This window comes from Emys orbicularis, chromosome 4 (assembly GCF_028017835.1).
Source record: "Emys orbicularis isolate rEmyOrb1 chromosome 4, rEmyOrb1.hap1, whole genome shotgun sequence".
Lineage (NCBI taxonomy): Eukaryota > Metazoa > Chordata > Testudines > Emydidae > Emys > Emys orbicularis.
This window is the reverse complement of record NC_088686.1, coordinates 81,781,445-82,069,802: the sequence shown is the minus strand read 5'-3', so window position 1 is coordinate 82,069,802 and position 288,358 is coordinate 81,781,445.

Sequence of the window (288,358 nt, the reverse complement as noted above, 5' to 3'; positions counted from 1 at the left end):
GATGGAGACATGTTTAACTGAGGCCATTCCCCACCAGGATGGTCTCCTAGACCACCAGATGGGAGAAAACATTCCTAACAGAGACTGATATGCGAGAGCTTAGCATCAATGAGGAATCCAAGAGCACTGCTCAACCACAGACTGAATTGGCCAATTGTGGGTGTGTACCTTCAACCAAAAGGAAACTTCACAGTGCGGCAAATTCCTCAATGTGCTTTCCCATGCCTACTAGAATAACCTCAGACTTGCTTGAGCTATTCTTCAGTCTTCTTTATTCATGAACTAATCTCCTTCAAATACACTTGGTGGTAGTGGTATGTGGTGAAAGATAAGTAATGTTTAATTACTTAGTTAATAAACAAAGTACTGTACTGTCTGCAGTAACCCACAATGTTGATTCAAGCTCTATATGGTTATTGGAATCATGGGTGGCAGGTTTGTAGAAATTTTGGTGGTGCCCAGAACCCGCCCCCGCCCAAACTCCGCCCTCCCAAAACTCCGTCCCCCACCTGCCCAAGGCTCTGGGAGGGAGTTTGGGGATGGGAGCGGGTGTGGAGGGAGGGGGTGCAGGTTCTAGGAGGGAGTTTAGGGGAGGGAGGGGGTGCAGGGGTGGGTCTGGATTTGGGGTGGGGCTGGGGATGAGAGGTTTGGGGTGTGGGAGGGGCTCAGGGCTGGGGCAGAGGGTTGGGGTGTAGGGGGATGAGGGCTCTGGCTGGGACTGGGGATAAGGTGTTTGGGGTGCTGGAGGGGCTTGGGCAGAGGGTTGAGGGTGCGGTGGGGGGTGAAAGCTCTGACTGGGGGTGTGGGCTCTGGGGTGGGGCAGGGCTGGGGATGAGTTTGGGGTGCAGGCAGGCTGCTCCGGGACTCCCCCCAGCCCTTTCCCTGCCAGCAGCAGCAAGCTCTGGGGGATGAGCCCCCTTTCCTGCCCCCCCAGCAGCACACTCACCCCCACCACTGTCACTGCATGTGCTCCTAGGGCCCCTCTCAGGTCCAGGAATCTCCCTCCCCTCCCCAGTGGTGGGTGCCGGGGGGGGGGGGTGCTGCATGCGCCTCCTCCCCTGCTGTTGCTCCTGACTGTAGCTTCACTAGGGGTGAGGGATGGGGCTGCCCCTTGCCCAGCATGGGGCAAGAGCGGTGACTGTGGGCGGGGGGGTCCCCTGTGCTGCTGGAGGGTCCTGCCGGAAAAGGGAAGGGTCTGAGGGGGAAGGGCAGGCTCACAGTCAGTCTGCCCTGGCAGTAGAGATGGGGGGGCACTAGGACCCTGCGGCAGCAGTTGCTGCAGGGAGGCAAGGGAAGATGGAAGAGGCAGGGACGCTCTGCTCCCTCCAGGGATGTGCACGGGGGCAGCAAGGAGGGGCCGGGGGACACTCAGGGGAGGCACGGGGGGGGGGGCGGCAGGTGGGGCCGGGGGCAGACCTGGCCCCAAATATTGCTGGAGCTGGGCCCCTGGGCTCCGAATATTGCTGGTGCCCGAGCACCACATGGGTATATAACTTGCCGCCCATGGTTGGAATTGACCTGTTATGAATTCAGTGGGCCAGTACTTCAGCTAGGGTAAACTAGCAGGCCGCAATGAAGTCAAAGCAGCTACTCTCACTTACATTAGCTGAAGATCTGGCCCAGCATGGGTTGAATTTTGGTTTTTAATTTTACCAGTGGTATTTGATGAAAAATTGTAAAATTAATAAAATAAATTTATTTGGAGTCTGATCAAAGCTTACTGAAGTCTATAAGAGTTCTTCCATTAGCTTCAACAGGTTTTGGATCAGCTCCTTGATGAATAATACGTGACAAGTTCTAATTGGAATCCACCTTCCCTAATTCTAACAAAAGTAGGGTCTACTAACCATATAAACCAGACATTTTGCTTTCCTATACAATTCCCATGGTTTCTCTTAGTACCTCAATTACTAGTTCCATTTTGAATTCATACTGGCTATCAGTACATTAATTAAAGAGGCAATGGCTAGGACACCAGACTAGAGAGCTAGACATCTGGGTTCAGTTCTTGACTCTGCCATTGATTCGTTGTGTAACTTTGGGGAAATAACCTCTCTCTGCCTCACTTTTCTCATCTGTAAAATGGTGATTTTAATAATTCTGAATCACCTTTGTGAAGGAATGCAAGATCTATGGACAAGAAATATCATAATTGCTTATTAGTATCAGTATTATGATTACTAAATGGGGATTGGAGGGTGTATTGGATGTATTGCTTACTACTTATTACAGACAAATTCCTCTTCTTCAGTATTTGTGGGAAGATGGAAAAACTACAACAAAAATAATTTAAGACTCATAAATATGAGTCTTATAAAGCTGCTTCCTCCACTCAAGAAACAGCTGCTTTGAAAGTTCTAAAATTCAAACTCTGCTAAAATCACCAACAAAGTGTAGATTTATGATGAGTGATTTTAACCACTTCTGGGAGAAAATAAAACCTGTGTATGACTCATGCAGCTACAGCATATCCTTTGCTGAATGTGGGAAACAAGAGTTTCTCAAACAGCTAGATAGTTTTATTTTCCACTAGGGCTGGGCATATTAAGGTGCAATCAAAACCTTTATGGAAATCTCAGGCCACATCTTTATTGAAAAATGAAAAAGTTTGGTTCATTTTTGATCTATTGTTTTTTTGTAAGCACTCATCTCTGCACTTAGGAAACAATATGCAATATGCCCAGCTCAACCAACATAAGAGGTAGCATAAATTTTATGAGATATTTTTCAGCATGATTTTGCAGGCTCAGGCTCAATTAATATGACTGACTATTAAAAGCAGCCAAGCATTTGGATGCTTATCTCAACTCAAGCCCTCGAATATTTTGAGGATCACCCATCACTTGAGTAAACAATCTGGAGAAAAAGTCCCAAAGCATCCCAGAGTACACATAAACTTTGTGGGTTAAGCTCAAATTTACAGACTTTGGGGCTAAATTCAAACATGAATGCTAGTCTAATCTGGCCTAGACTGAAATAAGTAGCAGCCTGGCATTTACTTGAACCATAGGCGCCGACTTCTTCTGGTGTCAGTGGGTGCTCAGCCCCGCTTTGCCCTAGACCCCACCTCGACTCGACTCTACCCCTTCCCTACCCCGCCCCCATTCCAACCCCTTCCCCAAAGTCCTTGCCCCAACTCCGCCCCCTCCTGCCCCCATTCCATTCCCCTTCCCCAAATCCTCGCCCCGGCCATGCCTCTTCCCTGCCTCCTCCCCTGAGCACGTCATGTTCCCGCTCCTCCCCCCTCCCTCCCGGAGTTTGCTACAGCTGTTTGGCGGCGGCAAGCGGTGAGAGGTAGATGGAGGAGCGGGAACGTGGCACGCTCAGTGGAGGAGGCGGAGGAAGAGGTGAGGTGGGGTAGGGAGCTTGGCTGCTGGTGGGTGCAGAGCACCCACTAATTTTTCCCCGTGGGTTCTCCAGCCCCGGACCACCCATGCAGTTGGCACCTCTGACTTGAACTCCAAGAGAAGAGTTCATCTCTGGAACAAAGGTAGTAAGAACACTGGTGGACCTACTGTATTAAAATTATCATTGCTAATGCTATTAAAACTACATATGAATAGCAACATTAGGTTGGGCAATAGAAGGCTCTAATGTAATCGCAGCATGTTTGCAGTAGGTCAGCAAAGACTGCAACAAAGCTTTAACATTAATTCTACTGGAAAAGTGGGAACCCAAATCTTTGCAAACTTATTGAATTGTGAAAAACACTGCAGTCAAAAACTGTCTGTGTGTAATGTTATTAGAGATGGACACAAAATCCCAAATCCAACAACTCCTGAGCTTTGGGAGAAGTTTAATCAGCAGTCAAAATTGTGATTGCCCTCTTAAACTAAATGCCTGGTCTAACTGCCTGCAAACGTAGAGAGCTTGGATCTAGGAGTGGTCCTGGCAGCTCAGGTGCTTCTTTCATTACCATATAACCTAGTTGGTAATTATTAGATGTTCAGACATCACTTACTTTCTAGGAATTCATCCCCTCAGGTGGTAGGAGTTTAGGAAGAAGTGGCCAGGGAATGTCGTTTATAAACCCTACATATATAGGGATCCACAGGGAAGAGAACTTCTAGATAAGTTAGGCTTTTTGATTTCTTCTCCAGCTCTCCAGACTCCCCTGCTTGAGTTTGCAGCTTTTGACCAGAGGCTGTAGGATTTTGGTCTGTTCTCCAGATTCCTGGACCACCCTGGCAAATCTGACTTTTAGCTAGAGACTTTAGTTTCTCTATCCTCAACCCCTGCGTATCAGGCTTCTTTAACCATCTTCCAGGTTAGGGAAGCCAGTGGCTGAGACTTCCTCCCCACCTTCCACTTACCAGCGAATCAGTCTTCCTTCTGTGCCATCAGCTCTTCCCATCTATTTCAAAGAATGAACCTGGGGGAGTAACTTTGGGTAGAATGCACTGAGCAGCTCGTAAAGGAGAGTTTGACGGGTTGGGTCACAGAGACCACCTTGGGACTGCCACCTGACCTGCTGAGACTACCCCTGAGCCCATTTTCCCTGCCAGCTTGGGACTTCAGAATCCTGTCTTGTTGAGCCAGACACGCTAGCCTGCTGCAAACACAGACCCAGGTCTGAACCACATCCCCCAAAGCTGCAGGCTTTAACTGAAAACCACTTAGCAGGTACTCCTGTCTCCAGCACCCAGATCCCAGTGGGGCCCAAACTGCAAATAAATCTGTTTTACTCTGTATAAAGCTTATACAGGGTAAACTCATAAATTGTCCACCCTCTATAACACTGATAGAGAGATATTCACAGCGTTTGTAGCCGCCTGGGCAAGTTACATGTCCATGAATTATTCAGCTTTTTGCAGGCTGACGCCATTGTTTACAAGTTAGTTTGAAAGCTCAGATGTGGATTGGTGTCTCCCAAAGTCCATTGCCAATTAAGTGTTTCTTGATTGGGCACTTACTGAGAATAGTCCTTTCTCAAGACGCTGACCAAATACTTCACAGAGGCTACTTACTGGTAACTGTGATCAGACTTTGTACTGTGTAGAGTTGATGAGACAGGGAGATGGAGGCTGTTACAGATGACAGGAGCTGCAGAGAAGGCTCTCACGCCAACCATGTAAAGACCGTCTGAATGGAGGAGGTTGGTGCTGTGAGAAGAGATGGGTACCATGACATAGGCTAGGACAATCTAGAGGATTTAAAAAAAAGAGCAGCGAGCAATTTATAGCTTGATATGGAAATGACTGGAAGCTAATGAAATTGTTTGAGGATGTGAGTAATATAGCTATAGAAAGAGTAATGGCTTTTTGCATTTGGATTTTATTTCTGTGCTATAAATGTAATCATTAGTTGAGCATGTATAGTACCTCCAATATTTGAGCTAAAGTTTCTAGCACTAATTTTTTTTCTAACTAAGAGAAAATAAGTGTTCACAATTATTTTTCTTATACTGACTTTATTTTATGAACATTAGCAGATAGATTTAGATAGGTAAGAAAGACCAATTGTTTGCCAAGATATCTGAAGTAGGTGCAATGAATTAAAAGCTATGTGTTCTTTTTTTATTTAAAAGCAGTTCCTTCCCAGCTCTAATTTTCATTCTTTATGTATATTGCACCAGCATTCAGCAGTAACAGTGAGGCTTAGCACCTATTGTGGTAGGTGCTGTATAAACTCAGAAAAAAACACAGCCTCCTTCCTGGAATGGCTTACAATGTAAGACACGATCCTGCAAAGAAATCCACAAGCACGGCTTCTTTCACCCACATTCCATGAGCCTCCATGTGACCAAATGAGTCCATGTTTGCAGGCCTCCTTGCTGTACTCACATTGGATTGATAGGAACAATTGCTGGCAGCAAACAAACAGAGGGAGGGGAATTAGGTTACTCAGTTGCACAACTGGCTGCTCAACAATATAATGAGAAACAATAAAATACTTATATATTTTGTCCCCAGTGCTCTATAACCCACATTCCATTTCCATAGAGTTAAATTTCACTGTTTTAAACTTATTTTTAGTTTTCAAACTTCCTTCCCCTTGTCCTCTCTCCATCGTTCATCCATCTTGCTTTCCCTACCCTCAGCAATCCTCAGCCTCCATTCCAGAACCATTTAGTTCCTACCTCCCAAAAGGCAATGTTTTCTCTGGCAATAATGTGCAGGTCATTGCTAATGGCAGAGTGTTATCAGGATATGTACCAGGGCCTGTGAGGATGTAAAAGTATGCCTGCCTTGCTGCTTGTTCCAGCGATCCAGAGGGATGGGAGGTATGCAGTTGTGGTATACAGGTAGTCAAAGGAAGCAGGCTAGTCTGAATCCCCTTTGTCAGCTACCAGAATCCCTATGCCCCTCCAACAGCTCTGATTCCACCTTCTAGATGGTAGATAGGACTCCTGTGTAAAATAAATCCATTTCACAGGAAAGCCAAGAGTAAAAACCCTGAATTATTGTAGGGAATGTGCTATTTCAACTTGCACTTGAGGTGGTTTAATAAACTGCTCTCTCTAGATGATGGGATGTAAAGCCTGGTCAATTGATTTGCCAAGTACTTAGCAACAGGCAGTAATAGCAGGTTGAGGGACCTGACCATGTGAATGGTAATGTCAGACAATACCTCAATCCCGCATTCTCAAATAAGTTCATGCACACAGCAATAAAGGTTGATCCAGCACTAACTCACAGAAGGAGTCTCATTGAGATCAATTGGGTTACTACCAGTATTAAGAATTTGCAAGACCATTCCCTAAAGATCAGCCCTTTACTCATTTGAGAAATCTTGAAATGAATGGGAGTACTTACCTGAGTGAGAACTGCAAGAATGGACACTAAATGCAGCCAAAAATCTAAAATATGCCTTAGGTAATTTTGTGCCCCTCATCTCTTATTGATCTCACACACAACTAAAAGCTTCATATAATATATGAATTTATCTTTTGATGTATATGAATGAATAAGCCAGTAAAATAAATTTGACAGAACTGAAAGGTTGCTAAGTCTTTTGCTGCATGAAAATAACATTGTATGACATGTATTGTACAGTGTTATCAGTTTGCATGTTAATTTGATTATGTTGGAATCAATCACTTGCCCACCACTCATCTAGTAAACACAGCCTTAGTTCTCTAAGTAGTTAATTAGGTGACAATCTCACTCCAGCCCAAGAGTAGTTTCATTATCTCAAGTCAATTACTGGTTGATTTATCAATTAGTTTTGCCACTGTAGGTTCCAGAAGTATCATGCATTGCAATGTGGCACAATTTAATTACACCAGAGTTTATTAGCACAGGCTTAAAGGCACTTAGAGAAATCTCAGGAGGTTAATAATAATAATAAGCTATATTCAGGTCAAAAAATGAAAGTATAAATTAGGACATTCAAATGTTAAAACTCACCACACAAGAGTATAATAAAATATGCTTAGATTTTCATGCTGATATATTTATGATTCAAGACTTACATATTGCACTTTGGTAAGCATTTCACTTTTTAAATGTTTTACGGCAGTGTATTATGCTGAGCACTAAAGATGTGAGGAAACTACATAACAAGATCAAGTTCTGCAAATGAAAGGTTACAGTGTCATGAACCATAACTAGACTAAACACTATTGGAAATATTCATTTATAAAGACACAATTAATTAGGATTTGTTCAATCCTTTGAACAAAAAAAAAAAAAAAAAAAAATCTGCCTTTAGAGAGAGTCCAGATGGCCTAACTTGTTCCACAGCAACGCTGATAGGCAAGTACTTGTTTTTTGCTAGAATACTTACAAAGCTTGAATGGGCCATTAAGGATGGCGTATTTAACTTCCTGCAATGTCTGTGGAGTTAATTTGTAAAAGCAGTACAGAGCCAGAATAGAACATCCCTGACCCTGCAAGGTGATGAGTACTCCTGTGAGAAATGGTCTGCCCTCCACTCCCTCTGACTTCATTGCAGGGTTGAACATGCTCACTAGCTTGCAGAAGTGTTCAACAACTTGTAGAATTCAGTGCTTAGTGCCTTCATAACCTGGGTTCACACACAAATTCTGTGATCAGTGAGCTCATTGTTTGAGTAAACACAATTCAAGGGAGGGATATATGCTATGCCATATATTAGGAGGGAATTGTAATTACCAATGGGAGATCAGTGATGACTGTAGAGCAGTGGTGGGCAACCTGCAGCCCGCGGGATGCATGCGGCCCATCAGGGTAATCTGATTGCGGGCCGCGAGACATTTTGCTGCCATTGACCACCCACAGACACGGCCTCCCGCAGCTCCCAGTGGTCGTGGTTTGCCATTGCCAGACAATGGGAGCTGCGGTAAGTGGCGGGCTTCAGGGATGTCCTCTGGGTTAACAGGGAAGGGTTTAAAAACTTTTACTTTGGAGGAACAACAACTATGTACACTACTTGAAGGGGGAGTCTGTGAGAAGGTATGGCCTATGGGTGAGGAGTCCTTAGTTCTGTTTCTGCAGAACTTTTCATCAGGCCCCTGTCCTGCAAGCGTCCCCACTCAGAAGGAGTTAGGAGCTTCTCCCATACTATATAAAGAGCTCAGTTATTGGGTGAAGAAAGGAGGTTTGTAGAGGGATTCTACCATCCCTTTCCTGGTGAACTCTCCAAAGGACTGAACCATCTGACCTGTTTAATTCAGGACCCCTGGAAACCTGAAGAAAAGCAATCAGAGAGAGGGACCATGAAGACTAGATGGTCTATTCTTGTTAATTTCTTTGAACCAGAATAGGAGAGTAGAAAATGACATGAAGGACTAAATTAGTGCTTTTTTCCCATTGTATCTTTGGCTGGAGTAAGTCAGATATTTTGTTTGGCTTCATTAAAAGCTGGAATGGGAATTTTTTTGACTTTTTTGTCCTGGGAAAGTGAGGTGTATTCTAATTTCACCAGTGAGTTAAATCATTAGAACACACTGGAATCAGTTTTAATCTAAAAGAGCACTCCAGGAGTCTCAGGATACATCTTCACTCAAGGGGGGGGTCAATTTAAGATACGCAAATTCAGCTACGCGAATAGCGTAGCTGAATTCGACGTATCGCAGCCGACTTACCCTGCTGTAGGGACGGCGGTGAAATCGACCTCTGCGGCTTCCCGTCGACGGCGCTTACTCCCACCTTCGCTGGTGGAGTAAGAGCGTCGATTCGGGGATCGATTGTCGCGTCCCGACGGGACGCGATAAATCGATCCCCGAGAGGTCGATTTCTACCCGCCGATTCAGGCGGGTAGTGTAGACCTAGCCTGAGAGAGAGAGGGAGAGAGTAAAGTGAAGCCCACACCCACTACCTAACCATGGTTAAGAATGTCCCCAAAACACTGATGAATACATGTTATATACCTATGCTCAAAACACATTGCTCTACTTAGACATAAAAATGGTGCCTGTGCACCAAACAGTATATATCAGTGAAATGCTCAACAGGATATACATCAATTTATTACGATAATCTCTGTAGATAGGTATACATTGATCTGGGTACCCAGTCCTGGTTCTGCAGGGTGGGGACGGATAGCTCAGTGGTTTTAGCATTGGCCTGCTTAAACCCAGGGTTGTGAGTTCAATCCTTGTGGGGAACATTTAGGGAACTGGGGTAAAAATCTGTCTGGGGATTGGTCCTGCTTTGAGCAGGGGGTTGGACTAGATGACCTCCTGAGGTCCCTTCCAACCCTGATATTTAAAAAAAAAGTCACTAGCTGAACTCATTTTCCATCTAATTGTTGGGACTCTAACAGTGGGGTTTTCAAAAGCATTCAAGATAGTTAGATACTGAGTGTTTTTGAAAATCTCACCCTCAGGCTTTATTTGTATATCTACCTGCCTCTGAATTACAAATTATATTTATAATTGATCATTTTCAAAGTAAAATTTTGCTTTTTGGGGCTCCAAATGAGTCTCTTTTTTAAAAACTAAACCTGGTCCATTCTTGAGTGAAAAATGTATGTTTTTTTTTTCCTGGGGGCAGCGTGGTTTGTGTGTGAACTTCACATTTCATGATAAATCTGCCAACACTCAGATTTCAAGAGTTTTGAATTCTGTTGCAAAAATTTCACATCATGCTAATGAAGCTCTTAGCTACATATTCTCTCCTTAGGCTTGACTCCTCCTGCTCAGTAGGGTAACGTGGCAGCAGTTCAGCAACACCCATTAGTGCAGGATCGGGGTGATTCTGCACTTCCTCTTCCTGCCCATCATTTTTTACCTTCTGTTTCTACATGATGCACCACACATTTGCACTGGACAGGGTGAAGCCCTATATTTGGTTCTCAAGCAATTGGAGTCACAATGGGAGGAAAAGCAATGGGGGAAACTGAGACAAGAGATCCACCTTCCTCTCTCCAAATCCTTCTGTTAGCACATTTCTATAAACGTATTAATCATAAGTTATTAATACCCGGATACACACTCTATCTCCTTTTATTGAAATCTGTCTCCCAGGCATTCGGGCAGTGTTTTTGACAGATAAGCCAATAGTGCCGCTATTTGCATAACCGCGCTGGCACCTTGCTGCATAGTTAACATGCTGTAGTGTTGACACAGAGGCATATGATGTATTTGTGCTTGGCATAATCTTGATGGCCCACAATCAGTATTTTTGGATGAGGAGATTATAAATAAGTCACAGTTTTAAGTTGCAACTCATTTGATTAATGGTAGTTTTAAACGAAATACAGTCTTGGGGGAAAAAAGTTCCCTTCTGCGTGTTAAACAGTCAACTGTACAAAGTATTATGTTAGGAAAGTAATAGAGTGGGAGAGTAGATACAGAAACAAACTGCTATGTTTTAAAGTAGCTCAGAATATGAATTGCCAGCCGAGAATACTACTGCAGCTACCCTTTGTTTTTACTATGGATTTCTATGGAATATCCAAGTTAGAAGGGACTTACAAAGTCATTATCATTTGATTTCTATCTGAAAACAATAAACTAATTTCACATTGGTTGGCGTACAAGTTCCTACTAGCAAGGTGCTCACATCACATTATTTATGTCCACAGCAAGTTTGTCGGTAGCCATAGAAGAGACACCAACGATTGAATGGATCAGAGAGACAGAACTCCCCTCTCATGTATAAAAGTAATGTATCCAGAAAAGGGTGCTTTTAAGATAAGCTAGTTTCAAAATGATGCTGAATATACTGAAGCCAGAGCAGCAGTCAGCAATGGTGGCATAATAAGAGAATTGAACCCCCAACATCTTTAAAATCTTTACATTTATGTAATACTGGGGATCTCAAGGCACTTAAAATCACTTCTCAAAATACTCCTTTGAGCAGCTAAGAAATTTACTTACCTTTAAGATACGAGCTCTTTTGTTAATTGATCAAAGAATCCATTTGCATGAACAGTAGCTCTCACACAATGGGCCCTAACATTAATTGGAAACAAGCAATAAGTGAATGTGGGGCACTTATGTCTTTCCAAGCTATTGTTCCGTGGTGAAAAGACATAGCATTTGGGAATAAACTATAAACATAGGGCAGGATTATTAATAGTACTGCATGTCTGTGCTTTTAAAAACAAGTTAAAATAACACAAAACAAAGAATTGTACACAGTTTATGGAGTCTTGTGGGTGAATTTAATTTAGGAACGTACAACACAAATGAAGAAATGTGTTGCCACGCTGTAATTTCCATCACTATCTCATTGCTGTGCTCACTGAGGGTTACATGCAGAGGCAATATTGTTCCCTTAGTAACTATTTAAATGCATATTAGTCCTTTCTCTCTTTTGTGTTGGCAATGAAGAGGCAGGGATACAGCTACTGAAAAACAGGTGAGGAGCACTGGATGATTTTAAATTAATGAGGTTCAATGGGTGCATCGTCATTTGATTTTTCCCCGTCTTTGCTTTACAGTTTTAGAAATATGTAAGCATCTATCTCTTCTCCAGATAAAATTTTGAAATACTCTTTCTTAATAATTTTGAATTTAATGGGAAACTTTTATTTTGATCTTGTCTTACTAGATGGATATCAGGATACATGAATTCTAGCTGTTCAGGGAGATCAGACATTTGTGTCTCAGGGTTACAAAGCCTTCCAAAGGTGTTCCCACCAGTTTGAGGTGATCATCATTCCCTTTAATCTCTTTCAATATTTGGTCTATACATATCCACTTTTCTATGGTATACAAAGCCATCCATTCAATCCTTCAGTGACAATTTATTTTAATTGAAACTGCTGGTTGGATATGACTTTGGCCTTATCCATGTTCATTTTTAGACCAACCCTTGGGCTTTCTCATGGAAATGCTTTAATCATAATTTCCCCCTTTGTGTGAGAGATCAAAACACTGTTAGCTGCATAGCTCAAATTATATTTTTCTCAGCAGGCCTGGATAACTCTCAAAATATTATTTTATTTTAAACTGGGAGTGAATTTAAATGCTTGTGAAGGTGTTTGAACATGAAAGCCTTCCAATCTGCATGAGTAGGCACCAGCACAGGGGTGAGGAAGGTGGGGGTGGAGTTTCTCTCTGGTAGTAAAGAGTGTTGAGAGACAAAGGTTTTAAACCATCTTGGTCTGATGAGTTGAGGGTGAAGAATTTGTTTTTAAATGTATCTCAAGGAAGACTGGAGCTTGCGATGGACATCATTTGGTATGGAAATTACTTCTGAACAAAATAGAAATAAGTAAATAAATATTTTCCTAATAGTCTATATATGAAGGGGCAGCAGCAATGCAAATATGAGTCAACATGGACCTTGCAGTCCCCATTTTTAAGGATGAGTAGGTAGAGTTTGGTCTCCATGGTCAGTTATTCCTCAATGTCTCTACTGAGATTTCCAGCAAATGTGAATAATGATTTCTGTGCTGCAGACCCTTGTCCATTGAGAACTGCACTAAGGTTGAATCTTTTTCAAATACACCAGCAAAACATAGCCTTTTACATAGTAGTGGCTTTCCTTTAATATTAACCAGGGCTGCATTTGGATTAGTGAATTAGAAGTGAAGAAGAGGCTAAATGGCTTATGTAGAGCAGGTTAGAAAACAGAATCAGTCCTATTCTATCTGACATTTTATAATCTGCGTTCATTCCAAATTAGAATAAAAATGCTAAACTTTGAAAAATTGAAATGTGGAATGGAAAGTAAAAAAAAATAGATTTGAAAACATGGAGTAGTTTAGCATTGATACTGTCAAAGCATTTTAATACAAAATATTAAATATGAATACATTATAATTATAATAAAATTAAAAATTATTTTTAACATTATACAAACAAAATCAAGAAAGTCAAAATGATTATATATATATATAGCGAGAGAGAAAGAGAGAGAGAGAGAGAGAGAGAGTGGATGGTTTATGCTGAGGAACATTTAGCATGTTATTGGGGTGAGAGGCCATCAGGATAGGAAACCGTTAAGATGAGAATACCTTGGTGGGACATTTATGGGCAGGGCCGGCTCCAGGCACCAGCTTGGCAAGCAGGTGCTTGGGGCGGCCACTCTGGAGAGGGGCGGCAGGTCCAGCTATTCGGCGGCAATTCTGCGGACGGTCCCTCACTCCCGCTCGGAGCGAAGGACCTCCCGTTGAATTGCTGCCGCAGATCGCGATCGTGGCTTTTTTTTTTTTTTTTTTTGGGCTGCTTGGGGTGGCCCAAACCCTGGAGCCAGCCCTGCTTATGGGCCAGTCTCTGTGGCATGGAGGCAGGTCAGAACTGATAGTATGATTGGGAGACACCAGAAAGTATCAGAATTAAGTACAGTCTTTTTTTCTTTTTGAGGGTGTGAGTCTGAAAACTGGGGAAGGATGGATGATTGTACCATTGAGTGTGATAGCATCTTTAATTCTTCTCTCTGGTAATTCTGTGACAGAGGAACTGATGGGGTAGGGATGCAGAGTCCATAGAAGTGGATGCTTATGTCAGCACTACTCACTACTTGTGAAGAAGACACAATGAGTATAAAGTAATCAGAAGGATTTTTGTTTTGAGTGGTACAGTACTGTAGGGTTTGAAAAGTGAACTGTGAAAAGTGAGCAGAGTGGGTGGAAGATGAAGAGGGCATTTGTGTCTGAGATTTTTTTTTTCTTCAGTCAGCCACAAGGCTCACTAGTTAGGCACAGACTGCAGCAGCTGCTTCCCTTCAATGGCCACTGTCTAGGGTAGAACAATACTGCTGTATGCTGGGAATATGGATGCCCAAGAGGCAGGTATAGTTATGAGGGCTCCGATTCCTCGATCCCTGTGGTAGCTGGCAGGGGGAGAGCAGATAATGCATTTATAAGAAGAGCATGGAAACAAAGAGGAACAAGATGTTTAATTTCTGTTCCCTTCCCTCTTATCCCCTCAGGAGGTTATATATTTCAGGAGACAAGAATTTTGGCCTTCAGTGCATGATAATTAATTCTTGATCAGTGGGAAAACAAACAAACAAAACATTACTCCGTTATGATTTAATAGAACATGAGACCCCTCCACCCTCCAAAAATTAATGTGTTTTACCAAAACCTGCTTGGTGAGACTCTTCCATCTTACATCCCACTGAATGGCACCTTATCCCAGGGGAGAAATGAGGCTATTCAACATGCTAGAAGTTAACATTATTTTTCTTTAGGGATAAGGCTTTTCTTTTATGCATATTTTGTTTGTAAACAAAAAAAAACTTTACAAAGTCATGTGAATATAGAATCATATTAATATAGGCTCTGTTTTACACTCATAACCTCACTGCTTATGGAGGGAAACCTTCCATTTTCTGTGTGAAGTCTGCTTGAGTGAGCGAGAGTTAAAAGTGGAGAACATGGCCATAAAAAAAAGGATTTTTGAAAAATAACCGAAACATTTACCATCAGTACAGTGCACAAAATGACTATATTTGGAAACAATTGGACATTTTTCCATAGGAGATTTTGGGGGCTGACTAGAAATAAAATATCATTCATCCTCCATTCCAAGTGCAGGGGTCAGATAACCAGTATGGCAGTGTTATCAGAGCAGGTATCACAAAATTACATGCCTGGAGATTACATGAAAAACGGATTTAGTTTGTACCCCTTGCCACTCGTGTTATAACTACATCTCAAGAATGGAATTTCTTTTCTTGTTATTCTTTCTCATCAAGAGACTGAGGCATCAAATATGTAGGTACAAAAGACACTTTAGGAACAGTAAAAGGCCAGGTAGCCTGACATGCCTGCCCTTTAAATGCAATGCTCAGTAAAATATATGCCACACAGACAGTAATAGCCTGTACTTTCTGTCCTATATTGCAGTTGATTGGTGATTCCATTGTGGCCCAATGATTTTAACAGGATATTGGGATTCAGGATTTCTGTGTTCTCTTCCCAGCCCTGTCTGTTTGTGACCTTGAATAAATCATAACTTCTCATGTGCTTTTATAATTTCACCATCTGTAAAACTAGTATCATGTAATAATCACAACATCATAGAAACTGGAGTTGGAAAAAACTGATTTGCTCATCAGTACATACCCTACACTCTAGTATTAAACTTTAGAAAAGGGTTTTAAAATAAAAAAAGAGGAAGCAAGATAAATAACTAAACTGAAGAGTAATTATATTAAAATCTTTCAGTTCAGCAGGGAGGCTACTTAAGTAATTATAACAGAGGCATAGGAGTTATACAAAAAAAGAAATTATGAAGGAAAGAAACAAACAGTATGATAATGTTACTCCTTTTGTCCCAAGTAGTTAGCCAAGATCAATCCATCTTATCAAGCAACAGCTTAAATATTGTAAACAGCTAGCTCCGGTGAATCTAAATTCATGGAGTAAAAATCCCTCACAAAATGCAACAACAACAACAAAAAAAGGAAGCCAATTTGGTTGGTCAGTTTGGCTGTCTTCCATTCCCAGACTGGCTTAGAACACATTTTAATTTACCTTGAATTTCCTTTTCATGAGAAGCCTAATTCATTTTGCTGGCTAAACACAAATAATGCAGAAGAGACCAATACATTTAAAATAAATGCCTTCTTTGAAACCATACCCAAATTAGCATTTAAAATCCACCATACATGCACCTCTGTTTTCAATGAGGACTTTTTTTCAAAGAGAAAACAGAAATGATTTGGTAATTGGTTTGCTTTAACTCTGAAAATGTACTTATAATACCCCGTTAGGTCATAAAATATATTTAGAGTAGGGAATGAAGAAGGAAGGAACACATTTCAGAAGGAGTGGGATTTACACTATAAATATGCCTCTGGAAACATATCCCTTAATACTCTGCAGCTAACAATCAGATTGTTTCAACATGGTCTTCATATCAGGAGTTTTAACACTTATTCTGTACAAACCATCAAATAAAAAATAATAATAATAAATAATCATGATCATATACATAGAACTTTTAATCCAAAATTCTTGAAATATTTTGCAAAGATAGTATTATCCCTTTTGACCTGAGCAGTTAGCCAATATTCAGGGTATTGCAGGTGTTCCTATTAGGAGGAGAAATTGATGATACTGTCAGCATTTGTTTGATGGAATCCTGTTTATGTACAAAGAGAGTCCCCAGCGTCCCCCTGAACACAGTAGGAATCAAACAAATAACAAGAGACAGTTTCATTTCTTACATCTCCAAGCCCAGCCAGCATTCTGCCCAAAAAGCTCTCTCTCCATTTTTTCCTAAGGGTCATGATACAAGTGTTTCTCTGGTGCTTCCTTGCTCTTTTCTTGCCCGCTTCTGCAGGGTTTTTCCTGATTCTCTCTCTGACACCCAAATCTCCCTCAAGTAATACCTAGCCCACCTGTGGAGGCTCTCCACATACATAGCTCAAATTCCTGACTGGCCTTTTATGCATTTTGGGAAGCGGCTGCTATTGTTTCAACCATCTTATTCCATAAAGGAGCTTAATTGATTCTTAATATTTATCCTGAATGAAGGGTGATTAGTTCACTCACCAGCTTCAACAAGGTTTCACCAGCACCTGGCATAACAGCAGGTATAGAATCATAGAATATCAGGGTTGGAAGGGACCTCAGGAGGTCATCTAGTCCAACCCCCTGCTCAAAGCAGGACCAGTTCCCAACTAAATGATCCCAGCCAGGGCTTTGTCAAGCCGGGCCTTAAAAACCTCCAAGGAAGGAGATTCCACCACCTCCCTAGGTAAAGCATTCCAGTGCTTCACCACCCTCCTAGTGAAATAGTGTTTCTTAATATCCAACCTAGACCTCCCCCACTGCAACTTGAGACCATTGCTCCTTGTTCTGTCATCTGTCACCACTGAGAATAGCCGAGCTCCATCCTCTTTGGAACCCCCCCTCAGGTAGTTGAAAGCAGCTATCAAATCCCCCCTCATTCTTCTCTTCTGGAGACTAAACAATCCCAGTTCCTTCAGCCTCTCCTCATAAGTCATGTGCTCCAGCCCCCTAATCATTTTTATTGCCCTCCGCTGGACTCTTTCCAATATTTCCACATCCTTCTTGTAGTGTGGGGGCCAAAACTGGACACAGTACTCCAGATGAGGCCTCACCAATGTCGAATAAGACAATATCCTAATTTTGCAGAGGAGAAAAGTGAGGCACTGAAATGTTAAGCCCAACATTGTAAAGTCAGGTGGAGGAAGCAGTGAGAAAACAACCCAGGAGTCTTGTCTCTGTTTCCATTTCCTCTTCTGTAAAATGGGTATTGTAATATTTTCCACTACACGGGGCTATACTGCAATACTTCCCAGAATCCCCTTTTCCATGGTCCTGTGCAGGCAACTGCTGTGAAGCTTACTTCAGTGGAGCATGTGTGTCTACAGAGTCCCTATTATGTGGGCTCCATATCTTCCCTACATCCAGCTTCTGTAGTGTATGTGCAACATTTCTGCTGTGTTTGGCTACTTTGTGGCCACATAGCAATATCTGTGTGGAGAATATATGGTGCCAGGATTCAGCTCTGCTTTGTGATAGTGATATTCAGCTTCTGGAAAAACTTCCATAGGAGATGGTTATTCTAAGAGTTGGAGGGTTATCGGTTTTGAATTCCCTATGGAGTTTCTCTCTCAGGAGTTACAAAACAGCATTTCAGCCGAGGACATTAAAGTACTTAGAGGAGATGTTGTGAAGCTAGCCCACCTTTCAATCCATTTATCAAAAGTACTGGCTGTTCTGATTTTCCAGTAAGTGAGACAATAATGCAAATTGAGTCAAGAAAGTTAATCTTCATTTGAGTATTTTAATACATAAAAGATTCCTATAAAATAAATTCTGACCCATTGGCTTTTGCCAATTATTGCCAAATTATGGGGCACATACAGAGTAGAAATATATTACTGCTCATTATAAACCTCCTGAAAATGGATATTTATACTAGAATTATTGGCACAGCCTTAACTCAAGCCCTGTGGATAGTGATGCTAGAATACAGTAAAATGCTGCAAGTCAAACTTTGGCGCAGCAAGCTAGTTTATTTTCTAAACTCTATTCCCATAGATTTATTTTATGGGCATCACTTAATAAGCTCATTATCTACAGGCAACTGTTAATAGTCAAAGCATGGTAACTTTCAGGTTCTATTAAGCCTAAAACACATAGGTACCGTAATCTCTCTCAATCACTCCCCCTTTCCTTTAAATATGTAAATTATCTTTTATTAAAAGCATAAGTAACTATTAATTAATGACTTCTGCTGGTTTTGTGTTGATCTTCTCTTTATTCTTTAGTGTGGCATCCCTGCAGATAAACTACAGTGAGGATATATATTTTAAAGTGAGGAGAATTTCATTAAGTCTCTGACTTTAAACTATGTCAAGCCCTTTTATATACCTTGATACCCGTGCATCACATTGCAGGTGTGTTGTCAGAAGATAACATATGGGAGAAGGAAAATCCATCCATAGAGAAAATGTTTCCTGTCTCTTACACTTAGTGATGAATATTAGTAATTTCTCCCCATCCCATTGAGGCAACTAGTGGGAGGGACACAAAGGGGGCACCAGCTAAAGGGGGGCATGTGACCTCCCCACATGACTCATCCCCGCCCCCCCCATGATCCCCTCACGTGACTCCTCTCCGCCCCGCTCCCCACGTGACACCCCCGCCCATGCTCTCCCTGTCCCCTCCCCATCCCATGTTACCTGGTGGAAGGGGGGGCTCTGCTCCAGTCCCCCGGCATCTCCCAGGCAGCATCTGGCCATGCTGCTTGCCTGGGACTCTGCTCGTGGTGCATCATGCAGTGTCTGCACTCTCCCTGGGAGCCTTCAACCGCTGCCTACCTAGGCTGTGCCAGGCAAGCAGTGAGGCTGCCTGGGAGAGTACACCGCTGCATGACACACCAGGTACTGTGGCCAGAATGGGAGGCTGGAAGAGGAGAGGCTCTGGCCCCGCTTCTTCCCTTCTGGCTCTAGCCCTGCCCCTTCATCTCCCTGACTGCTGGCCTTGCCACCCCCTGATGTTTTGGGGAGGGTCATGTGACCCTTCGGGGCCCTCCCCATGGGTCGCCATGGGGCCTCCAGAGTTATTTTAAAATCACCTGATCACATTCCAAAACATTTTATCCACAAATACATTTTTATACAAGCACTTTGTTCAAAGCCAGTGAGAAATGTATCTTCCGATCCCAATAGGATGTTTTCTTTGTTTTGCATCAGGAAATTATTATTATTTTGTTTAAAGTAATGCAATGAAAAATAAAGTACCAAGTTATTTAAAATAATGTGCTGTTCACTACCGCAAAACAAGAGATTTTCAATACCCCCACCTATAGTATTTGTATTGGTCTAGCAAGCATTCCGAAGTACTCTTGTTTGGAAGTTGTTTTCCCTATAATCATTAGTACAGACTTGGGTCTTTATTGGTGAAAGTGAAATCAGAGTTTTATACTTTTGTAATTATATTGGCTTCTGTAGAGTTACTCCTGATTCACACTGGTATAAATTAGATCACAATATTTTTTTTCCCCCATTAACAAAATGTGGACTTAGATTCTAGAGCAAAAGGATAGAGGCCACCAGGGAAAGTATTGACTTATCAAGCCACTGCATAGTGTCCCTATCCGATCCATTTAAAACTCTAGGCATGAAATTTTGGTCCCATAGAAATCAATGGTAGTTTTGTCATTGACTTAACTGGAGCCAGGATTTCATCCTTGGAATCTACTATCTGCTGCCATTTTGTGTTCAGTTCAGATGTGGCACAAGCTCTCTTGGAGAGTTGACTTTTTTTTATTGTGTGTTTGTTTTTTTAGATTAGATTCTCTTAATCTAAAATAAAAGTAATTCAGACTGAAAGTCTACATTTGGCTTTGTATACAAAAAAATCCAGAACAAACTGACAATCTCTTTTCTATTTTGTTTACTTGCATTTGCTGCTGGGAGTGGGATTGACTAGATAATGGAATTGGAAGGGGAGAGGCAGGCAATAACTGAATATGAGAGAGCAAGGAAGAAGACAACAGTGTCAAATCCTGCAAGAAAGGAAAGACAGTGAAGATAGCCAGAATTTGGAGCCCTGGGAGCACAGATGATGACTGACAGAAGACTGCAAGTGATAACAGAAGACAAGAAGTCTTTCAGCCAGAAAGAACAGAGGAAGGAAGGCATGAGAATCACACCAGGAAGAGGCAGGTCTATGTGAATGGGGCCTCCCTACTAAAAAGAACAGAGAGGCCTGTCACCAAAGTGATCTGGAGAACAGAAGGGTGTTTTGTCTGCTGACAGCTAAGATACAGGATGTGGACCTGAGCTGGAAGAGGATCCTAATGGGAGTAGGAAAGAATTCAACTGATTATCCTTCACAAATGATACTGCTAGATTCTCATTGGGATGCATCAAGGAATACTACTCCAGGAAGAAATGGAAGCTTAAGTGATCGTTAGTGGGATTCTACTAGAGGAGGAGAGCAAAGGTGAGACGAGATTATGTTGGTAAACAGATGTCTCATGCAGTGGTGCTAGATAGAGGCCTTTGGAATGTTTGACCGCTGGGAGGCAGGCATTCATGGACAGAAGACTGTTCTAATGGATGAACTCCACCTGAATAAGGAGGGAATAGACTTCTGCAATGAAGGTTGGCACAACTGATTAAAAGAGCTTTTAACTAGGAATTCAGGGGAAAGGGTTGAGAGATGCTCAAGTAATCTCCACACCTGATTCTAATATTGATTGGGAAGAAAATCAAGTAAAAAGAGGATAAAGCAATACAGAAAAGAACAGAAGGTAGGAGAATGGACAACAAGGGAAAGTATACTGCCAATACCAATGACAGTAACAGTCAGGTAGGCGATACTGGCAGTATAATAACTGGCACCTATTCTGATGAGGAATCTAGGGATGCCAAGCAAAAACTTTTAAAAGAAGCCTGGGAACAAAATGAAGGAACTAGAACTACTGGTGCAAGAAGTGAAAACAGATATTATAGGGAATCCCACTAAAGATCACTTAAGAAAAATGGTGAATAACAGTCATGACTGGAATACAGGTATTGTAGGGTATGTGCTGTTCAGGAAAGAGAAATGACGGTAAAGGTGGTGGAGTAGTATTTTGTATTAATGACAAGGTAGATTATAGAAATTGAGAGTGATGGAATGGATAAAATGGAATCTATTTGGGTTAAAAACATTGGGGGAAAATGATAACAGAGGCTTCACTAAGATAGTGCTTGGGGTATGCTACAGACCCCCAGTATCTGATCTGGATATGGATAGAGATCTCTATTGTATTTAATGTAATAAATACTACTGGGCATTGTGTGATTATGAGGGACTTTAATTTCCCATATATAGATAGGAGGACAAATGCTATTCACAATTATACAGCCCAGATATTTCTGGATGTGATAGCTAACAGATTTCTTCACCAAATAGTCACCGTGCCAACAAAAGGTGATGCCATTTTAGATTTAGTATTGGTAAATAGTGAGGACCTCATAAAAGAACTGGTTGTAGAAGACAACCTTGGTTTGTATGATCATGATTAATTCTGTTTAATTTAAACAGGGGTCCCTAATTCCAAAAGGGCAAAAAAGTATAGGAATTAGTTAGGGAAATAGACTGGACTGAAGAACAAGGATCTGAATGTGGAAATGGCTTGGAATTATTTCTAGTCAAAGTTGCAGAAACTATCTGGACCCTGCAGCCCAAGCGTGGAGGAAAATCTTGTAGGGAAGTGTTACAGAACAAACTGGATGAAGAAGCATCTCAAGCAGGTTATTAAGAGAAAGAAGAAAGCCAGCAAGGAATGCAAGAAGGGATGGATCAGCAAGAAGCTACCTCTTGGAGGTCAGAAAGTATGCGAAAAAATGAGAATTGACAAAAGCCAAGCAGAGCTGGACTTTGCAAAGGAAATGAAAAACAATCATTAAAGGTTCGTTAGACATACAAATAAGCAGAAAACAGGCAAAGAAGTGGGACTTCTAAGCACTGAGGATGGGGTGCAGATTAAAGCATCTAGGCATGAATGTACCTGAACAAATACTTTGTCTCAATTTTTAACAAGGGTCATGAGGAGCTTGGGGGAAATGGCAGGGTGGCTAATAGGAACAAGGACATGGAAGCAGAAATGACCACATCCAAGATGAAAGCCAAACTAAAACAGCTTAAAGTAATTGACACATGAAATTGCAAGCCCAACAGCAAGGATTTTTAATGAAACCCCCAAGTTAATGGACAAACTCTATGACTGGAGAATTGCAAATATAGTATATATATATATATTTTTTTGTGTGACAAAGTTCCTCCTCTACCTTGGCGGATTTTCTTGCCTCAGAGATTCACCATGTGGTTGGGGAACAGCCCAGAGACCTTCCCCTCTGGAAGAACCCACAGTCCAGGTCAATTGGGAGGTTTGGGGGGAACCCGGGCCCGCCCTCTACTCCGGGTTCCAGCCCAGGGCCCTGTGGACTGCAGCTGTCTATAGTGCCTCCTGTAACAGCTGCATGACAGCTACAACTCCCTGGGCTACTTCCCCATGGCCTCCTCCAAACACCTTCCTTATTCTCACCACAGGACCTTCCTCCTGGTGTCTGATAATGCTTGTGCTCCTCAGTCCTCCAGCAGCACACCCTCTCACTCTCAGCTCTTTGCTCCTCACACTCACACCACAAACTGAAGTGAGCTCCTTTTAAAACCCAGGTGCCCTGATTAGCCTGCCTTAATTGATTCTAGCATCTTCTTCTTAATTGGCTCCAGGTGTCCTAATTAGCCTGCCTGCCTTAACTGGTTCTAGTAGATTCCTGATTACTGTAGTGCAGCCCCTGCTCTGGTCACTCAGGGAACAGAAAACTACTCATCCAGTGACCAGTATATTTGCCCTCTACCAGACTCCTGTACCCCACTGCTCTGGGTCTGTCACAATATATATAAAGGGGAAAAAAGTGATCCATGCAACTACAGGTCCATTAGTTTGACCTCAACTGTATGCAAGATTTTAGAACAATCTGGAAAGGGAGAGTAATTAAAAACAGAGGTAAATGGTAAAATACAACACGGTTTTACAAAAAGTAGATCATTCAAGACAAACCTGATTTTATTCTTTTAAGAAGCTAACCAATTTTCTAGACAATGGAAATGCAGTAGATCTAATCTACCTGGATTTCAGTAAACCATTTGAGATAGTTCTACATGGGAAATTATTTGTTAAATTGGAGAAGATGGAGATTAATATGAGACTCTAAAGGTGGGAAGGGATTGGTTAAAGGGGAGACTGAAATCAGTCATGTTGAAAGGTGAACTGTCAGTCTGGAGGGAGATTAATAGTGGAGTTCCTCAGGAATAAGTCTTGGAACCAATCTTATTTAACATTTTCCTTATTGACCTTAGCACACAAAGTAGGAGTATACTAAAAAAAAAAAAATTGCGGATGATACAAAGCTGGAAGGTATTGCCAATATGGAGGAGGACCGGAAAATCATACAAGAAGATTCGGACAACCTTGAAAACTGTACTAATAGAAATGGGATTAAATTTAATAATGTGAAGTGCAAGGTCATGTACTTTGGAACAATTTTTGCAATAAGATGGTAATTTATCAGTTGGAAGAGAGAGAGGAGGAAAAAGACATGGGTGAACTGTTCGATCACAGGATGACTATGTACTGCCAATGCGATGCAGCCATGAAAAATGTTAATACAATCCAAAAATGCATCAGGTGAGGTATTTTCAGTAGAGATAGGGAAGTGTAATTACCATTAAAAAAAAACAGGAGTTCTTGTGGCACCTTAGAGACTAACAAATTTATTAGAGCATAAGCTTTCGTGGGCTACAGTCCACTTCTTCGGATGCATATAGAGTGGAACATATATGCATCCGAAGAAGTGGGCTGCAGCCCACGAAAGCTTATGCTCTAATAAATTTGTTAGTCTCTAAGGTGCCACAAGTACTCCTATTCTTTTTGCGGATACAGACTAACACGGCTGCTACTCTGATTACCATTCAAGGCACTGGTGAGACCTCATGTGGAATGCTGTGGGCAATTTTGGCCTCCCATATTTAAGAAAGATGAATTCCAACTGGAGAAGGTGCAGAGAAGGGCTTCTAGGATGATCAGAGGAATGGAGATCCTGCCTTATGATAAGAGACTTAAGGAGCTGGGCATGTTTATCCTAACAAAATTATCTTAACCAGCTTATCACTGTAAGGCATAGCAACCCCCTTGCAGAAACCTATAAAAGGTCTTTTGAACAAAATCAAGTCAGACAGAATGCTACCTACATGGTATTCTTTCATCAGTAAGATATTGATCAGAGAACTGTTGCAATGTAAAACCATCTTTAGGCAGGTTCTACATAGTCCAATAAACGGATGTCACCCTATCGTGGACTTTTTCCCACCATTCCTACTGAGATTTACATTCTAGCAAATAGAGACCAGTTTTCATCCACAGAAGTCATTACTCATTACCCATTTTTCTTAGTCTATATTAAAGGCAAATTTTAGACTTTAAGATTTCTGTTTCCTCTTGATATTTTTAATGGAGATGCAGAGGAGAGAGATCTAGCTTTTAAAGGTTTGTGTACATTGGCCAAGAAGCACCAGTCATCTTAATCTTTGACTCTCCATGCTCGTATTCAAATAATTCCTGTGCAGGTCACTTAGAGGACAAAAAAGTCTTCAGACACACATTGCATCTGATTCTAATCTGTGACAACACAAAAATATTCTTCACTAAACTGTGGAAAAGCAGGAATGCCAGCTAATTGCTTTCTACTTTTTTTTTTTTTAAGTCTCCATGATAGATCTGAGAGGAGTGGGGGGAGGAGGGCAAGGACACGCCATTAGAGTTTTAGACCATATCTGCAATTTTTTCAAATGATCTGCCCTGTCTTTAGCAGCTGCAACAAGCCAAATGTCCCACATTGGAGTAGTAAATACAAGGAGCTGACTGCTCAACATTGGCCCTCTTTTAGAAGAATCTGGGAATTTTTCCCCTCCCAGTTTAAATTTTAATCATTAGTTCCATTTCAAAATGAGTAATTTCACAGGAGCATTATAAGTGTACAAATATATATGGTGCAATTAGAGTAAATTTGAATTCCACCACATTTCAATGGGAATCTGAGTCATAAGCTTTTTTTTTTTTTTTTTTAAATTGAATGAAAGAAAATTCATCACACTCTAAATATCAAGAGTATGGGAAAGGAGAGAAAATGGAAACTCACATGAAGGAATCTTTTGTAGGTATACTCCTGTGAGTTTCCATTTTTATACAACCTTGCTCCTTTTTAAGCAATTCTTTCTAGAGACTTTAAACTCAGTGTTGGGTGGTAGTCAAAGGAATATTTTGAACAGTGGGGGGTGGAGAGAAAGAAAGAAATGTGATATATACATAGTAGTTTGACAACTTTGAAGATGTGTTAGTGAGAAAATGAGCTCTTTTCTCCCTTTTTGATTTTACATAGTTACTACATAAAGTCTATGTAGAAAGGCCAGTTCTTCTTTAAACCTTCTCCTCTGAAGAAAGACATAGATAAAATATGTCAGGCTGTACACTGTTCCCTTCCTTTAAAACAGAACTGGTGAATTTTAGCTTTTTCTCAGTTAATGTGGAATAATCTTTTTTTTTTTTTTTTCTGGTGGAGTTGCAGGTGCTTCACCCAACAGTTGAAGAGTAGAATCCACTGTGATGTCCAGTATGGACAATGCTATGAGCAAAACTACTTATTAAATCTAAAATACAAATTTAAATAACTTAGGGTTGGATTCTTATTAGCAGAGCTGAGACACACTAGACTGAAGTAGGGTGGGGGTGGCTATCAGAGATTCAGCTGTATCTCCCTGATCCCATACCACCCAGCCTCATTTGAGTAGTGTTCAGTGGTCATAGAGGACTGAGACTGCAACACTTTGATTAATCTCGTCTTTAGAACTAAGATACTACAATAATGGTGCTCTAGAAATACCTAATGGAAGACTGTTCTGAATTTGTTCAGATGCTCATAGTGTTTCAAAAGTATTCAGCATACTTTTTGATCATGTCTATCTAACGTTTCCACCATGTTCTAAAACCCCCAACACTATATATATATATATATAAAAAAAAAAAAGACTGTACCTCGCCTTGTGTTTGGAATGTTCGTCCTTGCACTTAATAAAATCTGAGCCCTAAACAAAAAAGCATGGGTATCCAGGTGCAACTGGGAGAGCTAATGGTGCAAGGAAGAAACAGAGTAAAACAGGATATAGTCGCATGCTAAAACATCACATCAAAAAGCCCCTCACACACAACCAGCACAACCAGGCTCCTATAGAAGGAAGCATGAACTAATTTCTTTTGAATACTAATGTATTACACTTGCAGTAAGAATTAGGTCAAATAAGCCTTAGTTTCTTCATTTTATGGTTTGTGGTTTGGAAGACAGCAAGGTAGGGAAATACTTATCCTTCCAGAGAGTAAAAATTACTCATGCTGCAAGAAAAAAAATCCTAACAGAAAACAAATCAAAATAGGGGTGGAATCCTGAACTTTAAAGGTCCTTTACTTTGAATTTTGTACTGAGCACATAAAGATACCCAAAAAGGGTTTGAAAAACAGCATGCATAGACCTCTGTTTCAAGGAAAATATTGTCAGTGAAATTAGGAAACCTGACTTCCATCTCAACAGGTTTGCCCCTGTGTGTGCTCAGGACTTTAAAGCGTCCTTGAATTTGTTAAGAATTCAGTGCACCACTGAGGGCCCTCATTTAGGTTGTATTTCAGGAAGTTATATATCTTGTGTTTTTTAAACATTAAAATATGGGCTGAAATTTCTTATCAGGTGCCAACTAACGGTTCCCTTTGAAAACCTGGAGAACCAGAATTTTAAATCAGAGTCATTGATTAAATAGAAGTTGCTCATGTTTGTATTAATTCCATCTCAGAAGGATGAACATTTCTTTGGATCTGTCCTAACTGATTTCCTGACTGCAATTTTTCACTGTAATCCAGACGATTAAAAATAATATTTTAAATTTTCCTTTAAGTCAAGTCCCAATGTACAAAGGCCTCAGTAGGCTAGGACCTGGTTAGATTTCTTTTCATATCAGATCTGTGGACTGTATAATTCTTGGTATTTACTATGGCTGAGAAAGCCTCTAACAAAACTCTTATATGGAAGGAGACGAAGCACTTTCAACAAAGGGCCTTCAGCTCTGGAACTTTCAATGGATGAAGATTCAGATGCAATCCTGCTTCACTACTCTTAGAGCTCAACTCAAGACCCTTTGCCAATAAAGGAGGCTTCACCAAGGTTGTTGACATTTTCCTTACCCAACATATTTTCAAAAAAACCCAAACAATAAAACAACACAGCATCATTGAGGGAGGGAAGGAGAAATAGTAGCTAGTGTCTGAATTGCATAGTACTGAGGGTCTACAGCATCCAATGACTTCACTTCTGAAAATAAGATTGTCATTGACCAGCAACTACCTCTCTTCTAATCAATGCTATGTGCCTTGGTTCGATAGTGCTAGATATTTAGTGCAGTTTTCCTGGTTTTGTTAATTAACTCTAGTGGTTATGTTGGATGGATGAACTGGGTGAGATGGAAGGAAGCAATTTAAACTACTTTAAAAAAAATAAATGCCTGTTAAAAAAAAATTAAAGCAATCTGTTTCTGTTCAATTACCTAGGCCTTCTAAATGCAACAGGCAAAATTACTGACAAGGCTTGTTAATAAATTTACAAGAGTGAGGCTAGACCTTTGAGCAAAAGTCCTCTGAAAACCTATGTTTGGAGAAGATAAGGAAATACGTATATTGGGGTCAGGTCACATTGTGCCTCATAACTTCCCTATTCAAATATGCTGAATCATGATACTGAAATACATATATGCTGAATCATGATACTGAAATATGAAGAATTGCTGAATGTTAAAATAAGAGTTTTGTTAGTTTAATGTAATAGTTTATAAATATGTATAGTTATGATCAGTACGGCTTATGTCCAGGCCTTAGGCTAGCTTCTGCTGGCACAAGTGTTGTCTTGCCAATCTCTATCCCTTACATAAACTTGTTTAGGTAATATTTATTGCTGACAGAACAAAGGTGATGGTTTGTTATTGTCCTGGAGGATTTAGATACCAGATAGCATAATAAACACACAAAACATCATGCTAAAAGTCTCTATCTTGGGAAAATCAGGCGTAAGGTGACAAAGACATAATGGCATCAAAACAGTGTAGACAGCAAAAGTTATGTAAACTTGAGTGTACATATTGTACAGGTTATGTAAGACAATGCTTAATGTTGATTGGGGGAAAGCTAATGAATATGTAAGGTGAAAAAGTATAAGAAACAAGTGAACAAGAGCCCAAGTCGGAGAAATACCAGACCAGAAACTGAAGAAATGAGACTGAAGGACCATACCAGAAGGCGGGGACTGAGACCATAGGTGCCAACTTGTGGGTGCTCCATCCCTGGAGCACCCATGGAAAAAAAAATAGTGGGTGATCAGAACCCACTGGCAGTCCCATGGATCAGTACCTCCCTCCTCCCCCCCAACACCTACCACCCACTGTGATCAGATGTTCAGCGGTGTGCAGGAGGTGCTGGAGAGGCTGGGGGAGGAGCGGGGGCAGGAAGAGTCAGGGCATAGGGTTTTGGGGGAAGGGGTGGAGTGGGAGCAGGGTCTGGGGTGGAGTGGGGGGTCGACCCCCCCCCCCCCAGGAACTGAGGAAGTCAGCACCTATGACTGAAGCACTCATCATGAAATACAGAAGAGCTTCCTGGTGCCCAGTAGTTGGCAACTTGGGCTCCACCTGTTTTGCTTTATCTGTTAGGCTCTGTCATAAATATATAAGCAGAAACTATGTGACAATAATTCTGTCTGAAAATGTATAAAGATGAAAATTGGTTCCACTTAAATTGGGTGGACTCGTGACTTAGTTTCCTACCTTACACTCCTTACAAAATCTAACGGTCACATGTCACTCAGGGACTCCAAAAAAAACACACACACTTTTCTTCTATTCTTATTACTGTAACAAAATTGTGGTTACCTCTACAGACCCAAAGACAGACAACTGAGCAATTCTGAATCTATTCAGCAGAAAGCAGAGCCTCCATCCCATCCCATTCCCTACCACACACACACAAACACAAAACAAGTCAGTCTGGCACATAGTTACCAGAACTGCAGTAGTATTCTTAGTTTTGGGTTATTTCTCATTCCTCAATAGTTTCCCCCCCAGACCAGTTGACATTATCCTAAACTTTTACTCTATTTTTGTATCTTTTCACAAACTTTACTTCACAACCAATGCAATATTTATTAAGGGTTAGAAGGCCCTGCCTGCACGAGGTGTCTTTTTTGGAAGGATATGTAAAATAATATTATAGTTTACATCTTCAAAGTACTATTCAAACATTAATTAATTAAAACCAAGGTCCTGACCACTCGTGGTCATTAAACAGCCTTAGTACTATCTGCAAGAGTTAGAACATTAGCCTTAGGCTCCTGGCCAAATTCCAAGCCTGTAATTACATTCTACCCACCTAAATTTCCCTGGCAATTGCCACTAGATACAATGTTTTTCAGTTTCTGTCCTGAACTGTAGTACCATCTAGCTATTAGCTGCTTAAAGACTGACACTGCTTAAAGACTGACACTTTACATTCCAAAGGTGGCTGTATTACACTGATGGAATGCCTTCATCTATTACATATAGTATTGTTTGATGCAAGCTTTGGGATTTTGGATTAAAATAAGGTACTATGCCAGTCAATTATTAATTTTAATTATTTCCTTATGCAAAATAATCTGATGATTTATTCCCTGTCCACCTCCTAACACACGTCAAAAAGGGAATTTGTGTTTACTTTTTTTTTAGTAATTCACCTCTAGCAGAATTATATAAGCAGGTGAGACTATGAACTGTGGGAGTGGAGGCAAGAGTTGATCAGCTTATTAATAGGACTGGGTATTGAAGTGGTTTATGTAATGGATCAAGAGACTTTTAAATATAAACAATTCTCTTTTTTTAATCCCTCACTCCCTGAAGTTTCTGATTTAGCAACAGAGAAAATAAGTGCACAAAGGCTATGTACAACGTAGAACATATTTTAAAGACTTTTCATGTGAACTTTGTTCCGGAGTTAATTAAGAAGCAGAAGAAGGAGATAATTTGAGACATAAACAAGGCAGAGAAAATTTCAGAGTCCAGGAGGTAGAGAAATACAGGAATTCTATTTCATCTGGCTAAAGATATAGAAAAGAGGGCTTTTGCAATGAAAAATAGAAAGACTGTACTATGTGTATGTATTAAGGGTGTGACACAGGAATTCTTCTAAGTGAGCTTTGTTTCTTGTCCCCGGTCACATGATGTAAGTCAGACTTACACAAGGTCAAGAAGCTGTCATGTGACAGGGCTCAGTGTTGACTGACTCCAGTGGCTAGGAAAGGAGGCTGGTGCAAGAGGAGGGAATGTGGAGAGGCAAGGGGATCAGATGCAACCATGCTTCAGAGACGCACAATCTGGGTTTGCCATGTTGTGAACTGAGCCCATGAGACCAAATTCACAGATAGTTTTAAAACTAAGGGCAGCAATTTTAATCTGGGTCTTGAAATAAATGTGGAGCCAGCAAAGTATTTTGAGGATAGAAGTGATGCTGTTGCACTTCTTAGTACATGTACAGCTTCATGGGCAGCAGATTTATGAACATGCTGTGGTGTCATGAAAACTCCATAGGGACACTGGAGAGAAAAGGGATGGGATAGCCAAAACATGTCAACTATATAGACCTGATTGTCCTCACAGATGTGCTAGAATAAATCAGGAGCATGTCCATCATAGTCAGCATAATAGGGAGAGGAGTACTATACCCTCTACATTGTTGCCATTGGGAAAGCTAAATGGTACATTGCATTAATGTGTAATACATGAACTTGAAAAAGAAATCTTCAATAATTTAGTCAAATAGCTGGAACAAAATGAGAATAGAAATGCTTGACAACATCCACTGCTTTATAGTATATGAGTGTGTTCACAACATCATTTATTTTAGTTTGTTTCAAAATGTTATTGACAAAGCAATAAAGTATATAGTATCTCTACTACACACACACAGCAAATTAGCTGAGACAATGCTTTTTCAGATATAACAAATAGTCCTGGAGCTATACACATAAGATTATGCAAGATCTACCTGCATATTAGTCACTGAGCATATAAGCAGCACTCAATGTTGAAAGTAGGGCTGTCAAGCGATTAAAAAAATTAATTGTGATTAATCACACAATTAATTGTACTGTTCAACATTAATAAAATACCATTTCTTTAAATATTTTGGATGCTATATTGATTTCAATTACAACACAGAATACAAAGTGTACAGTGCTCACTTTATTTTTGATTGAAAGTATTTGCACTATAAAAAAACAAAAGAAATAGTATTTTTCAATTCACCTAATATAAGTGCTGTAGTGCAATCTCTTTATCATGAAAGTTGAACTTACAAATGTAGAATTATGTATAAAAAAAACCTGCATTCAAAAATAAAACAATGTAAAATTTTAGAGCCTGCAAGTCCACTTAGTCCTATTTCTTGTTTAGCCAATCGCTCAGACAAACAAGTTTGTTGACATTTGCAGGAGATAATGCTGTCTGCTTCTTGTTTACGTCACCTGAAAGTGAGAACAGGCACTGTTCTCATGGCACTGTTGTAGCTGGCGTCACAAGATATATATGTGCCAGATGTGCTAAAGATTCATATGTCCCTTCATGCTTCAACCGCCATTCTAGGGGACATGCCTCCATGCTGATGACGGGTTCTGTTCAATAACAGAACACAAAGCAGTGCAGACCGACATGTTCATTTTCATTATCTGAGTCAGATGCCACCAGCAGAAGGTTGATTTTCTTTTTTGGTGGTTTGGGTTCTGTAGTTTCCGCATCGGAGTGTTGCTCATTTAAGACTTCTGAAAGCATGCACCACACCCTGTCCTTTTCAGATTTTGTAAGGCACATCAGATTCTTAAACCTTGGGTCGAGTGCTGTAGCTATCTTTAGAAAGCTCACATTGGTATCTTCTTTGCGTGTCGTTAAATTTTCAGTGAAAGTGTTCTTAAAATGAACAACATGTGCTGGGTCATCATCCAAGACTTCTGTAATATGAAATATATGGCAAAACACAGGTGAAACAGAGTAGGGGACATACAATTCTCCCCCAGGGAGTTCCATCACAAATTTAATTAATGCATTATTTTTTTAATGAGCATCATCAGCATGGAAGCATGTCCTCTGGAATGGTGGCCGAAGCATGAAGGGGCATACTCATGTTTAGCATATCTGGCACGTAAATACCTTGTAATGCTGGCTACAAAAGTGCCATGCAAATGCCTGTTCTCACTTTCTGGTGACATTGTAAATAAGAAGAGGGCAGCATTATGTCCTGTAAATGTAAACAAACTTGTTTGTCCTAGCGATTGGCTGAACAAGAAGTAGGACTGAGTGGACTTGTAGGCTCTGAAATTTTACATTGTTTTGTTTTTGAGTGCAGTTATATAACCAAAAAAAAAATCTACATTTGTAAATTGCACTTTTATGACAAAGAGATTTCACTACAGTACTTGTATGAGGTGAATTGAAATATACTATATCTTTTGTTTATCATTTTTACAATGCAAATATTTGTAATAAAATAATATACATTTTGAATTCAATTACAACACAGAATACAATATATATGAAAATGTAGAAAAACCTCCAAAATATTTATTAAATTTCAATTGGTATTCTATTGTTTAACAGTGCGATAAAAACTGTGATTAATCACAATTAATTTTTTTTAAACACGATTAATTTTTTTTAATCGCGTGAGTTAACTGTGATTAATCAAATAGCCCTAGTTGAAAGGGAAATTTTTAGTTCAATAGAACTGCATAATTTTACTACTGCATACACTTGGTGTATTACAGGATGATAAAGGTCAATGATGTGGTTATATTTGCTAGCTACTTTTTAAAATTGTCAAATATATAGTCTAGGGAGCATCTGACTTACTGAAGGAGTGGCCTTCTATTAGTAGACACTCAGATACCATGGTGTATGGTCTATTTCTCTTTATCTGTATCTGGGCAGTCATCTCTCTCACACATACATTTTCAAAACTAGTCAATAATTTGGGGTGCCCAGTTTTGGACAGCTAGGTCCTTATTTTCAGGGGGGTGAAGGACCTGAAACTCTCATTATCTCCAGTTGGAGTTGTGGGTGCTCAGCAATTTTGTAAATCAGACCTAAAGTATGAAAGTGGATGCCCAAAAAACAATTCAAATCAGTTGCTACTTTTGAAAAAAAATGGCCTCAGTTCTTTCCTAACGTTTGAAAATTCATAAACAAGGGAAAGAAAAAAGGGTGAGAATACTTATCCAGGTGGAGTAGCGTAAGCATTAAATAGAAACCTATTAGGTTAGAAAGGGAATAAAACTTGGAGTGCTTACCAGTTCCAAACAAAGCTCTTGTTTCATCTGAAATGCATCTCTACATCAAGGGAAGGTTTCATAAAAAATGTAATGAAGATTCTACAGTACCTCTGACAACTGTTATTTTGGATAGATTCATCATAATTTTTTTTTTTTTTTTTTTTTTTTTGGAAGAGTCTTGAGAAAATTGTTAGCTCTTTGGGGCAGAGAATGTATCTTTTACTAAACTGTCTGTACACATATATCACAGATCCCCCTCTATAGGAACATCTAGGAGCTACTGTCATCTAAATAAACCATAATCAGGAGTTTGTTTTTTAAAAATAAACCATTCCAGACTTCTCTTACTAAAATTGTGTTATCCCGTTTCAATGGTGTATCATTAGTGTGAAGTATTAACCAGTCAAAATCTATATTCATCTTTTTTATCTTCTAAAGATTCATACTATGTTCCATCACCATGGTGTCTGAATACCTAAATATGCTACACATACGAGCAAATTCTAGAAATAAAATATTTGTCCCAACTTGTATTTAGTTCAGATACTTTGATTTCCTTCCCAGACCTGAGGAAGAGTTCTATGTGGCTCCAATCCTTGTATTTTCAACAAACAGAAGCTGGTCTACCTTGTGTCTCTATGCATGCTACAGTCAATGAGCATCATTAAAATTTTGCTCGCATTTACAGTAGTTAAAATGGAAAAAGAAATACAGAAGTAGGTTTAAGTATCAGCATAGGAACACTACTCTAAATGTAAATCCCATTTTACAATAAGGCCTAACGCATATTTCAGATTTTGAAAACGACCATTTCAACTGATAAGGACTGAAAGTAGAAAAGAACATTGGATGGCAGCATGGAAAAGAGATTAAGCATAGGGCAGCTCACATGTTGTAGGAGAACAGTGTAGGGCTTCTGGCATGTGACTGTAATGGAATATACATAAGAACTGCTAAAAATACCTGAGATTATTACCAACGCAACAGAGGAGACTGATACAGAAGGCAGCTTTCCAGACACTAAGGTGCAGATCCTGAGCTTGGTCCTACAGGCATGACTCAGGAAGGGTGGGAAGATAGTTTTAAGTCGCCCAAATCCTCAGGTCCTTCTGCACTGGCATAAAACAGTAGAGCCTATATGATAGCTGCTCATACCCTGGGAGGCCATACCAGCATAGGGATTGCCTGGGAATGAATGGAACAGCAAGAATAATGTTCAGAGGCTGTATATATAAGCTTTCACAGAGTCTGCCAGCATTGCTCAAAGCTCAGAGTATTGTTTTTTTCCATAAAGACAATCATATTTAAAAACTGGGTTTTTCTGAAAGTTCAGCTGTGATGTTATTGACATAAACTGTAATCATATAGATCATTGTTGCAACCACTGTTATATATTTGCAGCAAATATTGTACAAAGGTTGTCGTGTGAGGTGTCTATGACAAGGTTATGATGTGCTGGTTATGATTATGTTATCTGTATGCATGTATCGTTTTTGTATGTAAAGTTATAAGTATTGGCTCTACACTGTCTGTATTTCAAACTTGTACTATGCTTCTGGGGCTAGGTCTACACTAGGGGAGGGGATCGATTTAAGATACACAAATTCAGCTACGCGAATAGCGTAGATGAATTCGACGTATCCGAGCCGACTTACCCCGCTGTGAGGACGGCGGCAAATCGACCACCGCGGCTCCCCCCGTCGACGGCGCTTACTCCTACCTGGGCAGGTGGAGTATGCGCGTCGATTCGGGGATCGATTGTCGCGTCCCGACAAGACGCGATAATTCGATCCCCGAGAGATTGATTTCTACCCGCCGATCCAGGCGGGTAGTGAAGACAAGCCCTGGGTGACATACCAGATAATGTGGGATCAGCACTGCCTAGCCTGATTGATGGCCCCTTAAGGACCATCAGCTATACAATTGACCCATTGAGAGAAGGCATATACACCTTGTGACTCAGCAAGGCATGCAGGGACATGCCTATGGACAGAACTTTAAGGTTTTTCTATGCCATGTGCTGGATAGCTTGTCTTTGGGACAAAGAAAACAGAGGCCACATGGCAAGAGACTATAAAAAGCTGCTGCATCTACTCCATCTTGTCTTCAATCCTGCTTCTGACCTCTGGAGGAGCTTTGCTAGAAACCAAAGCTCTGAACAAAGGACTGAATGACCCATCCCAGCTGTGGATGTACTCCAGAGACTTGATTTGAGCCTGCAGTTTATTCCATCATTGCTACAAACCTGAACCAAGAACTTTGCCATTACTGTATGTAATTGATTACATTTAACTAATTCTAGTTAACTCTCATCTATATCTTTTTACTTTTATGAATAAACCTTTAGATTTTAGATTCTAAAAGATTGGCAACAGCGTGATTTGTGGGTAAGAGCTGATTTGTATATTGACCTGGGTCTGGGGCTTGGTCCTTTGGGATCGGGAGAACTTTTTTTCTTTTATTGGGGTATTGGTTTTCATAACCATTTTTCCCCATAACGAATGGCACTGGTGGTGATACTGGGAAACTGGAGTGTCTAAGGGAATTGCTTGTATGACTTATGGTTAGCCAGTGGGGTAAAACCAAAGTCCTCTCTGTCTGGCTGGTGTGGTGTGCCTTAGACGTGGAGAAACCCCCACCGTGGGCTATAACTGCCCTGCTCTAAGCAATTTGTCCTGAATTGATACTCTCAGAAGTGTCCCACCATAGGCAGCATCATTACAGCAGCATTTTAATATTTTCAGACAGTATGCTAGTATTGTGAGAATAATTGTCCATCATTCTCCTTACAAAGTAATAAATTTTGAAACAACAGCAATATCCTGTGGAGATCGGTGAGAAATCTACATATTATCTAGCAGCTTTGACAGTGCTATGGCATAGAATCAAGCTAACCTGTCCGAATGGTTGAACTAGAGCATTGAAATGATCAGAGGCATTTTCTTTGTAACTGGCACAGCTGTGTATTTTGTGTGTCTTCAAAATCATTTCATTTCATCGGTCATCTATCACCATGACTTATCTTCCTTTATGTTTCTGAACAACTTTTCCCCCTAAAATATAGAAGCATTAGAAAGAGGCCCAGCAGTTAATGCTGGGAAAAGTTAATTCCTGCTGCATTTCCATGAACTCCAGTGTTGCTGCTTCTCCAATCTCAATATTTTTTACCCACAGAGAATTGAGACATTGGGGTCATGGCAATAACTCATGGAAGGTTTTGCATGCCAGGTGTGGGAGTGCTGGAGCAGGAGCGATGATTAGTGTAGGAGTCTGGTGGACAGGCTGGGAGAACAGTTGGGCAGGGGCTGGGTCTGGTAGGAATATTGCAGGTGAGGTCTGTGACTAGGTAAGAAGATTATTTATTATTTGTATTATGGTGGCACCTAGAACAATGGTGGGTAACGTGCGTCCCACGGGTAGCACGCGGCCCGTCAGGGTAATCTGCTGGCGGGACGTGAGACAGTTTGTTTACATTGACTGTCCACAGGCACGGCCGCCCGCAGCTCCCAGTGGCTGCGGTTCGTTCGCCATTCCTGGCCAATGGGAGCTGCTGGAAGTGGCGAGGGCTGGCTGCTGCTTCCCGCAGCTCCCATTGGCCAGGAATGGCGAACCGTGGCCACTGGGAGCTGTGGGCAGCCGTACCTGCAGATGGTCAATTTAAACAAACTGTCTCACATCTCACCAGCGGATTACCCTGATGGGCCGCAGGTTGCTCACCACTGATCTAGAAACTCAACCAAGGATCAGTGTATAGAGTGTTAGGCATTGGACAAATAATATTACTAAAAAGACTGTAGCCCCTGCCTCCAAAAGTTTAGGTGGGGGGGGGGGGGAGGAGAGAGGGAGGGTCCTTAGCATGGGGTCTTCCTCCTTCTGCTCAGGTGTAAATCACTACACTAGATACAAGGCTGTAGAGAATCAGACTCAATATCTCCAGCCCCTAAAATTCATCTGAAGAACACAAGAACCAGTCCTTGTGTCATATAGGTTCCAAAGGTGTTATGCTTTTTACTTTTTACACATATTCTCACTTTACTATATTAATTTATTATTGTTTGGCTCTAACACCAAACTTTCTAGGTTATCCAGGTCTTCGGGTGCAAGAATAATAACTAAAAAATTAAAAGGATGCAGAAAAAAAACATTTTTCTAGTTGAGGGAATTGAAAAATATGAAGTGAAGTTTTTTTGTTTTTTGATGGTGGAAAAATGTCATTATTTCCCATGAGGAACAGTGCCAACAAGACCACATTTATACTACTCCTTCAATGCAAATGTCAGTGGAGGAATGAGAACAGAGCTGCTGCCTTCATTGTTCAGGAACAATTACAATTAAGTGGGCGCTTGCAAACAATCTGTAAACATACAGCTGGTATGTAAAATACCACTGTGCATTATATTCAAGGTTGTTTGGAATTTCTCCATGGACATGGCTGGCATGAGACAGACACAAACTGTAACTCTTGTCAACACAGGACAATAGAAGTGCAATGGGAAAAAATACATTCCTTTGCTATGTTAATATTTATAGAAGAATGGGAAACTGGCACAATTTGCTGTTAAAACATTCTGGGCCAGATTAAAAAATGAGTGCTTAAAAGCAGAATTCTAATTTAATGCTTTAGCACCTAAATAAGTGACCTCATTTTCAAGAAATGATACCCAGTACCTTCCCCTGAAGTGAATTGGAGCTGTTGGCTGCTCTGCACTTTTGAAAGTAGGCCACTTATTTAGGTACCTAAATACAGATGTAGTAGCCTAACCATGGGCACCTATTTTTGTACCATCGGCTCCCACTGACTTCATATTTATGTTGACTATAAACCACGTGGAAATCTCCTGTTTTAAATTTGAGGGTTACCAGGCTCATTTTTGGTACAACTCCTCTCCACAAAATGCTTAACCTACACTATGGACACTGTTACTCAGTGGCTCAATTTTACTTAACGCTCCAAGACTAAGATAAGAATAGTCTCTTATTTCATGTGCTGTAGAATTAGATATTCAAAGAAGCAATTGTTTATAAGCATAAATTTTCAAACCTATGGATAATGACCACTCTCTGTATTTCTTTATGGGAGGAAGCCATGAAACTTTCTTCTGTTGTAACATGGGGTCACAGAAGGGAAAAGACTGGTTACCAGTGTTGAGAAATTGCTTTTCAAACCCTACACGTGATGTGAAATTTGACCAGTTGATAGTCTAGTAGCTGAAGTTGCCCATTATTATTGTTTTGTCAGACATAGTTGCCTCTTTGATCTGATCGGTGTTGTTCACGTAGTATCCTTTTCCTGATCGGGAGTCAGATAGCACAACCCTGATATTACAGTTGTATTCTTATCACTTTGGATTTATATCCATGTATATTATAGTAGGAGGTCTCTCCCCACAAATTTTATCTCATTAGATTCTGTGGAATCTTTTGGTACAATGAAACTCCCCACACCTCTATGACCTAAGCTGTCCTCCTTGTATATTTTATAACCATGTGTTATGGTAACCCACTGATTTTTGTCATTCCGCTTTGTTTCAATAATGTCGATTATGTTATGAATGAATAGCAGTACTGCCTAGGGTAACTGATTGAGACCAAAAGACTTACCTGTTACTGACAAAATATGTCTCACATCTTCATGCAAACCTCACTCTTCCTATTTATACTTTCCATGAACTAGATGTATAATTCACCTGTTTGTCCAATGCACGCACACACACTATATTCTCTTAGTACCAAGTAAAGCACCAGCCAAGTAAAACAAACCTAAACACTTCTGCCAATTATATAATGTATGTGTTCTCATTTTTCCCCTTATATCAGTCCTGATGCGCCTCCTAATTACTCCTCTATTGCCTTGCACCATACTACATATCACCTCTTCCATGTTTGGGACTTCTCCACTTCTTATACAGCAAGCAATCTCCCTCTCAGCTTTCGTATCCTTCCTGGTAACATATTTCTTTCACAAAATCATGCAGTGTTGACCTCAGTGAAGACATCTGCACTATTTATTGAGCCACCTTTTTGTTGTGCTACAAATGTTTGAACTAGATCACAAGCTCCTTGGGCTAAAAACAGTGTCTCACTTTTAGTTTGTACAGCAACAAGCACAGTGAAGATCCTTTATAAATAACAATTAGAATGGAAAGGGGAGCTATCTGGAGGTCTGTAGTTCTTCCTAATGTCTGAGGCTGCAACTTCACGTGCCAGGTCACAACACCCAGAGAGGGAAGCAGGTCTAGCCCATGGGACAGGAGCTGCTGCAGCACGGTAAGTTCCTCTCCAACCCCCCCTCCCCCCAACTCTCATTGGGGCCGCTCCTGAGGCCTAGTCTACAGTGGCGATGCTAAAGCGCTGCCACGACAGCGCTTTAACGTGGCTTTTGTAGTCACGGAAGAGCGCTGGGAGAGAGCTTTTCCAGTGCTCTAAAAAAACCACCTCCACCAGGGGTGCAGCTCCCAGCACTGGTTCACTGTTTACACTGGCACTTTACAGCACTGAAACTTGCTGCACTCAGGGGGATGTTTTTTCACACCCCTGAGCGAGAAAGTTGCAGCGCTGTAAATTGCCAGTGTAGACAATTCCTCAGTGGTAATTTCTTTGAAGAGGTGGGAGGGACTTCCATTTCAGATTTGTCCTGGGCCCCCAAAAACCTCTGTGTAGCCATGCAATGCTGAAATAGATACACTAAAACTTCCCTGGAACCAAGGTTTGTTCTAGGAAAATCCTTGACATTCTAAAACATTTTCATGTTTTGGGGAGAGAGACTTCTTCATTATTTCTTCCTTTGTACTCTTGGGTTCTATCCAGGAGCATAACTGGAAGTGCATCACAAGAACTGTTTCATGGATATTTCATTGGGATTTGAAGATTAAAACTTGAGAGGACCGGTTCTTGGTTACCTGCCAATTTTTGTGTGTGTATGTGTGTGTGTGCAATTTATGAAGAATGTGCACTTCATAACATTCAAATTAGTATTTCAGCTTTTGTTTGCTTATCCAAACCCAAGTTAGATTTGCTCCAATTTGAAAAAATAATTTTGTGGTTTCATCACAATAAAGCTTTATGCAGCTATGAAAAGAGGCATTTTTTTTTAAAGTTAATCATCACAATACTTGCTGACCCTCCAAATTAGATACATATTTGTGTTGTCAGAATAGCAAAGATCAAGCACCACTGAATTCAGCCGGTCAAATTGTTAGCAGTACGTGTACATTTTTTAAATCGCCTAGACAGCTGTATAGAGTCATTTTGCAACTATCTTTTGTTGGAAGGAATTATACCCTTAACCATCAAGAATCACTATTCCTTTTCATTATCTAATTTAAGAACCATTAAAATCTCTCAATATAAATAGGAAAAACCATTATATACTTGTATTTACCTTTGAGCTTATTTGTCCTGAAAATATTTCAAAGTAATGTGTCTAGATGCTCTAAGACTTGTTAAATAATAACAAAAATGAGTAGGCAGATCTTCATTGTTCTGTAGGGAAACAACTGACAGTGTCTTTGGAGGGAGAAAGAAGAAAGTTGAAAAACTACTTCAGTGAACTGTGTGCATTCATTAACGACCATATCCTGGGCTAAACACATAGATCAGGCAAATGGGGTGCATATTGGGTTGGCCTGGCGGGATCAGGAAAATCCAATTTTCCACTTGAGACTGCGTGTTATAGTGGAGGCTGATTAAGAGCTGCTACTACAACCTTTTGACTGTCTTAGCCTCCACAGCAGGTTCATACTGCCTACCCCCAATATTTACTGGGGCTTTAACCAGTGTATTTGCATAATCATAGCTCCACTGGCCTACCTCACTTCAATTTATTTTTTCAAAAAGATATGCTCTAATTCAAACAGGAATTAATAGAGGGAAGTCCTATGGCCTGTGTTATGTAGGAGGTCAGACTAGATGACCACAGTGGTCCCTTCTTGGTTTAGAATCTATGAAGCTATGAAAACGCATCCTACAAATTCAGGGAGGTGTGCACCACAAGATGAACTGGGAGCACTTCCTGAAGGAGGAAGTAGGAGAGGATTTGCTCTTATCTGCAGGTATCCCCACAAAGTTGGCCTCTGTGCCTTACAGCAGTAGCACACTCCCCACTCCCTGCATGGTCCCTGGAATTCTGAAGAATTTTATTGATTCTGTTGCCAAGGGAACCACTGCAACCAGGGAGGCTGGGACAGGATTTGCCCTTATGTACATAAACATTCCCTAACAGTGTTTAAGAGTCTATCCTCCTACAGATGTCTCTAACCAAGATATAAGGTGGCACATGAGGGGGGGCATTTCAGGAGCTGCTCGTTTCACTGCCTTTGCCAACATCAGCATGCTGCTGAGTGCTGCTTCTCCTGATTCCTAAGTCACTCAAATGACTGACTTATCTTCAAACAGCAAGCACATAGAGACAGAGGCAGCTAAAGAAAATGGGCATTTCAAGGCACATTTGAAAAGCAGCACAGTTCTGTTGAATGTCAGCTAAAAATACATCTACAATTGTAACTGTAGACTTTGTTTTTGTGAGTGGAAGAGGCCAGCTTTCTTTTAGCTCTTAAATGTGCAGGGTACAATAATTCTGTTCTTCTTAGGTGCAGGCACTTGTAATGTATCTGACCTTAAAACTGCGGAGGCATTCAAGGATGCTGAGGGGATAACTGGGTATCTAACAATAGACACAAGCAACAGCCATTAGGCACTGGACGTATCATTGTATGTTAACTCTTTCCTTCCCAACTGTAAATATTTGCAAGGCAGCACTGAAAGGGGTAAGACCAAAGTCACTTCACTTACAGAAAAAACTAAGCTTTTGGTACTCTTGCTTGCTATCTATGACATATATATATAGTGACAAAGTTCCTCCTCTATCTTGGTGGGTCCTGCGCTTATTGGCGGATTTTCTTGCCTCAGAGTTTCACCATGTGGGTTGGGGAACAGCCCAGAGACCTTCCCCTCTGGAAGAACCCACAGTCCAGGTCAATTGGGAGGTTTGGGGGGAACCCGGGCCCGCCCTCTACTCCGGGTTCCAGCCCAGGGCCCTGTGGACTGCAGCTATCTATAGTGCCTCCTGTAACAGCTGCGTAACAGCTGCATGACAGCTACAACTCCCTGGGCTACTTCCCCATGGCCTCCTCCAAACACCTTCCTTAGTCTCACCACAGGACCTTCCTCCTGGTGTCTGATAATGCTTGTGCTCCTCAGTCCTCCAGCAGCACACCCTCTCACTCTCAGCTCCTTGCGCCTCTTGCTCCCAGCTCCTCACACTCACACCACAAACTGAAGTGAGCTCCTTTTAAAACCCAGGTGCCCTGATTAGCCTGCCTTAATTGATTCTAGCATCTTCTTCTTAATTGGCTCCAGGTGTCCTAATTAGCCTGCCTGCCTTAACTGGTTCTAGCAGGTTCCTGATTACTGTAGTGCAGCCCCTGCTCTGGTCACTCAGGGAACAGAAAACTACTCATCCAGTGACCAGTATATTTGCCCTCTACCAGACTCCTGTACCCCACTGCTCTGGGTCTGTCACAATATATATATATATATGTCATAGATAGCAAGCAAGAAGCAAGAGTACCAAAAGCTTAGTTTTTTCTGTAAGTGAAGTGACTTTGGTCTTACCCCTTTCAGTGCTGCCTTGCAAATATATATATAAAAGGGCTGTCGATTAATCACAGTTAACTCACGTGATTAATTCAAAAAAAATTAATTGCAATTGTGATGTTGCACTCCATATGTTTTATGGAAATATGCTAATGAGTGTGAATGTAATGTAACTGGAATATGCTTCATGTAAAGTATCATTACAGAGCTTATAAGATACTGAGTGTGTTCATCCCATTTGTTTGCACGTATTATTTCTATGTCTGGAGTTAGGAGAATAAGATCTAAACTTGTATTACTGATATATTACACATGTTAAGTGGAAGCCATTAAGGCTGTTTCAGAATCAATCACCTGTAAATGGCTCTGTTTACTTGCAAATCTTCCCGGGTACCTGCCGGCCATCCTTGGAATAATGGAGACTAGGGGTCTCACTGGACATGTGACCATGTTTGTCACATGATACTGGAATCCATCTTAAACCTGGTGCTTTTCCATTTAGAAGAGGGGTGGGAACCCAGAGAGCAAAAGAGCAGTCATGAGAAATCCCCTAGTTACCACCTGAGCTGGAACTAACAATAACTGTACCGGGGAAAGGATTTGGTCCAGATTATCTGTTATCGAGCAGAACCCCTCATCAGCATGGATGCATGGTCCCCTGGAATGGTGGTTAGGGTTACCATCCGTCCGTATTTCCCCGGACATGTCCGGCTTTTGTGTCTTTAAATAGCCGTCGGGGAGGAATTGGTAACAAGATTAAAAGGTCCGGGATTTTTCCCCCTCCCCTCCCCTCCCCTCCCTTCCATGCAGAGTGCGGTGTGGCTGATTGGGCGGCTGGGCCTGATTGAGCCGCTCCCATTGGCCTCCAGCAGCCAGAGCCCCTCCCCTGCTCCCCCCTGCTGCCTGCAGCCCGGTGTAACCACACAAACAGTCCCACCGGCAGCGTGTTTTGCCTACATGTGGAGCTAGCATCTGACCGGCATGGGCATGGTAAGGGGAGTCCCGGGGGGCAGTCAGGGAGCAGGGGGAGGGTTGGATGGGCCTGTCTGGGGGTGGGGGTGTGAATATGGGGTGGGGGGGTGGCGGGTTATATTCTTTTGTAGTGCCCAAGTTCCAGCAATATCCAAGGCCAGGGGCCCTGCTCCAGCAATATTTGGAGCTGGGTCTCTCCCCCGGCCCTGCCTGGAGCGGCCCCCGGCCTCCACCTGCCACCCCCTCTCCACGCATCCCCCCCACGGGTCACCTGTCCCTGTCCGAAAGAAAGCAGCGCACCCCTCTCCCGTGCCTGCTTGTGCTGCCGGAGTAGTACATTCCTACGCCCTCTCGGCAGCAACTGCTGTCTGTTGCCCCAGGGTCCTAGTGCCCCCCAACCACTAATGGCAAGGCAGGCTGCCCTTACCCTGCCCTTCCACCCTAGCCCTGAGCCTCTCCAACGCCCCAAACCCCTCATCCCCAGCCCCAGCCCTCATCCCCCTGCACCCTAATCCTCTGCCCCAGCCCTGAGCCCCCTCCTGCATCATGAACCCCTCATCCTCAGCCCCAACCCTCATCCCCCCGCACCCTAATCCTCTCCCCCAGCCCTGAGCCCCCTCCTGCATCATGAACCCCTCATCCTCAGCCCCAACCCTCATCCCCCTGCACCCTAATCCTCTGCTCCATCCGTGAGCCCCCTCCTGCATCATGAACCCCTCATCCTCAGACCCACAGCCCTCACCCCTGCACCCCCTCCTATCCCCAAACTCCCTCCCAAACCCCCTCCCGCTTCCCACACACCCCCTCCTGCCCTCAAACTCCCTCCCAAAGCCTGCACCCCCTCCCTTTGCACCACCTCCCACCCCCAAACTCCATCCCAGAGCCTGCACCCCTCACCCCCTCCTGCACACCCACCCCCTGCCCCAGCCCGGAGCCTGCACCCAGCACCCAAACTCTATCCCAGAGCCTGTGCCCTGCACCCCTCCTGCACCCTAATCCCCAGCCCAGGACCTGCACCCCAGACCTCCTCCCCCCACCCAACCCCCCTCCCAGAGCCTTAGGCTGGTGGGGGGGGGCAGGTTCTGGGCACCACCAAAATTTCTACAAACCTGCCACCCATGTGTGGATAAGGGTCGGGGCAGTCAGGGGACAGGTAGGGTCCTAGGGGGGCAGTTAGGGTGGGGGGTTCTCAGGAGGGGGCAGTCAGGGGACAAGAAGCGGGGGGTTGGTGGTTCTGAGGGGGGCAGTCAGGGGGTGGGAAGTGGGAGGGAGTGGATGGGGCGGGGCTAGGGCGGGGCTCCCCCCCAGTGTCCTCTTTTTTGATTGTGGAAATATGGTAACCCTAATGGTGGTTGAAGCATGAAAGGACATATGAATCTTTAGCACATCTGGCATGTAAATATCTTGCAACGCTGGCTACAACAGTGACACGAGAATGCCTGTTCTCACTTTCAGGTGATATTTTATATAAGAAGCAGGCAGCATTATCTCCTGCAAATGTCAACAAACTTGTTTGCCTGAGCGATTGGCTGAACAAGAAGTAGGACTGAGTGGCCTTGCAGGCTCCAAATCTGCATGTTATTTTATTTTTGAATGCAGGGTTTTTATTATGGTATTTTATTTTATTTTTTCAGTGCAATTAATCCCAATTAATTTTTTATCACTTGACTGACCACATATATATGGTCAGTCAAGTGATATATATGTAACCTGTGGTCTTGTTTTTCTGTGCACTGCACTTTTAAATTTCTAAGTGTCTGTTGTCTGCTAATGAGGCAGCTAACATTTTATGAGGCTTTACTTTTATTTTCTTGTTTGTTGTTGCCCATTCTTAAATACAGAAGTCAGTCAGATAATTAGTATGATTGCTCTTTGTGTATGAAAAAGCAAAATATTTTGACAATAATGGGTGAAATCTGAGATAACAAAGAGTTGAGGATGTGAAGGAGCAATAAGGCAATATAGCAATAAGGGGGGGGGAAAGATAAAGTGGACACATTTGGAAATATGGACATTTTTTCAGTTTAATGAAAAAGGGAAATATTTTCGATCAGATGTTCAGAAATTTGTTACAATATCAAGAGAATTATCTGTTCATCTTACTAGAGCCAGAATTACTGTATTGCAGGCCTAATATATGTGTGTGTGTGTGTGTGTGTGTGTGTGCGCGTGTGGAGGGGTGGGGGTAAGCAGACCTAAAATACTCTGGAAAATTCCAAATTTTTTTGCAATAGATTGTTTTGTGTGTCCGAGCTAGGAAACATCACAAGTACATCTTTTGTTTTAGGCTAATAAAGGATGTTTTTAAAAAATGAAAAACATTTCCCCCCATTATAACACACTGGCTAAGTGTGTATCACGTGTCCTTCTAGTTGCTAATCTACGTAGGGGATAACAGCCTTCTATTGTTATTAACTAATCCAGTTTCTTCTTTACTCAAATGGCTGAGGTACGTTCATCAGTGCTGAAAATACTGGGTTCAAATTCTGCTGACAATCCATATGGAAAGCTGTTATACATTTGGTGGAAATGGTGGGAAGAAACAATGATTTTCTGGCTTGTAAAGGGGTTTTAAAGTTTATCAGTCTGGAAAATTGAACCCATCTCCAGATTCATGAAGGCCTTCTAACACTCAGATTTGGAACAATGGGTTGTTTTAGACTGCAGGGATTTCTGTGATCTTGAGGCACTGAAACCAACTGAATAAGTTTTCCACCATCTAATATTTTAAATATATTGTATTTGGTACGTTTTCATTATAAAATATATGTACAAATCAAATATTGGCCAAGAAACTCTGCATTTTTCCTATTGACATTATCCAAATCACGTTTATGCTAAAAAAATTAGAAATAATAATTAATAAAATATCAGTTACTTCACTTTCTGTTTTCAAAACACTGCATACTCATTAGCTAATAATATAATAAGACTCTACATTTATGATAATGCCTTACTGAAGGTCAATGTTGGGTTTGCCTTGGATTTCAATGGGAGCACAGTTAGGCATTAATCCAACAAAAATATTTAAGCCTGAAGACACTCAAATTATTCAGTGATTAAAGTTAAGCATGTGCTTAAGTGTTCTGCTAGACCAGAGCCCTAATGGATTTCCACAAATATACCCAGGGCCGGTGCAACCCATTAGCCGACCTAGGCGGTCGCCAAGGGCACTAGCATTTGTGGGGCGGCATTTTGGGTTCTTCGGCGGTGACCGCAGCGGCCGGATCTTCGGCCTCCCCGGTCGTCTTCGGCATTTAGGTGGAGGGAGCTGGGGAAGAGGGGCGCAGGGAGGGCCGCCTGCAGCAAGTAAGGGGGGGGGGGCGGCACGCAGGGGAACTCCCCGCCCCAGCTCACCTCTGCTCCGCCTCCTCCCCTGAGCATGCCACCCCGCTCTGTTTCTCTCCCTCCCAGACTTGCGGCGCCAAACAGCTGATTGGCGCCGCAAGCCTGGGAGGTGGGAGAAGTGGAGTGGGGCGGCGTGCTCAGAGGAGGAGGTGGAGCAGACGTGAGCTGGGGCGGGGAGCTGCCGCACGGCTACCCAGGCTGGGGGGAGCTGCTGCGGGGGGGGCGCCTCAGGGCGGAGGGCGGGAGCTGCTGCGGGGGGGGACTCCTCAGGGTGGGGTGGGGAGCTGCAGCGGGGGCGGCACCTTAGGGCGGACGGGGAGGCGGAGAGCTGCCACGGGGCTCGGGGAGGGAGGGGGGCGCAAGGTGGAAGTTTCGCCTAGGGCACGAAACATCCTTGCACCCGCCCTGAATATACCAAGATATTTTACCATAGCCAAATATAACATTTTGAGAAATATTACACAATAATACACTGTGATTCAAAATTTAAATAATTTTTGCATTTTATTTTTTAAGATGTTTATTTTATATTCACAATACTACTTTCAAAACTCAGGATTGGATTTTGAAATATACCATACTTATGTTTTCTGACCAAAAATCCAGCTCATTGGCTTCACTTTTTTCTTCAGCTCAAAATCCTAAGTCAAAACCCTCTCATCATAACTTTCTTAATGTAAAAATTTGGAATTTTATTGGTTATTAAACTTGACTCTGCACCAAGTTATTATACATCCCTCAAAATCAGATATCATAGGGACACTTGTTGCTCATTTTCTTTAGACTCTGGTCACATATGTCATCCACCTTGTGTAGTGCTTCATGAATGTATCCCTTCTTTATATGTTGCAGTGGGAAAGTATATGCACATTGGTGTATATGTTACTAGGATCCATGTCTCCAGGAATAAGCGACATTTCAATGAGAGAGGTGATGTTAATTATATCACAGCTAGCCCACAGCAATGACTCCCCCACCCCTGCTTTCACTGCTGAGATGTAACTTTTCAGTTCTTATTTCCTGGGCCTCCACTAACTTTTCTCATTAGCAACTGTTCCGCCATATATACTGACATCTGTAGGGCCGTGTGGCCCTCGGATGTGAGTTACAATGTTCTCTGTATGTCTGCAATGGTCAGTTGTAAGAATAACAGGAGTACTTGTGGCACCTTAGAGACTAACAAATTTAACTGCTGGGATCTAACTTTAGGCAGCCTAAGGTAGTTTGGGAAAAAAAGTTTAGCTGAGGATAACCTTGCTCTTATATAGACTTTTTCATTCAGAAGGAGTCCAAAAGTAGGAGTCCAAAATGTATATATAGGAATCTTTTCACCTACCACTAAAATGTAGCCATCTTGGGGGTGAAACATGGCAGCTATTTAACACCATACCAAAGAACGCCAAATTCCATTTAAAGTACAAAGGAAATTAGAAGTCAGGAAAACATAATTACTCAATTGGAATTTGGGCTCGACATTGAGTTCAACACCATATTCTTGAGAAAAATGCTGTGGGTATATTACACACTGGAGGTGGTCAGGACTTCAGTTTTACTTCTGATGCTTGTCCATTTTTCCTTGCTTTTAATAATACTGCCTCTCTCTCTCTCTAAAAGCTCCACTGGAATGTCCTTTGTCAGGTCTGCTGTAACATCTGGAAGAATGAGCTTTCCCCTAGTGGTGGAAACTCATGAAAATGCATTTGTGAAAAGGGATCTTTTGTGAAAAATCTACTAGACTTTTAGTCAATGCAACAAAAAAAATTAACTCTGAGGCAATATATATGAGAAGCTTCAGTAGAACTGTGTTTAGATTCTGTTTGGAAATTAAATAGACACTGCTTCCTATCAGTTAATCCCTGTGTGAAAAAAACATCACCCAAGTAAAATCCCCCAAATGCCAGTGACTATACATTCAGATGATAAATGGGGAACTACCGTAATAGCAGGAAGAAATTATGTGTTTTCTCTCTTTACAAGTGTTGGGTTAAGTATCTTCCCATGGGGCAGTAAAAGTCAAAATAGTTTATACAGTCATAAATAAACCTCAAGGCAAAGGCAAAGTCAATGCATGTACTGTAGCTAAACTTGTAGGACTTTTTCCCACAGTGAACATACACTTCCCTATTTTACTGCTATTATTTCACACAAGCAAAGCACTCTTCAGAACAAAGTTGTGTGTGCCAAGATTACAACATACAGTGAATTAGTTGTCCAACTTTCCTGCAATATGATTGAGCCAGAAACTTTCTAAATAATCAAATGAAATGAAATCTAACCTGGTCAAGATTTTGGGTGCCTCTGTCTTAAGGGTGCACAACTTGTTGCATGGCCCTACATGGGCCTGGTTTTCAGAAGGTGGGCATCCAGCACTTTCTGAAAATCAGCCCATTTAAGTTGGGGGCCTCTAAAATCACTAGTTGCTTTTGTAAATCTTGGCCTTCTCTGGACCTGGTCCATTATTTGTTACAAATTTAGCCTATTTCTTGTGATATAAATAATTTGTGAACCTGTCCTGATTTCTGCACATGTATTTGTTATTTTTAAGTAGTCACCAATTACTTTGGATAAATAATTCCCATACTATGGAGGTGTTCATGAACGGCTTGCTTGGCTTACTCATGAAAGTTTTGGGATTCTCATATGGTAGATGCATTTATAAAATTTCCTTCTGGTTTTATGGCTATTATAGTTTTCAGATAGATGTTTTGTACTTGAAATGGGGAATACATAGTAGTGTCTCTAGAACAGAAAATGTGCATGAACATGTTCATTTACATCAACACAAACAAATAATTCCACAAATCAGAGAGGCCCCATAGCTTTTATTAGCAACCTTTATACTCTTTGGTTACAACTTGCATACCTGTTACAGATGGAGAAATTGAGACACAGAGTGCTTAAGTGACTCAGCTAAAGCTATCGGAGTCACAGTCTCATAGCTGGGAACAGAACTCAGGAGTTCTTTCTTCCCAGTCCTCTTCTCATTCCAATACACATTTCTGCTTCCTCAACAGAAAAGAGTAATGGGGAGCAAAACCCATGCAAAATACTATTTCTGAAAATTAAGTTTTACCTACTAATTAGTACTATAAAAACAAATGGAAGTCATTTCCCACCCTCCTGACAAATATGGTCTTGGTTATTCCCCCCCCCCCCCAAACGTCATAATATTGTCATATTTAAATCTAAACTCCCCTAGAACTAATGCATCATTATTCCTTTGAGAGAGGATTTATTCCACTGTGCTTTCCTGGAATATGTGGGGGAGGGGGTCAGGGGAGGAGAGAGAAAGAGAGAAAAGAAAGGAGATAATGAAATAATTTCTGGTAGAGCAGTTTGCAGCTGTTTTCACTGTTTGATGACACACAGAAACATTACAGGACACCAAAATTAATGATTTAAAATGAACAATCTGGCAAAAGTCAACCACACAAATCAATCACTCAGAGACATTTTTTCCCTCTTCACTAGTCTCCTCCTTTGAGTTCCCATTCATCATCCAAATTCATTTGAATTCATGCATTTCCATCCACCGTAAAAATGATTCCTGGCTAAGGAGATTTATAGTAAAAGCTCTCAAAGATACAAGTTTAGATTTAATCAAGGAGGCTCATGGATGGGGGCTCATGGATGGAGGCTCATGTCCTTTAATTCTGAACTGTAATTTGGGCTGTTATGGCCAGGGTGGGGTTAAGGATGAGCTCCCAACTCCTATAAAATGCCCCAAATGGCTGCCAAAATAAATCACCTCTGACAGCCAAACTGCCTGTCACTTGCCTTCATGTGGCAGAGGTGTTTCTACTAAAAGTGGAGGGGTGAAAGTTGAGTGTCTGGTGCCTTTAGAAAAAACAACAACAGACTGCTGAGGGCAGGAGGGGTTCTGCGGCCTTGGTAGACAGCCCACCCAGAAGAAGTAATCTCAGAATTCAACCAAGGGTGCCACACCCCTCAAGGCAAATAATCATCCTTGGATGAAAATGACAGTGGATTCTAGAGAGGAGATGGATGCCACCAACATTATTGTCCATAACTTATGACAACATGACAACACTTCACAGTAGAAGTGACATATTGGCTACTATGTTCAGGGGAACAGACATATTTGCATAAGAAAATTCCAGTGGTGCATTCAAGAAGGAATAACTGGATTCCAAGCCAATTAAGTTGGCCAAGAAAGTGTTCTCCATCAGATCACAAAATGTTCATACCATTAAAACAAGTTACCTCCAGCTAATACAAAATGAGCACTTGTCAAATAAGTGGGATGTGAATGGTTTATGAGAGTCCAGAGGACTTGGAATAGAATGATGATTACTACAGAAGAAGACATTCTGTCATCACCATTCCAGATCAGCATAAGACAGCATAGCGTTGTGCTGCTGATCTGGCAGCAGATCAGGCCTTTTGTGATGGTCTAAAAACCAGTCAGCAGCAGCAGTTGATGACCCTCAAATTGGCAGTCCATTCCTATAAAATAACAGTTTTTCAGTGCTACTCCCTAATTACTGACTGTGATAATGAAGGAGTTGAGAAATTCTGTGGCAACATCGAGAAGAAGCTAGCAGCTGTTCTCCGTACAAGGTGACTGGAATGGATACACTGGTCCTCAGAATGACAGAGCTGTGTTGGTAAGTTTGGGTATGGCATGACAAATAACAGAGGACCGTGGCTCATGCAATTTGCAACTGGAAATGACTTACTATTAACAAGTATCTTGTTCAAGCACAAAGTGTCAGAGCGATGGACTTGTACATTTCCAGATTTGCAGACTAAGAACCAGATCAACTTCATCATGATCTCAAAGAGATGGCACTCAGGTCTGATGAGGAGTAGACCCTTCAAGAAGCATAGGATCTGATCAGAACTTAATAATAGCCAACACAGAGACTAAACTTTGAAGCAAGAAATGACCAGCATACCGTCAGAGTCCATTATAATGTTGACATATTGAAAGTCTGTGAAACACTAGTGGAATACAAGAAGACAAAAGCTGCAAGCTGCTGACCTCTGCATTGGTAAATTAGATCAGACAGAGCATAACATCTCTCGCTGTATTACCGAGACCATGGATGAACTCCTGGGGAAACAGATCCTAAAAAAGAAACCTGGAATCATGAAGATTATCAAGTTGTGCAATCCATGAAGGAAGCTAAAAGCTCAAAGGAAAATGGATGAAACTGCAAGATAGAAATATTTCTATATGATGTGAGAAATAGGTGCACAGATTAAAGTGACTAAAGAAGATTGGCTTGAACAACACTGAATCAATATATGCAACTTTTGCAGCAAATGCCACTAGGAATGCCTACCAAACCATCAAGACTCCTCTGAAAGATTTCCCTGGCAGGAAAAATACTATTTCACTCAATGCTTGGGGTAACTATTGCAAAGAACTGCATAATATGAGCAAAGTTAATTCTAAGCTGGAAGTGAAGGCAGAGAAAATTTATGCAAGCAGCTCGATTTATCCCGATGAACTTCCTCTTATGATCGAAGAAGTTGAGGATGCCATGTGACACTGAAAAGCAATAAAACCCCTAGAGTGGATAACGTACAAGCAGAACTAATTAAAAGTGGTGGAGAGGCATTCATCCAGACATACTGTAAGTTTGTCAATGTGACTGGAGAATCTGGAAGATGGCCCAAGACTTGGACAGTTCCTGATGATTTCTATTCATAAAATGGGAGACCTTTTTATTACTGCACAACCTTATTATTGACACATCCTAGCAAATACTGCTGCACATCATTCTGAAAAGAATTGTGTAAGAGAGCGAATTTTCTGGATGAAGAACAAGTGGTTTAGACCCAAAATAGGCACAGTGCAGAAAATAATCTACATGATTTATGCAAGACCTTGCTGGAGAATTCTAGGAAGGTGGTCTATGTTTGTGCGGATTTTGCTAAGGAGTTTGACAGCATATGGCACAAAATATATTTGGACATTCCTTTAGTTGGTTGGTCGGAGTTGGTGTAAATGAAATAAGGCCCATCTCTGGAAGCACAACGGCTTCAGTGTTTGTGGGACGAGAGCAGAGCAGTTGGTTTGCTTGAGGATAGGTAGGCTTGAAAGGATTAGATTTTTATCAGTAAATGCCAACAAACGTCGATTTCCCCAACCACACACAAACTGACAACAAATATTTCTATTTATGATCATAGAAATTTATAGATAGGCAAAGTAACAAAAATGATACTTGTCAACTTAGAATTTGAATTAAGGCTAAAACGTTGACCTATGATGTTGGAAGTTTCTGTTGAATTCGTGACTACATTTCTAGCAACACTCAGCCATGTTCGGAGAAACAAAAGTTATTACCATGAAGGGTAAAATTAAATTCCTGTAGTCTCTTGTCTTCAGCATCTAGCTAGTGAAACATGGATGCTAAGGAAACAGGACATTAAGAGGCTTTCGGACTTCAGGTTGAAATGGTTCAGGCGATTGCTGCATATTAGCTATACCTCGGGTTATGACTAACAAGGAGGTAAACATCCCAATTTACAGCAAAACTGATGATACCTGGTATCAGCAAGACAATAAGATGAAGAAAGCTGAAGTTTTTGGGACGTGAGATGGATGAATGGAGAAAGTTTTGCAGAGACTGGTACCAGGGGCAGAGGTGCCCGTGGCAAGTATGGTTCGATGATGTGGCTGACTAGGTGGGTACAATACGGAGCACTTCTCAAGGCTGTGTGAAGACCATGAAATGTGAAGGAAGATTACTGGCCAATGAATGCTGAATGCTGTGTAACAGTGTTTACTGTTCATTTTGAGGTGATTCTATGGGGCTTTGCATTAAGAATGTAAGTATGTATGTAATTCAGGATATGATTTGTAACATGACTTGTCCAAAGCTACAGGAGGAGCCAAATTCTGGGATGAAATTAGCTTTTCCTTGCATCCAGCTTTGTGTTAAGATCCACAGTCCACTTCCCCTTCATGGACTACAGTGCACAAGTTAAACTGAACAAGAGGATTTCAGTGTTCAAAAATATAACAACAACCAATCATCCTAAAAGATCCCAAAGTGCTTACACATTTTTGTAGAGTGAGCATGATGAACATTGCTCAGTATTGCCAGTCCTAAACTTCAAATTCAAAAATCATGAGCCAGAACCAAAAAGAATCATGAAATTGGCTTAAAGATATGAGATTTTTAAGATTTTAAGAAAACAGAATTTTGATTCTTTTTATTTGCCGTGCTTCCAAACACTCACAGCAACTCCATGCAGTGGGTTTGGTTACAATACTATAATAATTCAGTTATTTGGGGTGGGGATTCCAGTCCCTGGGGTAGCACAAAGGGGACAGAGAACTCCTATAATGAAGTATCTAGGATTTCCCCAGATGCAGCAGGTAAAACCCAGGTGGCATCAATCTGGTGTGGTAGTCTCCACCACCGAGGATAGTGGCATTGCTGAGTGGATCAATGTGATCTTTAGACAGGAGAGTGGTTCTTAGTGAGCTGTTCTAGTCAGCATAACAACTGAGTTGGCTCATGTATGGTTTGGCCCACAGCCAAGCCAACGACAGGGGTGGGGATCAGAAATGTGGCTTAAAACTCCTTTTTGCCTCCAACATTTAGGGTTGTTTTCCAAACATAGCTCAGTCAAACTCCGGGATAGGACCCTGAGTTTATAATGATGCCAATTTAACTATAATGTGCTGTACTTAGATTATAAGGTCCCTGCCCTAAAGAGGGCTCTATGTTTGTACAGCTTGTAGCACAATAGGGTCCTGATCCATGACTCAGACTCCTAGGCACTACAGTAATACAAATAATGAATAATAAAATACCTAATGTGATTTCTGAACAGACCATATTTCACATAAAAGTGTAAAAGAATTGGCTAATTGATTACATTTCTACTCAAAAAGTTTTGCAAACAGCATTTTGTCATGAAAATTAAATGGTTTTCAGATTATATTAAACTAGTTAGTGGAAGTATTGACATGAAACAGGATGCCACATTAAAAATTATCATTATACCCTCTTAACCATGTTATTTCACTATGAAATGTAGTCAGTAATAATACTTGTACATTTCTCATCTAACACCTTTCATCTGATAGCATCAGAGCACTTCACAAAGAATTACTTAAGCATCACAGACCACTATGAAGTAAAACACTTGGAACAGATCCCACAAGTACAGACTTCCAGTGTCTTCAATACTCACAATTAGCCCACATTTCCTCAGTTAAATAATATCATCACATGGAACCAGATTTATACCCAAGACCTGCTTGGCTTGAAGCAGTAACTCTTTTTAAGAGATTGAAAAGAAAACATCCATAAATCAGTGGCTCCAGCACCTCAGGTGGAGACTTGTGTGGAAAAGCCCCCTCAGATGTTCTCATCAGGAGTGAGAGGCAACAAAAATAGAGACTTCATCCTATGTTTTCCACCTGACCCCCAGCACCCTGGGACAGCACACTGGGTAGAGTCTACTAAAAGCAGATGTTTTGATTAAAGCTGCTTGTTTATCTTATTACTGGATAAGAGTGCACTAATCAAAGGTTCCCAGTAACCAAGATTCAACACTTCACTCGCCAGGCATGTTGCATTTGCACAGAGGGTCAACTAGTGTAATAGAGTTGGTGTGCATCTGGAGTTACTCCAGATGAATCCATAACCAGTCTTCAGAGAACCTGGGCTGATTTATAGTTTTTCACTAAAATACTGAATAAAACCAGGTGAAAACTGACAACTTGATATTTTGTAGTCATCTGAAGCTAAATCTCAAAGCAAAATTTGAGGTGGCTGGAACCCACCTAAATTGAGAGCAAAGGAAATGTAGTCATGAGCCCCCGGGGAGTGCAACTGATGAGTGTTAAACATTGCTACTTTTAATCATAAAAATTTACTTCAGTTGCTCTACAAAGCTTTGGGCTCGCTCACTCTGTGTGTGTGTGTGTGTGTGTGTGATATGGTTTACAGGACTAGATACACCTCTCTCCCCCCTTCTAGTCTCTCTGAGTCCATCCCCTCAGGTGTTAGGTTTCAGACCTTTACCTAACCTGGGGGCAGAATTTCACAATTCTCCCACTTGTAGACAGGGCCCTGGGCTATGGTACCTGGGTATCAACTGTTACCTTGCAGGTCCAACTGAATGTTTCCCTTCAGGACCCTGTGACCGGTGGTATTCAGTGATCAGGCAGGCTTATAAAAAACAAAAATATTGTTTATTTTAGAAAAAAAGCATTAAACAAAAACAGGATTTTAAAAACAAACATTCCACATCCATGACTATCTTCCCTTCAGTCCATCCTGTTATGATGACCTAGGCAAACCTAGTTCCTCAAGACCCCGCTGGGGTGATTGGATTCTCAGTCTGGCTTCCCCAAACAGCTACTGCTTCTCTCTTTTCTGTGTTTGTGGGCCTTATCCTGTACTGATCAAATCCAGTTTTGTAAGTTGGCTGGACTTCGTAAGACGCAACGTATAAGATAATAAATCTGACATTGTCCCTCAGGTGTTTACTGAGAAGTGGCTATGTTGGACAACTCTTTTCCTTCCTGGTATTTTTTTTTTCCAGACAGATACCTAATATATGCATAGGCACCAACTCCCTGGGTGCTCTGTGGGTGGAGCACCCACAGGGAAAAATTGGTGGGTGCTTTGCCCCCACCGGCAGCTCCCCGCCTTGCCCCAGCTCACCTCCACCTCCTCCCCTGAGTGTGCCACCGCGTCCTGCTTCTCCCCCCTCCCTCCCAGCACTTGTTTGGGGAGGAGGAGGAACGCAGCGCACTCGGGGAAGAGGCAGGACTGGGGTGGGGATTTGGGAAGGGGTCCAATAGGGGCAGGGAGGGGACGGAGTCGGGGCCGGGCCGGGGACGGGCAGGCGCGAGCACCCACCGGCGCCAAGGAAAGTTGGCGCCTGTGAATATATGCATACAGTAAACATTCCAATAACCAAGACAACATACAGTATTCATAAATTAGTAGAGAGTAGCTCCAAATCTGACACAAATTGTTGGATTTTTTTTTAATTTGTTAAAAAAGAGAAATGAATGTGTGCATTGAATACCTTATTCAAAAAAGAAAAAAATAGAACCTCAAGACCTTTAAATGATCTTTTGGCAATGTTTATTCGAGCACACAATTTCTTATTAAATCTACAAGTGCCTTGGGAATGCAAAAGCTTTCTTTGGCTATATAAAAGCACAAGCTAATAAAATGCAGGGGTTTTTTTTAGAGGGACATAGTCAATTTACAAATCAACACTTCTAGTTTCACTGCTGTTCCTGCTGCTTGTGGGTGTCCCTGCTGTTTAGGGGGTGGGTGGGGGGGCACACAGTGACAGAGGAAAAATAACGGTTTAGAAAAGGAGGATAAAACCCACAAAAAATAGTAAGATGACTCAGGGACAGACCCAGCCCCTGAAACTGATTAACATTTTTCATTTAATTGACAATTTCAAAATGACTTTATTTTAAACCCCTTGATAGTGCAGCCTACATACTAACTATATCTAAATATTGCATGCACACATACACAAAACAAAACTATGGTAAAAGGAACAATAAGGCTGGAAAGTTGAGAGAATTGTCTATGAAGAGTTTATTCACTATGTGATGTTACAGAAAAGAATTAAAAACCTAATTTTTTTTTGTATCTTGCTGCCCTAATTTTTGCTCAGTATATAATCTCCTTTTTCTTTTTAATTCATCTTCCATGGGTTTGCATAAAACATGACTAATTTAGAAATAGACAGGATTAAAGAGAAAAAACAGCTTGCTTATGGGGCAGGTGTTTTCAAAATTCCCCCATTTCAAAATTGTCTATTACTTGCTGAACATTAAGTTACTGAAATGAATCACTATAAAGAATTACATCATCACCAATGTGCAATATTGAAGAGTTCAACATGCTCACAATGCAAAGAAAAACAAAGCCTTACTGTTTAATAAAAGATCTTGTCTATCAAGTAAATTAAAGTTAAAAAGGACTCATAATAGCATGTTTTATTTCTTATTTAAAAAAGTTAATTTAAATCATAATGCATGTTGAGCCTTTCAACATATGCACCATTTGTTATCTAATGGATTATTTCAAGATAATGACAGACACATATGTCAAGATTTCTATTAATTTCATGCTTTAGTACATTACATACTTCAGAAACTCGTAATCCACACTAGAAATTAAGACTAGCATTAATTAGCTGTGTGTATGTACAATTTTAAACTACATTTAAAATCAAGATGAAGTGGGTTTTCCAGTTTTTACTTAATAATCAGATACTTCCCTTCTTTTCTTTAAAACCATTTTCATCTCATCAATGAGAGAGAAAGAAAACACTGTATAGATTACATACAGCGTGCATTCAAACACAAAAGCAATTTAATATGGTATAAGAGTTAAGCTAGTTCCTGAGAGAGTCCTACATCATCACCTGCTCTCAAAAGAGTAATGCAGTTCTCAATCATTCAGAGTAGACCAAAATTTCAAAATGGCTTCCATCATCTATATACTCACACTGTATGTTCAACATATTTTTTTTTAAAAACTTTGTATCCATTTTAACACTCCAAACTTTGGGGTTGCATGGATCTAAGGATTTTAGATTATAAACAAATTATAAACAAATGGGGTAATTTGAAAGTTTCAGATTTGGATCTTGATTCAGCTTTCAGCACAAAGAGTTTGGTGTTTGGATCAGGAGTTTTGTTCTGGACCCATTTCTATCACTTGGATATATTTGTGAATAAAATGTGGCCACAAGTTAAGAGGATGGATTAAGGACACTGTGAAAATATAGTTCAGTCTAATTAAGATAATTTCTGCAATTATTTTAGCATGGATAAAATAAAAAAAAAGTTATCTTAATATCATGCTTCAGGGAATAAACTGATATCCTGGACAGGTCATTTCCCCACGCAGATACTCACCACTTACATAAGCACGTAATAAGTAGAATATTGAATTAGGTGGACTAATGGTGGGTTCCATTACACTGGTCTACAATTTTTGAGAAGTCGTCTGCTTCAGAGATAAAATGTGCTATTTATTATGTATTTTGATGTGCTGAATTCAAATATGACAATTAAAACAACTGATTGGCTACTGTTTCTAAGATATTTAAGTTTTTACATTTTATGTCTATGTATATTGTGTAGATAGTAGAGTTTTAATCATAAATTGTAAACCTAGGTCTTTTCATGTGTTTATGGTTGCTTTACATGATAATATTTCGCCTGTCCTGTTTATGTAACACTTTAAAAATCAGCAAAAGGGTTATATAAATAAAATTGATTATGAAACAAAAGGCAAAAAACTATTATGTACATAGTTTAGTCCTATTCAGTGTCTACTCGGCGCTTCTTGGCTTGTCTCTTGTATTCATTAAATGGAGCATCTCTTGTCACTGTCCAGCAATAGTCTGCAAGCATCGATGGGCTCCATTTGCCCTGATAGCGTTTCTCCATTGTTGCAATGTCCTGGTGAAAACGCTCGCCGTGCTCGTCGCTCACTGCTCCGCAGTTCGGTGGAAAAAAATCTAGATGAGAGTGCAAAAAATGTATCTTTAGTGACATGTTGCAACCAAGGCTTTTGTATGCCTTGAGGAGGTTTTCCACCAACAACCTGTAGTTGGTCTGCCTTGTTGTTTCCGAGAACATTTATTGCCACTAACTGGAAGGCTTTCCATGCCGTCTTTTCCTTGCCACGCAGTGCATGGTCAAATGCATCATCTCGAAGAAGTTCACGAATCTGAGGCCCAACAAAGACACCTTCCTTTATCTTAGCTTCACTTAACCTTGGAAATTTTCCACGGAGGTACTTGAAAGCTGCTTGTGTTTTGTTAATGGCCTTGACAAAGTTCTTCATCAGACCCAGCTTAATGTGTAAGGGTGGTAACAAAGTCTTCCTTGATTCAACAAGTGGTGGATGCTGAACACTTTTCCTCCCAGGCTCCAATGACTGTCGGAGTGACCAATCTTTCTTGATGTAGTGGGAATCTTTTGCACGACTATCCCATTCGCAGAGAAAACAGCAGTACTTTGTGTATCCAGTCTGCAGACCAAGCAAGAGAGCAACAACCTTCAAATTGCCACAAAGCTGCCACTGATGTTGGTCATAGTTTATGCACCTCAAAAGTTGTTTCATGTTGTCATAGGTTTCCTTCATATGGACTGCATGACCAACTGGAATTGATGGCAAAACATTGCCATTATGCAGTAAACAGCTTTAAGACTCGTCTTCGATGAATCAATGAACAGACTCCACTCATCTGGATCGTGAACGATGTTGAGGGCTGCCATCACACCATCGATGTTGTTTCAGGCTACAAGATCACCTTCCATGAAGAAGAATGGGACAAGATCCTTTTGACGGTCACGGAACATGGAAACCCTAACATCACCTGCCAGGAGATTCCACTGCTGTAGTCTGGAGCCCAACAGCTCTGCCTTACTCTTGGGTAGTTCCAAATCCCTGACAAGGTCATTCAGTTCACCTTGTGTTATGAGGTGTGGTTCAGAGGAGGAGGATGGGAGAAAATGTGGGTCCTGTGACATTGATGGTTCAGGACCAGAAGTTTCATCCTCTTCCTCTTCCTCGTCTGACTCAGGTGAGAATGATTCTGGTGCACAGGAATCGGCAGTCCTTCTCCGTGGGGTACTGGGCGTATAGCTGATGGAATGTTTGGATAATGCACAGTCCACTTTTTCTTCTTTGACACACCTTTCCCAACTGGAGGCACCATGCAGAAGTAACAATTGCTGGTATGATCTGTTGGCTCTCTCCAAATCATTGGCACTGCAAAAGACATAGATTTCCTTTTCCTGTTCAACCACTGGCGAAGATTTGTTGCACAAGTGTTGCAGCATATGTGTGGGGCCCACCTCTTGTCCTGATCTCCAATTTTGCAGCCAAAATAAAGGTGATAGGCTTTCTTAACCATAGTGGTTATACTGCGCTTTTGTGATGCAAAAGTCACTTCACCACAAACATAGCAGAAGTTATCTGCACTGTTCACACAAGTACGAGGCATCTCTGCTCACTTTGGCTAAACAGAAATGTGTCCCTTTGCAAAATCAAACACTGACAAATAAGAGAGCACGACACTGTATGATTTCTAGAGCTGATATAGGGCAATTTGTTCAGCAGAGTGATGTAAGCTCCGTTATGATTGCATCATCCATGACTTCTAGGAATAACGTGATGCAATTCATATCATGTATGACGCAATACCAGCTTCAGATTGCATCATTCATTGTTTTGCCTAAAAAGCAAGTACTGTCCAAACCCAGTCATAGATTTATTCATAGATCCAGTCAAAGATGTATTTTAGTCATTTCTGGTTTAAATTGAGATCCCTTCCCTTTATAACTCACTTATCCTCCGCCATTCCCAAGTCAAGGGTCGTATATACTGACCCAATAGCATATCTTGAAAACTAGAGCCAATCAACAATTTTAAGCATCATTTTCGTTCTCAGTGACCCAGAATTAGTAAAGTTTGACTACATTTATTTCAGAAGCATTTTGGCTGTAGAGCAGTGTTATATAATAATTTGTGGTTTTGATTTATTCAGCATGCCAGTCACAAACTTGTAGGTACATGAACAATATTTAAAACACACATATGCAACATACCTTTATACAGTGACAACTAAAACACTAAAATACTCCCTTGGCCTTCAAAACTAAGAGACCTTCTCCACTCAGCCCATCTCCCAAAGTGTGGGTAAATACAGACAATAAGCTTCGTAAGTATTCTGAAGATCTCAATAAATTCACACTCTGGAAGAGAAAGCAGGACTCCAAAACTCAGGGTGAAGTAAATTCACTTCACTGAGAATGCTAGTCCCAGGTGTAAATCTAGAGATTGAGAGGTCCCCCCCGAGATGTACAGAACCCAGCCGATCTCTAATGCAGTGATACAACAGGAGACTTTCTTTGAGATATACAGGACCCATAGGGTAAAGGTTTTATACTCTCAAATCAACACCATAAACAAACACCTGGCAATGCACAAGTTCAGCACAAGTGTAATTTGGTCCCTAAATAGTTCAGCTCAATAAGAGGGCAACATCAATCTGTACTAGCAGATGTTTATGAGTGGACTTCTGAAGTAGCCACACATGTACTGCATAACAATCATCTAATCTGGAGATGACAAAGGTGTGGATCAGTGATGTGAGATCCATACCAGACTTGAAATATCTCAGCTAAGCACAAAATGGGAAAAAAGTAAGCTTGGTGATGGCTTCTCTCCAGATATCCTGATGTATCAAAGGGTTTCATAAGATGATGTATAATAAAAAGAGGGCACACTCTCCTAATCAAAAGGACAGATTTCATCACACGTATCTCCTCTGGTACCTTCCACTACATTCATTCTTATATTCTAGCTGATGTGGAAGGTTTTATTGGTTGTGCAATTGAACTGAGCATACTTTCCAAATTCACAATGGGTTAAGCATTCCATTTTCAATCATTCATTCATTCATTCTGGAAAGTGGGAGCATTGGTGTTCCTACTTATAGGGACACCAAGACATTGTCCTGACATTAACCCTTAGAACACTATGTAGTTTCAAGATGTATGATACCCATAATATAAATACTGTTAAAATTCAGGATGGAATGGTGGGAAGCTGGGAGGGTGGCACGTCAAGTGGCACCATTTGCCTGGGCATAGCAACAAGATGAAGCCATTGAGAAAGGATTGGTGCTCAGTCTTGGTTCCATTGAAGTCAAAAGCAAAAAACAAACACACAAACAAACAAACAAACTACCATTCATTTCACAATGCCAGTTAGACCCTAGGAAAAGGGAATTATCAACCAGCTGATGAGTAAAGTGTAAAGGTAAATCTGGCCCTCAGATATACACTTACCATGAGTTATTTCGCAAGCTAACTGTTGGTTGGTAAGTACTAACTTTTTAATGGCGGCTGCTCTCTGTGCAACTGTACAGTACTTTACTGATTAACAATGTGGCGATGTAAAGATTTATTCTTTCCCTGACCCCACCTATCTGAGAACAACAACAAATGCCCTTAAATCACAAAGAATGCCCTGGGCTTTCCTGCCCAGCAGACAGGAGCTGGCATGATTTCATTACTTATTCAGGAAGAAGTAAATTTATTGCATTGTCCATATATGCATAACTTTCGGTCCATCCTGCAGCTAAAGCAACCTTGAAGTCATTAGGGGCGTATCATTCAGTCTATCCCAACGGCCTTCAGGGATCAAGGACATGATGCCGAGAATCTTGATTCTCCACACTGCAGATCCCTGCTGTGGGGTATTGGTAAGTGAAATGCAGAACTCTGCAGAACACATTGAGGTAATAAATAAATAAACAAATACTGATGTCAGGAATGTAAATACTTGAGGCATTGCATCTGCAAAAAACAGACAGCTTCCATTTAGTTTGAACACATCTAGATCCCAGCAATGACAGAAATAACTATTATCTCTGTTTTTCATATGTCCTCTCTCTTTGCATCCATTGAAATGGGAGGAAGAAATGCAGAAGCAGCAGAGGAAATAGTGTCAGGGGATGACAGTGAATGTTGCTTTTAACTACTTTATCTTATAATGCTTTTTCATTATAGGGGCCACCAATCACATTATTGGTGCTACAAAAGAAAGGATGTATTTTAATTACATTAAGAATTAGTTGGCACTGTGGTTGTCATGAAAATAACAGCATGTTGCAGTCTGCTGGACTGACAGAGGCTTTTACAGATTGCTCTACTATCAATGAGTATTTGCATATTAGGTTTAAACAAGTCAGAAGTTGAAAAGGAATGAGGCCTCTGTCCTGCAAACTCATCTAATGCTGTGCTTGTACAGAACTCCATTAATAGTCTTCCTTTTCCCTTCTAAGTGTATTTCTGAAAGCCCATTATTGGGCTCTGAACAGGTGCACAGGTGCCCCCATACATATAAACTTATATGATCAGCACCCAAATGTGCAATTATTTAGAATTGTGTTTTGCAGCAACCCACACTTGACACTTATCTGGCATAAGTCTGGTGCACAGAATCATCAGAAAAAACACATCTGGATTATTCCTATGCGTAGACAGAGAAATATAACAGATCTATATACATACATATTTTGAGAAGTGTCACCTTCTAATGATTGGCCCACAGAGAGAATAATGTGCCCACTGCTATTGTTAACTAGAGGAGGAGTCTTTTATTGCAAGTGACAGGGTCTTGTTTCTTTGAAGGGCAAAGTTCCAATCTCTGCTCTGCAGATATGTGCATGTAAAATATTTCTAGCAATTGTCTCTTTTGTCTGCAGAATGTGAATTTGCTATGCTCTTTTCCTTGTCAATATGGGATTGTGACCCTACACACTGAGTGCTAATTTCCTGAGAACTGCCAGTAATGAATATCAAAGCAGTGGTAAGCTATAAACTTGACATAGAGCGCAGTAGGGGAAGCGCTGCAGTCCATCCACACTGACAGCTTCAAGCGCACTGACATGGCCACATTTGCGGCACTTGCAGTGGCATTGGGAGCGGTGCATTATGGGCAGCTATCCCAGTATGCAAGTGACTGCAATGTGCTTTTCAAATGGGGGAGGGTGGGGTGGAGTGTGACAGGGAGTGTGTTGTGTGTATGTGGGGGGAGAGAGAGTGGGTTTTTGGGGTGCTGAGAGTGCATCAGCATGCTGTCTTGTAAGTTCAGACCCCCCTCCGCCCCCCACCTCTCTCTCACTCACTCAAAGCAAACAGTAAATATTTGCTTTTTCTCAGAGCTGATAAGCATCTGGCTTCTCCGAAACGGAGCTTTGAAAGGGCATTTCCGCATTCCTGCAGCCGATTTCACAACAATGACAAGAGTGGCCACTTGACTTAAGGAGATTATGGGACGTTTCCGGAGGCTGATCACAGCGCAGTAATGCAACACCTCGTTCACACTGGTGCCGCGGCGCTCCAGCAAACGTTATTCCACTCGCCGAGGTGGAGTACCAGCAGCACTGTAGCCGTGGAGTCAGAGTGCTCTACATGCCTTGCCAGTGTGGACGGGGAGTGAGCTAGGGTGCCTGGGGCTGCTTTATTGCGCTGTAACTCGCAAGTGTAGCCCAGGCCTGAATGTAAAAGACCCTTCATGCTGAAGATATTGTGAGCCGCATCCTGAACTGGTCTAACTCAGTGTGGCTCTATGGATTCACTGGAGCTATACCAACTTACACCAGCTAAGAATGACCCTGTTTCTTTAAAGGCAATCCATCTTTAAAATAGACCAACCCCTTAACCTCCCCTCCAAACCTTAGATAGGAAATTAGACACTTATACCTGGCTTCTGTTGTGAAGTACAAATGCTTTACTTTTTTTTTTTTTTTTTTTTTGAGATTCATATTGTCTTCTGCAACAGAGAAAGATTTTTTTCCCTAATGTATTCCCTCCACATTTTTCTTAACGTATTTTAAAATCTAAATTGGGGTAATTTTGTTAAGAATACCTGTGACTTTCAGAATTAACGAGGAGGGAAATCAGAATTAAACTCAACAAGCAATACAAACACAATTATACAAATATTCCTAAACCTTTTGTTCTACGTCTTAAGTTTCAATAAGGGGTCCGACTTCCATTTCATTCCAGCACCTATAATTATTGTAATATTCATATGTAAATGTACTTTTGTGCAATAACTTATATTTACATGAACTGCCATTTATTTTAGAAAGGCCTGATAAAATACCTGACCTTAAAAATGTCTGTGATTGATCAGCAGCAGTTAGGGATGAGGTAGAAACTTTTAAAAATGTATCCCATTGATTTGAAGGGAGGTTTGGGATGGTTTCTCTGCTATTGGTGGAATCACCCTCTCTTGGTATTGCTAAACTATCTCTGCCAGAGACCGTTTATCCTTGAGGCATATATTTATTTCAAATATCAGAGAGACAGGGTTTTTGTTGTTGCTGTTTTTACGCCTCTGCAATAGATTGTACCAATAGCAGGGGAATTTTTTTAAAAAAATGTATCACTCTTAGATCCCTCTACAAGGTCACTCCTTAATTATTCTTATTAGAAGCAGAGCTGGCAGAGATGTCTATAGTTAATGTTGCCCAACAATTTCCATTATAAGACCAAGCATTCAGAAATTTATGGAAAAATAAAACAAAACAAAACAAAAAATCAACTGTAGTGACATGATCATTGAGGAGTTAACTGGGCTACTCAAAGTATTATGGGTTGGATCCATGCTCCACACCTCCTTTACATCTTGTTTTAGTTACTGTGTCACCCCCCCCACACTGTTTGTATATAGTTGAATAAAGCAGCATGTTCCAAACCTGCCATACTGTAAGTAAAGAGTGTTTCTTGTACACTGAGTGGTCCATTACGAAAACAAAAAACAAACCAACCCCTGATTGTTCAGGTTTAAAGAATAGTATGTGATTATGTAAAGACTGTGTCATATGCATGTGCACAAGAGGGGGGGAGGGGGCATTTCCTAACTTTGAGCACTTGACTTTGCAACCTTAAAGTTTTTCAGTGCAGTTTTTTGTATAGCTCCAAAGGTAGAAAGGGTGCTGTGACCAAAGCACTTTTGTTTCAATGGGAAATCAAGCTCCGCTCTGCAGCAGACACCTGTTGACACACAAAACCACAACACAAATAACATTTTTTTTTAAAGCTGTGGCGAATGAGAAAAAAATAGATGGCTCCATAGACGAGCTGTTTTCCTCCTTCTGAAAGCCCCTCAGTAGCACCAGGTTCTACATATTAACTGTAAGTGTATGTAAGTGTATGTATGCATATGCCTGTCCATATATTTATATATTTATATAGAGCACTTTGTGTCACTCACAACATGCTCTCTCATATTCTGTGTCCCTGTGTCACTCTATGCTCCTTCCTCTGTTTTATGTCCCTCCCCCATTTTTCCTGTCCTCCATCTCATCTGGGTCCAGTCTCCTCAGCAGAGGTTGTCTGTTCTCCCCACCACTGCCAGGGGGGCAGAGGAGCTTCCTCTATTGGTTCTATTGGTTCCCTTATGCTCTTCTTTCCTCTTTCTTTATGTACAGTTAAAGGCCTGCGTCCAGGGCCGGCGCAACCCATTAGGCGGTCGCCTAGGGCGCTGCGATTTGGGGGGCGGTGACCGCAGCGGTATTTCGGCGGGGTGGGGGCAGCATTTCGGGGCGGGACCTTCCGCCGCCCACGGCGCTCCTGCCTGCGTCTGCCTTTTCAATTGGTGTGCAAGCTCTTTTCCTTTCTCATAAGCTGTTAGGTGGTGGTTCTACAGAAAAGGGAGTGCTAGGTCCTCTGCTGGTGCACACAGCAGCATATTTGGGGCTGGATGTACAGAGGGATTGTGCTCAGAACTCACTACTACTGGTAGTTCTAATAGCATACTACTATTGTCTGCTTCCCAGGGCCCATGGAAAGCAGAAAGTAAATCTGAGCAACCCTGAGGCTGATGTAATCCACAGAAGGAGCCAGACAGTTGCATGGCTGCCCCAAACTATGGGGCCTGCAAAGTTGTCTGAGAGACATCTCCTCTCACCCATCCTGCTCCAAGTGCAAAAACAGAGCAACTGACAATCGGGCCCTTGGAATTCAGATTAGTGAACAAGGCCGCCAGCCAAAACATTTGTCAAGAGAATTGTGAGCCTTTCGTTTAATTCAGATTTACAATTGAGTGTTTTCAGTGATGGAGATACATAGTAATTACATTTAATTATAGAGACACCATTAGCCCCAGTATAACTGTAATTAATGGACTGCCAGCATCTCTTTTGTAAACCTCCATTTTAGAGATTTATAACGCAACACACATACACAAAGGGCTGAGTAGGATTTTGGTATTCCAGATCTCCAACAATTTTATACACACTTAAATCATTCTGTTTCAGGGGTGTGTGTGCGCGCACACGAGTAAGAGAGAATGACAGATTGATTAGTGGTTTCAGTTGTTTGTTCTTTTTGTGATGTGCTGCTTTAACTTTTTTTATATTTTAGTGGAAAAGTTGCAGGGAATCATTGTATGGTATGCCTCTAGGTTTTTAAAATACCTTCCAATAGAAATAAATTCAAGATCAAGGAATTATATAACTAGAGCTTGCTGTGATTTATGAGAGTGACACAGTATGTCAGTTTGTGTTACCACTCCCCATACAATATATGGGACAAATCCTAGCTGCCTTCCATATACAAGTGTTCCTACTGAAATACATTTACTGTTTGTGTCCCACATGTCGACTCGCTTTCTGCCAGCCACCTTAACATCCAAGGTTATGACCTTGTGAGTTACTCTGTGCATAGGAAATATGCCATCTATGTCAGAACAGATCATGCTGACATGGAATCACTCCCATCTAATTCAGACCTTTGTTATATTGTGAAAGTTGGTCATTTCAGAATGGCAAATGAGTACAAGCCCCCTAACTAATACTGACTGACCCTAAATATTCTTCCTAAGTTCCTACTTCCTGATATCTATGTTGAAGATTTTAATAATCACCACACCACCTTGGGATACAGATAGTGAGATCAAAATGGGGAGGACTTATCAACCGGGCCTCCCTCCATGACCTTCACCTTATCCATGACCCAAAACAAGGAGTACTTTTCTTTCTGCCAGATGGAAGCAAGACTGCTCCCCTGACCTCAGCACAGGCAATCATCCATATCAAGCTACAAGCTGTGTATTTAAAAAACTTTCCACATAGGCAACATCCTCCGATCCTTATCAAAGGTAGACTAACCATATTACTGTGAGCACCAATAAAACCCTTGCTGGAACTAGCCCAGCTTGCTGCAATTCACCAACTGCTACATCGCTTGTATCCCACACATCTCTATTGAAGAAGCTTACATGAAGTTCACAAAATCCATTTATAAAGCTGCCACCAAGTCAATTCCAGGAGGTTGATATAAGACCTGTATTCCCTTCCTGGATGAGAAATATGCAGAACTCCTCAAGCAATGTGAAGAAAGTGGTGATCCAGACATCACCACACAACTTTTAGACCGCTTGTATGGGTCTAGGCGAGCAAGATGGGAACAGGCTATGGTCGAATTAAACATGTCAAGATCCAGTTGCAAATCCTGAATGCTAATCAGAAAACTTGATGCTGCTCAGAAGCCCCCAGCATGCATCACTATCTAGACTCTCCAAACAGCATTGCTACCCACCTGATAAATGTCACAAAGGCAGATAAGGGCAAAAAGTATGAAGGAGAGTTGAAGTAGTAATGGTGGCAATATAAACAGTATCTACCTGAAATCCAAGAACACTGCACTTTCACTGCAGATGAAATAGAAGGAGCAATTGAAACACTGAAAACAGGTAAAGGCTGGGGGCTTGATAATATCTCCCCCCAAAATCCCTGAAGAAACTGGGAAAAACTAGCAGACAATGGATAGACATCTTTCTATCAAGAGTCACCCAGGAAAATAATATACCTAAAATCTGGCACAAAGCAAAAGTAATAGCCTGGCCAAAACCTGAGAAAAACCAATGATTTGCAACAAGTTACGCCCGTCTTCCTCCCCGCCCCTCCCCCCCCCCCCCGGCTAAGCTGCATGTACAAATTACTTGAAAAGTGTATGCTTCAAAGAATTGCCCCCACCACTGATGATATCCTCAGTGTAGGTCAAGGCAAAACCACAGTCCTTGTGATCAAGTACTGGCAGTCACCAAATGGCTTTCAGACCAGGCAGAAGACAGGCACAGTATTCCTAGCTCTTACGGTGCTTATGACATGATCTGGCATACAGGGTCTACTGCAATGGCGGGCAAACTTTTTGGCCTGAGGGGCACATCCGGTTTCCGAAATTGTATGGAGGGCGGGTTAGGGGAGGCTGTGCCTCCCCAAACAGCCAGGTGTGTCCTGGTCTCCACCCCCTATCTGACCCCCGCTGCTTCTCGCCCCCGACGGCCCCCCCGGGACTCCTGCCCCATCCACCCCTCCCTGTCCCCTGATCGTCCCTGGACTCCTCGCCCCTGCCTGACCCCACTGCCTCTTCCAACTCCTCCTCTCATTCCTGACTGCCCTGCGGGGACTCCTGTCCCCATTCAACCCCCCTGTTCCCTGCCCCTTGACTGTCCCGACCCCTATCCACACCTCCCGACCCCTGACCACCACCCCGAACTCCCATGATGCCCTCTATGAACCCCCCCCGCCCCCCCTGCTCCCTGCCCCCTTACTGCACTGCCTGTAGCACCGGTGGAGAACCAGGACGGGCAGCCGTGCCGCCTGGCTGGAGCCAGCCACGCCACCACACAGCACAGAGCACCGGGTCAGGCCGGGCTCTGCAGCTGCGCTGCCCAGCAAGAGCTTGCAGCCCCGCTGCCCAGAGCATTGTGCCGGTGGTGCAGTGAGCTCAGGCTGCGGGGGAGGGGAAAAGCAGGGGCCGGGGGCTAGCCTCCCAGGCCAGGAGCTCAGGGGCCAGGCAGGAGGGTCCCATGGGCCAGATGTGCCCCACGGCCATAGTTTGCCCACCTCTGGTCTACTGGCATACATTGGACCTACTGAAGTGGGTTGTCATGGCTATGGAACTGTTGCTGAGAGGCCACAGGTTCCAAGTTTCACTTGGACAAAAAACAACTACAGGAGGTCTCAAAATAACTATCTCAAGGCTCAGTTCTAGCACTGATACTTTTCAGCCTCTTCACAAATGATATTCCCAACATCACTGCCAGGTGTTTCGTTTACAGAGATGACATCTGTCTGGCAGTACAGGACCAGGATTTCTGTCAGCTAGAAGTTCTGAATGCTGACATGCAATAGATGGAGACTTTAATCTAGTACCAAAAAAGAGGGTTTCCAGCTGCTTCCATCTATACCACTCAAGGGCCAAACAACAAGACCATTCAGGAAACAAGCTACCCCATGACCGAAAACCTATGTGTCTAGGTGTTATATTGAACTGCACCTTGACTTTCAAGGAACATTTTAACAACACTTTGATACAGAACAGCACAAGGCAAGCCCAGAATTTCTCAGTTTCTGTGCATTGGCTCCCCATGTAGAACCAGCTAGTTTGCTGAGCAAGTTGTTTCTTGTCTTTATTTCCAGCAGAGTATTGCTCCCTAGTGTTGCACAGCTTTTTTCACACAGGATTAGCAGACATCCAGCTGAATGAAACTGTGCATATAATAAAATGTACCAAAAGGACTGACTAACATGGCCTGGCTGCTGCTCCTGTTGAATATCACCCTGCTGACATCAGGTTATAAGTCGCCTGGAAGAATTTGCTCCTTAAGGTGCTAGTCATGCCACACCCACATCTACCCCTGTTTAAAGATGTTTAATCTACTGCGCCACTATCTTAGCTCAAGGCACCCTGTTTGGACAATTCTCCTAGTAACACCTCTGAGTGGTATACAAGGTGTTAAGAACAAACTACAAACATAGCCAAAATTTTACCTTTACCTAGATCTAACAGTCCAGCCCCCTAGTTTTGACCTCCCAGCTTTGGGTAAAGCTCAATCACTTCAGGTGTGGAGTGATGAGATGTGTTGCTAATGACTATAAGTGTTCCTCCTTTGCAGACTGCCTGGGACCCTCACTGATTTGTACAATGTTCTTCCTTCTGCTATTGAATGGATAAGATACTTAGACTAACACATGTGGCTTAACTATGTAGATACAATCACAATATGTACATACACATCCTGTTTGTGAATTTCAGGTGAAGCCAGTGTTATTACTTGTCTGACTATAGCGAGCAAGATTTTGCCCTATACTTCATTTCCATTCTTAACTTTAATGCCAGAATTTTGCTATGGATGTTCTTATAATATACTTACTAAGCAATATAGGGCCTGATCCAAATCCCACTGAAATACGTTGAGAGATTCCCATGGACTTTATGGTTTTGGAACAGGCCCATATACTGTATGTAACATAGATTATCACATTCATTAAAGATTCCATATCCCTCTTTGCAAGATTAGGGTTGTGAGTACTACAGCCCTGATCAAATTCCAATCTGAGTAATTATTAATCCTGCACCATTCAACTGAATACTTTATTCTTCACTTTCTATCTTAGTGGTTGCAGTGGTGTGGTGATGCTTTTGGGATATTAAACTGTCATGATGTTTCTGTCCATCTGTCTGCACCTCATTTTTGGGCCAATGATTTCTTTATTTTTCAGGCCTGATCCTGAAAGCCCTCTGCCTGTAGATATTCTATGGACTTCAGTGGGAACTCAGCACAAACATTGGTCTCACAGCTAGTGTAATCAGTAAAAATCTATAAAGTATTTGAGAAATATTTGAATGAAAGCTATGAAATAAATGCAAGGTCATCATTGTCCTTCATTAATACTCACCATACGTGTATTGAATAAAAGGCCGAAGAGCCTCATGGTTGTTTTGGTGGCGGGATCTACCATTTTACACAACAGAATGTGTGGAACAAATACTGTTCATCACACTCATCTCAGAAGTCCTATCCTTAAGTTATTTATGCTAACTATGAGATTCGTGCCATATGATGATAGAGTGGTCCGGTGGACCGGGCATTGGACTGGGAATCAGGAGTCCTGAATTATATTCCTGGCTCTGCCACTGAACTTCTGTGTGACCTTGGGCAAATTGTTTAACCTTTCTGCCTCAGTTTCTCCATCTGTAAACTAGAGCTAATGATACTCATTTCCTCTGTAAAGTGTTTTGAGATCTATGTAGGAAAAAAACCTTCTAAGCATTATTGGTAACACCTTGCCCTACTGGAGGAAACAATGACATTTTAATAAGAAAAACTGCATTGGCCAACCTGCTGTGGAAATAGTTGTATGATTCCTACTGTACCATAACAAAGTTAGAAAGTAGAATTTGGGATTAAAAACAGAAGAAAGGAAATCAATATTTAACTCTAGTTTTAATAGGCAGCAGGCCTGCTTAGCATGTCTGTGGTGTTGAAAAGCCAAATAATCAGACAGGCTTTGCAAGCACAGCTATGGGACTTCTTTATATTCTCATTTATACCTGTGAGAATAAGAGTTTGTAATACAATGTCAACTCATTTTACGCTTAGCAGTATGAAAAATGTCCTGGTGTCAAGAGCTGGGGGAAAAAAAACAGCAATGGGAAAAGCTGGCCTTATTGTCTCACTTACAGAAGCAAAGAAAATCAGCGTAAAAATTGAAAATCTGGGTTTGCACTCCAGACTGAAATGACTCTGTGTGCCATTAATGGGTTCTGTTCCATCAGCATGCCAGAAAATTGTTGTGGACCTGAAAGCTCACAAGCCAACTTTCACATCCTTTTGTCCCTCTCTCCCCTTATCCCTACTGTCAAAAGCCTTTGCCTAGATCTTTCTTGCTTATTCCCCACCCCACACTACCACCACTTCATGAAAATTAAACTCCGACTCCCTACATATGGTTCTGCCGTTTCCTATATCTCTTCCCTTGTTTCTAGCCACACATGATCACACATTAGTCTCCTGCCTAGACTAATGCAGCCTTCTCTCTGGCTTACCTTGCAGGCCTTCCTCCACCATCCAGTCAATCTGCAATGCTGTCAACAAACTCGTTGTCTCTCTCACCACTCACAGCATATTGCTTTCTCTTTGAGACCCATTTTCTTGCTTATTCCCCACCCCACACTACCACCACTTCATGAAAATTAAACTCCGACTCCCTACATATGGTTCTGCCGTTTCCTATATCTCTTCCCTTGTTTCTAGCCACACATGATCAGGCTCAAAGTTTTATCACCTCTGTTTCCTTTCATGCCCCTTTTGTTTCCTATTCCCATAAGAAATATTTCACCTTCTCCCAGGATGCTCCCTATTCATGGACTATCTTTCCTGATCCCACTTGCCATGCAAACTCCCTCTCCAGGTCCCTCTTCCTACTCTGACTCATGCTAGGCATCAGAGCTCCACAAGGCAGGCTCCGTCCATACCTATAAGAACTCCTTTATTGTGCAGAAATGGAACATGGTTCTTTCAGGGCTTAGGAGCACCAGATTGCAGCTGCCTCATCCTGCAAACCTCCACATCTCATGAGAATGCTTTGGTCCCTTTCTGTCACTGCCTGTGACCCAGTTCTAACCTCCACTCGGGAGCCATGCCAGTTTATTCACATTGCTATATATTATCTTTCCCTGCATCAAGTCATGTGGTATCTAACCTAGATTTTATGCCCCTCAAAACAGGGACCATATGTTCATTCTCTGTTAAGTTCTGTTCACACCTATGGCAGTATATAATGATCCTGGTTTCCTACAGTATCATTACTGTAAACATTTAGGGGAAACATACTCCAATGAGCTCTATGTGGCAGAACCCAAGTTCTTCAGATGACACCAAAGCAAGGATTCCTGCCTTCCTACAGCTGTGGATTCATATAGGGTCTCTAAAAAACCAAAGGGACATACTGATATGGGTTTTCCAGATCCCAACAGCCAACTCTGTTGGGCTGTGAATAAAACAGTGATTGTCAGGAAAAATCCACAACAAACTTTGACCATGCATCAGCAGGTATTCAACTCTGGTCCTTTGTACTAAAAAGCTTGAGCATCTACCACTTGAGCTAAAGGACTAATTCCCTTAGCTGTTAGCCATAGTAGACTCATTAACCTCTTCTGCATACCAGCAACTAGAGGACAAAACCCCACACTGAGGAAATGAGGGTTAGATTTTTAATCCTAGTGAGTGGCTTACAACAATTTGCAGGAGTTACATTTTCAAGGTTCTTTCCAAAAAAACAGAACCACAGCCTTAAAACAAAACATCCTGCAATACTGAAATTCCCTTTACTTTTTTTTTTGTCTCCTCCTAAACTCAAGGGGGCTGTGACTGCAGGCTTTGGAGACTTCCAAAGTCTAGCTTTGGTACACAATAGATGATGTATAGACCCCATAAGAACAGGAGTTCATAATGAAATACTAGCAACCCCTTTATTAATAAACATAAAGCAAAATCTATAGAGATCCATTGCATTTACCTTCCCCATTGTCAATATTCAGCCTTCAGAATTCTTTCTGAAAACTGTTTTGTTTCATATGCCATTTTTCCAGCCCATTCAGTGAGCAGAGATGGAGATTATGTAAATACTGTTTATCTCTGAGGATCAATCTATTATGGAAGAAAATATAAATATTACAGTAACTGAGCAATTATGGAGCAATTATGTTTTAATGAATTACAAAGTGTATACACATGTAACTACAATGCACTTTTTTTTTCAAATTTATGAATGTTTTTGCAGGTATTGAAAATGCCAAAATTGAATAATTTACTCCAAGTATCATTATATACAGTCAAAAATTGCTTGTACATCATCTACTTATTTTTCACAATTATTCATCATATGAAAAAAATATTAAAAATGAATCAGTAATCTGCCCAAAGAGTTGGTACAGCTTTGTTCTGCTATGAGAAATGGGGGCTGATAGGAGGAGTCAATATTGTCACACATTTATTTTAAATTGCTCCCATTGATATGGTATGCTTATCACGCATATAATGTTAGTGTGTATTAGAGGACCAAGATCTGTGATCAGAAATGCAGAGCCTTAAACAGTATTTGTTACATTCTGAAATCCTCTATAAATGAACTTTTATTTATAAATGTTTGTTTGAGTTTATTCCCTATTAGGCATTATGACATCTTTGTGATAGTGCTGGCTGCTGAATATGTGGAAAAGATATATACAGCTGGGGGTCCTCAGCAAATTGTTGGCAGCAGAACCTGAAGTGTCCCATGATCTCTTTAAATGCTCTCATGTGGGTGATGAGGAAGAGGGACAAAATGGATCCCTGCAGGATGCTGTGTGTGTTCTGTTGGGAAGAACAAGGTATTTTTTAGGCCTGGTCTACACTAACCCCCAAATTCGAACTAAAGTACGCAACTTCAGCTACGTGAATAACGTAGCTGAAGTCGACATACCTTAGTTCGAACTTACCGCGGTTCAGACGCGGTCCACACGCGGCAGGCAGGCTCCCCGTCGACTCCGCGGTACTCCTCTCGCCGAGCTGGAGTACTGCAGTCGACGGCGAGCGCTTCCGGGATCGATTTATCGCGTCCAGACCAGACGCGATAAATCGAACCCGGAACTTCGATTGCCAGCTGTCGAACTACCGCGGTAGTGTAGACCTGGCCTTAGTTATACCAGTCGCACATTGTTTGCAACTGTGTTGCAACCTTTAGAGAAGCCAAGTAGTATGAGCACTGAGGTACATTTCTTATTCATTGCCACGAAGAAATAATCTCTTAATGCTGCTAGGGCAGTCTCTGCACTGTGCCTTGCTTTGAAACATGTTTCTGAAACATCTAGTATGTTGGCAGATGTCACATGTTGTTGAAGATTGGTTATCTCTGCATTTCAACGAGTTTGCCAATGGAATGGGAGTTTGGAGAGGTACAGAGGTTTTCTGCATCCAGTGTTGCATTTTTCAGGGATTTTGGCAAATTTGTTTCCTGAGTCACATCTGATTTTGGTGTCATGGTGAGGTGACTCTTGGGAGAGTACCAATCTGATCCCTGAGTGAGATCAGAATCAGACCCAGAGTATATAGCAAAGATTACTCCAATTCACAAAGTTAAGACCTGGATCTGAGTTTCAGTGAAATTTCATGAGTGGTTTGGTTTGAAATGTTGATTTGAGCCTTTTTTTGAATTTATAGTAAAGAAAAATGAAAATGTCAAATCATTCCAAGCCATTGAAATGTACAAATCGCAATCCTGATAATTGTGACACTCTATTTAGAATGAAGTTCTTCAGAAATAAATAGTAATAATTTAAATATAAGAAGGTTCTGCTGTATGAGACACTATATTCCTGTTAGGATAAATTTGTAAGCCTAATTATTAAAACTGTGTGCTCAACTATACAAAGTGAATGAAAGTTCACAAAATGTCACAATAACCTAAATCACCAAATGTTGATAGGACAAGGTGCAAAAATAAAATGAAAAGAAACAGAAAGGCCTCCTGACATAATTCAAGGACTGTGTTAAGATCGTGCCTGATAAACAAGAGAAGGGTGGGAACCAGAAATCAATGGACCAAAATCAGTGTGTCAGAAATTAGGCCTTATTGGTAGACAAAATAATGAGAGGCCAGGCTATTCCACCTATCACTCTCTTTGGGGTTCCTAAACAGAAAAGGAAAAATAAAACTTTTGAGGGAAACAAAATACAAACAGAAATAAATGCAGACAATTGCTGACTGAAAGAAAGGGAAGGGGCTTCACCATCATGGCTGCCACCCCCTCCATCCTCTGGGACCCTGGGATCCAGCATGACACCATTATGCCTTCTTCATCCTGATACTGAAAGATGTCATAAACAGACAGAACAAGAGAGTGGGACCTGATGACATCACCATCTCCACCAGCTGCGGCTAAATCCCAATCACCACCTGGGATGTGAGACTCTCTCTCTCTCTCTCACACACACACACACACGGCCTTTTCCTTTTGCACCTTATTTTTTCTCTTTTCTATCCTTCTTCTTTTGCCTTCTATCTAACAGGGGATTGGTCCTGCTTTGAGCAGGGGGTTGGACTAGATGACCTCCTGAGGTCCCTTCCAACCCTAATATTATTAAAAAAAAAAATAACAAGAGTCTGACTCAGCCCACCAAGACTGTTTATTTTGCAACATTGCTGTAAACCTGTGACCAGAAAGGGGCAGCTAAAAGCAATGCCCTAAACAGCCCAACTGTAGTACAAATTTGCCAGGTGTAGCAGTGGCTGATATTAAGATCATGTACCGTGTCTGTATTTTTCCAACAAGAAGCTTGCAAATGAGACTCAACCACAGAGACAAAAGCTGCATTTTCTACCATTGCTGTTCTCTTCTTTCTTTTCTTGTATGTGTTTGTCTTGTTTTTTCTTCTAGGAAATGGGACCAAACTTTAACAACAGCAATAACAAGAGCTCCAGCCCATCTCAACAACCTTTTGCTCTTTCCCCCAAGAAGTCCAGTGATTATCACCTTTAATACCATATAAGAGACTCTCAATCAGGGGGTTTCCTTCTAAAGGGAAAGTGAACAAGGGAAGTTGTTAAAATGAAAGCCTTACTTAATATTTTACATTTCAAATACTTTAACTTTTTTCCTTCTTTTCTATATATTTAATAAAAGAGTAAAAGAAGAATAATGCGGTGTTTGCCATAATATAAGCAGACTGAGGACTCTGTATATCAACCCCCCAACCCTTGTTTAAAACTGTTTAATTTTGGAAAGTTATAGGGTCATGTTAACACTTTTGACTCTTTGGGCCCATATCTATTCCATCTAAATTAATGCAGCATCCCCAAAGCATTGGAAAGATGGAAGGAAAAAGGACCATTGGGAGAGTTTTTCATAGTTTACTTAAACCAACTGAAGCTAGAAAGCAGTGGAAATTCTTGTGAGAAAATCTCATGAGATTTCCACCTTGATTTTCAAGTTAAAAAGACACTGTACCCAGTTGAAGCCAATAGGAGTTGAAGGCAGTCAGCATCTTGCTGGAAGTGTTCAGTATTTCACAGGACAGGTCTTATGATTAGAGCAATGTATCTGAAATTAACCTCTGAATCATTTGAGATCCATCAAATTTTATCTCACCCTCTACCCAACATACTTACTGTAGCAATTAGTACATCAGCAATAACAATAGCAGTAGCTTGGACTTTGTATGCTGGATTCATTTTGTTTCACAGAAATAGAGCCTTGCTTTCCCTTGTTGCCAGCTGTTATAAAATAAATCAGTCCACTGGATTCCCTTGGCAATAGGACCTCTCTATTTGACAGTCAATTGCATATTATGTAAATATGCAGCTGAAGCAAGGAAAATGTTAACTGTGTCTTTGGGCTGAATTTTTCACCTTTAACCCCCAGTATTATTTTCTAATACAGTAGCAGAGTCTTAATATAAAAACTGTACACATATATTCCTGTATATATATATATATATATGTTAAACTGGACAGATTTGCTGTGTCCTGTTTGAATAGGATTTGGGCTTCAGCTGAATAGAATATGGGAAAGATACTTTAAAGGCAGACTCCCTGTAGCTTGACTTTCACCTTGTCTACCTTCCTAGGCAATTCCCCTTTCTTTCTATTATTTCAGTTTTTTGACAAGCAAATAGAAATGAAAAGATAAAGGCTGACGGACTCAATTTGTCTCAGGCCCGCAGTCTACAGTCACAGTGAAATGATAAATGCACTCCAATAAATCACACCATGGACATCTAGTTTCAACATGGGATTATCTATTTTATCCTTCTTTACCAACAGGCAGAGAAAAAGAAACAGTGAGCCCACCTCACAAACAAATGATCCAACCGTTTGTTTTCCAAAGAGACACAGGACATGCAAATGTGTTTACTGGGAAATGGTACCTTCCCATCTTTGAGCTCCCAAGTGTAAAGTACCTTTTTTCTCAGAGGTCTAGTGATAAGGCTTTTATCATTGAGAAAGCTCCAAAGTACATTACAGCTATTTTGTGAATAACACCTTGGCCAAGAGAAATCAGTGGATAGTTGTTAAGCCCAGTCTGCATGGACTTCCATTCCATTTGCATGGTGTACATTTACAGTAGTTTATGTATTTATTAATAAAAGAAACCCATTCAGGTGCTTTTGGTGTTTTCCAACTTGTAACATGAGGCTACTGAAAAATGATAGGTACAAGCATTGCATAAGAGTTAGGATGTGGCATACAAGGGTTTAAATCAGTGGTTCTCAAACTGGGGCCGCCGCTTGTGTAGGGAAAGCCCCTGGTGGGCTGGGCTGGTTTGTTTACCTGCCGGGTCCACAGGTTCGGCCGATCGCGGCTCCCACTGGCCGCAGTTCGCCGCTCCAGGCAAATGGGGGCTGCGGGAAGTGGCGCAGGACAAGGGATTTGCTGGCTGCCGCTTCCCGCAGCCCCGATTGGCCTGGAGCGATGAACCGCGGCCAGTGGGAGCAGCAATCGGCTGAACCTGCGGACCCGGCAGGTAAACAAACCGGCCCGGCCCGCCAGGGGCTTTCCCTACACAAGCAGCGGCCCCAGTTTGAGACCCACTGGTTTAAATGCTGCGTGCTGTTTTGGGAAAGTCTTTTCTCAAAAGTAAAGACTGGGAGTGGATGGGTCATTACACAAAGTAAAAACTATTTCCCATGCTATTTTCCCCCCCTTTCCCCCTTCTATTACTATTTGAAATGGGCCATCCTGATTATCACTACAAAAGTTTTTTTTTCTCCTGCTGATAATAGCCCACCTTAATTGATTAGTCTCATTAGAGTTGGTATGGCAACACCCATTTTTTCATGTTCTCTGTGTATATATATCTTCCTACTGTATTTTCCACTGCACACATCCGATGAAGTGGGTTTTAGCCCTTGAAATCTTATGCCCAAATAAATTTGTTAGTTTCTAAGGTGCCACAAGTACTCCTCGTTCTATCAATGTAATTCACCTATGAATGTTGCCCACAAGTCTGAGGTATCCGGTTATATACTTGATTTACATATCTTGTGTCAGGAAGTCTTCCACTTAAATACACAATTGTTCCCATCACTGTGGTGCTGTATCTAGTCATCTGCATAACTATTGTAGATGGATGAGATTACTTAGTCCATTCCTGCTGGTGCAGAAGTGTTTCCTGTTGTAGCTTGTTTCATGGCCTGTATAGTCTATTTTAAGTGTCTCAAATGCTGGAGCTCCCACCATTTCCCTTTGGAAATAATTCCCCTTTTTAAGAGATCTTACTCTTTGGAACTGTCCCCTGATAATAGTCTAAATGTGCCTTTTACTCTTGATACCTCTGTCAACAAGCTTTCTCCATCTTTAGAACCCTATCCTGAGAAAAGAATTGCACATCTCAGTGTCAGGTTTTATACCCATCTCACACTGGTACATTGCTATCATGACACCCTAGCTCCATAGATATTTTTTCATCAGGCTCTAAATATTTAGTAATGTTAGCCTTTCCTGACCGTGATACAGAGACCCATTAGTGGTTCACTGCTCTGTCTCAGCAATTCCTATCAGGCCTGACAAACTTACCACACCTAAAACATTTCTGTCATAGTATTTATCTATAAGGAACATGGTAGGAAGTGTCAAATGAAAGCTTATATCATACTGGTCATAAGCATTGCAAGATGTATGTACGAGTGTTATTCAAGAAGTTGTATGTATGTACTAAAATATTTAAATATATTTAAACTCTGTAACCAGGCAGGGTTGATCAACAAGGTTGTCCTAGACAAAGGAAAGTTGATTTACCTGTCTGCCTAGGTTTCTGATGTAAATCAATCATTGTAAAAGCCAAAACACAATGGGAGCTCTATTTGCATATGAGTTAACAGGAAAATCCAGGTTGACAAGGGATGTGAAATCATTATAGGAAGACAACAGAGACTACAATCACAGAGGATTGTCTATGAGTTGGAGGATGGGGATATGAGGAGAAGCAAAAAGACCTTTTGTTGTCCATCACTGAAGGGACAAAAAAGGACTGTGTTTTTTTCAATCCATAAAAACTGGATCTGGGCCCTTGGGGGCTGGAGATGCTGAGAGGTTCCCTTAGGTGAGAAGCTTATCTTAGACAAAGGTTTTAGCCTGAAAGTTATGTTTAGTGTCTTAGAAACATGTTATACTTTAGTTTTATTAGTAAACATATCTATTTCCGCTATCCTTATTCAGTATCACTTAAATCTCTCTCTTTGTTAATAAACTTCTCTTTGTTTTATCATAAGTAGATCTCCAATGTGTAATATTCAGCAGAGTGTGAACTTGTAGTTGAATCAAACAAACTGGTATGTGCACTGTCTCTTTGGAAATAGCAAAATTGGTGATTTTGGTAACTGTCCAGTGGCAAGAGCTAGATACTCCAGAGGAACATTCTTCCAGAGGGCCTGGGAACTGGGGTGCACCAAGTGTTACCTTCAAGGCAAAGTAAAGGCTGGCAGAGCTTTGGATGAGATTGTCTGGGTGGCTAACTAACTGTCAGGGAACTGATATAGTGTTTAACCCCAACAAGTCTTTCTGTTGCTAAGGCACAGTGGTAACTAGGTGACCCATAGTTCTGGGCGCCCCAAGAAAATGTCACACTGATGAGTCAGTTGCTCCAACTACTTACAGTGAAATTGACACCACTTGTTTACAGTAATGCCCAGAGGCCCAAATTGCAGATTGGCATTCTAGTCCTCTAGCAACTGTACAAACACACACTGGGAGAACATCCTTGCCTCAAAGCCTTTACACTCTATTGGTTTGCCTACATGGAAGCTAATCTGGAATGAGATAGGGTGTGAATTTAAAAAAATCCAAAATGGAATAAACTAATTTAGAATAAGGCACTCTTTTTCCAGATAAGAGCATCTACATATGGAGTTCATCTGCAACAGCTACTCTGGAATCAATCCTCATGTAGACATGCCCTAAATAGACAAAGGATGGGAAGTGAAACAGAGGCACAGAAAGGTGATGACTTGCCCAAGGTCCCACAGCAAGTCAGTGGCAGAGCCAGGAATAGAATCCAAATCTTCTGTCTTCCAATCCACTGGCCTATCGACTGGACTATGCTACCTCTCTGTTTACAACAATGCTTTCTATATAGTTCAAGCTTTATTTCATAACCACCATTTCCCAGTTACTTTTTCCTTGGGCTTGTCTCCACTGCAACAGTTAAGTTAGTACACTCAAGTTAGTACACTCTAGTGAGTGTGATCACACTGCAATACATAGGAGGTACACAGAGTGATTTGATTAGCAGAAGTCTGAGTGACATGAAATTGACAAAATATTCTTGAGTTGTCGAGTTTGCTCACTAAATGCAGTTGCATTTCCCCCCCACTAGACTAATTGAATAAGAGTGTGATTTTCAAGCTGCAAATGTCACTTGGGGCTCAATCTGAGCCATCTGAGGCACCATTCAGTTGTTTTTCCAGCTGAGCAACCAGGTGGAGTAAAATGGACTGACCTGAATTTCACCTGGGTTGCAGGGAGAAACAATCAGCCAGTATCAAACAAGAGATTTCAGAACATCTGATCCTCTTAACTGTCAGTAAGGGAATTATAGAGGAAATAGAGCAGATGAAGTTGGCTTGCACATTTTTTATTTTCTTTTCTCTTTCAAAATCTGATCAGATTTTCAAACTTTGTAATCAGCTTCCACTATCGCAAATTCCATAATACAGAATTTTTGTTAAAGCACATTATTAAACAAATAATATACATCATTCACTAGCAATTGAAGGACATAGCAGTGATGGCCAACTCGAGGGCCTGTTTTTATGGGAAAAGTAAGGCACACAAACTTAATAAGAGGTAGTTGCCTCCCAGCAAAGACTCTTTGGGGCTTAAGAGGAACAATGTGACAGTGTGTAGGCTGATAACTAATCATTAGGGACATTTAGTGTCAAGTTAGCAACACAGGGAAGGCTTGGTATATTTTCCCTATTATCTTCATTAAAATAAAAAGTACACATAAGGGGCCAGACCCTCAGCTGCTGAAAATGGACAAAACTTTATTGACATCAATAGAACTGTGGTCATTTACACCTACTAGAATCTGGCCCAAACTGTAGTAGTGAAGGATAGTGCTCAAAAGATGCACAGATTCCAAGTACCTCACTGCTCCTGGAAGGAGTGCTGACTGACTGTGTTGCTTCCAAATGATCTCTAATAAAGCACTTATAAATGACACTTGCCTCTTTGTACACTTGGTTCCTGCCTGCATCAGAATACAATCTCTTGTAGAGGTGCTAAAAAGATTAATCCGTGCATTCTTGTAAAATATTTTGAGATACAAGATTCTATATAAGTGCAGTATATGATTGTTACTGTAAACTATCTTAAAGACAGATTTTTTTAAACTGTGTTTTGCTTTATTTCCATTATTCTGAGAAAGATTTTATTTTCAACCTCATAATTTAAGTGTTGTACCATAATCCAGTTAGCTAGTCTAATTATATTACATTACCAGTCACAAGTTCTAATCATTATGCTTTCCTCACCCAATGTTACTGATTTTTTTAACTTGCACATCATTTGCATAGCAATACACATGAGCACTGACAAAGTTGAAAACCTTCTGGTTATGGGAAGGGATGTTTTCTGCACTGCCTGTTTCTAACCAACTGATTATTGACTGTCTGAATCTCTGAATCCTTTTAACTGCCATAATTTCAGATAGAATTAGATGGTTTCTTTATGCTCTCCCAGTGATAATATCTATACAACCTATATAATCGCTTTACAATAAACTATCTATAAATGCAAAATTAATCCAATATAATCTGAAGATGAGAATAGGTCTGACTTGAAGATCTAGTAAAAATTTAAGAAATTCTGAATGATTATTCATGCACTTGACCCTAACAGCTGAAAAATCCCTCAGTTTCACACTGTAAAATTGTTAAGGAAACTATCACATTTTTATAAAAGTTACGATCATTTGTGTTTTGATCTGCACACATAGCCAGCTCTAGCTGAAGCACTACAGGCACATTCAGAAGCTTACACCCTCAAAAGTCAAGAAGTATCTGAATCTTAATTTTCATTTAAAAAAATTGTTTCTTGCCCTCATGGTTGTGAAAAACCTTCAAAATATCATCCAAGGCTAGGCAATGCACTGATGCCTGCCTGAGTCTGCAGATAATCTGAAACAGTAGCTCTAAGAGACGTGTTTTGTCCCATGTATGTATCTTAATAGGGTGTTAACGGACTGAAGGCAACCGCCAACACTATCCCAGCAGAAGATTGTGGGAGGGCTCTTGCTATTACCATCCTATTTTGGCTATGCTGAGGTAGATTTGGCATATGTGCTACACAGAATATTCTGTTTAGCTGGATGGGAGCCACATCCTTCCTCTTCCTCCATTACTAGTCCCAGTCCTCCATACCACATTCCTAGCAGACAGGTCTTGTGTGGGTGGCTCTGGTCCCTCAAAGACAGGTGGGCCATGATGCAGGGGCAGAGCCATAGGAGGAAGTCTCATGTGAGGGAGTCCTCGTGCCCTGATTGCCTTAATTAGCTTGTGAAGGCATCCCCCACTGATTTCATATTGAAGGTTCTATGCAGAGCTTAGTTTTGAATCTGATAGCCACGTGTCAATTTTTAAATGATGAAGTGTTTTTAGGGTTTCAAGTTGGTGCTCCTGGTTTCAATCCACACTGCTTCATCACTCATGCAGTGTGCAAACTTGACCAAGTCACTTCAGACCTCTGTATCTTAGTTTACCCAACTATACAATACTTACCTCTATATTACAGATGTTAAATAAATACTGCTTGTGAAGTGTTTTCAGAAGAAAAGTACCCTAAAAATACAATGCTATATGAATACATATATTTTATAATAGGTACTAATGGAGGGATAAGGGCATTTTTGCTTTTCTTTTTATGGTTTATTAAACTGGCAGAAATATACAAAGAATATGCAGTAAATGACTATATAATAGTACAACAAATCCATAAATGGGCCCAATCTGACAGATCAAATCAAGTCCAGATCTATTATTCATTTTAGTTTCATTTCTTTAGGCAGTTTTAAGTTTGTTTTTCCTCTTCCATAAGCCAGAAAGATGAAAGGTCTTATTTAACAAATTAGGAGTTTATCTGATACTGACATAATGTGTCTGAATAGCTAGAAAGTAATCAATAGGGACAAGGTGTTCTTTCAAAGACAAATTTCGTTAAAATTTCTACCTTTCAGGTAGAGAGCTTCATTCTTTTCAGATCAATTTATTATTTGCTGAGTAAAGAGAGGGTGTGTTCAGAGCTCTACAAATGAATAGCACAGGGGTCGGCAACGTTCGGCATGCGGCTCGCCAGGGTAAGCACCCTGGCGGGCCGGGCCAGTTTTATTTACCTGCTGACGCGGCAGGTTCGGCCGATCGCGGCCCCCACTGGCCGCGGTTCGCCATCCCGGGCCAATGGGGGCGGCGGGAAGCAGCATGGGTGAGCGATGTGCTGGCCGCGACTTCTCGCCGCCCCCATTGGCCCGGGACGGCAAACCGCGAACAGTGGGGGCCGCGATCGGCCGAACCTGCCGCATCAGCAGGTAAATAAAACTGGCCCGGCCCGCCAGGGTGCTTACCCTGGCAAGCCGCGTGCCGAACGTTGCCGACCCCTGGAATAGCACAACACAGTTTAGTCAGTCAATAAAGTAGCCCAGTGTTCAGCTCCCCAAAATTTGTGTGTGGTCTTGCTGAACTTGGGACGTGCTGAGCCAGTGAGACTACAGAAACACTTTTTCTAATGTCTATGAAGGTTTTCTGAAGCATGGATCAAGTTGGAGAATTCACTATTATTCTTTTCTTTCTATCTATCTTCCCAAGGGAACACTAATTCTGACTACCAGAGCCAAGTACGATTTCACAGTCACTGGCCAGTTGAACTGAATCAATTATATTTCCCCCCCCTAATTTCAAAATTAATCCAGCAATGATCTGTTTAAGTAATAGCACATTGTATCTGCTCGGCCATAACATGCTGTATTCACTCAACCATAGCTTCAGATACAAAGTCTGCAGAAACTGAAATGGTTCTGTATTCAGAGAATGGTAGTGGCCTGTTGTACTAGAAAATGACACTTGGAAGTTTGTCTGGACAATCCACATTCATTCCAATCTGTTCAGAGGTGGCAATATGCTCATTAAGAAGGTGGCATCTATGCCTATTGTACACACCAACCAGATATAGGTGTAAAAGGTTTCTTTATGCATAAACCTATTATGCAAAGAGATCCTTCTCAGGATGAGAAACCCCATATTAGGAATTTTTTTACAGCTAGAGTTGACAAAATGGTGAAAAAACACCTGACCAAGATATTTAGATTCCTAAATGAACTTATCCTGGCCATGTGTGAGCCCATTTTGCATTCTTTTTCTGTCAGCCATTAGAGAGATCAAGTTTTACTGGTGCAAATGTTTGTGAAAAGCTAGCATCAATGTGGTAGGTGTGACTATTTATGGAAACTGAATGTTGCACTTGTCCAGAATTGCTTGCACATTCATCCAACTTGGGACCAGAGACAAAACCATGTGACTTATCTGCACAATCACAACTAACCCACACAACTCAAACAGGAGGCATTGATTACTGAATACTCAGGGATTGTTCTGTGGTTAATCCATAGAGTTAAAAATTAGTCAAAAATATCAAAATTTTAATAAAGTTTGAGGAAGTAACAATCTGCTTGAGAACATTCCACAAGCAGGAAAAGAGAATAAATTCATCCAATTAGTTATTCATTACCTACTGTTCATTCAGCTCTAATTACACAATTAGATCACATTAATAAACATTTAAATACCAGTGAATTCCTTTTTTCTGTATCTCTTCCTCTGAATCCTGTTCAATAGTGGGAGAGGTTAAGAAAAGATACTTATAGGTCTCTCAAAATTATTTTTTTCCATGAATATCTAGCTTATGAATGCTTAAAGCACAAATTGTCAAACTTTCATAGCAGCAACTGTTCCAGCTAACTACAGCTGACAGCAATTGTTTTTATATGTCAGGAAAGGCATTGGGAGACGACATGTGTTCCCTGTAGGTGACTTTGATTTCTAAAAATGGAGCCTGAGGAGCTCTCCAATCAATATTTTCCTAGATATTATGAACACTATTCAAGAACCTTTCCATATATTGACTATTAAGGAAAAAGAGAGTGCTGTTATTAAATGTATCCTGTTATCTGCAGATTCTGAATGTGAGAATTTCTTGGGGGGTGGGGGTCACAGGAGAACTTATCCATGTATATACACCGGACCCTCGCTAGAATGCGGGATTTGGGATCCATGCGCGGTACCGCGTTAACACAGGGACCGCGTTATAGTGGGGACCGAGTTAAAATGAATTTCAATTAAAGTAATTACATTTGGGATCCATGGCTGCAACCGTGTTATATGTGAATTCACGCTATATAGATGTGCGAGGGTCCGGTGTATCTCATCACATTTTTTAAGTCTTTTGATTCTGTTTGCCCTATAGCTATTGAGTGTTTTACTTCCATCTGCCATCACTAAAAATGGGCAAGGTTGCTTTCTTTGAGATCCAGCAATTTCCCAGACTCCTAGAAATTATATCCTGAGTATTTATGGTAATGTGGCCCTTTTTAATGATAAACAAGAATCAGAATGGGTACCACTATTATGCAACCTGGACAAACAAACAAATCTGGCATTTACTTTTCCAAGCAACCCTTAACTAGGAAAGATACATAATGTCAGCAATAGAACTCTTTAGGAATTTTCCATTAATATTTTTTCAACAGAAAATGCAGTTTTCATGGGGGAAAATGTTGATTTTGCTGACATTATTCAATTTTCTGTTAGAAAAATCTAAAATAAATATTGTATTTGGGGTTTGGTTCACCCAAATGGAAACATTTTGATTTGGCAAAATGAATCAAAATATTTCACTTTGGGTCAATTCAATATTAATCTGTGTCCATCTGTGGTGTCATGGTGTCACAGTGTAAGAGCTGGATTTTATAATGTACTATGAGAATTAATGTATGATTTGATTTCATCCTGTCAGCCACCCCTTTTGAATAGCAGAAAGGAATGACAGACCAGAACAATCCTTATGAGTGATTATGGTCAAACCTTTTGTTTTAGAATAAGTTATAAAGCTACTATGGTTTCCTATATGTATTACAAATTAGGAAGTAAGAGACAGGATTCTCTATTGTATCTATGTTAAGAAGATTGGGGCTTCAGGCCCTCAACATTCCTCTAATGTGAATTGTTTTAGTTATAAGATTTAGCAAGGCTTGATTTACAATGTATTCTGCTGAATATACAATACTGCTGTCTGTATACCTTTGAAGGTTTCTGTAAGAGATTGTTTGTGTGAATGAGGAATGCATGCATCAGGAAAAGATAAGGTGTGAAAGCCATCACAAATGTCCAGATGGTCAAGAAGAAGTGAGAGACTTGGAAAGACCAGGAGACAATCAGAAAACATCCATTGTATCTGATGTTAAACATGTTAGCAGCATTGACGACCTCAGAGGTGAGGCAAAAAGAACAGGAGTACTTGTGGCACCTTAGAGACTAACAAATTTATTAGAGCATAAGCTTTTGTGGGCTACAACCCACTTCTTCGGATGCATATAGAGTGAAACATATATTGAGGAGATATATATACACACACATACAGAGAGCATGAACAGGTGGGAGTTGTCTTACCAACTCTGAGAGGCCAATTAAGTAAGAGAAAAAAAAAACTTTTGAAGTGATAATCAAGATGGCTCAGTACAGACAGTTTGATAAGAAGCAAGTGTGAAAATACTTACAAGGGGAGATAGATTCAATGTTTGTAATGGCTCAGCCATTCCCAGTCTTTATTTAATCCTGTGTTGATTGTGTCTAGTTTGCATATCAATTCCAGCTCAGCAGTCTCTCGTTGGAGTCTGTTTTTGAAGTTTTTCTGTTGTAAGATAGCCACCCGCAGGTCTGTCATAGAATGGCCAGACAGGTGAAAGTGTTCTCCCGCTGGTTTTTGAGTATTATGATTCCTGATGTCAGATTTGTGTCCATTAATTCTTTTGCGTAGAGACTGTCCGGTTTGGCCAATGTACATGGCAGAGGGGCATTGCTGGCACATGATGGCATATATCACATTGGTAGATGTGCAGGTGAACGAGCCCCTGATGGTATGGCTGATGTGATTAGGCCCTATGATGATGTCACTTGAATAGATATGTGGACAGAGTTGGCATCGGGCTTTGTTACAAGGATAGGTTCCTGGGTCAGTGTTTTTGTTCAGTGATGTGTGGTTGCTGGTGAGTATTTGCTTTAGGTTGGGGGGTTGTCTGTAAGCGAGGACAGGTCTGTCTCCCAAGATCTGTGAGAGTAAAGGATTATCTTTCAGGATAGGTTGTAGATCTCTGATGATGCGCTGGAGAGGTTTTAGTTGGGGGCTGAAGGTGACAGCTAGTGGTGTTCTGTTATTTTCTTTGTTGGCCCTGTCTTGTAGGAGGTGACTTCTGGGTACTCGTCTGGCTCTGTCAATCTGTTTTTTCACTTCAGCAGGTGGGTATTGTAGTTTTAAGAATGCTTGATAGAGATCTTGTAGGTGCTTGTCTCTATCTGAGGGATTGGAGCAAATGCGGTTATATCTTAGAGCTTGGCTGTAGACAATGGATTGTGTGGTGTGTCCTGGATGGAAGCTAGAGGCATGTAGGTAAGTGTAGCGGTCAGTAGGTTTCCGGTATAGGGTGGTATTTATGTGACCATCGCTTATTAGCACAGTAGTGTCCAGGAAATGGACCGCTTGTGTGGATTGATCTAGGCTGAGGTTGATGGTGGGATGGAAATTATTGAAATCATGGTGGAATTCCTCAAGGGCTTCTTTTCCATGGGTCCAGATGATGAAGATGTCATCAATGTAGCGCAAGTAGAGTAGGGGCGTTAGGGGACGAGAGCTAAGGAAGCGTTGTTCTAAGTTAGCCATAAAAATGTTGGCATACTGTGGGGCCATGCGGGTACCCATAGCAGTGCCGCTGACTTGAAGATATATATTGTCCCCAAATGTGAAATAGTTGTGGGTGAGGACAAAGTCACAGAGTTCAGCCACCAGGTTAGCTGTGACATTATCGGGGAAGGGTCAATTTCTCCTTGTTTTAAGATCCAAGGGGGTTTGGATCTGTATTCACCAGGAGTTGGTGAAAGGAAGGAGGGGGGAAGGGTCAATTTCTCCTTGTTTAAGATCCAAGGAGTTTGGATCTGTATTCACCAGGGAATTGGTGAGAGGTTTCTAAAAGCTTCCCAGGGTAGGGAATGGTGGCAGCGGACCAGAACTAAGCTGGTAGTTAAGCTTAGAAGTCCTCATGCAGGCCCCCACTCTTGTACCCTAAAGTTCAAAGTGGGGATACAGTATCGTCCTCGAGACAATTGACTGGAACATATTTCAATTTAATGCTAATAGCAATTTGTTGTAAACCTCAATAAAAATGTTAAGAAGCTTATTTATACGTCATAGTCATACTGGGTTTTGTAGTAATGTGTCCCTATCAAGACCACTCATTAACTAATTACAGGCCTTTTGTTGGGATGAAAGGAAACTTTTTTTTTTCTGGTTTAATATGAGGTGTGTATACCTATGTTTCTTTTCATCCCAATTCACAGATCCTGAATTCACCACCTGAATTGTGTATCTTTCAGTACAATGTAAAATACAGCCAGCGGGAGAGGGCTCATGGGACCACAATTTAACAGCATGTGATTCTGATCTGTAGCTTGTGCTAGCAGCCATGCACTGCAGAGTAATTTCCCAGCTCCATCTGCCCCTCCACTATACAGATTACTTTCTTGGGATCTGAGGAAATTGTGCAGAAAAGTACAGAAATAAAAAAGTAAATTTGGTCTTCCTGATATTTCTTGCTCAGTAAAATGTTAGAAACACTCAAGTTAATTTGCCTTTTATCTATTTGCATTTTATTTTCTATTACCAATGACAAGTTGTTACACAAAAATATGCATGTTGGAGTGATCTCATCCACAGACCACATGTTGCTCCATATTTGAGCAGAAGGGTATGCTTTTCCTGTTTCCATGCACATGGGCTGTGGAACACAACACAGTTTAGCTTTAAATATATGTGCCAGTCATTATCCAGATGTCAATATACGCCTTAGACTCACTCCTCCAAGACAGCCTATATTGCTATAGGAGCTGATGAATCATCATAGATGTCAATGACAATTTCTCTGCAGCCCTCCCGCTTCTGGCAGCAATCTCATCAGATGTCAGAAGCTAACCAGAGCAGAGTGGAGCTTGCTCAGTAACTAAGCTGGACACCTCCCAGGAAAAACAAAAAAACCGGGTGCTGCAGAGTGCAAAGGTAGTGGTTCACTACATGGCACACTCTTCCATGTGATTCACTACAGCACCAATGTACTTCAGCATGGTGTTGTGAGACGCTGTGCTGATGAGACCTAAAACAGGAGGTTCCCTCACCTCTTGCAGCCATCAAAGATTCATGTTTGCAGGCATTAGGTATTTCAACATAATTCATTATTCACACATCTCTAAAATGGATTCATTCCCTGGGGGGAGTAGGTAGTAATTCCCTTATAGCAATTTCATCTGAGGATCTCAAGCACTTTACAAATATTTAATTAATTCTCATAACAGGCTTGTCAGTTGGCATTATTATTTTTCAAATGAGACCAAGGAGTCCTGATTCAGTCCTTTGGTATAATCACTAACTCTTTCTCACATGTATGTCTTCATCTGTGGACTGGTATAAAGATCTAGTCCTGGGTTGTTGGGAGGGGAGATACTAGAAACACCACAAATTCTGCCCCAAACCACCCTACTTTTTTTCTACTAAATTGGAATTTAAATCATAGTCATGTTTTATGTTCACTTGTGTGCAACCCATTCTTTATGGAAAAGAAACCCAAGCCTCTTACTAATCTCAGTATGTAGGTTAGGTTTCCCCATGACATTGGTTAACAGTTTGTACTGCAGTAGGTGCACTTGGCTCTGTTACTATTGCCTCTCTCTCTGCATGCCAGTCACAGTTGGATGTAATTCCTTTTTTCAAGCATGGCTTAACATTTGTATTTAAAATGGTTATCTTACAGCAGCTATCAGTCAACATCCAGCTGTGCCTCTGCCCTTGTGCACTAGTGAACTCTCACCGGGCACCACATTTAATAGACAGTTAATTAGGAACCAGGTGACATTCCATTAAAATGAAACTCAAACAAGTTTCATTGTGTTTCAAAGGTTTAAAATAATTTAAGATTTTATTCCTTCAATATTTCTGCCTCTGAATCCAGAACTCAAAGAGAAAGATCAACTCATCTGTATCAATTTCTTTGATCAGTTTACATGACAGAAAAATTAGATGGGAATAAGCTACCCCTCTGACATTAGAAGGTAGAAACTAATTTAGAGCTCAGACCTGCAAAGTACTAACGTCAATGGAAATTGAAGGCATGCAGGTCCTTCATGTGTTTTACAAAAATCAAGCAAAAAACCCAATTTGCATGAAAACTAAGCTGTTTACTGGGGATGGAGGTGGTAGAATTTTACATCAATTTGGCACCACTCTTGGTCTTGGTTTTGAGAAACAATTTCATGACGAATAATGTTTAGATTTATACTAGCTAAGGTAAGAGCATCAGCATGGAAGATGATCATTGCAAGGTTCAGGAAGGATTTATTTCCTTCCATGAAGAGCATTAGTCAGTTTGGTTTCTCTTTTTCTCCAAACTGCACAGAATTTGCCACTGATGTCAGTGAAAGGATACTGAACTTGATGGATTAGTGACCTAATCCAGGATAGCAAACCCTATGCTTCCCTCTTCATCATCCCCATGATTCTGATCCTTGGTGACGGTGGGAAACCAATGAGGAGATTGTGCCTACATGACAGGCTCTAAAATTCGTCTGGAAAGTTAGAAAAATATACTTTTACCAGTTGAACCAGTACTATTTGTTTTCCCACCCTAATCCTGGAAGTAAGGAAAGTACTCTAACAACTGGAGAGGATTTACAGCACTGGAGATGGGTAGAATTTGCTGGTTCAGAGGCAAAGACTGTCCTCTCCATTTTCTCTGTTTCACTGCAACTGAGGAATCAGAACAAGACATTCAGTACAATTCTGTGTACCTCCAAACTGAAAGAAAAACTGGAGTGGAGACAGGAACTCATCTAAGAGCTTTTATATGGTCCCCCATAGAGTGCTCATATCCTTTGTTGTCTGCAAAGCCCCCGAATAGCTCTTTCATTTGAAGGCTGCCCTTTTAATAGAAAAAGTGCAAATTGCTCCTCATGGCATCCTGAGGAAAATAGAACATTTAAATTGCTCTCAAGTGAGGAATAAAATACTCAAGGGTATGCACATGTTTGGCAGATACTAGCCAAACTCAGGTGCCAAATAAGAACCAAGGCTGAAGGCAGAGTACCACCTATACTGCTGCTTTGCAACGCTCATATCCTACAATGGACAATTCTGCTTAAAGTGTTATTTTATAGCAATACACTTAAGTGAATTTAGTGCTGGTAAAAGATGCTGGACGAACTTCTCTGGAAAACAAAGCCATCTCTTTAGCCACAGAACAGGTACAGCAAAGGCAGTGGCCACACATACACTTCCTCCACGTTACCCTGCCAATGTGCCTCTATCCTAACCTGCAGGGCACAGCACTATAGAGGGAACATTATAGTTCATACTCCACACACTCCATTCAGTCACTGGTCTCTTTGCTGAGACTGCCTCTATCTCTGCTCCATGCTGCCTTTTATTTAAAAGAGAAGAAGCTAGTGGTAGAAAAATTTCTGAGGAGCTCTGGAATCAGGTTCCATTCCTGGCCATAAATAGCCTGGGTTTTCCTGATTTTTTAAGCTAGCATTTGCAGAGGGAAGGGCTTGATGGGAATGATGTTTAAGAGTGTTGGGAGTATCTGAGGGAAAAGTTCCCTCCCTTTGAATTGAGGGTTAGATGCTGGGTTTTAATGGGTTGTTTTAAATTCTGTCAAAGGCACCACATGTAAGCATCTTTTTTGTATCCTTATCTTTAGGATACCAATGAGTTCAATTCTTTTACTGATAAGATGTCAGTTTTAGTAGTCAAACATACATCAGCACAAACAGAGGAAAATACATACCGCTCCCTGGGAAACAGGCCTTCAGCTCAAATCTGTTTCAAAGAATATGAGCTCACTTCAGAGTATATTTATACACCCTTTGTTTACAGCAAACAGAAAATGCCCCCCAATTACACCCCTTTCCTTATCTTCTTTTCATACCTGTTTTTCAAGGAAGATAGAACATTTTGACCAATTATCCTAGCATCTAGTCCAGAGACACTTGTACCAATTATCCATGGCATTTGTGCAAACTGTACCCAGAGCACTAATTATTAGTTGGCAAGTCTTAACAAAACATATGTCTTCTTTCTGACAGTTCCTGCATGTACAATATACTGGGGTTATACAAAGTTCACTGTAAGCCTGACATAAGTGAAAAGCATTCTGGGAGTCCTGTTTATAATTAGCATAAGTGAAAGCCTTTTAGAAATATGATATTGGTTAACACTTATAACGCATTGGATTGGAAAGAAAGAAAATAAACAATATATTTGGGATTGGGGATCTGGATTTTGCTCATGTACATATGAAAGGGGGTCAAGAGGTGAGAGATGGTCTGGTAAGTTTCTGGAACAACCTAGCAGGCTATACGGAGTATTCTCATCTGCTCATGTTTCCTCCACTGTCCCTTGACAATGGTTTTGTAAATCCCCCAAAACTGTGTCTGTACTCCCCATCCATCCCTGGCTCTTCAACCATACCTAATGGTCTGGCAATCAGGGATTTTTGGGAGGCAGAAAGATATATAGGTTTAAGTCAAGTTATCCAAATGCTTTTCTCTGTATCATTCTCTATTTAAATCCTGGCAGAAAATGAGAAGAGCTGGACTCAACTATCCTGCATTGCTATTTTCAGGTGCTAATCAAGCTCATTACTTTAAAAAGAATAACGAAACTCATTTCCTCTGCAAGTGTTCCTGTAGAAGTTACTTTGCCAAAGCACTCTGGTAATTAACAAATTATTCCAACATCGCCTTTTCAATTCAAATTATGTTGCAAATTTCACTGAAAGGAATGTTCAATCAAAGAAACGGATATTTGGCACAGTTCACTGATTGCAAGCAAACAAAACGAAAACCACCAGTGTTTCATTGTGCCGGTAATATATACTATCCACTTGTTATTTATCTCAGAGCCTACAAGTACTGACATTTCTTCAAGCAGAATTTGGTGAAATGCTTCATAAATGGATTTGCTGTTTTGCTAGTGATTGACTTGGAGAAAGTATTCATTGCCAAAGCACAGACAAATGAAGGACCCTAAAATTCTGCATTGTGGATGTCTCCTTGTGAAGCATGAAAATCACAGATGAACATAGACCTTTTATTGGATGAACTGATTCCAATAGGCATACATTTTTGCCAGTCCTATACTCCCAAAATAAAGGGTTTCTAGGTGGATGTAATCATGTAGCCAGTTTAGTTCATTTTATTATCCATTTATCATTGTGTTATGTGGTGTTATGGTCAATTCATATGCTATTTCATTTATAATCAATGTATGCTAAATAGATTTAAGTTGTAAATCTATAGAAATGTAAGACTGACAAGTATTTAGGAGTGATGAGTGTGTATTGGGTATATAAGCAAAGCATGGCTGTAACACAAGGCCTACCGACTGAGACCTGTAAGATTTTAGCTTAGATAGACTAGGCCATAGGCTTAAGAATGGTTGACATGAGTGTGTGACCAAGGAATAACCCAATGTCAGTAAGGTGTGCCAAAAGGTGATGTTATGGAAAAATGGGTTGCAAGAGTCAATGTATTGACCAATATCACCAGATATCTGATTGTAACATCTTTGAATGGTCTGTCCTGACCACAGGTTGGCATAGACACATGTTGCGTATAGATGCTAATGAGAATAAGTGCAGAAAAAGAAAAGTGCAGAAAACGAAAAGGGTTGAAACCTTCATGCATACGCATGAGGTATGGTCAGAACAACACGTTAAAAAGAGGTTCCCTGGTTGGGTAAAAGTGGGAAGACCCAAAGGATGACCCCATGGGATACCACAGCAGGAATCATCTCTCTATGGATGATTATTTGGTGAAAGATCCATCAGACCCTGGAATCTCTTGGGGATGGGAGTATGACTACAGTTATAATTCTTGTGTGGGTTCTTCTAGGATTTCTATGTGCAAGGGTAATTGTAACTTTACTTATTGCTTTAATAAAACTTGTAGTACAGATAAGACTTTGCACTTGTGATTGTGTCTGTGGTCACTATCCTGGGACTTTGTGTGTTCCTAAAGTCTCCACGTTTGAAAAAAGCATCAGAGGCGATTTTCACTCAATTGAGCTTGAAACTGTAGCAACCGGAGCTGAGCCCACAGTGGTGTAATATAAAATCACTAAATTCACCTTAAATAAATAAAAAGACTACAAACAAAACTTGACAGTTAAATGGAAATACAGACATGGAACTTTTCTACTCCATTTTCATTGAGTTGAATGTTTGCCTGGCGGGGCTGTGGGCCTCAGTAAGACCTTAGAATGCTACAGGCCTTGGAATAAAGCAGGCCAATAGAGACTTGCATTTAAGCAGGTTAGATTATTCTGGGGATGTGTTAGGATGCTGTGGATTGGAATATTGGAAGGTGGAAGGAAGGTGAATAACAACTTTTAGCAGATGTTTCCCCCTCCCAAGATGGGCTACCTTGTTTGAGGTGAAAAGTTTAATACAGATGCATCCACTTAGCGAAAATATTCTGTCTGTCTATCTCTATTCTCTCTGGCCTCCTTCTATTCTCAACCTTATTGCACCCTGCAGAAGGTGATTGTGGCACATGTGCATTTTTTTTAAAATCCATTCCTATGCATAAATACTAGTAACAAGCCTTTTTATATATCCAGATGGCTAGTGATTCTGTATTTGTGGGATAAAACAAGGACATAAACTTTCTCACTCTTCAAGGATTATGCTAATCTCCCTGGGGATCAAAAATATTATTTGTATTGCAGAAGCACCTACATTTGCCCCTCCATGCACAGACCTGTGCAACAGAGTAGGCTAGGTGCCCAATAATTTGGTCTGCTGGAAGCATGAGGTCATTGCAGGAGGTAACAGAGCAGACTTTATCAGTGATTTGCTATAGGATGGGAAATACTGGTTCTACCCCCACCCCAGTAGACATTTTTTTGTCCATCAAAGAGAAAGCTGTAATTTTGGAGACTAAATCCATTTTTTCCTGATATCTTGCATTTCTGTTGAAACAATTTGTGTAAAACACTGTAATTATTACTAAACTAGTGCATTTAGAGGGTGGTTGCTATGTAACTGTGACAGAATTATGGCCTACATACCCCATAAAAAACACAGCAAAAGCTTATCAGTAGGACTTTTGCCTTTCTTCTACTTTAGCGAACAAAGGAATGACCTCTTCACCTTTTATTTTTTTTTGCCACAGACTATTTTTCGTTATCACTTTCAGGAGCTTGCATCAATGTGTCAGCCTGTGATATTTCAGCAATCCCAGCGGCACAGTAAAGTGCACACAACCCTCCCCGCTGTGAATCAAAGCCTGCAGTAACCAAACAACACCATCTAGAAAGTTTACATTAGAAGCTGGACGTTGTTTGGGGTTATAAACACAACACCCTCCTCCACAGAGCCCACCTGCCCTCTTCAATATCTATGCATGTGAGATGTTTACAGAATTACCTATACCCACAGGTTTTTTATATCCCTGTTTTAGTGGGGGCAGGAGGATGGAACTGAGGCGAGGATTCTAATTTACTAGCCATCAGTAAAAGAAAAATATTCAGAAGAACCCATTACATTTCAGCATGAAAAGAGACTGTAGAATCAGTGCAGCACAGCAGGCAGACGCCTCACAAGGTCTGGGAGTGAGCAACTTGTAAACCCACTCTCATATGGCTTAGGTTTTATTTGCAGTATTCAGAAAATTCCAAATTACATTAGCACGGTACATAGGCACCAGTCCAGTGGATCTCTTATAGCAGAGATAAAATGGGGTCTAAAGAGCAGCCTATCATACAAAACTAAACCTTTGCAATTTTCCTACAGAATAGCCTGAACCACATCCCTTCACTCCTGCCTAAAGAAGATTCTCATCCTTGCTCAGGCTCCCTTTATAATACCCCTTAATGAGCTCATTACTACAAGTGGAGACTACTTGCCTTGCTTGAATGATTGTTAAAGAGGTCCAGCTGCTTTTGTAAAGATCTGTGCATATTTGGAAGGCATTTGTAAATCCTGGCCAGGACAATAAGGATTTGGAAGCACATTTTTTTGTCACCACACTACCAGCGCATAGATATCTTGTGCCATGGTGGTGGTGGAAGCATAGCTCTGTAGCATATAAAAAAGGGTAGGTGTATCTCAGTCCTAAAAGGGTTCTCCTGTTAAGTCCCAAAGTATTTGTACTCCCCATCCCATTGTTATTGCAGTAACTTGCCTAACTTTTATGCAGTTTGAAAATCACTGAAATCCAAAAACCTTGGGGATATAATAGATGGGGAGTATGGGATCCACAAAAGCCAGCACACTAGATAAGGAGCCATCTCAACTAGTCAATAGGAGGTGCCAATGTGAGGGGTGTATGCTAAGCCTGGCCCCTCTTAGGGAGCTAGGTGCCTGTTTGGACTGGAGGGAGGTGCCTATCTTTGCTTGGGAGTCCAGGGACTCTCCTGGAGTCATCAGCTGGAATGGCAGTTACACATGCCTAATGCCATACAAAATGGCTCACTATGGAGAGGGAGCAGTAGCCTCTCTATAAACCTTTAGCCTAGTGGTTAGGGTCCTCACCCAGGAGATGAAAGACCCTAGTTCAATTCCTTCTTCTGCCTGATGAGAAGGGATTTAAACTCCCACCTCTCAGGTGAGTGCCCTATAGAGTCATACTCACTCTCTCCCTTTGGCCCAATGCATATTTAATACAATGGAACAATTTACTAGGAGAGATTGAGAGCTCTCCCCATCAGATTATCCTCTAGCCTAGTTGTTAGGGAATACCTGAAAAGTAGGAAACCTGTATTTAGGTTCCTTCTCCTTATCAGGCAGAGAGGGGAAATGAAGTGGGGTCTCCTATGTCCCAGGTGAGACTTGCTGCAGAACCAGGGACAGAATGTAGATCTTCTATCTCCCAGTCTAGTTTGACACAAGCTCTGTTCATTATTCTGTAAAACTGTCATGGTATATTTTGTAATAATTATAAATAAGAGAACTAAAATCCCAGATCCATGCTCCTCCCCAAATTTGGGTTGGACGTATGTATGTTTCAAAAAACTGCAACCAAATTTGGTTGCAAATTATTAATGCTATGCATAGCATGGTCCAAAATGGAAAGCAATGATAGACACTGAAGTTGCAAACTATTTAAGCTAGGGTGACCATATGTCCTGTTTTGGCTGGGACAATCCCTTTTTTAAGCACTGTCCCAAATTTTTTGACAACTGATCAAGTTGGCAAGAACAAATGGGACAAATGCCCACTTTCATCAAAAAAGTGGGGTGAGGAGGAACGTGTGTGTGGGGGGTGAATGGTGATGCCAGTCCTGTGAAGGTGGGCAAGGCAGGGCTTGGGCGAGCAGTGACACCAGCCCCAGCCTTGCACGGGGGTGGGGAGCAGGCAGAGCTTGGGCAAGCAGTGATGCCAGCCCCATGCAGGGTAGGGAGGGCGGCGCGGGGGGGGCTCTTGGCAAGTGACGTGGGCCAGCCCCACATAGGGGGATGGCTCAGGCTAGCCCCATGTGGTGTCCTGTTTTCCCTTGGGGAAATACAGTCACCCTAATTTAAGCATGAATGAAAATAGTGGAACTCTGACCCATGTGTCCCCCGAGTAAAATCTGCAAACCCCGAGACTTTGATGGTAGAACTGCAGAGTAAGGAATAAAAAAAAAAATCAGTTTTTCAACCCCTATCTCTCTCACACACACACAAAAGACATACAAGAAATGAAGTTAAAAATTGGGGGGGGGAAAAAAGGTTGTCAAGTTTCTATCATGAAATGAGGTGGAAAAAGTCATTTCACAATAGAAAGGACCAGTATTGATGTGAAGCTGCAATCTGTAGGACCCTAAATCCAAATGAGCTGACTAAATTCCATTAGATCTGGTAGAAGAAGAGAAGGAAATGTGATCTGGATTTCAAGTACCCCTGAAAAGCTAGGGCACAAAGTAGAAAGAAACTGTCTATTTCATTATCTTTCAATAAAATATTTCCAAAATCTTTAAGTGAAAATCAATAGCAAGAAACATTGGATTATTTTTGGACCAATATCTCATTGTAAATTTTCTCCTGAAATCTTTAATTTCTTCTACTCATCAAAGCCATAGGAGCTGACAGGGCCGGCTCCAGGCACCAGCAAACCAAGCACGTGCTTGGGGCGGCACATTTCCAGGGGCGGCATTCCAGCCAGCCGTTTTTTTTTTTTTGCGCTTGGGGTGGCAAAAGCCTAAAGCCGGCCCTGGCAGCAGCAGCGCGTCCTGCACAGGGGGCGCACTGGGGCCTCTGCTGTTCGCGTCGGGGAGCAGCGCCCGCACCTTATGGATGGGCGGGCTCCGAACGTGGGACACTTGGGCTGGGAGCTGACCGACGGGGCTCACGGAGCCGCCTGCAGGTGCCTCAGGGTGGCCACCCCTCAGCGCCGCAGCCAGGGCTGGGCGAAGCGGGCCGAGCCACCCAGGGACTACAGCAGGGAGGCCAGGAGCAGCAGCAGCAGCGGGGCCATAGTGGGGACCAGTGCCCGGGTCGCTGCCGTGTGGGGCCCACATCCTGCTCTCAGGGGCTCTGCTCCCTCTGGGGCTGCCCTGCCCCGGCTCCTCAGCCCTCTGCCGGGCGGTCCCCCGGCTCTGCCCTCCCGGGTCCTGGCCGGTCCTGGAGGCGGGAGCCCCGGCTGGAGGGACCCTGAGCTGAGGCGCAGCCCGGGACCCCCGCTGCTTACCCTGACCCTGCCAGCGCCGGACCAGCTGGAGGCAAGGGGGGGAGCGGGCGGAGTCAGCACTGGTGGGGGGAAGCCCAGGGCTGAGGCAGCAGGGAGTGCGGGTGGGGTGGGGGGGAGAGCCCAGGGTTGGGGCGGTAGGGGGTGTGGGTGGGGGGGAGAGCCCAGGGCTGGGGCGGCAGGGGGTGTGGGGGGAGGCCAGGGCTGGTGTTGGGGGCAGCCAAATTTTTTTTTTGCTTGGGGCGGCAAAAAACCTAGAGCCGGCCCTGGGAGCTGATTCTACTTTTAGCAGTTCTCTCTCAGCTACCATTGACTTCAGCAGAAGCCACCTCCCATGCAGACCACACACCCACAAAAATTAACCCTTAACTCTGTTGCAGAGTGGGCACCAACAGCCAGCAGCTTTTACTTTGAATTTCCAGAATTTTGTAGATCTTGTGTCACAACTTTATCATTTCTTCTATGCCAGTGACTGAATTTAAAATCCCTGATTGTATTTTAAATTTTAAAGAGGCTATAAACTGTGCATATTAATCAATCAATGGACCAGAGAAGCTTTGTGAGGTAGAGATCTGTTTAGGCAGATATTGATGGGCAAGTTCCACTTGAGGTCACAGATTAAATCCATGGGCCTAAATCATCAGATCAGAGTGAGAATTCATCAGCCAGATAGTAGGAGGGATGGTTAGAACATTTTCATAGGGGAGGCAGCATGATCCAATGAACAGAGCAATGGCTTGGAAGGTACTGGTGACATGGATTCTGTATTTGGTTCTGCCACTGACTCACTGTGAAATCTTGCAAAAGGCACATTATTTCCATGTGTCTCAGTTTACCTATCTGTGAAATGGGGATAACAGCTTTGTTAATGGCTTTGAAATCTAAAGGTGGAAAATATTACATAAGGACTGGCCATGAATTTAACTATTTAGTTTGACCTTCCATAGTCAGAAATAATAGTATTCCTTCTTGGATTAAAGGGTCTCATCTAAAGTATCATTCTAATAGGACTTCTGACAGCTGATTGGTGACTTATATAGACCAAGTCTTAGTAGATGTGTATTCACATCACAAAAACAAAAAACAACAAAAAACAGCATTATTACAGTCAGCAGCCTTGGCTGTCTTCTCAGAGTGGACAAGTCCCGAATGAGTATAAAAAGAGAACATCCCTCTCACTCAGACACAGAGATGGAGCCTCTAGAGGTCAGGGATGAGATACACTGGAAGGAAGCATGTACTCTCACTGCCTGACATGCTTTGTTCTGCAGTTACTGTAAAGGACTTTACTTTCCAGTAGCTTTCACAGGCACTAAAATTCACTCTAAAAGGAAAACGCATGTGAATTACAGTATGCAATAGAGCAGAACAATACTTAAAGGGCACTGTATGACTGATAGTGTATTTAGGATATAAATTATGCACATTCCAAGTAGTACAGTAAACATAACTCTTTGTACATATGTGCAGTTGCTTCTTTTCAAAGTTCAATATCTTGTTCATTTTTTTTTAAATTACAAAGTAATTGGACAATATTGTGAAGCAGAATTTGCAAATACCTTTCCCAGTATTGACCAGGTCTGATATGGAGCAAGCATCTGTCAATTTCATTATTTTAAAACAAGTTATTTCTACAAGGACTAAAAATTATCAGGAACAGGTAAATTATTTATTACTATTGTTTTAATTCCCTACTCTTCTTCCACTGCTCTGTGCAAAGGAATGAAATCTTGGAATAACGTGCAGTGAAGCAAAGTGAAGGAGGAAGCCATCTCTACAGGATGGTCTTCTTTGTATAGTTTCATAAACCAGCATTAGCTCCTGCTTTGCACTCGGCTAAAACTCTTACAGGGGTCACAAAGTACAGCAGTAGACTGGCCAGCCAGCAGGCTGGCTATCAGCAATCTGTGCTGCCATGGCTCAGGAAATGGGCAGAGCGCAATGCAGAGGGATCGTCCCTCTTTGCAGCTGGCTGACCTCTTAAGGATTGGGGCACTGTCATCAAGTGCGTGTCTGTCCCTCCTGCTTGCTTCATGCCCCTCCTGTTGTCCCAAAGACCAGGAAAAGAATGTCTGTTACACCTCCATGGCTATTCAAAGCAGTAGAAGTAACATGCAGGCTGAGGTGTGAAATCCATCTACCAACCTCCCTACCCCATCTTGCAGCTTTTTATAAAGCTCAATTATTGACTTCAGTGTAACTACGCTGATTTATATCAAATGACTATCTGGCCATTAATGTCTTTATGTATGTCTACATACCTACATTACCAATGCGCAAAGGGCTGGCCCTGCAGAAACATTTTGTTTTACTAACTTCTCTTTAACCTCAGGGGCTTTAAACAGATCTTTTAAATAAAAAATATATATATAAAAGGGAGAGAAAATAGGGTCTTGCAATTTGATAGGTGTAATTTTCTCCCACCCTTTCAGGTCCTTTCACTTCAGGCATATCCCACACAGTATGCTGCTGAAGTCAAAGTGCATTTTTCTTGCAATTTGTCTGCTGGATTTTTATAAACCATAAATTGTCACTTTGTCACTCTGCTGACTGACAGCCCATCCCACACTGAGCTGCAATATCCAGTTTTTTAAACTAACAGTATATTACTGTCTGGCATCAGCAAGTCCCGATTGATTTGAGTTGTAAATTAAATGCCCTGATGGTTGTAATATGGTGATTTATCACTAGAGTCAATGTAGGTTTTTCTTTGCAGTGGATATAAGCATGCACAAAAAATAACAATTCCCGAGGGTCACACACAGAGTGTGAATTTTCCATAATTTTCATGGAAACCACAGCATGAAGCCTGCCCACCTGGGAGTTTCAGGGAAATAAAGTTATGAAACTAGAGGACATCAATTGTGTGCAATGCAGACCCTGTAAAAACCTCTATCTGACAAGTCTCATGTTTTTAAATACTCAGCCTGATTCAAAGGTTCTTGTGTGCAACCCGTAAAGAGTTCCTTTTAAAACTGATTTGGGCTAGTAACTGAAGCAAGGGACACATAGAGGAAAAGCAACAAGAGGCATTTTTTATTTTTTTAAAGGGATGCTGACAACTTACATATAATATATCTTTAAATGACACAAGATGAAATCCTGGCCTCATTGAAGTCAATGTCAAAACTCCCATTAACTTCATTAGGGCCAGGAGTTCACCCACATTTCTTTATTGGTATTATTTTTAATACCTTATTTTTTTAAAATGAAGACTTAAAATGTAACTGAATTTGCATGATCACTACTGATTTCCAAAAAAGTAGACAGAGATTGATTTCTTTTATAAATTAAAATAAATATATTTTTCTTGGTTTGGATTTTAGGTGTAGTAAAGCTTTTCCTATGTTTGTTTGTTTTTGGTTCCCCCAACCCCTGCATAAAAATCTACATTTCGGGCCTAAATACCCCAATATCATTCCTCTAAGCACAAGTCATTATTTTAATAGGTTCCAACATGTAACAAGAAAAAGAGTTCAGAGTAGCAGCCGTGTTAGTCTATATCCGCAAAAAGAACAGTACTTGTGGCACCTTAGAGACTAACAAATTTATTAGAGCATAAGCTTTCGTGGGCTACAACCCACTTCTTGCATCCGAAGAAGTGGGTTGTAGCCCACGAAAGCTTATGCTCTAATAAATTTGTTAGTCTCTAAGGTGCCACAAGTACTCCTGTTCTTTTTAAGAAAAAGAGTGTGTTTCTCTCTCTCTCTCTCTCTCTCTCTCTCTCTCTCTCTCTCTGTGGCCAAATACAAGCTGCAGTGTTTTGTCTGGCTTCCTCTCACTTCACACTTTCTTTTGCCAATGTAAAGAAACAGTTCCACCTTTTTATGTGAAAGAGGTTTCAGAAGGGATAAAAAAGTTGGCTGAGCATTCAAATGGAAAGTCATGAATTCAAATCTCCATGGAAAACCTCCAGTACCATCAATCTCCTATTTTCACTGGTGGCCACTTGAATATAAAAAGCAAGAACCTCCTCCTTGTGACAGATTATTGGGAAATCATCTGTCTTGCTGAGAGGGGAAAGGATGGGTGCCACTGACTAAAACTGAGGGAGGCCAAACAGGGAGGAAAGAAAGGGGCTCTTTATGAATAACCGCAGTTTATGTTTGTCAGATTTTCATGAGCACGGGCTGAGGCTCATAAAACCATTGACCTTGCAACCCAAGATTAAGTTGGAATGTATTTGAGGTTCAGTGTGACTATTTCACTCACTCAGCTCTATAATTGTATAATTAACATTTAAACTGCAGCTTCTGCAAAGTACACAGGACTGTATGAGCATTTCTCTCCAGTATTACAGTGCTTTCTGCTTACTATGTACCTGTTAATTGCCAAAGATAGTTTGCTCTTCCTATACACAGAAAGGACTAGGAAGACTGTGTTTCTTGTTTCGTCATCTAGCAGAAGAAAAAGGTGTGAAAAAGATTAGTTATGATATTTCCCCCCCTTTGAGCTCAAAGTAAAATTCCACGTTACAATTAAAAGAAAGAATGCCAGCCTTAGATGTACAGTTTATAGACAGAAGTACAGTTGACAAATTAAAGAGACACTGATTAAAATAATTAAATGTCTGAATATAACTAAACACTCTGCCAACAATGAAAAAGTAATATTCAGTCATCCTCTCTTTTAGTAACTTTGTCTTTCTAGGTTAAAGCTGCTATTAAAAAAAAACGGGGGGGAGAGGGGGAGTCCCAGCCAAAATCCATCCTTCTTGTTCCTGAACTAGCGGCAGACAAGTACATCAAGGGCATCAACCACCCCTATAAAATCTTCTTGTTTCCTGCACTGAAAGAAGGGAAACATATGAAGAAGAATGAGGCAGAAAAATCTTGGTAATATAGAGAGCTGAACAAATAGTTTGTAACAAGTAATGCACTGGAGAAATTTAATTTTCTTTTCTCCTGTTGGAATATTGATGAGCAGAGTGTGATTTCCACTAATTTATTTGTTATCCATAATTATTCAGCAAATGTTTGGGGAATGTTTAAATTGTGAATTGACCAGTTAAATCACATGGTGTTGTTTATGTTCCTCAACTGGATGAGCATTCAAGTGCTTCAGGCATGAATGCTTGCAAATGTCAGAGTCAGTTTCTGTGAATACTCACGTATGTGACTTTGAAATGCACGTTCTGTGAACATTCATACCAGTAAGACTCTGGCTATCATCCACAGAAACAAACACAAAAGGAGTATTAAGAGATCTAAGCAGAACCCATTGTGTCCATTCACTCCTTGGTTTCCCTCCTGAGACTATCAGCAGAGAAGACCATAGTAATAGTTTATGTGAGGTGGACACCTGCCTGCTATAATCTGCACTGAGATCTATTAATTTCTTTCTCACAGGCCACCATGAAGGCTATCAAATAGTAACAACATTTGAACCTGGGTAACTTGAACTGTGTTCGACCAATGTCATAGAGGTTTGGGGCCTACAGATTTTACCTCAATCTTACTAATGTGTAATATAAGCAGAAGTCTTTACTTGCTGACTCATTGCCAGCTTCCTTCCCTTCACCCTGCCTCAGCTGACATTGTGTTACCCAGTTCAACATTCAACCCACTAGAGGTCTCCATAACACCAAGCAAACCAGAAAATGAACATCATGAAGTCAGAGGTGATCAAGCTCAGAAGAGAGAAAGAGAGACAGGCTGTTTGAGAGCAGGAGCAGCAAGGCATAGGCAGTAGCCTGGGTGGTGGATGCAGAAGGAAGGCTGGGTACCACAACTGTGAGTGAAAGCTGACAGGTGGGAAAAGAAGTAGCCTGTTGCTGATGCAGAGGTGAGAATTTTAAAACAATAGATACATGTTCAAAAGCTCCAGTGTGACTTAGGGGCCTAAGTCCCCATTACCGAAGTCACTGTGGCACTTTGTTACTTTATGTAATCAAATGTTACTTCATGTAATCAAAGAAGATCTGACCACTCTAGAGCTGTTGCCCCTAGAGTGTGGATTTGCAGAACCTCCTACCATGTCTATGGAAATCACTTTAGTCTATAGGACAAGTCTCCCTCTAACTGGCTTCCCTTTTCCATTTCCCATCTCTTCTGGGGAAGGGCAGCCAATCACAACTGCTGAACATGCTGAGGGACAGACTGGTCCTTCAGCACCTGCAACAGGAAGATACCTGTCCCCACATTCCCCTGCAAACACAGGGCTGGAGTATTCAGTCCTGGGCACTGAGCGCTGTCTGTGGAAGCTGTTTATCTTGCTGATATGCTCCAAATCCTGCTGGCTATGCAGCATTTTCTTTGACTGCCTGCTGCTTCCCCCCTTCCTGGCTTAGAATGTCAGGATTCTGTTGTTGCCATTTATGATCTTCCCTGAACTTCCCTAGGCAGGATTTCAAAATGAAGTGCTGGGCAGAGGGAGGTGATATGATATTTAAAAACAAAATGCCTGGGACGATTACAATGGCATTCTGGGATCTTGTTCTAGCTGCATTACTCTCTGCCCCATTCATGCTGATCTGTTCTGGCTTTATAAATTGACATCTATACACGTTTGCACTTCTTTTCAGCCGGTTCTTGCTATAAAGATGTTTGTAGATACTCTGAGGGACTAGTTTAGTCTGCAGCACTTTTTACTGGTGTCACTGTAACCCAGTGGTGATTGTATGCTACAGGTTCCCCTTTGTCTCCAATCGTTTTAGGATGCAAGTCTATTGCAACCCTAGCTGTAGAAGTTCATGTGTTTTAGCTCTGGAGGTCCCCAGTTCAATCCATGACGTGGTGGTCAAGATGGTAAATGTTACTCTAATGTATATGAAGCACAGAACCTAGCTTGGCTTTCAGAAGGCTGGATTTGCAGGGCTAGCAGTTAAAAGAAATATCTTTTCACTTGTAAACTGAGCACATTTAATCTGTAAATCATGGGGAGACAAGACCATTTTTACTGAGACACTGTTAAGAGTAGAACCACATTTTAAGTGCCCAAGGTCACACAGTGAGTCAATAGAAAAGACTAACCATACTAAACAATAGATCAGACTGCACCCACACACATAAAATGTGCAGCCACCATTTGATTATGTATTTTAATGAAATGGTTGTTTCTATGTGATTTGTGTTTCTCTTCCACAGCGTTTGCAAACTGTTGAAAGAAAGCCCATACGGCAGCTCTATCTGTCACTGTTCATTTGAGACTAATACAAGATAATGTCTGCTAATACTCTCTGGGTCTGTTTTCCCCTTGATGTGTTAACACTGAATCCTGTTAATGGAAGTGGTAATAACATGCATACTTTATGCTAGAAAAGATCTTGAACTGATTAAGATCCCATTAACATTTCAGCTGTGACTATATGATCTTCTCTCCTAATCCTGGATGACTGTTCACCATAGACCTCATTTCCATATGACATGTAAACTTCAGCTTCTGCATCAGGTGTACACTGCCCACTCTGGCTTAAAATTGAGATGGAAAAGCTATGAATACGAATTGGGGTCTTGCACTGATTTCCTCTGGAGGAAAAACAAAGAAACAAACAACCCTCCCAAAAAGTTACAAATACTGAAATACTGTAGATCACTCCCCTGCAGTCCTCCCCCCCCCCCAACTCATTATAACTCAAATGTTAATGACTCCACAGAAAACATTTAGGGAAAAATCTTGGGTACCATTATGCAGGTGCATTAAAGAAGAGAGCAGGGACAGGGAGAATGGACTTCCCAATTTTTCACTCACTTATGACTCAGGTAAGGTCCAGCACTCCCTTGGTTGCTGGGAATGAGCATACCTGGTGATGTTTTGGAGACCCAAGGGGAAGAGCCCTGCAAGGCTGTGGCACTAACATGTGTCTGCAGATGCTGGAGGAAGCAGACTGAGCTCCTTTGCAAACAGTAAATATGAGGTATTCTCTTTTAGAACATTCCACCGGTGCTTGAGACGTGCCTGGGTCTATTCTGCATAGGCAGAATGATTTGGAGTATCTCCACTCAGCTCTAGCAGCTCCAACTTCTATCTCCAGCAATCCAGCAATGAGCAAGACCACATTACTCCCCACAGATTTCTGCAAAATCAGGCATCCCAAGGAATACCTTTTCAAATTATATAACTGAAGCAAAAAATCAACATTGAAACGACATGAAACTTGTTGATTTGTGTTCATGGTAGTTCAAATTTAGATTCCATAGGGCTCAAACCCCTTTTGGTTTTGAGCTTAATGGACCCAACAACTTGAAGTGAAACAACCAAAACTGCATTTTTTCAGATTGAAACTACATGGAAGTAATGAATGCTTGAAGCAGAGCCCCAGTTACACTCAAAATGAAGCCCTGGTTTCTTTTAAAATTCAAACCAGGTTCTTTAAAAGTTGCATGAATTTCTGTAAACCTTACAGAAAAGCTAGCCTGAATTTTTGGGGTTGAATTTGTAATTTAATTTCTCTAGGAAAGTATGCACAGCCCAAATCAGTCTTTTATATTTTTATTGTTGTAGGTACAGAGAGAAAATATTTAAGAAAGTGTCTCCTCTTTCCAAAGCAAAGTCTCACAAACACAGAGAGATTAAAAAGATCTGATTGTTCAGCCACTCTGTTCCCTTGCTAATTGCAGGATTGTTCCATATACAATATATTTTCTAGAGTTTTGTCCAGTCCACTTTGAAGTCTCAAGGGATGGGATTTTCCTTCCCACACACAAAAATGAAAAATCAATGATACCAGAGGTTGCCTGACTATTGTGTCATTCTCATATTTGATGTCTTTATTTCTCAATGAGTTTTTTTTCCTTAAAGAAGGCACCTGGGTCATCTTTTGACAAAGCGAAAAAGCAAGGGCTAAATGGATTGTTACTTGTCTGAACAGCAGTCTCTCTCATCCGCTCAGGGAACATAGAGTGAAAATATTTACTCACAAGCTCTGTTCCAGGTGCAAGCTGGCTAAGTAAAACCTTGTATTCTTGTGTTAGTAGTAGGAAGTCTCTGTAAACAGTAATGTTATAATTTGGCCACTGACAATTCCGGAAGAAAAGCTGGGAAAACATAAAGACATCTGCTTGGTGGAAAGGCAATAAAATATGTAAATGTCCACCACCTCATACAGTGTGCGCAGCCAATGATCATGGACTGGCATTTATTTCTTCTGATACATACCTTCCTTCCCCAAGTGATTTATGAGTCTATTGTAGTATTATATCCCTCCTTAAACCCAGCCTAAATACACTTTTGTTTCATAGGATTTACTTATAATTCAAGATCTGATTTCTTTCATTATTAATTTAGTTTTATTATCCCCAAATTCTAGTTCTGATTGGCCAATCATTTAAGAATAAAGACCAAAAAATGGCTTTTTGCTTAAGAAACATATTGCTAAATCATTTTCATTTAAGCCAGATATACTTCTGGTATGGTATGTGGATTAAGGAATTTTATACTGCAATTATTTATCTTCAGGCATACAATCCTAGAAATGAGAAACCTAAATGATCCATATCAATATATATACCCTCCCCCCAGTCAATGCACAATTATTGTATACAGTATATTCTTTAATGCTTATGCACTTAAATGTTAAATGATTCATGTTTCCAGCAACTTCCATTTGAACACTGTTTCATGGTATAGAATAGATCTTGTCACTAATACATTTTATCTTGATATTCAGCCTGACATTTCCTTAATTTTAATGCTTAATTTTATCCCATTATTCCTAATTATAATACCTTATACCACTCTGGCCAATTCATTGCAGTCCCTGTTGAAATGTTTGCATATTTATTCTCAGTCAAAATAAGCAGAACATATTTAAATTATTAGAGCTCTGGAATATATGTAAGACCCGTGCATGGTATTCTGCATTTGTTTTAGTTTGCCACAAAAGCAAGCTAGGAGCTGGAGGGTGTGATTTATTAGAAAAGATTAGCAAGCTAAATATGTGTAATTTAACTAAGTGACAACTAAAAGGGGGCAGTGCAACAGTTTATGAAGTTTTGAAGGGCACTAATAACAAGGAGGGGTAAGAATTATTTAGAGTGACATGAGTTATAAGTAGAAGTAATGGGATTAATTTAAGAAATGGAACATTTAGGCTGAATATCAGGATAAACTCCCTGACAGTAAGATCTGTTAGGCAACAAAACAATCTGTCAGGGGAAGTAGCTGAAATCCTATGGCTTGGGATGGTGCAAACTAGACTGGGCAGTCACTGGAAAATGTGCTAAAGGAAACAATCCTGCACTGGCAGTGACATACATCGGATGATCTAGTCCAGTAGGCATTTTCCATCTCTAATTTCTATGACTTTGTGGTAGTTCAGGATGTGGTCATGTGCATGATTAAATTCTCATTTTGGTCTGTGATTGTTCAAGGCCTGAATTTACAACCTTTACTCATGCTGAATGGCACCTTGCTCCATGTTGAATGGTTCCATTGGACTAAGTGGTCTAGATTTAACAGAAGGGCATAGCAAGTGCAGTTTCACCACCAGGAGTATGCCAAGGGAAGAATTGTGGCCCAAGGTCTACAATTTCCCTCTTGCTCCTGAGGATTAATACTTTATTGCTAGCATAGACTATAAATAACTATTTATGGGTACGCTGGCTCTCGAGTGGTGGCTGGTGGGATCCAGGGCTCCTCCCAGCTCACTTTCTCCAGGCAAAGAGTAATAATATGTATAGACCAGTGGGCCCCAAATTGTGGGATGTGTCCCCTTACGTGGGCATGGAGGAACTTTCATGGGGGGTGCAGCAGGGCCCAGGCCAGCCCCCACGGGAGGTAGGGAAGGAGCACCACCCAGCCCCGCTCTGCCCCCAGCTCTGCCCTGGCTCCCACCCACCCCCAGCCACAGCCCTAGCTCCTGACCATGGCTCCACTTCCAGGACCGGCCTTGACCTCTGGCTCCTGGCCCTGCTCCCTGCCACAGCCCCAGATGCCGGCATGGCTGTTGCTCTGCCCCTGGCTGCAGCCCCAGCCCTGTCCCCAGCCTCAGGCCCTGACCGTGGCCCAGCTGCAGCTCTGCTCCTGACCCTGTCTGCAGCCTCAGCCCCCAGCCTCAGTCACCAGCCACGACTCCACTCCCGGCCCCAGCCCTGCTCCTGTCCCCAGACTTGCCCCCAGCTGTGGCCCCAGCCTCGGCCCCTGGCTCCCGGCCTGGCTGTGACTCCAGCCCCAGCCCCGGCCCCTGGCCCTGACCATGGCCCTGCTCCCGGCTGCAGCTTCCAACCTTGTCGGGGGGGTGAGGGAGCGTGGACAGGAGTAAAAGGGGACGAGAGGTAAAAACTTTGGGGATCACTAGTATAGACCCTCTTACATCTGCATGGCCATACTAAAGGTCTGAGTAGACTGAGTAAGAGGTTAAAAGTGTGCAATCCAAATCACAGTCTAGCTGAATGGTATTATTCGTTGTGAGTAAGGGAGGCAGAATGGTGGTGATCAGTACTAGGGTTAAACATCAGTGGCACTTTTTCTTATCCTATTTCTGTACGATGAGTCATCCTGCAAAAGTGAAGGCGCTGCTTTTTGATAGAATCCAATATATTTTCTCAATCAAGCCCTGATATTAAGTATAGTTAAACCAAGTATGCTTACAAATGCTGATGATCTCATCTGACACAGGAGTTAAGTTTCATGTTGTGTGACAAACTACAAATGACTAGCCTATCTGCCTCTTCTGTAAACTGGGAGAAAGAAGCGAGCAGGGAGTCAGTTTTAACTGAGAAATTACTCTAGTATTTCTTTATCCTCAGCCCCTTCTCCTTTGGGCAGCTTTGTAATGCTCTCTATGTGACGCAATTTAACATTGCTGGAATTTAAATTATGAAAAGCATATCAGCAGTTGAATTAGCAATAGCTAGTAATCTAACTGGCACTGATATATGCCATGGGTGACACACAAAAAATAGTCTCTAGTGAACTAGATGCTAATTACACACAGAGTTAATTCCATATAACTGTCTATGGCAACTATATTGTATTCAGTGCAGTTGTAGTCGGTCCCAGGATATTAGAAAGACAAGATAATATCTAAATGCCCCAAGAACAACATGTGGATGAAACCAATCACTATGCTCTCAAATGAACTCACACAGGAAAATAATGAAAGACACAAACACCCTATCACCTATGGGTGAACATTCTTCACAAAGCAATCACTGTATATCTGACCTATCAGTCCAAATCTTCAAAGGAAACCTGTGCAATCAAAAGATGAGTCTGGGAGCTTAAATTCATTACTCTGCTAGACACTAAAAGTGATGGACTGAAGAGACAGAGTGTATTTATGGCTTATTACAACAATCTGTAATCCACTAACCCCCTCTTTTTGTTCTATGAGTGCAGAGGTGTTAACGGGCCACTCTACCTTGAATCGCCCCTTACAATATTTTGTAACTACTTATGCTAAAAAATCAGTTCCATCTTGCATTTTGCTGTGATGCTGGGAGTTGCTTTCCCAGACCTGAAGAAGAGCTCTGTGTATCTCAAAAGCTTGTCTCTCTCACCAACAGAAGTTGGTCCAGTAAAAGGTATTACCTCACCCACCTTATGGTAACGATGGGTAACTATGCCAGCAGGGTGGAATAGCAAGTAAAGAAAGGGGATTGCAGAAACTATTGCAATTTCAATTACAATACACCAGGGGCTGACTGAATGTCACAAACTGGGAAACGAGAAAGCAATTTTCTAATTGCTGTGCAATGGGTAAAGATTTAGGACTTTTACTTGGAGCAGTGGCCTTTGCTTGGATGAAAACATGCATGGCCCTTTATCAATGAACAAGGCTTGCAAAGACTCTAATTGAACAGACTTGGCAGAGATAATACAGTCTAGGCACTGGCAGGAAGTCTTCATAGCTATCAGCAAGGACAAACTCCAAAAAGTTAGAATTTCAGTAGGAGAAGAGCCATTTGTGAATGAAATATACTTGTTCTCATCATTTTTACCTGCAATATGTCTTTAGGAGACAGTATGTTTAAAATGATCAATAGAAAGTATTGCTAATATTTGGAGTGTTGCTAATTTATTTTGTGCTACATTCTGTCATCCTTTTTTACACTGAGAAGTTCCTTACTCTACAAGTTGTCACTGCTCTCAGTGAAATGGTTTAAGGAATAGGGTACATTCAGCATGACTAACAGTGGCCAAATCTAGTCGTGTGTGTGTGTGTGTGTGTGTGTGTGTGTGTGTGTGTGTGTGTGTGTGTGTGTGTGTGTGTGTGTGTGTGAAACGGAGAGAGAGAGAGAGAGAGAGAGAGAGAGAGAGAGAGAGAGAGAGAGAATAAAATTAGTGGTGATGATCTATTGACCACAAGACCTCATTCAGGAACAATCTACATTAGAAAAGGGACAGTAGTTGTGTTTGTCTCTCCATTGTTTTGGGGCCAGATTGGGAGTTGGCTTGTGCAGCCCCAGAAAGCAGTGAAGGGGGGTAAGACGCCCCATTATTCTCTGGTGTCAGCTACCCAGATTGCAGGTAGCAGTGTGTTGAGGAGGGCACCTGCCATTGAACTACTACATCCCTTCACCCCATGTAAATGGATAGGAGTAGGTGGCATGGGGTGGGAGTGTGTAGAGCCTTGATCAGGGTACTTTTCCCATAAAGCAGGAGGGCAATGGAAGGCAGATTTTGACTCTCAGGGCTTGTCTATAGTGGGCCACTCATGAAAGTTAAGTTGAATCTAGGCATTGACTTAACACCTTTAGTTGCTTTAGCTTAACTTTCCTATGTTCCCATGTGGACATGGCCACAAAGTGAGATTCTTCTTCCTGGGATGCTCCTGGACAGAACAACATTGCACAGCCTTTAATCAGGGCAAAGCTATGACTGACATTCTGGGCATCTGGGAGTGTGTTATTTTCCTTTAAGGATCATCTGTTTAATAGCAATTAATGACCTTTTTATTGGCGATCATTTTCTACTAATAAATTGCAAAATAAAGCATTAAAAGAAGCAGAAAACTAGAAGCCATTCTTAATTCTCTCTGGAATATAATACCAACATGTTGATCTCACCACAGTGTTGTATTTGTCAAATGTGCTGGATGCTGCTTCCATTGAAGTCAATGCCAAAACTCCCATTAACTTCAATGACAGCAGGATCTGGTCCATTGTCTAATGTTGTAACCCTTGCTAATGTGTTCACATTATTGATTCCCCCAGGGCGTGTCTTTCATGAAAAAGGTGTCAGAAATTAGAGAAAAAAAACAATCACCTTAAAAATCATAAGAGAAGAATTATTCACTCATCGTCTTCTTTCAAAGAGACAATGTTCTCCCAATCTAGAGATCTCAAGGAAGCAGGCAAGTAACAATAAACAAGAGCAAAGTTCATACTAGCCATAACCTCTGATAAACAATAGAGGTGCTAAATCTATTGGCTCTCAAAAATAAATAAATACAGAGATAAAATGCAAGAGTACAATATGCCTTCTCAGAGCTATGTTGAATCTGATGTGAACATAAATCCATGTATTCTGCTGTTACACCTAACAACTGGGTCATTTACAGTCCTCCTGGAATAGTTAAATTAACTGCACTGGGTAAATGGTCTTATGATTACAAAGGTCTTAATTTATGCAGGGCCTGAAGTGTAGCATAGTTCACTAGTCATATGTGGACCATGGGTCAAATTCAGTGGCCATAGAAATGGTGACACAAGTTACACATCCATATAACATGGGTGTTATATGGGTGGAAGGGTGAGGTAATAACTGAAAAAGTAACTAACAGAAGAGTGAAAGATACAGTTCCCACACCATACACTTTATCCCCCTTTCATCTCCATAGAGAATAGCCTTCTGAAGCCTCAGGGGTATCTGCAGGGTTCCCAAACAAACATTCAGAATTAGAGGAGCCTGGCATCGACACCGGACACAATCACTTTGACAACTCCCTAGTATAAACAGAAAAAAAGGACAATAGCTTTTCTTGACACTGACTGCATCAAGGCCTTGACACGCTAAGTACTTGTTAGATGCACAAAACAACCTGTCTTCTCAAGATGACATATGTCTTTCTGTATCTACCCCACTAACTGATAATACAATGCAGGGAATATTGGGTCCATTTCTTTCCTCGGCTGCTCGGACTTTTTGTGTGTGTCTGGAATATTTATTTTCAGTGTGTTAACATTGATTTCTGACTAAATTAATGAAAACATTGTACAACATTTTAATGATACAAAACAACTTGTAAGTTCTAATTCCATTTTTGTTAAAAATGTAGCGTGCATGCAACATTTTACGAACATGTCGTATTTGTATTTCTCTTCTAACGGTTCAGTAATAGCAAACATTGTGACAGATGCTGCTACCATTAAAGTCAGTGCCTAAACTCCCATTGACTTCAATGGGAGCAGGATTAGGTCCATTGTGTAATATTGTAACCCTTGCCTAAGGCACTGGAATGTTAATATATTCACAGAATTGATTCCCCCTTGGCCTGTCTCACATGAAACGTAAAATAATTGGTTATGAATATGTATGGTTAATACATTTCTCCCAGAATATTTGCACTTGTGTTTGGTAGAGTAACAGGATCTAACTGGACTTTGAAAACAGGAGCCCAGAGTGTGAGATCCTAATCACCTCAGTTCCACTTTCTAAATGCAAGTTTAGGGTGCCCAAAAGTTTTCAGGTTTGGTCTTAAGGAAACAGAAAGCCTGGGAGGCAATAAAATGTAATTGGAAGCTGTGAGTCTTCTATTTTGCTGGGCTGGTAGGCAATACTCTAGGAGAAAAATTGCCTTCAACCACTCAGGAGTGTAACTCCTACAGCCATTGGTGGGAATTATGCATGCTGATTGGAGGGCTGCATGTTTGGTTCTCTAATCACACTGGAGTGGGAATTGATATCTTTGATTTGATTCCTCCTTCCTGACGTAGTATTAATAAAAAGACATTAGATGTTATTTAGCTTCTTCAGATGTTTGGTTTGCAGCATCAAGAAGATCAGCTTGCAAAGGAAGATAAAACACAAGCCAGAGCACTGGGGAAGCCAACTGTCTTTGATGGAGTTTGTGTGAATCACCAAAAGAGAAATTCTCAAAGTCCTTAAGTGTGTCTGGCTCAGCACCTATGAAAATAACCTTCGCCCTTTATCGCGCCCTCCCAGCCACTCCGGTAAATGCAACTGTCCAGCATATTGTGTAGAAACCTACATTTGAAATAAATGATTTTGCAAACTCTCCCCCACCCATTAGATAGCTACATTTGCAGATAGATCCTTGTTCCTCCTCATCAAGAATCCACACAGCAACTCAGTAGTGAGCCTTGTGGGCCAGAAGGCTCAATAAAGTCACTTTCTCTTTAACATGGGATGGCTCAAAGAGTTGGTGCAATCTCAGATATTAAAATTTGCTTATCCAAAGGTTATTCTTTGCTATTTATAGTACCTTATATAAGTTTAGCTATTGGCAAGCTACTTTTGTTTTGGCCCAAATAATCTCTCTCTCTCTCTGAATATGGTCTCATGTTTTTTTGTGTACATGTCTATATTAGCTTCCACTGCCCCCACCCGACCTCCCACCTACTCTGAATTTCTTTTTATTCTCTCCATCAAATTGTATCTTTTCCAGGATGTATTAGTCAGAAATGGTACAAGACAATCAAATTAGGACTAGCATGCTCCAGCTGCCAGAAAACCACCCAGCTGTGATTGATTAATAGCAAAATGCATCTGATTGTGAGGTTCAATCCCCCAAATTGCAGTTATTTAATATGATTCTGTCAGCAAAACCTTCTCAGCTGACAATCTTTATGGAACAGCGATCTGTTTTTGAGGATTACAAATACTTTATCAAAATATTTATGGCATGTTTCTCCTGAAAGATGATATCATCTCTTTTTCAATAGATTAATGTCTTAAGGGTAACTGCAAAAGCTAAGTATACAGTGAGAAAATAAACTTTAAGATTTATCTAATTCACCAGCAAGTGACATAGCCCAGAGCCTGAGTCCATTTTTTATTGTCATAGGGGATATTAAACTAACATCAACACAACCAGAGCAGCTGTCGTTTTATTAACAAATTTAAAGGTCATGTTAAATCAAAAATAAGTAGAATTTAAAATGGTTAATTTGAGGTTGCAGCTTCCCTCGCCCCCTCCTCCTGATGTGCCAGCAACTTGCCTCTGTTTCTATGCCATTTTGAAGGGAATTAGAAGATATTTCCTGTCAGGCATTCATCTTGAAGGTACACAGATGATTCAGAATATACAGTGACTTTTCCCCTTCGTATCAGCTAATTTATACAATTATTAGTATTCATTATTTATATTAAGGACATGACTAGGGCACCAGCTAAATCAGGCCCTCATTGTGCTAGGCATAAAGTAAAAAATAATCTCTGCTCCTAAGTCTCTACAATCATAAAGACAAGACAATAGATGGGCAACACAAATAAATGGAAGATGGGAAAGAGGATGAATAAAAAGAGCATGCTTTTGCATAGACTAGATGTGTGCACATTCTGAAGTTGTAAGAAGCTGATTAGTAGCAGTAATGCTCACTACCTGCCTAGTCATTATCAGATGGATGCTTTTTGTAGGCATCCTGGTAGGAAATGCCTTAGAGGTAAGATTGACCATTATATATATATATATAGAGAGAGAGAGAGAGAGATTAAAGCAAGTCCTATATGAACCTTGTTAAGAGAGCTAAGGCTTCACTTGCTTTTCTAATGGTTTGTACTGCAATGACTTTGATTTTCCCTCCCTGTGTAATACACATTTTAACAGATTCACATATTTGAGAGAGGAGGCTTTTTGTAGTTGTGTCTAGGAGGTATATAAAGAAATAATACTATAGAATAAGCTTAAATAAACTTCTGGAAACCCAGGGTATCTTTCAGAAATATCGTGTATTTCACCAAGTTATTTCTAACTATTACTTTTTATTTTACTTGATTTCCCTTTTATCTTTTCCCATCAACATAGAACACTGCATAGCCTTCCACACCGATAGCCTCTTTCATACACTTATTGTTTTGAACAGGAACTAAAAGGGCAGTGTAAAACAACCGCATGCTCTTTTCTTCATAATTTTCTTAGATCCAGGGAAAAGAGATTATTTTTCAGTTCAGTTATTATATTTTAGGGAGATCACATTAGGGACATATATATTTATTAGAGAAAACAAATAAACAAAAACCCTTCCATATCCAGCACAGCATTCATTCACTGTTGTAACTTGTTACAGGATATGGCCTTTTTGAGGGGTTCCTGAAGGACATAAGTCCACACCGTGTAGAGGTTAAACATAGGGGTTTATTACACACAGCGCTGGCGGAGTGTCACCTGGCTTATTAGGCTCAGAGACACTGTCAATCAATTGTTTACAATAGAATATATAGATTTACCATGGGCAGGGGAAAGTGACGGGGTAGGCAGTTCCACACCCTCGGATAGGTTTTGCAGCAAGACAACATAGCACAGTAGCCAATGGTTAACAGGTTACATAATGTCTCCGCCCATGGTCTCAAGTTAGCAAGTTAACATTTAATTAATACTTTGATAAAATGTTATTAGTTTAAATATATATATTGAATTCTGATTTTGGGTCCATAGGAATGGAGCAACTCCTTTGACTGTCCAACAGGTACATTCCTAGGGGTTAAAGCAAAGAAACAGTGAAAGAATATGGCAATAAAGATTGTCTCCTTTGTGTCTTAAGGCAGGCACTGGTCCCTGGGAAAGGGAGGTGGGAGGATGCCATATCTTATACTGACATGTGCCAACCTTTCATAAACTCAAGGTTGGATCTGTGGGAAGAACTTCTCCCTACAGAAGAAACTAACAACCAAAACAGTGTTTCTTTGTTCAATCTGCAACTCTGAATAAGACACAATTATTTAGTTCTCAGCTCCAACACCTGGCAATTTGCTGACTAGGCTTATTTTAGCAAAACAAGTTTATCTGTTTACCCTAGCTTTCTCTTAGCTAATCACTATTTGCTACGCCTCTGGTCCCTTGACTATACTCTGGACTTTGGATCTGGGAAAGAGCTAGCACAATCCATATACCAGGTTGTTATATAAAATGCACATGGATTTTAACCCTTCAGTTCCCCCCAGGGTGCCACCTGGAACTGGGGTACCACTGAGTGCCCCTGACCCACCAGCCTGGTCTCCCTCTCACAATGTGCTGCTGTGACAAGTTGCTAAGGTCTCCAAGCTTGCTCTTTCAATCAGCATACACACAGGTAGGGACACAGCCAGCTGTAGTAACAGGCAGACAGGCTCTCTGACCAGCCCCTGCATGGGAAGGCTATACAGCTAGGGCACTTACCAGCTTCTCAGGCGCACACCCCCTCTGGAGTAATTATACTATCTTGCACTGCACAGGGAACTGTACAGCATAAGCTCATGAAATTCGCCCCCGCCCTCAATGTGGAGAGGAATATACACAGCTTTCTGCCCAAAATTATGATTTCCACATACTGGTTTTAGACAACAACAAAACACGTTTATTAACTACAAAAGATAGATTTTAAGTGATTATAAGGGATAGCAAACAGATCAAATCAGATTACCTACCAAATAAACAAAAATGCAATCTAAGCTTAAGATATTAAAGAGATTGGATATGAGTAGCAAATTCTCACCCTAATTGTTGATTTAGGCAACTTGCAGAGATTCTTGAGGGGCCAGCCGCACTTGCTTGCAGCTTAAAAAACCCAGGTATTCCTTTCACAAGCTAGAAATCCCTCTAGCCTGAGTCCAACCCTTCTCCCCAGTCCCTTTTCCTCAGGTGTTTCCAGCAGTCTTCTTGGGCAGAAAGTCAGTGAAGAACCACAATGATGTCACTCCCCTGCCTTAAATAACTTTTGCATATGGCACAAACCCTTCGTCTCCAAGTTTAGTTCCCACGCCTTTCAGTGGAAAATACTGATATTCCAAGATGGAGTCCAGTACCAGGTGACTTGGTCACATGTCCCTGTAGGGTCAAGGCAGCCATAACTCAGAGGCTGCTTGTAGCATCCTCAGGAAGGCTCCCAGATGTTCTCCCCAATGGCCCTTCCCAGCCAGCCATTTAGACTGATTGCATCCTGCCTAGTGGGTGTTCCCCAGGTGTAAACACATTTGTAGTAGATGCATAGGCAATATTCCTAACTTCAGATACAAAAATGATACATGCATACAAATAGGATAATCATATTCAGTGAATCCTTACCTTTTCAACGATATCTTACATAACCTATCTTTCATAAAATACATCATAGTTATTCCATAATCATATCATAATAATATTACTATGAATAATATGGGGCATAATGCCACAGCCTCAATACTGCAAATGATCTGTATGTGCCTAACATTACTCATGGGAGCAAATATGCATATATACATAAGTGTTTGCAAAACATGCCTATACGTGGAAATTTTCAGAGTACAGGTATCAAGATTGCAGCACTGGAAAAACTGTGCAGTGTACATATGATGGAGGCATAGGCACCGACTCTGTGGGTGCTCTGGGGCTGGAGCACCCACAGGGAAAAATGGTGGGTGCTGAGCACCCACGGGCAGGTCCCCTATGAGCTCCCCCCATCACCCCAGCACCTCCCACCTCCCGGTGGGCCTAACAGATCAGCACCTCCCCCTCCCCAGTGCCTCCCGCCTGCCGCGAACAGCTGTTTCACGGTGTGCAGGCAGGAGGCTCTGAGGGAAGGAGGAGAAGAGTGAGGACGCATCATGCTCAAGGGGGCGGAACTGGGTGGGAAGAGGCAGGGTGGGGGTGGTGGTGGATCGGGGCGTGAAGAGGCGAGGCGGGGGTTGGGCAGAGCCGGGGGTTGAGCACGCCCCGGCATTTTGGAAATTCAGCACCTGTGGGTGGAGGGTTCTTTATTTGACAAAATAGAGGGAGGCAACACTTGCCCATAAACTGGATTGTGGCATTGGGCATAGCCCTGAGAAAGGGCTGGTGGGTAAACCACAATAATCCGTGAGAAACCCTCAGTGCCTTGGAGGCACCCTTCTGAAGCACAGTTCTTCAGGATCTCCTCTCTCTTGCTGAACTATGTGGGGTGAAATCTACTACATCTTTTTACAAAGTACGACACACTCCCTCTTGAGATGGGCAGGAACTGGATTTTTCATTTGACGGCAAATTCCACAATTTCAAAATTCTTTTAATTCCAAAAGAGAATAAAACAAAAACAAAACAAAAAAAAATCAAAATTTCCTATGAAATAAAATTCTGAAAACAAAATCATTTTGGGCGGATGGAAACATTTAGTTCTGATAAAAAAAAATCCAGTCTGACTTCGACCTCTTTAAAGTATTTTTTTTTAATTTTCATATTTTAAAAATTCATCTTGAAAAGATGGTTTTAAAGTTAAAAATTAAAACTTTTTGTTTCAAAAATGCATTATCAAAATGCTTCTTTTCTTTTTTTCTAAATAAAATTTTGTTCAAATCAATACTTTTTTGAAATACTTAGATTTTGATGAAGATGGCATTTTTTGTAAAACAAAACTTTTCAATGAACTCTGCTGGGAAATGGAGCCCTATTAATAAAGGCAAATAAAAAAGCCTGCAAATACAATGCTTTTTGGGCATTTCATGTATTTCTGGTCTGAAAAGTTCTACTATAGAGGTGAAATTCTGGCTCCACCAAATTCAGTGGCAAACTTCTATTGACTACAATGAAGCCAGCATTTCACCCTGTATCTTTTAGTATCTCTTGCACCAATCAATGTTATGCAATGACAGATCATTTTGTTTATTTCTAAGATTCAGTCTCTGGTGAACATCTTATTCACTCACACATTCACATTCCCACACAGTCTCAAATTCATGGAGATTTTCTAGTACTTTTCATTTTGACATTGACTTTAATTGGGTGTATCTCAGGCTTACAAATTTGAAGAGCATTTCATAAAAGCAGGCAGTTTTCCCACCATGTATTTCTTTCTAAGCTGTCACAACTTAGCTCCTGCTAGCACTAGAATATTGTTTATTTTCGTGCCGAATACACAAATTAAAAACAACTAAAATCAGATTTTATGTATGGCTGAAAATGTGCTCACATTCACAGCATGCATCAGATGGGTGAATATGTAATTTTACAATACCAAACGGTGTGCAGTCAGAGTGTTTGAATGTGAGTTCAATACATTGTTCAGCACCAAAACAGGCAAAATTTACAATTTTGATATTCATGAAAAAAATGTCTGGAAGGGTAAATTGTCCCTGTTTTAGCTGAATGCAGCAGCAATGACTGATTGTTGTTATGGTAAAATAAGATTAACGGGGGGGCTGGGAGGGCAGGGGAGAGGAAATGACCTGAACAGAACAACAAGTTCCTGAAAAGGTTAGGGCAGACATGTATTTCAATGAGCAAACCTGTCATACTTCTGTTCTGGATAATGTATGCATTTCATGGAGAAATGTTATTTTATTCATAAACGAATGGATGTACATTCATAAAACAAATGAAATGTCTTACACAGTATATGTTGCTACTTTTTGGATGGCGTCTGTGCAATATTTGTGTCTACTCCATTCACTGGAAAAACTGCATGTAAGAACCTAGGTAGGCACGTAGATTTATTATGTAGATAGAGATTTCTGAATCCCATATAATACATCAGGAGTGTAAGTGTGTGGGACAGGGATGAAGCAAATGTGTAAAGAAATAAAAGTTGGAATTACTTTGATATTTTTATTGTTATGAGGAGTGTTATTCTTGCTATTTGGATGCATGCTGCCACACGGGTAATTCACATATCAGCCTTCATGTTAACAATTAGAAGGAAATAAGCTATACAGATTCCAAAGTTTTTTTTGGCAAACTATAGGCCCAATCCTGCAGCTATAGCAAAGACAACATTCCCATGTCAATTATGATTTCACACCACCTTCCTGAAGAACTTAGGGTTTTTTTCTGTGAAGGTCAAAATACCTACCAGGCTTGAACATATTTGGCTTATGAGAGTTGACAAGACCACAGGGCGGTATTGCAGTTGAGGAAATAATACTACTTAGGTATCAACTAGCCAACTATGATTTTAAATTTACTCCAGAAAAAAAAATGATGCGTTAATGTGCAATTCAGATAGGAAATAGCTGCCATGTGTTTAAATGCCTGCCATGTTTTCATCAATCCTGGAAAACAAATCAAATAAGCAAAAAGTCATTCTATTGGCATTGCAAGAAGCACATAAAGTGTCTTAAGGGAAGCTTGCAATTAGTCTTGGTTATTGATTGTTTGACTTTTACCATAATATGCTGGCACGTCAATATTCTTAGGATATAACTTATGGATTCATCAATATACTTTAAAAGTATTATTTTAAGGGCAGTATTTTCATTAGCAATTTATGCTGCAAGTCAAAGTCTGGGTTAAAAATATAAGGCCAAATATAATAATCATGGTGACTATATAAACTACAATGAAGTTACAACTGGGATAAATTTTATCCCCCCAAAACTTCTTTTTGGAGATGAACTGAAGTCAAAAGAACTGGGATTTTCAAAGCAGCCTAGAGGAGTTAGGTGACTGATTCCCATTGGTTAGGAAATGGTTACCCCCTAGTCTCCATTGAAAATCCCAGGTACGGATCTGAATTTTGATCACCTGGAAATATGGGGAGTTTCATATCAGGAGTTTTGGTCCAATTCCATCTACAGTTGCTTTAAACTGTAACTATAGAGATAGACAGTGAGGTGTATTGTCTTCAAGCTGAGCCTTATGCATGCAACTCTTGTTAATGTAATAGGATTCAAAGCTATAAATCTCATACCTACATACCTCAAGCTAAGAAAATACTAGAATGATTTTTCAAGTATGTCTAACAAAATTATCAAAGCAATTAATCTAAATTAGTTATTTGAGCCAAATTTCCTAATGAGCCACAAACCAGCTCCAAAATTTACATGTGCAGTTGTGCAACTACCCAAATAATAGAATTCTGTGTGCAAAAGGGATTTGCTCACACAAAATTAGACAACTTTTGAACATGTTGCATATGGAAATTCTGAGACTGGCTTGAGCCCCCTTCTAAAAAAAAAAAAGGGTCACCCTCCCTATTACAAACAGCATGCTATCATTATTTTTTCCCCATAAAATATAGAACAGAGTTGCTGACAAAAAATGGAACCTCAGATCTGAACTACTTCAATATCAGTGGAGCGGGGATGATGGGTCCCTGGATTCTGAACCAATTCTTGTTGATTGTGTTCCAGGTCAGCTGCAAAATGAGAGGTTTGGGTTTTATTTTCCTAGCTTGAATTTGGATATAGACAAAATCTCAAGAGTGGAACGAAAGGGAAGAGCTCTCATAAAAACAACTCATTAATACTGGTGCCACCAAAATCTGAGCCCTACCCCTGACTCATCCTAGGAGCCTGATTTTAAATCCTTGTCTTAAGCTATGGATCTGAACTCATTTCTTCATCCCAACTCTAATTAAAAGGGATTCACATAAGAAGGAATGGGGGATGGAAAATGTTTTCTGACCCGCTCTAGCAGTAACACCACAGAGACTGAGCAGGAAGTCACAGCGGATGATAAATAGCATGAGTTTAATGTGTGATTGCAGATGAAAAACAGGCCAATACCATAATGTGGCATGTTAACAGGAGTTTCCTCATAAAACAAGCCTAGTATTTACACTGACAAGGCTTCATTTGAAATATTGAAGTCAGTTTAGGACACCGTATTACAAAAAAATGCATCATCAAACTGGAAAAAGTTCAGAGAAGAATGACAAAAAGAGGTAATGCTTTGGAAAATAAGAACTGTGACAAAGGGGTAGCTAGGAACTGGAATAGTCTAGTCAGGAGAGATTGAGGAGACAGACGTGCTAACTGTGCACAAAACCATAAATGATGTCATGAAGAGGGGAGGCCTCAAGTATTGTCAGCAGTAAACTTGGACAGAACAAGGAGCATTAGGGTCAATGCTGCAGCAGTGGAAATTTAGGTTTATAAATTAGGATTAACATTATAAGACCAATAGTAGACCAAGCTGCTAACGAAGAGTCATAATCTTTGGAAACTTGGCAATGGTAGACTTTACACCCATATATAACATGAGGGGTAGTTATTATGACAGAACAAAATCCCACCTGCTGTAATAAAAAGGGGATGGACTAGATGACCCATTTGAAGTCCCTCCAGCACAAATGATTTTGATTGTCTCTCAAAACACTTATTAGATTTGTGTGAACATACAAAAATGCCAAGGTTACTTGTGACCTTTTAGCAATAGAGAAATGTGACCTTCTACCAATGGCACCAATGGGAGTCAGAAGGATATATGTTAGTAGGATATAAGCCTTTAATTTAATCCTAATGGCTGAAATGAATGTGAGAGAATTAGTTTCATTTCAGTGTTTTCTTAATATTATTTTCAAAAGAATAAATGCCCACAAGAACACAGTATTTATGTCCACACACAGCATGTAAACTTGATCACCCTTTTTAAAAAAAAAAAAAGAAAAGGAGTGTTTTTCCCTGCTTGTTTTAATTAAATTAAATTAACTTGAATTAAATTAAAGTTAAATCTAGACGGGTGTAATTAAAATTTAGATAACTCCATTAGATGAAAGAATAACATTTGATTATAATAATTAAAAGTTTGAGGGGCATGGATCAACATTCATGTCGCACGCCTCGTCAGTACTCGGCCCAAGCTAGGGAAGCTAACGACCCAACCAACAGACCAAATTTGGTGACGAATCCTGGTCACATGCCACCTAAGGCATGTTGTGCATACACTAAGAAGAAGAGTAAAAGCTTAGACTTTAGAGCCTTGTGTGTTAAAGGGAAAGGGCAACACTGAAATTTAATAGGTTTTGGAAGGCAATGTGTCAGTTTAGCTGAGACTCAAATATAGTTCAAATATTAATGAACAACGTAGGAGGTTACAAAAGCTAACTTTGGAACAAATTCTGCTTTTTCAACTACACTGGTGTAATCCTGATTAACCCCATTTAAGTCAATTCTGATTGGTCCAGGTGGTACAAACCCTTACACATGAAAGTGATCCTCACTCATGCAAAGAGTCCTTACATGCCAAGGAGGCACACTGGTTTCAATAAGCCATATCCAGCAGTGTTGTTTTAGTGCATTAGAACCATGAAGTGAATCTGCTCAGTGTTATTTAATTTCCAAGCTGAATAAATTCAAAGTAAGTAAACAAAGGACATCAGTGAGTAAACAAAGAACATCATGACAAAAATGAATTTGATCTCTATTAATTCTTTCATCTAAGAATCACAATAGCCTCAGTTTAGAACTAGCACACAATCTTATGGGGTCTCTGTAAGCCAAATCCTTCCAACCTTTCCCTAAAAAGTGGGTCCCCAGAGGTCCTGTTCATTTGCTGTACCTGGAAGAAGGGCCTAAGCCTGTTTAAAACTAGACTATTTATCCAAAAATCCTTTCTTTGTCTGTTGGTCCCTGGAGAATCCAGTTTGAACTAGTATATACTAACCTCTCCAAGGGTGGCTTCAAAGGGCTAAAAACCAGACATTAAGTTAGCATCCCTCCCCTCCTCTCAGGAAGATACATACAATCTCACAAGAACACATATTCAATTGCAGATTTAATACAATGGACCCCAAAGGTACTGAACTTAATTCAATAATATTTAACTCAATTTGTACACTATTGTCATATGTCACATGTTCAGAATGTGTCACCAGCTCTACAGTAAAACAGAGGGGAGAGAGACTTTAGGGATAACACTATTTTCTTAAAGTTTCTTGTTCGGCTGTAGAAGAAAAGAACTCTTTCAGTTATTCTTTGTCACAGAATCAGAAGTTGATATAAAGAGGATGAAAAAGAAAATGTCAAAATTCAACATTTCACAAACCTTTCAGTCTGATAAGCCCAGGAACTGTCCTGAATGGAATGGACCCTTCTCCGTATTTGGACTGCAATGAAGTTGGACACAGAGCAGGAAAACACAAGTTGGCTTATTCATTTTTGCCTGGGGATGAGCCTGAAAATATTTATAAATAATTTTCCTTCATGGAGGAGGGAGATAATAACTCTGACGTTGCTCTTAAAACGCCAGGGAACATTCAATTCCAAAATGCAGAATAATGCACAATGGTCCAAGCTTTGGCCAAAAGGGGAGATTGAGGATGAAGGATACTGGACAAGTCAGAAGAGGAGCGGAGAGGAAGGAGGGCATGGCAGATCTTCTCTTTGAAAGCCAATCAGTTCTTGTGTAGAAAAGGCAGAGGGGAAAAAGCACATCAAAGGTTGCAAATGAGTGACTGCAACGTGGGCATGGGAGTCAACAAATCTGAACTCTGAAGATGAGTCAGTGACTGCTGTTTGGCATGGAATATCACAGAAGAGAAGGGGGAGAGAATAAACATGTAATGGAAGAAGTATGTATATTAGTGAGACTTTCTCCAGAAGCACCCAATGGGATGGGAGTAGGAGCAGAGAATGAATGTTCGTGATGGAACCAGGGTTGGGGGATGGTGAGATAGAGTTGTGGTGGGACAGAGAGGGGCAAAACTGCAATAAATGTGCAGTTAAAACCAAAATGGCTTTCTCTTTTCATTTCCCCCTGCATTTTCCTCATGTTAGTCTGTGTCCCAGACAGAAAACTCAGGCGCACTGCTTGATCATATAAAAAGACATATTATCAAATAATAAAAAAGATTACAAAAGCCAAGTTGAGAATACAGCACTGCTGTTTATTTCTTCAAAGCTTGTTTTGCAAGACAATTTTATTAGCATTTTCTGCCTGTCGTTCGAAACAGAGAAAGATAAAAACTAGGGCTGAGAGCTTCAAAGCTATGAGACTTGGATCCCCAATTCATATTCATTCTAAAGAGAATTGGACATCCAAATATTTTACGTAGCTCTCCAAATCATAGTCTGGACTTCTAGCAGAAACTGTTGACTAACTTCTGCTCTTATTGCATTCATGTAAACCTGGTTGAACTAAAACCTGATGCACAGAAGAGTGAAAAAGTTATCTAGATTTATTTTGGTGTAACTGGGAGTTGAATTTAATTCAGTGGGGAGTTCTACATGTATAACAGGGCAGAAATAGTCCTGAGAAACTGGAGGTATGTGTAATACAAAGTAGGAAATGGCTTGTATTAATTTGCAGCTTCTTAAGCCTTCCTACTGGTTGCTTTTCCTGCTACATTTCTTTCCTCTAGCCCCTCAGCATGTACACTAAAATATATCCATTTAGGCTCCCAAGCAGCTCCCAAGCACACAATTAGACTCAGAATCAAATGGACTAAATTCATAGGTTTTGATTTCAAACATCCCTTCTGAAAAAAATTAAAGAGTTTTTAAATTTAAGGGTCTGATTCATTTGCATAATTAAAAAACAAAGAAAAAATAATGTTGATTAGAATACTGGTGTTGACAAAGTGTAGATAAGTTTGTCATAAAAATATTTAAAAGACAAAAAAAAAATAGCAAGCATTCACAGACTTGAGTAAATAAGAAAAATCCAAATAGCTCAGTGTTGTTCTTTGCAGCAGCTTGAGAGATGCTCAAAACACAAACATTGATGGCTGTAGCAGTGTTGGTGTCAGCTTCTATTAAACAAAACAAGAGTATATCCAGAGTATAAATTACACTATGACATGGTAGTAGTAATAATTGGACCAGACAACATATATTAGAAATGCACCACCCCAATGACACAATAAGTACAATTGTGTTGTAGTTACTTGGAAGAAATTGAATTCTCAGTTAAGGGGGGGAAAGGGAAGAAGGATTTTGCATACCTATTATCCGTATCGGTGTATGCACAAGTTATACACAGAACAACTTCTTGAAGAGATAACTTAGGGCAGATCCTACTGGCTTGGATAGGAAAGTAACCTGGAAAAAATGGCTGCACATTGATCAAGGACCCTGGTTTGAATCTTAGCTTTCACAATTCAATTCTTTTCTATAGGTTTGTACACTCCATATAATGGTGAGGGATAGTCATGCAGAGAAGACTGAACGTAGCTAGGGGACTTTTATTGTTTAAATGAATATAGCGGGTTCTGGTTTGATTTATAACATTCTACTGTAATAAGATGCTAATGTCAATTGGATGGAATACAAGAAAATATTAAAAAGTCTTTTTTCAACTATTATAGAGCATCTGGTAAACTTTGGGTTTCTGGTTCAGATTTTAAAACTAGTATGTGAGCCACCATTGAAGCTAACATGTGAATGATTGATTATTGTAATAAGAAAATCCCATCATTAGCACAAAATTAGGTTTGGAAGAATTTGATTTTTTATATAATTTCTACTGATAATATCTATGTTTATTTGTAAACATTTTTGCCTAGTTATTGTTTTAAATTTTCACACTTGTGGGAAATTATGTGAAGGGTCACACAATGGGGTGTGTGGTCACATGAATGTTTTAATGACAGTAGACTTTAATTTCAGAAATTTAAACTTTTATAACTGTTTAAACATAAATTGTCAACATCACATGTCAAAGTATACATAGTAAATATCCTGAAATCAAACTTTAATACGTTCTCAAGCAGCATTTTTTAATAGCTTATCTGTACATTTCAATTATTATAGATGGAAATTTTTGTTGTGTGTGTATGGTGAAGTTGACTGACATTTATAAATAAAAATCTAATCCTTCCAAGGCTACACAAAACAAGTATTAAAGTATTTGAATGAAAACTGGTAATGAAGATACATTCAAAGGCACATTGCAGTGTACAGTATCAGTTTATCAGGATCGTAAACTATACCAAAATTGATATAGCATTTAGTATTCACGTTATCCATACTAGTAGATCATGTTAAAAGCAAAAAACATTTTCCCACTGTTCAGCAATGCCAGGTATGGGAACTAAATGAGATTCAGCTACTGGAGATAGAAGAATGTCTTCAGTTACTTCCTTATTACTTGTCTTTTCAATCCTGTCTTTGAATACCATGTGTATGGTCATCAAAAAATGATCTAGATGCTATGCTGACAGGTGCATTAAGAAGTTAGACAGATAGATTTGAAATATATAGATAGATCTGTCTACCTTTACTCTTGTGTAAACAATGAATACAGAGAATAAAAAAATATATAGAAATCTTGAGCTGATGAATTTAGACTGGAAATCTAGCTTACCCTTATTCACAGTGCTTTGCAATTGCTTCCAGTCAGTTCTGGCTCTATTCTATTCAGGTTCTTGTATTGCTGCTGTCACCGCTGAATTATAAGTGCCTTTCTGGAACAAAGAGGAGCATGAAAATGAAAAAAATTATATAATTAAAAGGACATGTAGTTTAATAAACTCTCTAGTACCTCAAAACATTCTGTTTCAAAATTCATTCATGGACAGAATACGTGTGCTCGGGTCAATTGGAATTCCAACTGATCTAATTCTCTGATCCCCTACTTGAGACAAAGGGAAAAATTTCCCCTTAAAACATCTAAACAATTCTTAAAATTGTATTTACATTTTTAACTTTTATACGCACAAAATATAGAAAATAAATGCTGGTTATAGCATTTTATTCCCCCTCCCCCATTCTAAGCTATTGCAAGTGAATGTGAAGATGCCGAAGAACAATGTGAAGATGCCGATAAACAATGTGTGCTAAACAGTAAATAATAATTACAATCTAGTGAGGTGCCCTACTAAAGAGTGTTTGACAGGAAGACAATTGATTCTCTTGCTTTTTGTTTTATGTTAAGATTTACAAAGGAGTGAGATAAAGCTATATAAAAATGCTGTTGCAAATAACACAGCAAAGTATAAAGTTGTGTCTGCACTCCTTGCCTGTTGGGGTATTTCTTCCACTTTTAATAGACTGTCACAATTGATAAATCTAACACAGTTCTGTGGTCCACTTTGGATACGAATGCGTAAGTTTAAGTACCATGAGTTAAATCCGCAACCCAGTGCCTAGCTCAAGTAACTGGGCTGGAGGCTGGGCAGATGAATGGGGGAGTCTTCCTCACTGCCTGCAAGTGTCAGTATCTCTATGGAGACTACTAGCCTCCATGGGGGCTATTTCAGCTTAGTGGATGGAGTAGCCCTGTGGGCTCAATACCCCATCTCACTATGGGAACAAATACTGGATTCCTTGGCTATCTCCACCACTAATCGCATGTTTGCTGCTGCTCTGGGAGCAATGCCACAGAAGTGCTTTGCATTTGCAGGGATTGTAAACCCTGCCCTTGCACTACAAAACTTCTTCCTTCGTAATGCCAGGTGGCTGTGCATAGCTGTAGAAGAGGGAATGTCATTTACCCCTACCTGAAACTCTTGGGGCCACAACATTTGGCTAGGAATTATGCTGGATAGGTTGTTTGGTGATATTTCTAGTGCTTTCTGCCTCTGGACAGAAATATCATGAGGACAAACTTTCTGGTTAGATTTTAATATTTCTGCTTCCAGCTCATTGGGAACCAGGAAGTGCAGAGTTGTATGAAAATGAAAGAAGAAGAAAAAAACAATATACAATTTTTGAACCTTAAAAAAGCTTTAGCTTCAGGCTAGCTCATATTTTACAGGAGATGTTAATTTTCTTTTCACTTTATTTATCCAAAACAGATCACCCATTTTAATTTTTAACAACAAAAAAGTCATTTTCAGTCTGTTCCGTTTGAAGCTAAAACTGGCAGAAGCTAAAACAGGTCTGGCTGGAAGTTTTATGGTAGCAGAGGGTCTGCTCCCGGGGGCTGTGACAGCACAAGACAGTCTCCTCTCTGCTGGAGTAGCTCCCCAGGCATCCAGTTCCAACCCCCAAAGTGAGTGGCACTGACTGGGCCAGGCTACAGCACATTTCCACTGCAGCCTCTACTCGTGGGAACCTTGTAGGATTCTCGAGCATAAATCAAGCCTGCCTGCCCTTGATAGATGCCTCGTGGAGGGAGGAATGGAAACAATGCCTGCCTACCCATAGGCTGATCTGCCTGGTCACAGGAGGCTGGGCTGGTACAGGGAGATGCCATGCAGTAAGGGTGAATGTGGCCCATTGGTTGTGCTTTGGCATTCTTTGGGATGAAAGGTGTTTACATATATATGGGGATAACATTCTTCTTATCATTTGCCCAGAGCCCTATACAGGGCCGGCTCCAGGCACCAGCTTAACAAGCAGGTGCTTGGGGCGGCCAAGGGAGAGGGGCGGCACCTGCGGCAATTCGGGGGCGGGAGGTCCCTCATTCCCTCTAGGAGCAAAGGACCTGCCGCTGAACTGCCGCCGCCGATCGCGGCTTTTTTTTTTTTTTTTTTTGCTTGGGGCGGCAGAAATGCTAGAGCCAGCCCTGGCCCTATAGATTCACTTGTGTCTTCAGTCCACAAATGGGAAACAAGGCAATCTACATTCCTTGTATTGTTGCAGCTGTTCGAATTTCAGACATCTGAAACACTGTAATCAGAATCAAACATCAGCCTTCTTTCTTAGTCCCCACCTCCAGCCTCTAAAACAACAGTTGTGGTATATATTTTGCTTGGTATCACACAGCATAACAACAATATTCTTAGGTAATTACTATATAACATCCTCAAGACCCAGATACCACCCTTTCTATAATTAGTAAATATTAACCTTTTCTGATTTCTATATGTTAAACTCTCATCATTTATTTATATGTTAACCAACATTCTTTTTATATTGTGTATCTAACAGATCTAAATCGGTTGAAACTGAAAAGTTCTTTGTCCTTCAGTTGAACCTAGTGGGTGAAGGGAAAATTAACTCAACAATGGAATGCTTGTAATCTTTTATCCTCCTTTGCCACTGACCTTCCAATATAGCCTAGACATCCAGGCAGAGAACCCTGGAGACTAATGAAGGGACCTACAGAAGTTTGTTGTAACAAACAAGACTGGGTAATTGATAAGAGGGTGCTTATAATCAAATTATACTTTGTAACCGACAAGGGATCTTTGTTATCACATGTTTTAAGGACCCATTGAAATATGTTTTTAACTAATTAGGAAGTGCTTATTACAACAGATGCTCTTAATAATTGAATTAGAAATCCTTTTATATCATAAAAGAAATTCCATAAATAATGAGGTAAAATAAGATATCGAAAACAATACACATCTGGGAAAGTAATTCTTCTCCTGCAAAAGGAATTTATTTGTGTCTCATCCTAAAAAGAAAAGAGGTTTGGGAGTTAGACTGGGAATGAAAATTGTTGGCATTCCATCAGTTACAGAAGGATGATCCAGGTGCCAGCTTTTCACCTTACACAAAGAGTGGTAACATACTTTTTTCCATATTCCTTATAGTGCTGTATTAATCTTTGATTGATAATCTTTTATTAAATAATTCTATATGAGCCTTTTAATTGACAACCTCAAAACTTTATTAAATTAAAACATGCAACAATTCTAATAAATTACTTACATTTCATTATGGTGCCTATATACCTTTAACAGTATTTACTCAATAACAGAAGGCTGTGTAATGTAATTCCTTGAGGCAAACCATGACAATGGCTTGCATAGTCTGGTGTTCCCTTGTACTGTATATCATATTTACAGATGTAAAAAAATCTCCAAAGCATTGACTCATACAGAATCGTTGTTCTCTTGTGAACCAAAATGACGTTTTTAGGCTAAAGATAGTATAAATGAATTGGAAATTAAAATCTTTCCCACCAACACACCTTTCCCCCCCTTACTTTGAACAAGGATCAATTTAATGACATTAAAAGCCAATTATTTGAGGCCATGGATCTGAGTAATTCTATTAAATATTTATTACTTATCCCAAAAGACTGCAGAAGGCTTTCAACATAAATTGAGCTGTTTCACCCTTCCCATCATATGGAATCAAAGACACATACATACGCAAGAGTAGCCTGAAGCCAATTTTAGGCTTTCAAAAGGAAAGCAGAATATTTCTATTGAGACCATTTCCTCCCAAAATATTTTGCCAAATCTTTTTGCCAAATCAAAAAGTGTTATATATAAATGAGGGCAAAAGCACAAACACAGAAACTGTATAACTCTTTTTATTCTCCCAACTTCCCTAAACATGGGAAGAATCTTTCTCTATTTAACAACCCTTCTCTGGGAAGCTGAGTTCACTGAAGTCATGTACAGTACTATTGCTGCCCACAAAGGATTCAAAGAGTGATTTGAGTTTTCCAGGGCAAAGTATCCTAAAGATAGCACCTGTCACAGAACAGTGTTGCCTGCAGAAACAGCAAAGCAGCAGCTAATCAGAGTGAATACCTTCCCTGATCTGCTTTATTTAAAAGTATAATTAAATTGGTGCATCAAGTCCACTGTAGTTACAATAGGGCTTAAAATATATTTGTGCCATAGTTGTAAGAAGCACGATTTAATTCTAATAGTGGTGTGGAGGACTAAAATAGCCACATGTTAATAAAAATTATAAATAATAATAAATGGATATAGCGTTGCAAATGTAAAAGGTACTTTAAAAACATATGTCCAGAACCAGACTTGGTCGAACTCCATAGATAGTAACCTGTCACAGAGAGAGAGGGCAGTGATTGTAATAGTGCAGGACTTTGGAAAATTACAATCTGTCTCCCATGCAATGTCCATTGTATAGTACCCATCTTTGGGTGAGTCTTTGCTATAAGTCAGGCACATTACAGCAAAGTATAACAGGGAGGTTGGGGAGGGATGCCATGAGACACCAGAAGCCAGAAGAAGTGACACCTACCGGGATGTGACCCAGGAACCTCTTAGTGCCAACTGGCAAGGGGCACAGATGTGTATAAGGATTACAGGGATCTCCTGGGTCTGGTGTTTACATTCTAGTTCAGCACAAGAGTTCGCTAATGAAAGTTGGTTTCACACTGGTCATCAACATCATTGTGAAGTGCATGTACGGATGTTGTGTAAGGAGTTATGAATATACATTGAAAATTATGTTCTTAAGATCTGTGTCTAGATACTGGTCATCAAGAAAGGTGAAAAACTGGTTTTCTTTCAGGCTTATCTACCTCTCTGTATATTAAGTATTGTATAGTTCACAATGGGGATCCACTCACCAGGCTGAATCAAATGCTAATGAAAGATTGTGAAAACTTCAAAGAAACAAAAGTAAAAGTAAACAATAGGGTGTGGGGAGACCCTATCTTGAGATGCATATCAAAGGTTTGTTCTGGTATATTTCTGGGATAAGGAAAGCACCCTGTCACCTAAGAAGTAACAGACAGCAAGTTTGCTTAATGAAAGATGGGTCTCAGCCAGGTCTGGCTGAAAATGCTGGAAAGAACTTTAAATGAGATAAGCTTCTTTAGACAGGAGGATAACTTGTTAGTTAAGTTTAGTCTCTAGAAAGTGTGTTATGATTTTGTTTTATATATTACCATTTGTTTACAATATTCTTACTCATCAAGACTTGAATCTCTGTTTTTGATAAATTTATTCTTGTTTTCACTATAAATATATCTAGGTGCTGTGTGATTAGCAGAGCTTCATTGAAAGGTATAACTAATAAGCTGGTGTGCACTGTTCCTTTGGGAACAGAAGGCTTGGTAATTCTGTGAGTGTTCAGTGGGTAAGAGGCTGGACACTAAAAGGAGCACTCAGAGAACTTGAGTATTGGAGTGTGCCTATCGCTAACCTGCACAGAGAGAGCGAGGCCTGCAGATGCCTGGAAGGTAGTACTTGCAATCCCAGAGGTTGGGGGTTTCAGGGAACTGAGCCACAGCAGGCACAGACAAGACTTCCTCAAGCTCAGAGCAGCTGATAGTGAGATGCCTCACAACCCTGGGGAGTGTCACACTGGAGACCAAAGGCTGCTGTCATGTGAAAAAAATAATTGGAGGAAGCTGGATATTTACTAGCCCAGGGTTGCTGCTATCAGGAATGCATTAAGCCTGGTTGAACATGTAATGGCTAAAAAAACCAAGATCTCAGAGATCCAACTGTCACCTTCAAGAACAATTTGCAGCAGCTGCAGACAGAAACCTTAGCTGAATCTTAAATTGATCACATACATTAATGAAGTATATGCTTGGTCTCATCGAATGCATTTGAAATTCTGTCTGCTGATATTTCCAGACCTGCTCCCATATTTTATTTTGTGTGTGTGTGTGTAAAAAAAATGCCCTGGTGACTCTTACATACCTGTCAGTTGAAAGCAGTGGAAGTACTTCAATCTGATTAGCCTTTTCATGGCCAATTGATTCTTCCGCAAGTTTGAACATTAAAATGTTTTAGGCGACCTGAATGTCACACTGTCTAAAAAGTTCCTCCACTGTGTTCCAGGTCAAAGGAATGAACAAGTGAACAAATGGATCAGGTGTGGAAAAGAGCGGTCTTCAGTTAGCAGGAAATAAAAAGGTCTTTTTTTCCTCTGTAGTCAGCTGTAAAGGTCTTCAGGGAAGGGGGGGAATAAAATCAGTTTTGGTTATATTACTACTCAATTGTTTTTATTCTTTAAATTATTTAAAAATTAAATAATTAAGAATTAATGTGGAGCCAAAGTAGTATTTTTTTTTAAAAATGGAAACATATTAGGTTATATGTAGCCCATCCCCTCTCTGCCATTACAGAATTGTCCCTACAGTATATTCTCCAGGGCTTTATCTAGTATTTTTAAATGTCTCACAATGAGGCTTCCACCACTTCCCTATAGAGACTATTCTACTGTCTAGCAGATTTCAACAATAGGAAACATTCCTGATAACCAACATAAGTTTTTCTTTTCTCCTTTTTATCCCATTACTATTCATCATACCCTTAAACCACCCTAAAGAACTTCCCTGGTATTTGCATACCTCAAATGCTTGTAGACATTAATTGTGTCTCCTCCCACTAACTAGTACTTGATAATTATTAAGCCATATTTACTTCTTTTAACCTTTCCTGACAAAGAGGTCACTTCATTTCTGTTGCTCGGGTTTTGGCAAATCGGTCATAATGGAATTATGAGAGCACGGAATGAGGCTTAATTGCAGAGGTTTTCTGTCCCCACGGACGGTACAGGGTGGCAGCATTTCAAACACTGCTACTCAGGACATGCATATGCTCCCATGGAATGCTGGCATAGAGTGTGTATGGAAGCATTTGATAATAGTGCATTTCAAGAGTTATTAATTTTAGTGTTTAATGTCCACTAGTTACAATAAGATCAAGCACAAAAATGGGTATATTTCAATTATACTTATCCCTTGATTAAGGAGGGGAAGTGACAGGCAATTTAATAGCAATGCAACAGTTGCTAAAGTATAATGCTGCCATGAATTAAATACCTACATATTTACACATCAGACTCTTCAGTGCCTGGCTAAATCACAGCTACATCTTCATCTTCTAACCAACATTAGTTTGAGAGCTCTGATAGATTTTTTTTTTTTTTTTGCTTTGCAATCTCCAGGTTACCATGTAAGCAGTAGGTCATGAATATGATATGTAGAGTTTCCTGAATTTACTTTTCTGTGCTTAGAATTCACAGTTTCATTGGAACTGTCAGAGAGCAGCGAGGGATAGAAGTATCTATCCTACTGAGAAGCAAAGTGGGGAAAAATGCAAGAATCCATTTTTGCTCTACAGAGACTTCACACTTTCACAGTGTATAATTTGAATTCTGGAAGATGATTGGTCAGCTAGGCAGCACTTTTGCCTCTGAAAACTACAAATGGGGCAGCCAGTTCAGAAATGATTTGGGGATCCCAAAACATCGGATGTAAACTGTTTATACAACATACAGTGTGGACTAAAACTGCAAGCAGACAGGAGTTACCTGCTCGAAGAACACAGTAAAATGCATGATAGAGCAGGAACTGGATTCAAGGGTTTTGGAATGTAATCAGACTACACTCAGATGTCTGTTTGCTCATTTTTGGTCACATTGTATCATTTCATTTCCCTGAGCAGATGAGGGTAACTGTTTTAAAGAGCAGGTGGAGTGGTCAAGTCACAAGGACTTAGATTCTCTCAGAGAAAGCTTGGGAGAAGTTTGTGAAAATAGGAAGATTTAGGCCAGGATTAAGTAATTTGGACATTTAAAACTTTTTTTTCTTTTCCAGATCACTAGAGTCAAGCCTTGCCTAAGATAGCATTACAAAACATTTAGGTTGTTATGGTATTATCAACTGGAGTCAGGTTTACATTTAATTTTCTTACCACAACCCGGCATAGTAATTTCATCCATATTCTTAACCACAAAGGTTGTGATGAGATCATCCTCTGGGTTATTTAATTTCTCTGTGACAGGTCTCTAGCCAGTGGGTTTGCCCCATCCCTGAAAGTTATATTTACATACACACATATATTTTGCTTAATTATTTTAATTTTTATTTGTATCAGAGTAGTCACCTAGAACCCCAAATGAAATGAGGATCATTGTGCTAAGCACTGTATATCCACACAGTGACAAATAGTCCCTGTTCTGAAATGTTCCAGTCTAAATAAACAAGGAAGACAAAGAATCAGAAATGAAAACCAGAGGTTCAGAGTCCTTGAGCAGAGAGGCTGGAATAGAAATCTGTCTCCTGAGTCCATGTCCAGTGTCTTATGTCAAATTAACCACTCTAGTTCCGGGGCTCCAGGCTGCGATTCTGGGAACACAATCTGTAAAATTCTGTTTTGTTGGTAAACAATATTGTGGTATATGGATGAGGCACAATACTTATGTCTATAAGTGTAGTGGTCTCCAATGATCTGTTACCTGTTACCATTCATTACAGACTCTATCACAAATGAATTGATAATTGAGCTGCGAATGAACATTCATATTCTTAGCTGTGAAGGAAACAGAAAGAGCAGGTTCCTGTAATATTCAATAAATCATTGTCAACAAGGCATTTAGCTAAGTGCAGAGGGTTAATGTCAATCATCTCTCTACTTGAGGTCTTTACCTTTCTAATAAGAAAGCCACTGATTATTGGTTTATGCAACAGGCAAACAAAGCCACACAATGTACAATATATACACTTATGTTTACGAAGTGCTTTCAGAATTTGCTATTCTTGCCTTTTACTATGAGAGTTCATAGTTCTAGGTTGTTTCCTGTGAACCATGTATCAAATCAGTTAGTTATAGGAATAAGGACTAAAACTTCTGCCCTAGGCTATGCCCCAATCCTACCTCTATTGAAATTAATGGAAATGTTCTCATTAGCTTCAGTGGAAATAAAAATCAAGCCCTTACACCTTGGTAATTCCATTGAAGTGCTGGGATAATAAATAAAGTAAAATCAAATCAAATCAAATAAATAAATAATAATTGCACAAGTATAACTGAGAGCAGAACCTGACCCAAGTCCTCTGATCTGTCTCCACAATCCAAAGGCAGGCACAAAGTTACAGTAAAATTGGAGGCCTTCCTTTTGAAGTTATATCCTTTAATTCCTCATTTAAGCCATAAGAAATAACAACGTTCTTAGTACCACACACTTGGAAGTTTCTTTTAGTGCCATCTGGAATTGAATAATGAATTTGTCTATATCCACTCACTGTGTGAGGTATCTGTGTTTTAGGTCACTGTGTGAAAACATGCCCGGCCAAAGAGGGTTGGAAGAATAATTGTTTGTCCATGTATTTAACCAGGAGAGAGATAGATGGAATTACTGGACAAATGTGCAGCTGCTAGGCCACTATGCCATCAGCAAAAAAATGAGAAACCCTAGGGGGCATTGATCTTTGTGATTTTACTCAGAGGGTAAGAACAAAATTATTCAGTGCAGTTCTACTCTGTAATTGTGATACAGTGGGGAAATTTAGTGCTGGATGGATCATACTCATGTTCCTTGCTTTGGTGATTTAGGACTAGGCTGGGATACAAAATGTGAATGGAGGACCAGCTGGCTTGAATATGCCAATTACATTTGTTTTCTGCCAGTGGCTGTGCTGCTGATTTTTACTCCTTTCCTTTAAAATAGATGTTTTCTTTAAAAAAAAAAAATCAGAAAAAGAAGCATATTTCATGAGATTAAATTACAGTCAGAGCTGGAGTCACTCTTTCTGAATTCAGCTCCCTGTGCTGAAAAGTAGATTCATGGTGCAGTGAAATCAGGCAGGCAGGCTTTACACACAGGACATTTAAGTATCTGTACCTGGATTCCATAGCAGCTTTGCTGGTGGGGACTACAGTAGGATTGCAACTGCTAATCCTTATAGTCTCCCAGCTTCCGAAGCAACTGCCAGCTCTCTTCACTTTTCAGACTGACATGCCCTCTTGAGGGGGGTAGTTTGCAGCCACTTTGCTGCATATGATTAGTAATTGTTTTGCTTACTAATAATTTTGGCTGATTAATAGAAAGTCAATTTGTTTTTTGAGCAATGCTGGCTGAGTCTTTGTCTAATCAGTAATTAATTCAAGTAGTTTACCTTAAAACTGAATTCTGGAGGTATTATAAATAGCTTTTTAACTTTACCCACTTAAAACAATTTCCAGTGCAGTCACTGAAAGGAAAGAAAGTTGACATGTTTCCCTATCCTACTTTTTACTCTTCCATTCTGTCTGTCAGCAATCCATTATCTCCCTCACCCAATTTTTGTATGTGTTTTTTCTCTACTTCCTAAACCCAGTTTTTTGTTTTGTTTTTTTAAAAAACGCCTAATCAAGGGCGATGACCCAGCATGCCTTGCACTCTGATGTTAATGGGAGTTTTAGGATATGTTATGCAAGATTGGGGCCCACTGTTGTATTCTAAAACAGGAGAGTCTTCAGTTAGCTCAAGTGAAATGCAATCATGTAAACCAAGAACAAAGAAAAAGTGCAAAACAAAGGAAATGGTAAACACCTCACATAGCAGAAATGGAAAGAGCAACACTTCTGTGCTGAAGAAGCAGAAATCTAAGCAAACAAATGTATTGAAAAGAAAACACAGTAATTTCCTAATATAAAATGCAGTTGGATGAAGCAAAGCTCTGCTGGGAGAAAACAGATGGAATCTTTCACAGAGGCTGCCAGATCTGGCCTTCCCAGAGTGTTTAAAAAAAAGTGGCACAATTTCATTTCTGCTAAATAGAAAGTCTAAAATAAATGATTATGGTTGTTTGGAAACCTCTTCTGAAATTGATGTAATGTTATCTATTAAGTCCTGTTTTGAACTAGTTAGCACTGAAAAAAATGAAGTCTTAACCTAAGCCATAGTATCAACCCAGAGAGCTACCAGCTATGCTATGTTATATCAACTACTTGTTACAAAACCTTCAAGATAACTGACTTCCTGATGTCTCCTAAAACAAGTTAAAATAAAGGGTGCATAGAGTAGGGTTGCTTGAGTATCTGAATTATGGGATATTCAAATAATGTTAAAGTTTGATCTGAACCAGATATAAACTTTGCGATCCCTCTAACTTTGGGGAAATTTGGATCTGTATCTAAAGTATGTTACCCAGGGCCATCTCTAGAACATGAATCCAAACCAAATCACTGGTTATGAACGTCTTGAAATTTAGTTCTTGCTCCAAAATGGATGGCTTAGGTCCATTTTTATTCTACATGAGCTCCTGTAGTAGACAATTAATTGGAGAAGCAGCTGTCTTATCACTTTGTCAGAAATTATTTTAAACTAAGGCTAGATTAACGGTTTCAAGTAAAATAAGAATCTTCATCCAAAATTTAGGCTAAACCAGAGCTGAACTCTTTTTGAAATTGTTTCTGTAACTTAACTCAGCTTTGTGATATGGCTGGCACCAGAAACAGAAGTATAAAAATACATTGGAAAAACAGTTTTTTGTGGTCTTTCCATCTCAAACAGAAACAGGAATTTGGAGAATTCTCATATGAGAGTCTTTCCTCATGTGAACTCCAGCCCAACCTCACAGACCCAAGAGATTCAAATAAACTTCTGATAGAAGCATCTAAACTTATGTGGCTGGAGTAACTGGAGTGACTAGAGACCTGGACGGATTGGCTCATGAAGAATAATTAAAAGAGTTAAACATGTATTAGCTTAGCTTTACATATTAAGCTGGTCATAAACTTTTAAGTTTTTATTTTCTTATGGGGCTTTAATTCCACTCTTCTTCATAGATTGGCCATTCTCTTCGTCTGTCTCTGTGTTGTTTCTGATATTTAGGCACCCAATTTTCCTGGTCTTCATGTAAGTAGTCATCAACGCATTGTTTCAGCAAGGCCCTTAAGCTTAAGTAAACAATTAAGTTCCATTGACTTTAAAGCATGTGTTTAAGAGCTTTGCTGAACCTGGGCCCTAATGCAGCACAATACCAGGGGCAGCAAAGTATTTAACAATTGAGCTACAAAAGGGAGGCATTTTCCTTTATAAAGTAGTAGCTTGCATAGTTCTGACACCGTTTCTGCCCAGATAATCATGGTTCCAAAGATGGTACAGTACCTTCATTTTCCATACCTATTTGAATTTCTATAAAAAGTGAATTAAAATAACATTGCATAGTAAAAGGTTCTATTTCAAATAGTTATTATGCAGAAAGAGTTTTCTCTGTCAGATAAAGAGCAATACAAGAATAAAATGCTAGGAGGATTTTTTTTTATTCTATTTTCATTTTGTCTTGATAAATCACTCACATAAAGAATGCTTTCCCCGTGTATAAAGTTGCTTTGTTTCAAAAAACCTGCATAGTTGTTTGATGCATTGTGTATCTGATCTAATCCTCATTCCAGTGAAAGAAAAAAGGAAGTTAGTTATTTTCACTACTTTATTTGTGGTTCACTTTGCAAACACCTTAGTTCCATCATATAAAATAAATTAACAAATCTCTGAAAATAATTTGGCCATATTCTGTGACATTTAAGCCTACAATATCCAGTGATATTCTCATTTCCCCTTTCATTCCAGCAATCTTAACTTAAAACTAAAATCAAAAACCTTCATATATATATTTTTAACATCTGCCATCTCAGCACATGGGAATGGTGGTGAGGACACAAGTCAAAACCCAGTATAAATGATGAGAGAGTCATGCTTGGGTCGTTTATTTTGCCTCTAGAGCTTTATCCACAAGAAGATAACATGATCCCACAGATTTGACCAGATATGTGATTCCATCTGATAAAGAAAGGGCAATGTTTGAAATATATGTGAACAGAGCGTATTTATTCTAAATAGTCCTGGACTGAGTACTCCATCTGATACCTGAATCCTACCAAAATCTGGGAAAATGTAGATGAAAACTTCATAGCTTGGCCCTATGTCTACCATGGCTGAAACAGAACCTTGGTTGAAATCATGACCCATGGAAGACAATGTGAGTTTTCCTATTGACTTCAGTAGGGTCAGGATTTCACACCTTTAATCTAAACAATCTATAAAACTTTAGAAAAGCTTAGATTTGAATCTGATTCCACTATTAAACTTCAGCGTGAAAGTCTAAAAATTACATAGTAGAGCCTGCACTTTACTAATCTGCAGGCTTTATAATTTTCACTTCAAGTACCTGTGTATATTCCCTGCTTCTCATTAAATATGTGATGGTAGAGTGCTGTAGTGTGATTTTGCAGTATTTGTAAGGCATTATTATTTTCATAAATTATACTATAAAATATTTACTAATATATTATGAAGTTATTATAGTAAATTCCCCCCAATTGTCAGAATAATTGAACAAACTACATTTTGCAATGCATCATCCCACATGTATGTTTATTGTGTTCATTCAATTATTCACTAATGTGCAAAACTGACAATTTCTGAATGGGTATCTGAGTCCACATTGTGAATTGTCATTACCTTCATTTATATAATGATAGACCAAATTGTCTTTCTGAATTAGTCATTCTTTTTCTCTTATTTTGTTAATTTCATTAACAAGACCTTGTGGGACTTCATAATGGGTTTCTCAGCACAAAGGTAATGGCACAGCAACTCAAAGCCCTGTCACATGTGCAATGTGTTTTGCAAAAGTGGGCATTTGATTTTACGCGTAACAACATTAAAGTAACATTAAAGTAGTCAGACTTTGGGGGACACTGTCTTCCATTTGGATAGGAGTTAATAATTGGGGTTCTTAGTTCCCAAGTTTAGCCAATAAAACCCCAGCAGAAGAAAATATGGTCTTGGTAAATAAAAAAAAAAAAGAGCTCAAGTCCATCAGGTGAAGTCAACGGAAGTACAGAACTGAGGGCAGAATTGGAGCTAGTAAGTGAAATCTTGGACTTCAATAAGTCAGGATTTCACCCACTGTTTTTAACTATTAGACAAAGCTGCATACTTTCTGAGCCCAAAACATGTGTAGTATGTAGTGGTTAACGCAGTGGTGAAAAAACAACAACACATCATACTCTGAAGAGTGAGCTGGCACCCTTCCAAAGTGGTGAACAACCTTCAAAAGAGATGATGTTGTGGATGGAAACTGAGTGTGTCTCACAGTACAGAACTAAAGAGATCAACAGGCAGTGATATGAAAAATTGATTGCCCTGCTAGATTTTATAGTTCTGTTAGCTGCTCCACACCAAATCCCCTGGATGCAAGTAGAACCACAGAAAGTTGAGTGGCTTCTGTAACCTTAATTAGTTCTTCTAATACAACTTCTTCTACCTCCAGGCAGGAGTGAGCCTGTATTCAGGGAGCAACTTGAACATGGGTTTGAGTATACATTATTTAGTTAAGAATATTTTTCTCCTAAGAAAAATCTCTCCTGCTCAAAATCTCTGAGTCATAGAAGCAATAGACATTGTTCCACTGAACTTAATGGCAAAATTCCTAGAAATTTTAATGGGACCAGGACTTGTCCATAGTGAGTAAACTTGATCTTGACCTTCATCCGACTTTCAAACTGAACCTGGATGTCACTATTCTGTAGTTTTGTAAAAAATTGTTATTTTTCATAGTGTCTTTTCTCTGTACTTTTTTGTCCCTGACAGGACTGGAGACATAAGTGACACCATATCACAGGAAAGGATGTTTTCATAGAATATCTGTCCATTGCTGAAAGAGGACATATGTGAAATCTCACAACAAAGCTTATCATGAGAAAATCTGAAGCACACAGGCTCACAAGAATTGCATAAGCACCTGAATACACAGTCACTTATCCAAACAAAACAAAACCACCAACCTTATCAGGATTAAGTCATCTCTATCAATGGGGAAACTTTTCAAAGCTGAAGGGCTATGAGGAGGATTTTTATAGTGGAATCATCTGAGCAAAACTTTGAGTATGAGAAACTGAGCTGCTAGAACAAAGGTTGCCCTGTTTTCACTTATCCTGATCTTCTTCTCAGGGGAGGTACGGGACTCTTTTCAAAACTTCTGGGTCTCATTTCTTTAGTGTGAGATCTTGCCACGAGTTACTAAAGGCTCCTTCTTGAATTACTGTCACGCAGCTTTGATGGAATCTGGTCTAATCCAACATTGCTTAGCATGCTGATTTAGAGTTAAAAGGATAGCTGGCCCTTGCATGCATGTGCACGGGTGGAGCAAGAAGATGCAAAAAGCCAGGGGCAAGCCACAATATGTCTAGTTTAACCATATCACCTTTTGCATCCGGGACTCATGTCAGGTGACCGGTGGCAGGAAATAAAGATCAAGTTCTGTGATGTTATCTGACCATATAGATTGTTGTTGCAACCACAATATATATTTGCAACAAATCTTGTACAAAGGTTGTTGCGTGAGGTGTCCATGAAAAGGTTATGATTTGCTGGTTATGATTATGCTATCTGTATGCATGTATCCTTTTTGTATGTGAAGTTATAAGTATTAGCTCTATACCTGGATTTCAAATGTTTGCTCCTGGGGTAATGCCCGTGAAGTAATTAGCCAGCACATCTTGGAGGGACTATTCAAATTGAGTGGCCCATCAAAGGAACATTTAACTAACAGTGGACCATGGGAGACGCCTATCTACACTTAATGAAATTTCCTGCTCTGATTAGGTGAAATGCATGGACATGTGACTTGCCCATGTGACTCCAAACTCCATCTTGTTGCTGTAATTTTCCATGGTAAGAACAATGGGATGCCCTCCACATGGCAAAAGCTATAAAAGGCCCTGGAAACACATCCAATTTGTCTTCAATCCTGCTTCTTACCTTTGAAGGAACTTTGCTACAAACTGGAGCTCTGAACAATGGACTGAATGACCCATCCAAGCTGTGGATGTATTCCAGAGTCTTGCCAGCTGTTTTTTCCATCACTGCTACAAGCCTGAACCAAGAACTTTGCCATTACTGTATGTAATTGATTCCTTTAACCAATTTTAATTCTCACCTTTTTCTTTCTTTCTTTCTTTCTTTTTATAAATAAACCTTTAGATTTTAGATACTAAAGGATTGGCATCAGTGTGATTGTTGGGTAAGATCTAAGTTTTATATTGACCTGGGTGACTTTGGAATCAGAAGAACCTATTATTTGATGAAACGGGTTGTAAAGAACCACTCATCTCTGAGTCCAGTGGTTTTGGTGGTGATATAAGAACTGGAATGCCTGAGGAAACTGCCTTTATGTTTTCTTGTTGGCCAGTGTGGTGAAACAGGAGTTTATTTTTGTGGCTGGTTTGATATATCTTATAAAAGAATAACCACCAATTTTGAACTGTGTTTGCCCTATTTCTCAGCAGTTTGTCCTGAATTTGGCATTCTCAATTATGACTCAGTAAGTCATAGTTACAAGCTCAGTGAGGGATAGCTCAGTGGTTTGAACATTGGCCTGCTAAACCCAGGGTTGTGAGTTCAATCCTTGAGGGAGCCGCTTAGGGGTCTAGGGCAAAATCAGTATTTGGTCCTGCTAGTGAAGGAAGGGGGCTGGACTCGATGACCTTTCAAGGTTCCTTCCAGTTCTAGGAGATAGGATATCTCCATTAATTTATTTATTATTATTTACTAGCACTCCTGTGTGTCACACCTTTATTATAGATGAAGGGTGAAGCAGATGACTCACAGGTATGAATTGTTTGAAGTGGGCATAGAAGGGTGGGATGAGCTGTGATATGTGGGCAACCCAAAAGAATCCACAGATATTAGCTGCAACCTTGTCACTTGGCAACCCCACCTCTTGCAAAGGGTAAGATCTAGCCCTTAGTTTATTGGCATTATCAGCACGGCTACATCTCATTTATTATTTCCTTCATGCAAATGTAAGTCAAACTGCTGGTAAAAGATGAGCATATTGTTAAGTGCTCCATTGCTTTTTCCCCATTCTACCCTCTAATCTGCTTCCACGGGGATTGCTTTGGGCCGTACTGTCACAAATTGTGGGAGACAAGGGATCCCAAGGTCACCGAGGTGTTTCCCAATTAACACTTCAAATTACAGTTGTGAGGGCTGAGCATCTCTGCTCTCCACTCAGCTGTCAAAATTGCTGGAAAAAAAGACTGTCAAGGAGCAGCCTGCAGAGAGTCATCTGACCTTGGGTATCATTGAAGATGTAAATGCATGTAAAGGTCTTTAGAAAGAAAGAGACAGAATTATTTCTCAAACTGTGTTCATGGCTGATACCAGTAAATCAGAATTAGTGAGGTTTTTTTGGTGGGGTTTTTTGTGTGTGGGAGGGTGGGGGGGTTGCTTGTTGTTTTGTTGCTGTTGTTTTTAGCGGCAAGGGATAGAAGCTGGACTCAAAGGATGTAATAGAAGGTGTCATCTGTCAACAACAACACCACCACATGACAACATGCAGCAAAGCTAGCAGTCACTTCCAATTCCTGTTGTGAGGTATGTGGGGTTTTAGTTTATCAGCTGAATATACTCATTCCAGCCAGTGTGGATAGTGGTTTGTGTTTGAAAAGGGGAATGCTAAGGTATCCTGAGTGGTATTGAAATTCAGTGTTAAAAAGGATTGCGTTGGTGGGATGCGAGTACACCACAAATATGAGACCCACGTTTTGGTCATTTCATTTGTTTGCCATTTGAGAAGATCAACAGTTAAAGGCAGACTGGGCAAAGCACTGAGAAATGCACCACAAACAATCCTGTACTTGCTGAAAGACAGACTAGAAGACCCAATAATTTTCCTCCCCTCCATCTCTGTAATTCTGTATTCAGTAGTTCTTTATATCAGAAGCCTTGCTGCAAGGCATAACCTACTGGATTACACACATGTTTGGGAACCAGGGATCCTGGGTTCTGTTCCAACTCAATCACTAACTTGCTCTGTGACCTTGTGCAAGTCACTTTTTTTCCTTGCTTTAGTTACACTACCACTGTCAGTAAAAATGGGCTCACCCAGCTTTGTAAAACACTCTGAGATCTTTGGAAGAAAAAGAAGTGTGGTGGATGCGTGCAATGTATTATTAAATGTCTGGAGCCCAGGGACATTACTCTCTGAGAATTTTGCTTCCCCAAATAAAACTCAATGTGCCAGAAGGAGCCTTCAACTTGGTGTGGGTAGATGGCTCAAGATAGGATGCATAGTCTATTTTTGTGGGTGTTGTGTGGGTCTGTTTTTTGTGGGTGGCTTTTTTTCTTGCCTTGTTCAGTTTGTAGAGGGAGGTAGGGGCAGTGTACTGTGATAGAAACAGAGCCCTGATTAGGGAGTGGGGCTTGCCTGATTAGGGAAGCTATAAAGGCATCCAAACAGTCAGCCAGTGGCAGAGGAGCAGCAAACAGAGCAGTGAACAGGGGCGTTTGAGTGGGACTCGTGGGGGTGTGTGTGTTCTGGTTTTGTTTCGGGGTTTGTTTGGGTCTGTTGTGGGTTTTGTTTTTCTCCCTTGTCAGGAATTCAGGCAGGAAGGCTGTGACAGGTACAGAGGCAGTAGTGGTAGTGACCAAAGCCATGGAAGAGACAATGAATATGACAGGATGTGGAAGCTGTAAACTGTACATAATGCTAGAGTGGGTACCTGAAAAGAGCTTCATTTGTTAGGAGTGTTACCTGATAGAGCTGATGGAAGAGAAGGTCTGAGACTTGAAGATGCAGGTAGAAACTATGGTGGAGTTTCAAAGGGATTTCAAGCAGATGATGGAGCAAAGGCAAGAGGAGGCTGAAGGGAAAAAGTCAAGACTTCTTGCAGGTGCAAGCTGGACTGAAGAACTCAGGGACTGGAGACTGCTGGGTGAGGAAAGTGGTCAGTGTTGGAAGCATGTGACTACAAGAACCAGACAGATGAAAAGAGAAGCTAGTGAAGAAGAAATAATGCTCAGGAACTGGTTTGCTTTTTTGGATAATGAAGAAAGGCTGCAAATGAAGGAGGGAGGACAAGGAAGAAGAGAAGAGCAGCTAGTTCTGTAAGAAGAGGGGAAGAGCCAATGGAAATACCCATAGTTCAAAGCTCAGGAGGATACAGTATGACTTGCAGCAAATTGTAAGGGAGAATAAAAGACATGAGAACTGACAGCCAGAAAGAACAGAAGAAAAAAAATATGGAATACACCATCACTGGAAAAAGCTGGTCTATGTGACTGGGGACTCCCTACTAAGAACAACAGATAGGCCTGTCACCAGAGCTGATCTGGAGAACAAAAAGGTGTGTGGTCTGCTGGGAACTAAGATACAGGATGTGGACCTGAGGCTGAAGAGGATCCTAATGGGAGCAGGAAAGAAGCCACTGATTGCCCTCCATGTGGGAACAAATGACACAGCTAGATTCTCACCGAAACACATCAAGGGAGACTATGCCAGGATGGGGAAGATGCTTAAGGAAATGGAGGTTCAGGTTCCCTAGAGGAGGAGAACAAAGGTGAGACAAGATTATGATGATCAATAGCTAGCTCAGGCAGTGGTGCTATAAGGAAAGTTTTGACTACTGGGAGGCATTCATGGACAGAGGACAGTTTCATGAGATGGACTCCACCTGAGTAGGGAGGGAAATAGACTTCTGGGATGGAGGTTGGAACAACTCATTAAAAGAGCTTTAAACTAGGAACTCAGAAGAGACTGTTGGGAGAGGCTCATGTAATCTCCATGCCTAATTTTAACACTGAGAGGGAGGAAATCAAATAAGAATGGATACAGCAATGGAGAATGGACATTAAGAGGAAGGATAGTGTTGATACCAGTCAGATAGGCAATACCAGCAGTAGAATGACTTTACTGAATCAGGCAAAGAATGTGAGCAAAGCCAAGCAGCAATAGGTAAGATGTTTGTACACATATGCAAGGAGCCTGTGTAACAAAATGGAAGAACTAGCACTACTGGTGCAGTAAGTGAAACCAGATATTAAAGAGATAACAGACACATGGTGGAGTAGTAGTCATGACTAGAGTACAGGTACTGAAGGGTATGTGCTGTTCAGGAAAGACAGAAATAAAGGCAAAGGTGGTGGAGTATCATGGTATATAAATGATGAGGTAGACAGTAATGAAATTAGAAGTGATGGAATGGATAAAACAGAGTCTGTTTGGGCCAAAATCACTTTGGGGAAGAAAGCTACTAGAGGTTCCCGATCAGGGCCGGCTCTAACTTTTTTGCTGCCCCAGGCAAAAAAGAAGAGCGCCAACCCGCCGTACCCCCCCCCGCGAGCACCGCCGAAATCCCTGCCCCCCCAGCACCACGCCACCCGAAGCCCTGCCCCCTCCAAGCGCCGCCCGAAGCCCCCGCCCCCCCGCCAAGCGCCGCACAGCGCCAGACCCCGCCCCCCAAGACCCCGCCCCCCGAGCACCACGCCGCCCGAAGCCCCGCCCTCCCTCCGAGCACCACGCCGCCCGAAGCCCCGCCCCCCCGAGCACCGCCCGAAGCCCTGCCCCCCCTCCGAGCATCACGCCGCCCGAAGCCCCCGCCCCCCTCCGAGCGCCGCGCCGCCAAATAAAAAAATAAAATAAAATAAAAAATAAAAAATCGAGCGCCGCCCTGCCCCAAGGTGCCGCCCCAAGCACATGCTTGGTCGGCTGGTGCCTGGAGCCGGCCCTGTTCCCGATATAGTGCTTGAGGCGTGTTACAGACCACCAACATCCAATTTGGATATGGATAGAGACCTCTGCAATTTTTTTTTTAATGAAATAAATGCTACAGGGAATTGTGTGATTATGGGAGACTTTAACTTCCCAAATATAGATTGGAAGACAAGTGCTACTCATAATAGTAGGTGCCAGATTTTCCTGGATGTGATAGCTGACAGATTTATTCACCAAATAGTTGCTGAACCAACAAGAGGTGATGCCATTTTATATTTGGTATTGGTGAGCAGTGAAGACCTCATAAAAGAACTGGTTGTAGAAGACAACCTTGGTTCAAGTGAGCATGAGCTAATTCAGTCGAAACTAAATGGAAGGATACACAAAAAGAGATGTGCAACAAAGGTCTTTGATTTCAAAAGAGCTAACTTTAAAAAATTAAGGGAATTACTTAGGGACGTGGACTGAACCAAAGAACTCAAGGATCTGAATGTGGAGGATGCTTGGAATTACTTTAAGTCACAGTTGCAGAAATTATCTGAAGCCTGCATCCCAAGCAAGGGGGAAAATATCATAGGGAAGGGTTGCAAACCAAGCTGGATGATCAAGCATCTCAAACAGGCGATGAAAGAAAGCAGAATGCTTACAAGGAATGGAAGATGGGAGGGATCAGCAAGGAAAGCTACCTCTTGGAGGTCAGAAAGTGTAGGGATAAAGTGAGAACTGCCAAAAGCCAAGGACAGTTGGACCTTGCAAAGAGAATTAAAACCAATAATAAAAGGTTCTTTCCTTGTTTTCTTCCTATTTATATGGCTATAGAAGAAGTAGGACCTCTAAACACTGTGCAAGGGGTAGAGATTAAGGATTATCTAGGCATGGCCCAACACCTAAATAAATACTTTACCTCAGTTTTTAATGAGGCTAATGAAGAATTTAAGGGTAGTGGCAGGGTGGCTAATGGCACTGAGGATATGAAGGTAGAAACTACCACATCCAAGGTGGAAGTCAAATTCAAACAGCTTAATGGGACTAAATCAGGGGGCCCAGATAATCTCCATCCTAGAATATTAAAGAAACTGGCACATGAAATTGCAAGCCCAATAGCAAGGATTTTTAATAAATTTGAAACTCCAGGGTTGTACCCTATGACTGGAGAATTGCTAATATAGTTCCTATATTTAAGAATGGGGGGGGGGGGAAATGAAATAGGAAGCTATAGGCCTGTTAATTTGACCGCAACTGTATGCAAGGTCTTGGAACAAATTTTGAAAGAGAAAGAATTAAGGACATAGAGGTGAACAGTAATTGGGATAAAATACAACATGGTTTTCCACAAGGTATATCATGCCAGACCAACCTGATCTCCTCCTTTGAGAAGATAAATGATTTTTTAGACAAAGGAAATGCAGTAGATCTAATACCTGGATTTCAATAAAGCACTAGTTTCACATGGGAAATTATTCGTTAAATTGGAGAAGATGGGGATTAATATGAGAATTGAAAGGTGGATAAGGAATTGGTTAAAGGGGTGACTACAATGGGTCATACTGAAAGGTGAACTATCGGGTTGGAGGGAGGTTACTAGTGGAGTTCCTCAGGGATCAGTTTTGGGACCAATCTTATTTAACATTTTTATTATTGACCTTGGTTGGTTTAAACTAGTGTAAATGGTGAATTCTCTGTAACTTGGTCTTTAAACCATGATTCAAGGACTCCAGTAACTCAGTCAGAAGTTAGGGGTCTATTTCAGCACTGGGTGAGATCAGACTAGATGATCACAATGGTCCCGTCTGACCTTAAAGTCTATGAGTCTATTGAGAATTCTTTTCTTTGATAGTTCTCTCAGGGTCTGTGTTGTCGGAGACAGATCACCGGGGTTGTAATCCTGAATCTGGTATTCACTCGTTGTGTGACCTTGGGGAACTCACATAACTTCTCTGTGTCTCAGTTTAACCATAGAATCATACAGGTTAAATCACCCAGCACAACTCCCAGTACAACTCAATGAAACCTCCAAAACATGTCATTTGTGCTACAAACTAATAACTCAGACCAGGATTGTCTAAAGATTCAATAAGGGTTCATATGAATGTGGCATTGTTCATGGTTAGCAGAGAAATCATGTGAAATACCTGGTTTAAACTGAACAAATGTCTGCACGAATCTCTGGTTAGTGAAACCACCATGTTTTGCACAGCTCTAGTAACTGAGCTACAGAACCCCACAGAGTTATTGTGAGGCTCAGCTTCTTAATGTATGTAGATTACTTTGCAATCCACAGATGGAAGGTGATGTATAAAGTGCCAAAGGTTAGCTGACCTGAACATTAAACCTTCAGACACTATGACAGGGGCATAGGGTAATGTGACAATTGTGCATATGCTTTGAAAGTAGCAAAATTTAAGACCTATGTTTACTGCCCATTGGCCGAGGTCAGATTGGACTTGGAATTTGGAGTATTCTTTGTGCTGCAATCTGCAGAGGTAAAATTTCAGTGCTACCAGTTTCATTAATCTCACAAGATTGATATGATTTTAGCCATTAGATTCCTTTGTGTCATCTGCCTGTCTTTAACTTAGTATCTCATTGTTCAAGCTTACAGGGAAAGATGGAAAGACCAAAGAGAATCTGTTTTCCTTATGCTGCTCTACGTTTCTAGGTGAGGCTGACGGTGTTATAATTTATCTTTATGTTTGTCTTATTACAGCTCTAAGCAGAAGACCTGAAAGGTGAGGGGAGGATACAAACCACATCTGGCTTCAGTTTTATGCTATTTGTTAGAGCTGGTTGGAAATTTCCAACAGCACATTTTTCTGTCGGAAAATGCAGATTATTCAAAATTGAAATGTTGTGTGATAATGTGTCAATTTTGACAATACTCCAGTGGAAATCAGGCAGGTTTCCATCTGAAACCTACCTGGTTTCCTGCCAGCTTGCTCACCCATATTCTCTGCAGCTTGCCTGATGGGCTGACAGGCAGCTGAGAGCCTGGTAGCCAGCTCCTGGGTCCTCAGCAGCCTATGCTCCCGGGTGAGCTGCCTGGGAGTCCTGGATCCCAAGCTCCCAAACTCATGGCTACCGAGCAAACTAGAGTCCCCAGTCTTCCAGGTCAGCTTGCCAGGAAGACTATCCCAGAGCTGGAGCTCTCTGAGTTTCCAAGCTCCTGGCTTCCCAGCAGGCCTAGGACTTTAGGCTTCCCAAAGTGCTCAGCTCCTTATCTGTCAGGCTGCCAAGGTTTGGGGCAGGTCAAAGGGTCTCAGAAATATTTTTTTAAGGGATGAAGCAAATATTTTTACTTTTTCAAAACAAAATTTTGGAATTCCTGTTCCACAGGAAATTTCAAAATTTTATTTTTCATTCTGTTTAGGAACATTTTTTTTTCAATTGAATTGTTGCACAATGGGGATTCCAGTTTCCAGCCAGATCCATTATTTGTTCTTATTTAAAGGGTAAAGGGCAGAAATGGTACAACATTCCAACTGCAGTGTTCACTTACAATGGGGCTATACAGTAACGACAACAACACTACCTAGAATGGAGTAAACAGAATGGTCTGTTTCATCCCACTCACTTCTAAGCAAAGACTAGAACCCAGGACTCCTGGCACCACATTCCCTGACTTAACCAATAAAAAGGAGACAGCCTACTTTCATATTTAGACACCTTTGATTTTTGGCTAATTCTAATCACTGAAATAGTTGTATGCTAGAATCGTTTGTGCCTCCAATAACATTCCAAGCTAATTTACCAAGTATGTCCCTAAAACCTAGTCTGACTCTCAGAGCTAGGAGGTTGACATATTTAAAAACCTTTAGAGAACATACCAATCTATTATTTTATATGGTCTTCTTATCACCTCATCTAGAGAAAAGTGATTTATGACTCATATAACAGTTTGCTAGCTGACTCTGACTGTCCTAATTAGGTCTCCTTCAGAAGTGTGTGTGTGTGTGTATAAGGGATTTCCGCAAACCATGATTGTTTTGGAATAGAGGCCTATCAGAGGATATGTAAATTTGGGTAAATTTAAAACAAAATAAGTGACATGGAATAAAAAGGATTTGTAACTTCAAACATGAAACTAGATAATAGTATTTATAAGCCTATAAATTTTAAACGCTCCCAGCCTAATTTAAAAGCAGTTTAGTGATGCTGCCGAACAAGAAGAGTATAAACAGAAGGTTCCTTTGATTATCAGAATGTTTGCTTCTGAAAAATTAGAACACAGCCATTTATCAGAGGGTGTCTCAAGGCTATAATCAGTTAAAGATATTCAAGAACGGAGGTAATTTAGTATGCTGAATGTCAGTCAAGCTGGGGCAAAACATGAAGCAATGTGCTAATGTAAATGTGAAATATGCATATGCTAAGGTAACATGTAGGAGCAAGTGATAATCGGGTACCCAATGTGTTACAGTCTTCTTAACACACAGTCATGTATGTGTGAACTCAAAGGATGCCCCTGCAAATTATTAAAATAAATATGTACTGTTAGTTTTAGCAAAACATGAATATGACTTCATGATGCCAATGTCTTCAATGAGGCCAGAGATTACTAGCATTTCACAATAGTTTCAAATATTAAACAAAAAAGGGAAAAGAGGGCAAACTTTCTCCATGCATCATCCTTCCTTCAGCCCCTGCAGGTATTCCACAACAAAGTTAACAGTGATTGAATCAAGATGAACTTTGATGTCTGTGATCTATTCTGTGAAAACCTCCATCTTCTAAGAAGGGATTTGGGTGAAGTGACAATAGGTGAAACCATGGCAGCATGACTCCATTGGCGAAAACAGGAAGCTCTAGAGAACTGGGAAAGTTCTTATTTATTTTAATAAAAAAAAGTGGGACTCAATTTTGCCTCCCTCCTTGTACTGTTACCTGTGGCTGTGAAGGGTTAATTTCTTTTTGGAAATCGGACTAGCAATGCAAGGGTGAGGAGGTGATGTCACATAAGCATGAATATATTATGGAAGACTATCAACCTATGAATTGAGCAATGGAATCAGAGAACATTCAAAAAACAATGTCTCAGCTTCATAACTGTTATGTGTATCTTGTACGTGTTATATGGGATGGAGGGTGGGAAGGAGGCTGTAGGAACTAAAAATCACTGTAGCAGGTTGGAGAGGGGGACCTAAATCAATCACTGGGAATAATTAATGCAAATCCCTAGGCAGACAGACAAGTCTGGAGAGGAGCTTTACCCCCCTGGGAGAAATTGCATATACTGGTTTGACCTGATTAAAGAAGGCCACCCAAACAAAGAAGAGAACTGTATAAAGTGCCAGCCTGATATTGAGGAGCGGTTACTCTGACTACTCGATCCAAGAACTGATATGACACTATGACCAAGAGGTGAAGAAGGAACTTTAAAGATCTGAGACCCACCACATGTACTAAGTTGTAGAGAGGTATTACCAGGTAAACTTGTGCAGTAAGCTGTTTATTGTTTTATGATTTGTTTCCTCTGTAATACTTTTGTTCTAAATAAATACTTTGCATTATGAAGCTGCTGGCTGATTAACCTTGTCATTGTCCCTGAGAGAATAGAACTGCCAGTGCTGAACTAAACGACAATCACAGTGAATTGCAGCCTAAAATCCTGGTGTGGAGGGAGAAGAACTCTGAAAAAAGAACATTGAGAAAAGTGATGAGTAGAGGCCCACTACCTGAATGGGGGCTCAAGAAGGCCACAAGGGGGTTAGAGGTGCCAACTGTGGCAGAAGTGGGGAGCCAGTTTGGAGACATAGGTTCCCCTCAAGGATGGTCCTGGCCTATGTCCATTTTCTTTAGGTTGTAATTCCTACTGCATTTCACTGTGATCATCTCAGCAAGTCTGAGTTTAATTCGGCACCTGCAGTCCTGCTCTCTCAGGGGCAATGACAAGATTAATAAGCCAGCCAGTCACATAAATCCACATGGGGTTTGCAGGTCCAAACTCCAGTTAATTCAGTGAAGGAAATGAACCCAGGTCTCCATAACTGCTGAGTTTCTTCTCTGTGATAACACTGACCAATAACAATATGTTTCTTTGAGACACAAATAATGTCTTGAGAAATATGTGTTGAGAAATATATATTTGTGAAGGGCACTCACTGAAAGTGCCCCCTTCTGGTCAGGTATGGGACATAGTAGGCTCTCATCTTTGCTGGCACCACTTATTGACAGGCATTTTGACTCTGGTAGTCTGCCCCTCTCATGACTTGGCCCTCCATTCAAGTCACACATTTATGTCCACCCCTTTGGACATATATAAACAATCCAGAAACTGTATAGTGCTATTGGTTAGGTGCAGCCCTTCAGCCCTCCCCTGGGTGAAAGTCTCAGGGGCTTGACTCTTGTCTCCAAAGCCTTCTTTCACCTAGCTTCCCCGTACCAGAGATAGGCTTTCTGCACCTCCTAGAGGTTGTTAAGGGAACCCATCAGGCAAGCTGCAGAGAATATGGGTTCTGATCCATGGCCCAGCGGTAGGCACTAATACCCTGCACCCAAAAATGTGATATTGCTGCTTCCCTGGATCACTTCCTACCCAGGGCCGGCTCTAGGTTTTTTGCTGCCCCAAGCAAAAAATTTTTGGCTGTCCCCCACCCCAGCCCTGGGCTCTCACCCCCCCCAACAGTGCCCCGCCCCACCCACACCCCCTGCTGCCCCAGCCCTGGGCTCCCCCCCACCAGTGCTGACTGTGCCCGCTCCCCCCTTGCCTACAACCGGTCTGGCGTTGGCAGGGTCGGGGTAAGCAGCGGGGCTCCCGGGCTGCGCCTCAGCCCAGGGTCCCTCAAGCCAGGGCTCCCGCCTCCAGGACCAGCCGGGACCCAGGAGGGCAGAGCCAGGGACTCCCCCGGCAGGGGGCTGAGGAACCCCGGCAGGGCAGCCCCAGAGGGAACGGAGCCCCAGAGACTGGGACGCTGGCCCCGCACGGCAGCGCCCTGCCCTCTATGGCCCTGCTGATGCTGCTGCTTCTGGCCACCCTGCCGCAGTCCCTGGGCGGCTTCGCTAAGCCCCGGCCGCCGCGCTGGGGGGCGGCCCCCAGCCCGAGTGTCCCCCACTCGGAGCCTACCCGGCCCAGCCACAAGGTGCGGGCGCTGCTCCCCTGCAAAAATGTGCTGCCCCAAGCACATGCTTGCTTTGCTGGTGCCTAGAGCTGGCCCTGTCCTACCAATCCCTTCTTTCCCAAAGGATAAAGTAAAGATATCCAGGTGTGGCAGGATGGGGCTGTTTAACCATTTCCTTACTGGTGCAGTGCTTGTATATCCTGTCACCGCACTGTTAATGTCTTATCCTTTGTCATGGATCCTCATTACAACAGTTCATGGAACAAGTCTGCCTTTTTACTGTCCAGATAAGATACTATTTTAAAGTTCTTAAAAACTTATTGCATACAAATTAATTGAAATATTAGCACTGGGCCCTTTGGGTTAATATATATAGGTTTTTCTTCATTCTGTATGAAGGATTCCTACTTCAACTGGTTTCCTTTGGAAAGTAATTTATTGACAGAAAAGCTTTCCATTCACTTTTCTTACTATAATGAGAACTATTAGAAACACAAGAGTCGTTGTAATAGATCATTGATACTCAATTGGTGGCCTGTGGGCTAAATGTGGCCCTCCAAGGCTTTCAGTGTAGCCCTCTAGCTCACCTTTGAAAAAAAATGTTTAAAATTAAATTCATGAAGTGATGCACTGCCTATCATTTGCCTATGACTTTCTTAGTAAGTAACTTACTGGCACTGCTTAATTTGTAATGAAAGGTGCCGGGGCTCAGCCCTGGCAACCCCTGGCACAAATTAAGCACTGCTGAGTAGCCAGAGAGCAGAGGCTGCTGTCCAGGGACCCTGCTCTGAAGGTAGTGTTGCCAGCGGCAGCTGCGCAGAGGTAAGGGTTGCATGGTATGATGTATTGATACCCTTACTTCTGCACTGCTGCTGGTGTCGGCACTGCCTTCAGAGCTGGGCGGCCAGAGAGTGGAGGCTGCTGGCTGGGAGCCCAGAGATGCTGGGGTTATGAACTGCCAAGGTTAGGGATATGGGGGCTCAGCCCCACCAAACCCAGGCACAAATTAAGCACTGCTTACTGGATCTTAATTTCTTGCAATATCATCGGCTATGACTGAGCTAGTCATTTTTTCATTAGTGTTGGAAATGGAGACAAAAATGAATGAGGGTGGGAGTAAACATTGCAAAGTCAACAGAAAAACAGAGTATTTAACCCAAACTGAACAGTGGATTCTCTTTTTATCATGCTACCTCTTTTAAACACAAAACCTTTGTGTTTCACGTGCCAAACCACTGTATCCACCTGTAAGGTCATCGATGTGAGGCACCACTTTGAATCAAAGCACAGTAACTTCAATGTGGCCTATCCTCCTGGCAGTGTTGCAAGATGTGACAAAATTGAAAATCTGAAGTCTTCGTATCACACTTCAAATTTCATTGTCATAACATCAGCAACTGTACAGGAAAAAGCAACAGTTGGTTCTCTTCTTTTTAGCAGGTACCAGCTAAAAAGAAAAAGCCTTTCCTGAATGCCGAGCTTGTGAAGGAGTGCATGTTGGAAATGCTGGAGGAGTTTTTGCTGGAGATAACAAAGATTACATTGTGAACTGTGTGCAGCAAGTTCCCCTGTCTGATTCCATGGCAGTATGAAGATTGGAGGTAATTTACGAGGATTGTTTGTCAGCACTGCTTTCCAATTAAAAAACCACACCAAATACATATCTCTTTCTATGGGCAAATCAAGCAATTAAAGTGACACTGCCCAGCTATTGCTGTTTGTAAAATTTTTATGATGGCAAAATTTTCAAGGAAGAATTTTTATGCTTAGTACAATTAGAAACGTACACTTCAGGAGAGATCATTTTTGAAAAAAATGGTTTAGATCTGCAGAAAGTAACCTTACTTGTTACAGACAGAGGCCCCTCCATGACAGGGAATGAGAAGGCCTTGCTTCATGTTTGGCAGGGACATACCCTTCATTAAATACACTTTAGTGAATGATGCAGTGGATTGTCCTGTGCGGTAAATAGTCTGGGGGATTGAAAAAAAAACAAATAGTATTGTGATGAGATTAGTGAACTACAGAACGATCAACTTCTAGCTTGCAACATCGTCTTTTAAAAACTCTTTTACAAGACATTTCAGCCGAATACAGTGATCTGTTGCAGCCCAATGATATTCACTGGTTAAGTAGGGGATGTGTGTTAGAGAGGTTTTGTGAGGCTCAAAAAGAAACAATAAAATTTCTTTCAAACCACAAGACCAACGAGCTTGTGAGTTCCTGGAATTTATGAATGGATGTCCCCTTTACATCACTGGTAGCTTCTCTCTATGATATTCCTGATCACTTGAATTCCCTCAACTTGTAGCTCCAAGGCCGAGCAAGCAGTGTCGGGTCTGATCGAAAAAGTTTGTGCCTTTGAGGAATCTTGAAATCTTTCACACAGACTTAACAGGAAAGATGTTGCACTTTCCCACATGGTGTGTTGTTGCTATGATGAAATTTAGATGAAAATGATGTAAGAATTTCTAAACAAGCTGACTGAAAATTTTAAAATGTGATTTGAGAATTTTCAAATTCCAAAGGATTTGCTTTTATTTGTTCATGATCTATTTGTTGTCTCTGCCAGTGGACTTTGCCCTTCTGAAGCAAAGAACATTCTTGATTCAATTGATGAAGGTGCCTTTCAATTAGACGTTGTAAGGCTCCAGAGCTGAGATGTCTTGAAGACAGAATTCAGAGAAGTGAGACTGTGATTTCTGGACTCAGTATCCTGACCAACTTCAGAATACCCAGAATCTAGCCATCTATCTTTTAATGATATTCAGATCAATGGACCTCAGCGAATCTGGGTTTTCTACCATGAACATTAAAAATCCCAACACTGCAATCATCTGACAGATTAGTATCTCCACCAGTGCATGCGCCTTGTCCTGACCTCCTACAAACCACTCTTCACAAAGCTTGCCAGACATCATTGGTCACCTCTCCCATTAGAGATTGCCACAAAGACAGGTAATAATGTTGCTTTATAAACATTGTTAAAAGATAGAAACATTAATACTTATGTTGTGATCAAGGTCTTTATTTATTGGCAGATGAAGGTTTTGTTTCTTTATTTTGTCAGCTTTCTGTGCAAATAGTCTCTCTTGTCATAAAGTTCTAAAATTGGCCCATGGGCAGATCTAATTGAGTATCACTGTAATAGGTAGTACATATTAAGGCTTTATCAACTGGTCTGGAAAGAACTAACATTATTGGCCACAACTTAATCTGAATCTTGGTCCAATCCTTTTCTTATAATAGATACAAATTTTCTATATTTTGGATTATTATTTTTCATTTTCATGCATGTATGTACATCTTGATTCCATTAGAGACTAAAAGTGCTAAGTGCTTTTATAGAAAAGTCCTACAGAATTTAATAGAAAATGATGAACTTTCTATATCATTGTTGAACCACCCTATAGAATTTAACAATGAATTGTATTCCTGATACTATATTTTTTATAATGAAGACCACTCTCTACAATATTGTAACAATTTTCAGAATAATATCTGTAGAATCTTGTAGTTCTGAATGCTATGCTAAGGGCAAAAAAGTATCTTGCTTCAAGGCATAAAAAGATCACTGAACTTTTATCTATGGGCAGTACTGCAAAATTGACTATGAAGATTTCTGCCATCTTCATAAGCATCAGAGATAAGCAATAATGGAGGTAAGACATTGTACTTGACCAACTGTCTAAAACTGATCCAGTACAAAAAAAATTATCTTTTATGTTCCTATGTCAAACAACCAAGAGCTCTGTTTTTACTTCTTTTCCTCTAGATGGTACTTTATCAGTCATTTAACTTCCGTAGACATGCTGAGCTGAAGAAGGAAGAGAAAGATCATTATATATAATTCTCCAGAAATACAAAGCAACCTATTAAGTGAAATAGTTTCAATAAGACAGCCCAAAATACACAGCTAATTTAGGTCTGAACTGTTTAGACTGTGTAATCTTCTTTTGTACACCCAAACCCTATTATAACTGGATATACAAACAATATTGAAAGACTCAAATTTTCACAAAGTAAATGCACAAAAGCTACTCTGCATTATACACATTGCTTGGTTCAGATTCTCCCCCTCTCTTGCTAGTTCCCTTAAAGACAATGAAAGTTGGAAGAATAAAGAGAAATGGAAACAAAGTAATAGAATGGGCTATTTTTTACTATAGTAAATGCTACATGTATTTTAATGTAGGGTATTCCCAATCTTCACGTTATAATTACTTTCAAAGTCTGAAATAACCTCAAACTACTCTATTGTTCCTTAGCATTTTTCTTAGGGTTTGTCTACACTGCACCACAGATCAGTCTATGATGGTGCCAATTACAGAGTGCTCTAACATGGAGCACTCTAACTGCCCTGTGTAGACCCTGTTGTTGTGAACTAAAAAAGACCTAGTTGATTTAGTCCTTTTTCAAACAGTATTGCATTGACATGCACTAGGTAGCAGTCATTTCACAGAGTATAGAAATATCATTTAATTTAGGTGACCAGTCACACTTAAAAATAACAAAATGAATATTCATAGTGCCCAATTCAAGGATAATGTGCAGGCTGAGATTTTAATATACAATTATGACTAGTGAATAAATCTGGGGCTACTGAGATCAGTTTGCTGATTGATTCTAAAGATAGTACAGAACTAAATTTGTCAGATAAATTGTTCATTGCAAACAGTTCACCTAGCAGTATCAGTAACTGCCATCTGTGCTGGGTGCTTGCTCTCTCAAAACATGTTATTTCAGTTGCAGTGTAAGTTTCAGAAACACATAATGAAGCTTGACTTCAGGATTCTCTCTGGTATATCCATAAGAGGTTATACTTGAATGGCATACTATAAAACCTATACATACAGTATGTCATAGATTATATTATATGAAGGACTAGGATTCATACCCTTCAACTATCCCAAATTTCCCTGCAGTCCACATGGATATTTGCTGTACTCACTTGTATGAGACAAGTGTTAACAATGAAACTGAGGCTACAAAAAGGTTAGTGATGCTAAAGACATCATTTTAAATTTCCAGCACTAATATTGTTCCTTGTTTCATCATTTAGGGTTATAATGCAACTATACAACTTCCAGCTTTAATCTTGTCAGATTTTACAAGCTAAACAGGGTTGGGCCTTGATGGCCTCTGGATGGGAGACCCCCCAGAACATCTGCATGCTTCGGGAAGCAGCAATGACAGCTCAGTAGGCAGCATTCTTCCCACTCAGTATTGAAACAATGCTGGTGATAGGGGATGCAAAATGGGACCTAAAACCAAAGTTTTTACCGTATGTGCTCATTTAATATCTAATGGAACTTTTTCTAAGCGTCAGAGTTTTAACCTTGCCAAATCCTAGCCAAATTGTAACTTGGGTAACGACATCTTGCCTACCTACAAACAGTCCATGTGGTTTCTAATGGATGTGACACTATTCTTTTCTGAACTGCTGTGTCATGCTTCTTTGTACTGCTAAATACCTGCTGTGGTTTACCTTACAGGAGGTCATAATTTCAATGGGGCATGAGGTGATTCATGTACATAAGTAGGGCTTGATCCTGCACCTCCAGAACTCAATGGGTACAGGACCAGGAGTACAGTTTGTAAAACACTTTAGGATCTTTTTGAGACAAAGTGTGATATTATAAATGTAATTCATTATTATTTTTCTCATGGCCCTTTGAGAAGTATCATCAAAATTGTAGAGAGACTCCTACAAATTTTACTTTTTCAAGATGACTTAGTTGAAGTTCAGTAGGTACCACTGGTTATCATGGAGCCATTGATTAACAAAGGACTCAAGACACATCTGAGAATAACAGAGCAATCATTTTAAATTTCACTTGTGGGAAAAGTCTTACAAAGTCTTTTAAGAGATCAAAACAAGAAAAGTACTTAGAAATACACAGTGTGAGCAAAGACTGATGACCTCTAAGAAAGGAAAGTCATGCCTCACCATCTAGTTGTATTTCTTTGAGGATAAGCCTACCATGGGAGACAAAAGTGGGATGCAGTGGGCATCACATCCTCAGATATCCAGAAAGGATTGACAAAGGTCCAGCTCAGAGGTTACTTTCTTTATTGTAAAGTTGCTCAAAAGCATGTGGGTTAGCTCCCTGTTAGGGTTGTCTCTCTGTTCAAAGGCAGTGGAGATATGGAGGAGGAGCGGGTTGGGCAGCAGGGGCATCTGGCTATATTAAGTGCTGTGAAATGCCATACATTAATGTTTCACATGGCAACACCAGCTCTATTTATCTCTGTCACTTTCCACAGTAGCTACTGAATTATCTTCTGAAGTGTTGCTTTTCCATTGGAACATATGTCTTTCTAGGTGATGCATCTTGTACAGCACTTGAGGTGCATTTTGCTCTGAGTATGTTGGGAGGCATTTCAGCCATTAATTCTGAGTGTGACTCTGGACCATTGTCCAAAAGTTTGGGAAACATAAAAAGGTGTTTTTCACTATTACAGAATTTACATATGAGGCATGATCTTGCACAACTCAGCTGTAGAGTTTTGTGCACATTAGCACAACATAAAATGCAATGAGTGGTACAGGGAGCATAGAGGAACTTGTTTTTAAATCAGGGCCTGATCCAAAGCCCAATGAAGTCAATGGAACAACTCTCATTGACTTAATACATACCAAGAAGGGACCACCTTGATCATCCAGTCTGACCTCCTGGAAAACACAGGCAATAGAACTGTCTCCAAATATTAGCTAGAGCATATCTTTTAGGAAAAATCTAATATTGGTTTCCACCACAACCCTAAGTAAATTGTTCCAATGATAATTAACCTCACTATTAAAAAAGTATGCCTTATTTCCAGTCTGATTTGTCTAGCTTCAACTTCTAGACATTGGATCATGTTGTAAACTTTATCTGCTAGATTGAAGAGTCTTATCAAGTATTTGTTCCCCATGTAGGTATAAACTGTGATTGAGCCATTCCTTAACCTTCTCTTTTTAAAAATAAAAAGATTGAGCTATTTGACACTAATCACTATAATCCATGTTTTCAAATCCTTTAATCATTCTCATGGCTCTTCTTTTAATTCTTTCCAATTTGTCAACATCCTTCTTGAATTGCAGACGCCAGAACTGGACACAGTATTCCAGCAGCAGTCACACAAGTGACAAATACAGAGGCAAAATAAACCCTCCACTTCTACTCAAGATTTCCCAGTTTATGCGTCCAAGGATTGCATTAGCCCTTTTGGAAACAGCATTGCACCAGGAGCTTATGTTCAGCTGATTATCCACCATGACCCCCATGTGTTTTTCAGAGTCATTGCTTCCCAGGATAGAGTCTCCCATCCCTGTATATAAGACCCACATTTTTTGTTCCTAGATGTATAATTTACATTTAGCTGTATTAAAATTAATATTTTTAGCTTGCACCAAGCTTATCAAGTGATCCAGCTTGCTCTGTATGAGTGACCTGTCCTCTTCATTATTTATTGCTCCACCAATTTTTGGGGTCATCTGCAAAATTGTATGTTTTCTTCCAGGTCATTGATAAAAATGTTAAATAAAGTAGGGATGAGAACTGATCTCTGTGGGATGCCACTAGAAACATACCCACTTGATGATTAATCTTGGCTCACAATTACATTTTGAGACATATCAGTTAGCCAGTTTGGAATCCATTTAATTGTGTATCTGTCTAGTTTAAACAAAGTGTCGTGCGGTTACAAGTCAAATACCTTACAGAAATCATCACTGTTATCAATACTGTTATCTTTATCATCCAAACTTGTAATCTCATCAAAAGAAATATCAAGTTAGATCCTGCCAAACTATTTTCCATAAATCCATGATGATTTGCATTAATTATATTATACTTCTTTATCAGCTGCTCTATTATCTTGCCTGGGATAAATGTTAGATCAATGACAGGCCTATATCTGGTCATCCTGTTTACCCTTTTTAAGTATCGGCACAACATCAGTTTTCTTCTAGTATACTAGAACTTCTGCATTGTGCTAAGACTTATGGAAAAAACAACATTAATAGTCCAGCAAACTCCTCAGCCACTCTTAAGACTCTTGGATGCCAGTTACCTGGGCCTTTAATGTTAATACCTGCTGTTTATCATTCTCCCATGATGGGAGAACTCAAAGGGTCCCGAATGTAATTGCTGCTGTGTGCCCAGTAAGTGATTGTTTCCTTGTAGCATGAATAAGAGGGGACCATTTAGTCAAGCTCCATATTAAGGCTCCTGCCTTCTCAAACATGCCCATTCTTTATCTGCATTTTGCATATTTTCTATCCTGGGCTCTTGAGAGTAAAGGAGCAGATGCTCAGGGGCCTTGAGACTGAATACTGCTCAGTGAGAACTACTACTTAGTGTTTTTTTTAAACAACTAACAAAATCATCCAAAGCATAAGACTTGGTGGTGATGGGGAACTTCAACTACCCAGACATCAGTTGGGAAAATAATAAATGATGGCACAGATTATCCAATAAGTTCTTGGAATGTATTGGAGACATTTTTTTTATTTCAGAAGTTGGAGAAAGCTACTACAGGAGAGGCTGTTCTAGATTTGATTTTGACAAACAGGGAGGAACTGGTTGAGAATTTGATAGTGGAAGGCAGCTTAGGTGAAAGTGATCATGAAATGATAGAGTTCATGATTCTAAGGAATTGTAGGAGGAAAAGCAGCAACAATAAAATATAATGGATTTCAAGAATGCAGACTTCAGCAAACTCAGGGATCTGGTAGGTAAGATCCCATGGGAAGCAAGGCTAAGGGGAAAAATAGTTTAAGAGAGTTGGCAGTTTTTCAAAGAGACATTATTAAAGGTACAAGAGCAAACTCTCCCACTGCGTAGGAAATATAGGAAATATGGCAAGAGACCACCCAGGTCATAGGCGCCAACTTTTCCCAGCGCCAGTGGGTGCTCAACCCCCCCATCCTGGCCCCACCCCGACTCCACTCCAGCCCCGCACCCTCCCACCCCTGCCTCGCCCCCATTCCAACCCCTTCCCCAAAGTCCCTGCCCCAACTCCATCCCCTCCCTGCCCCTATTGGACTCCTTCCCCAAATTCCCACCCTGGCCCCACCTCTTCCTTAAGTGCACCGCGTTCTCTCTCCTCTCTCCTTCCCCCTCCCTCCCAGCACTTGCCACCACGAAACAGCTGTTTCGCGGCAGCAAGCGCTGGGAGCTAGAGGGAGAAGTGAGCTGCGGCACACTCAAGGGAGGAGGCAGAGGTGAGCTCAGGTGGGGGGGGGGCGAGGAGCTGCCGGTGGGTGCAGATCACCCACCAAGTTTTCCCCTAGGTGCTCCAGCCCGGAGCACCCACGGAGTCGGCGCCTATGACCCGGGCATAACCAGGAGATCTTCAATGATCTGAAACTCAATATAAACAAATAACACAAGTATGTAGGGACAGAATTAGAAAGGCTAAGGCACACAATGAAATTAAACTAGCTAGAGACATTAAGGGTAACAGGAAAACATTCTACAAATACATTAGAAGCGAGAGGAAGAACAACGATAGAGTAGTTCCATTACTCAATTGGGGGGGGGGGGAGAGACAATAACAAAATGTGGAAATGGTAGAAGTACTAAATGACTTTTTTGTTTCAGTTTTCATCAGAAAGGTTAGTTGTGATTGGACATCTAACATCGTTAATGCCAGTGAAAATTAAGTAGGATCAGAGGCTAAAATAGGGAAAGAACAAGTTAAAAATTACATAGACACATTAGATGTCTTCAAGTCACCGGGGCCTGATGAAATGCATCCTAGAATACTCAAGGAGCTGACTGGGGAGATATCTGAGCCATTAGTGATTATCTTTGAAAAGTCATGGAAGATGGGAGAGATTCCAGAGGGCTGGGAAAGGGCAAATATAGTGCCAATTTATAAAAAGGGAAATCAGCACAATCCGGGAAATTGCAGACCACTCAGCTTAACTTCAGAACTCAGAAAGATAATGGAGCAAAAATTAAGCAATCAATCTGTGAACACCTAGAAGATAAGGTGATAAGTAACAGTCAGCATGCATTTGTCAAGAACAAATCATGTCAAATCATAGCTTTCTAAAAGCTTTCTTTGAGAGGGAAACAAGCCTTGTGGATGGGGGTAGGGGTAGGTGTGGTATATCTTGGCTTTAGTAAGACTTTTGATACTGTCTCACATGACCTTCTCATAAATAAACTAGGGAAATACAACCTAGGCAGAGCTACTATAAGGTGGGTGCATAACTTGTTGGAAAATGATTCCCAGAGAGTAGTTATCAGTGGTTCACAGTCAAACTGGAAGAGCATATCAAGTGGGTTTCCGTAGGGATCAGTTTTGCTTCAGGTTCTGTTCAAGGTTATCATCAATAATTTAGATAATGGCATGGAGAGTGCACTTATAAAGTTTGCGGATGATAGGGGTTGCAAGTGCTTTGGAGAATTGGATTAAAATTCAATATGATCTGGACAAACTGGAGAAATAGTCTGAAGTAAATAGATGAAATTCAGTAAGGACAAATACAAAATACTCCACTTAGGAAGGAACAATCAGTTGCACACATAAAAAATGGGAAATGACTGCTTAGGAAGGAGTACTGCAGGAGGGAGTCTGGGGGTCATAGTACATCACAAGCTAAATATGAGTCAACAGTGTAACACTGTTGCAAGAAAAGTAAACATCATTCTGGGATGTATTAACAGGAGAGTTGTAAACAAGACACGAGAAGTAATTCTTCTGCTCTACTCCACACTGATTAGGCATAAACTGGAGTATTGTGACCAGTTCTGGGTATCACATTTCAGGAAACATATGGACAAAGTGGAGAAAGATCAGAGAAGAGCAAGAAAAATGATTAAAGAAAACATGATTTTAGAAAACATGACCTTGAAAAAACTGGGTTTGTTTAGTCTGGAGAAGAGAAGACTGAGGAAGGAACTGATAACAGTTTTCAAGTACAGAAAAGGTTGTTACAAGGAGGAGGGAGAAAAATTGTTCTCCTTAATCTCTGAGGATAGGACAAGAAGCAATGGGCTTAAATTGCAGCAAGGGCAGTTTAGGTTGGACATTAGAAAAAACTTCCTAACTGTCAGGGAGGTTAAGCACTGGAATAAATTGCCTGGGGAGGTTGTGGAATCTGCATCACTGGAGATTTTGAAGAGCAGGTTAATCAAACACCTGTCGGGGATAGTCTAGATAATACTTAGTCCTGCCATGAGTGCAAGGGCCTGGATTAGATGACCTCTCGAGGTCCCTTCCAGTCCTACGATTCTATGATTTACTCATCCTGACAGTAGCCTCAGCTCTCACTTGAACCAATGGGCAACAATCAAACTCCTTGCAACAGGCACAAGGACGTGAATGACTAAGACCACAAGTGCTTTTATATTTATTGATAGACACTCAGAAATAAACTAAGAGACCATCACCTCATATGAGTGGATCATTTCAAGTAGCCCACCAAATAACTGTCAGATGAGATTAATGACCCTTCTGGTGCTATTGACCTGGACCAAATTTGAACAAGTAATATTGAGATGAAGGGCCCTCTATTCTATTATTAACTCCCTGAGCTATCCATCCCTTTAGCTTATTTCAATTCTACTGCTGCCAGATAGTTACTATCACATTGAGACAAATTCTACTAGACCCATCCATTCAGTGTGCGACAAAACAAACTCTATACCAACATATAGTATAGATTTTAGCCTTCTTACCAAAAGGATCAGCTGCAATATTCATTTCACCTCACCTGTGAACTTACTGCCTAACTACAGCCATTTTTTTAATATTATCAACTATATGACTTCTTAAAGGCTATCTAGAAGCCCTGATTTAAAGTTGGTGACAACAATAATTTAGGGCTGAAAAGCCTCAGACAGCCTTGAAATCAATAGAAGTGAGGCCATGTCTACACTACCACTTACGACAGCAAAACTGATGTCGTTCAGGGGTGTGTTTGTGTGTTTTTTCACACCCCTGAGTGACATCAGTTTCGCCGAGACAAGCGGCAGTTGGCACAGTGCTATGTTGGTGGGAGTGTTTTTCCTGACAATGTAACTACTGCTGCTTGTTCAGGTGATTTTATTATGTCGATAGGAGAGCTCTCTCCTGTCAGCACAGGGAGGCTACACGAGCGATCTTACAGTGGCACAACTGCATTGGTACAACTGTGCCACTGTAAGCTCGCTAGTGTAGACACAGCCTTAGAAATTCACACAAGCCAAATGATGCCAGTCACTGTTGACAGAGAGGTATAAACAGACCTTGTGAGCATTTTGAATGAAATGTGCCTCTTTATCTCTAACAGCACGCATAGATGTTTAGTTCTGTTCCACAATCATACATGGTCACTTCTGGAAAATGTTAGATGGGCAATGACAAATCTGAAAATTACTTTGAAATTCAATTAATATAATGAGACTTTAAAGTATTTTTAAAAGTTATGCTCCTGTCATAACTATAAAGGGAAGGGTAACAGCTCTCCTGTGTACAGTACTATAAAATCCCTCCTGGCCAGAGACTCCAAAATCCTTTTACCTGTAAAGGGTTAAGAAGCTCGGGTAACCTGGCTGACACCTGACCCAAAGGACCAATAAGGGGACAAGATACTTTCAAATCTTGGGGGGAGGGGGGGAAGGCTTTTGTGTGTGCTCTTTGTTTAAGGGGTTGTTCGCTCTTGGGACTGAGAGGGACCAGACATCAATCCAGGTTCTCCCCATCTTTCTAAACAAGTCTCTCATATTTCAAACTTGTAAGTAAAAAGCCAGGCAAGGCGTCTTAGTTTTACTTTGTTTTCTCAACTTGTAAATGTACCTTTTACTAGAGTGTTTATCTTTGTTTGCTATACTTTGAACCTGGGCTAGAGGGGGGGTCCTCTGAGCTCTTTTAGTTTGATTACCCTGTAAAGTTATTTTCCATACTGATTTTACAGAGATGATTTTTACCTTTTTCTTTAATTAAAAGCCTTCTTTTTATGAACCTGATTGATTTTTCCTTGTTTTTAGATCCAAGGAGTTTGGATCTGTATTCACCAGGAGTTGGTGAAAGGAAGGAGGCGGGAAGGGTCAATTTCTCCTTGTTTTAAGATCCAAGGAGTTTGGATCTGTATTCACCAGGGAATTGGTGAAAAGTTTCTCAAAGCTTCCCAGGGAAGGGAATGGTGGCAGCGGACCAGAATTAAGCTGGTAATTAAGCTTAGAAGTCCTCATGCAGGCCCCCACACTTGTATCCTAAAGTTCAAAGTGGGGATACAGCCTTGACAGCTCCCCTCCCCCCTTCCCTTAGAAAGTGATATCCCTTAAGTAGATTCAGCAAAAGTCACAGAATTGGTTTATATTCAGGGCACTTTGCAGGGGCCAGTTCAGTGCTTGATTTTCCTTCAGCCTATTTGCACAAATATTATGTGTAATTAAAACACAAGTTTAAATAGATTTTGGTGGCCTTATACTGAGGTGACCACACTTTCAGAGATTATGGAGGTGCTTAAAAGAGCTCTCCCACACTTTAGCCTATACTCAAGGACAGGACAACACCTGGAAGTATGGAATGACACTGTTGTGCTACGTTATGTTGGGAGTACTATTTCTGATGTGAGTATGTCTGGGGCCCTTTTTATAAATGGAAACAAACAAATAGAATAGCTAATAACAATCACTGCTTAAATGGCCCTGTCACCAGCACTATTAACACATAAATTGCAGCTGTTTAGATCTAATTCTGCAGATACCTAAGCACATGCTTAACATTAAGCACAAAGAGTTCCACTAAACAATCAAGGCCTTAACATTGTTAGAGCTTCAGGCAGGCCCTGCACAAACAGAAGCTAAAAAAAGCAATCCCTAGCCTGAAGATCTTACAATGTTCAGGTGTTGAACTTGGTTGGGATCTCTGCAATATTTTTTTTTGTTCGGTATTATAATTATTATTGTGATTATGCCTGGGTCTTATAAAAGGGACACGTGGGAAGGGGGATGGGAAGAGTCTCCTTTTGCCCTCAGAAGTAAATGAGATGCTTAAATGTGTTTTAAAGAATCACTAAGCACTTATCTGGATCTTTAGGCACCTTTGTAAATCTGGTGCATAGGCATTTTGCAAATTCATCTTTAGGCTCCTACGTCTCTTCTGAAAATCAAAGATGAGTTCCTAAGACACTGAAGTGCTTCTTAAAATTTTACCCTTAGACCTAAAAAGTATAGTGAGACTGTTGAGGATTAACATAAAACAAACAAAACCCCCACAAACATTTGAAAGATATTTCTGGTTTAGATATTTTCTTATAAAAGTACATTGAAGTTGCCCAGCACTGATTTTTAAATAAAGTGCTATAGCAACCAGAGCTAATGCTAAAATATAGTCAGAATTCACCAGAATTAGGTTTTGTGTTTTAGCCTTTGCATTGACTAAATAACTGCTGTTCTTTAATGGTCTGTTGTTGGACTTACTCTTTTTCAAATTAAAAATTATATAACTCCCCCCCCCCCTTCCACCGCATGTAAGCCTGATGGATCTATCAAACCTGGGCTAAATATAGACAAGCTTAATCTGTGACTGTATAAAACATTTTGCAAAAATCTGCATACTAAGGTGATTACCCTCCTCCTGATAAACTAAATGATTTTTTTCCTAATGAATATACATGTTATTACTGAGCCTTCTCAAAAAGCCTCTCTTAACAGTATGGATTCAGCGTGCCTATGCAAGTCCCCAGATAATAACTGCTGTTGGAAGAGAGGAAATACAATGTCTTTCACAGTATTCTAGAGCTGAATTAATAACATGGAAATATTTCCATGAACATTTCTTCAAACTTTAAATGCTAGGTCACTTTCTGACACAATTATTCTTACTAATTAGCACCTTATTCCATGAGTGGGTGTACTGACTTCAACATTACCAGTCATGGAATAAGGTATTATTAATCATGAGTAAGGGCAAGATTTTGACATCCTTTCATTCAACATCTTCCACAAACATTTGAGTCCTAAAACTTGACTAGTGCAAATACTCAAGAAAGCAATTTTAAGTCAAAAACAAATTTTGAATTTTATATGCAATTTTCAAAATCATACTCCACAATTCCTGCCATTTTGCTTAGTTACATAAGTCTCATGGTTTTGTTTCGTTTCCCCGACTGGATGCCTTTCATCCCAGCAGTGAGAGAATTACAGTTCATGAGTTTCCACAAAAGTACTGTTCACAAGCAATCTATGATGAAAATTAATTTGATGTTCGCAAACAGGACAAAAAAGAAGAAGCAAAACCCATCAGAAAAATGATCCATTGCAAATTACTCACTCAACTCAAGTAAATTGCCAAAAGAAAAAAGAGATAATGTACAATAACAAATCACTTCATTCTATCTATAATAAAGCACCCAATGTGACAAAATAGTCCTAGTTAAATTTGAAAGTTCCAGACTTACCAGAATATCATTAGCCCCCATCCCAAATCTCTGTGATTCAGGCAATAAACAGAGTGGAAGGGTGCTCAACACTTAAAAAACAATTAAAAAGTCAAGCAATAAACCTTCAGCTGTATGTGTATATATCTGAAGGTTTATTGCTTGTTTATATACATATATTACACACATGGATATATATCGGAGTCAGTATTAAATGGCAGCCTAACATGAGAATTGAGCCAACTTCTGCTATATTGGTGTGAACCTAACATAACCCAGTTATCATTGACTTCATTGGAACTAATCTGGATTTACACCAAAATAAACAAAATAAAAATCTAGTCCATCTCTTTTAAAATGTCACATTATAAAATTCCATCTGCTAAAATATATTGTGATAGTATTTTTAAGTGGTTCCTATTAATCAGAATAGACATATTTGAAAAAACTGGATGTGGTCTATAGCAATACGAAAAGAATATTAGGCCTGATTCTCATCTTGGAGCAATTCCACCATTGTAGCTCTCACAATTTGAATGGAATTAAGTTTGATTTACTTCAGCGAGAGAGATTAGAACCAGGCCTCTTGTTATTAATAAATTTGATAGCATAAGAAAAATTTGCAAATTTCACTGAGAGTTTTATCATGTCCTCAGCATGGTTTAATTTAAACTCATAGTTGCTGTCCTGGACTTATATATTTCCCCCACATATTTCTTTTGCAAGCTCTAGGATGATTATGCATGGCATGATATACACTGTCAATCAGGGCTACTGGTGCTGTGCTGTGTAGTGAATTTAGAATGTTTTCAGGGCACCAAGATAAAAAACCCTTACAGTACTTCATCAATGGGTTTTGGATAGCAATAAAAGTAAAGAATTAATACTCATGTAGTTTGTAATATTAAGTTCTGATAATCAAATTTTAATAGGCATTATACCTGGATGAATTTTAAATCGATTATCCTGTGAAGGAACAGACCCACTGAAAGATGGTCTGTGTCTCCTACATTTAATTACCTATTCACTTCTTCTGCGGATATATCTATTAAACTAAGTAAGCAACAATAATAAAAATAATAATTAGTAATAATGTATATATTATGTAGAATGTGTTATTGGAGGTGATGTTCTTTACAAACAAAGTATGAAGACGAGGTCCCTGCTTTGAGAAGTTTACAGTTTAAAATACGGATTCTCCTCTTATTCACACTAGTTTTACATTAGTTGAACTCCATTGACTTCAGTGGAGTTTTTCCTGATTGATACTGCCATAAGGGAAGGGAGAATTGGGCCTTAAGGAGTCCGAACCTGCACTCAGAGTGCCCCAAGACCTCCCACTGAAGTCAGTGGGACTTTACACAGCATAAGGAATTGTAAATTGAAGCAGGATTAAGCCCTCAATAAAATAACCTAGTGACAATATCATTGGACTATGAGCCAAGGAAGAGAGCTGTGGCATAAGCAGCCTCGTAGCAAAGAGCACAAGTGATAACATTTTCAAAAGCACCAAAGTGAATTAGCAGCTTAAGTTCCATTTCCAAAAATGGATCTAGAAGTCTAAGTACCATTAGACTTACACTCTTATATGGTCCCTTAGAAGTCAACGGGAATTTTGCCTTGGATTTCAGTGGGAGAAAGATTGAGCACAAAGTTTACAGATTCAATAAGCAGGATCTTTAGCTGGTGTAAATCAAATCACACCGCTGATATCAAGGTAATAATGCTGGACCAGTGCAATGAAAGTTAGGTTAAACAAGGTTAAACAAGAAATCTTTTGGGTGTTCAGCCAGACTGAACATCTTCAGCTTCTGAGGTTTGTCCATTACTAATGTAGTTAAACTGTGCTCATATACATGATATTTTGCATAATTATTTTATCTTTCATAAAAAATCTGGGTAATGATAAAATCCTTACTGTTTATAGTCATGGATCGTCATGGATTAATTGAGAAAGAGTTAAATTGTTTATATGAATATGAGGAACCAAATTCATTCATCCCAGCCTACTGTAACTCCACTGATTTCAGTGAAGTTACATGGGGATGAATGTAGCCCAAATTGTCTGCAGGTAGAAGGGAATCAAGCTTCTCAGACTGTTTAGATATCATGAGCCAGATTCATCTATACACTTGAGGCTGTTTTACACAGCTCCAGTGACACAAATGAGGTATACATCTTACTTAATTGGCCAGTTAAACTTACCAGTGAATCTGGCATTGTACATTATGTGACTAAATGTATAGAGAGAGTTGTAAGTTGAACTGACAGTTTGCTGGTTTGTGTTTCTGTCCAAAGTTGCCCTAGAAGAGATTAGTTTAGGCAGAGTGCATCTTGCTTGAGATTTCTCACCATTGGTATCTTAACCTCTCTCTGATTGCCCAGTGCAGTGTTAATATGGACATAACAATTTGTATGTTGCAAGGTACAATTATTGTTTGTAAAATGCTTTAAAGGAAGAGTAGCACGACACTACAGCTCCATTTCATAATGGCCCGTAATGTTATCAGATGCAAATTTACTACGAAGTAGAATAAAATTAATAAGTCTTGAAATTCTGCTTTGCTTTTTGTGCTACTTTATCTGGGTGCACATTATGATTCCTATATAAATTAGATAAAAGGTATTAGAAAAGCAAGCAAACAAAAAGCTCTTCTCCAGTGGAGGTAATGATGCAACAAAGAAGCACTGAGCAGTTGAATGTATGAGGCACCAGTCCCTCTGTACTGAAATACATTTTAGTTGTTTTCTCAGTTGGCTTGACAGTACTTTCCTGGTTGATAGTGGTTGTTGTCTCTCTTTATCAGTAACTCTCACACCACTGAGCTCTTCAATTCTCACCATGTGGTGCCATGCATGAAGAGGAATCACAGCACACAAGAGCTGAGAATGAGGAATGCAAAGGATTTGTAGGACAACAAGGAACGATCTGGCCCATTAGCACTATATATCAGATTCTAGACCAGCAAGCCTTATGGTACTGGGGTCCCCCCCCCAATATGTTTTACATTTTTGCTAGGACACTTGAATTGAAAATGAAAAACTGAGATTCTGGAGGGAGTGCAGTCTATTCATAAAAGCAAGAGAATGGTAGGAGTCAGGATGCCTGGGTTTCATTTCTAGCTCTGCTACTGCCTTGATGTGTGACCTTTTACATATCACTTAAGTAAACTGAGATACAGAGAGGTTAACACTAGAAGTATGGAGACTGGAAAAGAAGGTATATGTAAAGCTATGTGTTACCTACAGGAAACTTTCAGACACATGTAGGAACATATATATTGCAACAAATATGCGAAGCACTTTTGAGACACTAGCAGAGTTAGACAGGTGGCTAGCCAGGATTACTGGTACCAGTGATGTCAATTGATTATTTATATCTTTAAAAAACCCTTACAAATTGTGCAGATACTGTAACTAATCTACATAGCCACACATTCCCATCCCTATTACCCACTGCTCTCCCTCCCCTACTCTCTGCATCTGCTTGTTATACCTATTTCTTCTGTCTTCTCTTAACTTAGACTGTACATTCTTTGGGGCCGAGACTGTCTTGCTGTGCATTTGTAGAGTGCCTGCCACAGTGGGGCCCTGATCTGACTGCAACATCAGAGCAGTATTATATTCAGAACAAGGCACAACAACAACAACAATTGCTAGAAGAGGAGTCAGAGGGACAGATTTTTAAAGGTATTTAAGCATCTAAAGGTGCAGACTGGAGCCAGTGGATTTTCAAAAGCACCAGTGAGACTGATTTCAAAGGGAACTAACTCCAATGAGAATCAGGTGCCTAGGTATTTTGAAAATCCCACTAGGAGTTTATCTGTATCTTTAGATGCCTAAATACCTTTAAGAATCTGGCCTGTAAGTCCCATTTACACAGCAAGCAAAAACCCACAGAAGCGAGTCTCAGAACCTGGGTCTACAGACTTGGGCTTGCCAAATTTGCGCAATGAAACTAAAAATAGTGATGTAGACATTCTGGGGTTCTGAAGCAGAGGGAGGTAGGCAGGCTCCAGCCGAAGGTCTATTTTTAGCATCATAGAGTGAGCCCTGCAAACCCAAGTCTATAGCCCTGGGCTCTGAGACTCACTGCCACAGGTTTCTGCTGGTTATGTAGGCGTACTGTGTCAGTGTTCTTGAACTTTATTCCCTGCTGTACTATTGACGCACTATCAGTGAAATAAGCAGTTTAATAGAATGTTTGTAAATCACTTCAAGGTGAAAGGTACTATATAAATGCAAAGCTCTCCTCTTCCTTCAGGAGTCATAGTTACTCTAGCTAGCTTTCCCTAATTGATTCCCCAAGTAGGTAATCCAAAATCATGGGCTTCCTGGAGTTTTACAGTCATTTGAATTACAAATAGTATTAAATATATTTTAGTGCCTTTGTTGACTATGCACATTTTTGTATCAAATCTTGCAGAACGGTCTGTGACCATTGTATAGCAGTGTTATATGACTCAGTTGCAGACTCAGATATGCCAGCCTGCTTATTCTTCTCCCTCTCAGCATCCATCCTGGTCTGTTAACCAGATCAGAGGGAATGAAAGCAGCTTGAGCCAAGGACATCCTCACACCCGGCTGATTTCCTTTAGTTTGCAAATAGAAGGCTGAGATAGGAGCAGACAGAAGATATGAAGTAGACTCAGTGGCAGGACAGTCAAGCCATCTGAAATATTTTTTTTACTCTTCGGATGTTGACTTTTTGGGTTCTCTACAGGTTTCCAAATATATAGTCATATGCTAGGTAATTGTTGGGGAAAATTCTTCTTTGACATAACTTTTAACCTGGAACAGCTGTAAGGCCAGTGTGAAGGGACACACAGGATGGGTTCTCTTCCTTACTGCCACTCTATTTGTAAACTGAGCTGCACTATTTGTTGTCACTATATTGTGTGGGTGGCAGGTAAGCCACCGTCTGTGGACAATTATTTAATAGCTTTGTAAAGGGGAACACTTACCACCAGTGCTACCTAGTGGTCAGGCAGGGGTACAGAAGGTTGTTTCCCTGCCTGAAATCCCCCCTTTTCAATTACAGTTCCATCTTGTGTGATCTGTTCCTTCTTCTGCAGCTCAGAACCCCCAGCTACAAATAAAGTTTCTGACTTTCACAATCAGTCACCAGTGTCTCCTTTGTAGGCTTTATTAGGTCTATGTTACCAGCTCTCAGGCAACCAGAGCTCCTGAGATGTGCTTCCCCAGAGCTCAGAGCAGAGGTCTGCTCCTTTCCACAGCCCAGCTCCCCTGAGTGGCTCTGCTTCCCTTTTTAAACTCCACCTCCAGCTTGTGTAGGCTTTGTGTGTGTGGCAAGGCAGGACTATCTGGGCACAGAACTGCTTCCTAACTCCAGAGTGGGGTTTGTTTATCCCATCACAGGCTTCAGTGAAGTTATTCTCGTTTTATACCATGTGACTGAAAGGAGAATTTGGCCTAGCATGTCAATAGTAAATTTCAGCTGCAGAACACATTTACTATTATTCTATTGCAAGGTCAGCTACAAGTGACATGCAGCCATTGAACTGGTTTATTGGCCATGCTGTGCCTTGGGCTACTGAACCTGACCTGTACTGTAACTGTTTGTCAGTGCCCACTGATTCATTACTTATGTGTCCCTACTGGCTGTTATTAACCCTCCTTGCAATGTCTCTTGTGATGGCTAGAACCAAAGTCACCACATATGTGGGGAAATAAATTTGGTAAATATTAACCACAAGCTGCTGCAGGCTAAGTCAAAGAGCTTATTGGTTTATCACTCCATGTCAAGGGGTTAACTCACCATTGTAAACCCCCTTGCAGCTTGATCTAGTGATTAGCTCCACTCAGGTCTGACACCCCCCTCCTTGTGACAACTTGCTCACCCCACGTCCATCCTGACTCTCCAGAACATGCAGTGCTCCCTATTCACGACTCAGCTCTCTGGCCAGGTCATTATATAACCCTTCACTTCCAGGGTATCAAAGTCCCTCTGGGTTAGCTGTCCGCACACCATTCCAGACAGTCTTCTGCTCCAAGGCCAGGTCCTATGACACTTCCACAGTGACTGGTAGGGAAACCCAGGCCCACTCATTACTCTGGGTCCCAGTACAGGGACCCTATGTTTAGCATCTCCGATCTGCTTGCTCCCAATCCTTGTCACTATTTCCCTCAACTCTTTCCTACGTCCCTGCTCTATCCTCTACACCCTGGACTTACTAGCTCAACTCCCTCAGGGTGTAACTATAGACTACTCCTTTCTTTGGTTCCTTGACAGATTCTGTAGCCTCAAACACATTTCCCTTCTTCCAGAGAGGGACTGCTTCTTCTTCTGGTCTTAGCTTGCTGACTTTATCCAAGCTCAGCCTGTCCCTGCCCAGCTGGGCTTCATCATCAATTAGTGCTTGTCCTTCAAGACTAGAATTCCGCCCAGGTGCAGCCTACCTAGTTAACTGACCTAATTTAACCTGCTCTACCTGTTGTGGGGTGGACACCCCATTAGACCCCACCTCACATTGAGGACTGGGTGGATCCAATCACACTAATATAATAGATGACAATTTCAGTAAATAGTCTTTCTTAACAGGTAATAGAAAAGCAGAAAAATCCAAAACATCCCATTACACATGAGCTCTGAAAATAATAATTACAACAATGGTTCTTGTATTCTCTCCTCACAATTCTGACATCACAGTCACCTGTCAATTACCCTTCTTCCTTCTCCTTTCATTCTATCTCCTGCTGCTTTTGAAGTTACCGTATTTATAAAAATCTTCGTGGTGAGGTATGACATTAGCTTGTCTCATGCACACAAAAATGAAAAGCTTTATTACTTCATGTGTACAATCTTATGCTGTGCTGTTAATGTACCTGCATTACCTGCTGCATGTCACCATAGATCACTAGTAATTTGCTCTACATTAAAACTGGAAAAATACAATCATGGTTAAATAACACTTGCAGAAATTAGATTGACACTGTTTATTGTGGAGAAGGCCATTTTTACTGTCAGTGCATTTTGGATAATGGGATGTAATTGGGGATAGATGTATTACCAGGTCCTAAATCAATCAAGGGTTTTTGATGGTATCATAAGTGGAGAGTGCAAAGCTTGAGCAGTTTGTAATAGCATCAGAAACCCATCAGACGACATAATAAATAACCAGCAGTGAATCCCTCATGTGGTCAGCATACTGTGCTGCACACCTCCTGACACAGGGGAACAGGAAAGGCGTAAGAACCCACTGAGGAATCTGAACTGAAAATGAAAGTTAGGCCCGAACACGAATGAGCATCGTGAACCATGTTAAATAAATAGAACACTTGGCCAACAAATAGAAGAATAAAATAACAATAAAATACTTATATACACCTCTACCTCGATATAATGTTGTCCTCGGGAGCCAAAAAATCTTACCACATTATAGGTGAAACTGCGTTATATCGAACTTGCTTTGATCCGCCGGAGTGCGTAGGCCCCCATCCCCACCCCCGGAGCACTGCTTTACCGCGTTATATCAGAATTCATGTTATACCGGGTCGCGTTATTTCGGGGTAGAGGTGTACTACTTTACGTCACAAAAGAATAGATAGAGCAGGTATTTTTGGTACATGAACACGATATTTGGAGATAATTTATTACATCATTTTATCAATACTGGGCCTGATTTGTTTCTCACTTATGTAAATATTGCACTGGCATTTCTTTTGATGGACTTACTCCAGATTTACTAAGCTAAATGAGAGATGAATCAGGCTTATTAACCCTAATTTTCTGGAAATGGTGGTTGGATCTTTTGTTACTCATTTGTAAGGCTAGATTTCTGATAAACAACTAACCCGGAACTGATGTTCCAGTTGACCTAACCTTTGACTTAACCTCTTATGACCTGTGTTGATATTGTTTCTATGCTTTGAAGATTTTGTCCTGTAGAAAGAAAGAAAGACTTGAGTAAGTCAAGAACAACAACAATCAAATCCTTCTTCTCCACCCTCCCATCGTGGGAACACATGTTCACCACACTTTTCAGAGAAACCTTAAGTGTTTTGACATATGAGATTCTGGAGATCAACTCATGGAGAATCAAAGTAACTGTGTGTATGTGTTTTCTTCTTCTATTTATATAAGAACCCAAAAGTCATTTTTAAGACTTTAAGTATTATGAAGCATGATAAAAGAAGAAAACAAAGGTAACAGCTTTTATCTGTAGGGATTTTTGCTGTAAAGTTGCCTGGGGTTTTGAAAGTCAAGGTTACAAGCAATTCGGTTAGCATTAGAAAATGCAGCTTTTATTAAGTCTTGCTTGTTCATATTAGAGCATATCATATAGCATTCCATGCACATTAGGTTAAGGAAATGCATGTACTTATGGGTGAATTAATTATCAGAAGATATTAAATTTTTTTTTTATGAGATAAACATTGCTAACTACAATCATTTAAAGGAATGGACTTAAAATTATTTTTAGCAACATTGTAAACAATGTCTAATTCCTTCCAATGCAAAGGTCCAGTTTAGGGGGAAAAAATCATTAATTCTCAGCAAAACGTATGCAGAAAAGCTTCTAAAATGCCCGTGCAAAACACTAACAAAATAATAGCACAATGCTGGAACCAGAGCTCAATACTAAACTAACAATATGCTGACACTGTTTAAGTATATAAATGTATACTTAATGTACATAAAGTAACTGACCCCACTGCAAGTGTTGCTGTGAGTGATGTGGTACACCAGGCCCCTCCAGGTACCTGGTAGTGTGCTCAGGGCACCACAAACCCAGAGGCAAGAGTTGTAGGTGCTCCAAAGACTAGGCTGTACAGGCTCTAGCCAACAGTGGGTCCCCATTATAACTCACACACTCCGAAGAGATAACAGAGGATTGCTTTAATTGGGATGCCATAAAGTAAAAGGTGCAAATAGCCTATGACCAATTAGTTTAACAGGTACCATAAAAGATCAACCTAACAGTTTCTAACCCAGCCCCTAGTGAAAGTCTACAGCTGAGTAAAAGCAACTATACCCCATTGGGCTCCTGAGGCCTAGTCCTAGGAGATACTCCCTTCAGTCCACTTCTCTTCCAAAAGCAATGAAACACTGGCCTGACAATCCTACTCAGAACTTATTTTTTTTATCCAAGGTCTCATTGGAGCTCAGTCAAGTTTCCCTCTTCTTTACACTCTCTGCAATGAGTGCTTATGGAATTTAAGAGACAGAAAAGTGATCTGGCTTTGTTTCTGTGTACTGCACGCTTAGAGCTCTAAGGACTCTGTGGTTTATAGAGGCAGGCAGCCATTTTGTATTCAGAGTAGCGCAAACCATTCCAAGGAAAACACACACACTGTTTTACTTTTGTTCTTACATGTTGTTTCCTTAATCTAAAATAAAAACCATTTTTGACCGAAAGTACACTTTCTGATCTTTGTATCTTGCAACATGATTTATCCAATATACTTTCTAACCAATTTTGAAGGTCCAGGAATGCTGGGTAGGTCAGGTAAGATTTGGATAAACAATCAAACTTTTAGCTTCATATCCAAAGTGATCTAATTTCTGTAAGGTTCACCCACCCCTGTTTATTAGAAAATGGCTTGGCACTTGGAGATGCAGTATCTTTTGAAAATAATGCCATACCTTCTTCTCTGTTGAATTTCAGCATCCTTTGCTACTGTACCTTCAATCCCTTCTCTTCAAGCATGTGGGTTTTTTCATCATCACTCCCTATCTCATCACTTGATGCTTGACATCAAACATTTTCTGGTGGACCATGTCTCAAAGTCCATCATCTCACTGCCTCCACTTCTGAATACCTGCTCTTTAGGCCCTGCTGCAAATTGATTCCTCACAAGCCTCTCTGATCCTCAAACCATGCAAAATTATTTTGAGGCTTTAAAGTGGATTTAAGGACTCAGAATTAAATTGAAGTGCCAGCTAAGGAGAAAAAAAAAGAATAAATAAAGTGAAAATTTAAAACCATGGATGAGCCCGTGTCAAACTCTTTCTTCTTTTCATGCATGATTCTTGCACTAAAGTCTCAATCAAGTCTAAACAGCATTAGACATACTTTTCCTTTTTTTTGCCACTATGTTTAAAAGAAAAGAGCTAACAAACAAACAAACAAACAAACAAACAAACAAACAAAAAAGATCCAAGCATTTGCTTTCCCATAGTCAATCTCACTTTCTACAGCGCACAGACACAGCTGGGAAATTACTTTATTGCTGCAATTTTTCTCTGTAATATCTATTGTTAAAATGCTCCCACTTTCCCCCTGTTACTTGAAGGGTTGGGGGTTGGAGGAGGAATGAACTAATGGAAAAACAGGAAAAATCAATCCATCTGAAATAAAAGAATGTGAAATGCAATAAAACCCATGGAAAGCTGAAGAGAATCCCACTCGTAGGCTTCCTGACAAATTTCATTTTTGATGATTCTCTAAATATGACAAAAAGAATATTTGTATTTTAAGCAAACCCCTGCATTTAAACTTCTAAAATGCTAAGTGACATTTTAGTTGGAAGGACTTCATGGGAGTCTTTGGTGCATAAAAGGTACTCACAACTGACATAAGATAAAACACCTTTATATAGAGAAAATCATTTTAGAGTAATCTCAGTGAAAGATGGTGCCACCAAAATAAACTAATCTGAGATTATGTATACATTGTGCAGTTAAAAAGTCATACAGGTCAGAAAGAGATTACTACACCTCTACCCCGATATAACGCGACCCGATATAACACAAATTCTGATATAACGCGGTAAAGCAGTGCTCCGGGGGTGGGGGTGGGGGGGTGCGCACTCCGGTGGATCAAAGCAAGTTCGATATAATGCGGTTTCACCTATAATGCGGTAAGATTTTTTGGCTCCTGAGGACAGCGTTATATCGAGGTAGAGGTGTATTTTCACAAGTATGATCCACTTTAGATATAGGGATATCTCTCAAAGGAGTAGAATACTTCCCAATGGAAGAAAGTTTTTTTTAGGTGTGATCACTGTATATGGAGGGGTTTATTTCCCTTTCATTTACAAAAGCTAGAGCTTCCCCAATCCTGGGTCTGGTTTGGTCTCAAGGTGGAAACCAGAGCAGATTCAAGACTGCTTTAAATTGTTTAAATTTCTCAACTGTGCCTCCTTGGACAGAGAGGTGATATGAATTGTCTGAGGGTACACAGTCTGTAGCAGAGCTGGGAATAGAATTCAGGGTATCCGGAACCCTAATCCTATACTCAGAATACTGGCCCAATTTCGTGACTGTCATCAAAAATCTTGTGTCATCTGGCAAAAATCCAAATTTTTAAATTGTACTCAGTGAAAATAATAGTAAATACTCACTATCACACTGTCCGAGTATCACCCTGTAGCACAGTTAGGGGAAAATATGTACCTTTCTGGGTTGAAAATATATATGAAAAGTGGCTAATTAATTGTAATGACAACATGATGGCTTTGTCCATGGGCTTATGCCAAATGGATCTCTTATACTTAGAAAAGAAAGCACAGGGTCAAAAATAGGACAAAGTGACAAAGGACAGAACTATTTTATATTCTGAGATGCTGAAACTAACCTTGATAGGTAAATGCCCTGCTTTAGATGAGAAGTTCATCACCAATTGATTACTAACGAGACTCTATGGGCCAGATAACTGGAACACTGTTTGCCGATGTCCTCGAAGGAAAGGGATAAATGCCTCAGTGACAGTGATGATAAAAGTTTTAGACTGCAGGAGGTTTCAGTAGCCATCCCACTTGAGCTTCATGAAGACTCTATTCCAATTCACCAAAACACAATGCCAATTTAAAAGCCTGCACCAAAATTATCCAGTATTTAGTCATACTGTAGACAGGTAATGACCTCTTGGAGGTCTTTAATGAGCTCCTACTGGCTTTAGTAGCTGAAGCAACCTAGTGAGATTGCTAGCAAAAACTGCAACCTATAGCAGTCATTAGACCAGAGCAAATAATCCATAATAAATTATTTTTGAAGGCATTTAGCTTCTTTTCTCTGAGTATTAATTGTTCACACAGAGATTGTGATTATTTCAAATTTATTTCCCAAATATTTTCTATGGATGATCCCTTATTTGTAATTTGTTCCAAGCAATTCATTCTAAATACTTGACATTCAAAATTCCAAGCTCTTTTGATGGGACATATATATAAGTTTGTGTTACCTGATTGGATGAATGTAATATAGCCCCCAGAATCAGGCTCCCCATGTGAATACTCACAATTTATATATTCAAAATTCACTTCCTATAACTATTCTTCACTACTGGCTTATGACATGCTGCTTCAGGAAAACTCCAGCCAGCTTATTTGCTATTATACTGATGAAAGTGAACACAAATGGTATGGACACAGTTGAAGTAAGTTCATTTTAAAATGTGAACAAATAATGGTGGATAATTTTTGTAGGTGGTCAGATACTACAGTGATGGACAACAGTTCAAAACCCTATGGGAGAAAGAGTTGCTCACCTGCAGAAGTCATATACAGGTCTATAGAACACAGACTGGAAAATCACTTTGAGAATACATGTGGGGGACTAATTAAGAGATTCATGATGGGATATAGTCTTCACCTGTTAGGTCATTGACTCTCAGGTCCTGTTTGGAAGTGATCATAAGTAGTTCTCTTTTCCCTTTTGGATGCAAACCTTGTCACTGTTATTCATGCTTTTGTTACCTCAGCATTAGACTATTAAAATGTGCTTTACATGCTCTATACTTTAAAACTATTCAGAGATGGAAGCTGGTGTAGAATGTTTATTGAGCAGGCCATCTCAAGGGATCATATGGCACTAATGCTCTGGAATCTGCACGAGCTGCTTATTGATCTCTGGGAGGAGTTCAAGGAGTTGGTTATATGACCTATAAAGCCTTACATGGCTTGGGATTGGCCTACCTGAGAGATTGCATCTCTTCCTGTGCCTTACTGCCATAGTTGCAGTCAGCAGAGGCACCTGAGCTGGGGGGGTCCCCCACATTATAAAGAGAGTAAGCAGCTGGCAGGATGTTCTCTGTGAGTTACATGCCTGCAGCTGGTCTGGGCCAGCTGTCTTGGGCTTGTCGGCTGTGAGGCTATAAAATTGCAGTGTAGACATTAAAGCCTGGGACCCTGGAGGGGGAGAGGGGTTGTCCAAAAGCCCAAGTTCCAGCCCAAGCCTGAATGGCTATACCACAATTTTACAGCCCAGCAGCCTGAACTCTGCAAGCCCAAGTCAGATCTTGAGTGTTTAATTGATGTGTAGCCATATGCTAGGACTCTAGAAGTTTTACCTTCCCCGCCTCCCGTCAGTCTGAAATAGCCTGAATTTGGTGATCTTCTGGGCATGCTCTGAGAGACACCTGTTTGATTGGGGTTTTGAACAGGATGGAGAGTGTACTTTGTACAATGATGAAGGGGTGGAATGAGTTTCTAGCTGACTGAGTTCCTCTTCGAATTATTATTTAAGTGGTGTTGGGATGTCATTGTATTGTAAAATTAGGAAAGCTATTAGGTTGCCTAAAGCCTGAGATAAGCATCTTTGTGTAGTTTTAAATCTTAATAAATCAATTAATTAATACAATTAATTAATTTCCTATGAACAAGCATTCACAACCCTAACACAACCCCCTCAATTGGCATTAACTGACACCCTTTTTGGCAGTTCAAGCAGAGACACCAAAAATTGGTGTCCTAGACTGGGGTCTTTCCTCCTTCCAACCCCCTTCCCCATGAGGTTATTCAGATATGTTAGGATGGAGGCATAGTGGGAGGACAGTGTGAGAAAACCGTACATTGCTGCAACCAATACTGTAGCTGTTCTCTGAATAAAATGAGGACTGGAGTTTCCAGGGCTCTCAATGTAGCACTTTTGGAAAAGAAACATTTTTTTTTTAAAGAAACATACTGAGTTTCCCAGCTGACTTACAGCTTTACTAACCGTCACACATCCTTCATGCTTTATTTATGAGCTGTGGACTCAAGTCACAGACAAAGTCACTCTCTGCTAAGTTAGGAGGACTCCAAGGCAGTATCTAAATTGCGATGTAACCATTAGGTCTTTGAAGCTACATAATTATAAATGAGAAAAACTACAGTAGTCTTCTTCATTCAATACAACTAGTGAAAAAATTTTTGAGAAAGTTTAACTCTAACTTACTTAATTCAATTAAGAATCCATTATAAAAAGACATAAGATAACCATGGCTGTTGTACAAAGAGTTCAGTCATTCCCTCAAGTAGCCTCTGTCTCTTACACACCCACATTCAGAATAATCTGAAAAATCCAGTTAAGGATGTCAGGCAGTGTATTCTGTACTGCGTATTGCTCTTTAGTACAGAAATTTCAATACAGGGGCGTAACCTATGAGGCTTTCCTCCCACTTCTGGTTTGGGTGGGTCCCTAATATGTTTCATTATGAGTTTTGCTGTTAGATGAACTCAAAAATTCAAAACAAAACGATGCAGAAAAAAACAAGTTTTGTTCTGTGTCTAAACCATAGTTGTGAAATGTTTGTATTGACCTTCAAACGCAATCCCAATGAACCTAGGATTTGAGATCTGATGTTTTTGCAAACTTCAGCACCTGTTTCCAAGAGTTTGGAAATCACAGGTTTGATTTTGTTCAAACAGCTGGGAAGCCAGTTAGCATTCCCTTGCTTCCCATCAACAGCTGCCCCATTCCCCTCAACAAGCCCTTTCACGTAGCATCCCAACTTCAGATATTGTCAGCAGGAGAGGCATCCAAAGGCTTGCTTGTTGGGCATGTATGGCTTGCTCGTTAGAAAGATTTTCAATCAATGATCTGTAACACATAGTGGATACTTGATAACCCTGTCTGTCTCCACTGAGTGGCAGCATTGAGTGTTTTTTAACTGTGTGGTGTTTTCACTGTGTTTTGTTCATGAAAAATATTACTTACAAATTCATTTTCTGTGGAGATGGAAGCTGTTCAGGAAGGATCTTCATTGCCTGAGTTGCCTACTGTGGTTCTGGCAGTGCTGCAAGTTGGATCAATGTCCTTTCATGGTTCATAAAATCTAATGGTGAGAACATGAGTTGCTAATTAGAGAGGAATTCCAGTTTCTCTGAAGGGTAGTTGGGAACATCTCCTTCACAGTGGCATCCTGCTCTTAGTCTCACCCAGTTATACTGATGTAGAGTTATTGGGTCTGATTCTGATCTCCCATAAACAGTTTTACAATGGTGTAACTCCCATGAATTCATTGGACCTGCTGCTGATTTATCTTTCTATCATTCTAAGTGAGAGGAAAATCAGGCCCAAAGATGCTACAGTACAATGTAATGTCCCTTTTGGAGCAATTAAGTGCCTATAATGTAATGCAACCTGTTTTGTGAATGGTAAGATATGTTTTAATGCTCTATTACTAGAGCTGGGGACAGATCAGACCACTTTGAGATTTAGGGGTAGTTTGGCTCTGGATCTAAATATGAATATAAACTTTTGTTGCCTGTTCATATTTCCATAATGAGCTGAAACAAAACCCTAGATACGAACAACACAACATTACAGGGGTGTTTAGATACAAATCTGGATCTCAACTGTGCAGCTCTAGCCTATCTCTATAATAAATTGCAGATCTCTAATTCATGTCCTCCACCCTCCTTTTACCCCAGACTTTCACCTTCATATGTTTGCTCCTAATTAATACTGTTATATCACATCTCCACCACCTTCCACAATATTCTGTCAATGTCACCGACTATCCTTATGCTGTTCTGCTGCTTATAGATTAATTTATTAAGCCATCTGTCTGTTTTTTCTAGTCTATTTCTGCATTGTATGATACTGCAATAAACCAAAGCCTTTCAATCTGAAACATTAGTTTAATTTGTGAAAGATAGAATGATTTGTCCACAAATTCTAGCTAACTTGATGCAAACATAAATGGTGCTATGCAGGAGATCTTTTGATCCACACAAAAGAGAGTAATCCTCATTTCATTATCCTTATACATGCTTTTATTCTGTATTTTGTTACTTTATGAGCTTTTTTACTGTTCTCTTTGTCATTCAAATACTACTGGAAAATATTTACACTACAAAGAATAGCCAAATGGCTTTTTTTGATGTGGTGCTATTTATTTTGAGCATTGGTTGCTGGAAAGGCAAGTCCTATGTGTCTCTGCTGGACATCATCATCTATTTGTATCTCTCATTTTTATATCACCTCTTTCTAAATGGACCCTAAAACACTTTACAGAATATTGCTAACTGAATGGCTAAATATGCACACACAAACACACAACCTAAAGTGAAATCTCTGGGTTGAAACACTTCCAGTTCCACTGATGAACATGTTAGAATGCAAAGAATACAGAGGCCAGTAACAGAACTGATCGGAAAGGATAGCAATTATTTATGCCTAAAAGATGGCATGTCTGATAAGATATGTTAGTGACCTGCACACTTCAGAATTATTATGCCCTTCTCAGGTCTAAAATACAGTCTAAGTAACAAAAGCCTACATCTGCAATAATTTCCTCTACGTCAGTTAACCACATGGAATGATTGGTGGTATTATCACAATCTTATAAAGATTTTGGTATAATTTCCTCTAAGTCAGTTAACCACATGGAATGATTGGTGGTATTATCACAATCTTACAAAGATTTTGGTATAATATTACGTAGCATTTGTTTCTGATTTCATTCTGGTATAAATCAGGAGGAATTAACTGAAGTCAAATGAAGTTATACAGTTGTGTAAAAGCAGTATAAGAGATAGCAGTATTTGGCTCACAGTCTACATATTATATGTAGGACACCAAATTTGAGTACCGGGACTAAAAAACATTCTGACACCTGCTGTGAAATGTAGTCACTAGCTCTGATAGTTGGGCCACTATGTTGCCATTTGTGTTGTTACAACATATGGGCCTGATTCTAATTTCATTTACACCAAGGTAAATCATAAGTAAATTCACTGAAGTTATCTGAGTTACATTGGTGTTGAACGGTTGTTAGTGAGAGGAGAATCAGACCTAATATATTTAGTTACATTCCATTAGGTGATAAGAAACCTTTTGCTTGTAGTAGTTGTATATATTGCAATTCACTCTTTCACCTCCTTACTCTGTTGTAGTGATCCAGCAACAACATTGCTGAAGAAAACATGGATGTTTGAAATATTGAGATGTAAAATAAAAGCTGCATTGTTTTTAATTCCAATCCTTTTATTTGGATTTTAACTAGGGAGGTTTAGATATATACAGTTACAAGGCTGGAGTACCTCCTGTCTGAGTCTTCATTCTAAGCACATAAAACTGAAAATTCTTAGCAAGACTAAATGAAAAATAAATTTGACATTTTGAAGCTGAGCCACTTACTAGCGTCAAACCCAGGTTGAAATGTCCTCTCAGTAATTCCTGCCCATTTTCACCAAAACTCCTTTTACAGGACCTAATCTCTCATTCAGCTGAATCTATTTAAGAAAGTTCAATGACTTTTTTCTTGTTTTGGTTTTGAAATGCAGAGTGCTATTGTACGATCTTTCAAATTAGTATCATTGAGTTAAATTCTGCACCTTTCCCCCTGCCCCCTTCCCTGTCTATTTCCTTCCTGTTTTCTTTGTTGCAAATTTAATAGATGCAAATAAAATTCAGCACTTCAGAAAAAGTATCTTTGCCTCAAGCCCTTTTGAAATATGCAGCACCTCAAGGCTTTGGAATCTTTGTTCATTTCCAGGTGAATTTATATTTGCCTTTTGCTAACATTAGAAATGGCTGGTATCACTTTCCCCCAAGAGGGAACAAATAGTTCCAGAGGAAAAGAACCTGGAGGACACAATACCTAAAATAAAAGTGCATGACCCTCACATATACATTTCATCTCAAAAATGTAATTAATTTAATGAGAATAAAGCTCAAATTAATTGCTTTCCTGTTATTCCTAGTATCCTTGAGGGATCTAGTTTGGTGTTAATGACATAGTGTAGGGGATTATTTACTCTAGTGTTCTTTTTTGTTTTGTTTTGTTGTTTTTTGCTGTCTCACTTTTTTTTCTTCTCCTTCTTTTCAGACGTTTTCGTTAGAACTCATCTCATTTTATATGTTCTTTTTGTCACAGATCCCTTGACACATTCAAACATCATCTGTTGTCCAAATTTTCATTTTGGTACTGCCTTTCAGCTTCCTCACTTTATACCTCCTGCACTAGTAGCTGCAACACTTTCCTCCTACATTCCAGCACAGGATGCACCAGAAGTAATGCAGCTCACATTCTATTCTGGAAGTCAAAACACATAACTACTGTGGTGCAGCTGAGTCCTGTGTATCCCAAAGACAGTTCTATGCAAAGCTGCCCACAGTAGAATACATTTCTTCTCTCAGGCTACATCTTTTCTTAAAAAGACTTTATTTGCCAGTATGTTCAATTATTTGCCAAGGGACGGATTCAACATTTATTTTTTTACTATTAGAATCATTTAATTCTGTAACTCTTTGAATATTAGAATACAGCTATGAGGCTAACAGTTTCTTAAACAGAGTTTAAGAAAAACTCTGGAGCTCCAAGAAAGAAATGCATGTTCCGTATCTTTACTAGCAAGCTGACATGCAGAAATACACCTCTACACTGATTTAACGCTGTCCTCAGGAGCCAAAATATCTTACCGCATTATAGGTGAAACCGCGTTATATCGAACTTGCTTTGATCCGCCGGAGTGCGCAGCCCCGCCCCCCCGGAGCACTGCTTTACCGTGTTATATCCGAATTTGTGTTATATTGGGTCGCGTTATATTGGGGTAGAGGTGTATACACTTCAGTATTCAGACATGCTTAGGCAATGAGAGCAAGAAATAAATTATATAATCCAGAAGCCTTTTCTACCTATTTAAAATATGCCACCTTTTTGTATGGAAAGAGTATAATAATATTCACAAGAAATTATTTTATGTATTGTTCCCATAGTGACTAGTGCAAGGGAGTGTAATACAGGACTTGGATTTTGTGGTTATTTAGCTGCATTTATTTTTGGTATCCCGCATCTTTAAATCTCTAAGGTCCCTATTATTCTGAGAGAAAGAAGGCCATTTTTGTGTTCAGTTTAGTGCAGTCTTTCACAGAAGAGAGACTCACTGTGCTTGATTTTTGTTTTATTTTGTTCTCCCAATCTTAAATAGTCATTCTACTGAAAGAACCTATTAAACTCAGTATTCTTGGGAAAAAAAACATGACAGCTTCCATTCCTGACTCACTGTGTGATATTCAGAAAATCACTGCACCAATATGTACCTCAGTTTCCCCATGAATAGACATCATATCATAATGATTACCTCAAAGGGGTGTTTGGAGGCGTAGTTAATTACTGTTTGTAAAACATTTTTAGATCCTCAGATGAAAGCAATTACTGTATACATATGCAAAATATTACTAATTATTTCATTATTGAAAAATTACACAATTATCTGTCATATTTCAAATATAATTGGGCCTATTACTATTTTAAGGTTCTCTTTCAATTTGTACAGAGCATAAAATTTCACATCTGAGAGAGAAAAATGCTGTCCTATTTTAATTATTTCTTACATGAACAAGCAACTGGAGTTTATTAAATAAAAAAAATAATAAGGCCCAGATCCTCAAAGGTTTTTAAGCAGCTGACTATCATTGGAGAAAAAGAACTAAATGTTTTGTTTGACCAAAAATTATCTCTTTTTCAACTTTTCAGTTTGCAAAAAAATTCCCAAAAGTTTCATTTTGGGTCAATCCAAAATGATTTTTTTTAAAAAAATTCTGTACCGCCAGTGGACCAAGAAATTACCCATTCTCACAAGCCTAGTCAGAAGTGAACCAACCCTTGCAGATTCACTTTGAGACATTAGTCTTTTAAACTCAACCTCCACACTCTCCACCCACCCCCCTCCCATCATAGGAAACATTCTTTACCCATTTACCCCATTCTTTACCCCTTTCCTTCAGTAAACTCTAGGAACCCCTCACTTTATATCTCAGATGTCTTCAAGTGGATTCTAGAGGTCTCCTCATGCTCATCTTTCCTCCTTGGACCTGGGTCTTCTCTGCCACTATATGAGATTTTGGACCAGGTCTCTGCCAGTTTAAAGAACTTAGGAGAGCCACTGCATGGGCAACCCTAATAATAACAAGTGAGTAGAGAGTGCCAGTCCTCCATCTGCACAACTGGTATTGTATGTATGTTTTTCCCAGTATTGTAATTCTGTAATAAAAGTAGTTAATAAAAATAGTTCTTAGATTAAGATCCTGATTATGATTGGGATCTCTGGATACTACGATAATGTAAATATTAATCTGCTGTGTTCCTATTGGCTAGAATTCACAGGAAATACTCAGAGGCACACTAATATTTTAGCAGTTCCAGGACTTCCCGAAGGACCACACTAGGAATTATGGGGTTTCTCTCAGCCTCATCTTAATGGAGCCTTCTTGGTAACAGAAGGATTGCTTCCTCACTCCCACTGCAGTATTTGAAGAGGAGGAAACATCTTTCCTTTGAAGAACTATTAGAAGATGAGAAGGCAGCAGCACATACTTGGCAATCTCCGAAGAATATGTTGGGGATCATGAGGAAGGGAAGCATCCACCTGAGGATGAGATGATGGCTACCCAATGCATAGCTATTAACAATATGCACTGGATGATGACAGGGCCACTAGCATTCCCTGATGACAACTGAGTTAAGAAAATTGGCATGAGGCTCATTGAATAGGTGGAAAGGTTGTCTCTTTGGGAATAAGAGGAGAGAGAGTGATATTCACAAGTTGGGCAGCTGTGGAAACATCCTGTGTCCAAGGTTACTGAACTTTCCTGAATATAGACCAAAGTTTGAAACTGCTTTAACAGAACCACAAATCCAAGTCTCACTTATATTTACTTTGAGGTTCAGTTAAGATATTTTGTATTGCTCTAGTTTGGAGCATGGTTTAAGATGACATTTGCTCTCTGTCACTGACAAATCTGCTACCGATTCTAAGCTGTTATCTTTTGCTCTCAGTAAAGCAATATCTATCCTGTAACCCATGATCCTGCTTATTAGGTTTTACAGAGCGTGCGCATGTGCGTGCGCGCACACACACACACACACATACATACACACAATGATTGGAACATTAGGAAGTTAAAGACAAACTAATTAAGGGGAACAGATGGAGCAACTGACCTCTGATATGCTGATAGTTAAGGATCTTTCAGAAATGTTAATAGTGCTGCATTTTCTTTTATAAATGTCACCTGGGGGAATAACAAGACGGCAGGAAGACCAGCAGAAATGGTGGAACGTGGGGGAGCTAATGCACTCTTTCATTTTACTAATATTGTACTACCACTGCTAACCAAGTATGATAGTATATGGTGATAGGAGATGCTGGTAGTTTATATCTGAACAGAATATCTGTAGCCCATCCTCAAATAAAGCATGCATATTCATAAATATCATAGCGCTAAATGCCACAGAGGAGTCACTGAGCAAACAGAACATGATAGGTGAGATATTCCAAAAGGGTAAGCATTAGCTTTTTGTGACATTTTATGCTCTTTTGGAAAACCATAATAATAACAACTGTATTATGTATATCTATTTCCCCAAAGGACTGCCACCTTGATTTGATTTAATTTTGCTGACATTTTCCTCATCAAATTATAATCAAAAATAAATATATTCATATGAAAGCTTGGTTAAGATGAGAAAGGAAGCTGGGTAGAGTCATCCTATGGGAAAACAAGCACAAGAGCACTTGTGTGAGGAGCTTTTCTGTATATAGTGCTATGTATAGAACTGGATGGAACATTTGTAATTAAACCTGAAATACCAAGTTTTGCAAAGTTTTCAGTATACCCAGGCTGATTGATGATTTGGGGTGAGGGTCGGGGCAAAGTTGTTGTGGGAGGGGAGGCATCCTTTTGTTCTTTGTTTGTATCGAGCCTAGCACAATGGGGTCCTGGGCCATGACAGGTCTCCTAGGTGCTACTGTACAAATAATAAGTATTACTTTTTTTTTAAATAGGGGCTTGTTCAGACTTAAAACTGAAAGCAAAATTTGGGGAAAAGAGGTGAAAAGTCCTCAGGAAATATCATTGGGGAAATTCACTTCCCTGGCCTTTCACACAGATTCACAGGGGTTGTAGGCTGATAAATGGCTGGGCTGGGTTTGCTGGGAGTTTCCCTCCAAGGATACCAGGGATTCTTCTCTAGACCAATCATGGTGTGGCTTTGTGTCAGGCTGTGTCACTGGTCAATCCTCTGGCTCTAAGGAGCCTTCTGATTGGCTCTGGCTCTGTTTGGCCCTCACATGTTCTCCATCATTAAGAGATACACTGATGCCATGGACAATAACTGGGCAAGTTTTTACACTGCTGTCTCTCACTAGCTCAGCTGAGACTTTTCTATATCCCAGTGATCTCCAGCTACTCTAATGCAGCTTCTACATGCAATCAGACTGGCAGTTCCTCTCCTTAATACCACTTCCCACCCTGTCATTCACACTTCACTGTACTCTGTAACGTGGCCTTTAAAAAAGGACCTGAGTTAGCTGAATGAAGAGAGGAAAGTATAATATCTGCTCCAGATATATCACTACATAAAAATATCTAAATATAAAATATTGTAATGTATAAAATAATTTAACTTTAGCAGTGCACAAATGCCTCACATCTTTTTAGCTTTTATTATGGAAGGTCATGTTGATCTACTACCGAAGATGCCATTACAGGTTTTACTACTTCCTTGCATTAAGACCAAAGCACTACTTCAAATTACTTTCCTAACTGGATTTGGTATCTCATAAATTCCAAAGACAGGCAACAGAGAAAATTTTATAAAGCATAAGCTCAAGCGTTACTGATAATGAAATTATTTCCTTCTAAGTTCTTACTTATAAAGCTGGCTTAGAAAAGTAAAACAAACAAACAAACAAAAACCCCAAAAGCCAATCAGACGACAACAACAAAAACCCACACATACACACAACAACAAAAAACCCACATAACTGTTTTATGTCTCATGTTATTTCTCTTTCTAGATTTTTAAAATACTTGATGTAGTTATTTTCATTCTGCATTTTTAAATACATTATACATGGTCTAAACTTTATTTATTAGGGCCCTCAGAGTCTGGGCTCCAGCTCACGCCTGAACATCTACACCTCAGTTAAACAGTCCCGTAGCCCAAGCCCCGCAAGCCCGAGTCAACTGACACCAGCCTGCCACGGGTGTTTAATTGCAGTGTATACATATCCTATGACTCTATGTGCCCTGCAATCCATTCACAACTTTATTTCTTTTACTTGTATATATCCACTTAGCTGTGTCTAATAGAACTTGCCAAAGTGCCCTAAACATAAAACAGATGCATAAATGCCTCTTGGTATTAAATACCTAAGGGCTCATATGTGGTGAAGATTTTCTGGAAAATTTAACATGAACATATTCACAATATTACTTTGTTGCAAAAGTCAATGAACTAGATTTTCTTTGTGGGATAGCATAAACCTGTGAAAATTCAAAGTTGCATTTCAAACTTTGAATTTTAAAGTCACCTTTCAGCATAGGGTTGACTGATATTCATTCAGATACAACAAAAACTAAAAAGTGACAAAGTTTCAAACATAATTGGTCCATTTTTAATTTGTAGCAAATTGTGAGAAATTCAGATTTTGAGTTGTTTCAGTTTGCATTACAAATATTTCATATTCCTCTAGTCAGAGCCATCATCATTATTTTAAGAAGTGAGGCTATATTAACCACAACTGAAACTAGGCATTGAACCTAATATTGCATTTAACTGAGCCATTAAATTAAAGGATTTGAAGCTAAAATAGTAGAACTAACTTATTGTCATTAGTTGCAGTCTTTCATCAGTGTCCAAAAACTCCAGTCACAATCAGTACTCCATTGCACGTGGTTCTAGCCAATCATAGAAAAGTAGGGCTGGAGGGGACCTCAATAGACCATCAAGTCCAGCCCCCTGCACTGAGGCAGAACGTAGTAAATCTCTGCCCTGGAGATCTTACGGTATATATAACAGATTTTGCATTTTGGAAAAAAAATCATACCTATCCTGTAAAAAATACATTGTGGGTCATATCCATCTCTGGTGTAAATCCACTGATGCGAATGGAATTACACCAGGAATGAAACTGGCCACATGAAAAAGGGAAGGAAAATTTCACAGTTTGGAACATAAATTTCAATTTCACAGTGAAAATTTAGCAGAATTAAATTCACCATTTTTTCCCTCCAAAGCTACCTTTGAGGGAAAGGTATGTTGAAAATATTTGTGGAACTATAAATCTAACTGATGTGAGCTAAAGCTGCAGCTAGGGAGTATAAACTGAAAAGTTGGACAGTTACTCATCTTACATCTCTGTAATGGAAAAGATGTAAATTGATTCTACAATCACAACTAATCACATCTTAAACCATATGAAATGATACAGTAGGACAGTAAGATTGAAACTAGAATAAGAATAACTGAAGATTAATTGGTGTGAAATTTAGATAAATGTACTAGAACAGAAAATGAATATGGAACAATGTAAAGTTAACCTTAAAGATATAACTGAAGCTAAATGCATTTAAGCTGATTTAATAATGGTGGTAATTAAATCTAAAGTGATGAGAGCTGAGCCTACAAGAAGGAGAATTAAATTGTGACTACTATGAAATAATTCTATAAAACGAGGAGGTTTACCCACACTGATGTAGGCTAAAACTAAACAGTGGCAAGTTGAATGCCAAATGACATAAAACAACACAAACTGGTAGGTATTTGCACTAAGACAGGAAAATGTGAACACTGAATAATATGCAGTCAGTGGATAAGTATGAAAATTTAGTGTAGGAAGAGAGGCACTAAACCCACATTCTGAAACAATATCAGTTTGATCCAGACCCAGGGAAATTGACTCAAAAACAAGATAGATGTGTGGAAAATGAAGAGAACAAAAACAGTGTTGATAACTGAAACCAAGATAAAAGGAAATAAACTAAAATGATGATGGCTGATTATACAGATATGGGTGTAGCATCAAATTATGTGACTAGATTTAGAGATGATGGAAAATGAACTCAGTGATTGAATTGGAGTCAAAGACAATATGAAACAATGCTGCAGTGTCATAAGTGAATTAAAGATGCTGTGCACTGAGCTCATGAGGACAGATGTGGAGTGAAATGTGTAATGAACCGATAACATGGGGAGATGCATCTAAAATGGTTTAAATCGATCCCGCATGGATGTAACTGAACATAAAGCACATGAACTAAAGTTATCATTCTGAGGATTAAACCTAGTAATAGACCTAAATCAAAAAGAGAAGAGATTATTCTGAAACAATAAGAATTGACTCTAATTACACTGAGACTGCAACAATAGGAAATTAATTTGAGGACTATAATCCAAACCATCAGTTTTCTTTTTGAATGCAAAATATCATGAAGTAAACCCCTACCAATGGGGAAAACCACCTAGAATGACATGATCTGATTACACAGTGCTATATTAGGTTTTATTTAAAAACAACGTGAACTGAGTAAACTGTTACTTATCCCAGAGTTTAATGATGTAGTCATTTTAGTTTTCTATAAAATAAAACAAAACGATGACACAATCTCACAGATGGAATTTATGGGTTTATGCACTGAAAAAGTAGAGAGCACCATATATCTGAATTCTTAGGCTAGTTCTCCCCATAGCAGAAAGAAATAACTCCCAGTCAATAAGAACTGAAGGAAAAAATTAGGACAGATGAACTTAGGCAGAACACAACTAAGAATGTTTTGCACAAACCCTTCTGAAGTGGAACAACTGAGTTTCATCTCTGTATTAACCCTCTGTGGAAGTCCCAATTCACTTGCATTCTTCCCAGTCGACATGTGAAACTCCTCAGCTGTAAAGTTTGGATTAATATCTTAATTTCCCCAAAGTTTAGGGAGTTTAGATCTGGGACTTTGATTTGGGCCTAACTCTAATATCAATGGGTTTGTATGTGGCACAATGACACAACATGGCTCTATACTCTATTCCAGTCGTTTTCAATCTTTTTTCATCTGTGGATCCCTATAAAAATTCAAATGGAGGTGTGGACACCTTTGGAAATCTTAGAAATAGTCTGCAGACCTTCAGGGGTCCTCTGACCACTGGTTGAAAATCACTGCTCTATTCTACAAAAGGCCAGATAAATAGTGAATTGAAGCTGAGCTTTCATATTAGTGGGTTAAAGAACATCTAATGTTGGCAAGTAGACAATAATTCCTTAACATTGGCAAATGAGTTATGATTAAATAATTGCTATGCAAAACTTCACCCAAAACTTGGACCAATCATGGAACTACTTTGAGATTTGAAAGTTAGATATTTCAGGTGGAATCCTGGCTCCACAGAAGTCAATAGGAATTTTACCGTCGATTCAAATAGGGCTAGGATTTCACCCTTCTTTTTCAATGTGTTTCTCCATTTCCTGGTGTTAACTAACAAAAATGTAGAAACACCAAATATTCTTAGGGCTGCTGTATTTATGACCCAACCAGGGGGGAGGGATAGCTCAGTGGTTTGAGCATTGGCTTGCTAAACCCAGGGTTGTAAATTCAATCCTTGAGGGGGCCACTTAGGGATCTGGGGCAAAATCAGTACTTGGTCCTGCTAGTGAAGGCAGGGGGCTGGACTCGATGACCTTTCAAGGTCTCTTCCAGTTCTAGGAGATGGGATATCTCCATTAATTTATTTTATTTTTATTTTATTTTAGAACGAGATACTGGAAAGGTCTAAAAGAAGTCTGTTCTCTCATGTATTTCAGCTTGATTTTCAGAAGAAAGAAGTTGGGATAAGCAAGAACAAAATTGTACATGATTATTCTATCCAAACTGATCCTTTTAAGGTTCATCCATCACCAGTTGCTACCATAATAATTTTACACTAGGACCTTTTTTTGACATAGTAGAAAGACTCCATATATGGGTATTTATATCTGAGAAACTATATAGGTTACTGATGGCCAATTAGAAGAACTTGTCCGGCAATCCCAGATGTGTGTGTGTGTGCATGTGTGTGTAGATATGGGTTGTATGGATTATCTATTTCAGTTTTATCAGAAGTAATTTAGATGAAGTACTGATTGCTACAGTATGAAATGATATGGGGCAAACTCATCAGGATGATTGATATCAAGATCTTCATATTTCCCATGTAATATAAATCTTAAAGATGCCTGCTGTCATTGTAAGACAAATGTTCTGCTTCGCATCACAATGTAAGATCTGATTCTCATTCCTTTTTTCTGACACTCTAAAGTAATGGAATATACGTCAATATAACAGAATCTTTCTACTGTAATATAAGTAGGCTTCGTACACTCACTATAAGATTGGGTTTTCTATTGTAATATGAAAGTATCTTCTCAATGAAATAGAGTGAAGTCTGTAGAAACCTATTACTGTTTACTTTGTGGAGATTTCACACACACACACACACACACACACACACACACACACACACACACACACACAGGTTTCGGGTGTGTAATGATTTATGGAATCTGTGCAATTTATGAATTCTGGTATGGAGTTGTTCTTATGAAATTGTTGTATTTTTGAATACCTCCATGTGTTTGTACATTCCACCTTTGCTGATAAAGGCTGTGCCACATCCTTCCTAGACCAGGTACAATGGTGGATTGTTAGAACTCAGTGACTGCCTATTCCGGTGGAAGCACCTTGGGACAATGGGTTAGCTCAGGCCTAGGCAAACCAGTTTCAATATATCTCTCTTTAGGGGGCTTGTGAAGGGGAGAGAGTGGAAAATTCCCAAACAGGACAAAGAGACAGAGGTGACAAAGCAGAAGATTTAAAAGGACTTGTAGGGGGAAGATTTTCATACCCACCCAGGAAGCTTTGGACAGGGGAGAGGAACAGACAAGCATGCTTTCAGAGCTTGGGGGTTAACCAAAGTCAAAGCAGGCTGACCTGGAGAGAGAAAGAAGCTCCATGGTTGAGAAGACAAGCCATATGCTGCAGGAGAAGGAGCCTGGATGCCCCCAGAGGACTCTGATCTGAGCCTAAAGAATGCTGCAGAATTGTGAAGAAATAGAGGCATGGAAATTTGTGCAGGGTTTATTATTTTTGTATAGATCTGTGTATTTCTTGTGCTACTACGTAAAGAGTGCTTTAGAATTCTGTGCAAAGTCTGTCTCCATGTTATGTGCTACAGAGCACCTACTGAGATGGAGTTCTGGGTAGGGGTATGCATACGCTGTTAGGGAGTGTGGGGTTCAGCACTCGTCCCAGGGGCAGGCAACTCTTCTATGGGGGTGCTAGAGCAAGGATCATGTGTGCCTATAGAGCCCAAGCCAGGAGCAGTGACTGGACTCTGTTCAGACTCTGGAGACTTAAAGTACCCAGGGATTTCATTCTAGAGGAACAGTCACAAAGCTTATGGACCAAATTTATCCTTGGTGTACCTCTACTGACTTCATTATATTTTATCCAGTGGAGTGATAAAAGGGCTGAATCTAGCCCTAAGAAGGGAGTGCAGGATTGTTTTCTGATATCTACAATGGGGCGAACAGTCCCCCCCGCCCCATCTAATTATATAGGAATAGAAATCCCTATAGCCATGTGCCCCCCCTCCCTCCCCCCACAGACCTGGTTGGAAAAAATGAAATATCTGTCCATTGGGAATTGCCAAGATTTAGAAATCTGGTTTCATCCTGAATCAGGACAAATGCTGTAGTCTCAGAATTTTTCACAAAACTAAATATTCTGAAATATTTTATTTCTACTCTATAATTTTGACTTTTATTGTATATACTATACTATATCATTGTCAAAAAGATAAAGTTGAAATAAAACATGTCAACGTAATCTATATTTTTGATTAATATCAACTATATTTTTGATTAATGGTGCATTTATTAACAGGCAATCCAGATCTGCATTCCCTAGTCTCTCCAGATCAGCTGTCACCAGGGCCGGCTCCAGGCACCAACCGAGCAAGCTGGTGCTTGGGGTGGCAGATTGAACGAGGTGGCATTCCGCCCAATCCTAGGGAGGCACGGCCACTTTTTTGTTGTTGTTGTTCCGCTCCGTCCGCCCTGTAGCAGAGGACGGGAGCAAGCATTGAACACCTGCACTAACTTCACTCAAATAGGAGGGATGCTCAGCATCTCTGAAAATTAGACTTCAGTTATTTCCATCCAAGTGCCTAGTTTCCAGTATCCATGTTTGAAAATGTTGGCCAAAGTGACTTATCCAGGGTCACAGAGGAAACTTCATTGGAAAAGAAGCTAGGCTTCCTGACTGTCAGTGCTGTGTCTCAGAGTATGTCTATTCTTTGAGCTGGGGTGTAATTCCCAACTTGAGGAGACAAACTCACACTAGCTCTAATTGAGCAAGTGTACTAAAAATAAAGTGTAACTGTTGCGGCACAAGCAGCAGGAGCGGCTACCTGCCCTGCGTACACACTCATCTAAGACTCTAGGCAAATAATCCGTGGGCCCTCTTGCACCACCATGACTACTATTTTTTAGCATGGTAGCTCAGTAAGACCTATCATGGGTATGACTCCTTAAGCTAGGAATCACAATCCCAGCCCAAAGCACAGACGTATCCTCCACCTCTATTCTTCTGGCCCTTTGGGAAACTGAAGGAGTTAAATGAGCCTCATGCTTCATAAATATAAAGTCTTCTCTTGTCTGTTTCTTTGGGATTCCCAATTTATGCTGCAAAATGCAGCTTTTGCATAAATTAGACAGGTTTGTAATTCATCATGCCCCCTTTATTTCCATCTCCACATATATTAATCTTTCATGTCTATGCTATTGAGCCATACATATGCACATCAAAGCTTGAATAAGCTGCAAAGGTAGAATCTATCAACCTGAGCAGTAAGAAATCTGTTATTTTAATAGCTGAATTCTCTGCTTACTACATACTGTTGAGCTGTCATCTATCAGCCTGTGTATTAGGCATTTATGCTTGTATTTTGTGTTCTATCTTTCATTAGCACTTAGGAGATGTGGACTGACAGGTTAGCCCTATTTGGAAGTTTTTAACCAGGTATATTAGAATCAAGTTATGAATTTTGTGTGTGTTTACAACAGATCAGAAATGTTCCAATATAACAGTTTTCTATTGGAAATACCGATTCAATGAAACTGAAATGTTTCATGGGAACATATCAATTTTGTCAAAAATTTAAATAGGAAATTATTGAAATATTTGGTTTTTTGATTAAGAACATAAGAACATAAGAACAGCCGTATCGGGTCAGACCAAAGGTCCATCTAGCCCAGTATCCTGTCTACCGGCAGTGGCCAATGCCAGGTGCCCAAGAGGGAGTGGACCTAACAGGCAATGATCAAATGATCTCTCTCCTGCCATCCATCTCCATCCTCTGACAAACAGAGGCTAGGGACACCATTCCTTACCCATCCTGGCTAATAGCCATTAATGGACTTAACCACCATGAATTTATCCAGTTCTCTTTTAAATGCTGTTATAATCCTAGCCTTCACAACCTCCTCAGGTAAGGAGTTCCACAAGTTGACTGTGCGCTGCGTGAAGAAGAACTTCCTTGTATTTGTTTTAAACCTGCTGCCTATTAATTTCATTTGGTGACCCCTAGTTCTTGTATTATGGGAATAAGTAAATAAGTTTTCCTTATCCACTTTCTCAACATCACTCATGATTTTATATACCTCTCTCATATCCCCCCTTAGTCTCCTCTTTTCCAAGCGGAAGAGTCCTAGCCTCTTTAATCTCTCCTCATATGGGACCCGTTCCAAACCCCTAATCATTTTAGTTGCCCTTTTCTGAACCTTTTCTAGTGCCAGTATATCTTTTTTGAGATGAGGAGACCACATCTGTACGCAGTATTCGAGATGTGGGCGTACCATCGATTTATATAAGGGCAATAATATATTCTCAGTCTTATTCTCTATCCCCTTTTTAATGATTCCTAACATCCTGTTTGCTTTTTTGACCGCCTCTGCACACTGCGTGGACATCTTCAGAGAACTATCCACGGTGACTCCAAGATCTTTTTCCTGACTCGTTGTAGCTAAATTAGCCCCCATCATATTGTATGTATAGTTGGGGTTATTTTTTCCAATGTGCATTACTTTACATTTATCCACATTAAATTTCATTTGCCATATTGTTGCCCAATCACTTAGTTTTGTGAGATCTTTTTGAACTTCGTCACAGTCTGCTTTGGTCTTAACTATCTTGAGCAGTTTAGTATCATCTGCAAACTTTGCCACCTCACTGTCAGGGCCGGCTCCAGGCACCAGCTTGTCAAGCAGGTGCTTGGGTCAGCCGCTCTGGAGAGGGGCGGCACGTCCAGGTATTCGGCGGCAATTCGGCGGACAGTCCCTCACTCCGTCTCGGAGCGAAGGACCTCCCGCCGAATTGCCGCCGCAGATCGCGATCGCAATGACGGCTTTTTTTTTTTTCTTTTTTTTTGGCTGCTTGGGGCGGCCAAAACCCTGGAGCCGGCCCTGCTCACTGTTTACCCCTTTCTCCAGATCATTTATGAATAAGTTGAATAGGATTGGTCCGAGGACTGACCCTTGGGGAACACCACTAGTTACCCCTCTCCATTCTGAGAATTTACCATTAATTCCTACCCTTTGTTCCCTGTCTTTTAACCAGTTCTCAATCCATGAAAGGACCTTCCCTTTTATCCTATGACAGCTTAATTTACGTAAGAGCCTTTGGTGAGGGACCTTGTCAAGGCTTTCTGGAAATCTAAGTACACTATGTCCACTGAATCCCCCTTGTCCACATGTTTGTTGACCCCTTCAAAGAACTCTAATAGATTAGTAAGACACGATTTCCCTTTACAGAAACCATGTTGACTATTGCTCAACAGTTTATGTTTTTCTATGTGTCTGACAATTTTATTCTTAACTATTGTTTCGACTAATTTGCCCAGTACTGACGTTAGACTTACCGGTCTGTAATTGCCGGGATCACCTCTAGAGCCCTTTTAAAATATTGGTGTTACATTAACTTACTTCCAGTCATTGGGTACAGAAGTCTTAGTTAATAGTTCCACAACTTCACATTTGAGTTCTTTCAGAACTCTTGGGTGAATGCCATCTGGTCCCGGTGACTTGTTAATGTTAAGTTTATCAATTAATTCCAAAACCTCCTCTAGTGACACTTCAATCTGTGACAGTTCCTCAGATTTGTCACCTACAAAAGCTGGCTCAGGTTTGGGAATCCCCCTAACATCCTCAGCCGTGAAGACTGAAGTAAAGAATCCATTTAGTTTCTCCGCAATGACTTTATCGTCTTTACGTGCTCCTTTTGTATCTCGATCATCAATGGGCCCCACTGGTTGTTTAGCAGGCTTCCTGCTTCTGATGTACTTAAAAAACATTTTGTTATTACCTTTGGAGTTTTTGGCTAGCCGTTCTTCAAACTCCTCTTTGGCTTTTCTTATTACACTCTTGCACTTAAGTTGGCAGTGTTTGTGCTCCTTTCTATTTGCCTCACTAGGATTTGACTTCCACTTTTTAAAGGAAGTCTTTTTATCTCTCACTGCTTCTTTTACATGGTTGTTAAGCCACGGTGGCTCTTTTTTAGTTCTTTTACTGTGTTTCTTAATTTGGGGTATACATTGAAGTTGGGCCTCTATTATGGTGTCTTTAAAAAGCGCCCATGCACCTTGCAGGGATTTCACTTTAGTCACCGTACTTTTTAACTTCTGTTTAACTAACCCCCTCATTTTTGCATAGTTCCCCCTTTTGAAATTAAATGCCACAGTGTTGGGCTGTTGAGATGTTCTTCCCACCACAGGGATGTTGAATGCTATTGTATTATGGTCACTATTTCCAAGCGGTCCTGTTATAGTTACCTCTTGGACCAGCTCCTGCGCTCCACTCAGGACAAAATCTAGAGTTGCCTCTCCCCTTGTGGGTTCCCGTACCAGCTGTTCCATGAAGCAGTCATTTAAAGTATCGAGAAATTTTATCTCTGCATTTCGTCCTGAAATGAAATGTTCCCAGTCAATATGGGGATAATTGAAATCCCCCACTATTATTGAGTTCTTAATTTTGATAGCCTCTCTAATTTCCCTTAGCATTTCATCATCACTATCACTGTCCTGGTCAGGTCGTCGATAATAGATCCCTAATGTTATATTCTTATTAGAGCATGAAATTTCTATCCATAGAGATTCTATGGAACATGTGGATTCACTTAAGATTTTTACTTCATTTGATTCTACATTTTCTTTCACATATAGTGCCACTCCCCCCGCCCCCCTGCACGACCTGTTCTGTCCTTCCGATATATTTTGTACCCTGGAATGATTGTGTCCCATTGATTGCTCTCAGTCCACTAGGTTTCTGTGATGCCTATTATATCAATATCCTCCTTTATCACAAGGCACTCTAGTTCACCCATCTTATTATTTAGACTTCTAGCATTTGTGTACAAGCACTTTAAAAACTTGTCACTGTTTATTTGCCTGCCCTTTTCTGATGTGTCAGATTCTTTTTTATGTGAATGTTTATCATCTGATCTGGCCCTTACATTATCCTCTTCCATCCTCTGCTCCTGACTATAACCTGGAGATTCTCTATCATTAAACTCTCCCCTAAGAGAAGTCTCTGTCCAATCCACATGCTCCTTTGCAGAAGTCGGCTTTCCCCCATCTCCTAGTTTAAAAACTGCTCTACAACCTTTTTAATGTTTAGTGCCAGCAGTCTGGTTCCACTTTGGTTTAGGTGGAGCCCATCTCTCCTGTATAGGCTCCCCCCATCCCAAAAGTTTCCCCAGTTCCTAATGAATGTAAACCCCTCCTCTCTACACCATCGTCTCATCCACGCATTGAGACTTGGAAGCTCTTCCTGCCTACCTGGCCCTGCGTGTGGAACTGGGAGCATTTCTGAGAATTCCACCATAGTCTCTTCCCTAGCAGCCTAAATTTGGCCTCCAGGACATCTTTCCTACCTTTCCCTATGTAATTGGTACCTACATGTACCACGACCACCGGCTCCTCCCCAGCACTACACATAAGTCTGTCTAGATGCCTCGAGAGATCCGCAACCTTCGCACCAGGCAGGCAAGTCACCATACAGTTCTCCCGGTCATCAAAAACCCAGCTATCTACATTTCTAATGATCGAATCTCCCATTACTAACACCTGCCTTTTCCTAGCAACTGGAGTTCCCTCTCCCGGAGAGGTAACCTTAGTGTGAGAGGCAACCCCAGCACCATCTGGAAGGAGGGTCCCAACTATGGGAAGGTTTCCCTCTGCTCCCGTTGACTGCTCTGCTTTCCTGGGCCTTTCATCCTCCTCAACAGCGCAGGGGCTGTCTGACCGGAGGTGGGACAATTCTACAGTGTCCCAGAAAGCCTTATCAACATACCTCTCTGCCTCTCTTAGCTCCTCCAGTTCCGCCACCCTGGCCTCCAAAGTCCGTACGTGGTCTCTGAGGGTCAGGAGCTCCTTGCACCGAATGCACACATACGCCACCCGCCCACAGGGCAGGTAATCATACATGCTGCACTCAGTGCAATAAACTGGATAGCCCCCACTCTGCAGCTGGGCTTCTGCCTCCATTGTCTCCTAGTTAATGAAAGGGTTGTTTAAAGCAAGAAGTTTTGAATGTAGTTTGGTTTATAGATTTTAAGGGGAGTAAAGGGAAACAGATAGAACCGGCTAGGGACCCCCGCTCCCTTCCCACTCCCCTTCCAAACTCCCTTGTGAAACTCCCTGTTAGCAGCCCCCGGTCGCTTGTGTGCTGCTTTATAAAGCCCTGGCCTGTGTGAATGCCCCGCCCACTGATTAAGGCTCAGCCAATTACACTGCTCTACAGCCAAAATGCTTCTGAAATAAATGTAGTCAAACTTTACTAATTCTGGGTCACTGAGAACGAAAATGATGCTTAAAATTGTTGATTGGCTCTAGTTTTCAAGATATGCTATTGGGTCAGTATATACGACCCTTGACTTGGGAATGGCGGAGGATAAGTGAGTTATAAAGGGAAGGGATCTCAATTTAAACCAGAAATGACTAAAATACATCTTTGACTGGATCTATGAATAAATCTATGACTGGGTTTGGACAGTACTTGCTTTTTAGGCAAAACAATGAATGATGCAATCTGAAGCTGGTATTGTGTCATACATGATATGAATTGCATCATGTTATTCCTAGAAGTCATGGATGATGCAATCATAACGAAGCTTACATCACTCTGCTGAACAAATTGCCCTATATCAGCTCTAGAAATCATACAGTGTCGTGCTCTCTTATTTGTCAGTGTTTGATTTTGCAAAGGGACACATTTCTGTTTAGCCAAAGTGAGCAGAGATGCCTCGTACTTGTGTGAACAGTGCAGATAACTTCTGCTATGTTTGTGGTGAAGTGACTTTTGCATCACAAAAGCACAGTATAACCACTATGATTAAGAAAGCCTATCCCCTTTATTTTGGCTGCAAAATTGGAAATCAGGACAAGAGGTGGGCCCCACACATATGCTGCAACACTTGTGCAACAAATCTTCGTGAGTGGTTGAACAGGAAAAGGTAATCTATGCCTTTTGCAGTGCCAATGATTTGGAGAGAGCCAACAGATCATACCAGCAATTGTTACTTCTGCATGGTGCCTCCAGTTGGGAAAGGTGTGTCAAAGAAGAAAAAGTGGACTGCGCATTATCCAAACATTCCATCAGCTATACGCCCAGTACCCCATGGAGAAGGACTGCCGGTTCCTGATGCACCAGAATCATTCTCACTTGAGTCAGACGAGGAAGAGGAAGAGGATGAAACTTCTGGTCCTGAACCATCAATGTCACAGGACCCACATTTTCTCCCCTCCTCCTCCTCTGAACCACACCTCATAACACAAGGTGAACTGAATGACCTTGTCAGGGATTTGGAACTACCCAAGAGTAAGGCAGAGCTGTTGGGCTCCAGACTACAGCAGTGGAATCTCCTGGCAGGTGATGTTAGGGTTTCCATGTTCCATGACCGTCAAAAGGATCTTGTCCCATTCTTCTTCATGGAAGGTGAACTTGTAGCCTGCAACAACATCGATGGTGTGATGGCAGCCCTCAACATCGTTCATGATCCAGATGAGTGGAGACTGTTCATTGATTCATCGAAGACGAGTCTTAAAGCTGTTTTACTGCATAATGGCAATGTTTTGCCATCAATTCCAGTTGGTCATGCAGTCCATATGAAGGAAACCTATGACAACATGAAACAACTTTTGAGGTGCATAAACTATGACCAACATCAGTGGCAGCTTTGTGGCAATTTGAAGGTTGTTGCTCTCTTGCTTGGTCTGCAGACTGGATACACAAAGTACGGCTGTTTTCTCTGCGAATGGGATAGTCGTGCAAGAGATTCCCACTACATCAAGAAAGATTGGCCACTCCGACAGTCATTGGAGCCTGGGAGGAAAAGTGTTCAGCATCCACCACTTGTTGAATCAAGGAAGATTTTGTTACCACCCTTATACATCAAGCTGGGTCTGATGAAGAACTTTGTCAAGGCCATTGACAAAACACAAGCAGCTTTCAAGTACCTCCGTGGAAAATTTCCAAGGTTAAGTGAAGCTAAGATAAAGGAAGGTGTCTTTGTTGGTCCTCAGATTCGTGAACTTCTTCGAGATGATGCATTTGACCGTGCACTGTGTGGCAAGGAAAAGACGGCATGGAAAGCCTTCCAGTTAGTGGCAATAAATTTTCTCAGAAACAACAAGGCAGACAACTACAGGTTGTTGGTGGAAAACCTCCTCAAGGCATACAAAAGCCTTGGTTGCAACATGTCACTAAAGATACATTTTTTGCACTCTCATCTAGATTTTTTTCCACCGAACTGCGGAGCAGTGAGCGACGAGCACGGCGAGCGATTTCACCAGGACATTGCAACAATGGAGAAACGCTATCAGGGCAAATGGAGCCCATCAATGCTTGCAGACTATTGCTGGACAGTGACAAGAGATGCTCCATTTAATGAATACAAGAGACAAGCCAAGAAGCGCCGAGTAGACACTGAATAGGACTAAACTATGTACATAATAGTTTTTTGCCTTTGTTTCATAATAAATTTTATTTATATAACCCTTTTGCTGATTTTTAAAGTGTTACATAAACAGGACAGGTGAAATATTATCATGTAAAGCAACCATAAACACATGAAAAGACCTGGGTTTACAATTTATGATTAAAACTCTACTATCTACACAATATACATAGACATAAAATGTAAAAACTTAAATATCTTAGAAACAGTAGCCAATCAGTTGTTTTAATTGTCATATTTGAATTCAGCACATCAAAATACATAATAAATAGCACATTTTATCTCTGAAGCAGACGACTTCTCAAAAATTGTAGACCAGTGTTACCAGAGTCTTCTAGCTTTCATACCTTCCTTTGAAGCTCACAGCTTCCAACTGCCAGCCACAGCACACGGTTCTTCAAACAACCAAACAAACAAACAGACTGACAAACACAAGCTCAGCACACAGCAAGTAACCCCCAAACACAAACAAACACACACTACAGACAGTCACTTACCCCAAAGGTGCTGTATTTGCTCCTCCTTCATCTGGAGATCTCCCTTGCGAAACTCCCTGTTAGCAGCCCCTGGTTGCAAAATAGTCACCCAGCACCGTAGAAAGGTCACGTCTGATGTGCCGTCTGAGAGGCTCAACTATTTCAGAAAAGTGGCATCTTGAATTAAACTGGCATTTTTGATGTGGGTTTGAGATGAAATTGTGAAGTAAACTGTCTTGAGAGTTGGTTGTGCACAGTAATGTGGCCAGGGCCCTCTTCTCACATCTCATTGCCAGGGGAGCAATGCCAGCCAGAACAGGAAGGCCAGAGACCGGAGTGGTCTGGGTCACATGAGTGATGATATGAAGGGCAGAGTTGATTGCTGAGTCCAGCTTACCACAATGACAACTGGAGCCCTATGCTGCTGCACAGTATGCAACAGATGCCGTAATTAGGGCATCAGTAAATGTCCATAAGGTTGCAGCACTACCTCCCCAAGAGTTGGTGACAAGCCTACGAAGGAGAGTGACTCTCAACTAGATTTTAACATATATCTTCTTGATGTGTTGTCAAAAGGAAAGGGAGCAATTGAGTTTTATCCCCATATAAGTAGGATATGGTTCTCTAGCAAACATGCATGCATGTGTGTAACTTTACCTGTATGATTAGCCTCATTGACTTCAATGGTGTGTTCATGTGTGTGAAGTTACACATGTGTAGGTTAGCAGGATTGGGGCCAACACTGAAAATGGTGGCATTAACCTCTCTGTGTCTCAATTTTCTTAACTGTAAAATGAGGATAACTTTATTTACCTGTCTCATATGAGGCACTTATAAATAATGTTATGAAAGAAGTAAGAGGTGAAAAGATAAATGCATACAAAATACAGATTGAGATACAGGAAGTAAATCAGGAAATTTTAATGATCATAACACATGAACAAGGATACGTTCAGAAAAACTGAAAGGAAGATAATTTAAAATGGCTGACAAGGAAATACTATTTTACACAATATTCAATTAACCTGTGGAACTCCTTGAAACAAAATATAATTACTGTCAAGATCTCAGCAGGATTCATACGAAGATTGAATATTTAGATTGCATAACAAGAATATCACTTTAAATTAGAATATCACTTTAAATTACTTAAAAAATGACAGTGATATAATCCTTCATGGTTCAGGTTATAAGCCAACCTCTAACTGGGGGAGTTAGGAAGAAACTTCTCCTGTGGGCAAGTTATTTGGAAATTAACTTGGAGTATTCCTATGGTTGTATATGGATACACTTAATTAAATTAAGTGTTAAGGTCACTCAGTGATAGTGATGGGAACAGAATTCCAGATTCTCTGTCTCCCAATTCTGTGTTCAATTATGAGAAAGTGTTCACTTTAGGGCACCCACAATCCAAGCAGCCCCTGGAATAGTTCAAGAGGGAGACTGTGACTTCTGGAGTCACATCCCCCCTCCCAGCCACTCTCCACTGTTCTGGGGAGGTATTATGCTGCGCTGCACTGATTATAGACTCAAACAGTAACTAGCGAAAAACATCTTATCCAACATGTGAATTTGGCCTAACTCTAATCTTCAGCTTGTAAAACACAGCTTCAGGCTTTTTTTCATGGGACTTTAGTTATTTCTAGCTTCTTGTCAGGTTAGACATACCATGTTAATCCCTTTTCTTGTGTTATTTTGGTACATCAGCTTCCAGGCAGAAACAGAAAGTGTGTAGATACACCAAAATGAAAAATATTGTGGGGAAGCAAGTTATTCAAACACTGTAAAGTTAGCTTTGAATTTGGTTCGTGATTTGATTGACAGTTTGGGTCAGTTTTTATTTTGGCTACAGTGGTTCTCTCATCACTGGTTTTGCCACTAGTTTTGCCAGATTTTAGTAAAGTAAGAGAGAAATTTCCTTCACTTGTACACATATATTATATTTTTCTGCCTCCAAATGTAAGAACAGTGAAAACATTAGAGAGATATTTCTGCAAAGATAATATTAATGACTGTTTCCCATACAAGCAAACCCAATTGATAATCTAATTTAAATAGGTTGTGCAGATATCACTTAGTTTTTTCCAGCTGCCAAATACCTTTTCTTCGTGCATCACGTATGAACTATAGAGGGCAGTCTGCAGCAGTAAGGTCCATCTTAAAAGCCTGTCTATTCCCCCACATCAGTAACCTTGGGAGCTATTAGCTTATGAATGCTATTCTATTTCTTCATTCCCTGTGATGCAGCCAAGCAGGAGAGTCAAATTTAAGCTGCAGACCTAAGCAGAGAAAGCCTCACTGAAGTCATTAATATGTTGGTCCTTTTTTTTTACCCTCTTCTTTCCTCACTACTTAAAGTTTTATCCACAGATGACTCAAGGTAGCGAGTGTGTATTTATTGGAACTACCAGAAAATCAGGAATTGGGATTAGGAGGGGAACATTTTTTCCAATGTGTCTCACTGCACGAAATCAAGGGGCAGATTTTAGAGTAAAGGGGTCTGTTTGTTAGTGCACTGATTTACCACATTCTGGCAAGCCTCACAGAGATATTTCTTTTGTGCAATAATAGCTCGTTTCCTTACCTATAACAACAGAAGTTGGGGTTCCTCAAGGTTCGGTTTTGGGTCCGATTTTATTTAATCTATTCGTTACTGACCTCGGAACAGAATGTAGGAGTGGGCTGATAAAGTTTGCGGATGACACAAAGTTGGGAGGTATTGCCAATTCGGAGAAGGATCGGGATATTTTGCAGGGAGACTTGGATGACCTTGTAAATTGGAGTAACAATAATAGGATGAGATTTAATAGTGGGAAGTGTAAGGTGATGCATTTAGGGATGACTAACAAGAATTTTAGTTATAAGTTAGGAACGCATAGGTTGGAAGTGACGGAGGAGGAGAAGGACCTCGGAGTCCTGGTTGATCGCAGGATGACTATGAGTCGGCAATGTGACGTGGCTGTGAAAAAAGCTAATGCGATCTTGGGATGCGTTAGGCGAGGTATTTCTAGTAGGGACAGGGAGGTGCTCCTTCCGTTATACAAGGCGCTGGTGAGACCTCATTTGGAGTACTGTGTGCAGTTCTGGTCTCCTATGTTTAAAAAGGATGAACTCAAACTGGAACGGGTACAGAGAAGGGCCACTAGGATGATCCGAGGAATGGAAAACCTTTCCTATGAAAGGAGACTCGAGGAGCTCGGTTTGTTTAGCCTAACCAAAAGAAGGCTGAGGGGGGATATGATTGCTCTCTTTAAATATATCAAAGGGATTAATACCAAGGAGGGAGAGGAATTATTTCAGCTTAGTAGTAATGTGGATACGAGAACGAATGGATATAAACTGGCCGTGGGGAAGTTTAGGCTTGAAATTAGACGAAGGTTTCTAACCGTCAGAGGGGTAAAATTTTGGAACAGCCTTCCGAGGGAAACGGTGGGGGCGAAGGACCTCTCTGGCTTCAAGATTAGGCTTGATAAGTTTATGGAGGGAATGGTTTGATGGGATAACGTGATTTTAGTCAATTAGGCATTAACGTGCCATCGCGGGTAAAATGAGGGTCCGGCTGTAGAATCTTGCCTGTACGCTCGGGGTTCTGCTGATCGCCACATTTGGGGTCGGGAAGGAATTTTCCTCCAGGGTAGATTGGCAGAGGCCCTGGAGGTTTTTCGCCTTCCTCCGCAGCATAGGGCAGGGGTCGCAGGCTGGAAGATTCTGTTGTGGGTGAGTCAGCTTTTGTGGCCTGCATCATGCGGGAGGTCAGACTAGATGACCATATTGGTCCCTTCTGACCTTAAAGTCTATGACTCTATGACTCTATGAGAAGTGATTTTTTATTTATTTATTTATTGATAAACTGATGGTTGAAAAAAGCTATCTAGAGCCAGGACTGGGCAAAACTGCTTTGGGGACATGTCAAGTGCCTCTCTTTAAATCAATTGAAGAAGTCACTGTTATTAATAATAATAATAAATATATTTAACTTATATATTCCTTTTCATCCAAAGCTTACAAACTGTTTTACATAGAATCATTAACTAAATCTTACTGTGTCCCTGAGAGGTAGCTAAACATACCTCAAGCTGACTGGAAAATGTTGAGTATTTTCCATGATTTTTTTTTTTTTTTTTTTTTTAAGAAAACATCACATTTTCATTTTTTTCCCTCTATGGAACACTTCCTGTCTTTCAATGAAAAACCATAACCTGATAGTCAAAATCTTTTCAGCTTTCAAAAACAAACAACAGAAAAAATGGCTTTAAAAAGCGGTGGGTTTTTTCAGGTTTCAGTAGTTTTTAATTTTTAGTTTTTCAATAAATAGCATAAAATTAAAAACAAAACAAAAAACCTCTTGTAAGCTTCCACACAAGTACTTAGAACAGGCAAAGGAAATTTTCTCTTTGGACCTCATCCCTCCCTCTCCATTTCAATGAGTTTTAGGTTTTCTTGTAAGTGAAAATTTCTTACCCTAAAATACATGTTTCCACCTCTGGGAAAATCAACAAGAGCGTAGTAGGGAAAGAGTTACCATGGTATGGTACACAATACCCTATTTTAGGTAGAGCAAAGAGAGAGGTAGCATATGTGTTGCTTAGAAATTGTAATTTGCTTTAGAAGATACCGGCTTCTCTTTCAATTAAGCACTGGTGAATGTTGAGATGCTACAGAAGTACTGGATAGTAAATGGGCCAAAGGGACTATTTTATTATTGTATTTATAAGAGCAAAATTATATGCCTAAAGAACCTTGATTATGCAACAGCTGAAATCTCATCCAGATTTAATCAAACATATCACATATGCTCAACATTAATTGCCACTAAAAACAAATAGGAAAAATCTTGCATACAAATAATGCTCAGTTCGTTAGAGACACTGACAAAAGCCAATAAATTATTATTTGAAACTACAGTGAAAACTAAGCCAACAAAGTCAGGCAAAGTGACGACAATGAATGGGAGACTGCAGCAACCAGTCAGAAATTCCCAGCTTTATACTGTATGTATGTGCCAAGCACTTGGTTTATTTTATTTCATTTATGTATTTAATTATTTATTGGAGATTGGTGGTGACTCTGTTGTGTTTTCTGTTACTAATAATGAATATACTAGAACTCAGTGTTAATTAAAGAAGCTATGAGCTTTCTTCAACACACTCTCTCTGTGTGGCTAGCTATATAAAAACTCATAAAACTCTTCAAAGCATACATCTAATTTTCCAGGTCTCATGCATAGCCTGGGATAGATTATTTAAGGATTCTCTCTGCTTTGCCTTGACTTGTGCTGGCTCTGATTCAGGAAAGTACTTAGATGCATACTTAAGTCCATCTTTGTTCAGGATGGCACCTAAGCATGTGCTTAGTTTTCAGCATGTGTTTAAGTTCTATTGGTTTCTAAGGTAAGCACATGCTTTAGTGTCATCCTGAACTGGGGATGGACTTAAATAGCTACTGAGCTGCCTCTATGGCTTGTGTATCCCAGTGACTAAGAGCTATAAGTGCTCTCCTTGGAGCATGCTCTATATATACATCTTTGTTACAACATGGTTTTGCCAAAGACACCCAGACACAGGCCCATGTATTATTAAACAGCAAGTGTTAAATATGTAACTTGGTGTATAATTCTGATTTTGAAAATACACGTCATGTATTCAGTAGGGTGACCAGACAGCAAGTGTGAAAAATCGGGATGGGGGTGGGGGGTAACAGGAGCCTATATAAGAAAAAGACCCCCAAATCGGGACTGTCCCTATAAAATTGGGACATCTGGTCACCCTAGTATTCAGTAGTGGCCATGGTCTGCAAGGGTTTTTCTGTGGTTATGCAGCTCCCAGCTGGCTATTGTATAAAAGGTGGCTGAATATTGCAGCAACTGAGAAAGAAAGAGTGGGGGAGGGAAAGTCAGGAGGTCAAACTCTGCTGTTAGCAGACGGGGATCTAGCCAGTTTCTTCCCTCTGCTGCTGTACAGTGAAGAAAAACTGGCAGTGGGTTTAAAAATTAAAGTAAGACAAGAGATTGAATGGCTCTAGGTCAGTGATTAAATGAATCTGCTGACTGCTTAGTGACTGACGTCATATGAAATGGGTCAGAAGGCTGAGAGAATGATGAACATTTTGCAATTCCCATTGATTTCAGAAGGAATTTCAGGTGGCTCGCAGGTGCTCAGCACCTGTAAGGATGTGGCTTTATAAATAAAAAAGAAACACTTTACCTAGTAGTGAAATAGCATCACCTTTGAGGTGGCATGTAGCAACTGTTTTAACAATGCACAGATGTGCCACATATCAGGTTAAGGTGAAGAATATTGTATGCAACTGAGGATGCAAAGGAAATTTTATGTAGATAGTACCGAATCTTCATATTGGAATGTAGTGAGGAAATTTGGATTAACATCTCTGTACTTGTAAAAAGTACCATGGTATCTTTAGGGCCAAGTTTTCCTATCTAGGCTTCTGCTAATGTGAAAAGGCAATAAAATTTACAAACATAATGTTCATTTATTCAAAGACATTTTAAATAGGCAAATGCTATCACCTCTGCATGCAAATGACAGGGCTCCAGAATGTGCATGCAGATGTTTGTTCACACAAAGTTACATGAACACAAGTGGGCATTAAACTAAGTGGGTTCTCAGTTTAATGTTTCATCCAAAGAACAAACCCTCTAACAGCACAGGCTAGGACAGTAGTAACAGAGTACCACCTTTGAATCACCAGCACCAATTCGGGTAGAATCTAGGTGGTCTCCCATCATATTAATGATCCATGTTGATCCTGCTTAGCTTATGAGAGCTGACAAGATTGAAACAAATAACAGTTGCAAATGATAGTTATATAGACAATTATGTAAAAAAATGTGTGTCTGGACATATTATGGTCTTCCAATCCATAATATATTTGCTGAGGAAATGTACTTTAAATCTTCCTTGATTTCTGAATGTTAGCAAGGAGACAATTACTGAGGAGAAATCATGGGGTAGTTATGCATCTAACTAGCCATGAATGAGAGCCCCAGCAATCCAGATAGTACATTGCATAGTTAATACTCACCCTAATGGCTTCCTTTGTGTTTTAGCTACAATGACCACTTTGGAAGGCAGCACCGAAACTGGCCCAGCTACTACTTGGAGAAGCTTTGGAAAAGCTCAGTCTTCATTTGATCATTCAAGATCTAAACATATTACACTGAGAGAGAACTTCTTTGTCAGTGCAGCTTCCACTAATACTACTCATAGATGGTTGAGTTTAAAAGTGGATGAACAAGTATAGAAATAATCAGGGCCTGCCCAAACCAGCCTATTAAAGTGAAAATAGAATCACAGAATCTAGAAATAGAAAGGGTATACTAGGTTATGTAATCTATTTCCCTGCCAATGCAAGATTGTCCCCATTGTACATCTATTGGCGTTTTGTCCAGTCTAGCTATAAATATATCAAACAATGGCACATTTACCACTTCTCTTAAGAAATTACACTAATAGATCTTACTGTCAACTGAAATTTCCCTGTCTTAATTTCATTTTATTTTTCCTACTTGTTCTTCTTTATATTAATACAAAAATGCCTCTGACTTTTTTGAGTTTATAGCTTTCAGATTTTTGTAGTGTTATCACATCCTTATTGCCCACTACTTAGTCAAGCTATGAACATTTAACTCTTTTTATCTTTCTTTATAAATCAGTCCCTTCTTCCCCATAGCCACTTTTTATAGCCACTTTTCTGAAATCCCTTCAATTCACCATTGTAATTCTGGTACATAATGGACCAATTCATCCTTGTTTTAACTTCAGTGGAGCCACAACCACAATGAATCTGGCCCAATGTTCCAGCCATGTAAAGAAGAACCATTACCTTCTGGTCACATGACATGCAACTGCTACATTTATAGCCTGAGATTACATTGATCACCCTTTTGTTACCATACTGCATTGCAAACTCCTGTCTAATTTGTTTACATTACTGATTCACAGGTTTCTCTCTCCCACAGAATATCTGTATTTTGGATGAAATCTGATGTTTACATTCCATGATGTTTTCATTATGACTCTGAGTTTCATTAATGGGGCTTATCTAGTCCCTATGTGCCAGGCCTCATTAATGGGGAGGTGACCATTGTGGGTCTGATTCCTTTCCATTGGCCTAAATCAGCTGCTGTCACCATCCAGAAAATGGGTGGGGACAGCTGGAAAGGGGCAGGGGCAGGGCCAGGGCATTTAGCAGATATGCTGATTTGGTGTATCTCCCAAGCAACCTTGGTCCCATCAATGTTTTAAAAAGGTAGCTATGGCAGAAACAATATGGGAAGTCAGTGAATTCCTCCAGGGCTGCCACTGCCTACATGGGTACTGAGGGTACAAATTGGACATCCATGGTAGTAAATCAAGCCCAGTGACTTCAGACATTGGATAGGATCCTCCTCTAACTGGTTGTTTGTCTGCTCTAGATTCTGGCTGCTCATTGTGCAGAGTGACATTTTTTAATCCCTGTTTCAGTAGAAAAAAGATGCATTTGGGTTTCCCATTTCTCCTCACTTCCTGTAAATAAAGCATATATCAGTTACCAGCATACAATTCTTGTGTATGTGTTTGCAGGGATCTTTAGGAGCATTCTCTTAATCATAACAATGCAAAAGTGTCTTAGGATGCAGAAATTGCAGAGAAATAACATTACGAATTGTATTTTTATTCCAAAGGTAAATGACACATATTCTAGTATGGCTATGAACATAAAAGTGACTGTTAGAATCAGCATTTACTGGATATATCTTTTCCCTTGGTATTTTCAAATCAGGATTATTTTATGGACAATACCTCATTAACTCCTGTAACTCTTGCAGAACCAGTACAGCTATGGGAGAGTGAGAGGGATTCTATTCTATAGTGGCCTCACGTAAAAGAAGAACCAGGACTCATCAGTAATGAATACAAAGAGGATTCTTACTTAAGGCTGCTGGATAGAGACAGATACTGGTATTCCCTCTAAATTAACTGTACACAGCCTGTGCTGCCTACTGGCACCACATAGGGTCTCCCTAAATGATGGCTTGAATCAAGCAGTGCTGGAAGGGTCTGCAGATTACACTACACATTCTGCCACATGTGCCTTCCCAAAATGATCAGCTGTGTTCTGACAATAGAATCTTTATCATTGGGGTGGGTGATACAAATGTGAAGCAGAAAGAACATAGCTCAATATTTAGATCACAGAAAAAGTTGGCAGAACTGGCCATTAGGAAAATCCTCTTTAAAACTCATAAACTGAATCAATTTGACCTGGAAGTTCCCAAAAGAAAAAAATAATAGAGTTTCATGATGGCCTTTCCAAAGTCATTTTAAACGCTTGATTTACACTCCAAGAAGAAAACATCTTAACTTTTTGGCAGTCTCATATGAGACACACATTAAACTTGTGTATGGAATTATGCCTGAATATGCCTGATTTCACACATGATGGATATTCAGACCAAATAAAGACCTTCAAAACAAACTATTTGTCATATTAGGTTGGACCATGTTGTATAGTGTTCTGACTCCTGCAGTGGCCAACACCTGATATTTCAGTAGAAGGTGAAACCGGCCCACAATGTAACATGCATTTTGTGCCTGGCAGAATATATTTTAAATTCCTTACATCTGAAGCATGAGGTGTGATTACTCTTCCTGATATCTTAGCAAGTACAGCTACAAATATTGTTAATGGTCATAAAATTATCCAGCTCTTGTAAGTCTAAGCAGTTTCAATACACTCATGAAGGAAATTCAGATTAAATGAAAGTGCCCTCCTAATTAGTTACCAAAATAAATGTACTAGTGATTAACTTTGTCATAGTTTACTTAAGAGTCCCAAACTGGGAAATAATGCACCAGCTAATGCAAGGAGAACTTACTGAGAGATTTTCCACAAAATATTGGTCGAATTCATTCCTCCTTCCTGCTGACTGACTGTGTCACACCCTGAGGCCATCCACTGAGACATCAGCAGGGGAGATGAAAGGCTGCCTAAAATCTGAGTAAGTGAGAACCACAAGCATTCAGAAAGAGCCAACTTTAAATCTGTCAAAGCCCTCCGGCACTCGGGAGTCCATTCTACAGGTTGAAATTTAATATTTAAGAATCCATTTGGACATACTTCTAAAATGCTTTTCTTTCTGAGTCCCAGGAGCTAGTTGCACAAAGTCTGCCAGCTGAGCTTCAAATGAAGTGCTTATAGACTTTGAAATGGGACAGAGATGGATCTGATACAGTACTTGCGGCTGAACTGCCTTCAGAGTTTTTCTCAAATAGCCAATAAAATAGCTCACCTCATTAGAATTCACTGTAAAATGTATTGTCATGGATGGCATTTCCAAGAAAACAGAAGTGGCTTGTCCTAGCAAGTTCTGCACTTTGGTATTAGTTAAGGTTTTAATGAATTTGAAGCATGCTCAGAGATTTTTTTTTTATCTATGGTATTTCAAAGATGCCTTTTATCTGGGAATGTAAGCACAGGTCTAGATCACAGTAGGCAATTTCTATTTCTAAATGCAAAATATATTAATGTCTATTCAACTCTGAGGAGTGTAAACAACCTCATCCTGTTTTAAAGGCATGTTTGGTGCCCACCCAAGAAGACAGGCACTGAAATCCTCATTATAAAATTATAGTGCAAGGTTCTATGGACGCCCCCAAATCCAACATTTAAAAGATAGTCAGCAATGTTATATTGTTTGTGTTAAAGCCAATCCCTTCCATTTAAGTTATATAATTTGGGGACAGTGTAGGTCAGAGGATCCACCATAAAGTATTAAACCGTTCAACTCTATGCCGGTGGTTCAAATCTACAGACTGAAAATTGAAGCCACCCTAAGATTAAATAGGCATAAAGACTAAATTGCCCTTTCATTGCTAAAAGTGCCCCTCTAGGTCAGGTGAATGTGGACTGGGAAGAAACTTTCAATGCTGTCATGTACCTCTTCTGTCAGTAAACACAGGAGGACTTCATCACCTACAGATAGCAATGTGGCATTTTTCACAAGAATGTTAAGGAAGAGGTGCAGTGGTTAGGGTATTTGCCTGGCACTCAGGAGATCTGGGCTCAGTTCCCTTCACTGTCACTGTCTTCCTGTGGAACTGCCTAAGCTAGCCAGTAGGAAATGCCAAGGAGAGGCCTGGGTCATAGGCCTTGCCCTTCAAAGGTTGCTAGGCACCTAACTCCCAGTCAGAGCGAAGTGCCTATCTCTGCTTGGGATTCACAGCCATGAACTCACTCCTGGAGTTAGGTGCCTAAGCCAGATCAGGCATGGGGGGGAGAGAAAGAGATAGACTCTCCCACCCCATTATAGCCAACATCTTAGTCGTTAGGGCACTCAAGTGGGATGTGGGAACCCCTGGTTTAAATCCCTGCTCTGTCTGATTTGGAGCAGGGATTTGAACTTGGCTCTCCAATATGCTGGGTGAGTGCCCTAACCACTGGGCTATTGGGTATTCCAGGAGACACATGCCTACCCATCCCACTCAACTATAAAAATTCCCATTCTGGTTGCTCCTGGCTGCCTTTGTGAAAGGCTGATCCAATAGGCATGCTCTGAGAACACCTACACTGGATTGGGCCCCCAGGCAACATAGGTGGGGGGATACCTAGTTTGAGAATCTCCCTGGGGCTTATGTGCAAGCTAGGACACCAAGCAACTCAGCAGTGACTGGACTTTGGTGGTTTTACACATGCCCATATCTGGAGACTTAGGTGCTTAGACAACTTTACAAGCAGAAACTTAGATGACTAGGGCATTTAGGTGTCTTCAGGGTTAGGCAGCAGCTGAGCAGGTGTTTGAGGATTTCAAGGGTGTGCACCTGTTGGGTGCTTGAAGTAAAAGTTTGCCACCTCAGATGTGGATCTAGCCCCTAGTCTATCTGGGCCTTAGTTCCCTCACGGTATAACAGAGGTGTTTTGAAGATAAATACATTAAAGATTGTGATATGCTCAGATACTATGGTAATGGGGGCCATATAAATACCTAAGAGAGATTGATTGTATTCACTATTTTTTTCTTCTAAAAGATGAGCACTAGCATTCATATATACCCACTAATGATAACAGAGATATATGTGCATGTCTCGGAGAGAAGAGACTAATGTGTTTTACCTTCTTCCTGAAATATGTATTAAAAATACGGGATGTTCAGTTCATTGACTTTAGTGGTGAAATACTAAACGTATGAACAGAACAGAATATCTGAATCATCAGATGAGAAATAAGATTCTGGACTGAAAAGACTCCTTTAGACTCTAGTTTAGAGGATAAATCTGTTAATCTCTTCAGTATCTTTCTGTGCACATTATAAAAATAAAGGTTGTATTTTTTTAATATACGCTTATGTTGAGGATCTTTTATACCCCAACCTTTTCAAATTGCATTAGGCTATCACTTTTTTCTCTAGCAAAATCGATAGGAAAAGGTTAAGATTTTCTTCTTATTTTTTTATAGAATAACCAAAAACAAACAAACAAAAAAACCAACCTACTCTCTCTTACAGGGACCATTACCCTCCCCCCATCCATTTAAAATAATAAAATAAAATAAGAATAATAAAGTGTATAAATAGTAATTTAGGTGGAAATCCTTATCATAAGTAAAGACAGGTCTTGAAATAGCCAGGATATTCCAGTGTGAAAATTTCCCAGCAATTTAGAATTAGGTAAAAACCACTCCACCAATATAGCATATTTGACTTCATGCATGTGGCATGCAGAGAGGTAACATTTACTTCTCTAAGTCAGGGCTCACAATTAAGAATTGCCTCACTTCTCTCTCATGCTATGTAGGTGCCCCACCCCCATCATAATCAACTAATATAGCATTGTTGATGTCCAGGAAACTTTATACCTGGTAAAATACAAAACAACAACCCAGAGTATAGAATGAAGTTCCTCTCCCTGAAGATGTTACACTGTAAATATACAAATACAGTGGGTCCTGTGCAAATCACTTCACATTCTCGTCTAATCCTAGTTATCTTTTTCTCATAAATATTTTCACTGGGTTCTACTCTTTCTCATCATTCAGTTCCATTTTCAGATCACCTTCAATGTACTACATATGTTTAACCCTTCTTACAAATATAATTAAATTTCTTCTTAAACTCCATTCTTATTATTATTACTTATTATTTGTATTAGCATAGCACCTAGGTGTCTTAGTCATGACCAGAGCTCCACTGTGCTAGGCGCTGTACAAACAGAACAAAAAGATAGTCCCTGCCCCACATATTACGATTCAAGGATAAGACAACAGACAAGAGATGGATGCAGACACTTGCAGGGGGTGACAGTGGTAAAAGGAAATAAGGAGACAATATTGGTCATGATAGGGAGTGGTCAGAGCACACCAGCAGCCTAACACTTGTCAATGTGTTTTTATACGCATCATGGCAGACAAGAGTTTTAACAAGGGATTTGAAGGAGGACAATGAAATAGCATTTGCAGGAGCATTCTGAATGGATATCAGTGGAACAGGATTGCATTTCATAGCCAGATAGAAGGATGCTGCAGTAATCATGATGTGAGAAGATGATTCGAGCTGGGTGAACAACAGATATTTTGGTTCACTGGCAGTTCCAAAAAAAAAAAAAAAAGGGAAAAATATTGTTTGAGGTTGAACCAAAAAGGAACTTTTTGGCAAATCAAAAAGTTGAAAAAAATATTTGGGGTCAAATGAAATGTTTTGTTTTGACTTTTTTTTACTTTAAGTACAATTTAAAAAATCATTTTAAATTTAAAAATCAAAATGTTTTGTTTCAAAATTACAAAACAATTTTTTTTCTGAAAAAGGGGTTTTTTTTAAAACCAACACAATTCTGTGAAATCAACACAAGTTTGCAAAATATTTCAGCGTTTCAGCAGCTTTCACTGAAAATAATTTAATTTGAAATTTTTCAGCCTGGACTAATGATAGCCTAGATGAGAATGCTAGCCATGTAGTTGGATAGGGAAGGTTGTGTCTTAGAGATGTTATGCAGAAAGAATCTGCAAGATTCAGATATAGCTTGTTCTCTTCATATCCTTCATTATGTACACCCAACCATGCAATTAATATTTGCCAAGCACCCGTCTCCTCCTGGAAAACTCTTCTAAGACCACCACCTGTCACACACTGTAAACCATAGTACTTTTATCCACTAGTTTGATAACAGAATATACTGGAGGAGAGGCAACCCAGGAAAGAGGAGATGCAATTCTTCTGGTGATATTGCTTAAAGGAAAAATGACTCAACTGAGGCTGGATAACTCACAAACCCAAAGGAGAAACCACTTCACTGCATTATTAGCTTTCAGAGCTCCAATCCATTGACTGTCAATAGGTTGGAAAACTCAGAGACCTTTTCTCCCTCCAGTGTATTCAGTTCACAGCTTTCCCATCCATGTTGGTGCCACTTTTCTGCTCTGACAATTTCTTTTTCAGTTTAATAATTAGTCATAACAGTAATCAGACATTTTATATAAATCTAGGGCTGCTGCAGTGAGTCCAATTTACTCAAAACTGCTCTTTTTGCTAAGTCAAAGGCACTGCCCACCCAACTCAGCTGCATGTAGGATATAAATATTTGTTTTGGTCATATTTCTCATGATACTTGATAATGACATTTCTGGAGCTACTACCATTGTAACAATCACTAAAAGTAGTTTGATACAGTTAGTTTCTCATTCCACTGAATACATTGCGTTTTAAAGCCCTTTGTGGCAATTTAAACAATGCTTACTTGCAACTTTTTACTTCACTGTTTTTACATAAGTCAATCATTCCAAAGTGGACTTTAGATTTTGTTCCTTTTTTCCTCTCATATGTCTGATTTCAGCTCATGTTGTAAGTTGATTTCTTAGAAGGCAGAAGTCCATATCAAGCCTTTAATGATCTTTGTCCCAACTACCTCAGGGACCACTTTTCTATGTGTACAACTTCAACAATATGACAATTACCAGGGATGTTGAAATGGTATTGACCAGGACCAGGCTCTGTGTAAATGGTGTCACAACATTTTCAATGAAATATGCAGGACTATATAATTCCCTACTGCAGGACATCAGGATGAGTTTAGGACTACATTTTCAAGAGTGACTACTGATTTGGGTTTCTCCATTTTTGATTCCCCAACTGTAGACAACTTAAAGGGAAACTCACTTTCTGAAAAAGGTGTTTCAAATTGGATACCTCAGAATTGAGGCAAGCAAAATAAATAATCACTTTACAAAATTTAGACTTATTTCTTACTTCCTTCGGCGCACAATGAACAACAGCCAACTTTGCAAATACCTTACCCTCAAAGGGTGAGCCGAAAAAAAGTGACCACTGGGTTTTCTTCCTTCCATAAATATTATACTCTGAAGATCAATGGGATAAAACATCTACCAAAGATCTAGATGTGATTCATTCAGATAAGCAGTGAGATATATGGTTTCTCTGATTCTTCCCATGTCTACTTCTTTGTGGCTAAAAAGAAAGCTTTAATTGCCATTGCTATTATTGTTGTTTGTTAATGTTTCTGGACTGATCTGGAAATGCATTGGTTATATAATTACACAGAAGAGATGGATCTATGATTATAACAGTAGAAAACATTATACATTCTGTCAAGAGACAAAAGAATACAATATGCAAGAAGAAAAATTATGTAGATCCTGGTGCTCTTTGGCTTTGCTGATTTTTTCCCCATGCATACAGTATCACGTGATTCTACTATTGTAGTCATAGATCTGTCTCGAATTAATCACATATTGTTGTGGAAAGCAGAAAGTTGGAAGTGCCATCAAGACACTGAAACAGAGCATAAAATAACCATCAAACAAATGATATAAAAGGCTGCCAGTGGAAGAAATCTGCTTGAACTATGCCTCTTAGAAAATGACTGGCAATTTGTAATATCTACTGGCAATGGAGGATATTTTACAAAGCTTGCCTGAAGCTTCACAGATGGGGTTATCCAAGTCTGCAAGAATAAAAATGTAGCCTGGAGGACAATATGTTCAGAGTTTATTTGCATGAATTTAGACCAGAAAGCATGTAAGTTGTGGGTCAGTTTTTCTTTTAAAAATATCTAAAAATCAAAATATGGGAAATACGTTTTTGGTCAGTTTAGCTCCTAGTAGACATGGAAACATTGCCATTATCAGTGGAACCACCATTTAAACTGGCAGCTTTGTTGACAGTTCCTCTTACTCCTAGAGGTGTTTTTTCTAGTGTGGAATTGTAGGAACATTTGTAGTGTGGGGCAGTGTAGGATACCTTTCACTGCTGCTACCTATATTGTATCTATCCTGTGTTTAAGTTGAAGACCTCAATCTTCTGGGCAATCACCAGCACTAACATCACTCTGTAAAGACTGGATACATGCAATTCACTTGTGAGTGTGTATTACATGTCCTTCACAGAGGATATGACTGTTACTACTGACTTCAGCTATGGGGCTTTGGCTCAGGTGTAGCAGCCTGTGCATTTAGCTCTGGGGATCCCTAGGTCAGTCCCTGGTATTGACCAAGATGGCAGCTGTCAAATGAGCAGAGCCAAGACTCTCTAGATAGGGCTGTAACAGACCTCTGTGAATTGGATAAAGGAGGGACTATACTGCACGCTCAGTGGGTTACATACTTCTACTGATCAAAAGAAGCTTGTCCTGAGTTTCCGAGGCCCACAGCAGTTAAAATTTCGAAAAGCCCTCCCCCCCCAATGTAGGGGAAATTTACCAAGAGCTGTGGTGTATTCTACATAATTGGCAACATTTAAATCAAGACTGGATATTTTTCTAAAAGATATGCATTAGTTCAAACAAGAATTATTTTGAGGAAGTTCTATATATGCTACGGGGGAGTGTCCGACGGTTAGGGATTTGAATTGTGAACCTCTAGAGCCTGAAGCTCTGCAGCTTGAGCTATAGAGCCAGACTCTCTAGCTGAGAGCTGAAATAGACTCAAGTGCTCTGTAGATCAAGCATAAAGGGAGATCTGTAGTGCACACCAGTGGATTGCACACATATGAAGGTTCCGAAACTGCCCAAGTGAGGTTCTACTAGATGAATAATCCACTGAAGCTGAATATTGCATGCAAGACACAGTCAAGTAAGTGTTTACAGGTGAACATTTGAAAAAGCTTTCCATTTATCACCTTCTGAGTTGTATTGAATGTGGATTGTACTAAATATCCATCTTCACAGGTCAGGTTGCTTTATGATACTGGTGATCCATAACAGGACTGAACTACATAGCTGAACTACATCCATTCCAAGGATTCTTTATGTTTCGAGACTGGACTTGGGAATTCCAGAGCAAACTGGGACAGGTGTTGTGCACATTTACATGCCAGTACCCAGAATGCTCTTACATGTCTAATACCAGTGTTGGTGTCTGAATTCTGGGATCAAACTGAAATATTTGCATATGTTTATAGATGTACTTATTTTCTCTGTGTTATACAGCACAGCAGTGCATATACTGCTCAGCATTAGGTCTATAAAATATTCTTTGCCTGAGCAGAGGTTGCTTTATTTCATGCCGTGTTCTTAACTAGCTACAGTGGCTTCACAAAACCAATGCAGTATGTGCAGGGAATGTAAAAAAGGAATATGGGAAATACATTTGGGTTGCTGTTTTGAATATTAGGCACAATAGGTTTAAATCTCCTACAGATCTACAGCTAACCACAAGATACAAAAGAAGGGTAAGAAAGATATAGTTGTACTCTTGAATATACTAACTGAGTGGTTGTATGACTGCACCACACTTTAAGACACACTCATAGTAAAATCCCAACTATCAAATACTAAAAAAAGAAACAACCATCTATATACTTTGGGCCAGATCCTCAGCTGGTATACATTAGTGTAGCTGAATTGAAGTCAACAGAGCTACATCCATTTACACCACCTGAAGATCTGGCCCTTTGTTTTGTTTTCACACAGAAATGCTGTTTGGACACACAGCAAATAAGATTTGTGCTGGGGAAGGAGCAGGACAGGAACAAGGCCTCATTCCTGCTTGTTCCTGTCCTGCTCCTGTCTTGTTCCAATGTTGCTCCAGTCTTTCCCAGCTCTACTCCCTTGCCTGGCTTCCCACTCTGGCTCTGACTGCTGACTCCAGGTCTAAGCCTTGGCTTGATTCCTGGTTCCTAACTCCAGCTTTGGCCATGGTTCTGGCTCCCAACTCCTGGGCTCTGGCTCACACTACTATGCTGGGCTCTGGTTCTAACCACTAGGTCAAACTGCCTACATCCCAGTCCTAACACTAAAGCTACCATATTTGAATAACCCTCAAGCTTCCTTAACTATCCCTTTTCCAATTTATCTTTTTATTTTTTGTATGCATTTATTTGTCATTTGGTGAAATGTTATCTGCCCAGCCCTCTGCTATGGGAGCTAGTAAGGTAGATATAAAGTCCCAACTTTTGTCTGAAACCAAAATGAAAGAATGAAAATCTACCAAAGAGAAAATATATTGGAAACCCTGAGAATCCTTCTCAAAGATTCTGCAGGCTCTTCTGATTCATCAAAAAACACCAAACTGGAGAATTATTTTAGCAGCCTCTCAAGTGTCACTGGGTAGTTGGCCATCAGAGCAGCTCCTGAAGAATAGGAGGTGGTGGTGTTAAGTCTTGAGGGGAACAGCCATACTAATGAGCATTATTGATCAGCCTGTCTTTTCTTCTTCTTCCTCCTCTCCCATTCAGTAAAAATGAGGGAATGATATACTGCAGAGATAATAAGAACTCAAGAAAAAGGATTCAGAGCCTGCCTGCCTAGCAAGCCCTGGTAATCAGTACTTTATTAGACATGATAGTATCTTGTTAATTAAATCTAACCTCTAGATGTTATTTTATATGTAACCCTTTGTTTTCAGTACTTCTTGCTGTCACTGGAATCTCTATGCTTTGTTAAATAAACGTTTACTCATTGTGACTATAAACATATCTAAGTGCTGTGTGTGTATGGTGATCTGAGGTGCAACTGGTAAGTTGGAGTGTGCTGTTCCTTTGACAGAAGCAAATCAGTGAGTACCGTGAGTGTCCAGTGGTACAGGGGCTGAATATTCCAGGGAGATGCTTGGAAGCTGGAGTGCGCCTATCGCTAACCAGCAGAGAGAGAGAGAGAGAGCAGAGCCCGCATAGACCTACAGGTGAGTGCCAGTGGCGTTGGGGAGCTGATCCCCAGAAGGCACAGACAAGGCTCCCATATGCTGAAGTCAGATGTGAGATTGGAGCAGTGCTCTCCTAGATCTCTGATGGAGAGGAACATCCCATAGTGTATTTGAGTCTATAGTTATTTCCATGGGGAAAGGCCTACTCAGTAGTGGAAAAGGAAGCACTGGCAGTGAAGTGGGTCTCATGATTATCTATTAGAGAACCTCTTCTTGAAGATTATGGACCATGCACCCCTCCAATAGTTACACATGAAGGACACAAATGCAAGGATTGTGTGTTGGTCTGTAGTCCTACAACCATACTGATTCCAGGTGCTTCACTGGGCAGGCAATGTTCATACTAATGCTGATTTCTTTTCTCAGAGTGCAGACACTACAATGGACAAGGAAAGAATGCCCACCCGAGAAGGTGACATCCCTGTGTCATTTTGAGGAGGAGGAGGATATGTAATGGGGTATATAGATTCCGCATTGAGAAGGAAGGTGTCCGACAGGCTCTGTGTGCAGGCTTAGGCTTACCGCTCTGGATCTGTTAATCATGCATGGCAGAGATGAACCTTTGGAAAGGACTGTGCAGTCAGCTTGGGGGAGAGATCATCCTGAGCAGAAAATGGCTGGAGTGACTCCTGAAGCTGCAGGGGGATCTCCCACCCATGAGTATCTCATCCCCAACCCAACGGGGAGTGCAGTGAACTCCCAGAGTAAGCCCAACAGAATAAGCCCAATTCAGCTATCCACCCAGAGGCACGCCTAGAAAACTGCAATGTAGAAGTAAGAAGCCCTGAAGATTTTTCCCCTTTTAGTTGGCTATGGGAAGAAGTTATTCTTAGGTATGTCGGAACATTTATTTTCCTTTTGATCTCCCAGTGGAAGAGACATAAGGAGGTCTGCAGAGGGCAGGGTCCCCCTTGCAAAGTCTAAGAAACTAGGGCCTGAACATAGGCCACACAGTGTAGTTAACTGGGTATGGCCAGGGACTTTCACTGTCTGGGAGAATAACAGGGCATGGGGGGAAGGTCTTTCACACTTCTTTTTCTCCCTGATCACTTGATTCTTCTGCCTGTGTTGCTTTGGGCCCCTGCAGGCCTACAAGTGAAGGAGCAGGAGTCTACAAATTTGTACATATTTATAAAGTGCTTTGAAGGTGTAAAGTGCTGAGGCCCAGATTTTTACAAGTATTTAAGCATTGTGATCCTCAACATTGCAACTCCTCACTAATTTAGGAGCCTAAATCTCACTTTCAAAAGGAATTTTGGCACTCAAGAGTCAAAATCCCAGACAGTCAATGGAAGCTAGGCTTTGAAGTGCCTAAATCACTTTTGAAAATGAGATTTTGGCTACTAAATTAGTTAGTCATTGCAATGCTGAACACCACCATGCCTAAATATCTTTAAAAAACTGGACCTATATTAATAGGCGCTAAGATGCCAGAGCAATAAGCCCCACAGAAATACCAATAACCAAACATAAATACTAAGTATTATTATGGATTATTTTTTGAGTGCTTCAGGACTTTAGATTACTCCTGGCTGCTGCCTGTTTTGTATGGAGGATATAGCAATTAAAATTAAAATAGGTAATTGCCAAACCACAGCACAAACAGTTGGCAATTCATAGTTTCATCAAACTATTCTTTAAAAGAAAAGGAGTTCATATATTGACCATATTACCCAAATTTGTTTTTCAAGGGTGACATTTCCACCCTTGATTCTGCAGACTGATGTCTTTTAAAACTGGTTGCTGGCAAGAGCAAGAAGACTAAGTGAAACAACACAAGGCACATCAGTTTATTCATCAGGATAAACAGACTAGAATTGTTTACGGTTTGAAGTGTCAGAGCAAATTTCCTCACAAGTTCACATTTACACAGTTCTACCCACAGAACAACTATATGAGCATTATTTCAACTGAAAAATGAAAAAGGATATTAGAGAAGCATTGGAAATGCATGAAATAGACTTACTAGAGAAAATGATGGCTATCAACAGTTTGCATGACCCGTGCAGAGGATGCAATCTATGAAGGCAGTTTATCTAGACTGACAGATCATCTGCAATGTTCACTGGAAATAAAAGTCTGTATATGCATCCCACAACACCAACTCCTTCATGTCCTTAGCCATGTAGAATAAGTTATTTCCTAGAAAATGAACATCACACTAGCATACACAACTACTGAATGCTTAAAGTTTAAATCACCATTTCAATGGAAATTGGTTTAAATATTTTGATTATATCCCATCTTCTGAACCAAAGAGGTCCTTGCTTGGGCAAAACTCTCACTGAAGTAAATGGGTGTTCGGCTCAGTGAGAAATGAACAACAACCTCAGGATTTGGACCTTACTTATCAATTCAAAGCTCTTTAAAGGTTTGCTGCATGCAAGCTGTAATACCATCCATGGTATTCATGGAGCATCCACCACCATAAGACCTAAGTGCTAAATACATTAATTTAGATGTGTATATTGTTACCCCATAGAGGATTCTGTTTTTCACCTCTCCAAGGTTCTAGGAAACTTTGTTATTTTGCATAGATTAATAAGACTGGGACTTTTCAGCTTGGAAAAGAGGCAACTAAGTGGGGGGATATGATAGAGGTCTATAAAATCATGAGTGATATAGAGAAAGTAAATAAGGAAGTATTATTTACTCCTTCTCGAAATACAAGAACAAGGGGCCACCAAATGAAATTAATAGGTAGCAGGTTTAAAACAAACACAAGAAAATATTTTTTCAAGCAATGCACTGTCAACCTCTGGAACTCCTTTCCAGAGGTTGTTGTGAAGGCCAATACTATAATGGGGTTCAAAAGGAATCTAGATAGATTCATGGAAGATAGGTCCATCAATGGCTATTAGCCAGGATGGGCAGGAATGGTGTCCCTAGCCTCTGTTTGCCAGAAGCTGGGATTGGGTGACAAGGCATGGATCACTTGATGATAACCTGTCTGTTCACTCCCTTTGGGGCACCTGCCATTGGCCACTGTCAGAGGACAGGATATTGGGCTTGATGGACCTTTGGTCTGACCCAATATGGCCGTTCTTATGTTCTTATATCTATTTTAGTATAAAAAGAATAGTGTCCTTCCATCTATGGCTGGTAAGGAGACTGTAGCCTCTCCTCTTGGATTTGAATTTAGCCATGGCAGTTCACACATCTGTGAGCTCCAGGTTTGACTACTGTCATTCTCTGCATAGTTATGAAACTGCTGTCCATCATTAAACCACATTTGGTTCAGAACATAGCAGAAGGAGAAAAGTTAAGAGGCATAAGCATGGGGCAAAAAATATATTTTCATATGAAAAGAACTGATGATACAGAGGTAGATTCTATTCTCACACCAGTCTTTCTCCTTGTAACTCCACTGACTTTGGTGGAAATCCTATTGCTTTATGTTAATGCCGGTGAGATCAGAACCAGGTCCACAGACTCAAATAGAAAGACTGTTCCAGATGTCAGGAAAAATGCAGCTGAGGCTTTTGCACCATTGTATGAAAATACAAGAAAGAGGCCTGTGCTAGATGAGTTGAGGAAATAGTTAAAGGAGTAGAAACAGACGAGGCCTAAGAGTTGATGGGGAATTTCCAACTAAGAGAAAAAAAAGTGAACTGAACTGGAGAGTCTGTGGAATTGTTTAAGGATAGGGATGATATGATTGTAATAAATACAGAAATAATGGTTTTAATGGTTCCTTGGGACTCTCTCTCAGCATTTGGGTTGTAATTCTCACATGCTAGATGCTTGTATTGTACCCAGATAACAAAACTTCTATGTAAAGATATTAAGGGATTTCACAGCCGCACTGTTCCCTCCCACCTGTTCATGCTCTCTATATGTGTGTGTATATATATCTCCTCAATATATGTTCCATTCTATGCATCCGAAGAAGTGGGATGTAGCCCACGAAAACTTATGCTCAAATAAATTTGTTAGTCTCTAAGGTGCCACAAGTACTCCTGTTCTTTTTATCTAGATTCTAGAATGTGAGAATTACAACCCCAAAGGCACTAACCAAATCTTATCCAGTTCTCCTCAGACTCTGAACAATAATAAGATTTCTTAATTATGTGTGGATGTGTAACATAGGGAAAAATATAAGGGGATCTTCAGGACTCTATCCCAGGGACCTCTCCAACAGGGGCAAAACATTTTTTCACTATTTCAAATGGAATTTTCTATCACTCTCTGCTTCTGCCTGCCATTCTCCTATGGTATGTTTCCCTCTACAGGCAGTGGATATCTGTGCCTAAGTTAAAACATTTAATCTCCAACAAGAGTTGAAAAGAGAGGCTGGGTTAACGGTGGCAGAGCAGCTCTGCAGCCTGAGGGGCAAGATTCTTCCTTATTGTGGCCTCATGGAGATACCTAGCATCCAACCCAACAACTTGGGAATAGATTCTATTATGTATCTAGTCTATCTAGGTACTTATACAGTCCTCATTATCCAACCCTCTGAGCACATATAATACTGGTGTATTATAGTATATATTATTCATTAACAATACTCGTGGTATATTTTACATCATAAATGCATTTGAAACAGTCTGATGTTTTTCATAAATGGTGACAGATATGTACTTTTTTCCTGGTATGATGTTTAGATTTATAATTCTAGTTAATATACTTTTATTTTAGTAAGACCTAATAAATCTCAGTGAATATAAACTATGCATTTAATAGCTGTATTTCTTTCAAATTCACATTCTCTGGTTATTTTACATCATTATATATGACAGTGAGTCTTTCTGATGTATCTGGTAATCACACAGTAATGACTGGGATAGTCAAGATGAGAAGTGCAAACAAAATATTTGCCATAATTTACAAACCAGAATTTGACTGCTTTTAAAAAAACTATTTGACAGGGGGCAGGGTAAGATACGCTTCATTTCGCCCCCCCCCCCCCCATTTAAGTTTTATAGCAATGGCTTTTTAAAAAAAAAACTTCCTACAGTAGGATATATATCTCATAATAACAAGCTTCATTATACCAGTAGCTCTGAAATATTTACTTGTCTCCTCAATAAACAAAAGAGGCATTGCCTTTACTCTCAGGGCAAAGAATAAAATGACTACTTCCCTATCTCGGAAGAATCTGAAAATGTGATGAGTATTTAATATTTGAATAGCGCACAATTCTAATATTGACATTCTCTCAAAGATAGTTTTAGGCTCTTTGAGATGCTAGGAAGCTCAAAGAACCAATCATGGACAACAATAAATCACACTGGCAGAAGACATTTTTCATTCTTTTTAGAGGAGGAAATGTAAATCTGAGATCCCAAGGCACTACTCCCTAAAGTCAGAGTGTAACTCCCAGTGTCCTAGCCACGTTCCAATTTGGAGTACCATATTCTGCTTACCCAAAATTTGCCTACAGTGTCAATAGGATACAGTATTTTTCTTTACTTACTATGCTAAATTGTTGCATAGTGTTGTATACTTGATTAAAGAGATGGCTCATTCCAGGTACTTTCATTTCAATGGTGGGCACTTTAGTGTCTCCCTTCAGTAGGTGAACTGTAAAGACTGAATTCTATATTGTGTCTGAACTGCAAAGTCTCAAAAAAGAGAGAGGTATAAGTTTGTGTAGTGGGTTTATATAGGGTGCCATCTCTGCATCCCTCTCTGATTCTGAGACCAGGGGGAGGGATAGCTCAGTGGTTTGAGCATTGCTCTGCTAAACCCAGGGTTGCAAGTTCAATCCTTGAGGTGGCCATTTTGGGATCTGGAGCAAAAATCTGTCTGGGGATTGGTTCTGCTTTGAGCAGGGGGTTGGACTAGATGACCTCCTGAGGTCCCTTTCAACCCTGATATTCTATGATTCTATGAACTGCTGGAGTCAGTCTTGGCCCCTGGCACTTGCAAAAAGAATCTCAGGGCTGCTCTAAAATTGGCCAAAAGCAACAGCCCCAAAGGGATGTCTCACCAGTTTGAGACTACTGGAGTAGAGCACACCCCAGGCAAGTCCTCTCATGTCTGTTATATTTGGGGAGGCAGTGGGGGGGAGCAGAGGTTGATGTTGAACTGCTAGCTATGCCAGCTTTATGTCACCTGGGGTTTCCCCAACACAATGGGAATCCCCCATGTCCTGTTAGGTCAGCTTCCCATTCCCTTTGTACTGTCAGAGTAGTGCAAAGTGGAAAGAATGGGGGACAGGATCTGTTCCTTTCATTAACACATTTGCATTACATAATGCTTAGTATCACAAAACCTATTAAACTCAGCATTTGTGTAGATTTTTTTCTTTTGATATATAAATCTGTAAGCTCCCCATTCATTATGATGCCTTTCTATTAAAACTGCATCACAATAAAAAGCTATGAATACAGGATGGGTTTAGTAAACATGTTTTTCTTTCAGACATATAGCTAAATGTATTAACTGTTTTACCCCCTTGTAAATTTTAGTTGACTCTTCTGGTCATTTATATCTCCATTTGTCAAGAGAAGGCGGCAAGATAGTACCTAGAGCAGATAAAGAACAAAGTCTAAAGATTTTTTTTTTAGCCTAAGGAATGAAATCAAACCCAGGAGACGTACATCAGATAGAAAAGTGCATCATAATAGCCTAAAAAGAATCCAATCGTGCTTCATTTGGTGTTATGCTGCAGTATTTTTCTCATTGTGTTGAGGTTTAAGATTATATCTCAATGTATTAAGCCCACTCTATAGGTATACTTGGTGGAAGCTGATGTAAAGCAGGCAGTAAAAGCATTTTCAGAATTGCAATGATGTTTGCTAAGCACTCACAGACCCATCTCAGGGCATTTTTCTCCTCTCAATAGCATGCTGTGGTTTGACTGAATCACCATCTGTAATAGGAGAGGGGAATGGACAGCAGTTTGCTGCTCCTCTTATCAGTGAGAAATGCCCATTAAACAGGTACAAATGATCAATTGGGAAGTTGACTTTATTGTACATACAGGGCCAATCGGGGGGGGGGGGAGTGGAGGGGAGGGGAAGGGAGGAAGAAGACATTTGGCCTGGGCCCAAGCTCAAAGGGGGCCTCAAATTTATATACTTGTTAATTTTTTGGCATTTGTTTTTATGTGCATCCCTATCGGACTAAAATGTGACACACTCTCTCAGCTTAGAGCTGCAAATTTAAGCAAATAAGAGATGTGATTTGGTAAAAGACATAATTGTTTTGTTAACTGATATGGATTTTGTCATATTAAAGAGTTAAAAATGTTCATAATATTAATAAAAATATATCAGTTCTGATGGCACAAGATTAGACTGTGATGAACGTGTCCTCTCAGATCAGCTGATTATATAAACAAACCACTACTAGTGGCTGGTGCTGAATCAAGTGTGTGTTGAGAGGTAGAGAATTGTTACCTTTTAGTGTCTTTATAGTTTTACATCTAGTTGATTAATGAATGATTTATGTATGAGAATTCCTCATTATTATCTTCATATGGTAGCTAAAAGAGGTGACTGTTCGGTTGGTTGAGCCCTAGCTTTGTAGCTTGGCCATCATCATAGGCTTTCGTAGTCTATAGGCACAGATTCAAGGTGAAAATTTGTGAGGACAATCTTGTACAGTGAGTTTCGTGAGGACACACATTTGAAATTTCTGGACGTTATCCCTCTGTCTGTATCTGTGTCTGTGTTTACTATAGATATGTCATCCCTTTGTCTTCAGCTCAGCCCTTAATATTATACCTTGCGTTCTTGAGTTTTGATTCAGTGATAAGGATAATAACCTGTCTGACTATTTCATTTTAATTAGTTCTTAATTAGTATTCCTTCGATTTAAGTCTTTTCAGCATTTGTGTACCATTCAGCATTTGAGTACATGTTTACACTAGGAGATTTCAAGTGTAGATAAGCTACTTATTTACAGCAGAATATTTCAAGTGTGGATAGGTTATATATTGACCAGAGAGATCGCTATGAAGAGGAGTTTTGAAAGTGGTGCAAGCAAGAGATGGCAAAAACAACGGAGTGAAGCAGCAGCAGCAGCTAAGAGCTCAAAGCCAATAACTTCATTTCTCAAACCACTGGAAAACACACCTTACCCAACAAACAATAATGAAAACTCTTCAACTGCAACACGTGATATTTCAATGCCAATACCTGAACATGAAGACAGTAGTCAAGAAGATGTGCAAACAGTAACAGATGCAGTAGAAGATCCTGTGTACGATCAAGAAACTCAACAGCAACAGGAAGATGTAGATCTTATGCAGCAAGAGCAATTTGTGAGTACGACAGGTTTGACTGTGACTGACACTGGAATTATTTACAAGAGCAAATGCTGCCCAGATGCAATCTTTTCTTCAAATTAGTTGTTTTGAAATTCCAAGTAACATTTCACGAGATGCTGATAATCATGCTTTCCCAACTCGTCTGCTGACAAAAACTCTTCCAGATGATGAGACCTGCACAAGAGACTGGTTATGCTGGAGTACAGAAAAACAATCTCTGCTTCATTTCGAACAAAAGTGCTGCAAACCAGTTCTCTCTGATCAATCAGGATGGAGCATCAACAGAGGTTGGAGGAACTTGAAAGACTGAATGCCATCACATGAGAGTTCAATATCACACAAAGAAAACTATGTTGCATGGAAATCAGCCAGTAGGGCAGCATCAGCTGAAAGTTCAGTTGAGAATTTACTCTTGACTGAACTCTCTACAGAAACTAATAACTGGAAAAAACTTCTTGAGTGCATCCTGAATGGCATCCTTTTTCTTTCTGAGCAGGGATTGGCTTTTTTGGTTCCAGTCAATGTATTAGTGATGGTGCAAATGGAAACTTTCTAGGCATAGTTGAGCTCCTCAGAAAATATGACCCACTTTTATCAGAGCATGTTAGATGTGTTCGAGAATCGCAAGAGAGTCAAAAGCGCATGCAAGTCCATTATCTCTCCACATGCATACAAAACAAGTTTATTGAGCTATGTGGGTCATTCGTACAAACAACAATTCTTGATGAGATTTGAAATGCCAAGTATTTTTCAATCATTGTTGATGCCTCTCCAAATTGTTCTCACAAGGAACAGACTACTATGGTTATTTGATATGTTAAAATTGTAGACAGCTCAAAATTTTCAATTGAAGAAAGGTTTATTTTGTTTGATAATTTCATAAGAAAAACTGGAAAAGAAATTGCTGCTCGAATACTAGCAATTCTAGAAGGTTTTAAGTTAGATTTTCAAATCTGCATTGGTCAAGCCTATGACAAAGGATCTAATATGGCTGGGAAGTACAAAGATGTACAAGCAGTTCTGCTTGAGCATAATTCAAACTGTATTTTCTCCAGCTATGAAAACTACACACTAAACCTTGTAGGTGTTGACTGTGCTGAATCATGCAAGGAGGCAATTACTTACTTTGGAACTGTTCAGCAAATGTACGATCTCTTCAGTAGCAGTCCACAAAGGTGGGAAATTCTAAAGCAATATCTTCCTGTTTCACTGCATGGGATGTCCAAAACTAGATGGTCTGCACAGATTGATGGTGTTCAACCAGTTGCGCAGCATTTGAATTCAGTGAGAAAGGCTTTAAATGAGCTTGAATGTCTCAATCTCACTGCACAGGCTTGAACTGAACTTCAGTCTATTCAGAAGCACATGTCCAAATTTGAATGTATTCTGATGTCATATTTGTGGATGAAGCTACTTACAATGAGCCACAAAACTAATCTGGTAATTGAAGGATGAAATGCTACACTTGATGTTGAGAGGGATAACATCAAAAGTCTTATCAATGACATTCAACAGATTTGTGAACAATGGGATGTGATCCTGACTGAGTCCAAATTAGTAGTACAGAATATTGGCATTTCATCTGCGTTCTCAACCAATCACAATTTACCTACTGAATCCAATGCCGAGCAGCATTATAGGGTCAATGTCTTCCTTGCCATCATTGACTATTCAATCAGGACTTACACGTCGATTTGAGTCACTGCGACTAATTTGTACACTTTTGGGGTTTCTTTGGCAGTTCAACAGACTGAGTAATGAAGATCTACTTTCTGCAACTGAACAATTTCAGCAACAGTACAACAAAGAAATCTCAAAAGATCTCAGTGACGAGGTCATCTTCCTCAAATGAATATATTCCACGAACTTTAAATTGGATTGCAAGCCAAAGGAATAGCTTCAAGAAATACTCGTATTTGGACTCTCTGGGGTGTTCCCTAATATCACAATTGCATTGCGTATTTTTGTCAGTTTGCCTGCATCAGTGGCTTCAGATGAACACACCTTCAATGTCTTGAAGCAGCTAAAGAACTATCACCATTCAACTATGGGACAAGAGCATTTGAGTGGGTTCGCCATGCTTAATATCGACTGTGACATTGCACAAAAGCTAGATTTTTTTCCTCAATAATTAGTGCATTTGCACAGAAAAAGGCTAGAAAAGCATTTGTTAAATAAAAAAAAATCAAATTATGTTTCATGCTTTTTTTGGTGCCTTATTTTGTTTTCATGTGTCATCATTTTTTATTTTTTATTATGGCTAGGGGCCTCAAAAGCTGGAAGTGGCCCAGGCCTCTCTGGACCTTTGAGAGGTCCTGTGTACATATGCAAAGAATAAATATCCTCTTATATGAAAGTGGGCTTAGCATCTATGGAATTGATCCTGCTTATTTGTACTCAAGCAAGCATTCCTTTATTCATGTGAGTAGTCCCATCAAAATGTATTTGATATCTAGGGAGAAATCCTATCTTTCTTGACTACTGTGGAAGTTTTGCTACTGACTTCAATGGGACCAGATATCATCCCTATTTTCTAGAAAAGACAAAAAAAAAATCACAAATCTGGAATAAGCCCTTTACAAATTAGTCTGAACTTCCCAAAAGTCTGAACTTGTTGCAACATACTTTGATGCCTCTTCAGTACAAGTCTAGATTGCCAATCTGGTGTTACTTGCTCTAGAATATATAAAGTGGCACAACATTAAATGTGCATTTGGAAGCTACAGAAAATGGAAAAGAAAGCAGGGTTACATTAATCCATTGAAATGGCACATCAGCACTTCTTCAGCGCTTCTAGGTCACCATTGCATTAAAGTATCACCAAACTATATCTGATACTATTGTTACATTATTATAACTCTAGCTACTAATGAGGTGCAATGCTGATAGCAGTGCTACCCTTATCCAATTTTAGCACTGGATGATACCTAAATGTCTGGGGTACAGGCCTAATAAAAATCCCCCTACATTTGCATCCTAACTACCAAGTAAATAACTATTAAAAACATCTAAGAGCACCTGCACAATATTTTACCAGGAACCAGGGGGGAACCCCCCCAAAAATGGGAAATATGCACGTTGCTATGATAGCCATGTTATCTATGCTCATAGGACATTGCTGCTCAGTTACTTATCAAGAGTCTCATATCCTGAACATGACTTCGACACAATGAGAGGGGTATTCTTCAAAGTCTGACAATGCAAGGATAAATAGATGGTCACCAAGACCTCAGAAAATGCAGGCAGCAAGGCTAAATGTCAATTTGTTGGCCCAACATCAGAACTAAAATGTAATGTGGAATTAATGGAATCTTGTAGAATGATCAGAGAGACATACTCAAAGGATCTCTCCAATAAACCTTAAACAACAGCATTAGACTGGGGGTACATAAAAAAGGAGTGGCAGACAGGTAACCATTTACTCTTTTTCTAGATTGTTCTGTAGAATTTTGGAAAAAAAGATGCCCCTCTTAGAGAAAGGACAACCCATAACCAGTGAATGGGATAAGACCAGCACAGTGCCTTTATGCAGTGACAAATCAAAACAATGCTGTCAAGATTAAAGGCAAATTGATTTTTTGGGGATACTACTGTTTCTCATTCTAATAAAATTCCTTGTTTCTGAGACAGACAGACACACACACACATCAGCTAATGTCTTGAGACTGAGGTTTTATTATCCTTGTCATCTTAGCTTGCAAAACCAGAAAAATTGTCATGAAAGGACTCAACACTTTTAAAAGCCAGCTTCATTATTCACTTTAACCCTCTGACTTTCTCTTCTATAAACATTACAGCTCCCCAGAAAGCTCACCTGCCTTCTACTTTTAGTTTACTTAGGGGGAGGATGTAGCAAATGTTTGCCTGGATGATATGTAGCTAAACATTTTAAGAAGCTTCCATTGTTGTAAGCAAATCATTAAGATTCAAGCTATAATGGCACTCAGCATTACATCTAGCATCTATCTTATAAGCATTCTGTTAACTCATACTCTTAACAAATGCTAAATAGTATACCATATGCTGGAAGTAAAACTAGTCCAGAATGGTAAATTGGCATAAGTTATTTCCTGTCAATTAACAGTAAAAAGGAAGATAGTTTATTTATTCATTTATTATGAATATAAATTATGTGGTCTAATTGAGAACCACAGGGTGGAAAAAGTCCATTAATTTTCACAGATTTGTATAATAAAAAACAAAACAAAAGCCATAACTATGGAGTGCACGCTAATGTCAGTGCACGCTAATATCCCTAGATCTAATGCTGCTAAAGAGATGCCACACATGTCCTTAAAGAATCTGTCCTAAGAAAATCTTAATTTCTGCTCTTTATAGAGGTGAGTGACAGGCAGAGCCACTGGAGAGTATTTCCATTATCTGTATTTCCATTATGAAAAAAAATAATATTTCAAGAATATGTAATTTGCTGAGATTATAAAGAGTTGCTTGCAGTAGTTCTTTTTTTTTGTTGCTTCCCTTGATTTTGAGAGGTAGCACATAACTATGTAATTTCTACTGTGTAATTATGTAACAAAAACATATATTTATTCATTTATTTATTTGTTTGGATGTTTTAAAAAACTATAATACAGAATCCTCTATTTTTTTTTAAATACACTAACAAAATAAATGGACCCATCAGTTGTCCCAGATCAGATAACATAACCCAGCAAGAACACAAATATAATAGAAATAAATCACACGTACCCACAATCACAAGCAGGGAAGAAAAGATAGGCCTTGCAGCATGCCCTAGAGGCTCATAAACTCAGGCTGTTATAGAACATTAGAGAAAGTGAGTACCAAAGAGGTCCTAATGGAGATTGCCCTACAGGTGGCCCCCTCTTTCTTACACTGATGGAGACTCAGGTCAGGTACCTTCATTGCTGCAACTGCAGCCATATTTCATGAGTAGAGAGGTGGTCTCTGAGGCAGGACTCAGGCCATTTAAGGCTTCAGCGGTCAAAACATCTTAAAATCAATCTGAAAACAAAAAGGGAGCCAGTACAGATTATACAGCACAGGCTTAATATGCTCATTGTAAGAGACACTGCTTACCAAGCTGGCCACTGAATTCTGTGCTAGCTGCAGTTTCCAAATATATTTAAAATGTAGCCCATGCACAATTCATCTGAGATGACAAAGGCATTGATGATGGGTGCAAACTCTGCATCTGAAATAAAGCAGCATAACTCTCCAGCTGTCCACAGTGCAAGGCAAACCCACAACCAGTGCAGGGCTGCTCACTCAGTTACAATGACTCACCCCCATCCTTGGCCCTCCGGACCTCGCCATCAGACCCCTGCCCCATGGGACCCCGGCCGCCCCTCCACAACACCAAAGCCGGCTGCGTTAACTGCAGCCAGTCCATTTCTGAACCATACCTAGGAAACAGCTGTAGATGCTAGTGCTCCATACCCTTCATTTCCTCACCCTCGTGTCCCACCCTGACACCAAGTGGCGGGTCCTCCTACCACCTGTGGAGGGTGAGAAGCCCCAGTGGGTCAATCTGTATTCCACCTTGGTCCCACAGTCCCTTCATGCAGCCAGGAGCATGGGCATGTACCTGGCACAGTTCACCCCCATTCCCAACACTTGCACCTTCAGTGGTACGAGGGAGACCCTGGCGCACATCTATCTCAAGTGCACCAGGCTGCAGCCCCTTTTCTGGCTCCTCCAGAACCTTCTTCTCAGGTTCTGGCTGCACTTCTCCTGCACCTCCTGATTTACGCATACCCCTTCTGTGACCTCACGATGTAGCAAGACCTACTTACCAACCTCGTTCTGGCGCTGGTCAAGGTGGCCATCTACCATACCAGGAGGATGCTGGATGGGGAGGAGGGCTCTGTGCCTGTGGGGCCTATTTCTGCTCCTCCCTTCGATCACACATCCAGGCAGATTTCCTCTGGGCTGTGTCCACTGGCTCCCTAGACATCTTCGAGGTGCAGGGGGCATTGCCCGGGTTTCTATGCTCAGTGTCTCCTTCTGGCTCCCTACGTTTGACCCTATAACTTCACTCCCATCCGTGTTTTATCATTTGTTGCCCATCCCAACTTCTTTTGCTGCCTGGGTTTATTGGCTCCTCCCCTTAGGCTGGGAGGTGGGGCTTAAGATTCTATGGCGATTCAATAGGCACAATGACTCATCCCTCCAGCACAGCCTGCAGTGATGCATCTGTCAGGCATGCTGCAGCTGCCTATCCATGGGCAGGGCCCAGGTTAGGTATTTCATTCTCACTAGAGCCACAAGTTAGTCTGTGCAACAGCTCCACTCAGTGTCACAGACTGCAAGCCTGTCCCTGTCCTAGACTCACCCAAGTCTTGTTCCAGCCCATTTCAGCTTTGTCCAGGCCCTATTATGATCTTACTCCAGCCCTGTTCCTGACCTGCTCCAGCCATGCATCCACCTCCTGACCTCTAGCCCCTTGGACTGACTCCAACCCAGTTTCAGACTCCCATATTCCAATCCCAATCAACAAAGATACATCAACAAACAAACAAAAAAGAGCAGGAATAACCTTTGACATTTCTTCTGATTGCTTCCCCCAACCAGCATATATCACCTCAGTCTTATCCAGCTAGTATGCATCCTAACTCTCCCAGACACTGAATAATGTAATGGACAGCTCCAGCAAGGGCAGAGGTGATGGAGCTATGAAGTAAGCTATAGACAGTGCAACACATCCCTCCACACTAGCCCTCCCAATGGCCTCATATACAAGAGAGATGACAAGATGTAACGTGTGACAGGACATCACCCTCAGGGAAGAGGAGCAATTGCCCAATATCACCCTCTGAAAGACCTCAGAGAAGTAAGATGAGAGCCACCCCAGGACAGCCCCATCCACCCCTGCTGTGGTTGACACTGAGATAATGTTATTTAAGACCACTGACTGAGCTAGTAATATCACCATGGCTATCTGATTTTCATCCACTGTCAGGAGGAGATCATTAACCACCACCATCAGAACATTTCTGTGCAGTAGCCAGATTAAAAAGGACATTGAAATCAGAGGCCACTAGATCCTGTGAGAGTTGTCATGCCACAGGTCTATCAGGGTAATATCCTTGATTGGCATAAATAAATGCCAGTGGAAATTCTCCATTTGACAGCAGCTGAGGCTTTGTTTTTGTACATTTCATATCCAGGTTTTTAGTAACACTTCTACTCAACCCTGAATCATCACTGTGTCTCCATTCAATTTTTAGGACCAAACAGATATGTGTATGCATCTCCCGTTGACTTCCTTTGGTCTTCCTTAGTCTAAGAGATACATTTATATTGTTTCCTTTTGGTGAAATTCAAGACTAACCTAACTCCTCTGTCCCACTGCATCCACTTGCTTATCCTGGAGTCTTTGGAAAGCTTCACTCTCCTATTCTGACCCCACCATTCCCTAACATAGGACTGGTCTACACTACGGGGGTAAGTTGACCTAAGTTATGCAACTCCAGGTACGTGAATAATGTAGCTGGAGTCAACGTAGCTTAGGTCAACTTACTGCGGTGTCTATACAGCACTGGGTCGATGGGAGAAATGCTCCCATCGACTTACCTTATGCTTCTCGTTCCGGTGGAGTACCAGAGTCGACGGGAGAGTGATCTGAGGTCGGTTTAGCGGGTCTTCAGTAGACCCACTAAATCGACCCCTGGTACATCGATCACCACAGCATCGATCCCCGGAAAGTGAAGACATGCCCATAGTTATGAATGTGACAGGGCTAGATATTCAGATGATGCAAATAAATGTCTGTAGAAATATGCCACTTTGCAGAAGCTGAGAATCTGTCTCTGTATCTAGTAAATCCAGATTTTCAGTAATATTTCTATTCTGAGTCAGCAGAGGGCACTATTCACTCAATGACTATGTGTAAGTAATTGGTATTTTCATACTTGTGCATCATACAGTGTTGTCCATATGTTTGAGTCCCTTATTAACTATTTTTATTCAATTATTACTAATTACACTTATATAGCAATTTTTGTCCCAGCTCTTTAGAAACACTAATAGAACTCTTTACAATATCCCTGGAATATAGGTCAGTATTTTCATACCTATTTTACAGATAAGAAACAGAACGATTTTGTGATTTGTCCAAGATTGTTCAGAAAGGCAGTGGCATAGCCCTGTCAGAACCTTACTGCAGACCCTTGACAACCTCCCCTTCTTTATAGACTCTTATCATATCTTTAAGAGGACATACAAGATTTTCAAAGCACTTCCATTTGTGAGGAAGATTCTATGAACATAAATTAATGGGAACCTGTGAGGTTTCCTTTCACAGCATTTTTGAAGAAGGAAAGCTTTTTCCCAACTCCAAATATGTTTATTTTGAAAACTGTCACTTACAATCTTCATTTTCTTTGTAGATGAAGCAACAAAATGTTCTGTCTGCTGTGTGGTAAAACATAGTTGTTTCCATGGGCTTTCCCATTGGCCTCTGTTTCATTTGAGTTGAACTGGGGGCTCTTAGTTCCCGTACAAGCAGCCACATCTGCTATTCACCAGCAGCCCCAAGCCTAAATCAAGCTTTTATGTGTGCTGTCAAATTTCACAGCATCAGTAAATGATCATTTTCAAGCAAGTTACTTTGCTCAGTTGAAATTGTAAAATGTCTTGTGAAACATTGCCTTGCTACTAATGGCTTGTCTTGTCAGGAATCATACTTAACTACAACTTCCTCTGCTTGGATGCAAAGCAATATAGACAATTTAAGGAAAACAACCATGCCAGAGGTAGCAAAAAGTGGATTGCAAAAAAAAAAAAAAAAAAAAAAAAGAAAGAAAAAAGGAGAGTCAATGACTCAACTGTCCATCAGTCTTTGAAGATGCTTAGTACATACGCTGTCATCATCAGAGTTGTTCTGACAGATGGATTCGTCAATGGGATAAAAGACAATGTTTCCAGAAAGTATCTTAATATAAAACTGAAGGCACCTTGCAAGAAGTAACAGGGATTTATCTGAAATAAGATCTGGCAGAACTCCGCTAATATTTCACAAGATAAAATTCTTTCTTTCCTCACCCTAAATTGCATCAGTAATAGAGGTTTAAAGGGCATGCTATTTATTTACAGATAGTAGGTTTCCGTTTTGGTCAGAATTCAGTACAGAGAAACATAGGGCCATTTCATCACCTGCAATATTTCCAGCAGAGGATGTGAAAGGAACAGTATTAAACCTACTCTGTTGAATCACATTCTATCAATGAGAATGGTGACTGAGGCAAAGCATCCTCCTCCAAACCCTTTGAACTCAGAGGAACTATCTTGAGGAACTCTGGATGGTCGGGTTTCTGATGGTTTTGGTCAGGGTTGGATTTAGGGACAGGTGACCCAGGTGACTGCCTGAGGTGCCGGGCTTGTGGGGCGCCAGACTTGGGGTGCTATTTTTGTTGTTAGTGACAAAAGCAAAAATAGAATATTTGAAATAACATGTTTCAGGTATTCCGTATGTAGATTAATTTTTCACTAACCTTCTAGAATGTTCTGGACCTTTGTAGAATCTCATGGAATCTTCCAGACTTCTGATAGCTACATTTTCCTCAAACCTCCTAGAATGTGGTCAGCCATCCCCTCACCGGTATATAAGGGGCAGAGCATTGCCAGTCAGTCTTATATAACAGGGATAAATCATGCATGCAAATCGTGCATCAAAGTCATGAAATGGGCTAAAATGCAATACAAATATGGTATTCAAAAGTTTAACAAATGGAAGGGGGCATCAAAGATGCTCCTTGCTTGGGGCACCTTTTGGTCTAGGGCCAGCCCTGGTTTTGGTTAGGGTTTTGGTTAGGGTCTAGTGTTATGATAGCCAAAGGGCTAGGCACACAATAGAACTTGGGGAATGTCTGTTCTCTATGGCATCATCCCACTGAAAACATGGAGATTTCCTCAGGGAAGTTAATGCTGACCCTGAGATCACTGCCTTATGCAAACATATGATCCACTCCTTCAAAATCTCCCTGACAGGAGGAAGGCAAGGAGCCATGCAGCTCTAGTAGATTGGGAATAACAAGGATAATTGGAGGTATGAGTGAATATCCCTACCCTTCAGAGATTTCCAAAGATCACCAGGACTTCCCTGTGGATATAAGCATATCTACAGGTTATCAGGGCAACATCCTTGCCTACTTCACAGGTAGCCCAATCCCAACAGCATGACATGTCAAAACTTCTAACCCTCAAGGCCACAGGTTTTTCTCACTATATTTAATCCCCAGTTGGCTCCACCACAAGAGGGCATGATCAAGGTACCAGGGTTACGGGTTAGAATACAGGTTGAAATGGCAACCTGAGTACCTCACTGAGACTACTGATTCTATTATGAAACTGCATTGTGGACACAGACAAAGAAAGCATTTTAATATTCATTTAAATACCCTTAAATTTAACTGACAGTGGAGGGGCCTAGCTGAGATTTACTACCCCTACCTTTCTGTAAAATGAGAGCATTGGGGGCACATGCTCCAGCATGACTTGACTCTTCCCAGGAGAACAATGTGGGATGGAACCTTCCACAGAATTTCTCTTTAAGATGGTTCTAGAATCTTCAGGGGAAAAGGAACATAGAAGCAGCAGTAGCAGCAGCACTAGGCCAAGTCCAACCTGCCCTCTATCTCTGGGTTTTCAGAAGCATGTGGCCACTCTAGCTCTGCTCTTCCCAGCAGCATCCTGGTAGTGCCTTTTTAATCTCAGGTGAACCTACAATGACTGAGGTTCTGCATTGTTTGGTCTGTGAGATTGACAGACGGGGAGGGCTGGGAAAGGGTAGTAACTGAGTAGGAGCTGAGGTATAGTCATACCCTCGAAACAAGTTCTCAGTCTTGGGCAATAGTGTCATGTCTCAGAGTGCACTCTCTGATCCAGTGCTGATCAGTGGAGGAATAGTTAAGGATTGTCCGTGTAAAACGGGGAAAAAGCAAACCAATAACCAAATGCATGAAACTATATAAATATGAAACAATTATAGTGGAGTGGCAGCTCCATTTTAGTTAAAGTTAAGACCAGTTTTCTGTTTAAATATAAACCTGACAGGCTGCAAGCCCAGACACATTTTGATGCTGGTGCTAGAGGGGGTGTGGGAGCAAATGTTCAGAGAGCACAGGCATTGTGGGTTGAGAGGGAATATTTAATACAAATAAAATATAAATGATTCAGAACCATCAAGTAGTACATAATGAAAGCCTGTGTAACCATGTGATCTTATCACAGTTACCCCTCATCATCACCCCTCATTATTGGGGGGGAGGGATGGCTCAGTGGTTTGAGCATTGGCCTGCTAAACCCAGAGTTGTGAGTTCAGTCTATGAATCACTCCCCCATTCCTACTTATGGTTACATTTACTTGTATCTTGTCTTTAATGTGATTCTAAACCCTTCAGGGAAGGCACCATGTCACCTTTTGTATTTTGTACAGCGGCCAGCACAATGGACACAGATTCTGATTGAGGCCCTTATTGCTATTGCAAAACAAATAACTAATAAATAATAATAATATTTTATTTTCCTCAGTCTACTCCCTTTTCTGTTCTCCCTATCTTTCCTCCTGGATATATATATTCACATTAAATAGATTGTAGATTAAATTAAATTGAATGATATCCTTAAATTGAAGTGCTTTGTTATTGTTGTCACCTTTATGGTCTTTGAAGAAGACTGTACAAAGGACACTATGAGGCTCAATGTTAATTATTTCGTAATGATTCCAGATCAAATCTGCTCAGCTTTCAGGTTAAGTCCCTTCCTTTTTTATGTCATCATGCAAATTCAATTTGAGACTCAAAACAAGCTCTGTTTTTCCTGCACCTTAAATGACTACCATTGATAAGGAATCTGTAATATAGCCGACTACTTTTCTGATATGCAGGAGTCAAATTAGAATCCAGCTCACTCCCCTACCAATGTGTGGGGAATAAAACATTCTTCATGGCAGCAAAGTGATTAGATATGATTCAAAGACATGCAGGGCAACAACTACATTGACTATGAAAGTTCTATTTTTAAAGCAAAACTTTTCTGATCATGGTTCCAATCCTGCAATTTAAAATGCACAAGCAGACTGAACCAGTGATGAGTCCCACTGACATCAAAGGTTATGAATTGTAAATTACAAGACTGCGGCCCATTACTAGTCTTGAAAAGGGAAATGGATGACTTCTTAAATATTAGAGAACTAAAACTAACAGCAGCTGCTGTCCACTAGCATGCAAGAAGCCAAATCTTTAGCTGGGGTGAATTGACATAGCTACATTGACTGTAATGGAGCTATGTCAGTTTAAATTAGCTGAGGATCTGGCCCAATATCTCCATCTGTTGAGAGTTATTTTAGCACTGGTTAAATGTGAATATTAGAATACCTGTCCTTTGAGTATTTAAGTATGTTTTTGAGTTTATGATAGATAGTGGAATAAAAATGGCATGTATTGAGTCACAAATCGACAAAACCACATAAGAATTTTAATATTCATAGTGCTTATCTGTAAAATAAAGGGTTAATGTTAGTATTAATAATGCTCTTAGACAATTTGTGGCTTATCAAGCCAGTATCAATCTACTAGTTAACACAATATTAAGGTTCTAAATTTCACAAAGGAAACAAACTCCAATGAATCTTAAAGATCCTGTCATGGTTACCGGGATAGATACACCTGTGACATTCTATACCTTGGGGGAGCATACTGTAACCCCCATATTCCTCATTTTCATATAATCATGATCTTACAATAAAGCATGCCTTGTAAGGTATCAGGGGAAAGGTTATGATCTGCTGAAAGTCATTTCTCTATCCATATATGTGTATCATTAATGCATATGAAGTTATGAGAATTATGTTGTATGGTGGTCACTAAAACATGCTGTAAGTTGGGGAAATCAGCCAGATATTAGCTCCCCAGAGGCAACAGCAAGGAAAGTAACCAACTCACGGGCGGGGTGTCAAACAACCCATCAACAGCCATTGTCCAGCAAGGGAACTACAATGCAATGACTCACTTGCATGAGGCCACACCAGGGGAATTGCTCAACCTTGCTTGGAGAGACTCAGCAATGCCCCCAGACATGCCTGGACTTGTGCTCCCCAAGCACATGGACTGAGGATATAAAACAGACAGAGTGGACATATACTGGGCCATTCTCCTGCCCCCACCTTTGCTGCAAGCAACTAAGACACTGAGATGAAGACAAGACTTCAACAGAAGAGATTGGCCCAGGTTTAAGGAAGAAACCTATATATTAAAGACTGCACTATACAGTGGGGTGAGAAAAACTGCTTAATCTAGATGTTGCCCAGTCTAATAGGGTTGAAAGTTTAGAACTGTGTGCTTATATTTTATTTTATTTTGGTAACCACTCTGACTTTTTGCGTATCATTTAATATCACTTAAAATCTACCTTTTATAGTCAAAAAATGCTTAATTGTTTATTTTTACCAGTGAGTTTGTATGACATGTGGGGCAAATCTGCTCAGGTTTGCAAAGGCTGGTGTATGTCCACTTTCCATTGTTGAAGTGGTGAGCCAATTAATAAATTTGCACTGCCCATCTTGAATATTCCTGGGGTACTGTGCTGGGAGGTGGCGGGGATTTGGCTTTGGTGCCTTTTTCTGTGTGATTCATGAGTGGCTCTGGGAGCATTCATGCAATCCAGCTGGGTGTGGGGGCTCCACATGCGGTTGTGCTGAGTGATCACAGCACCTGGAGGGGCTTGCTGCTGGTCACTAGTAAGGCATTGTGAGAGAGAGCCCAAGCTGGAGACAGTTGAGGGGGCACAGCGGTCCCATAGTCCCAGGCTGCACCCCAGGGATCCCGTCACAACACCTCTGACCACTTCTCTGGTCTGTTTGTGTGCATCACCTCAGGTCTCAGACCCTATTCTTTACCTCTCTTGGGGAGATGAAATCCTGTGATTCTCCCATTCTTAGCCCAGGTCCCAGGCTACATTACCCTTGTCTATTAGCCAGGCTTATCTAGCAAATCTGACTGGGTTCAGGAGTTGCAGGTCTTCCCTTCTGGAGCTCCTGACAAGCAGTAGATAAAGTGACTGAACAGCCTTCTCAAACCAAAGTATTGTAATCTTAACAGTAGGAACAAAGTATAATCATAAGAGAACAGGATTTTAAAATCAACAAAAGGTCTATATGCATGTCTCTCTACTAAGCCCTTCCACCCTATGAGGAGAGTTTAAGAAGTCTTAGCTTCTTCAGACACCTTGGTGGGTGTCAGTCTGTTGCCCCCAAATAGTTCCCCAATGACCCAGTCCCTCCTAGAGAGACTTTGTTCTCTCTTCCTGGGCTTATTGATTCTGCTAATCCAAAACCAGTTTGGTGAGCTCTGCAGGGGGAGGGTCGAGCCAACCTCCTCCAGCCACTTGCCTTCCCATTGTCTTGTACCATCCCAACAAGTGTTTGTTGGGGGGATGTCATTGTCTTGCCTCCCTCTTGTTTTTTCCCCCAGCAGCTTACTACTAAACTAAACCAATAATCATACAGTGAATATCCCAATAACCATGTCACATACAGTATGACAGAGCACCCCCATATCCTTCACAAGCCCAATTATGATTTACAGAAAATTAAAACTTTGTAAAACTTTGTTTAAAAACAATTGTGCCAATAAATCCTATATTTTCACACAAACAGGACCTGCATGGCTTTAGGAATTTATCTGTTTTTGTTGTTTATTCTAATCCCCACCTCAAGTAATTATTATTTCTAAAGCAGCTAATTGTGCTGTCCACAAATAGAGGATTATGATTTCTGGTGGAGAATAAGCAGCAGGAACAGATGAACAAAGTTCCTGTTTTCATGCAATTATCCATAATAATGAATAAATAGAGGAGCTGGATGACAGAGATTGTTACATTACACAGATTTTTATCTTTAGGTTACTAGTACAAGCCCATTTTTTGTCAATAGTGACCAAAAGTCATTATTATATGAAGGCTCTTCAAGGATTTATGTGAAATTAGTAGGTGGTTCTCATTCCATTTCCTACTGGAAATGCATCCACATTAAAAAAACACCATATAATTGGCACTAACTGGCATCCTTATTAGTTGCCTCAGCTGGAATCATAAACCCATCAAAATGGTTTCTTCAAGTCGGGGCTGATGCACATCAGCAAAGTATTATGTGGAAGTTTGCACTGCTTCTGCTGTTCTTCTTCTTAGAAACAACTTTAGTGTCCAAGACCTTCAATCTAATACCTTTCACAACATCAACATTCAGACAGAAACAGAAGAAAACAGAATTGTCTCAAAATATACAAACAGAACTGTCTCCAAATGGTTTCCAAAACAGCTTCTAAATTTACCACTAATAGTAACTGGGTCCTTAAACTGCACTATAGTTAACAATAATGATAGGTAATATATAAATAAAAACCTTTGTTCAAAAATATCATAGGTAATATACAAAATAAAAAAACCCACATGGATAAGAGGCTAACTTTCAGACACTAATCTCCATTTTGCAATCACAAATTGTAAGTGAAAGAGAGTCAGCACAGTGTATTAGCAACCATTATATGCACCTGTGCTTTAAATCCCATATCAGTCACTGACTTGCAGATGCAGTCAGAAAATTAAATGTCTAAGTGATCAAAACTGTAGATGCTAATAACTGAGAGATCAAAATGGCTGGCTCAGGTTGTTCTAAGTGATTAAAATAACTAGTGTTGGTCAGAAAAAAAATGATGAAAATGAAATTTCAATGAGAAGCAGAAATGAAATTTCATGCAGATTTACATGGATTTTTCCCCATTTTTCAGCCAACTGCAAAATCTCATTTATAACAATTAGAATCAGCATTAAACCCTTACAGATGCAGTTCCCAAGTGTCCTCTGTAATAGGAAAAAAATAACTTCCTTTAAAATGAGACTCATTCTATGGTTAGCCGTAGATCACAAAGGAGCATGTTCTATAGCCTCCAAGCTACAGAGGCAAAGATACATACAGTAACAACCCCACAACCCCACTTCTTGAGACCATAGAAAGAATCAGAAAGTCAGAATGGTAACTCAGGTCATTATGTTTCAAGACATACATACAGACAGACAAGTTAAACAAAAACATAAAATACTTTTGCTGGAAGGTTGCATACTAGTTTATTACTTAGAATTCTGAATGATAACACATAAGAATCCAAAAAGAGAGAGACAAAGCAAGCTGGTCCCTAAAACAGAGAGGCACAACTCACCTACCTTACCTAAACTGGTGCCATGCAAACTGACTGCAGCTAGGCCCAACTTGCAGGCTACTCTACAGAGCCCCTTATCTTACAAGCAGAACCAGGAAAAAAAACCTGAAATGTGAAGTGACAGCCTACATTTTAACATAGTTTTAACTCCAGAGAGACCTAGTCCACTAAAAGATACAGGGGAAAAAATCTGTAATAGATAAAGGACAGGACTAGAAGTTAGGAGACCTAGGTTCTAATTCTATTTCTACCACTGATTTGCAGTGTGACCTTGAACAAATAAATTTAATTTAATAATTTCCTCTGCTGTAGTTTATTAATCTTTGCAATGGGGATGCTAGTTCCTATGTCAGATTTATGTTGCAATGCTTAATTCATCTGTGTTCATAAAGATTTTTGGGATCCTTTGATTAACAGTAGTAGCTTGGTACAGAATACTATTATAGTTTATCATTTATGTAGCTAAACTCAAGAGGACCATTCTGTTAACAATATTCTAGCATAAAAAATCCTCTAGCAAATAATTGTATACTCCTGGTCAGTCCTGTAGGCCACTAGAGAAATATATAGTTAACCTCCGAGCCATGTAAATGACTGCATATAAATATTTTGTGCTCCAGTTTTTACTACAATATGTCAATTGATTTGGGGGAAGGGGTTCTTCCAGGATATGTAACTGTCTTAATTCATGAGACTCTTAGATAAAAGTCCATACACACACTACATCTTGGCAGCCAGAGCCCTGATTTTCTGATCTTTATTATTGTAACATAATACTTGTTATCAAAAAGAATGGGCAATTTCCACAGTAAGGTCTTGACTGACCACTGATCTCCTGCACTCACACAGAGCCTCACTGAAGTCAGTGAGGATTCACCCATTCATAGCGCTTATAGGAGTCGGGCCAAAATATGTAACATTCACAATTAGCACATTACTGGTCAATCTTATCTTATGTCTAATGGATCAGATTTGCAAAGTGGCCTAAGGGAGTTAGGTGCCCACCTCTCATTGGTTGTCAATCACAGCCAATAATATTTAGCAAGGAAGTTTTCAAAAAACATGCCTTTCATAAGGCTCATGGACAAAATCCAGCCCTAATCTAAGACATCTCTACTCCCAATGGCTTCAGAAGTCAGTGAGACATCAGTGGGAGTTGCTCCTGCTTATGTTTTAAAGAATTTAGCTCTGTAAATGTAACACTCATCCCCACCTGCACATACCCTAATCTCTCCTTTATTTAGGTTGCCTTTGAACTGGGTCCTTATCCCCTTCACTTCATGTACATGGAAAAAAGGGGGGGGGGTGACGCTTGCAAATCCATCCACATTCAGCAAGTCAATGAATATGTAAAATAGTATGTAATAATATCTAAATAATTATTCCATTATGAACTCAATCCAATTCTATTATTTGATTTCAGAAATGGGTTTTGAACATGGGCCTGTTGGACTAATCGGATCATCATTTTCCTATTCTTTTCTATTTGAATGTTGAGTGACATAGTTGTATTTGAGCAAGGCAGTGATTTCATTTCACCAACAGAGGGAACTGCTATTCCAGCAAAGTGACAAGAGCCAAACTGGCCAGGGGAAAATATTCCCTCCTAGACTGAAGGGAACCACAGGAGAAATTCAGGCAAAATGTCACCTCTCAAACACAATGAGGACAGGATTACAAAAGTCTAATTAGCTGTTTCATTAGCCGAATCCTATCTGTGGCCACAGCAAACAATGGGTATTCGGAAGCTGTCCATCCATTTTAAATACAGGCGCTGTCATGGAGATACTCTGGCTAATGTATTCTCTGCATTCCCTCTGATTGTGGAGTGACTTCAAGGAGGCATTTTGTTTAGTTTTTAAGGAAGTGGGGATGTTTTAAAGGTACATCACCACCTCTGTAATGACACATTGCATGCCTCCTGCTAAAAAAAAGTCTTTATTTCCTTCTTCCCTGGATAATTTAATTGAGTGTACTTGTTTTACAATTATTATGAAAACCACATCAAAACATGTGAATGCTCAAACCAGGAGAACCCTAAGCTTCAGTGTTACAAACATATTCAGAAACTTTCTAATTAAAAAAGTCTAATTAGGACTCATTTAGATTTTAGAAGTAAATAAAGAGCTTTTATGAAGACAGTTGCAGTGGAGTTTACAGATCATGATAGGGGTAAGTGGCATTTTTTTCTTCCATACACAAAGTTATTTTATTAATTTCATTTTCTAAATAACACTCATAGTTAAATCACAATCAAATTGTCATTACTGGACACAAGCCATTGCAAAACATCATAGTACTGATGTTTCCTTTTCACAGGAAGGAATTCAGGAGGCCCCCCTCATGCTGTTGGTGGCTGCAGCTGCATACTGCTTTTATTCAACCCATCCAACATGCTTTGTGGCTGCAGTCACTCTCCAGCTTGGTGATGCAGGCACTCGAGTGCTATCTAGCAGGAGTTCACAGTGGCAACACGTCATAGGGATAGATCCACAAAAGAATTTGGACACGTAAGTCCAAAATGTAGGTCCTCAGTTGCCACCCAGCCCTGGACATGCCTAAGTTCCTTAGGCACCTATGTTTCCACCAATTAAGTTCCCTAAACCTAACCATTGAGTATGCGTGCAACTAGCTAAGGCCTCATGTACAATAACTCTCTCTGGCCTAACCTCCACCAGGATCCTCAAACATCCTCACACTGCCTATCTTTCTGGCTGGGAACAGTCGGGAAGGTGTTCTCAGAAGTTGCCTGAAAGACTGGGCCCACCAAAAACAAACAAACAAACAGAAAAAGCCTGAGGAAGAGGCAGTGCCCCTCTTATAACCTTTACCCTCCTGGTTAGAGCAGTCACCCAGGATCTGGGAGACCTGGGTTCAAATTCCCTCCCTTCTGGATTTGAACTCAATTCTTCAACCTCTCAGCAGAATACCCTAACCACATGGGGTATTCTAATGTAAGGCTCTCTCAATCTTCCCCATTGAAGCTTTGTATAAATAATTTGTAGTTATTGGAACACAGACTTGAACTAGGGTCTCCCAAATCCTGGATGAATGCCTTAACCGCTGGATTATAGAGTCAGTCTCACTCAGTCTGTGGCCCAGTGCCTTAGGAACAATTTGCACAATCAAACTGATGATCCTAATATGGTAGGTGAATGTGACAAGATTCAGAACATCTAAATCGGGACATGTTTGGGAGTGTAAATACTACTGTAATGGTGGTAATGGTGACAGAGGATGGGGAAATAAAACAAGGAGAGAAAAACAAGGAAGACTAAAACATTTACTGCGAGAATTTATTTACAAGACAAAGAAACTGAACTGAAAAGCAGGGACAGATATTACTACACTCTCTGTAGAATGCACTTATACTTTACACTCCTATAAGACTTTTCATTGGAGGATCTAAAAGTCCATTCCAACATTAATTTTGACTAAGATCAAGTGTGTTTTCACTTCAGTACCTGACATGCCATCTAGCTGGGGACAGTATCTGTCCGTATCAATAAGCTTTATTTCACTAATTTCTATGTCTTAATTAAGCCCCATAATGCACTGTTGAGGTGGTAGTATACCTCTTTTAGAGTTGGGTTAACTGAAGGAAATAGAATTGAGGTGACTTGCTGAAGATCCAGAAGAAAGCAGTAGCAAGGGCACTGATGCGATGCAAATGCAATTACAGCAGGAGCAGCAGCAACACAACAAAAAAGAATAATTGGGTTAAGAGGAAATTCTGCCAGCCCCTACAGATGTGACGTTTTCTTCCCTCCTCCAACCAGTGCCAAAATGGCAGCAGAAAAATCCTTCTCTCTTCAGAGGGAAAAAATGTTTTATTCCAGAGATCCACTACTACCAATGTCAAACCACCATGTGCATTTTCCTCATTCACCTACTAAATGGTTACTTCTTGTTGCAAGCAAGGTGTCTTTCTATGCTTGAACTGGGGTTTGTGTCTCCAAATTGATATTCAATATAATTTTTCTTTGAAACAGAGACAGAGCGAAACCAAAATCCTGGATCTGAAGGTTGGGGTCATTCACATATAGACCCGAAATTCTCAGCTTGCACCCACCTCTAATTTTACCCTATTAGTTTGATGTATACATCTAATAAAGGAGTGTCATCCCATGTTCCAAACATTTTTGATCAATATTATCATCGGAAGATTCCACTCAAGAAACTGAAGTCCCTGTATGAGCTTTGGCTTTCTGATACAGTATCTGTTCTGCTAGCACCTTCTCGTGCCTATGCTCCTTGGAAGCAGGGTCAAACCTGCTCATCATTTAATTCAAAGGCCCTGATTCAGCTCTGTCTCATGCCAGTTTTATGCCAGGGTAACTCATCTGAGCTTAATGAAGTTCTTTAGTGTAAAAATGGAACAACTTAGCAGTGATTCAAGCACAACTTCTTTAGGGCACAGGGCATTATTTCATTATCTCTCTCACTTTTCATTACCAAAAACTTGTTCTCCCATTGCACCTCTAACAGCTGTGGGAGTGTGGGTAGGAAAACAGATTTTTTAAAATAGTTTTACTGAATATCAGGAAACATTTTCCAGTTGAGAGAGATATTCTAGTGAACAAGCTTGTGTTGGCAAAATAGGAGAAAATCGAGAAAGTGATCTGAGTTTCTATATTAGTATCTATTATTCAAACATAGAATTACTGATTGGCTAGTCTCTACAGGATAATTTTCTATCCAAAAATAAATTCAGGTTTTGTTAAAAAAAAAACGAACAAAAAAAAAACAGGCAGATATCAAATCAGTTAATGCAAGAGGAAATGGCAGAACATCTAGTTTTCTTCTTCATGCATATTAAACTCATGCAAAACAAAGTTGCCATTGTGATCAGCACCAACAGTAAGTAAACAAAACCAATATTTTCCATTGCTCAGAATACCAAACAAGGTGAAAACAAAATGAATACTAGGAAGAGAGACAATATATAGAAAATCTCAGGAAGGGCTTTTCATCTAGTGCAAGATGTAAGGAAAACAGACTTAAGGTGTGGATGTTTTAGCATCACTTAATCTCTTGTGTGTCTTTCATGAGGTAAAGTATTTTAGTTTGGTACCTTTTATAAATTTCATGGAGCCATATGTTGCACCAATTGCACCACTGTAAGTAAGGACTGACTGTGACCCAGGAAGTTAGATAACACATGGCCACTAGATTGTGCCACTAGTTCATTAATCAACAGAAAACATTTTTTTGACTGTTTCTAAGAGGAGGTATGACATGTATCCCTTGATCTCTGGCCTGAAAAACACAGTACCATGTTGTGCAATTTAAAAACAATTTGCATGTATTAATAATAAAAAAAGAAAACAAAATGGAAAAAACTAACAAACACAAAAACAAGATCAAAATCATAGTCCATTCTAATAACCTACCCTGACAGTCATTTCCTAAAATCCATCCCTCTACCACAGCCTATAGAAAAGTAAGCTCCCACAAGAGCTGGACTTTACACCAGAGAGAAGGTTCTCAGCATGCCTTATTATTAAAGGGTACTTGCTTCTTTCTCTGACGAAGACTACCCAACTTTGCTGGAGTACGGAGAACCAATGAAAAAGAAGAACAATAGAATGGAAGCACATTGGTCTCTGTGTGTATATGTTTGTGAGGGAGAGCACTAAGAATTCTGTTTACAAAGAACTGAAAATGGTCTGTAGGTCCACCAAACTGAATATACTGAAGGTAATTCATGTATTTTTAGGAAGAACAGTCTGATCCACTCATTGTCAACTTCTGTTTTGTAAGAGAAATTCAATTAAAGCGTTTCAGAAGAGAGAAACAATGTCTGATATAAAGCTGTGCCTGAAGCTAAGTGTCATGGCCAGGTCATGGGCAGCCAGACCTAGTAGTCAAAGCCAGAACCCAGTCACAAGACAGGAGTCAGTTGGGTCAGGATACCAGGAGGTCAGAAGCAGGGGACAACCTGGAGATCAGAATCACAAGTCAGGCCCGGTCAGGATACCACAGGGTCAGAGTCAGGAGATCAGAACCACAAATCAGATGCCAGGAGCCACAGGAGCAGGCAGCACAAGGAACACAGTCTAGAAAAGGGTAGAGTCCAGTTGTTCAGACAACTTACTGTTCCTGCTGCTGGCTTAAGTATGGTCAGTGGGTCAATCAGCTGCTCTGGTACTCTGCCAATAGGACTGCAGGGATGGAGCCTCAAACTGGGGCTGGGCTTCATGGGTTTCAGGTGAGCAAGTGTTGGCTGGTAAGCTGTCAGATAGAGGATTGGAGTGGGGCTGCTCCTGTAAATGCTGCAGGCTTTTAACCAAAAAAAAAAAAAAAAAAAAAAAGACACTGTAAATGCCATTGCATAGTTCCATATTTATTTTCTCTTTCTGATTTGCATGGGCCTGATATTTCTGCTAGGAAAGTGAGAGCAAGTTTTGTCATTGATTCCAATGGGAGCAGCAATAGGACCCAGTACCAAATATACTCAGCTTATAAGGTAAAAGATCACCTTTCCCCCTCAACATTCAGTCTTTTTAGCTCATCCATGGTCTTGAAAATTCAGCTGGCTTTTTTTCTTTCTGCCTTTTACACCACCCCTCCGTAGTCCAAGGGTCCTCCGTCTCCTCAGGGTACTCTGCAGCTGGCAGTCCCAGCAGCTCTTTGGGTTAATTGGAAGATGGAGTTCTGACAGCTCCTTGGAATCCTCCTCCAGGGGTTGGCACAGCTCAGTCCAGTGGTGAGGCAGAGACCTCCAACTCCTTCCCTGGCTCTGGGCTGAGCCAGAGGCCCCACCTCTTATACTTCCTGTTCCACTGTACTTCCGGCACGAGGGGTGGACCCAACTTGGCTCCACTCCCCAGAGGGTGGAGCATGGTCCCACCTCCTCTGGCTCAGAGGGAGGCCACTCTGCTTCACTACTATCCTATTTAGGTACCAAATAAAGTTGCTAGATTTTCTAAAAAAGCTCGGTCTGTTGCAGTGGAAGCTGTGCTTTTGAAAATCTGATTCCAACTCGGGGAGCTGAGTAGAACTCATTCAGAATTTTTCAATGAACTGTTTTTTGCCAAAAAATTGCTGATTAGTGAAGACCAAAACTATTTGTGAAAGAAAGTTAGTTTCAACAAATCTAACTCAATTAAAAAAAAGGTTCCAAAATTGTTAAAGCACCCTATTTATACATTTTTAAGCCAGAAAGTTTCATTTACTGTCATAAAATGAGTTTTCATGTTGAAGTTTTAGTAAATTTAGACTAAAAAAAGTTAAAAAAAGAAAAGTCAAAATCAAAATGAATCATTTTGAAATTATCAATACAAATGTTTTGATTGACCCAAAATAATTCTTTTATGTTTATATCTTGGATTTTTGGTTTTAAAATATTTTTTGAGATTTTGACTTTTTGTCTTGATTTAGGATACAAATTTTGTTATAGCTCAATTTTTTGCATGGTTGGAAAACTGTTGCCTGCCCTGCTCTACTATTGAGCTCTTTTTTGAAAATCAAGCCCTAAATAATTTACTCAATGTTCCTGACACAAGAAGCCTGTTTTAGAGCCAAGAATCAAACTCCAGTGTCCCAATCCCAGAGCCAAATCCAAAACCTTAACCAAAAAACCATTCCCCCGCCTTTATGTTTCTCTTTAAAAAACAGTATTCCATAGTAATGGACTGAAATACTACAGATCAACTCATGAGGTTCTTACTCAGACAAATTCCCATTTACAGAAAAAGTAATATGTAAAAGCTAAGTAAGAAACCCAGTAATTGGTCCTATAGTTTGTCCTAGCGTTAATGCAATCTTTTGGGTCATTATTATAATACTATGCAGTGTTATAGTATTGTTTCTTTATGGAATATGACTCTCTCTGTGCATAAGTAAGGATCCATTGACCTGCCTCACAATTAATCCAGCAATATCTCCCAATACCTCATCTTGCATTCCTACTGAAAGAGCCCCTACCAAACTAGGCTTTGGGGCACAGCACCCACTGAATGGATTCTAAGCACTGTAAAATTATAGAACAATTAACTACACATCTGAAATGTACCAGTTCCACAACAGGCAGAGTCCAGAATTTGCCCGTAAATGTCTTTACTTGCCCTGAAGTCTAGCATCATTAAATGGGCACCAGTTGCCAATTTGTCTGTCCTTTGTCAAAGCAACTTTGTTGGTACCTAATAGTTTGTCCAGAACCCACAGCGAGGATGTTCCGCCACGTTTGAGGATATGTGTATGCTAATTTGAGCATCTACGCAATCTACCAGTAAGGCTCCCGCATTTGAGAATAGGCCTCTAATCTTTTTATTATCAATACCTTCCAATATTTGTATTATTTGTTATTAACCCAAACTTTGCAAGTATGCCCTAAGTTTTGTGTAACCAGGACAAGTGCATATTGTAGCTCAGTGTATAACACTTGAATATTTCCAGCCCATCATTTTTTTCTCCACTTGGCAGTCAGTTTAAAGGAAACAAAACAAAACCCCACAAAAAATCCTCCACAGGTGGGGAATAGAATATTGATCAACCATGAGAGAGAAAAAATGGGGGGCAGAAAGAGATGGGGGCATGGTGGAGAATCATTCCTTCAAATTCACAGTTGTCTAGTCAAACTGGAAAATCCCTACAGGGAGACAAGCATAATAATTAATTTTAAGGTCAGGTACTCAGAAGCACGTACAAATGATCCAGCTAATAATTTTGTTCCCTTTCTGCATGTAATAGTGTTGCCCGGCCCCTGCATCCAACAAAAAGGTTCCAGAAACTCTGCCAGAGGAAACGGAGTCAGAGTTGTGATTTCAGCATTCTCATCTACTGTCTTGTTAACTGCAGACCTGAGGACAGAAAGTACTTTTTCCTTCGTTAAAAAGAAAAGAAACAAAAAATCCCACAGGAATCTAATACACTCTGCAAAAGGTTATCTGAGAAGTAGAGCCATCAGTCAGGGTATTTGAAATGAAGATTGCAGTGGAATTAGTAGTCCCGACAAATGTTTCAATTCATAATCAAATTAGCAGCTCAAGGTTTAGGGAATGAATTCAAATAGATACACTCAGTCTGTACAGGCTTCATAATTCTTCGTTCCTTCCTTTTATTTAGGAGATAATAATAATTAAATGTGATTTGAAATGGAATGTAATAAAGTACAGCTTAGCAGTATTTCAGGATTCATAACAAAAATAATTAGATCCTCTGATATTATTTGAAACCACACTGCTATAACCCTTTATTAAACTAAAAAGGAAAGAAAAGAAAATGATGAATTTGTTGGCTTTATTAGAATCCAGAATGAAACCCCATCTTTAAAGAGATACATTATATTTTTATTGCCTGAGCTATCTGGGGACCCGCTCTCTCTTTCCCTTTCTCACTCTTTTGTAACCGAAGATTTACTCGACTACACAGTGGATTCCTGTGGCATTTTGCATTTGGTGAGGAAAATGGAATGTGAAAATTAAATCACAGGAAACAGGAGAAAACTGACAGCGTCCTCAAGTAACAGGGAATGGAAATGAAATGTTAGCTGATATAATGATTGGACCACTAACAATTCCGTAGAATGACAGAACAATTAACTATTTTCTGAAAGACCCATGCTTATTCCTCTCCGTGAGCTAAAGAAATCATTTATTGGCCACAGGATATGCTCACGAGCAGCCAGTGCCTGGTTAGAACCAGAGGCGTTTATCCTTCTTAATGCAAAGATGCCCTGCCATTGGCAGTTCTGACTGTTCAGTGATTTTTCTAACAAAATCCAAATGCTTTCCTTCTACGTAGTTGAATCCTAGGGCTAATCAATACTTGGTCCTCAAATCTCATGCATGCATGGCCCTTTCATGAGACCATCAAAAGCCTCCAAATAAAATATAAAAATGTATTTCTCTTAAGCAGTATAGTTTTACTTACTTCTGGAACTCCCTTGTGCATCATTACCTTCTGTGCCCAGAGGTCTTCTCATCCTTCTGTCTCCATTCTTTTGCTATCTCAAACTATCCCATAAAAACCCACTTACACTTCATGTAGAACATTCTCCTTGGAAACAATTCAGCTTTTATATCACATATTTTATATTTTTCTCCCACATTATTTATTGCTAGGGATATATATGAAAAGAGAGGGTCAGATGCCATTCTCATCCAGTGCAAATCCAGAGTAACTATTTACTTTAGTGGTGTAACTTCATTTTTATATTGTTGTAAATGAGTAGGGCCCTACCAAATTCACAGTACATTTTGGTCAATTTCACGGTCAGAGGATTTAAAAAATCATTAATTTCATGATTTCAGCTATTTAAATCTGAAATTTCAGTGTTGTAATTGTAGGGGTCCTGACCCAAAAAGGAGTTCTGGGAGACTTACAAGGTTATTGTAGGGGGGGTTGCAGTACTGCTACCCTTACTTCTGCGCTGCTGCTCGCATTGGTGCTGCCTTCAGAGCTGAGCAGCTGGAGAGCGGCAGCTGCTGGCTGGGATCCCAGATCTGAAGGCAGAGCCGCTGCCAGCAGCAGTGCAGAAGTAAGGATGGCATGGTATGGTATTGCCACCCTTACTTCTGCGTTGCTGCCTGCGGAGCTGGGCCCTCAGTCAGTAGCCGCCACTTTCTGGCCGCCCAGCTCTGAAGGCAGCAGCGCAGAAGTAAGAGTGTCATGGTATGCTATTGTCACCCTTACTTCTGCGCTGCCTTCAGAGCTGGGTGCCCGGCCAACAGCCGCTGCTCTCCAACTGCCCAGCTCTAAAGTGAGCACAGAAGTAAGGGGGGCAATACGGTGACCCCCCCAAAATAACCTTGTGACCCCCCCTGCAACTCCCTTTTGGGTCAGGACCCCCAATTTGAGAAACACTGCTCTCCTGCATGAAATCTGTATAGTATAGGGCAGGGGTCGGCAACGTTCGGCACGCGGCTTGCCAGGGTAAGCACCCTGGCGGGCCGGGCCAGTTTATTTACCTGCTGACACGGCAGGTTCGGCCGATAGCGGCCCCCACTGGCCGCGGTTCGCAGTCCCGGGCCAATGGGGGCGGCGAGAAGCCGCGGCCAGCATATCGCTCGCCCGCGCCGCTTCTCGCCGCCCCCATTGGCCCGGGACAGCGAACCGCGGCCAGTGGGGGCCGCGATCGGCCGAACCTGCCACGTCAGCAGGTAAATAAAACTGGCCCGGCCCGCCAGGGTACTTACCCTGGCGAGCTGCCTGCCGAACGTTGCTGACCCCGGTATAGGGTAAAAGCACACAAAAGACCAGATTTCACGGTGGGAACCCAGATTTCATGGTCCATGCTGTGTTTTTCCTGGATGTGAATGTGGTAGGGCCCTTATAAATGAGCATAAAATCTGATGCAGAATATCAGTTCACCATTTCCTGTTGCTTAACTGTCTTTTGGAACTGTAGGCTCTGTCTGTGAATACATGTGAATAACCCCATTTACATTCATGGGAGAGTCTCTTGCATATCCAAGGGCAGAATTCTGCACTTTATGGTGTATTTGTAACTTCATAATTGGTTGCTTTGGAAATAATTGTATGAATGTATGAGAAATAAGCAATAGCAAAAGATATATACCTTACAAAGAACACAATGTTTTTATTAAAATATCCCTAAAAATTAGAATGAAGAATATTAAATGCAATAAACAAAGACAGGAGGGATACAGAAAATACAGGGATATATCTGTAGAAATCTCACTAAATAGAATGTTTTTTCTGGGCATCAGCAGGTCTCCAAATTAAGTAGGCCTGTTATACATTATGCCTGTAGCCTCTTTCAAAAACTTGATTTTGTCTTCAGAGACAGGTTTGTATGAAGAATTCTTTTCACTTTTAATTTGTGTGAGAAGACATTGTTTCTTTGATGGATTTAACTGAAGCTCTCATATCTGTTTTTTTTTTAAAACATATCCTTTGTTCAACAATAACAAGAGTCACACTGAGGAAGAGACACTGCCATTAAAATCTTTGAAATAAAAATGTGAAAGTAATTTTTTATTCATGCTGTTAAATTGAGCATCATAGTTTTTCCTTTACTATTCCCAAGATTCTTTTACTTACCCAGCATATTTGCTAAATAACATAAAGTCTAAGACAGAGAATTGGTGTTTTTAATAAAAAGCATTGGATTTACTGAGAGTTTTCCTCTTTTGGTGCTAAATGGTAGACAGACTCCCTGTGTCTATATATGAAGAGAGAGACAGACAGGTAGACAATATATAAGGGTTTGGTATGGTATAAAGCTTTTACCAGCATAGGTTTAAGATTAATACATTACTCAAGCCAGTCACCATTTTTTTGAAATTTTGCATAGATTTTTTCATCAAACTTTTGAATTTGACTGAAAACAAGGGAGTACATTTTCATGAAAAAATATTGCAAAAAATCATATTCTGTTTTTTCACTAGCTCAGTTCAAGAGTAATGAAGTTGTGCATGCTAATAAGACCTTTATATCACATCATACCTTCATTAATTCTATATTTGCCACAGATCTGATAGAAAAACAACTAAGCCTATGTCACAAATATTTCAGTTTTTAAAACTGTTATTAGAACATTCCAGTACTCGATACTGTGTATCCCACTGTTAAATTAGGAATCTCTCCTTTGACATGGTATAAAGCTTCTTATGCCCGACAAATCACATATGAGATCTAAATCCTGACACTGGTTCAGGATTAAATATTGCTGTTCTGTGGATTCCAATCAATGAAATTATAGGGGGAAATTAATATTTGAGGTGAAATATTATTATGGCAGGCTGTTTGGGGAACAAAATGGCAGATCTTTGAAGCTCAGATATTTGGATTGTTAGAAGTTGTTTCCAGGGAGAAGGATTAGTAGATAGAGTCCAGGTGGGGTGGTCAAAGAATACAAGATAGATACAATTTATTACCGGACTCCACAAGTGGTCACCTGGATATCACACCACAGCTTTCTATCCACATTATAGTCCATTCATCCAATCCATACTTTTTAAACTTGCTGGCAAGAATGATGTGGGAGACTGTATCAAAAGCTTTGCTAAAGTCAAGATATATCATGTCCACCGCTTTTCCCATATCCACAGAGCCAGTTATCTCGTCATAGAAGGCAATCAGGTTGGTCAGGCATGACTTGCCCTTGGTGAATCCATGTTGACTGTTCCTGATCACCTTCCTCTCCTCCAAATGCTTCAAAATGGTTTCCTTGAGGACCTGCTCCATGATTTTTCCAGGGATTGAGGTGAGGCTGACCGGTAGTTCCCCGGATTCCCCTTCTTCCCTTTTTAAAAGATGGGCTCTATATTTGCTTTTTTCCAATCGTCTGGGGCCTCCCCCAATCGCCATGAATTTTCAAAGGTAATGGCCAATGGCTCTGCAATCACATCAGCCAACAGATGAATTGCATCTGGCCCCATGGACTTGTGCATGTCCAGGTTTTCTAAATAGTCCTTATCCTGTTCTTTCACCACTGAGGGCTGCTCACCTCCTCCCCATATTGTGTTGCCCAGTGCAGCAGCCTGGGAGCTGACCTTGTCTGTGAAGACTGAGGTAAAAAAAGCATTGAGTACTTCAGCTTTTTCCACATCATCTGTTACTAGGTTGCATCCCCCATTCAGTAAGGGTCCCACACTTTCCCTGATCTTCTTCTTGTTGCTAACATACCTGTAGAAACCCTTCTTGTTACCCTTCACATCCCTTGCTAGCTGCAACTCCAATTGTGCTTTGGCTTTCCCGATTACACCCCTGCATGCTCGAGCAATATTTTTATACTCTTCCCTAGTCATCTGTCCAAGTTTCCACTTCTTGTAAGCTTCCTTTTTGTGATTAAGCTCACTGAAGATTTCTCTTTTAAGACAAGCTGGTCACCTGCGATATTTACTATTCTTTCTATACATTGGGATAGTTTGTTCCTGCACCCTCAATAAGGCTTCTTTAAAATCCAGCCAGCTCTCCTGGACTCCTTTCCCCCCTCATATTAGCCTCCCAGGGGATCCTGCCCATCAGTTCCCTGAGGGAGTCCAAGTCTTCATTTCTGAAGTCCAGGGTCCGTATTTGTTTTGACCACTTCAAAATGTTTGGCTTCAGCTTTTCATTTTGAAATGGCATTTCAAATTCAAATTTGACCATTTAAAAAAATGAAAAAAAGACAAAAGCTTGGAAAATCCCCAAAGTGGCCAAATTAAAAAAAATCATTTAAGTCAACCAAAATATTTCAGTCAACTTAAAATTAACAGAAAAACAAACAAACAAAAAAATCCATTTTGAATGTACCTTAAATGTTTTGGTCTATTCAGAACTACTATTTTTTTTTTTAATTCAATGACAAATTTTATAAAAGAGACTAAGACAAAACAAATCTGGCTGTATTTTTTTATGGGGCAGAGGGAACTTTTGGGTCAGTCCCTGAACCCAAACATCAATTATTCACTCAGCTCTTAAGATTGGATGGGACAGTATTTCACTGGATCACTGTACCAAGCAGAGCACTGTTGCCATTTAATGTTAATTTTTAATGGTCAAAAATCCTAGAAAGGGGGTTATATTCACTATACCAGGGTAAATAAACCAGAACAATCAATAATTGTGCTTTCTGTAATAATCAGTTTGAAGATCAATAAATGTAACAAAAATTGTAAATATGCCTGCTGTAGGAATGAAAGGTTCTATAGCCCATTGCCAATTCCCGGAGACTTGGAGTGTGATACACACCTTTTCAAATGAGTCTGCAATGAAACTGGAATTTCTGATTTAGGGCTAATGTAGACTCTTGTTCTAAGAAGTCATAATTATGCTAAATATTCTCCTTTTGGGCAAAATGCATCATTCACTCTCCCTCTCTCTTTCTTATGTTTTTTTCTGTCTTCCTTCTCTAATCCCATATTACTAGCAGTGATTGAGCTAATTAAGTTTACTGTTATTCTAAGACTTTTTCTCTCTCTCTTTCATACAAATTGATTGAAAGTAGTTCTGGTCAAGAGGCCCCTTGATCTAGAAATAAAGACATAAGAAAATCTAACAATTAGAAGATGAAGTTTGAAATATTTAAATTGGAAGTAAGGCACAACTTTTTAACAGTAAAGAGTAATCAATGTGTGATAGAGAGTTATATGGAAAGTGATTAATTCATCTTGACTTGGAGTCCTTCAAGAGACGGGGTACCTTTCTAAAAGATATGCTGTAGTTCAGTCACAAGTTGTTGGGCTTGATAGCATTTAGGCCACGTCTACACTATCCGCCGGATCGGCGGGTAGTAATCCATCTATCAGGGATCGATTTATCGCACCTCATCTAGACGCAATAAATCGATCCCCGAATTGACGCCTGTACTCCACCTTGGCAGGAGGAGTAAGCGGAGTCGAGGGGGGAGCCGCGGTGGTCGACTTGCCGCCGTGAGGACAGCCAGGTAAGTCGAACTAAGATACTATTCATGTAGCTGAAGTTGCGTATCTTAGATCGACCCCTCCCCCCCCAGAGTAGACCAGCCCTCACATATGAAGCAGGGAAGAGTAATTGTCTCCATTGCAGGAACTACTGGACAAAATACTATAGCCTGAGTTAAGCAGGTTGATTAGGTTATCATAATTAATCAAATAAATTATTCAACAAAAAGACAGCATATTCCATTGAATTTTTTGACAGATAGCATTCAGCCAGCTCTGGAAGAAAGGTAAGTGAATGCACAGATGTGTACATTTTACCCCCATCAGAATACAACACAAAAACCAACAGTGAACCAATTAATAATCATTCAATATTCATCAGGCACATGATGTCAGGTTGTGGTCCTTCTATTGGTAGACTTTGTAGCGATCTACTGTACTTTTATCCCATTGTTTTGTTTTTTGTATGTGTGTTGGATGGCAACTTTTCCAATGAACATAACCAAGACTACCTGAAAAGAGGCCCTGAGTTTTCCGAGATTAAGCTAAAAGCAGAGATTCAACTATCCTGATTCAGAAGCATTCCCAAGGTGATGTACCTGCTTTGTTAGGTAGTACTGGGGGTGAATTTTGCTTGGCTAGATAGATAAAGATACAAACAATTAAAAGGTATATTTTAAATCAGTCCATGGGACTGTAGTCGTAGGATATCCCATTCAGGTTAATCAAAATTCTGAGGCTAAATCTCTACATGCCACTTCGCAAAAAGTTATCCCAATGGATCTGACTTAAAAAACAAAACACAAGAGCAAGTTGCTCTAAGGACAGAGTCTCAGTCTTAGCTTTGAGCTTTCTGTCTTCAGTAAGCCAAAGTCAGATCTTAACATTATTTATGGATAGTTCTTTGGTAAATATGCATTTTGTAATCTCCCATGAAAGAATAAATGCAGAGAGATCAGTAAATATGTTTGTAGGCAATATTTAAATTACATATTTATTATGTTCCTGAGAGACTGAAATGGCTTGCTTGGAGCTTTTCCAGTCTGTCATGCAAATCTATTTTTAATGTATTTTATTATGAAATAGGAGAATCACAGGACTTAAAGATGGAAAAGACCTATTAGGTCACCCCATCTTTCTCCCTGCCAAGGCACGATTGTTGCTATGATTGTAACAAATCACATACAGAGACAATCAAGTCATATTCAACTCTTTCAGTTTCTGAATGTACAGTCTCCTCACCAGCACCACGATCCAATTACCCCAGGTCAGCAGAAAAGAATCTCCAGCCACATGGTAAAAATCAGTTCTTTTTGCCCAAATAAGAATCAGTTTGGTTCAACAAAATAAAATTTAAAGAAACAAAATCAATTTAAAACTCATGGGTTTGATTCATGGGTCTGTTACTTTCCTTTATGTGCTAATGTGGCTCCCTGGTAATACCCCTAAAGCAAGTGGATTGCACAAGAAGTGTGGAATTGGCAGAATGGTTCAATGCTGGTCCCCAGCATAGGTTTATTTCTAATGGAGTGGGCTGTGGTTGAAGTATTTCAGTGCAATAGACATTCTCAGCAGTCATAAGAGCCTCTGGGGGCTATTGCAGTGAAGTGTAGTTGATAGTAGCTCTAAGTCTGTTCTAAATTGTGCTGCAAGCTAAACTGGTCCCCAAATGGCCCCAGAAACCTTTGGTGTTGCCCCAAGTGCAACTCAGGCACACCCATAATTTGCTCTCTCTCTCTCTCTCTCTCTCTCTCTATATATATATATAGAGAGAGAGAGAGAGAGACAGACAGACAGACAGATTTTTTAACCTGAATTACTAATGCCACCTGTATTACTAGGAGTAATTTAAACATATAATCTGGTTTTCACCATTTTTATTGCTTGAGTTATTATACAAAGCTCCTGTTCGGGGCCACATCATGCCATCAGCCTTTAAGCAGAACTCCCCCTTAAAGTCAATCAGGAGTTCTGCTTAAAACCAGTGGAACTGTCAGATTCTAGTTTAGGCCATCATTTCTCTAAATGAAGTCAATGGCTGCCAGGGAAAGAGCAAAACTAAGGACCTCAGGATTTGGCTAATTGCTGTTTGTGCTCGACTCATCTTGGACACTGACACTAGACTGTGCAACCCTTACTCACGTTGATGATCTCTTACACTCATAGTTCCATTGAGTAAGAACTCGCCAATGTGAGTAAGGGTTACACAACCTGATACTGAACTTACACAACTAGTTACTTTCACTTTTATTTCTGTTCAGTTTCATTTTCAGGTTGTGATGCCCTTGCACTCTGGTTTCCATTTTCCATAATGTTTTACAACAGACAGAAATTTCAGGGGCCCATCTCCCATCCAGCCATAAAGAAAGGAAGAGTGGTTGCAACTCACGTGGAGCTGCTCATGCCCCCTGGTTTGAGATCCCATGTTTTAGCACAGCGCTACATTGCTTGGGTTGTGAACATGTCAGAGAAAGCTTTAAATCTATACAGACTGATTTCATTCACATTTAAAATTAATTGAAACATTTATATTAATATTAAATCCTTCTTTACAAAACCAAATGTGGGGCCTAGACAATCTTCCAATCTCCCTTTAGAATATCCATTTCTGTAATGTTTCATTTCTTTTCATTAAATCAAATCCATTGCACATATTTCATCATTTATCTGGAGTTAATCCTTGATACCTCCCTGCTGTTTTGAAACAGTTCTCCTAAGGTTAATAAAAAGAGCCTTACACATTTTTATCTTATTATTAAGTCACAATCTTTTGTGAATTAGCCAAAATGAATACAATCAGAAGGACATGTACAATTTTTTGCCATTCATTATTTGTGAGATTGTTATGAGAGAACTTGACTTTGCATAACCACAGACATTTTGTGTACTCAACCACCATTAACCGGAATTGAGAACACTATGTAGTCAGGAATAATTTGGCCTTTGCCTAAGCAAAAAAAAAAAAAAAAAAAAAACCAGCTGCAGAGGTGCAGTTTTGCTAATAGGGATAGATAAAGTGACAGTTTTATGAGAATGGGAGGGAGGGTGGATAGCTGATCTTGGACCTGGGTGTCTATGACCATGACTTTTTTGGAAGGTGGAGTTGCTTTGCTGATAAGTAGAATTATTAGTTATTTGGCTGATGCTAAGGAAATTGTTAGCCTAGTAGGGGTTATTATGAGTTATGTGCTTTGTTTTGAGCAACCTATAAAGAGATTAGTTAGAGTGTGCAATTTGGAGAAGTACAGAGAGGTTTTCAACAAGCTAGGATGCTGACATCCCATTCTGCAGCAGCTAGGAGGAAGGCTGGCCACCAGATACCTGCTGCTGACCACTTGACACCATCTCAGACTTTGGATAACTATATCTTGGGTGCTCTAGACTATTGCTATCTTAGATATGTGCTTTAGACTTAATAAAAATAAGGATTTTTGGATGAAAGCACTCTTTTATGTACCAATAATTTATCAGACCGAGTTGCTGTGTCTTCATTGATTTATGTCCTGGAACCTCCAGGAAAACAAAGATATTTTTGGGTTCAGAAAATCCCAGTTAGCAAGATATTTGGTTTGCTATTCAATTCAAGAAGATTAAACATTTAATAAATGATGTCCCAATGCACAATCTATTCAGGGGAAGGAACAGATAGGGTCCTTCTACCCTACTGAAAACTTTCTTGCAATGTAAATTAAATAAAACTGCTAGGGAATGTGATTCTCCTGGCAATTTTATTATATAACAGTCTTGTGTTTTCAATCCTGCTTTTTACCATAATGAAACCTATCGATCAAGTGGGATTGAGCTTTTCACATCTGATAATTTAATTAAGGTTTACTATCTCTGTCATGGAGGGCTGGTCTACACACAGTTGCACCAATAAAAGTTCTGTCAGGATAGTTCAACAGAGTGCATCAGAACTGGGCTGATGCATCCACACACCATCAGGCACTATCAGCAAAAGTGTGGCGTACTGTGGGTAGACACCCCAGTGTCCTTCATACCATTTCTGTTGTGTATTGAAAACTGTTAAAATTATAAAGTATCATTTTAAAATCTGAGGGGTTTTCCTGAGAATGTTTGCAGGCTAACGGGCTCAGGAGCAGGATATCTGGGTATTCAGCAATCAGTCTGCAAGGAGATAGCCTAAAGCAAAAGAGTAAGTTGTGCATCTCCACCTTAGAGAGCAGCTTACTTTCTCTGTCTGTTTTTGTTCTTGTTCTAATAGAATTTGGAATTTTAATAATTCAAGCAGTAATGCACTGCATACTTCCAGAAAGATAAAAATATAAAATATTCTAACTTCTGTTTGTATGCTGTGAACGTAACAACCGTTGGGTACAATATAATGAGAAATGGTTACTGTGTATTGTGAAGAAGCAACTATGTATTTGGGGATATCCACACACTTATCAGGGGATTTGAGGTCAAATTCCCAGATTTCCCTCTAATGTATCCCATAATGTTCAAAGAGAGAGAGCAGTTGATTATTATGTATTTACAGGTTTTGTAGGAGACACTTGGATACCTGAATTTCAACATTATTGTGTTACTGTAGGTGTGTTGCAGGAGACACATGAATGATATATATTTTTAGGGAAGTATGAAAGCCTTCGTGGCTGTATAAATTCTTGTCTGTAATCCCACTGCTCACAATAAAGATGCATAAATGTATGCCAAATTTCTACTTTCTAGACATAGTTCTGCTGCGTTGTAAATAAAAACTAACATGCTAACTAGGATGCAATGTACCACAGGTTACAATATTTCAGTAATAAAGGAAAATACCACGTCCATTTTAACAAACATGCAGCTGCTTAACGTGCAGAGTTAGCTTTAAAAAGTAATGGCCTCACATCTCCCCAAATATTAAATTAAAGTAATAATCAGATTGCGAAAAAGTAAATTTTCCCCACAACCAGGTTGGTCTTATTCAGAAATCATACAAGAAATACAAAAAGAACTTAACTTATCCATCAAAAAAGCACTGAAAAAACATCAAATTCCCTTTTTTGTCCTATGACTGCAAAGGTGTTAATGGGCCAGTTCTAAGAGAATGGTCTCTTGGAATATGTGAACAATTTATGATAAACAATCTATTCCAGCTTGTGTTTAGCTGTCACACGCTGAGTACCTTTCTCAAAGCTGAAACAGGAATGCTGTGTAGCTCGAAACTTGTCTCTCTCACCAACAGAAATTGGTCTAATAAAATATATTACCTCACCCACCTTGTCTCTCTAATATCCTGGGACTAACATGGCTACATGACATACAACTCCACAGACAGACCATCTCCATCTGCAGACTTCTCTTCAGTTAAATATTTAGTAGTTTTTCTTAAACTTTCCTGTTACATATACACACAGTGTGAGATCTTCATCTCTGGTTTGACCCATTTATGCCACATAAAAGGGCCAGAATGGGGTAAAGAGGACCAAAAAGTTACGTTTGGCCAGGGGAGGATTCCCCAACACAGGCACTGAGGCAGACAGATGGATATACTCAGGGAACCACTTTATGAGTCCTGGTGTCAGCAACATTCGGGGGAGGGAGGAGAATCACAGGGATAGGGTCGGGGGATGCAGTCCATCATTCTGCAGATATTCTGGGAAGTGCTGTGGCCTATAGGGCAGCTAGGAAGTCCCCAATAACTTAAATAGGCCCCATAATTTTTAAGTTACACTAGAAGACTTTGCAACCCTCAAAACAGCCCGTGACTGGGAAGACACAAAAATGGCTTAAAACCACCTTAACCACCCCCACCCCCTCCGCTAGTTCTGTGCTGGGCTGCTAGTTCTGTACTGGGTCTCCTAGAGAACTTGCTGCTCCAAAAGCATACAAACTACATGAGATGTCGGAGCCAGTGGGGAGACGGGGTGGGAGGGAGCAAGTGACCAGACTGGCTGTTGGTGCTGAGGAGGGTGGTACAGGCACCGCTACAAGGGAAAGGAGAGGTGAGTGGAGTTACAGAGCAGCCTGAGAATTTAGCTCTGTCCCAGCTGGATGCATTTTCTAACACCACAATCAACAGCCCTTTGTTTATAGTAGCAGCAGAGGGTATTTGTTGACCATGATACCCCTTCAGTCTGCCCCGCAGCTGCTATTGTATCCAGTTAAATATCTCATTTGAGATCATATTTGGATCTCCCCTCCTTGTTAGGGATTAAAAAGATCATACATTTAGAGAGGGCTGAAGTCAGTGAAGGATTTTAAATTAAGGAGAAGATAGAAGGATAGCAAGGAAAAAAAATCTTGTTTCCTAATTATGCTGTGGAATATGTCTCTAATGGATTCCATTCTCAGTTTCCCAATCTAAATAAATAAACTGGCATATGGCCTGCTGTAGACTTGCCAATGCTAGAGCGAGCCTGTCACAGCTCATATTTATTTGATGCAAATATGGAACATAAAGTTGGATGTAGCTGCTGAGTCTGTGTTGACAAAGTTCCACACGTTAGTTGCTGGTAAGTGATGATACATACCAGCAATGGCAAGTGATTTTATAGTAGTGGAGCAAGGAAAGTGAACACATGGGGGAGATATTGTAACTTACAAACTATCTAGAATTCAGCACTTAGCTTTGCTGGACAGTTCTCCAGTGATACTGACAGAGCAGAAGATGCAAGACTATCAGCAACCACAGCCCTACCTCTTTAACTGATCTTTGGTTGAAGTTTCAGAATATTTCCATTGACATCAATGGGGTTTGGATCAGTCATTTGCTGCATATGACTTTTAAGAATGCCTGTGGCAAACGTTCTTTTTTCGATGCCCCATTTTTCAATTATGTTTGATTCTCATAATTTGTCTTTGGTGCATTGTCACCCCACTTATTCTCTATTCGCACCCTCCAAAATGATCTTGAAATAATAGCAAATAAAAAATCTCCAAGAGGAAAAAAAGTCTTGTTTCCCCGCCCCCACCTTTCACTTTCTACTCTCTCTGCATATCCTGTTTTTAAAAGCACTTAAAGTGCTTTGTACAATACAATGACACGTTGTAGTTCCTATCCTGGTCCCACTGAAACCAGTGGCATGCCTCCCATCGCTTCCTTGAGTCCTTATTTTGCACATGAGCATTTATACAAACTCTTCCCATAGTTAAATAATACAATAACCAATTAAATGTAATATGAGATTCTCTATTTATTTTTGAGATAGCTGTATAATGTCCATTAAGCTACCTCTCACTCTCCCACCAAGCACACACAGGAGTGTTGCATTGTTGAAATACATTTTAAAAGCGAGAACAATTAATATAACAAAAATAGGTGGTGTGTATGTGTACATATATATATAGACTAAAAAAGCACAAACCATCATCATTAAAAACAGTGTATGGAATAAGGGGCATTATTAATCTATTTATACCTTTCTTTGAAGTAAGTTGTGAATTGCATGTTATATTTGAATATTGTATTATTTAGGCAGCAGTTAATACAGGAAATAAACCTGGAGGAAAAAAGGCTTTCAGTTGTGGGAAGGGCGGAATGGTCTGTGATGGATATGTCGAGGAAGCTCAAGTTTTACCCTCTAGGATCAATCTTACAGTAAGAAGTGAGCACCCTAGATATATACGTGTACCACAAAGTTTGAAGAAGTTATTCATGGGAGCTCACTAGAGGGCTGAATATTCTTTTGAATCTTAACATGAAATCTGTGCAAAAACCCTTTTGCTCTCATAAGCAAATATAGTTCCATATGCAGCTCCTAATGTTGCATTCAGTATTACCCTATTATTCCAGTTCTTTATTCCTGAATTAAAATTCCATCAGTTTATGACTGATGACTAAGAAAAAAATTTAAAGGCTTATTGATGCTATCAACCAAGTGAGATGAATGAACTAAACTCTCTTTTACATGAACTGGGCACGTTGAAATGTATAGTGCTTTTGTTCATTTTTCTCCTTTCAGCCACAATCTATTAAAGTGCTATACCTAACATTTCAACCAAATGTTTCTATTTCCCCACTCCACATAATTCTTTCCTATTTTTCATATAACTAGTTTTACAGTTTGGAAGATTTCTTCCAGTGTTTGGCTTTAGAATTTAGTAGGCCTGACTCATAAAAAATAATGTAGGCCAATTTTATGGCTGAAATAATTCAAAGTTTAATGTTTTGCTTGGGTGGGGAGGGGAAAGGAGAGCTCTTCAAAAAAGCACATTCTTTACAGTCATTTGAAAAAAAACACACATTAGAATTTAGGGCAAGACTGGCCACACATCTAGGTACACCTGGGAGTGTTTAATTTCTTTTATTTTCCCAACATTTAGGCTTTCCTTCAACATTTTGGGCTCCTACTGTGCAGTCTAAAAAGCAGCAGAAGGGTAAAAAATGCTATACAGATGGGCCGATCCAACATTCCTTGCTTGGATGAATCTGTCATTGGAACTGGGAGTTTTGCTTGAATGAGGAGTGTAGGACTAGGTCCAGATTGTGCTGGGACCATGTTTTAATGACTTCTGTTCTCCCATACAATGGAATAACTTTGTGCTGCTGTTGTAGTGCATAGCTACCATAAAGCAAGTCTAGATGGCCAATGGAGGATCTCCCCTGAGTAGAGGAATTATGGGGTGGCACAGAGCTGCCATCGTAGTTCTTATGTCACCAGTGAAGGGTGTTTGGCTGGGGGGAAAGAAGGAGAGGCTAGGGATCTCTTACATCTCTGTTGATCCCAAACTACTGGAACGGCCACGTCAAGCTGTGAATAGCTCTCAAGCTGCTCTTATTTATGTTTGGACTGAGCGGTGCCATGAAAGCCCCATAATCAGGAGAGCATAAACGTAGACAAAAAGACACTTTTCTAACCTCAACCACTCCAAAACCATACAGAGCGTTCCTCATTCTGCGCTAAGGACCTTGACCAATACCTCCAGTACTATGTCTTTTGCATTAGTCACGCAGCATTGGTTATACTGTGCTGAGGCTTGTTTAGCCACATTGATTCTGCCAAGAATTAAGCACATCCATAACTTTCAGAATGGAAGCAGTCCAATTTACTTCAGTGGGACTGTTCCCATGTGTAAAGTTATGAACATGCTTAAGTCATTGTTTTAGATTGAAAGTGTGATGTGACACTGTCAGTCAATGGTGGTCACAACTCCTAATCAGCTATGAGGGCAATAACTTGTAACTTATTATTAACTATTAGGACAGTAATTTATTTTTGCTTACTTCGTTCCATTTTGCTATGTGTAGCAACCAAACAGAGGTGGGGTATGTATGTGCATATGTTTGTATTTATCTGTGTATATAAAAATTAATGACTGCATGAGTTATTATTCTCAGCTCTGTACATTTTCACATTTTCTCTAAGTTTCATGTTACTTTGTTATATTACATAAAAGTAATGTTGGTTGGGACTGATATGTAAATTATATCCCTTGAGTACTTTTCACTTTTTGTGAAATTGTAATGGAGTTCAAATAATTCTGCTTCCAGTGCTGTTATTTGTAACCCTTTGGGTCTCAGATTTTGTTTCCCATTTATTCATATTTCTTTATGTAGAACAGAAAATAAAATGAAAACAACAAAGATACTGCATTATCTATTGTTTCCAGATTCTAATCCCTAGTGATAGAAATATATTTTAATTATTCATGTACTAGAAATATTTTATTTTCAAGTATAATGTGGTATACGGGATCTTTTTTTTATTTAATACCTAGTTTGTTCAGGGGATTTTCCCCATTCTCTCCTTCTAGAATTTAGAAGTAATTACATGAACATTCAATAATAAATTTCAACAAAATATCTTAGTGGTGGTTTTATATTCCCCTGATTTTCATATGACTTCTCATGCCTGGATTTATTCCAAAGTGAATACTGATTTCTAATTAATTTTAAAGGATCTCAGTATAGCCAATAAGACTTATTCTTCGATTGCATGGAATTTAAGAGGAACAAACCTGCTGCACAGAGCAGTAAACTTTCTATTATAATGCTGTGTTTATTTCCACAGGGATACAATTGATTCAATGCCAGTGCAGTGAATGAGTCTCAGGGTAGGCTATATGTCTTACTAAACTTTCTTTCAGGAACATCTAAGCAGCAGGGGCCATCATAACACTCAACAGCTATGTTTCACATGCTTAAATATTATTGCAGCTTAATCAGTACCTGATTACAAACTGAATCAAACAAAACCTTGTTCAAAACTGCTCAAATAGTAAATTTGCTAAAATGTATAAAATACTCCAAAAGGCTACTGACATAGTGAAAAACAAATCAAAACATTCCATTAGATTCATACTGACTGCTGTAAAACTAGTGTTTCATACCTATTTCTGTACATACTGCAGGATCACTGAGTACCCTTCGAGCTGTTAGCCATGGAATATTTGGGCCTAAATATAATTGATTTAATTACAGTTTAAGTTAAGAATGTCCTTGTCCCCCCACCCCCCGCACAGTTCTGACAAAAGCACAATGTTGTTTCAACTTGCATTTTTTTATTTTAGCTTATGTGGTACATTGTCATGTTTCTTATATGAATTCTACAGATGTGTATACTCAACACTTGACTTTAAATACACACACACACACACACACACACACACACACACACACACACACACACACACACACACACACAGTCTATTTATATCTTTGTTTCTGAATCCATTCTAACCATATGCAACACACATAACTTCAGACTATACCTCTTAGGATCTCAGGGCTAGATCCACAAAGGTGTTTAAGTCTCAATTCCAATGGAACCTAAATTTCTGCTGGTGAGCACACACAAACCACCTCAGTCATGATGGCCAGCACCCAGTTTATGCCTAAGCCAAGGCGGGATCCTTAAACTAGATGTTACTCTGTCTTTTGCCCCTGGGGCCCAATCCAGTAAGGCGTACCAGATAGGTCCCAAACAAAACACAGAATGAGGAGGTGGTGTTTCCCACACCATACCCAATAGTCAGAGCACTCACCCAGGAAGTAGGAAACCCAGCTTCAAATCCCTACTGTGCCTGAGGTTGAACAGGAAATTGAACCTGTGTCTCCCTGCTCCCGGGTGAGTGCCCTGGGTTTCAGGGAGTTTGGAGGGTAGGGGTGAAAAGGCTCTCTCTCAATCTCTTCTGTTGAAGCTGTTCCATCAGGACAGCCACCATTCCTTGTTTTTGTGCAAGAAGGAACTGAACTTTCAGGTGCCTAGCTCCAAGAGAAGGTTCACTGCTGTGAATCCCAAGCAGAGAGAGGTGCCTCCCATTAAAGGCCTAACCCATCTGAGGGACAGAGCTTACGCCCCATCCTTCTCCTCAGAATTTCCTATTGGATAGCTTTAAATAGCCCACCCTAAATGTTCTCGCTTTTGCAAAGCATATTCTTAAGTGCCTATTTCTCCTCATGCATTGTTCACCTCAGGGCTATGGATTCCACTAGGTAGCAGAACACCTAAAAGTTTACTCTGCTAGATACTAAAAATCATAGACAGAACAGAGACACCGGATTTATGGTTTATTACAACAGTCTGTAACCGCTAACCTCCTCTTTTTGTCCTATGTCTGCAGAGGTGTCAATGGGCCACTCTGCCTTGAATGGTCTTTTACAATATGTGCTCACTACTTCTGCTAAACAATCTGTTCCTCCTTGCATTTTGCTGTGATGCTGGGAGTATCTTTCCCAGACCTGAAAAAGAGATCCGAGTGGTTCAAAAGCTTGTCTCCCTCACCAACAGAAGTTGGCCTAATAAAAGATATTACCTCACCCACCTTGTCCACCTAAAAGTTAGGCATTGTAATGCTGAGTCTCAATCTCCTTAGGATCGAGTCCTCAGAGTGCAATTCATCCTTGTGCAAAGGGCCAACCCAAGGTCTGTCTACCACTTAAGTACAGAGGTGCTTTTCATCCTAATAGGTGGACATCATTGAGCATGCTTATGCTGATAGAAAAGTAGGCTGCAGTTAAGATCAATGATAGCTGCTGTGCACTTTTGAAAATAAGGTTAGTTACTGAACTTTTTATATATGGACTTAAGCTACCTAACTTTAGGCTCACCCTTCTAAAAATCTTGATGAGCAACTTCAGCTCATACTAAATATATATATACTAAATATATATATTTAGTATGACCTGAAGTGTGTGTGTGTATATTATATATTAGGGCTGTCCATGAATCACAGTTAACTCACACGATTAACTGAAAAAAATTAATTGTGATAAAAAAATGTATCGCAATTAATCACACTGTTAAACAATAGAATACCAATTAAAATTTATCAAATATTTTTGGATATTTTTCTACATTTTCAAATATATTAACTTCTATTGCAACACAGAATACAAAGTTTATAGTGCTCACTTTATATTATAATTTTATTACAAATATTTGTACTGTAAAAATGATAAACAAAAGAAATAGTATTTTTCAAGTCCCCTCATACAAGTACTGTAGTGCAATCTCTTTATTGTGAAAATCTAACTTACAAGTGTAGATTTTTTTTGTTATACAACTGCATTCAAAAACAAAACAAAGTAAAACTTTAGAGCCTACAAGTCCACTCAGTCCTACTTCTTGTTCGGACAATTGCAAAGACAAACAAGTTTGTTTACATATACAAGAGATACTGCTGCCTGCTTCTTATTTACAATGTCATCGTAAAGTGAGAACAGGCGTTCACAGGGCACTTTTGTAGCTGGCATTGCAAGGTATTTACATGCCAGATATGCTAAACATTCTCCTTCATGCTTCGGCCACCATTCCAGAGGACACACTTCAATGCTGATGATGCTCGTAAAAAAAATAATGCATTAATTAAATTTGTGACTGAACTCCTTGAGGGAGAATTGTATTTTTCCTGTTCTGTTTTACCCGCATTCTGCCATATATTTCATATTATAGCAGTCTCAGATGATGACCAGCGCGTTGTTCGTTTTAAGAATACTTTCAGAGCAGATTTGACAAAACACAAAGAAGGTATCAATATGAGATTTCTAAAAACAGCTACAGCACTTGACTCAAGATTTAAGAATCTGAAGTGCCGTCCAAAATCTGAGAGGGACGAGGTGTGGAGCATGCTTTCAGAAGTCTTAAAAGAGCAAGATTTCAATGCGGAAACTACAGAACCCGAACCACCAAAAAAGAAAACCAACCTTCTGCTGGTGGCATCTGACTCAGATGATGAAAATGAACATGCGTCAGTCTGTTCTGCTTTGGACCATTGTCATCAGCATGGACGCATGTCCTCTGGAATGGTGGTTGAAGCATGAATCTTTAGTGTATCTGATACATAAATATCTTGTGACGACGGCTACAACAGTGCCATGTGAACGCCTGTTCTCACTTTCAGGTGACATTGTAAACAAGAAGCGGGCAGCATTGTCTCCTGCAAATTGTAACCAAACTTGTTTGTCTGAGCGATTGGCTGAACAAGAAGTAGGACTGAGTGAAATTTTAGGCTCTAAAGTTTTACATTGTTTTATTTTTGAATGAAGTTATTTTTGTACATAATTCTACATTTGTAAGTTCAACTTTCATGATAAAGAAATTGCACTACAGTACTTGTACTAGGTGAATTGAAAAATACTATTGCTTTCGTTTTTTACAGTTCAAATACTTGTAATAAAAGATAAAGTGAGCACTGTACACTTTGTATTCTGTGTTGTAATGGAAATCAATATATTTGAAAATGTAGAAAACATCCAAAAATATTTAAATAAATGGTATTCTATTATTATTTAACAGCACGATTAATCGTGCTATTAATTGTGATTAATTTTTTTAATCACTTGACAGCCCTATTATATATATAATATAAAAATAAAAAAATGTAGGAAATATTTCCAAGATAACTGCAGCCTTATTGGGAGAGTTTTCAGCCACACTGAGGGGAGGGGGGAGGCGGGAGAGAGGAAGAGAGTGTGAGAATGACTCTGTAGTTCAGTGGTTAGGGATCCCACCTGGGAGGGGATCCAGACTTCAGTCTCCCAGCTCCAACCCCTCTTTAATTATTTAATCCACACTAGAACTGCTTCAAGAGACGAGACTGGGGGAGCCCCACATCAGAATATCCCATTGCTCAGTGGTTAGAGCCCCTTCCCCCACCTGCTCCTGAGAGGTGAGAGGCGGTTACATCGCCCAGGGCAGAAGCTGGACCTTTGAACAGTGGTGTCCCCTTAATTCTCCATACCAGGGTGTCTCTTACACTGCTCGGCTAATGAAAAGCAGTCTCTCCAGGCCCTGCTCAGACAGACATTAGCATGTAAAGCAACACCCAACAAAGTTACATGAATGCTCTCCCAGCCACTTATGAACTAATACAGGGCAACAACTGCATATCCCTCAGTCCCAGCTTTGCACCCTAGAAATGTGCATCTTACATTGCTCAAGAATCATAGAATCATAGAAGATTAGGGTTGGAAGAGACCTCAGGAGGTCATCAAGTCCAACCCCCTGCTCAAATCAGGATAAACACCAACTAAATCATCCCAGCCAGGGCTCTGTCAAGCCAGTCCTTAAAAACCTCTAAGGATGGAGATTCCACTACCTCCCTAGGTAACCCATTCCAGTGCTTCACCATAGTCCTACTGAAATAATGTTTCTTAATATCCAACCTAGACCTCCCCCGCTGCAACTTGAGACCATTGTTCCTTGTTCTGTCATCTGCCACCACTGAGAACAGCCTAGCTTCATCCTCTTTGGAATCCCCCTTCAGGTAGTTGAAGGCTGTTATCAAATCCCCCCTCACTCTTCTCTTCTATAGACTATTCAAAAATTATTATTCAAAAATAAACAAGCCCAGTTCCCTCAGCCTCTCCTCGTAAGTCATGTGCCCCAACCCCCTGATCATTTTCATTACTCTCCGCTGGATTCTCTCCAATTTGTCCACATCCTTTCTGTAATGGGGGGCCCCAAACTGGACTCAATACTCCAGATGTGGCCTCACCAGTACCGAATAGAGGGGAATAATCACTTCCCTCGATCTCCTGTCAATTCTCCTATGAATGTAGCCTTCTTGGCAACAAGGGCACACTGTTGACTCATATCCAGCTTCTCATCCACTGTAATCCCCAGGTCCTTTTCTGCAGAACTGCTGCTTAGCCAGTTGGTTCCCAGCCTGTAGCAGTGCATGGGATTCTTCTGTCCTAAGTGCAGAACTCTGCACTTATTCTTGTTGAACCTCAGCAGATTTCTTTTAGCCCAATCCTCCAATTTGTCTAGGTCACTTTGGACCCTATCCCTACCCTCTAGCGTATCTACCTCTCCCCCCAGCTTAGTGTCATCTGCGAACTTGCTGAGGGTGCAATCTATCCCATCATCCAGATCTTTAATAAAGATGCCGCACAAAACCGGCCCCAGGACCAACTCCTTGGGCACTCTGCTTGATATCGGCTGTCAACTAGACATCGAGCCATTGATCACTATTCATTGAGCCCGACAATCTAGCCAGCTTTCTATCCACCTTATAGTCCATTCATCCAAATCCATACTTTTTTAACTTGCTGGCAAGAATACTGTGGGAGACCTTATCAAAAGCTTTGCTAAAGTCAAGATATATTACGTCCACTGCTTTCCCCATATCCACAGAGCCAGTTATCTCATCATAGAATGCAATCAGGTTGGTCAGGCATGACTTGCTCTTGGTGAATCCATGTTGATTGTTCCCGATCACCTTCCTCTCCTCCAAGTGCTTCAAAACGGTTTCCTTGAGGACCTGCTCCATGATTTTTCCAGGGACTGAGGTGAGGCTGTAGTTCCCTGGGTTCTCCTTTCCTTTTTTAAAGATGGGCACTATATTTGCCTTTTTCCAATCGTCTGGGACCTCCCCTGATGGCCACGAGTTTTCAAAGATAATGGCCAATGGCTCTGCAATCACATCAGCCAATTCCCTCAGCCCCTCGGATGTGTTAGATCTGGATCCATGGACTTGTGCATGTCCAGGTTTTCTAAATAGTCCTTAACCTGTTCTTTCACCACTGAGGGCTGCTCACCTCCTCCCCATATTGTGTTGCCCTGGACAGCAGTGTGGGAGCTGACCTTGTCTGTGAAGACTGAGGCAAAAAAGCATTTTGTACTTCAGCTTTTTCCATATCATCTGTCACTAGGTTGCCTCCCCCATTCATTAAGGGCCCCACACTTTTTTCTTGTTGCTAACATACCTGTAGAAACCCTTCTTGTTACCCTTCACATCCCTTGTTAGCTGCAACTCCAGTTGTGTTTTGGTCTTCCTGATTACCCCCCTGCTTGCTTGAGCAATATTTTTATACTCATCCCTAGTCATCTGACGAAGTTTCCACTTCTTGTAAGCTTCCTTTTTGTGTTTAAGCTCACTGAAGATTTCACTGTTAAGCCAAGCTGGTTGCCTGACATATTTGCTATTCTTTCTGCACATCGGGATGGTTTGTTCCTGCACCCTCAATAAGGCTTCTTTAAAATACAGCCAGCTTTCCTGGACTCCTTTCCTCTTCATATTAGCCTCCCAGGGGATCCTGCCCATCAGTTCTTTAAGGGAGTCAAATTCTGCTTTTCTGAAGTCCAGGGTCCGTATTTTGCTACTCTCCTTTTTTCCTTGATGAGTGTAAGCTCATTAAGGCATTCCATCAAAGTGTAACAGACGTGCACCAGTCTTTGTTAACCAAGTAGAGATTCCCCAAACACTTTAGTCAAAGCTCATCAGTTTAAGATGAAATATTAAAACAAGTTTTAATATTAATTATAGAAAAATAGATTTTAAGTGATTATATGTTATACAGAAATAAAAGGTCAAATTGGTTACAAAAAGAAATGAAATGATAAAATCACAATCTAATTTCTACACTTTACCAAGGTAAGTAAAATTTGAAGCAAGCAACTTTCTCACCCCACCAGGTGCTGCAGGCAGTTCACACTAATTTGAAAGCCTGCCAGTTAGAACCATCCCTTCCCCCAGTTCAATGTCTTCCAAACTATCTTATTTCCAGAGGTGAAGATGGGGGAGAAGAGAGGATATGTTGTTCTTCCTTTTTATAACCCAATTCCTCGTGCTGGAAAAATCCTTACTGTGTTAGGCAGTCCCATTGCCTACATGCCCTACAATTGGTCCTTCATGTGAATTGAAAA